General features: G+C 31.6%; 24 protein-coding genes, 4 long non-coding RNA genes and 1 other non-coding gene across 43 annotated transcripts; 15 read left to right on the forward strand and 14 right to left on the reverse strand.

Annotated features, from left to right (window-relative positions):
- Positions 1 to 7861: 7861 nt before the first annotated feature.
- LOC129918769 (uncharacterized) lies at positions 7862 to 9306 on the reverse strand. The gene is made up of 4 exons (XR_008773003.1): positions 9046 to 9306; positions 8692 to 8980; positions 8009 to 8638; positions 7862 to 7954 (listed from the first exon to the last, which is right to left on the reverse strand). It is a non-coding gene; the product is annotated as an uncharacterized LOC129918769 (long non-coding RNA).
- Positions 9307 to 13493: 4187 nt separating this feature from the next.
- LOC129918745 (T-cell immunomodulatory protein) lies at positions 13494 to 19726 on the forward strand. Its single transcript, XM_055999457.1, has 3 exons — positions 13494 to 13838; positions 17868 to 18857; positions 18919 to 19726. Exons 1-3 carry the CDS (start codon positions 13643 to 13645, stop codon positions 19527 to 19529), a joined length of 1797 nt encoding a protein of 598 aa, XP_055855432.1. The 5' UTR covers positions 13494 to 13642; the 3' UTR covers positions 19530 to 19726.
- A 2698-nt stretch (positions 19727 to 22424) lies between these two features.
- LOC129919119 (probable Ufm1-specific protease 2) lies at positions 22425 to 27193 on the reverse strand. Its single transcript, XM_055999967.1, has 3 exons — positions 26997 to 27193; positions 25928 to 26915; positions 22425 to 23380 (listed from the first exon to the last, which is right to left on the reverse strand). The coding sequence occupies exons 1-3, from the start codon at positions 27033 to 27035 to the stop codon at positions 22614 to 22616; spliced, it is 1794 nt and encodes a 597-aa protein (XP_055855942.1). The 5' UTR covers positions 27036 to 27193; the 3' UTR covers positions 22425 to 22613.
- Positions 27194 to 28591: 1398 nt separating this feature from the next.
- On the reverse strand, positions 28592 to 29140 carry LOC129919743 (uncharacterized). Its single transcript, XR_008773112.1, has 3 exons — positions 29045 to 29140; positions 28856 to 28988; positions 28592 to 28794 (listed from the first exon to the last, which is right to left on the reverse strand). It is a non-coding gene; the product is annotated as an uncharacterized LOC129919743 (long non-coding RNA).
- Positions 29141 to 32166: 3026 nt separating this feature from the next.
- Positions 32167 to 33258, forward strand: LOC129917936 (uncharacterized). 2 transcript variants are annotated; one of them, XM_055998179.1, is made up of 4 exons: positions 32167 to 32206; positions 32273 to 32346; positions 32429 to 32592; positions 32662 to 33257. In XM_055998179.1, exons 1-4 carry the CDS (start codon positions 32188 to 32190, stop codon positions 32963 to 32965), a joined length of 561 nt encoding a protein of 186 aa, XP_055854154.1. In that variant the 5' UTR covers positions 32167 to 32187; the 3' UTR covers positions 32966 to 33257. The 2 variants fall into 2 exon arrangements, with proteins under 2 accessions (XP_055854154.1, XP_055854155.1); XM_055998180.1 differs by having other exon boundaries at positions 32168 to 32206; positions 32276 to 32346; positions 32662 to 33258.
- Positions 33259 to 34930: 1672 nt separating this feature from the next.
- LOC129917935 (ubiquitin-conjugating enzyme E2 R2) lies at positions 34931 to 39414 on the reverse strand. 3 transcript variants are annotated; one of them, XM_055998177.1, is made up of 4 exons: positions 39302 to 39414; positions 38944 to 39075; positions 38305 to 38866; positions 34931 to 35385 (listed from the first exon to the last, which is right to left on the reverse strand). In XM_055998177.1, the coding sequence occupies exons 3-4, from the start codon at positions 38770 to 38772 to the stop codon at positions 35092 to 35094; spliced, it is 762 nt and encodes a 253-aa protein (XP_055854152.1). In that variant the 5' UTR covers positions 38773 to 38866; positions 38944 to 39075; positions 39302 to 39414; the 3' UTR covers positions 34931 to 35091. The 3 variants fall into 3 exon arrangements, with proteins under 3 accessions (XP_055854152.1, XP_055854153.1, XP_055854151.1); XM_055998178.1 differs by lacking the exon at positions 39302 to 39414 and having other exon boundaries at positions 38305 to 38861; positions 38944 to 39164; XM_055998176.1 differs by lacking the exon at positions 39302 to 39414 and having other exon boundaries at positions 38944 to 39164.
- A 1407-nt stretch (positions 39415 to 40821) lies between these two features.
- Positions 40822 to 58487, reverse strand: LOC129917934 (neuralized-like protein 4). The gene is made up of 11 exons (XM_055998174.1): positions 57876 to 58487; positions 57467 to 57814; positions 50539 to 51425; positions 50303 to 50479; positions 47476 to 48554; positions 47148 to 47419; positions 43103 to 43417; positions 42783 to 43032; positions 42463 to 42721; positions 42295 to 42402; positions 40822 to 42239 (listed from the first exon to the last, which is right to left on the reverse strand). Exons 1-11 carry the CDS (start codon positions 58029 to 58031, stop codon positions 41141 to 41143), a joined length of 4950 nt encoding a protein of 1649 aa, XP_055854149.1. The 5' UTR covers positions 58032 to 58487; the 3' UTR covers positions 40822 to 41140.
- A 1516-nt stretch (positions 58488 to 60003) lies between these two features.
- Positions 60004 to 63878, forward strand: LOC129919616 (general transcription factor IIH subunit 4). The gene is made up of 4 exons (XM_056000560.1): positions 60004 to 60288; positions 60344 to 60448; positions 60506 to 60914; positions 63065 to 63878. The coding sequence occupies exons 1-4, from the start codon at positions 60137 to 60139 to the stop codon at positions 63857 to 63859; spliced, it is 1461 nt and encodes a 486-aa protein (XP_055856535.1). The 5' UTR covers positions 60004 to 60136; the 3' UTR covers positions 63860 to 63878.
- Positions 63879 to 64545: 667 nt separating this feature from the next.
- Positions 64546 to 65934, forward strand: LOC129920029 (sulfotransferase 1 family member D1-like). Of its 2 annotated transcripts, none has more exons than XM_056001183.1 (4): positions 64546 to 65076; positions 65133 to 65265; positions 65316 to 65637; positions 65711 to 65934. In XM_056001183.1, the coding sequence occupies exons 1-4, from the start codon at positions 64745 to 64747 to the stop codon at positions 65917 to 65919; spliced, it is 996 nt and encodes a 331-aa protein (XP_055857158.1). In that variant the 5' UTR covers positions 64546 to 64744; the 3' UTR covers positions 65920 to 65934. The 2 variants fall into 2 exon arrangements, with proteins under 2 accessions (XP_055857158.1, XP_055857159.1); XM_056001184.1 differs by lacking the exon at positions 65711 to 65934 and having other exon boundaries at positions 65316 to 65455; positions 65521 to 65624.
- A 2064-nt stretch (positions 65935 to 67998) lies between these two features.
- On the forward strand, positions 67999 to 109651 carry LOC129918158 (centrosomal protein of 135 kDa). 2 transcript variants are annotated; one of them, XM_055998529.1, is made up of 17 exons: positions 67999 to 68285; positions 68427 to 68553; positions 68614 to 68760; positions 68826 to 69043; positions 71485 to 71938; positions 71999 to 72079; positions 72136 to 72260; positions 74252 to 74712; positions 74773 to 74983; positions 75047 to 75162; positions 107777 to 107902; positions 108209 to 108362; positions 108454 to 108560; positions 108753 to 108843; positions 108903 to 109079; positions 109134 to 109319; positions 109379 to 109651. In XM_055998529.1, exons 1-17 carry the CDS (start codon positions 68115 to 68117, stop codon positions 109532 to 109534), a joined length of 3108 nt encoding a protein of 1035 aa, XP_055854504.1. In that variant the 5' UTR covers positions 67999 to 68114; the 3' UTR covers positions 109535 to 109651. The 2 variants fall into 2 exon arrangements, with proteins under 2 accessions (XP_055854504.1, XP_055854505.1); XM_055998530.1 differs by lacking the exons at positions 108753 to 108843; positions 108903 to 109079; positions 109134 to 109319; positions 109379 to 109651 and adding an exon at positions 108633 to 108743.
- LOC129918159 (uncharacterized) lies at positions 75170 to 91739 on the reverse strand. 3 transcript variants are annotated; one of them, XM_055998533.1, is made up of 6 exons: positions 90993 to 91739; positions 78803 to 79241; positions 78585 to 78744; positions 78333 to 78510; positions 77610 to 78270; positions 75170 to 75335 (listed from the first exon to the last, which is right to left on the reverse strand). In XM_055998533.1, exons 2-6 carry the CDS (start codon positions 79234 to 79236, stop codon positions 75302 to 75304), a joined length of 1467 nt encoding a protein of 488 aa, XP_055854508.1. In that variant the 5' UTR covers positions 79237 to 79241; positions 90993 to 91739; the 3' UTR covers positions 75170 to 75301. The 3 variants fall into 3 exon arrangements, with proteins under 3 accessions (XP_055854508.1, XP_055854507.1, XP_055854506.1); XM_055998531.1 differs by lacking the exon at positions 75170 to 75335 and having other exon boundaries at positions 77367 to 78270; XM_055998532.1 differs by lacking the exons at positions 75170 to 75335; positions 90993 to 91739 and having other exon boundaries at positions 77366 to 78270; positions 78803 to 79323.
- LOC129918160 (spermine oxidase) lies at positions 101222 to 102893 on the reverse strand. Its single transcript, XM_055998534.1, has one exon. The coding sequence runs from the start codon at positions 102805 to 102807 to the stop codon at positions 101371 to 101373; it is 1437 nt and encodes a 478-aa protein (XP_055854509.1). The 5' UTR covers positions 102808 to 102893; the 3' UTR covers positions 101222 to 101370.
- A 1630-nt stretch (positions 109652 to 111281) lies between the features above and the next one.
- LOC129919986 (uncharacterized) lies at positions 111282 to 116116 on the forward strand. Its single transcript, XM_056001134.1, has 3 exons — positions 111282 to 115052; positions 115111 to 115656; positions 115915 to 116116. The coding sequence occupies exons 1-3, from the start codon at positions 111323 to 111325 to the stop codon at positions 116040 to 116042; spliced, it is 4404 nt and encodes a 1467-aa protein (XP_055857109.1). The 5' UTR covers positions 111282 to 111322; the 3' UTR covers positions 116043 to 116116.
- Positions 116117 to 118348: 2232 nt separating this feature from the next.
- LOC129919487 (DCN1-like protein) lies at positions 118349 to 123423 on the forward strand. The gene is made up of 3 exons (XM_056000373.1): positions 118349 to 118489; positions 118771 to 119355; positions 123139 to 123423. Exons 1-3 carry the CDS (start codon positions 118487 to 118489, stop codon positions 123373 to 123375), a joined length of 825 nt encoding a protein of 274 aa, XP_055856348.1. The 5' UTR covers positions 118349 to 118486; the 3' UTR covers positions 123376 to 123423.
- Positions 123424 to 127028: 3605 nt separating this feature from the next.
- On the reverse strand, positions 127029 to 134324 carry LOC129919556 (serine/threonine-protein kinase polo). Its single transcript, XM_056000478.1, has 8 exons — positions 133912 to 134324; positions 130985 to 131209; positions 130527 to 130924; positions 130221 to 130459; positions 130006 to 130154; positions 129745 to 129926; positions 128066 to 128312; positions 127029 to 128004 (listed from the first exon to the last, which is right to left on the reverse strand). Exons 1-8 carry the CDS (start codon positions 134011 to 134013, stop codon positions 127813 to 127815), a joined length of 1734 nt encoding a protein of 577 aa, XP_055856453.1. The 5' UTR covers positions 134014 to 134324; the 3' UTR covers positions 127029 to 127812.
- A 1688-nt stretch (positions 134325 to 136012) lies between these two features.
- Positions 136013 to 149021, forward strand: LOC129918212 (WD repeat-containing protein 26 homolog). Of its 2 annotated transcripts, XM_055998613.1 has the most exons (5): positions 136013 to 136612; positions 136718 to 137964; positions 147171 to 148114; positions 148189 to 148676; positions 148865 to 149021. In XM_055998613.1, the coding sequence occupies exons 2-4, from the start codon at positions 137536 to 137538 to the stop codon at positions 148670 to 148672; spliced, it is 1857 nt and encodes a 618-aa protein (XP_055854588.1). In that variant the 5' UTR covers positions 136013 to 136612; positions 136718 to 137535; the 3' UTR covers positions 148673 to 148676; positions 148865 to 149021. The 2 variants fall into 2 exon arrangements, with proteins under 2 accessions (XP_055854588.1, XP_055854587.1); XM_055998612.1 differs by lacking the exon at positions 148865 to 149021 and having other exon boundaries at positions 148189 to 148698.
- Positions 149022 to 152211: 3190 nt separating this feature from the next.
- Positions 152212 to 153302, reverse strand: LOC129918875 (protein ARV1). The gene is made up of 5 exons (XM_055999622.1): positions 153087 to 153302; positions 152910 to 153029; positions 152712 to 152856; positions 152417 to 152650; positions 152212 to 152346 (listed from the first exon to the last, which is right to left on the reverse strand). The coding sequence occupies exons 1-5, from the start codon at positions 153186 to 153188 to the stop codon at positions 152231 to 152233; spliced, it is 717 nt and encodes a 238-aa protein (XP_055855597.1). The 5' UTR covers positions 153189 to 153302; the 3' UTR covers positions 152212 to 152230.
- Positions 153303 to 154938: 1636 nt separating this feature from the next.
- LOC129918387 (V-type proton ATPase subunit e) lies at positions 154939 to 155772 on the forward strand. The gene is made up of 3 exons (XM_055998878.1): positions 154939 to 155175; positions 155262 to 155309; positions 155380 to 155772. The coding sequence occupies exons 1-3, from the start codon at positions 155081 to 155083 to the stop codon at positions 155489 to 155491; spliced, it is 255 nt and encodes an 84-aa protein (XP_055854853.1). The 5' UTR covers positions 154939 to 155080; the 3' UTR covers positions 155492 to 155772.
- Positions 155773 to 158643: 2871 nt separating this feature from the next.
- LOC129919090 (60S acidic ribosomal protein P0) lies at positions 158644 to 160304 on the reverse strand. The gene is made up of 3 exons (XM_055999924.1): positions 160184 to 160304; positions 159939 to 160035; positions 158644 to 159699 (listed from the first exon to the last, which is right to left on the reverse strand). The coding sequence occupies exons 2-3, from the start codon at positions 159990 to 159992 to the stop codon at positions 158806 to 158808; spliced, it is 948 nt and encodes a 315-aa protein (XP_055855899.1). The 5' UTR covers positions 159993 to 160035; positions 160184 to 160304; the 3' UTR covers positions 158644 to 158805.
- A 4599-nt stretch (positions 160305 to 164903) lies between these two features.
- Positions 164904 to 164985, forward strand: Trnas-aga (transfer RNA serine (anticodon AGA)). The gene has a single exon. It is a non-coding gene; the product is annotated as a tRNA-Ser (tRNA).
- A 9287-nt stretch (positions 164986 to 174272) lies between these two features.
- On the forward strand, positions 174273 to 178318 carry LOC129919679 (protein Gemin2). Its single transcript, XM_056000651.1, has 3 exons — positions 174273 to 174593; positions 174680 to 174803; positions 177828 to 178318. Exons 1-3 carry the CDS (start codon positions 174384 to 174386, stop codon positions 178244 to 178246), a joined length of 753 nt encoding a protein of 250 aa, XP_055856626.1. The 5' UTR covers positions 174273 to 174383; the 3' UTR covers positions 178247 to 178318.
- A 12-nt stretch (positions 178319 to 178330) lies between these two features.
- LOC129919678 (uncharacterized) lies at positions 178331 to 185543 on the reverse strand. Of its 2 annotated transcripts, none has more exons than XM_056000649.1 (5): positions 181672 to 181733; positions 181263 to 181604; positions 180981 to 181204; positions 180771 to 180917; positions 178331 to 178532 (listed from the first exon to the last, which is right to left on the reverse strand). In XM_056000649.1, exons 1-5 carry the CDS (start codon positions 181714 to 181716, stop codon positions 178373 to 178375), a joined length of 918 nt encoding a protein of 305 aa, XP_055856624.1. In that variant the 5' UTR covers positions 181717 to 181733; the 3' UTR covers positions 178331 to 178372. The 2 variants fall into 2 exon arrangements, with proteins under 2 accessions (XP_055856624.1, XP_055856625.1); XM_056000650.1 differs by lacking the exon at positions 181672 to 181733 and adding an exon at positions 185294 to 185543 and having other exon boundaries at positions 178332 to 178532.
- A 2785-nt stretch (positions 185544 to 188328) lies between these two features.
- LOC129919524 (splicing factor Cactin) lies at positions 188329 to 190333 on the forward strand. The gene has a single exon (XM_056000430.1). The coding sequence runs from the start codon at positions 188448 to 188450 to the stop codon at positions 190290 to 190292; it is 1845 nt and encodes a 614-aa protein (XP_055856405.1). The 5' UTR covers positions 188329 to 188447; the 3' UTR covers positions 190293 to 190333.
- A 2959-nt stretch (positions 190334 to 193292) lies between these two features.
- LOC129919715 (UPF0489 protein C5orf22 homolog) lies at positions 193293 to 195004 on the reverse strand. Its single transcript, XM_056000691.1, has one exon. It carries the CDS (start codon positions 194605 to 194607, stop codon positions 193465 to 193467), a length of 1143 nt encoding a protein of 380 aa, XP_055856666.1. The 5' UTR covers positions 194608 to 195004; the 3' UTR covers positions 193293 to 193464.
- Positions 195005 to 195127: 123 nt separating this feature from the next.
- On the forward strand, positions 195128 to 196713 carry LOC129919079 (TBC1 domain family member 31-like). 2 transcript variants are annotated; one of them, XM_055999912.1, is made up of 3 exons: positions 195128 to 195360; positions 195517 to 196533; positions 196599 to 196713. In XM_055999912.1, exon 2 carries the CDS (start codon positions 195608 to 195610, stop codon positions 196484 to 196486), a length of 879 nt encoding a protein of 292 aa, XP_055855887.1. In that variant the 5' UTR covers positions 195128 to 195360; positions 195517 to 195607; the 3' UTR covers positions 196487 to 196533; positions 196599 to 196713. The 2 variants fall into 2 exon arrangements, with proteins under 2 accessions (XP_055855887.1, XP_055855885.1); XM_055999910.1 differs by having other exon boundaries at positions 195129 to 195419.
- A 324-nt stretch (positions 196714 to 197037) lies between these two features.
- LOC129919080 (uncharacterized) lies at positions 197038 to 199354 on the reverse strand. Of its 4 annotated transcripts, none has more exons than XR_008773047.1 (8): positions 199266 to 199354; positions 199034 to 199172; positions 198654 to 198928; positions 198108 to 198595; positions 197919 to 198035; positions 197450 to 197861; positions 197215 to 197392; positions 197038 to 197159 (listed from the first exon to the last, which is right to left on the reverse strand). It is a non-coding gene; the product is annotated as an uncharacterized LOC129919080 (long non-coding RNA). The 4 variants fall into 4 exon arrangements; XR_008773046.1 differs by having other exon boundaries at positions 199018 to 199172; XR_008773045.1 differs by having other exon boundaries at positions 198654 to 199172.
- Positions 199355 to 225360: 26006 nt separating this feature from the next.
- Positions 225361 to 274139, forward strand: LOC129920293 (dual specificity protein phosphatase Mpk3). Its single transcript, XM_056001630.1, has 5 exons — positions 225361 to 226698; positions 269185 to 269296; positions 269362 to 269545; positions 269610 to 269745; positions 272978 to 274139. Exons 1-5 carry the CDS (start codon positions 226182 to 226184, stop codon positions 273409 to 273411), a joined length of 1383 nt encoding a protein of 460 aa, XP_055857605.1. The 5' UTR covers positions 225361 to 226181; the 3' UTR covers positions 273412 to 274139.
- Positions 274140 to 276976: 2837 nt separating this feature from the next.
- Positions 276977 to 278340, forward strand: LOC129920294 (uncharacterized). The gene is made up of 2 exons (XR_008773222.1): positions 276977 to 277338; positions 277397 to 278340. It is a non-coding gene; the product is annotated as an uncharacterized LOC129920294 (long non-coding RNA).
- Positions 278341 to 281434: 3094 nt separating this feature from the next.
- LOC129919658 (sideroflexin-2) lies at positions 281435 to 287067 on the reverse strand. Of its 2 annotated transcripts, XM_056000618.1 has the most exons (6): positions 287021 to 287067; positions 286545 to 286683; positions 286201 to 286469; positions 282556 to 282801; positions 282193 to 282485; positions 281435 to 282134 (listed from the first exon to the last, which is right to left on the reverse strand). In XM_056000618.1, exons 2-6 carry the CDS (start codon positions 286555 to 286557, stop codon positions 281975 to 281977), a joined length of 981 nt encoding a protein of 326 aa, XP_055856593.1. In that variant the 5' UTR covers positions 286558 to 286683; positions 287021 to 287067; the 3' UTR covers positions 281435 to 281974. The 2 variants fall into 2 exon arrangements, with proteins under 2 accessions (XP_055856593.1, XP_055856592.1); XM_056000617.1 differs by lacking the exon at positions 287021 to 287067 and having other exon boundaries at positions 286545 to 286782.
- Positions 287068 to 287396: the final 329 nt, after the last annotated feature.

Genomic DNA, 287396 nt, shown 5'->3' on the forward strand with positions numbered 1-287396 from the left:
GTCAAGTGGTAATCTATTCCACCTTTTGAAATTAAATAAAGGAGATGGGGCAAAATTATATGGGACTTGGGCCATGAGCGTACATTAATGAGACTAGTCTCGAATTGAAGCTGGAGCTTAGTATATTCAATATATGAAGTTTTTTTTTAAATCGAAAGTCAGGGTCCTGAGATATAAGGCTCCAAAGTTCGTTCTGATAACCATTTTCTGTCCCTTTTATATGCAAATATCATTAGAACTATAAGAGCTATATGTAAGTTTTTGATGTCAAATGAAAGGTTTTTTTTGTGCCTTTTCAACAATATATAACACATATTACACATAAAAAAGAAACGGCGAAAAAATAAAGAAAAAGTAAAATATTTATGAAAAAGAGAGTAATCCTGAACAAGTTTAAGGTTGACCTGAAAAAACGACAAAAACTAAGGATGAGGCTTTGTTCCTGAAAGCCTCTGCAATAATAATCCGCTTTTACCAAAATCGGATTAGATATTTTTTCGAGATATCCCCGTAAAAGGGTTTTTTTTTTTGTGAAAAATTCATACCAAAGCAAGGCACGAGTACGATAACTTAGGCGCCGAGAATTGACAACGGCTATTTCTAGAGGTGTTCAAAACAAATATTTTTTCTTACGGGAGGGGGGGGGGGGTCAATGTCCCTCCCTTTAGGCGGGAGGGGCAATTTTCAAAAGAAATACTTGAAATCATAAAAAAATTATTAAAAAACAACGGCAACACTTACAGTTATCAATTATACTTTTTTCAAAAGCTAGAGTTATACACTTGATTTTAATTTTTAAATCAAGATATTTCAATCAATCGTTTTTGAAATAATCGATTTCAAAATCAACATTTGGGAAAAATAAGATTAAAAAAATACATTGGATACTATTTTTGTCAAGTTTTTCAATGAGAAATTGATTGATGAGTAAATTGTCTCAATAATTTCCTAATCAAATACTGAAAACCATATCTTCTTATGCTTTCTAGTTTTTGAGAAAATTGTAAAATAAGAAAACTTTTTTCAAATCCTTCAGTGGATTAAGTTTTTGGGGACTATTCTCTGCACCATCAGGGCTCGCCTGTGGTGAGCGTACAATGGGAATCTAGTTTTTTTTTTTAAGAAGAACAAAGCTCTTTACTGACTCTATGTATGAATATCGATCTTTTCTGATTTTTGATAATGGTAAACAGCCAAGAAAATAAAAATCTGATTAAGAAATTAGTTTTTCTATTTTTCATTTTTCTCAAAAACTAGAAGCAAGGCATAAGAAGATATGGTTTTCAGTGTTTGATTAGGAAATTATTGAGACAATTTACTCATCAATCAATTTCTCATTGAAAAACTTGACAAAAATAGTATCCAATGTATTTTTTTAATCTTATTTTTCCCAAATGTTGATTTTGAAATCGATTATTTCAAAAACGATTGATTGAAATATCTTGATTTAAAAATTAAAATCAAGTGTATAACTCTAGCTTTTGAAAAAAGTATAATTGATAACTGTAAGTGTTGCCGTTGTTTTTTAATAATTTTTTTATGATTTCAAGTATTTCTTTTGAAAATTGCCCCTCCCGCCTAAAGGGAGGGACATTGCCCCCCCCCCCCCTCCCGTAAGAAAAAATATTTGTTTTGAACACCTCTAGAAATAGCCGTTGTCAATTCTCGGCGCCTAAGTTATCGTACTCGTGCCTTGCTTTGGTATGAATTTTTCACAAAAAAAAAACCCTTTTACGGGGATATCTCGAAAAAATATCTAATCCGATTTTGGTAAAAGCGGATTATTATTGCAGAGGCTTTCAGGAACAAAGCCTCATCCTTAGTTTTTGTCGTTTTTTCAGGTCAACCTTAAACTTGTTCAGGATTACTCTCTTTTTCATAAATATTTTACTTTTTCTTTATTTTTTCGCCGTTTCTTTTTTATGTGTAATATGTGTTATATATTGTTGAAAAGGCACAAAAAAAACCTTTCATTTGACATCAAAAACTTACATATAGCTCTTATAGTTCTAATGATATTTGCATATAAAAGGGACAGAAAATGGTTATCAGAACGAACTTTGGAGCCTTATATCTCAGGACCCTGACTTTCGATTTAAAAAAAAACTTCATATATTGAATATACTAAGCTCCAGCTTCAATTCGAGACTAGTCTCATTAATGTACGCTCATGGCCCAAAAACGCCCCATCTCCTTTTCGCCACGTGTGCAAATTTCTTTCACTTTCAAGTGGGACAGAACTCCACCTTCAATTTTTTTGTATTAGAGTAAAGTTGGGTATTGTGGTATAGGTACATGTTTCTTTTTGGAATATATTTTGGAATCAAACTAATCGAAAATGTGTGAAGATGTGCAATGGTTTATTAGTTTCGTGTTTTGAATGTTTTGCAATGGTTATTCGTTTCTGAATAACCATAACTGAAAAATGTTTTATATCAAAATGTGCGATGACCTCGAAAATGCCATATTTGGAAAGTGGAGGGTAATGTGGTACACATACGTCTGCTAATGTGGTATACTCTTTTCCAATACAATATTATATATTTTATTAGTTACTTCATTTTTGAAATAACCAATAAAGATGTTTTTATTGGTTCTTATTAAGAATGAAAGAAAAAACAACAGAAGATTAAAAATTATTTGTGTTTTGTTAAATTTAAGATAAAATATTAATTTCATTGTTGGCATATTCTAAAATCTAAAGAAATTTACTATACCACATTAGAGTATTGTAAGTATACCACATTAGCGAAAACAGTGATATTGTACAAAAAATTAAAAAAATATATGTTTAATTAATGATAATTTGACCAATTATTTGAACTATTAAAGCTTATGTGACCAAAAAAGCCCAACATAAACATTAAAAAAATATATTAAAAGTTAGATTTGAACCAAACTTATATCGAAATCCCGTAAATCAATAGCAAACTGTTCTACTTTAAAAATACATTTTTGTAAATATTGCTTTTTAAACGCTTGGGAATGCATTTTGTAAAGCTTATTAAAAAAAGGCCACGTAACCGTTTATAAATATTTAAAAATTTTTTGAAAAGTATGGAATATTTTCGTGTTTTCGAACACGCATTTTTCGTTAAACAAAAGTTGTCACCTATTGCTTCAAAAGACGTCCTTCTATTGTCTTTAGTTTCTTAGAAAACAATGTGTACCACATTATACCAACCTATACCACATTACCAGAACTTACTGTAACACTTGTATGTCCGATGTGGAAAAAAACCTTGGTTTTCGGAAGCAAAATGGAGAGTACAGTTTTTAAGGTATTCGTATATTTTTGAATGGACAGTATTAGTTTAATTTATTATATATTTTTTATTTTGTTTTGCTGAATTGTTATATTTATATTCTTTAGTTGTATAGCTTTCTTGAAATTCAATTAAAACGCCATTTTTTAATTTTTTAATATTTTGCCAATATATAAAAATATAATTATATCATAGGTAATCTATTATATTATTGTTATATACATATACATATATGAAAACGCTAGTTTTATAATTATTTTTAGCCTGGAAGATGAGGTGTAAATCACCTCGAAATATATTGGCAAAATATTAAAAAATTAAAAGTGGCGTTTTAATTGAATTTCAAGAAAGCTATACAACTAAAGAATATATATAGTATTAGTTTAGTTGATTTTTCGCCTGAGAAAGTTGCTTCAAATAGTCAAAAAATGGATGGATCGTGCCTGCTGCTGGTATCAACTATACTTGCTTACGAAAAGTGAATGTTGAATCAATAGGTGTGTTTTTTTGTTTATCTATATCGATTTTGTGCAAAAAAACGACATCGGGATTTTTGAAATCCATGCAAACATTTGGCATCACTGTACATATACTTTGGCAGCTGTCTGTCAAAAATGTTGCTTTTGTTTTTTTTTTATTTTAACTCCGAAGTGGGAAGGCCATTACATCCATTACATGTTGGATGCAAACAAAAATTTTCATATGGCCATGGCATCCATGTTGGATTCAAAAAAAAAAATGTTCACAAAAAACCAAAAATTATCTGTATATTCTTAGCTACATTTTAAGACCATGACCATTAACATTAGTTGCGTCGTTCTTGTGGTATAAGCGTTTGAAGGTAGCCATATTGAATTTTTTTTCGATTTTTTAAAAATCAAATGTGAAAACTTTTTTATTTTTATTTCTAATTTTTCGAAAAAACTTTGGTAATTTTATATACATATCTGTTCAACAATCTTATCAGGATCCATTTAAGACTTTTATCTGAAAAGTGCATTGCGTAACGATATTTTTTATTGAACAGTAAATATATACATATATACAATTTGCTTAAAGCTAGTTATCTAAAAATTTACATTATTTATATTAGTATTATGTTGGCACAAAAGGGGCCTAACGTTTTTACATTGTTTTTTTTTTTTTTATAAGCTAAATTTACAGTTAATTGTAATTGTGTTTGTTTTAAATATTGTTCAAGTCCGGTTGTCATTGTGAAGGCTGGATTAGGGAGGGGTGAGGCTTTCAGCCACGATAGTGAGCTGATCCAGGATCAGCGTAGAAGGGGATGTTCTCTTCGTCGTTGGTTGATATCAAATCCTCATCCAAAAGTTCCTTAGCTTCTAGGTACCGCTGGTTAGGCTGTCTTGGCTGGTTTATGACTCTTCCTATTATTGGGTTTGGATGGTTGCTCAGGTTCTGTAGGCATCTTCTGCTTGATGGGATAAGATACTTGTCGAGTTTTATAATTTGGGATTATTCATACAGTCTCTTGTTGCTGACGTGTTTCCTGCGTATCCTGTCGTAGTGCATGCCTGTACAGATCCTTAAGATTTTCCTCTCCAGGATTGCTAACTTGTTTAGGTGGGATTTTGTCACCGTGAACCAGATAGGAAAACAGTAGGTGATGATAGGCCTTATGAGCTGCTTGTACAGGAGAAGCTTTGTCTTTTGGCTGAGTCCGTTTCTTTTCCGCATAAGTGGATGAATGCGATGAAAGGCGAAGTTGGCTTTTTTCAAAACGGCTGCTGCTTGAGGGTTGAATCGGTTCTTCTCATCGAATTGTATTCCCAGATATTTGACGTTATTTTTTGCTGAAATTTGTGTTCCATCGGGAAGGCTTATCTTGATGTTCCTGCAGTTCCTGGCTGAGCGTATTTTAGGATTTCCTGGGGTGGCTGGTCGTCTAAAGCATATCAGTTCAGATTTGGCTGTGTTGATTTTGAAGCCCCAGCGCTTATAAAACTCGTAAAGTCGTCTTATGTGGGCTTCAACTTTCCTTGCGGCTAATATGGGTGACTTAGACTTCGCGTACGTGAGAGAGTCGTCTGCAAACAGGAGATTCTGAGCTAATTCTGGGTATGGCTGATCGGATGTGTAAATATTGAAGAGGAATGGTCCTAGCTTCGATCCTTGGGCAACTCCAGCATTAATTGTCCTCTTGGTGCATTGCGTATATCTCGAGATATTAACATTTCAATGCAACCATGTCAAACAAATTTTTGATTATTTTTTTTCTATGAGAGTTTTTTTCAAACCTCGTTTTCTCCGCTTTTTTTTTTTTGTTAATATTTTCAGATATTTCTATATGAACACAACAATTAAACTATCTTGGCACTACTGTTTTTATCGAGAGAAAGTAAAATCTGGATAATTATCTGGATTTTTCAAAAATCTATACAGATAAAGTTTTTGTTGTTTTTAACACGTAAATTGTTTTGATTTCAAAAATCTCGATGTCGTTTTTTTGCACAAAATCTATATAGATAAACAAAAAAACACACCTAATAAATGCTTGTATCCACAAGACGTTAAATTAGTAAGAGTTCAGTCAAAGCTTTTAGAGCTGAAGGAAAATCTCTATATTCGTTTGTTTTGAAAAAGAACGCAACATCGTTTTATAACTTTTCAATTATTTTAAGCTGTGTACGGTTTAACAAAATTGTTGAAAATTCATGCTCTTCGATTCATAATGTTGGAAAACAATTGTTTAAAACTTAGCTAAAGTGTTTTTATGAATATAGTAATTACAAAAAATTTGTATTAAATCGTGGGTGCAAAGGAAAAACTCACTAACCACATATCCTAACAAACATTATTCCTTCTATAAAGCTTTACAGCATCTACATTCACACCTGTAAAGCTTTATAGGAGCAAATTTGTTAGACGGGCGGACTTCAAGATTTCAATAGCAGTTAGTCAGTTTTTCCTTTGAACCAACGAAGTTGAGAATATGAATTTGTGCTTTAAAATCATTTATGTCGAATACCTTTAAAAAAAAAAAAGAAATGGTTTGTAATCGATTTTTGGTTCTAAGAATATTTAAAAATCAATCCATTCTTTCATAGTTTTTGTGGGTAATAATTCCGCAAGAAAAAAGGTGATATAAATAAATTCCGTTTCAAGATGAGAATTTACTCAACTTTAGAAAGTGGAATAGATTCGCACATGAAGTGAATAAATTACCATTTGGAAGAAATATTACCCTGCTCCAAGAAATGTATTCAAAGACACAAGAATATTTGTTGGCTAATCTGAATAGGTTCAAAAGCAAAATTGTTAATAAGCGTTGAGAGGCCGAATCTAAATGTTAATGTAAGCCCTACTAACAATTTTGCTTCTATAATGCTTTACAGAAGCAACAATTGCATCTGTAAAGCTTTCCCTTCAAGCAAGAAAACTGAGTTCAGAAAAGACACTCCGACCTCCGACCGAGAAAAACGGGGTTGCACTCACATACTTGCAACTTTTTGTGTATGAACACAAAGTCGAAAAAGAAAAAACGGGATCTACTACAGAAATAAACGGAACCCAACATATAAATAAATCGCGAATTCTCAAAATAAATTCTCTATATCGTCGACCCAGAATTGTTTTGTTCCATATGCCTTTTTTAGGTTTTTGAGTTAGGAACGGATGTTCTTTCTAAAAAAAAATAATTAAAACTCCTATCGCACAGTTTTGGAGTACCAAGTTCATAAACCTTAAAATACGTTTTTCGAAAAAGTGCCAATTGAGTATGTAGCAAAAGAATTGTGGGGTGACGATATGTACCTTTGTGTATTCTATGTATTTATTTAATAAATAGCCAATTTCGCAAAAAAAACACGTTTTTTTCGCACTGACAAATAGATCCCCCTAACCCAAATATTAACGCAATTGACACTCGGCCTTAAAGCTTAAAGTTTTCCAGCCGGAAAAAACTATAAAAATTCGTTTGAAAATTATCACTTCAAAAAACTTATTTTAAATCTATGTAAATTGGAGTGTTTTTCTATTCAGTACATTTATGTACATATAACATGATGAAAATGTTAAAAATAAATGTGTGCAATTCTTTATTGTTTTACTTTAGCAACATACTAGGCCTTACATCCGAAACCGTTTTCAACAGAAAAACTATACCGTAAAATATTAATTTCAAAATTCAAATTCACCACCAAATTCACTACACCCCCTTCAAGCAAACAGGTCCGACCTCGGTCCGAATCCGCTCCGCCTGAGGCGGAGCTGAGTCCGACTTCGGATCAGAAACTGGTCCGAAGGCGGCTCAAATTAGTATGGAAATTATAATCACCGCGAAGTCGATTGCATATGTATTGGTGAGGTGAAAATCTCCATTCCGAGAAAATGGAGCCGAAGGCGGAACGAATGACGTCCGGCATTTTCACATCGATCGATACTCGAGTATCGAATATATTTGACATTTCTAACCTAAAAAAAAATCCTGTATTAATTTTTTTTCACTGAAATTGTTTTTTTTTTATTCTAATGTTTTTTAGATCAAAAAATATACAATAAATACAATAAATACAATAAATACAATAAATACAATTTTAAAATAAATATTAAATAAAATAAATCTTTTTATTTGTTGTTGCTGCTGTTGTTTGTGTACTTTTGGATGTCTAGTATTCCCTCCTTTGTTGATTCCTTCCTTTGTTGATATCTCCTGCTGATTCGTTATTCTCTAGAAAGATATTAATTAAACAATGATCAATGATATTAATGTTATTAAATACCTGCTGTCGATTCCCAGTCATTCGCATCACATCCGGATGCATTGGTGTACCTTCGGGTAAAGGGGTTAATTCTTTTCCCAATGAAAATTGGGTTTGAATGTGGTGCACTCGGCCGGGTGGTTTTTGAGAATGTGCAAATTGCTGCTGCACACATTTCATTAGGGAATCTCTCAATTTCAGTCTCAACGACTGCTTACCCCCACACACAATATGCGTTGAGTTTTCATCAATTTTAATTATCGTATCTTCACTTGGTATGCTTATCGTTAATACACCTCCAATTCGTTCTGTTTTAATATCTGTTATTCCATCTTGCGCCAATATGGAATCTATATCGACTCCTCCATATTCATATTTAACTTTCTTTAGAACTTCTGTAGAGTGGTGGATGTAGAGTTGTGCCAGCACTTGTATTTGCTTTACTATCCGATTCATCATCACATGGAGCAATATTATTTACTTTATCTTTGACTTCAAGAATTCCAGTTAATGTGGATATAGTCACACCGGGAGTTGTTTCACGAGGAACAATTTTGATGCTAATTCAGATTTAAGATAGACTCGATCCATTTTTCGTTTGAGTGGCAATCGAATGGTTTCGCCACATTTGAAAGTGATGATTTTCTTGTCCTAAAAATGAAGCAATTAGAAGAATTTATATGACCTTTCAATATGAGTATTACCGGTTGTTCAATATAAAGTTGTGGAGCAATTGGATGCGGTTTTTTATAGTTTTCAGGAATAACCAAGACACTAGGTTTTGGTTCCTTAATCAGCTTGTTTGCTTGTTGATAGTTCAGTGACGTATCGATGGGACAATATAATGCCTTCATAATGTTTACAGTATGACTTTCACACAGCGATACTATGGAATCTAAGGCCAATGACGTAGCTAGGTCGCCATTTTTATCAGTACATGTGTTAAGTGTGTCTGATAGATGAGATACTAGATCAGAACCGTATTGATTTGGTCTGAAAGCAAAATTAAACTATATTAACTTAATGCATTTTAAATAATACTATATTTTTATATAAACCTTTCTGAGCAAATTTCCTTGATGACATAAGTTTTTGTTATTTCAAATTCTGAGAGATCGGTTCCGCCTAGCTCTTTATGTGATTGTGATAAGAGTTTTTTTAAGGAAGGGATAAGTTCGTCCTTCGATTCTCCATAAACGTATATATAGATCCACACAAAAGGTGGGATTTTTGGTGTTCATTGCACGAATAGTATTTAAAATCATTGGAATGTTGTCCTAAAATAAATACAGATACAAAGTTTTAGTAAGACGGGAACCTATAATATATAAAGAAAAAAGAACGAATGTTTTGAGTGGGGGAAAGCAGATGAACATTGGTATTGTTCTTATGTTCCCGCTTTTATGTTAACCTTAACAACCGATAAATACTGCAATACAAAAAGTATTTATTGTTTATGATTTGATTACCTACTCTTTGATTTGAAAAGGATGACTCGACAATAAATTCATTGCTAATGAACTAAAAATTAAGATTTGCTTTTGAAAAAATTAAGTAACCGACAATACTTCGTCATATAAAATGCTTTTTGTAAAAAAAAAACATTTATGTAATTTAAAAAAATAATTCTTATAATGTTTATACAGGGTGTCCGGTAAAAAATGGATAAGCCTGAAGTAACGAATAGCTAAACTTATGACTGTACTAAAATCAAATAGAAAAAACTTCTATTGCAACCAGTTTAGAAAATATTAGCTTTTTTTCGTTCAGAGTATTTTAAATTTCATCATCTTACGTTTTCGTTCACCACAACCACGAATGAATGAATTTTATAAATTTAATTTTCAATTTCATTTGTTCCACACTAAATAAGAAAGTCTGTTAAATTTCTCTCAGACAGAAATAAAAGTTCAAGATTGTTTAAGAATCTGGAACATTTGAACACAATAATTATACTATCACGATTTCGGAAACGTAAACACGATTCAATTCAATAGTTTGTCACTATTTGACTTTTGGGGAACAATTTGGGAGCCTTATGTAAAAATTAATAATTATGCGGCCCCTGGCGATAAAACTGTTGCACAATCTCTAGTTTATAGTTAACAGGCTTTAATCGTATGAAGGTCTAAATAGCAAGCTTTTTATTATTTAAAATTAATCGAATTTGAATGTATACCATAATGAAATTGTTGTTGAGTAATTATATTCTCTTAAAATAAATTTACATTTACTTATACTATTTTTTTAAGTACATACCTTTGAAACTGCAAAATTCGGCTTACTTACCTTCTTCTTTCCTATTTCTCCATTCATTATTAGTGTCAATTTGTGAGGGCAAAAAATTATAATTTGTTGCCAGTTTCCTCTTTTTTTGGGGGTATACTGGCTCGTCATGTTCATTCTATTAAAAAGTAAACAAATAATAAATAATTTATCATTATTCGTTTGAATATTAAAGGAAATGAACGCATAAGCTATATTCTTACCTGGATAGATGGATGGTTTTTTGCATAATTGGGCATCATGATGTAAAAAAACTGTAAGAATATATAAAAGAAATATACGTCCGAAATATTCAAAACCCGAAAAACTTCAGTTTACCCTTGTAAACACGTTATTAAGAAAAGCCAAACGAAATTGTTTCTGTCTTTTCGGATTTTCCAAGGATTTCGATTCTTTGTGTCGAGGTAACGATTTTATGCGTCACTTATGTAAAATTTCAAAAATTCAAAAAATTTTTTTATACAGACAGACAGGCTGACAGACAGACGGACTTCCGGGACCCACTTTTTTGGCATTGTCTACCATCGTAATGTCATGGAAAAATGTTATCTCAACTTTTTTTTTATACGAATGCATAACTTGATATATAGTACCTATATCGCAAGTAACAAAATGTTATCCCTTTGGGATGTTGTAAATTGCAACGTCAAGTGAGTACGATATCGTCAAAAAGTAAATAAGATAAAAATCAGTTGAAGCCCACTTGGGTAAGCCATAACAAAATATCCCTAAAAAATTGTTAGGTGATAAAGACTTTTTTGATAATTAATTTATTTTAATTATGAATTAATGTCTATTTCTGCTTATGAAATGTTATGAAACATCTTTTATTTTATTGGTTTAAGTTAAATACGAAATTATGGGAATTTTTCCAAATCTTTTCATTTAGCCAAAAGAGCACATTTGCACTCTTTATCTGTTTTACTTATTGAAAAAGGGGGTAGGTTTCTCCATATTCTTTTAAAGTTTAATTTAAAGGTGCGAAAACCAGAAACAATAAAATTCAATTAACAAAAAACTACAAAATTGGATATGCGCCCTTTTTGCTTAGCACGGCATTGCACATCTTATGTGTTTTACTAAGCAAAAAGGGCGTATATCCATTGTCTCTTAAAATACACAACATATTATAAAATCATGAATGCCATAAAATAATAAACTTTTTTTTTTAAATATGTGATTTGTTTAAATTTTGAAAAATATTAAATTTAGGGGTGCGAAATCCTGAAACACTAAAATTCATTTATCCTAAAACTAAAATAATGGATATGCGCCCTTTTTGCTTAACACGGCAGTTTTATACTTTCTGACAACACAATCGATTAGTGTTTTGTGGAAACAATTTCAAAGCTAATGCTTTGAAATGTTGGTTTTCTTACTAAATATATATTATTCTTCAAATAAAATAGGTTTTAAATAGGAAAAACATGTGAATTTTGGTAATTTTAAGGGGGGGCCGGAGGTAAAACACAAATAAAGCTTTAAAATTCAAGAGTTTCCTGTATTCGGCCCCCTTAAAAAATGGAAAAAAAAATACATTTTTGAATCATTTGATGTTATAACTTATTAACAATCAAAATTGTTTCTTAATTCTTAAAACACGAAAATTTAAATAAAAAACATTCAATTTATTTAAGCTTAACCTATTAAAGTCAGTGGAAAATAAGAAACAAAGGCCGGATTTAAGAGAATCGGACTTTTCTATAAAAAAAAAACTTTAAGAAAATATTTTTGGGAACTATTATTAACTTTTTTTTAAACATACCGAAAAATTAATAAATAAATGTCGAAAATGTTGATATTTGACGTTTCCTGTGCTTTTTAAAGCCGGCCCCTTAAGGATTTTGTCTCATAAAATATATTTTATATCCTTAAGGGGCCGGCTACTAGCAACTCTACCCTACTAGCCCTGTTTCTTTGGGAGGTGGCAAAGTAATACTAGTAGTTTACTAGCGATTTTCAATGGAACGCACTTTCAACGAATTCAATACAAATCGTATCTACTCGGGAAGAAGAGCATAAGTAGATGATTGTACCAGATTAGATTAACCAAAACATCTTCTATTAGTAGACTACCACCTCCAATGGAATAGGGCTTCTACTGGCCAGTGTTTGTGCATTATGTTTTTGGACAGCGCTTCAAGCAAGAACGTTTTCTGAGGTCGACCCGGCGAACCCCACATGCGGAAAAGCCATAATGTCTAACATGGGAGGGTTGTGATCTCATCCGAGATCATGACTATCGTCCGTAATGGAGAAGAAGATTGTCTATTGAAACCGTTTTAATTTTATTAAAACGGTTTCAATAGACGATCAGTTTTAAAACGGTTTCAACGATTGCATTCTCATGCAATAGAATAATATAAGGTTGAATTAATAATAAAAATTAGAAAAAAATAAAAATATACTTACAATACTTTTTTTTAGAGATGAGGTTTTTTCTGGAATGTCCACTCAATAAAGACTTTATTGAGATTTTTTTTATACACTTTTTAGTTATGAGATGATGAAATTGCCAACTTAGAATTGGTCTACACAAAATGGTTTGCTTAATTGTTGTCTAAATTATGACAAATCAAATAGAAAGAAAATTAACAAATTAAATAGAAAAAAATTTACACTACTTTTTTTACTTTTAGAATAATTGTATCCAGTCAACAAAAGACACCGACTTTTTTTTATTGTTTTATTAATTTTGACGTTTTGGTTTTGTTCTTTTGTGAAATATGGGGTTGCACCTCTATCATATGGTGTTTTCTTTTTCGCACTTTTTCACCACGATCGAGAATCGATTCTCGTTCGACTTTTGTGTTCATACACAAAAAGTTGCAAGTGTGTGAGTGCAACCCCGCTTTTCGCGGTCGGAGGTCGGACTGTCTTTTCTGGACTCCGTTTTCTTGCTTGAAGGGCCTCTACACCATGAATGCATTCAAAGTCTTATTCACCACTCGATTCTCGAACTAAAATCACCCAACTCCATCCAACTTCACATCAGTTCAAAACTTTTGACATATCTCAAAAACCACCAAAAGTCAACACACAAAAAAAAATATATTTTTTCTTCCAAGTTAACAATTCTGAGTCATTTTCCATAAAGTTTCATCTGAAAATCGAAGAAAAATCCAAGAAAAACATAACAATTTCATAAGAAAATTATACATTAAACCATATCTGTATTGTTTTTTTCATATAAAATCATCAATAATTCACTAAAATCTCTTGATTAGTTTCGAAACAAAAATCGATTAAAAGTGCAAGAACAACGATGAAAATTTATTATTTGTTTATGACGACAAATTAAAAAAACAACAATAAAAACTAATTAACAAAGATCTCATTAAACAGAAATCACATTCAAAAGACCTAATTATGAAGGTTTTTAATCAAATTATTTTTCTACTTTCTTTGGGAATTGCAAATCTTTCTCATGCAAATGATATAACACAAAAAGTATTTGGTTCTGTTAAAGAAGGAGTTGTGGCAGCCTTCGGTGATTTCAATTCCGACGAACTGACAGATGTGTTTGTTATCAGCAATGAATTTACAACCCTTCAAATTCTATTGGGTAAGCCTATTCAATGTTTTCAAAAATAAAACAAAGAACTTAATTTAGAAATGCGTAGATATTTTGCCCCTCTTTTATTGTTTCTCTTTTCCTGTGGACAGCTAACTGATTCCTCTATAACTACGGTGACCATCCGTTCCGCTTTTCCCGAGACTGTCCCGTATTTTATAGCTTTTCCCGGGTTTTTAGTCAAGAAACCCGAGACTTATAACGTGTCCCGTATTTTGTAGTTTGTCCCGTAATTGTCCCGTATTTGCTCATTCTCTTATTTTTGACTGAAATTTAAAACTAAGCTTGTGTCGTTTGCGAACGAACTAGTGACCAAAGTTTACAAACTTAGTTCAATTTAGTTAACGATTAGCAAAGATTTATTTTTTGGATGCATTGTATTGGGAATTTCTGTATCATGTCATTTCACCAACAAAAAACGAATTGTTGTTTTCACTGAGATACACTGCAACTTTATCAATTGCTACTTTTTAAATAGGCAGGGGCGTACGTTGAGTTGAACAAATAAAAAAGTATGTATACGTCACTTATTATTTTTGGGTCCCTGATGTACCTTCCATTTGTTGGTCGCTAAGATTATGCAAGTAATATTTTTTGGGGGCCCAATATAATATGTATTTTTTCTTTCAAAAAGCAATTTATTTTTTTGGGACCCCTGAGGTGATATTTTTTTTTTAGATGAAATATTATGTGGCTAGCTACCAATTCACTGAAAAATATAATCTGTCTCTCTTGTGTCCGAAGTGATTCATGTCAAATATCTTATATTTTTGCTTCGATACTTTCATAACCAGTTGCCTTCTCTGCATTGTCTCCTTACGGGGCCCTGGCGTGTTGGGGGGCCCCGGGGCACCGCCCCACTTGCCCCAATGGTGTGTACGCCCCTGTAAATAGCTTTCAATTCCTACCACATAACATCTCATAAAGTTCGATTTTTCTGCACATCTGGGGATTTGGAGAAGAATTTCTTATACGCCGAGTCTTAAAAATAAAGAGTTCAGAAACTTTCTTTCTGCCAAGTCTTTACGGAGTAAAGAAATAGTTTTTCTGCTCTACCTCAAAATTTAGATGAAAAAGTGCCAATGTCGCTTGGTCCAGTACCAGCTTTTCTTTTTCAAGTACCACTACTTTGATTTCTGAGCACAAACAAGTTCCTGTCTATTTGTCTTTTCCTATAGCATGGATTTATTAAACTAAATTGAACTAGTTCAGTAGCGTAATTTGAACTAAATTGTACGATTAGTCAAATGAACTTAAGTGCCCAACTCTATTTAAAATACTTTATAAGGAAATTAAGAGCCGTTTTCTGAATCGAAACTAAAGCATTTTCAAAAATTTAAAGGTCACTTAAAATTCAAGATTTAAAAACCTTTAAAAAATAAAATGCACGACTAGGTCGCCATACACTTCATTCATGTAGTTCAAAAGACTTTTATGTTAGTTTAGATACTTCTAGATTTTAAGGGAGACTACCTGTATATAAATTTTAAAGACATTTAATTGATTTTGGGGAAGAGCCGACATTAAGGGTAAATTTTTAATGAAATTTTTTATGAAAAATATTTTAAATGAAAAAAAAAATTTTTATTTGACTTTTTTGGAAAACATTAAAATGCAGTTTTATTGCAATTAGGGATGCAACATCGTTAAAAAAACATCGATGTTTGAATACATCGATGTTTTATTTACAACATCGATGTTAAAAAAACATCGGTTCTATCTTCGATACATCGATGTTTTCCCGATTTATTTTTGTTGGACATAAATACGTTCTACTGTATCTAAAGAACAAAATATTTATGTCTTATCTGTTTAAAACCCAAAAACCTAAGTTGAATTCAATTTTTAGGTACCACAAAACAGACAAATTTATCAACAAAATGAAACATATTTTCTTAATACGATTTTCGTTTTTATTTATATATAAATACCATCAATTCTAATCAAATGGAATCAATTTTTTTAACGTTCAGAGCTCTGAACGGAACTCACAAGCATGTCAATAATGGTCGCCATAGCCGTACACACCATTGGGCCAAGCGGGGCGGTGCCCCGAGGCCCCAACTGACGCTAGGGCCCTGACTGGAGACAATGCAGAGAAGGAAACTGTTATTATAAATAAAGTAGAAAAAATATTACCTCAGGGACCTCAAAAAATGTTACTAAAATAATCTAAGCGACCAACAAACAATACTTCTGGGGCCCCCAAAAAAAGAGAAAGGCGTATACATATCCTTTTTAAAAAAATGTCTATATCGCAATGGCCCCTTAAAATTAATATTGTCCCGGAGCCCCGGCAACTCAACGTACACCTCTGATGGTCGCGTTCTGATTTCTGAACACACAGAAATAGTCTTTTGAATGAAAACATTAAAAAAAACTTTGAAGCTTTGAACACTAGACAAAAAAGATTGAGTTTGAGAGTTCAAGTTCTGTTATTATGCAAAAAAAGAAAAACGAGTAACAAAATGAACGATGTCGATGTTTTGCAGATTTAACGTCGATGTATCGGCGATGTATCGGCTTAAGAAACATCGATGTATACATCGATGTTTTTAACAAAAACATCGATGTTTTGAAAACATTGATGTATCGTTTGCATCCCTAATTGCAATCGCTTTGAGTATTACGTCTGAAAAGTTTAATCAAAATCGTTATAGCCGTTTTCGAGATAGTTGGTATAATTTGAATAATTTTTATGAGGGAGGTAAACTTTCTCAGCGAGATATAAAAAAACAACATTCAGAATTCCATAAAAATCATCTGTACCAAGTTGGAAGAAAATCCATTCACCCCTTTAGGCTGTGGAAATGTGTACAGATGGAGGCACAGACACACAGACGCACAGATAGAATTGCTAGACCCACTTTTTTGGAATCCTCCATCATCGTAATGTTGGTTTTGATTAAAACCTCAATTTGTTTGGACACAAAACCAAAACTTTTCCTATAGAGCAAGTAAAAATGATTTGATTTAAAAGAAAACTATTTTTGTGACAATTACAACGATCCCTATGTATTTCAGGACTAAAGTTAAATAATAGAAAAATTGATAGTTTTGGCAAAATAAATGATGTCTTAATTCGTCCTTTTACCATTTTACTGATTTTTTTTAATGAAATCCATTTCCGTTTTGGAAACGTTAAGTTCCAGTTGCAGATAAAATCTGAACTGCAGATTTATGGTTCTTTAAAGTCTGGGAATAGGTTGAAAATCTGCAAAATGCAGATAAATCTACACTATTGGCAACACTGCCTGAGTCTTAAAACATTAATTTTTTGTATCCGACCAATTGTACTCAAAATTTAAGATTTTTAAGCCAAAAACTTCGAGATTTAGTTCCAAGTTTTCAAACGATTCAAACACTAACAAAAAATTGAATAACAAAACTCTTAAAATTGGCTCGAAATTGTTGTTATAAAAAGCTTATAGTTTGGCTTCTATTATTTGGATATTCAGGATAAAGGTCTTCAGGTTCAGGGAAAATGGCAGAGCATCATATTTTGCCTTTTAAATACATTATTATACAAATACATTATATATTATTATTAAAGTTAACATTGAGACAAAATAAAGTTTTAAACGCAAAAATGTATTTTATACGTTTCTGAAGTACGTCACAAGGATAAAACTTCTGCAGAACATTTACATTTATGTAAGACTTCATTACATCATAAAATAATAAATTCATTAATGGTCGCGTAACGTCCACGTTCCATACAAATTTGCCCATTCTCCTTTCCTATAAAATGAAAATTATAATTAAAGTTGTAAATTATTACGTAAAAGCTTTAATTCTAAGCAACTTTAAAAGTACGACCCAGTCGTACAGTTTGCTTTATTTAGTTTTGAGTTTTCTACTATTTCATTATTTATGATTTTCTGTTTTCTCTTTTTTTTTTTGTCTCTCTTTTTATAGGTAAGTTATCTACTTAATATAAGATTTTATAAATTTTTTTTGTCCCGAATTTCGCTCCCATGAATATGTTCACTGTATTTATAACTTGTCTTTACTTTCTAGGGTCTTATACCGAACCACTCCTCCATCCCGGACCATTCTGTATCTTTGACAAGAAAGAGATTACAAGTGTGGTCCCAGGAGACTTTGACGGCGATGCCTTAATGGACGTCCTCGTCACAACCCGCGGATCAAAGAATAATCTCCTCGATGTCTATATTAACTGGGGTGCATCAGACTCCCTAATTTGCGCCAATGCGTCCACTCTAACCACCAACGGGGAACCTTTGGCTATCGACTATAATCGCGACATGATTATCGATCTCTTCGGCGTGAATGAAGACAACCAACGGACATTCTGGATTTTCCAAAAGAATCGTCTACCTCCCCAGGTAGTTCCTCAAGTACCGGCCCCAAATAAACAAAATGAAAATGCCTTCATCCAAACACCGCATGCAAATGCGTATTTAGACATAAATCACGACTTTACGGCAGATCTTTTCATACAAACCGAAAAGTTCTTTGAGGTTTGGTACGGCAAGACCGATGACGATAAACAAGGATTCCTTTTTAATCACAAAGTTGACTTGAATATTGTTGGATCGCCCAAGACCCATGTCGGACAGAGTATCTTTCTCGATTTGGAGTTGAAAGGAGTTCAAAATCAGATTTTGCCAATGTGCTTCCGAGATGAATGCACTAATTCTACCATCCTTGCTCATGATGGACAACATTTTAGAGATATTCATGTGAATTTTAAAGATCCTCAGGGTGTTCAGTGGGGATTTATTGAGCCTGTTGAGGATGATGTTTATTTGAAGACGATTACAGCTCGTGGAGGTGATTACAATATGGATGGTTATCCAGATCTTTTAGTCACATTGAAAGCCATCACTGCACCGAAGGAGAGAATGCAAACGTTTTTGCTTGAGAATGTTCCTTGTACTGTGTGCAATGGTCCTTTGAAGAGAACATTCGAAGTTAAATGGAATGCCTTATCGCCAATGGGTAATGATACCGTTGCTGGAGCTTTTTATGATTTCTATCAAGATGGTAAGTATTCTTGAGCGAAAAGCAACTCCCAGTCTAATCTAAAGAATAATCATTTTTTCAGGTGTTCTTGATGTGATTCTAATGGAGAAGAAAAATGGAAAATACCGCCCACTAGCATTCCGTAACACTCTTGATTACGATGCTAATTTTGTCAAGGTCATTGTCCTCACAGCTTTGACAAATAAATTTAATCCCACAGAGAAGACCGCTTTGGGACGTAAAAAACGTACATATGGAACCAATTTACCAGGACCCCGAATCGAATACTTTACCACGACCCAAGAGGGCGACATTCAACGTGGATCGAGTGTGCAACTTCCACAATCTGCATATCTTGCTCTACAAATGCCTTATACAATCTTTGGACTTGGTAGAACACCAAATTTCGTAGACACTTTAATAGTTGGTTTGGCAAATAAATCACGAACATGGACACAATTGATTCCAAATTCTCAAATCATTGTTGTGCCACAGCCAATTGAAGAACCATTACGCTGGAAAGCTCAGCTATTCGTTACACCAAGTAAATTGATTTTAATGAGTGTGGTGGCTTTAGGTGGAACTTGTTTGGTTATTATTTTGATTATTCTTGTACTCTATATTAAAGAGAAGAAAGAGGATAAGCAGGAGAAATTACAAGAAGCACACAGATTCCATTTTGATGCTATGTAAAAGTTAGATTTCAGAGAGAAAGAATCAGTGTGGAAGTTAGTTCGTGATAAATTATTAATTAAATATGTACTGAAAGAATTTTAATTTTTCTCTTCGAACCAAAAAAAAAAATCTTGTTTTTTGTTTCTTTTATTTTTTTTTTAATTTAAAAATTTTTATGTAAGATTGAAATTTAAATAACGTTATTATTAGATAAAATTAAATAAAAAAAAATAATTAATTTTAAAATTATTCATTAATACAAAACATTTGGTGTTTTTTTACTTTAATGCCTCATTTTACTTATTATCGGTCCTCTATTGACTGCGTCGAACCCGATCCTCCATCTGTTGCCTAGAAGCCTAAACTGTCAACTTCCGTTGCACGAGTTTCCATAACTTTGGAGCCGTTTTTATCAAAACAACAATTTTGCAGGTTCGTGGTTTTGGCCTTGTGCCCACTATATTATACTGATGGTTAGTAGGAACTACAATTAATCTGCTTGGCAAAGCGTTTTCTAATTTCGTTTAGTCGATTTTCTGCTTATCCATGTCATCATACAATAATCAACAAACTAGATCAAAAATTCAATTTCAAATAGAAAGGACTAAATGTGGAACCTAGCCATTTTGTCTTGCATCGACAACACTTTCAGAACGAAAAATTTGTGGAACCCATGTAGAACTTATTTTTCAACAAAAAAAAGTTACTCAGAGACTACGGTGAGTACTTTTTTACACCATAATGAGCCATATTATGAAGAACTAAGGGAATGTGGGAAACCAAATGGAATATTATTTTCCCGCTTAATTTATTTTGAGATCTGGATTCTCCCTCGGAAAATATTTTAAGGGAACAAAAAATTTGATGGAATGACATCAGTTCAACTTTAGAAACTAATATACAGGGTGTCCCACAGTCACCGCCCCAAACGAAAACCATGGATTCCTGAGGTCATTTTAAGTCGAAAAACTTATGAGGTAATTTTCTCGTTTTCGTCCCGTTTTCGAGTTACCACGGTTTTTATAATTTTTGCTCTCTTGTCCTTTAACTGGCCTTATCTTTGCCAAACTACGTTTGATTTGAAAGATTTTTTTTACAACCAATCAAGAATTTATTACAGTTTTAGTTTGTCTCAAAACTTTTTTTTCCGCGGACAACCGTTTCTCCACAATTTTGCATCAAACACAATTTTCTTCGTTTTTTAAGTTGTTTTTTACACTTTCATATCATTTAAGTCAAAAAAACACGTTAATGAGTATTAATTTTTTGTGCTTTTTATTAAAGCCCAGTTTATTTTCATAAATAACATAAGTTTTATTTCATAAAAAAGGCTACTCAAAGTAATTAAAAAAATAAACAAACTGAGTGAATTAAAAAAAAAATAATTTTTAAATACAAAATTAATTTAAATGAACTAAAAACTTTTTCTGAGCCTTATCTATTTGTTCTTTTCTTAACCACAATAGCTCAGAAAAAGTTTTTAGTTCATTTAAATTAATTTTGTATTTAAAAATTATTTTTTTTTTAATTCACTCAGTTTGTTTATTTTTTTTAATTACTTTGAGTAGCCTTTTTTATGAAATAAAACTTATGTTATTTATGAAAATAAACTGGGCTTTAATAAAAAGCACAAAAAATTAATACTCATTAACGTGTTTTTTTGACTTAAATGATATGAAAGTGTAAAAAACAACTTAAAAAACGAAGAAAATTGTGTTTGATGCAAAATTGTGGAGAAACGGTTGTCCGCGGGAAAAAAAGTTTTGAGACAAACTAAAACTGTAATAAATTCTTGATTGGTTGTAAAAAAAATCTTTCAAATCAAACGTAGTTTGGCAAAGATAAGGCCAGTTAAAGGACAAGAGAGCAAAAATTATAAAAACCGTGGTAACTCGAAAACGGGACGAAAACGAGAAAATTACCTCATAAGTTTTTCGACTTAAAATGACCTCAGGAATCCATGGTTTTCGTTTGGGGCGGTGACTGTGGGACACCCTGTATATTTTTGAAAACTGCAATAACAGGACAAGATTTTAAAATAATAAACCGGAGTCAAACCATATTTCTTTTCAGGGTGCTGTTCTAAAATAAAAGTTTAAAAAAAACATCGAACTATTATTTAATTTGATGTTTAAAAAAATTAATTTTTATGGGAATTTGTTTTAAATGCAATATATCAAAATTTTGCTTTATTTACGAGATATATTGAAAAAAAAAAAAACAAAAACAGGTCTTTTGCACCGCTATCTTCAATGTCCACCCGTGAACGTTTTGGTTCCTTATTGAAGTATTTTTAAGACATAAACAATAGCATTTTTCCTATACAAATAAAAGTAGAGGGGGTAAACAAAATTTATTGGTGGAAATCGGTCCTCACATTCTGCTTACTCAACCACCTCTAGCGCCTGCACTAACCAAAGAATAAAACAACTTACTTTACGATTTTTTTAATTACAAAAAAAGTTACGCATACACCACAGTGAACCCCCTCCCTTCTTTCCTGGTACACCACAACCGTACATAGAACATCTGTGATCTAAAGAAAGATAAATTACTCTCTCGGTACGAATAAGTTTTTTGTCACAGCTGAGAATCCCAAGCCAACGCTTTTCCTTTTTTGGAGTGTCCCACTAAAATGTTGACTTCATCAATACCAGAATTTGATGTACAGGAAATTACTTGAAGTACGGAACTATTTCTGTGATACATAGCCCAGGAAACTGCTCATTTAAAAGTTTGTTACAATTGAACAATCAAGTTTTGACCATACGTCGACCCAGAGCATGAATAAAAATCTCTCAAATCTGATAAGTTTTTTTTTTTTCTCAATATTTATTAGAATTTATCTTACAATCAACATTCAAAAAGGTATAAAATAAAACAAAAAAGAAATACATACAAAAAAAAACTATTTCTATCGAAAGTTTCTCTTTTTATCTCTTTTTCTTAAATAAAAAAACGGATACATATAAAATTGATTTTTTTTTTTTTTTTGATAAAACATTAAAATAGGGCCACATTTACCCATAAACAAATTGCAAGAAATAATTAAACAATAAAATAAAACATCCCTAAACCTGCAGACTCTGTATGATAACAAAATCAATATATAATTGGCCTTTGAGGCATACACATGTTATAGTAAGATTTTTTATCCCAAAAATCAACACCCTTCCAACCGCACCAACCTTTCGCTTGTATTGTTGCTAAATCATCAGTGCCAGTATAATGAGGATCTAAGATGAGAAATTTAATCTGTCCCGTCTGACTGTTGTAATCGATGCCGAGTATTGTATGCGCTAAAACACCTCCACCAATCATAATCGGACTGCCTTGTGATTGAAAGTGCATTGCCAAATCCGAACCCATGGTGCCCAGATCCGCCCCCGACGAACAGTATTGAATTTTTGAGTCGACATTCAAGAAACCTTGCAAACACATTGAAACCTCTGTCGACCCAATCCACTGTGAAGATCCCACAAAAGATTGTGGCTTATCACCAATACGGACCAAGTATTTTTGAATTTCCAAATGAGTTGGAGGACTGCGTTCAGTATAACCCTGCCATCTGAACCAGGAGCAAAGTGTTTGAAGTGAACGATAGGCACAACCCCAACCGTTATCTCGCATATCCTGCTGCATGTAGTGATAGTAACTGTAGTTGCCTTGAACAAGATATTGGCGTCCCTCTTTCACCCCACTCGGACGCAAGCCAATGTGTGTGTTCAGAAGTGGTTCTTTCGGATCCAACTCATCGCGGAACAAATGACAATTGGCTCGGCGGAAGTACGGACGTGAGATGGGCAGTCCAAAGTGATAATGCAGTTTCTTCCTTTGCTGTTGCATATTCGTTTCGTCTTCTGAAATACCTTCAGGATAAACAAAGGAAAAAAATAATAAAAATTATTTTTATTTTTAAGCGGAGTGATCAAAATTTTGCATCTTAGGCCCTTATTGCGTGTGTCGTTAGTCTATCAAAAATCGATCATCGAAGATAAATTTTGCTGTTGTGAAATTCTAATCTGTTGTGAATGAAATTTTTCGTTTTATTGTTTGATCTTTTTCGTTTACAATTATTTCGCTATCGACTCAAATCAAGTTCATAGTTAACAAAAGCAAATATTTTTGTCGAAAGAGATACACAATACCAAAACAGATATTTATCGGTTCGATCGACTTTTATCGCATAGAAAGTTGAACGACACTCGCAATAAAAGCCTTAGTAAGAGTATGACAGCATCTAACTGATGAGCCCACTATCATACCTGGTCGAAACGCATATTAGTGGAGTGCCGTAAGATTTATACCTTGGAATCAAGGGAAAGCCAATGAATCTTTATATAAACTTTGGAAATGTGTTTTTCATAGTATGTACATATATAGGAAAATGTTTAAAAAAAATTGTTGTCTGCTCTTAATTTTTAATAATTATTATTTTTCGGATTAAAAGGACTCCTAGTTTAATGATGAGGGGTGGGTGAGGGGACAATAAGGGACAGCATTAACTACATAGTTTTCAAAATTATATTTTTTTTTGTCGAGACTAAACTATACTTTTCAAAAGGTTTTCGGTGTGTTGAACTTGAGTCCGAAGTCAGAAAAATCCAATCAGCTCCCTTTTTTGAAATATTACCGTTAGAAAGTTAAAAACATTTTTTTTTTGCTACTTTTGAGGATGTGCTATGTGAAGAAATTTGTTTAAACATAAAACGTTTCGGTTTATGTAAAAAAAATTTTATATGGGTTTTAGAAGTTTTTGGTGTTTTAGTTGTTTTTTAAACAAGCTGTAGACGTAGAACATATTTAAATAACAAAAAAAAAAAATTCAGAATATAGCTAAGAATACGAACTGAATTTCATAATCCTATCTCATGTAAAACATACTGAGATCATATCTTTAAATATGGTTTTATTTTCCTTTTTCTAGTGTTTTTGGCAAAAAGAAATTTTCAGGATTTAGAACTAAGAATACTGTTAATTTCTTGTTTCTATCTCAAGTCTAATATAGTAAATCATAACGTCTTAGCGTTTTTCGTGTTTTTCAAACAAACTTAGAAGATATGCAAAAAATACAATTTTTATTCTCAGGACTAATAATTGAAGATTAGAACTAAATGCACTAGGGGTATTCACGTAAACGCGGAAAACCCATAGAAACGGTAGAAACCGTAGAATTTTCTATCGGTAGAAATGAGCTGTCAAAATTTGTATGGGAAAAATATTCAGCAAATCATAGAATTTTATCTCACAAATTTGAAGCAGAAACTGTAGAAAAAAAAATCTGATAAACTTTGGGTGTACTCAATCACCTATCGGATAGGCTATCTGGGATACCCGGTTCTGGAATATGTTTTTGAACGCGATTTATATCTTATTATTCAGATAAGCACAAATAAAATATGTTAATATTGAAAAGAGAATATTATTTTATTTGAGCAAATTACATTTTTTTTTATTGTTGCATAGTATTTGCAAAATTAGCTTGACTTTATTTTTTTAATTGAACAAATTTTATATTTTTCTGCAAAGTAGAAAATTATCTCGTTACGTGAATACCCTTACTGTAAATTTCATATTTCTATATTTAGTTAAACCGTGAGAAACCATACAAACCCCAGTTAAGGCTTATTCCTACGAATAAAAGTTTTTTTTATCGAGTTTTATTCTTCTGATAGTTTAACTGATGATTAAAAAATCAGGGCTAAATATTATGTATGTTTATTTAATATTTGGTAAGTATCAGCCACGTGCACATATCTAACAGCCGAAGCTCTGAGGTCAGTCAAAAACCCCAAAAATTCAGTAGAATTACCAGATTTTCAAAATTCTTTTTTATTTAGGGATATGATACATGACTTTTTAATATTTAGCCCTGATTTTTCAATAAGACTATCAAAAGAATAAAGTCAATATAAAAAAATAGATATTCCTAGAAATAAGCTCTAACTGAGGTTTATCTGACTATTGAAAAATTGGCCCTTAGTCAAAATCTATTATTTATAAGCTTTAAAATGTCTTTTTAAGCAAAAGATATCTTTAATAGAAAAGTTTTCAGAGGTAAAATTATAATAACATAAAATTTACATTTTCCAAAAGTTCGAATGCGGGTATCGGTTAAAGTTAAAATTAAATCACCATAGATTTACTTCCTCACAGTCCTAGAAAGCATTCTCATAAAGTTTGAGCAAAATCTAAAATGAGATAGCAATTCCGATTGGACGTTTTCAAATCGAATGACTAAATTTTGGTTAAACATTTTTTTTTAACTTAGTTATTTGAGCTTTTAGTAATGCAGTCCAACACTCGTTATACATATTCATTGACTTTCTCTGGATTCCTAGATTTTACAAATTTTATGCTTTACGGCACTCCACCATATAGAGTTGAGGTTAATTGAACATTTTAAATTGACTTACCTTCCGGATAAACATAAGTCAAAAAATGACCAAACTCTGGCGGGAAAAAGTGAAAGCAACGTGGAATTGTCGGTGCTTGACCCACTTCCAAAGGCTCTGTTATGGCATATTCAAACAAACGCAATGATCTGCATATACTTTCGATAAGAATGTCATAGAATCGAGTTAGTTTCGTTTTTTTATAAAGAATTGCCATTGCTTCCACATTCAATGGTATGGCAATCTTTTTCTCATCTCGATTTAAATACATAGAACCAGCTGCAGGTGGTGGAGCATTTTTATCCGGTCTTTCTTTTGTTTTATTTTTCAAAACATCAATTGTTATGACACTGAATTCAGTCGGAATTGATGGTTCCTTTATCGATTTCTTCGTCGTCGTTTTGTCATCAACTTCGTCGTTGTTCCTTGAAACCATCTGAACAATCGATGATATACTTGATTCAGCTGTAACATCCTGACCAGCCGGATAACTGCCAGCTCCAGTGAGATAGACTTTAGTCTTTTTCACATGGAAAGCAGTACTCCCGCCGGCAACATTCTTCCTCAGAATGTGCATATTCTTTTTAACAGCCTCAACTGTCGATTCAGTGTACAACATCAGATTACACTTGATGCGACTGAAACAAAAATCTGTATACAACTCTTCAGCTTCCATAACTTCGTATGGAATTTGTTCGAGTTTTTCATGCATGAAAATTGATGCTTTCATGCCGACAAGAGTACCCAATTCCAATTGTAATAGAATTGGATTATCTGTGATATCAACATCTTTTAGAATCACATTAATATGTGCTTCAGCATCAGTACAATCTCCGAACTTAACCAAACCACATAAATCCAATTCAGCAGGGAATTTATATTGAATGTGTTTGTAATTTAGTTGACCTATTGTTGATTCAATGTTGAATCCTAATAGGAGTAATGTTCCCTCTCCATAAAGAACTCCAAATAAACAACCACTGGATTGTTGCTTGATACGTTCCAGACGCTGTTTTGATATGAAGAATATATATTTTTCAAGTGTGCATTTTTTGGTTTATTTTAGAATAGAAATGGAATAAGTACTTACTTTTAAAAGGAAACAAGAGATTTTTAATTTGGGATTCATTTTTTATAGATGAGAAAAGTTTGTATATAAAAATTAAGACGCGTTGGCAAAAAATTAAAAAAAGATGATGGCTTTTAGGACCCAGAGATGGAGTCCTCCTTCTCTTCTTGTTCTTGGTTGGTTGGAAAGATGACGTTTTGTGTTTTGACAGTTATTGTGACGTTTTTGTTGATGAAAAAAAAGGTGCAGCATATGGCAGTGTTCAAGAATACGATATTCTCTCTTCTTAGACCGTGTTCACATCTTAGAAGGTTCACATTGGAATCAAAAAGTCTACCAAGAAGAGTACGATGATTTTACAGCAAAAACAAAACAAATTTGATTTTGTTCAAGATTTCGTTAACGAAATTTTGTGTGCAAAATTTCGTTTCGCTCTGTTTATAATAGAGCCCAAATAATAGCCTGTTTTCAATAAAGCCCAAATGAGATGATTTCGCGAATGAGGTCAGTTCAAATCTCAAATTAAATATTTTTTTCTATAGAATTTGACATTCGAAATGAGATAATTTGCGTATTACCCCATTAAACACTAGGGGTATTCACGATTCGATGCAAATGGTCTTGTATCGTTGTAAAAGTGCAAAAGTGTAACATTTTCTTAAAATAAAACAACCAAATATACAGACTACAATTTTTTTTACACTTTTATACTTTTGCTATACCCCAACCCTTTTGCAAAAATAAAATATAACCCAGCAAACGTAGAACTACAGAAAAAACCGGCGAAATATGTACGTAAAAGAAGTACTTCTTTTCCACTGAAAAAAGATAGGAGCTCGGGAAAAAACTCAGTTATATACTTTCTGTATATAAGAATACGTGAAGCATCTATCTCTTTCTTGCATGCAAGATGAAATGAATTTCCCCTCCATTAAAAGTACAGACAAATGTACTTCAAAACTACATCAGCGAAGCACATCTGGAAGTGCTTCTGATGTACATCTTCCAGTACTTTTTTAGCTACAGAAAAACCACTGAAACTCCATATCTAGAAGTACGTAATTAAGTGGGGAAATTTGTACGTAAGAGAAGTAGTTTGTTCCTAGTAAATCTAAACCTTTTGAAACTACAAATGAAATTACAAATAAACTCTGAAGTTAAAACTTTGGTTAGAGATTTAGATTTATTCAGTCGAATTGTATATCAAAACATGAACGTCTTGTGTGACACTTTATTTCAGACTTCTATGAGGAATGTTGGCGTTGAATTTCTCTTAAATCTTACATCTACGTCAGGAATTCTGGAAATTCTTTGTCACTAAACGAAGGAGAGTCGCTTCATGCACACAACCATAAACAAAAAATACCAAGACTGGAAAATTTCGTACGTCTTTCCCCCCAAAACCCTTTTGTGGACAGTGCTGTCTGTGAATATATGTGAAAGCCACCACGTTGATAAATGACGTTAACACGCACACATTTATAGATTCACGACATTCACCACACATCGGACACGAACACAACGATAGGTTCACGACATTCACCACACCGCGCAGCTTGTAGGCAAACGTCAGTTGACCGCCGAGTTTCCAGTCTTGGTATTTTTTGTTTATGCACACAACTGTTGAGGGGAACAAAATGCTTTCCTCGCAATTTATTTGTAATACGAACTTGCACATCTTGATTGCCACTCGAACGGACTTCATCCAATAGTGTGGCGGGCAAGGAGTCTCTGACGTCATTTTTATACTCGACATAGAATTGTTGAATGTTGTTTGGATTAGAGCGAACACATCAACAAGTGGTCGGAGGGTGCAGACCTGAGAAAAAAAATAGTACCATCAGCTTCACAAAGAGCAGAAGGGAATCTCTTTGACTTACACTACAAGTCTGTGGATCACACTCAGGTATTGTAGTCTCTACTAAACATAAGATTCGTTTCACTCGTTCTGGATGGCGTGGAGGAAAATTTCGAACTGTAAACTCAGTCATTGATGTCTGGAATTGATCTCCACTAGAAGACAGAAAAATCAACAATTATATAATTTATTTATTTTAAAATAAGCATACCTATATTTTCCAAATCCATGGGTGGTGGTTTTTGTATCATTTTTTTTTTATTTTAATTTTTCTGAATGCACAAGGCTGAGGTTGTGCATTTTGATGATGGAAATGGTGGTGGAATTTTTGTGGCGTGCCGAAGAATTTGTGCTACTACACATTGTGTATTGAAAATAATTCTCACAAATAACACTGATTAAGACGATATTTATTTATTCAAATTAAATTGTTTTATTTTGGAGCACAGAAATGTTTTTTTTTTGCTTAGCTAATGTTGCTGTGGCTATCAAGGTTTCACTAGAAATGCAGGAAAATGGCGAGCCGCCATTACAAAAGAGAGAAAACCTTGAGCATTGCATACATCGCACTCTTTTCCTCCCATTTACCAAAGAATTTATTTTTTTCAGGAGAAACAAAACTACAATATTTTGAGGGGAGAGGTTTTGGTAAATAAGGAAACACATACATCTACAAAGTAAAGACTTTGTTGGTGGTTGTAATTTCCCCTAAACTACTGAGGTTTGGTTTGCAGGGAATGGTGCAAAATTTGTCTATTATAGTTGTAGTAGTAGAAAACAAAATTTTGCATTTTTACACTTTTTTTTACACCGGATCGTGAATACCCCTACTGTTTTTTTTTATAGTTGGCCAGCACGCAACTCGTTCACACTCTCAGTTAAATGTGGATTTATTATTTTTCATGTTTAATGTCAGCGAAATGTCATTTTTGAATCCAACTGCCATTTCATTGTCATCAAGCTGGAACATTCTTTCATCTTACTTGCAATCTTTAAGCGATTTACTTGTCGTAAGCAATATATGATTTGGAGGTTTCACAGTTGAAATGCACAAGTAACATAAAAAAAAAACCAATTATTCTAGTGCCAAATCTGCACAAGGTTTGATACTCTACTAACGTCTTTCATTAGTTCGATTCAAAAAGTCATTTGTTTGAAAAAATATTCATCATAAAGGCATAACTACAACTACAACAAAAATTAAAAATAATGATGCACAAAGCTTATTTTGTGGTTTAAAAACCAATTTTAGAAGTTTTTTCCAAAAACAAATAGCGCTAGAAAGAAATAAAAATTTTAACTTTTGTAAATTTCCCACTTTTTCACATTTTAGGTCATTGTAGTTAAGGCTTTAAGATTTAATGGAAACGTGTTCACGTTACCACGTTGTATCCTCTTTTTGTGACTTCGTTCACTTCAGCTCTTAAGGCTTAACTACATTGGCTCAAAAAGTGAAAAAGTGCAAAAGTGAAAATTTTCAAACGCATTTTTATATAGTTTTAAGGGCTGGAAAATTAAAACAAATGATGAGGAAAGCTTATTTTTTGGTCTAAAAAACAATTTGTATACTCTTTTTCACAACAAAATTGCACTAGCCAGAAAAAAAATATTTTCACTTTTGTACTTTTTCAAAAAGTGGTGTATGTAGTTAAGCCTTTAGACCTCAATTTATTGATCTTTAAAATGAAAATTGAGCTTTAAGGCTTAACTACATACCTACACCAAAAATAAGCTTTCTGCATCATTTGTTTTAGTTTTCTAGCCCGAAAAACTATACAAAAATGCGTTTGAAAATCTTCACTTTTGTACTTTTTCACACACTGAGCCAATGTAGTTAAGGCTTTGAAATGGATTTTTTTTAAACGGAACTCGACATAAGAGACATCTTGAGTTTGAACACGGCTAATGTTTCGGGTACATTTTTTTTTAACATTTTAATGCAAATGACCACGCCAAATAAATTGCAAAAAGAAAGTACATGTCAAATTTGCAAAACTGAGTACTTGGCAAATTTGAAAAATTTGTAAACAAATTAGAAACAAAATACTAAATCTTTGAAGACTTCTTTCTTTACAAAAAAGAAGTGTTAAAAATGTATCATTTGAATTGGTTGGGTTAACGGTAAGCATAAATTTTTCTGGCTATAGAAATTGGTCAAGAAGTTCTAAGGGCTTTTGTAAACAATTAGGAATGTATACTAGCAATTTTGTTCCTCCTTTTTCTTGTATTTCTCCAGATTTATGAGATTTATGTTATTTCACTTATATTATGTATTTGTGAATTCAAGACAAGTACATGATTAATTTTTTTCCATAACCAAATTTTTATATTATCTTACTTTTTATTTAAAACCGATTCCTATCCGTGGTCGTAAGCGTGCTGTATGCTTACTTACTTATGGTAATGCTCACAGTCCAGGATTGATCTCATCCTCAACCAACAAGTCTCTCCAGCCAGCTGGTCCCTAGCTAGCTGTCTCCAGTTACGCACATCAAATTGAGGTTGTTCTAAACTTGAGCTCGCCACCTAAGATGAGGTCTTTCTATCACAATTTTCGTTTGCTTAGATCGTCAAAATTTGAATCTTCCATATACGAGGCTTGTAATTGGTTCATAACTAGGAAGTTAATCCTACGTCGGGCAGTTACCCCTGCGGAAGGAGCACCTAACCTCTAAATACTTCTGAGTAGTTCGGCCTAACTGGAACTAGCGACGCTACCGTTAATTCTAAAAAAGAAAAGAATTCTCTCGCTACCGTCATTTGTTGGAAGTGTCTTGTGGTGCGAATTCCTTCATTGGTGGGGACCATTTGAGGCCTTTATGCAAAAACAAGTTTCGTGATATTAGTAAACACCGTAAACCTCTCCGTCCCTCTGCCACGACAAGGTTTACCCCCATGGCAAATCTGAGGACTAGAATTCAAAGACCATCTTGTTTGCATTATTTTAACTCCACATCTTGGTACAGCTCTTACACTTCATTATTGTATCTCGCCTTTCATAAGGCCTTCTCGAATATTCCACAAAGATTTTTTTCTTTGGAAGAAGTTAGTATTTGCTCTTCTTTTCTGCTTTTCGTTGAAAAAAACAAAGTCAAAACCATAAAACAAGACTAGCAGGATAAGAGTTTTTTAGAGCAAATATGCTTTTATTCCGAGTAAGAAGTTTTGACTTTTGAACCTATTTATTGTGCATAATATTATTCGGTTTTGTTGCTATGTTTTCGCTGCAGCCAATACCCAGTCTTAAATCATAAAAAATAACTAGTGTTATTAACAATATTTAAAATAAATACCTTCTTAATTCTATATTTCAAATAAGTACCTTTTACAAACATTTTAAAAGCATTTATAATAATGGATAAAACTTTCTCAAGTGAGTGAAAAAACAAATACTAAATTATAGTAAGTTCTTTTAATGTATCCTTTTATACTCTTACAGTAGCACAAACTTTGGATCTTCCTGAAGAGAATAATCTACACATAATTCCCCTAGCAAACAATTATTCAATTTTGGTAACAATTTACCTTCTTTCACTTCCAACATATAGTTTATTTATATTCATACATATAAATAAATCAAAATAATTTCTAATAGGTTTATGTCGATACAACAACTTTTGCAACAAAAACAAGAAACCCCAAAACACTGTCAAATGTAACTAATAGTGAATCAACAAAATATCAGCCGAAAAAATGTGTCATGGGTTGCGAATATACAACTACAACATTTTTTCATAGAGTTCCACAAGATGAAGAAAGGTAGTATAGCCTTTTCAATTTTCACATAACATTTAAACTAATTCAAATAACAAAAAAAAAAAAAAAAAGCCTGGAAATATGGAGAAAGAAACTGAAGTTAGAACATTTAAGAAAATCCCACAGAATATGCAACAAACATTTTAACAAAAGGCTTCAAATTGCTCAAAAGCGTCTACCTAATTGGGTAGTTCCAGATTCACCAGAAGTATCCGATTCAGAAGATAACAACACGACAGAAAAAAAGGACAATGATACAAGCAATATATGCAACTTGTGGAAAATCACTCGGATACCAGAAGAAAATACTAAAATTAGAATAAAAAATTCATTATATCCTGCAAACATGAAAAAAGATATTCTTGCTTGCAAATAATCTAATTTATTAAAACAAAAAAAAATCTCATACTTGTCATATTGATTTGGTATTACTTTAAAAAAGATTGTGTAAACACTAAACAATTAAGGTTTTTGATTTTGATATCATAAAATCAGTTAATAATACATTTTTCAATAAGAATTACATTTTCTGTTTGGAAATCCTCCTTTATTTATTTTGTTATTAATTATTTAAGATAATATTCTATCTCGCTGCTTGTGTTCAAATAATTGTAATTAAGTTTTAAGATTTATTAATGTGTCAATAAATTGAATTAAAAGGATACAAAGTCTTTATTTTAGCATATAAACAATTTGGTGAAAGGACCATTAAGATTCATACCAATGCAAGGTGAGATAAGAAAAAGAAGCAGCTCAACATCTGTGGATATCTAGTCCCCCGTTGAGATTTTGTTGAGAAAAATGCGCTTCAACCGGCAAGAGTGTTTAATTTAAGATTTTTAAAATAATGCCTGCTTTGAAAACTTGTATATTGTTAATTTTTCCCATTTTTTACTCATAAATTTCATTTTTTTTAATTTTTCGATTGAAGAATATAAAAAAAAATTAAACTAATATAAAATTATTAGAGTAAAAAGGATAAGCATTTAGATGCCATCATTAAATTTCTTGTACGTTCAATTTGAAGTTTTTCAAATCCAATTTGACATACAGTTAATAAAGACCCTTATTGCATGTGTTGTTTGTTTATCGATAAACGACTTTTATCGTTAGTCAATTACCCAGGGTAACAACCTCTAATTTAAGATTTAACAAATTGCATACTTGTGCTCTTTCAAATATGTTAAAATGTAGGTAGTTACTTACTTACCTTGCTAAGTTTTCAACTATCTCGCTTCTTTAATTTCAAGCACTTAGATTTTCATGGGACGATTTAGATTTGCCTTCCTTCCATTTTACACACCTTTGTTGAGAAGTTGTAGAATAGGTAAAACCACTCCGTTACTAAATACGTTTGCCTAAACCAACATTGCTGCACAATATAATCCGTGGTATTTGTTATTGTTTCTCTTTCGCCGACCAAAAACGCTTACAGGTTCAAAGATCTCCGGAATGATCATATTCCTAAAGTTTACGCAGCTTCTTGTCCCATCCATTAAAAATGAAGTATATCTATGCAATTGGATTTGTATAATTCGTCTATCCTTTTTCTCCTCGAATGTTCAATGACATTGGCAGCACATCAAATTTATTTGGAGTCGTCACTATTCCACCAAGATACAAAAGCTTATTTCAAACTTAATTTCCGTTCTCTAATTTTTCATTTCGCTGGTCAAAGACTAGAATGATAAAACTTTTTGTTGGTTGTTTTTTATACAAGTTTTTTTTTTTAATATTTTTGTTTTAAAATTCAAATTTACATTATTTCTGGAGAAGAAAAAAAAATCATCATTAAAATATAGAGTAATCTACGTTACATTAAATTCAATTAAAATTAATAATAATAATAATATGTATTTGCATTTTATTTGTTGTTCTTCGTTTTGTTTTTCTTTTTTCAAGGGAAAGATATAGTAGATGTATATTGCAGGCTTAATTGTTATGCCCTAAAAATATGAGATATGAACAAGATAATGATAAAATTTGATTCATCACCTCAGAGGACTGATCAAATTTTTCTGTGAAAATAAAAAAGACTCAAAATAGCAAACAGCAATAATGAGTACTTTACAATAATTTTTTTTTCTTTTTGTATTCTTTTTTGTTTAAAACTAAATAAATAAAAGCTTGAATGAGTTGGTTTTTTCTCTTTCTTATAATTATTATTATTTTATGTTTCTTTTTTTTTTTTTTTGTTTAATTTTTTGTTTTTCTTTTATTTTTGAAATATATAATAGAGAGAATGAAATTGAACGATAGAGATAGACAGGAGATGAACACCAAGGAAGGGGATGAATGATTTTGATATTTTTGTTTTTTTTTTTTTTTTTTTTTAATTAACTTTGTTTTTTGTTTTGTTTTTTTGTTTAAAAGGATGCGTATTACACAACACACACTTAAAATTCATTATTAGAACTAGAATATATTCTATTCTTTCCCCTCCGCTTGAGCTTATCCGCCAGTTAAGCTAGACCTCTACGATAAAGTCATTAGGGTGGGAGATTATGATGTTTCACCTTTGCCGCTGTCATCGCCATCGGCATAATCTGACTCTTCGGCATCATCGTCATCATCATCATCATCGTCGTCTGTTTGTTGATCATCTTCTGTTTCCAAATCAAAATCATCATCGTAGAAATTTGTCATATCCAACATTGGCTCTTGGGAAGGCTTTTTAGTCGGTTTGAGGCAGTAATCTTCGAGTGTCGTTGGTACAGTGATTCCTTCCTTCCTGGCTTCAGCATTTGCAGCAAGAGCTTGTTTTCTGATAATATTTGGGTATTCGTTATCTTTACCCTAAAAAATGGTTTGGAAATAAAATTGTTATTAGATTGAAAACTTATTTAATTGGAAAATGATGCTGAAAGCCAACAAGAATGGACTAATTAGTAAATCTTTGGTTGGTATTGTGAATTCTAAGGAGAAACTTGAGTGACTAATTTGATTTGTCAAATCCCTTTTGTTTTCCACCGTAGAATAACAATTTAAAAGAAAAACACAGCCTCAATTTAAGTGTCGTTGTGGTGGCTGAAGGGATATTATTATTTATTTTAAGTGTAATGTCCTGATTTTGGAGTTCACGTGGGCCAATCAATTAATAAAGAACATTGATAAATCGTAAATTTTTACAAGAAGTGTGAGAGGATGAAAATTTACGATGTCTACTTTAGAAATAGCCAGGAGAAACAAAAACAAAGACCTGTCAAGGAAGCATCCTACAAAGATAAAAGCGAGCATATATGGATAAGGTAGCCTGCACGACAACGGAATGTTGCTGATCGATTTTATAGCGAGTTGAAAGGTCATCATTTCTACATCTTAAAAATGATGGTTAAAAATTAATTTAAGATTCAACTGTGCACTGTACATTGTGTCAGAAGTATGAAAACAAGCAAGCAAATCCGGGAACTGCTGGTGAAAGAACACCCCGTGAGCTCTGGAACTATAACAGCTATTCAATGACGTATCGCTGGTCAAAAAGTTACGCATATAAAGCTTAGAAGGGCTGGTTTACATAGAACGAATTAACTTTGGCCACCTTGTTAAATCTTCAACGCTAAGCCAGAATGTACACGACATAGAGGGAGACTTTATCTCTAATTGAGTTACTAGGTTGATGTTATCTTCAATCAATTAGAATGGAGACAACTATCTTGAAATCGAGTTACCTGCAATAAACTATTGACTGCGGCTTTGAGGCATTCAGCTTTTTAGTTTATTTTTGTTTTTAAAAAATTGTTAGTTATTGAGTCGCAACCGTTTTTGATAGGGAAGCAAGTTATAATTTTTGTCAACCCACGGAAGTTCTCTTAACGCAAAACGGAGGAATCTACGCTTCAATTCTCTTAATGTGAATTAGGTGATAAGGAGATCAGGGGTCGAAACGGCATACGTTCGTTAACGTATGGTTGCTATGTGTCCCTATCTTTTTCTACTAATTAAATAGAGACCCAAATAGTAAAAACGTTAACGTATGATCGTAATTGTGTGCCGTAATTTGACCCCAGACTTGGTAGCATATTCATGGAGAGCCTCACGAACGTGGTAGGTAAAAAGTGATTTCTTAGAAAATAAAAAACACCGCTTGACGAAACCTACAACAGAATCAGCTCTGGATACTATATTGACCAAGTGGGACCTGAAATTATGTCACTATCACAAATTCAACCCAAATCTGTAATGTTTATTGTCCATGAAACGAAACATAAAGGTCTAAATTAATTTTCTGACACCAGACAAAACAATTTTTTAAATGGGCTTGCGAAAGTAGAGCGTCGTTTGGCGAAGCAGTTGTCTAAAAAAGGAAATGTTAATGGATTAAAATAAGGAGTTTTCTGACTACTTTCGAATTGCAATGTTCATATGCGAAACTTAAGCATAGTGGAGAGAAGTTTTTTGTTGTTCGATTACATTTTTGTCACTTAGGGGCCGCTTATAGCGATCAGGAAACATTTTCAAATAGATTTTTGTGATGTTTTAAATCGATTTTAAAAACAAATGCTATACCAATCGATTTATAAATGACCCAAAGAATTTTTTCGAAAGGAAAATATTTTGTTTAAATTGTATTTATTTGTTTTCCTGATGCAAATTCATTTTCGTGCCAGCTGATTGACATTTGAAACAAAATGAAACAAATCGTTTCCCTAAAGTATTTCAATATTTTCCTGTTCCACTGCATACGAAAAATTTTTTTCGTGTGTATTTCAATCAGGAAAAAAACTATAAACGAGCATCAGGAAAAATATTCAATTTCATACTGATTCTTTTTTACTAATGCATTTTCCTGATCGCTATAACCGGCGCCTTAAAAGAAAGACTACACCGGAATAGTAAGCGGTAGCGGTGCGGGTACTTGTATGAGAAAAAAACTCCACAACTGAATATTGATGTTCCAGTTTGGAATTTTTTTCATACAATTACCCGTGCCGCTACCGCATACCCTTTCGGTGTGGTCAGGTATTTAAGCGATTTTTCTATTAAAAATATAAAATTTAACTAAACGGCCATTCCATTTCAACTTTTAGGGCATTTTCACGCTTATTATCCAGTTTATCTTGTTGAAGAAGCAATTTTTTTTCTTGAAACTTAGTGGGTCTTGATAAAGTTGATGTTCTAGAAAATTCACGAAAAACTAATTCAAAGTAGCTAAATTATTAACAGACAAAGATGGTAACCGAGAAGACCTGTACGCGTCTTCTCCGTTACCGCTTTATCTGTGAATAATTTGGATGCGTTTAATTAGTTTGTCGTGAAACTTCTAGAATATCAACTTCATAATGAGCCCTTAAGACCCACCAAGTTTCAAAAAAAAAAAGATTGCTTTTTCCACGAGATAAACTGGAAAAAAGGTAAATTATGTCTTCTCCGTTACTTTGGAATGGCCTTGAAATATGTTTCAGGTATCCGGGCTTTTCTGTTATAAGAGTTTCGCTTAGCGGATTGTTTTAAAGGTAATTGGTGGACAAATACTCGGGGATGAAAAAGTGTTTCAGATAACCGGGGTTTTCTCTTAATCGGGTTTTACTGTATATCAAATATGCAGCGCAATATTTCAACTTAATACCTCTTCTCTTTTAACAAACCAAAAAAAATTCCATGTAAATGCGATTTTAATTAAACTGCAAATAATGCAAACAAAACCAAAATAAAAAAAAAAATCTTATCATTATACCAATATTATGAGGGTAAACAGAAAAAAAAAAATAAACTCACCTGAGAATCCCTCCATCTCCTATACATAACTGACGCATCCACATTAGCTGGCGAATACGTATTCGGTTCATTTAACAATGAAATAACCGACAGCAAAATTGTCCTCACATTCTGTGTTGGATTCCATCTCTCGCACGGCAGTTCTCCACTCTGTGGATCATCGACCGGTGGATGTAAAATCGAAATACACAAATCACCATTCTCATAAACATTCGGATGCCAGACTTTGGTCAGAAAACGAATCGATGGAGGTGAATATGGATAATCTGGAGGGAATTTCATGTGTGCCTTAAAATAGCCACCCTGATAGAGTGTGTCGGGTGGCCCAAAGATTGCCACTTCCCATTCGAAGAGATTGTCCTCGTTGCAAAGTTTCACACGGAAACCTTCGACGGGTTCCTCTTGCAGCGATTTGTATTCGAGTGCCAAAGCACGTACAGCTGAGCTGCTTGGTTGCGATTGAGACATTTGCAGTTTTTTGGTTTTTTTTTTTGTTTTTCTTCTAGATTTTGCTTGTTTTTCTTTGTTGCAAAAATTCACGGAATTTGGATTTGTTTCTAAACTAAGTAAAAAAACAAAAAGACTATTCAATTTGTTTGTGTTATGAAAAAAACAACTTATTTGTGTTTGGAGACTTACCTTATTCTTGAATTTTTATAATTTAATTTAATGAAGAATAAAAAAAAGTTAAGTTCTCTTTTTTCTTTAATTTAAATCTTTTTTTTTTTATGGGGACGACAACGACGAAGAAGAAACGGACGAAAAGTGGTGCTGCACCGTGCACACACAAAAGCACCCAAGGAAAACGAGAGTGAGCGAGAAGAAAACAAAGAAATGAAAAAAATAACACAGTTGAAAAAAAAATATTTGAGTGGATGGATGGAAAAATTTTTGTATATTTTTGTTAATATTTTGTTTTTTTTTTTTTTGGAAATATAATGTTGATGATTAAAATGATTTGTTGATAGTTTTTGGAGGATGGGAAACTAATAATTACCGAGATGATTTTTTTTGGAATAACTTTTATTAAAAATTTTTCTTGATTGCACAAATTGAATTTTTTTTAGATATTCTCGCAGAGCAAAATGTAGACTAATCACAAATGTCAATGTCAAATAATTGATGTGAAGTTGGATGGATTTGATAAATTCAACTAAAACCTTAAAATAAGTACTACATGGGCGGTTTTTGTGTAGTTATTAAATTTTGAATTCTTAAGGTGTGATTGGCATCATTGTATATATATTTCTCTAGTACTATCATGAAGTCGAATTTAGTATTAGTTCATGTCGCCACTTTTTTGAGGTGGCGCTCAGTGTGTTTTTTTTTCATACAAATTCTGCTTTTTCAAGTCACCACTAGAGTTCCTAAGATCGTTTCACTTCATGATAGTACTATAGAAATATAAATACAATGATTGGCATTGGCAGTTTTTTTGAAAAAGTACAAAAAGTACCTAAAAATATTTTTTTTCTCATTAGCTCATTTGAAAAAGATTACACAAATATTTATATTCACAAAAATTCAAGCTTTCTGCATCATTTTAGTAATTTTCCCAGCCTAATAACTGTGAAAAATAAGCTTGGAGGTTTTCACTATTGAACTTTTTCGCTTTTCGGATCAAAGCTAATGCTGGATTTACATACGTCTGCATGCAGAAAAGTAAAAGAGTTATAGATTATATACCTGAAATCCGTACATATAAAGGAGAGGCATTGATGAAGGAGAACATGTTCGTCTTCGCCATAATCTGCATTTATGCATTATATACACAATGGGGCATTTTTTATAGCCGTTTTTAGACCGCAGTTTATCTTAGACTGGGGTTTATCCAATGTTATTTGAATAGGATAAACTCCGGTCTTCCTTAGTAGCAACTTAGACAGCGTCTATGAATATGGCCCAATTTGCTTAAATCCTTTTACTTAAGATAATGAGGCAGTAAGTTTATTTTTTGGTGTAAAAATTTTTGGGACGCTTGGGGGCTTTCAGCCATGATAGTGAGCTACAGCTGATCCTGGATAAGCGTAGAAGAGGATTATTCTTTTCGTCGTTGGTTGATATCCAATCTTTATCCAAAAGTTCCTTAGCTCCTCCTCCTTTCTGATATTGACTTTTAAATGGAACAAGAATTAACTTGACATTGTATTTCGGGCACTGATCACAAATCTTCTCAAGAAAGTCCAAAAATGTTTTCTTTGTTGATTCTTGATTGATCTTCGGTTTATTTTTGTATGTAGTAGTAAAAAAGCAATATAGAATAAAGGCCTTTTACTTCAATACTCGTGATTCAATCAATGCAGAACACCTGCGAGAGTAAGGATTTATTTGGTCTCATGTTGGGCGCCACTTCCAATTATTTTATTTTCATACGCAGTAACAGAACGCAATATAGAAGATGGTCTTCCACTCCGATCGATTAAATGGCAAAATATGTGTGACTGTAGAGAATGATTTGGTCTCATGTTGGGCGCCACTTCCATATTCAATTATTTCAAAATAAAAAGAAAATGTATATATGTTTTTAGTTATATTTGTTTTGTTTTTCTTTTTTTCAGTGTTAATTTTGTATTATAGAAAATGTGAAATAGTTTTATACGTACATTAAATTTCGAACACAAAAATAAATAGACAACAGAAAATTCAGCCATACGAGAGAGATTCTCAGCCATAGAACAAAATAGCTAACAATACTTTATGAGGTCGTTACATATACATAATTATATAATAATAATCTATATAAATAATAATATCGATGCGCTTTACAAGCAAAATTACAGTCGCTAAAATTAGGAATTACTATTTTATTTGAATGCATATACAAATTAACAACAACTTAGCTTCCCGAACTTTGGCACTGCACTCGGTCTAGTTTTAGAATTAATGCTGTCAGCACACAAGCCCCAGTCTCTTTGGTGAACCACGACATGTCTTTCAATGAAGTCGTCTGTGGTGTTGATGAAGGGCCAGGCTGTGATTGCTGCTGTTGTTGTTGATCATCCTCTTGCTGTTCATCAGAAGTCTTTTGTTGTGTGGCACACAAAGATTGCCGCCGCACATACACTTCAAATGCTGTACCAATTGTATAGCTTTGCATAGCTGCTGTATATTTGTGATGGGAATTCGTGAGTTGTATTGTTGGTGAATTGGGCGAGAAATGCAATTCCAAGTGCGTTCCTGGTTCATCCTTCTGATTGGTACTCGAATGTGCCTCGTGTGTTTGTTCGATTGGGAGCGGCTGACCATAGTCGAGAATAGCTCGAATTTTATCTACCCGAGTCATATAGTACAAAGGCACCCAATCACCTGAATCAAAACTCTGCACCGTTCCCGATGTATTAACAGCTTGCTGATTTAGCTTAAAATACACCCAACCACTTAGCTTTTCAGAATTTGTCGCATGACACTGCTGACAAAAACAAATCGCCTGACAACTTGGTTGCTGGAAAAACGTATGTGGAAGGACAAGAGAGCTTTTGAAGCCCCGCACCAGCTTCAAGTATTCACAGTCTTTAGTTGAATCGAGGCTAGGTAACGATTGGATGGAATCGAATTGTGTGTCTGCTGGAATGGGATCTCTAACAGGCGGTATTGGTGGCTCTTCGTCTTCGTCTGGGTCATCTTCGTTTTGAACTGGCGTCTCATCAGGCACTTGATTGATGTCCAGAAATTGTTGTTGTTGTTGGTGCTGCTGCTGCTGTTGAAGATTTTGCTGAATAGCAGTGTTACTTTCGTCATTGTATTCTAAGAGATTCTCTTTGGAGTTTGTCATTACCGGTTGGACAACATCGTCACAAGGTGGTTCCACTTGTTCTCGATTTGTGTCAGTGCTGCCAGTGGATGTCGAAGGATTATTTGTAAAGCGTTGGGTACTTTGACTGCGTTGGATGTTCAAATTGGTATTGTGTTGCAACTGCAGAGATTCCCGAAGACAGCTAGAAACAAAAAAATAAGAAATTAGACTTGGGAATTAGGATTAGTTTCTCTCACCAGGACGATGAAGATGGACTAGTGTCATTCCTGCCTTCCTTCGATCGATACTTGATTGACAGATTGATCAATAAATTTCCAGTAAAATTCTGCATTACTGTCCGAGCACTTTATAAGGACAAAAATGTCAGCAAACCAGCTGAAAGGGTTTTGACCTGGAATACTTACGTATTTGATGTGCTTGCACCTTCAGTCTCTTTTTCATGAACTTCCAGATCAGCTTTTTCGCATTGCGGCACACTACTATCACCTTCAGCCAATTGATCATGTTCCAAGAGTACTTCTTCAACAATTGGTGTTCCATTGCGAAGCTCCCCGTTGATTATTGAGATTTTCTCACATTTGCCATACAAATCAAAGACAGGGTAGACATGATTTGGTAGACCTGCTGCCAGATCTTCTAAACTATTCTGTCCAACCATAATTGCTATTGAGGACATAAATATTGATAAAAAAAATTAATAGTACTTAGGTAAAGAGCAGCTTACTTAACGCTCCAGCATGAGACAGAGACATTGTGATCACAGTTCCAGGTTGAATCTGTTCCAGAGCTTCACCATATTTCGAAGCAATACGACTTCCATTTATATTGATGTAATCATGAGTGGCTACCCAGCAGGGACGTTTACAGAGTACAATAGATGTTGGTAGCTGAACGTTTGCCAATTGTGGACATACGCCAAGAGCTCCAACGCCAATTGTACCCTTCCACTTAGTGTTGATTGCATCAATTTTAATCTACAAAAAAAAAAAAAAAAATGAAATAAATGAATTCCCAATCAAAATCTTCTCTATTTAAACAACTTACACTGATACTATGACCTTTGCATAAAGGTTTGGCAATATAAACTAATGCCTGATTGAAAGATTGTGTACGAATTGCACTACGATGTTCATCGACTAAACGTACATTCTTTCCATGAAACTCACTAAATTCAAAAGCCTGAGACTCTGAATCTATAGATTCTAACATTGAATCTTGTTTATTCAATGGATCTACACCGAATTCAAGAGAATCTTGTAGTCTTAGGCTGCACGGTCGCAATGGTGAGGTGGGTCCTTGTGTTGAGATCACTTGAACTGCCATAGTGGAACCTTGTAGTTCTACAACCACATAGACATCCTAATAAAAAGTTACATATTTTTTTTAGTAAAATTGTATTTATTTCTTTAATTTATGTTTGCTATGAACTATTTTTTTTGTGAATTGATATGGAAATTATGAAAAATGGTGTGAATCTAGGCTAGCAGTTTCTTGTGCGACATGAAAAAGAAGTTGCACGGTGAATAATGATATTTGTGTGGTTTCTTATCACATGCTTACGTTTATTAATTAAAGAGCATCATTTATGAGAACATGATTATCGTAATGGAAATAATTGTTAGACAAAGAAGATACTTATCTGTTTCTATTTGTCTGCATTAGATCCAGAGCAAAAGTAACAAGAAACAAACAAATAAACTAAATTTAAAAATACATCTGTATATTTTGCGCGGCTTTAAAAATATCTTCTTCGGAGTCATGTGTACATTTTGCGTGACCTCAAAAAAAAAAAAAAAATTCTTCGGAGTTGTATTTTAACCATACAAATTTTTGTCCCCAAACGTTTTTAAGTACCACCCAAGTAATTTAAATGTTTGCGCCTTTATTCATTTGGCACAAGTTAGTTTAAATTAATTAAATTAATAATTTGTTTAAAAAAATATTACACATACGCTCCGTTGATCGGTTGTTTTTTAATGTTCCACACTTGAACTGAAACTTTCAAATTTAGTTATTTTTGATTATTTTAAGTTTGATTTCTCCGAACCTTCAAAATTTGTACTGTTCTTACAAGATTTCTTCATTCTTTTTCTATTCTTTTTTTTAAATACCTTCAATGTAATCAAACAATTTGATTATTGTTTGCAAACAAAGACAAACAGAATCAACACAACTCAAATTTCTTCGAGCTTTTCTGTGTACGAACATGATTACTCGACTTATAAATTATTATCAATACATTTCAAACAAGTTCAAAAGATCAATCTTCTATTTGACAACAAATGAATGTCCTCTATTCATATCTGAAAACCAAAATTTTCTTGGAGGTACATTCGGAAGTAGATATTTTCGGATCAAAGTCTCGAAACAAGTTTTGGTTTAAAGATACGAGTTGACAATTAGAAGGCCAATCTTTTTATGTAAAAAAAAATTACAAATTTATTTTTTTCGGAATTTTGAAAAAAATCAAGGTCCCCTTGCCTAAAAAATAGGCATTTTAAAAAAATTCCTCCAAAACATTCGAGTGAGACATCAAAAGAAAGGTCTCTATAAGATCTATTCATAGATGAATACCAAAAGTTTCTTCGACTTCTGGTTGCTGAATTATAGGCTTGTGTCGTTCGATAACGAACTAGTTCAAAGAACTAGTTCATTTCGGCAAACTAGGAACTTAGTTCACTTACTTAGTTCAATTTAAAGATCGAAAAAGATCAGGACCACAATTTTAATGATTAAAATGATCTCTTTTAGAGATAATCATTTTTAGCAAAAAAACAGAACCGACTTCCATGGCTCAAAACTGGGTTTTATGATTTTTAAAATAGTTGCCATGGCTAAATATAAATGAAATTGAAATGGGACCACACTGCAGCCACCAGCTTTCCAATACAAAAAGAATTATCAAAATTGGTTCACTCAGTGCAAAGTTATGCGGTAACAAACATAAAAAAAAAAAAAAAAAAAAAAAAAAAAAAAAATACAGACGAATTGAATACCTCCTCCTTTTTGGAAGTCGGTAAAAATAAGTAGGATGTAATATTGCTGTTATCAGCATTGATAGCATTGTTGTCATAATTTATAACATATGCATCCAATTTTTTCTCATTTGATTTTTTTTTTTTCTTTACTCTCAAATTGTTTACATTTAAGTTGAAATGTTTATGCTTTATTGCGTGTTTTAGAAGTTTTAGTTAAAACTTAATTTCTAACTTCTATTTAGAGCAACATCCTGATAAATAAAATGCACGACTGGGGCGCATTTTCTTGCGGTTAATGTACGAGTATCTAAGAGTTTTTAATCTTTTTTATTGCATTAAAAAATAATAATTTATGGTATATAAAGATTTTTTTTCTTATTTAAATAAAAGAAATGGTATGTCGTTCTGAAAAAAAATTGTCCAAGAAAATTTTTATTGAAATCGGTTAGTCGTTTACAAAAATTTGAGAAATGAAGAAATCAGTTCTAGGACAGGTACCGTTAATTGTCCTCATTTGGTCAATTTGTGTTTAACTTTTTTGGTGACATGGATAATCATCACCAAGTTTAAAACACATCGCTTCAATGGTTTGGGCTGTAGCTCAAAATGAAGGCAGACAGATTGAATTTATTGTTTTCCGACCTTGACTAAACTAAAATGTTTTAACTTTGCAATAGAGATTTTTTGAAAGACAGCCATGAAGGAACTACAAATGTTCGAGAGAAAAATACTGAGGATGTGCACCGGACTTTACTTCGATCGACAGCGACAAAAATACTACAGCAACAAGCGACTCTACGAGGAAGCAAAAATCATACCACTGGACAAGTATCTACTGCGATCGGCGAAGATACTTGTAGGAAATATCGCCAACCACCCCAATCAGCTGATAAGAAGAATGATAGCCCAACAACGACATCCGGAACCTAGGTACCTTTGCGCTTTGGATATACTGGATGAGCACATAATTTCAATGGACAACGAAGAAGCAGTTAACTTTTACGCCGACACCCAGTCGGCACACTATCGTGGCTAAACGCCAATCTAACCAACTCAACTCAACCAACCCCTCAACTGGACATCCGGGTCTGAACACCCCGAGGACAACCTAGTCAGCAGACTTTTTAAATTAAGTTTATCCATGTATAATATTTATTTATATTTTATAACTTAGTCATTGTATAAGGTTAGGCCCCTTCTGTGCCAACAAAATTTTATATCAACCAATGTATCTTAGAAATAAGTTAATTTTAAGTCAATTGTAAATAACAAATTCAATAAACTAAATTGAAATTGATTGAATTGAGATTTTTTGAAACTCTTGTTCGGGCAGTAATAAAAGAAAATAGGACTACTTACTTATGCAACTGCATTTGACAAAAAAAAAATTCATTGATACGTTGAATCGGTGTACTTTTCATTCATCATAAGTAGCTGCATTTTACTGTTTATTTTCTTGACGTTTTTACCACCTAAATTATGACTCGTAAGTCGGCGAACCCTCCAATTAGAAAACTACAACTACAATTAGAAAACTACGACCGAAAACGATGTGCGAATGTCGTTTTTAAGTCGTCGCTTATAATAGACACAAAAACTTTGGTTCTCCATTTTTCTTAGCTATTCGCATGTCATAATAGGGGTGTAATTTTTGAACTCTTACTTTCTGAATAAAAAAAAAAAAAATATGTATGCAAACATTGAACATAAAATACAAAGTGTTTTAAAAACATGCATCTTCTCAAAAACTCAATCCAAAGTGCAATTGGTGAACAATTATTATTAACTTCAACTATCAATGTTATTTTTTTTTTTTGTTTAAACAACATTCTTTTAGTTACTTTTGAGGGCTTGAAGGTATCTCCAGTCCAATAGGTCTTTGAAACACATTGAAAAAAATAATTTACAAAAAACCAAAAAACAATTCCAAAAACAAATGTGAAAACAAAAAAAAATTCGATGATTTTTTTTTTGTACACTCAAATGTGATTTGCCACAACAAATGGGGGGGAAAATATAATTGAAAAAAAAAAAAAAATGTGAATTGATTGAATTGGTTAAAGATAGTGATTTCCAAAAAAACATATAAAACAAAGATATTTTCTACTTACACTTGAGACATTTTGGAAATTAATATTCATATCTTCAGAATTGAGTAGAATTCTTAATGTTCTTGTTTGTGTCATCTCAAGGGCAATACGATCACCAACTCGAAGCCATTCCAATGATGCCATTGACCGTTGCATTAGCATTGAATTGTGTCTAACTTCATTGCCAGAAACGTACCAGACATTTGCCGGTATACGTTTCATGCTGCTTGGAATGTTTTTACGTACATACTCGTCAGAGAGATTCAAATCCGTTATGCCAATGTTCAGGCATCCTTTGAAATAGAGTTTTTCAAATTTTGAATTCAAAAATATACTGTTTTTTAAATACCTGCAAATAATGGGTTATGTGAGACAATCTTCACTTCGAAAGGTGATCCTACGGAGAGAGGATGCTCTGAGAATACCAAACATCGTGACAAAGCTGCCGACGCTCCAGTCACCCGCGATGCCACAGTCCAGTTCTGTGAGAGTGTAACATTGCCCGAAATACATGTCCATCGATGCTTAGTTTCGGGCGGTGGTTGAATTACCGATGTAGCTTGGAAACTTTGTGAGTTCTCACTTGTGGCGTACGGTGCACGCATATCTGGTTGCGCCAAAGTCAAACTCACTTGAGCACACTGCCCATAGAGATCAATAACTGCCCAAACATTAGGCAAACGACATTCACACGCTGGACCTTGATCTACTCCATCAATGAAGAAGTGAATATAGTCTCCATTTCGCATGACACCAACTCTCGTTCCAGCCGTCAAGGTGTCCAAGTCAAACAAAATATTACTCCGAATAGTTTTCCGATTTTGAAAGACCATTGAACCACACAAAATAATTGTATCACCTTCTAAATCTGTTGCATTTGCGGTTAGTACAACTTCATCTGGTCGACTTCCAGTTATTCCAATTTCTATATTCCCAGACCAGTGTCTAACCATTGTTTCAAGAACAACTTCAAATAACTCCCTCTGCCTTAACGGCCTGTTACTAAATACAATTGCATCATTAAATTCAGCCAGTGAATTGGGACGACTTGCAGTTAGACCACCATTTGAGATGCCAGCATTTTTTCCATGTATCGAATGGAAACGCAATGGTGGCTCACTGTAGAGGGTAGTATTTGAGATTGTTGAATTGCCAGTATCAGGACTACCACACTCGGAAGTATCAACAATGCTGGCTTGTGCTGCTTGGCCGTAGAGATCAATGACACCGTAGACTTTTTCTGGAACATTGATTGCGGCTGCACCTTGATCAACACCATTTACCCAAAAGTGTAAGGTTCCATCATCTTTGCGGACAACACCAACACGATCACCAACTTGCAGCCGATCGAGATTTTGACCATATTGTTCGATGACAGTGATGCCATTGTGCATAACACCATTGCCGGTCATCATCCAAGTTCCAGATCTGGAAAAATCAGAGAATTAAATTTAAAAAAGGGATGGGAAAATAATTTTTTAAGAAACAGGTGTGAAGACAGGTGCGAAGAGCCTCGGATAATGAACACCCCGAACCTGTAAGCAAACACATAAGGATTATGGACTACAATCAGCAAAAGGAGGAGTATCGAGCCAAGAAAAGGGATAAAAAGAAAATTCTTCAAAGGGAAATATTCTAGAATCCTTAGGTTTTCTATAAAATTATATATTAAAATATTGGGCAGTATGGTGAATTTTGTTTCCCTGGAATTATTCTTTTTTTAAATCGTATGAAATGATAGCTTTATTCCCGTGGAAAAAGTATTGCCTATATCAATAAATTCCGAGGAAAACTTTGAGGATCCTATTCGTTCCAATGATTGAAATAAATGAAAAATTCTTTGGGAAATTTATATAATCTAGTCATAGTAGAAAAGATAATAGAAATATTCCAGCATCTCCTTAATTGAAATCATCTAAGCAGGGAAGCAGACCAAGAAGAAAACCCATTTCCTGTCAGTGAAGATACAAACCCTACGTCCAACATAGAAGATGTAAAGGAATTTTTAAAAAGGCTAAAACGCTGATGGGCTGCTCGCGGAACTCTTCAAGAAAGGAGCGGATATTTCAGTAGGCTTCTCATATTCAGTGACACTGAAAAACACGCACTGCAAAAATCGTTGTTCTTGTAGAAAATTAAGACAAAACGAAGCGCATCCTATCAACAAGCAAGCATCTGTCTGCCACCTACGACAAAACATCGCAGTTGATAACAATTTCATGAAGTTGAAGATCATGAGCCTGATTTTTGCTCTCAATTCGTTACCAATCACGGAATGAACCGAACTCCTTCGCCAGGTTCGATACGAGAAATAAGGCGTCACTTTAGCTTCAAAAACCAAGCTACAGTGAATGCCAGATCAATTGGAGTCGTGAATGATGGAAAGCTGGCGTGTTTCAGGCAGGAATTTTGCGTGAATCAGCAGGAGTTTATAAAGAAGAAGTAAAAGGGACAAGGTTTCTTTTAGGTTCGATCCCCTTATATAAAAAATGCATAGATGTTCCTAAACTATTAGTTTACATGGACTGGTTCATTTCCAAACCATCCTGTTTGGCACTGAGACCTGCGCTAGATCGTTCAGTTCTCCAACGAACCTGTTTCCGAAGTAAAAGAGTTTGGAATTTTGGGCATTCAGAGCAGAGCAGGTTTTTAATGGTTTCTATTTCTTCTACATCCTAACAGCTTCTAGCGAAATCGGGTACAAATGCACCAATTCTATTGGCCATTGTGCCAAGAGATCTTATAGTCTCATTAGCTAAAGCTATGATAGCAGCCTGGATGTCTACGAAAAATGTAATTTCTAAAGAGTTTAGATTTTTCTGTACACCAATTCTGCCGCTTTATCAGTACCATAAATCTCAGCCTGAAAGACACTACAATCGTCTGGGAGTTTGAATGATTCTCTAATACTAAGAGGTTTTTGTTTTCATGTTAGTTTGGAATCAAGAATTACTCTAAGATATTTAGCTTCAGTGGAAAGTTTCAGAGGAATTCCATTGGGGCATATTCATAGTTGTTGTTTAACTTAAAACTGGATTTATGCCAATGCATTTCGAATGGGATAAACTCGAGTTTTTCTTAAAAGCAACTTAAACTGTGTCTATGAATACGCCCAATTGAGTTTAGGAGGGTCAAAGTCCTGTAGCTCTCTTTCGTTTGTTTTCATATGTACTTACCGAACATTAGTCATAGTGAACGGAAAATCTAATTCCTCTGCACTATGAGTTGTAACACCCATTTCAACCGATCCAGCCCATTTGGTAACAACACGTTCCAAGCGAACTTGAAATAGTTCATTCGGCCTTAATGGTCTCTTGGTCAGCACAACTCCATTGTTGAAGTCATCCGAAGCGCTAAAAAAAACAGAAATAGATGATTTCGTTTCATATAAACAATAAAATTAAAAACAAACTTCGGTCTCAAAGCAGTACGTCCACTATGTGTTACAGTTGCCTGAGATCCACACATCGAATGAAAAGTCAACCGGTCATCATTCTTTCCAGTTCCACTCACAGATTCAATTTCAGGACTCAAAGCAGCCGATAGTTCATGATTTACAAGATGCCCACCGCCACAACTCGAACTGGAGCTTGTTTGAATCGACATAAGATTATTGCGGCGTGTAACCAAATTTTGTTGTTCCCTCTCATCTCGATCAACAATGGTAACTTTGATAGTCATTCCATAGAGATCAATGACACCCCAGAGTGTTTGAGCGACTCTATTCGCTGCCACTCCTTGGTCTTGTCCGTTGATAAAATAATGAAGATTTCCATTTGTCTTGCGCATCATTCCAACTCGATCACCTTCTCGCAATTCATCTAAATTAAACTCTCCATATTGTCGACGAGTTCCTTTACCATTTGTAAGGATACCACATCCAGACATCATGATGGTACCACTTCGCATATTGGTCATTGTAGCTGGAAAATGTAGAGCTGCTGGATTGTGTGTAGTTACACCGACTTCTATCGATCCAGACCATTTGTCTACCAATTTATCGATTCGAATTTCAAAGAGTTCATTGTCTTTCAATGGTCTGTGGGTCATCACCACACCATTGTTGAACTCATCTAGTGGGCGACGTCTTTCAGCCGATCGACAGTTTGGTGATAACTTCACCAATGAACCACATCGAGTGTGGAAACGCAAACGATCATTCATATCGAAATAGTCTCCAATGTTGGCGGTTGATTGAATGGAAGCAACACCAGTGCCTCCGTTTGAGCTAACTGTGACATCGACACACATTGGAACATCGATTGATTGCACAATTTGTGTGGAATCCGACATAAAGTCCTAAATGAATAAATGTTTATTTATTTATTTTACTTATTACAAGCGGATAACTTAAGTTTTATAAATTATCAAAATTTTATAAAAAAAAAAATATAAAATAATAAGTTGCAAACGGTATCCTCTGCACAGCTTCAATTCTTAGAGATTGAATGATTTGGAAGGGAGACCAAAACTGACTAGCGTATTCAAGGATAGGCTTGACGTACGTGTTAAGAAAAGTATTTAAATCAATTTGAAGCAGCGAAGAATCAAATTAGGTAAGATTAGTCGTACTGGATCTTCCCTTTAAAAATTCATGTTTGAAGTGGTGAAATAATTGATTTGGAATGGAAATTAAGAGAATCATACACTATACTCTATACATTCCAAAAGCTTGGTGATGACGGAAAGTTTAGCAATCGAATGATAGTTTGAGATTTGGGTCTTACAACCTCTTTTTACAAAATGGGAAAAATAAAGGATTTTTTCCACAAAGAGATTGTAAAACAGACTGTGAAAGCGAGAGTTGAAAAAGATTAATAAGGGGTTTGCAGAGTGCAATAGCGCATTTTTTAAGCAAAATTGAAGAGATACCACCTGGGCTGGGAGAAAATTCATTATTCAGGATAGAAAGAGACGTGTACGGGTTATTTGTTAGAAATTTGTGGTAGTAGTCTAAATTGGGTTCATTTAAATTATTGCTAAAGGGTCAGAGAAAGATGTGCCGAGAAAATTAAATGTTGAAGGAAGACCCTCGGATTTACTTTTCACATTTTGTGAATTGGTAAAAGTGTTTTGGTTCAGCGATGAGACAGGTTTGCATTTTATTGAGATAGGTTTGGTAGAGAGATTGGCTTAGAACTTAAAAATTAGAGCAAGATTTTTGGTATTAAAAAAAGTTCAAAAGCGTTTGGAATTGGCAGAGAGTTTAAGACCGAAATAAACAATGTTTTATGTCGTTTTCTTTCACTCCAATGAGAGTACCCTTTTAGTACTTATTTTTGCACTTTTGAAGGTTTTGTGTTCTTTGACGCCACAAAAGTGTAAAAAAAAAATTACTCCGGAGTAATTTTAGTACTACGGAGTACCCCGGATTTACTCCACATTTTTAGTCAGATTTACACCGATTTGCACACGCACTTGCACACACACTTATGAATTTGAAGTTTGACATTTTAAAATTTTGTTTGAAAATTGAAAAATGCGAAAAGTTTTTCTTTCAAACTCTTTTGTTATTAACAAAAACAACCATTATGAATATATTTTCTATTGTATTATATTCCGCCAGATATATTTCTTTCATTTTTTTGATAATTCTTCACTTTCTCCAAAATGAAATTGAAAACCGAATAAAAAAAATTTTCAGCCAGTGTTCTTCATCAATAAAAAAAAATCCTGTGCCATATAACAAAAAAATCCCATTTTTTTTCTGCGTTGATGGGATATTTTTATTTTACAATTATAAAATCAAACTAAGGGTGTGTGTCAATTAGACTGAAAAAATCGATCAGAAGCATAATGAAAATATACCAAATAATCCAGTCAAATAAGGGTTTAACCTCGGAATGAATGTTAGTAGAAATTTTTTTTGCTCAATATCTTCCTTTTGCCATTCTATAACATATCTCAAAAGTCTAGAAAAATCTCATGTCCGCTTGTCGCGGTTTCAAGGTCAAATCGCGAAATGGAGATTTTCAAAATTAGCAAAAATAGGCTATGGTATTATATACACATATAATACATGATTTCAAGGTATTTTTTAATGCTGATTCCAAAAAATCTAAAATCAAGACAATCTGACGTCTCTGGAAAAAGTTATACCTGTTTTTCATCTGTCAACTCATATTATTATAACAGTTGCAAACTTACTGCCGAAAAACCCTTAAAAGTTATGGTAGATGAACCAAATTTTGCATGAAGATTTTAGAATCCATCATTATTAAAAATCAAAACAATCCATTACAAAAAATATATATACCTACGAAATAATGGTATTTTTTGAAGGAGGGGCAAATTTTAGGATATGCACTAAAGAAGCTTCTTGTTCATCTTAGGGATAAGTGGTAATAGGCTAATTTTTTCATTTTAATCTTTGTTTGGATATTCTTTAACTACCCTCAAAAATCTAAAAAAATCTCATGTCCGCAAGTCCTAATTTTGGAGGTTAAACTAAGTTAGGTGCAGACTTAAAAAAATTAGCAAGAAAAGTTTAAATTTGTATATGTATACCAACATAAGCGACATGATTTAAGGGTATTTTTTAACACTTATTCAAAAAAACTCACAATAAGTCAACCTGAACATCCCTGAAAAGTAATGCACCTTATTCATGTTGATCTGACACAAATATCTGAAGTGTTGTTTTTCAATTTTTTAAAATCTGCACCTTATCTTCAAACCAGGAAAATTAGGACTTGCGGACATGAGATTTTTTTATATTTTTGAGGGTAGTTAAAGAATATCCAAACAAAGATTAAAATGAAAAAATTAGCCTATTACCACTTATCCCAAAGATGAACAAGAAGCTTCTTTAGTGCATATCCTAAAATTTGCCCCTCCTTCAAAAAATACTATTATTTCGTAGGTATATATATTTTTTGTAATGGATTGTTTTGATTTTTAATAATGATGGATTCTAAAATCTTCATGCAAAATTTGGTTCATCTACCATAACTTTTAAGGGGTTTTCGGCAGTAAGTTTGCAACTGTTATAATAATATGAGTTGACAGATGAAAAACAGGTATAACTTTTTCCAGAGACGTCAGATTGTCTTGATTTTAGATTTTTTGGAATCAGCATTAAAAAATACCTTGAAATCATGTATCATATGTGTATATAATACCATAGCCTATTTTTGCTAATTTTGAAAATCTCCATTTCGCGATTTGACCTTGAAATCGCGACAAGCGGACATGAGATTTTTCTAGATTTTTGAGATATGTTATAGAATGGCAAAAGGAAGATATTGAGCAAAAAAAATTTCTACTAACATTAATTCCGAGATTTACCCCTTTTTTCTCCTTATTTGACTGTATTAAAAAGTAAAACTAAGTCCGCTTCTACACGAAGACGCAAAGCGCGACGTTTCCCTTTGATCTTGTTTCTTTTTTTTTTGCTGTTCTGCTCTATTTTATTTCGTCGGTTGCGGAATCTGCTTCGTCGTGTATAGGAACGTTTTTAATTTATTCAAAAGTTTTCGTTGCACATAGACCCCACACGGGAGTTGTTTTTTTTTTTTTTTTTTTTGTATATTTTGGTGTTTTTTTTTTAATTAAAATACATAGTCTGCTTCTACACGAAGACGTAGACGTACAAGATGCACATAAGAGCAAAGGAGAAATCAATCTTTCTCTCTCTAGTTCTTATGTGCATCTCGTGCGTCTACGTCTTCCTGTAGAAGTCGTCATACGAAAACAAGAACAAAATAAAACCAAAGAAAATAACTGTCAAATTTGCGTCTTCAAAAAAATAATACGTGTAGAAGCGCGTGACGCACCGAAACGAAAATCAAAAGGAAATTTGAAGATGATTTCTGCGCCTTGCGGCTTCGTGTAGAAGCAGACTTATCAACGAACCCTTTTTATGCTTCATATGTTATTAATATTAATTTTTTTTTCAATTCATAAAATGTTTTCCCTAGGCCTGTTATCACTATTTTTTTAAAGGAAATTATCCATTTTTGCCTTGTCACACATACAATTACATAAAAAAAAATTACTCTCATTATGTTCTTTCACTCCAGAAAAAGGAGTAAAAATTTAGAGTACTCCTTAATAGAGTGAAAGAAAACGACATAAAACAAATTTATTTCTGATAATGTTCAAGATGATTAAATCTCTAGTGTTAAATCAAAAACTAAGTTCGATAAAAAGTATTATTTTTGAAACTATACCAGTAAATGATAAAAAACCAGTTAGCGGATAAGCTTAACCAATTTTGTATAAAAAATGTTCATGAAATCAATAGCTATGTTTTATTTTCCTCGTGATCCGGATCAGATCACTTATTTATTTGCGAAACAATAACAAAACAAAATCCTGCTTTTGTTGTAAAGCTAATAAAAACAATGATCTGATCCGGATCACAAGGAAAATAAAACACAGCTAATAATAGAGCGATACAAAAAATAACTTATATCGATTATATTGAGCACAATGATAAAACATTAAAATTTCAGTTTGTGACATTCAATGAAATAAAGAAATTTATCAAAAATATGAAAAATAAAAAAGATGCAAACATGTTATCCGTTGGCATGATAAGTGATTCTTTTCACATAGTTGGTGACAATTTGTGCAAAATAATCAATGAGTCATTAACCCTTTCTGAACCAGCGTTACTCTCATGTAACTTATTTTTAAAAATTCGTAAAAAATATTCCATTAAATAATTTTTTAGGTTTCGATGGCTTAATTGAAAGATAATAACGTCTAGTTACTGGATTAGTACAAAAAGTTAGACAAATATCATACTTTTTAATTTTTTTTTATCGAAAAAGGGACTGAAATTCACATTTTTTATGGTCATAATTTTGAAAAAAAGATATAAAAAATGTTAATCCAGAAAGTATTTTATTTTTTGGCTTAGAAGAAGTAGCATACATTGTTGTACTACAAAAAATTATTTTCTCAGTTGTCCGACTTTTTTTGGTGGGCATTTATTATTTTGGAAAATAATTTGTTGCTATTCATATTTCTTAGTTGAGATGTTTTTAACACGATAATACTGAAAAAACATTTTTTAATACTGATTTTCATAGCCTGGGTTCGAAAGGGTTAAAGAACGGTATATTTCCGGACTGCTGAAAGGAATCAGTGGTGGTTCCCATTGCCAAAAAATATTAACCCGCGGAACCCGGAGGACTATCGACCAGTGAATATGCTGCCTAATGATGGAAAAAATTGTCCAGAAACAACTTCAAAATATTGGCAGTAGAATGCCAATCGGAATTCAGAGAGCGGCATAGTTGTGAATCGCTGATAACTCTTGTTATTGCCGGATGGAAAACAGAAGTACAGCAGAAATTGAAAATCGTCTCCGTGTTTATTGAAATGAGAAGAGCTTTTGAAACGATCGATTGATAGATTCTCTTAAAAAAAAACTATACAAATATCTTGACTCCATATTATAAAGAGTAGTGATGGTTCCAGTCATATATACAGAACCGCAGGCAGAGAACCAACGTTGAAGAAGCCGTATCAGAATCCATAAATGTAGCCTTAGGCGTGCCTAAAGTGATTAAATATTCTTGTCTAAAATTGATGATGGTTTTTTGTACTTTATTGTAAAAGATATTGAGTAATGTGTAGAAAAAGTTAATTTCGATTTAAAACTACTAACGAATTGGTTTTATATAAATTAATTAAGTCTAAAGATAGGAAAAACTAAGTGTATGTATATAAATGGAGAAACTGAAACAGGAATAATTTCTAGGTCGGAAAAGAGGGATTATTTATCCAGTGAAGATGTGTCTAACATATAGTCATATGTTATATAGTTCTTTTTGAGCTTAAAACACATTATTTTACATTTGTCTAAATTTAAGAAAAGGCAGTTTTCGTTACAGAATTCTCTGAACGAATACAGATCACTTTGAAGATCTAAAAAATCTTTGGTTGACGTTATTTTCTTTAAAATTTTTATATCGTCAGCGTTAATAAGTATAAGTTTTTTTTCCAAATTGAAGGAAAGTCATTACTCATTAATATATAATATAAATAACAATGGACTACAATGGAATATAAGTGTTTTGTGACAAAGCTTATCGAACGCTTTACTAAAATCGGTGAACACACAATAAACTTGTTTATGATCCTCAAATGCATCGACGCAAAATGGGGTAAAGTGGAACAAATTAGTTACAGTGAACTTATTTTGAAAATAAATAAATAAATAAATAAAAAATCCATGCTGATAGTCGCAGATAATATATCTACAGTTAAAAGAGAAGACTTCATAGATAATGGATTCGAAATTTTTTGGGATGACAAAAAGTTTTCCAATAGGACAATAATTGGAGTTGTAAAACATAAATAAATGAAAAGGTTTCAATCAATCTTACCAATGGTTCCGACGGACAAATTGAAACTTGAACACATCTGCCATACAAATCAACGAGTGCATAGACAACTTTTGGCAAATTCGTTGCAGCTACACCTTGTGATTCTCCATTTATATAAAAGACCAATTCATCTTGGGAAGTCTTTAAAACTCCAACTCGATCTCCTTCATTCAAAGATTCCAAATGAGTTCCATAGAATTCAACCAAACAAATACCATCTCGTCGTATATCAATTCCCGACATAATCCATGTACCATTTCGCATTGCTGCCGCACACGAAGGTAATTCCAATTTGTCGGGATTCTCTGAAGTTACTCCAATTTCTATACTTCCACCCCAAGAATGATTCTGAATAAGATTTTTTTATATTTTAACGAGAATGGGAAAAAAACTATGAAATAGAACTTACTTTTTCTTCAATAACCACTTCAAAAAGTACATCATCTTGAAGAGGTTCTGCACTAAAAACCAAAGCATGGCTAAAATCTCGAATACTTCGCATTGCTGTTCGATTGTTATTTGTCAAAGTTATTCGACGACCGCATCGTTGATGGAATGAAGCCATTGCTAAAGCCAGAATTTATCTCTCTTTGTTCCAGGATAAATTTCCTTTATCTCGATTTTTTCAAGCTTTTTTTTTTTGAGGAAAAAAAACACGATGAAAATATTTTTCGTCCTTAATGTTTTTTTTTGTGTTCCAAAGATTATGAATAAAAGGAAATTAGATGAAGAATGTCATAATGAAGAGAGAAACAAATAATTCTTTTGTTGTCATGCGTAGTGTTTTGGGGGAAAGGAAAAGGAGTTTTTTTTTCTGGGTTTTGGTTTTCAGAAATTGCAAATAGTTTTCATTGTAAATTTCGGAGGAAATTCCTTAAATTTTTCACTTTAAATTATTTTAAAAAGATTAATTAACATATTAAGTGGAGTTTTATGTTAATTTGAATTTGATTTTAATATATTTTAAGGATTAAAATAAGTTTTTAAAGTAAACAATCGCGCAGACATAAACCAAACCCCAAAATCGTGAAAATTTTTTGTTTTTTTTTGACAATTCGTTTTTGTTTGTAGTAGATTTTTGACAGGATCAAAGTCAGCTGTTTAAAAAAGGTGTGTTTGGTTGTGATGACAAATGTAGTCTTTTAAGGTTAACGCACAAAAATATTGGAAGACGCGAAGCTATTGGGGCGGTAAATTATTCTTGTAAAAAATTACAGCCCTATTGTGGCAAACCTCACAAGTTACAAAAATCTCATAAGGTTTGGGCTGTGTTTTTACTACAGCTCAGAAAATTAAGCAAATTATCTCATTTGGAATGTCAAATCGTACAGAAAAAAAATATTTGAAACTTAAAGGCTTGGCCACACCGAAGAGTACATGCGGTAGTTGTACGGGTACTTGTATGAAAAAAATTCCAAACTGACACATCAACGTTCAGATGTGGAATTTTTTTAAACTGACCTAATTTGCGAAATTATCTCGTTTGGGCTGTAGTTAAAATATACGATAAATAATTTTTCACTCACATTTAACTGTACAGTTCATTTTTCTGTCTCAAAAAGAGTATTTTGACTTATGGACTTAAAAAAATGTTTGTTCCGCTTCAGCAGCGTACCAGGCATTAAGCCTACCCTAAAGCCTAGTACGCTGCTGATGCGAAACGAAATCTTTCATACAAAATTTCGTTAACGAAATCTTGAAAGAAATTAAATTTGTTTTGTTTTTGCTTTTAAACTTATTTTCTGATGTTTTTTCTTAAATTTTTTTATTTGTATTTTCATAATTTTTACTTTGCTATAAAACTCGATGGTATTTTTTTGTTAACATCCCGACAGCCAATTTTGGTTCCATAAAGCTTTACCTACAGTTGCAATTGTTGCTTCTGTAAATCATTATAGAACCAAAATTGTTAGTAGGGATAAACGCTGCTGACTTTGTAGACTTCAAAATTTTTTGTTTCGCTTCAGCAGCGTACTAGGCTTAATACGCTGTAAATGAAATGCATAAAACCAACTTTTGGAAAAAGCTTCCAAAATGCGTCTGAAACGCGTCTAAAACGCGCCTGAAACGCGTCCAAAACAGGTCCAAAACAGGTCCAAAACACGCCTGAAACGCGTCTGAAACGCTTCCAAAACGCGTCCAAAACGCGTCTGAAACTCGTCTAAAACGCGTCCAAAAGGCTTCCAAAACGTGTCCAAAACGCGTTCAAAACGCGCCTGAAACGCGTCCATAACGCGTCTGAAACGCGTCCAAAACGCGTCTGAAACGCTCCCAATACGCGTCCAAAACGTGTCTAAAACGCGTCTAAAACGCGTCCAAAACGAATCCAAAAGCGTCCAAAACGCGTCCGAAACGCCTCCAAAACGCGTTCAAAACGCGTCTGAAAGGCGTCCAAAAACCAAAACGCATAATTTTCCATTTTTTTAAATTTCAATGTAGTTAGGATTTAAAGATTTTAAAGATCTGAATGCTTTCATTTCGCCTCTGTATCCAAACAATTTCAAAACAAACAGATCGAAATTATTTCGCTTTTGTCAAAAATCCGGCAAACTGAAAACTGTCACAAAATTGCATTATTTTTTATGTATGGCAGAACTACACAAAACATAATTTTATTTTCCACAAAAAACTTTAAATGCAAACAAAAAATTAAAATAAAAACTTACAAAAATGTCTGATTCGAAATCAGGTAAAACAAGTTCATTGATTCCAAAGCCTGCAAACCTAGAATGTAAAAACCTCCAAGACTATTTGAGAACTCGGACGCACGATGTCCTTGAGAAGCTTTACAATTATCCAACAATTTGTTTAGCTGTTTATAGGTAAATCCAAATAAACACGAACATTTTCATATTCAAATGATTATGTTGATTTCAGAGAACTACCCGAAATAGCCCGCCAATTTGTTATTCGTATCTTATTCGTAGAGCAACCAGTTCCACAAGCTGTAGTCGCTTCATGGGGATCACAACACTATGCCAAGTGAACTGGGATTTTTTATAGATTCCATTCATTTTGTAATGACTTGTATTCTTTTAGGGAACAAGCAGCATCAACATCTTGTCTCACAGAGTTAAACATTTGGCGAGTCACAGCCATTCCCGGTGGACTCTCCGCCTGGGAACTCTGTCCAACGTTCAAAAAAAATCTTAAGATAGCTCTGCTAGGTGGTGGCAAGCCGTGGTCACTGTCTCATTTGATGGACAAAGATGCCAAGCCAAGAGATGTGGCATTCCTTGATAATTACGCTATGGCGCGATGGAGATGTGTTCTCCATTACATGGTTGGTGGCGGAACCACCAGCAAAGGTCAGGATAGCGAAGGCATCAGTCCAGATGCCGTACGAATTCTACTCCATGCCAATCTAATGAAACGAGATGAACGTGATGGTACCCCAAGTATAACACGACAAGGTTTTCAGTTCCTTCTTTTAGACACACGATCACAGGTAAGGTTTTACTTTAAGGCTGGATGGGACCACCACATAAACGGTCCAACGTTTATAAATTGGTATATAACTTTCACATTTGTAGAGATAATTGGATGAAATATATTTTATTATTTAGTTAATAAACAAGGCTTAAAATATTCGACCTTAATATAATTTCTAAATTTGGACAATTGTAATTGAATCGTCAGTTGTAAGAACAGAATAAGTTCACTTTTTCCGAAACTGATGTCGTTTTCTATTGACGAGATTCAGAATCAGGGGTCCAAGCAGGGTTCCCAGGTTTTCAAAATAAAAATCCCTTTTTTTAAACACCAAAACGTTTATTTTTCCCCTTTTTCGTGAAAAAAAATCCCCTTTTTCCAAAAAAAAAAAATGCAAGTATTTATTTTTTAAAAATTTTTTTATTTAAATCTTTTTTTAAACATATTAATTTTGTATTTAATTTATTCATAAGAATAAAAACTTTATAATGGACATAAGTAAATAAAAAAAAATTAACAAAAATGAAGCTCAAATTACATATTTCATTTTCAAACTAAAAACAGTTAAAATAAAATTTATGAAGTATAGAACTACTTCACAAATTTTATTTTGAGGGTAAATCTAAAATATCAGTGCTTATTTAATAAAAAATGGATATTATTTTCTATATTTGATGTATTTTTGTAAATCATAGAGTATTTATGCCGATTAAGGCAGGCTTTTTTAACAACGATGTCTTAAAAATGTATAAGTATTTTTTTTTTTTTACTTTTATTTTTTTTACTGCCGCGGCTGCTGGCTGAAAATTTCGTTTGATATACCCAAAAAAGTACAGATTCCCTCAGTGAAATATTTTGAGGAGTGAATTAAAAAATGGAAGCACCCTAGTTTTTCGTAGAGCTGACAAATTAAAAAATCCACTTAGCGTGGAATACGATAGTTTATTTCGAAATTAAGTTTTATTTAAATTGATTCCATTGTTCAAAGATTGTGTCTAACGTTTTTGTAAGTTTAAATTTTTCCCCTTTTAGATATTTTTTCCCCTTTTTTATCCCCGTCCCCTATTTTATCCCTTTCGTCTAAGAAAATCAGCAAAAATGGTGATTTTCCCCTCAACCTGGGTACCCTGGGTCGAAGTATGGTCGAAGTATGGTTGCTATGTGTCCCTATCTTTTTCTACTAATTAAATAGAGACACAAATAGTAAAAACGTTAACGTATGATCGTAATCGTGTGCCGTAATTTGACCCAATTTGGTGTTTGAGCATAATAAAAAAATATTTTCAAAAAGAACAAATACTCCTCTGTTGATCGAAATTGACCGAAAAATGGCTGAGTAAAAAATCATTGAAATCTGAAAACATTGAAAAACGGTTTTTTGACGATAACTTGAAATTTTGAGGGTCTATGAAAAATTTCAAGTGCCGAAATATGATGTACTCAGTAATACCTACAACCTCTGCTAGGTCATTTCCTAACTAATTGACATGATTTTTATTTTGTAACACCGGTGTTATATATTTTTTTTTTTTTTTTTTTTTCAAAGTAAAATTTTGTTCTTCGTTTTACTTTTTTTTTTCCTAAAGTTCTCAAAAACTAAGATTTTTTTTGAAAATTATGGTATTAATGTTTATGTTTATCTTCTTATTTCTTGTTATTTCGGTTAATTATATTGATAACTAAGCATCAGTCCCGATTAATTTTCATCCAATTAAATATAGTGCTTATTTTTCTAATTTAGTGATTTCAGTAGTATATAAAGTTTGTATTATGAAACCAATCTTCTTCTTCCTTTATTAATTTTTTTTTTATAAAAAAACAAAGTTTTAGTTTTAAAAAATAGCTTTACTCCTTAAATCAATCTCAATCCAAAATAGAACTAAACAAAATAAATTTTTAAGTCTGTCTAAGAAACAAACACAAAACAAATAGGTCATACTAAAATAACCACTAAAATTATGGTGATTTGTACTTTCTAAATTACAATTGCTCATATTTAGAAATTATAAAGTCGAATATTAACTAAATAATAAAATTTATTTCATTCAATTATCTTTACAAATATGAAAGTTATCTACCAATTTATAAACATTGAACCGGTGTGATGGTCCCACCCAGCCTTAAGTAGGTTGACTCCCTCTTTATAACAATCCTATCTTTTCTCAGGTTTGGCACTTTATGCTACAGTATCTCGATACCTGCCAGGAACGAAATCTCAGCTTACCCGAGTGTCTATCGATGCTTTTCCAACTAAGTTTCTCGACACTTGGTCGTGATTACAGTTCTGAAGGACTCAGTCCTAAGATGTTGACTTTTTTACAACACTTGCGTGAATTTGGTTTAGTTTACCAACGAAAACGTAAAGAAGGACGTTTCTATCCCACCCGATTGGCTTTGAATGTCACAAATAAAAACGGACCAGTTCCAACGGTTTCCAATGAAGAAGACAAAAGTCAAGATCCTGGCTATATTGTCGTGGAGACTAATTACCGAGTGTATGCCTACACTGATTCAAACCTTCAAGTCGCTCTACTTGGTCTCTTCACAGAATTGCTATACCGATTTCCAAATTTAGTTGTTGGCGTTTTGACTCGAGATTCAGTCAGACAAGCTCTACGCGGAGGAATCACTGCCGAACAGATTGTCAGCTATTTGGAACAGTATGCTCATCGGAATATGAAGACAACAGAGTCGGCTATCAATACAAGATCACCTCTGCCGCCTACAGTTGTTGATCAAATCAAACTGTGGGAGAACGAAAGAAATCGATTTGTTTACACTGAGGGTGTAGTTTATAATCAATTCTTGTCGCAGGCCGATTTTATTACACTGCGTGATTATGCTCAGTCGATAAATGTTTTAGTATGGCAAAGCGAAAGGAATCGCACAATGGTGGTTACAAAGAATGGTCATGATGATGTGAAGAAATTCTGGAAACGGTATTCCAAGAGTGGAGGTTAAAGTAGGGTTGTAATGTATTTTGATTTAACGAAAATATAGAATCATATTGCTCTTATTCAAATGTTGGTATTTTTTTAAGTACAAGAGTTGGTATTTGGGTTAAGAATGGACTATACAAGTGAAGCGCTTTCATTCTAGATTCGCTCGATATTTAAAGCTTTTAGGTGTAACCGATTTGGTGAACACCTTATTTGAACTTCTTCTAATTATTCGTAGTAAAAGGCCTCTCTATCTTGAAATTACATTATAGGATCTGGGGTGGAATCGGCTAACGCGATAGTCGATAGTTGATAGTCAATAAAAGGTTATTTTTGATCCAAAAATCGTCGATTTTTATTATCAATTATCGGGATGATAAAATTCTTATATAGGGACACCTTCGTTACTCGAGAGATCAGTGACACTGTATTTCGAATACATAGAACACAATGCAGCGAATAGAATCATCAGGCAGTTGAATACTTATATCTTATACCCTATAAAATTGTGTACTCAATTTTTGGTTATATACTTCTATTGTTTTAATCTAGTGCGTCTTTTCTACATTCATTCAAATAACATGACGCCTGAATTTTTATAAACATTTTGTCAATATTTGTTCAGTCAATATTGGCTCTGATTGTAGTGTTCATTCAATGATTAATGATTAATCAATAAGATGAGCCCTGAATTTTTGAAAACAACATTAATATATTATTGTTGTATAGAATTTTCTTATTCAAATATAAAAAACAAAATACACCTGTTTTCTTGCTTGATTTGGCAATCGCGTAGAACCAGTATATTATTTCTAAATGAAACAGTCTAGCTAAAGATCAATGAAGCTCATTTAGTTTAGAATTGTTAAGTTTATTTTTAATCAGTTATTTATTTTTTTTTTGAAAAATGTTTCGCGTTGAAGAAATTCATACTCAAGTAACTGACAAAATTGTTAGTCAAGGTGTTTCAGAGCTAGTTAGAATTTATCCATTAGATGATATAGATGAAACTGGTCTTCCAGAAACTTGGAATTTTAATGGAACATGTATGCCAAAGATCTATGCAAACCGGGCAAAAGAATATGCTAACTTTAAAGTTCGAGAAGATGATATTTGGGTGGTTACATATCCAAAATGTGGAACAACTTGGACACAAGAAATGACTTGGATGATCGTGAATGATATGGATTTTAATAAATCAAATTCAAAAGATATTACAGAAAGAATTATATTTTTTGAGTAAGTTGAACAAATTAAACGTTTCGTAGTATGAAATCATATTAATTTTTTTCAAGATTAAATGGAATGGTTGAACTAGAATCATGGGATGCGTTCAAGGCTTTGGAGGAGCAAAAGTCACCACGAGTGATCAAGACTCATCTTCCAATTAGTTTACTACCACGAGATATTTGGAAGAAAAAATGCAAAGTGAGAGTTTTGTTTGAGTTTGAGTAAAAATAATGAAAAATATATTTTAGATAATTTATGTAACCAGAGATCCAAAAGATGTTGTTGTGTCGTTTTTTCATCACTTTATCGGTATGACTCCATATACTGGAACAATTGAAGAATTCATTGAAGGCTTTCTCACGGATCAATTTATTTACTGCTCATTCTGGTATCATGTATTGGAATTTTGGATGATTCGAAAAAGTGAAAATGTCCTTTTTATTACTTTTGAAGACATGAAGAAAGATCTAAGAACCGTTATAGACAAGACATGCTTATTTCTTGAGAAGAAATACAAGGAAGAAGAAATCTCTAAATTAATAGATCATTTGTCTTTTGAAAAAATGAAAGGTAGTATGAGAACTGTTTTTTCTTTTTTCAATATTGTTTAATATTATTCTGATGTCATCTTTTGTTTTTTAAGCCAATCCTACATGTAATAACCAAGGCCTCGTAAAGTGTCTTTATGGAATCCTTGAAAGAGAGTATAAAGACGAGACTGCTTTTCAATTTATGAGAAAAGGAAAAGTTGGAGGATACAAAAAGGAACTCAGTCTTGATTATGTTCAGAAAATCAACTTAAAAACGAGAGAGATATTCCTACCACATGGTTTAAATTTATATTGCAGATAAATAAAATATTACTGACTATTTACCTGCCAAAGCCACTAAAAATAGAATGCTTTTTTTTCTATAGTGTTGTTCTGTAGCTAAAATAAAAACAAAATTTCGAAAATATTTTGCTTACATTTTTGCTATAAATTTGTATAAAAAAAATCAGTCTTTTAAGCCTAGTACGCAGCTGAAGCGAAACGAAACATTTTGAAGTCTCCAAAATCAACAGCGAACAATACCATCGGGTATTATAGCAAAGTAAAAATAATAAAAATAGAAACAAAAAAAAAAAAAATTAAAGAAAAAACATCAGAAAATAAGTTTGAAAGCAAAAACAGAACAAATTTTATTCGTTCAAGATTTCTTTATCAAATGTTTGTGAAGAAAATTTCGTTTCGCTTCAGCTGCGTACTAGGCTCTATATCAAAAATTTGTTTTTAATTTGTTTTGGGGCATATAGACCAGTTCCGAAGCCTTCAAAAACATTAAACAGTATGAAAAAATCATAGTAGGATAAAACCCATTGGAAAAGGAGGTGAATATGATAAAAATGAAAGGAAAAATAAATTACGGTCGAGCCGAATTCGGGAAGTGGGTGGGTTGAGTTTTTCATGGTAAAAAATGGTATATCTCGATTTCCGGCAGAACTACTAGTCCTATGGAAAAAAGTTGTAAAGCAAAGTTGTATTTAATAATAAGATCTACAACTTACGGCTTGACAATTTTTTCACATAACCTCAAAATTTATGTGAAAAATTAAAAAAACCGAGTTTTTGGTTTTTTTTTTTTATATTTTTCTATAAAATTTTTTGAAAACCTTCCTTATTATGTCTCAAATACACAGTAATTTATTTGATTTAGAGCCAATTTTTCAATCTTCTAATAAACAGTCAGTTAACTGTTCGACGAATAAAGTTATTAGGCTCATAAACAATCAGATAAAAACATTGAATTTTTCAATCAAGAATAATTTATTCTACAGAATAACAAAAAAAATTGTCAAATTCAAAAATATTTAAAATTAAACGTCATTTTTATTCATGATTGTTTTTGTTTTCTTGTTTTCCACTGTATTTTTTTCAAAATTCTTTCAAAACAGCTTTGACAACTGACACAATATTTTTATTGAGATTATTCCTTAGAATAATTTTATTCGTCTCTGAAAGAAGCAGATAGATTTATTCTTAGGAATAAGCTATATCTGCCTGTTGAAAAATTGATTTTTTCTCTATCCTTAGGAATAAGTATACTAACTGACTGTTTAACTGACTATTGAAAAATTGGCCCTTAAAATATTTATTTTGTAACCTTATTTTGATTAAAGCCCAGTACGCAGATCGCGCTAAACTAAATTTTATCTCGACAATTTTTATCTCTAAAAGCCAAGATAAATTTAAATTTAAAAATAACGGATGTGGAATCATTTTTTTTTTTCAATTATTGTATGGAAAAGTCAAACGACTAGCAGTCCATATATAGTAGGTCAATGCATTTTACCATGTTTACCACGCTTACCAGGTTTCATGAATATCGCTATTGATTTTTTGAATACAAGTAAATTGCTCATAAAAAGTCTATCACCTCCAAATGGAAATGCGGCTACAAAAGTACTGTGATAAATTATTAGCCCTGTTTCACTGGAGGTAGACCACATAATGATCTACTGTTCGAGTCGATAGAATGTGTGTTTGGTAGTACTAGATTTCTACTCTTAAGTAGACTACCACCTCAAAAGGAAAGCATCTTATTATAATTTGTCTATGAAAAAAAGGAGTTGAATGCAACCAAAGTACTTAGCAGTAGGTAGACTAGGAACACATCTACTTAACTAAACATGATCTAAATTGATAGTAGATATGAAAACTCATTGATTTTCATGATTGTATTAAATATGGCGATTTTAGTACCTATGAGTAGTCTACCACGAAAAAGTAATTCGGCTATAAAAGTTTTGTGATCGAAGAGTTAAAAAAATAAAATAAAAATAGAATCCACAAATTTATATTTTCCTTGGCATCACTTTTTTCGAAACTCGAAATTCTTCTGACATTTCAATGTTTCAGTGTTGCCATTTCAAAGCTCCTTCAATTATCCAAGGCCAAACAAATAAAGTAGAAACACAAGCAGTTGCTGCAAAATTTAAACTTTTAAATTTGATTTCTCTCCCTAATCCAAATTTATATCCTCAATTATCCATTAAAAAAAATGTAAAAATGAGTGCCGATTGTATTTATAATAACCTCCGTCATAAACTAGATGTCTTAGGCTATACACAACCCCTTCCCCTAGCCGCTATATCACTTGTTGGAGCAATATTCGAGGACCTTGTTAAGACCACCGAGAGTTTGCGCGATTCCAAATTGAAAATTAGCAATTTACTTGAGGTATAAACCACAACAAAATAATAATTCCTCCTCAGGGACACATGTCAGATAGAATAATAAAGACCACAACAAATCTTTTTTTGTGTCCAAAAGTCCAATCAATATTCTTTTTCTTTTGTTTGCCTTTATTTCTTGTTGAAGGAAAAATCATGTTGGGAACTTGGTGTTGAACCTTATAAATGTGATAATTCACGTCTCTTAGCAGAATGTAATCAATTACACTTGGAATTGATAAAACAAAAAGAAGATTATGAAGAAAAGAATTGTGGTAAGTTTGAATGAATATTAAATCTTTCTGGTCTCTGGAAACATTCCTGTCTTCTTTCAGAGTTAATTCAACGAATTAGAAACCTTGAATCGGACAAAAACTATCTCGATGAACACTGCCAACATTTGCAAGCTCAAATTAAAGCCTTTATTGTTAAAGGTATCGATTCGAATTCAATGAAAACTAATAAAAGTGGAGTCAATATGAGTAATGTTCTTTTAAGTTACCTATATCATGAAGTAACTACTCTCAATTTGATGTTCTTCTTTTAGATAAAAAGCCATTCGTAAGCACTGTTCGTTCAGGAGAGTTCATTCCGAATGCATTCTGTGAAAATTCATCGATTAAATGTACGAAATGTAATGCAGGTTATTATAAACAATCGTCAGCTGGTTCAGCTGCAAATGTACCTGCACAAGAAGTTGAAATGGAAAAGCTGACAAATAGTATAAAGGATCTTACAGATCAAGTTGCATTCTACAAGAGAAAAGTAAGTATTCTTTGAATAGGGAAGGTCATGGTCTTCTAAAGTTTTTTATTATTTATGAAGTAGAAAATTTCTCTAATTCTTCATTTACAGGGATCGAATTTTCCTAACTGCCTCTTTTTCTGTTTCATCGTAAGAAAGTATAGAGATTCATGTCCCCCTGATTCCAAATATATGTTTTTAATTTTGCTTTTTTACCAGTTAATGTCTTTTTTTGGTTTTTTTATCCGTTAGGTACTTTTCTTTTCTAAATTAAATTTCTTATTTTTTTCTCAAGCATTAAAATAAATTTTTGAACTTTGTTCGATCATAAAGCCTATTATGCAGCTGAAGCAAAACGAAAAATTTTCAAGTTACCCAAAGTCAACAGCGAGTATGTTAATGAAAAAATACCATTGGGTACTAGGTTAAAACCCAAATTTTCGAAAGCTTGTGAAAATGAGGTAGTTTTGAGAGACTGTAAATGTACAATTAGAGAGGTCCACGTTTGTATGGGAAAAAATAAAATTTTCAAATAAACGTTGAGCCAACCACACTAATGTACATATTTAATTTTGTTTTTCATCCTTTTTTTTTTCAAAGTACACCGATAGGGCAAAAAAAGAATATCAACCAAAAAGAATTATTGAAAATTCACTGCTGTTTCCAACTTCAATCTCGGATTAAAGTTGAACAGATAAATTCTGTAATTAATATCTTGTAGCTGTTCCCAACTTCCGGACAACAATATTTCGTAATTTTTACACAGTTCTTTATTCTATATTATTTATTAAAATTCCTATTATGTTATACACTCCTGCTCAAAATTGATGCACGCTTTTTTCTTCTTTAGTTATACCTTGTTAATTCTTTGGTGTATTTTTCTTAGTTTGTTTATTGTTTAGCAAGTCGAAAAATTCTAAACTGCAACAGTACCTATTATCAACAAAAAAAAAGATTAACCAAATTTGGGAATTCAAGATCTGAAAACTGATATTAAAATAATTTCTGTTTCTTAACTTGGAGTCGTCTGTTCATTCCACGGATTGTCTTTTGAATGTTTTGTTGTAACTCTTCTTTCACTGTAATTTTCAGTTGATCAAGACTGCTTGGAGGTGGATTTCGGCCGCGAATGCATCTCTCCAACATTTCCTAGACATGTTCTATTGAATTCAAATCCGGATTTCTGTTTGGTCAATCCACAGCTTGCATATTAAAACCTTGAAGATATTCTCAAACCATTCTAGCATGTTTTTATTTAGTTGAAATAAAATAAAATAAACAATTAAAAATTATTTTTATTTATTTTATATATATGTATGTATATTTTAAATTTTAATTTTAAATTTTACAACTTTTTTTTGTATCGACGACGCGTTTCGAAGCTGCTCCTCCAGCGTAATACTTTTCATTAAATAAAATTTAAAATAAAATAAATAAATATTTATATAAAAATAATTTTTATTTGTTTATTTTATTTTATTTCAACCAAATAAAAAGTATAATACAACTTGGAGACAAACTACCAAAAACATGCATTCTAGCATGCATTATTGTGCATCAGACTAAATTGTGTACCAAATCTAAGAGGGAATGGAACCGCATTCTGTTCTAGGATATCAGTCAAGTATCTTTGGGTACTTAACAAAGGTCTACTAGGTCTAGAGCTCACTATCACTGTACGCTTTGTAAAGCAGATTTTACTCCATGAAAATGTATGATTCTTCTCTAAAAGGTTTGCGGGTTGACAGACAGACTTCAGCAAATCTATTCCCAAATCTTCCCCACAGACACTTTATTCCATACCTTGAAATTAAGATCACTCCTGTCTCATTTGAGAAAATAACGATGAAACTGTGACATAAAGTAATAAGGTATTTTCTGTAAAATAAATAGGATGTGCGTTAAATTTGAGCAGGAATGTATTACCAAATCTTTTTAAAAATATTTAAAGGGTCGGTTGTTTGATTTTGATTTCGGTAAATTGGAAAAAAAACGTGTTTTCATAAACATTATTTTCTTTAAATTGATTTTTTGAAAATGAGTTTTATATCAACGAAGAAAAAAATAACAAAAATAATAAAAAATTATTAAAATTAATTTTATTTTAAGTGGAGCGATTGAATATAATTCAATTTATAAGTTCAAGTGACCTGAACTTTATAAAATTTTTGGAATTGAGGTCACTTGAACTTATAAATTGAGTTTTATGTCTATTGAATTTTTTTATATTAAAATACTCTGGCATTTGATTAATAAAAATTAATTGTATATCTTTTAAGTTATTTTCGATTGTAATTATCTAAATTTATACTTGAAATTTAAAAATAAAGGTCACTTCACCCAAATTATATCTTGATAATATTGTTAAAATTTGAAGTCGCATTTAATACTGTTTTATATTCTAACATAAAATATCAGAATTCAAAAACTAAAAAACTAAACTAAAACAAAATTAATTTTAGATTGAAGCTCGTGATAGAGAAATCCGTCGTTTGAATGACCTTCTTACTGGCGGACGTCCACCAGCAGCCTTAGCTAAAGATTGCTGCTATAAGGATATCGGAACTCTTTCGGAAGATGTTGAATTATTGCAAAGAGAAAAATCCGAGAGCCTTTTTAAGATACGGGAGTATCAAGATAAAATGCATGAAGCCATGCAAAGGGCCATGGATTTGGAAAGTAAAAACAAGAAACTCCAACGAGAGTTAGATGAGTTGAAAGAAGCTGCTTTGGCCGTTGAAAGTCAAGCTAACGTTGAGATTGCTGAGCGAGAAAAAGAAATTGACGACTTGAAAGCTGATTTGCGAAAGTTGAAAGAGAAATTCGAGAATAAAGAAAATTCTGCTCCATCATCGAAATCATCGGCAGAAGAAAAGAGAAGGATCAATGAGAGATTGAACGAACTTACTCAGAGAGGTGAGTTTTGAATATTGGAGTTTGCTTAAATAATTTCTAATACCTATATTTGTACTGTAGAGTCAACACTTGCGTGCGAAAATGAAAAGCTCATGAAGAAAAACCATAAGCTAAAGACGAAACTTAATTCTTGCCAAAAAGGTACTTTTTTTTGGAATTAAAAGAATATTAATCTTTATTTAATTCTAATTTCTTAGAAAATGTTAACAAAAATTTCAAAGACGATCGATGCATTGATGAAGAACGAATTCGTTTGAAGTCAGAAAGAGATTTCTTTCAAAAAGAATATTTGAGAATGATCAACAAAGCAGGATCAGAAAAGGTAATTAAATAAAATGAGGCTATATAATAAAATATGTAGTTATTGTGTCTTGTTGTTAAATTATGTGTGTGTTTTTTTTTAAAGGAATTAAACCAATTTGATAATGTAAAATAATTGAAGAAGAACAAGGGGTATAGTTTCGATTATACAGGCACTTCTTCGTAAAACCAATGGTGTCCATAAGGAATAAGGTGTTAGTTGCTAACGACCGAAAACATTTGTGGTCGATATTTTCAAACTTGTCAAGTAGTACAGTGTCTAAAGGCATATCACCTTCTTTGCTTCCTCTGTCTGCTGTCTTCCGTTCACGTCATCATGTAAAAATTTTCACCTTCCCAAAATTTTAGAACCGCATTTTCCTCATACAAAATACTTTTGATGTTGTAGGTTTTGGAAGTGGCATAGTTTTCTGTAAATCAAAAGTAACATATAACACTTTCGGATCAGATGTAGCTTTTTCGCGGTCAACTTGCTCATTCCGTGCTTTTTTTAGTTTTTATCAGAATCACAAGTGCTACAAGTATCAGTTCTCGGAAGGCTGAAATAAATTTGGTTCTCCTTGAGTGCATTTTCCTATGCAGAGCTAAAACATTTTGTAAAAAAAATGAATTTAGAGCAATAACTAATAGATCGAAATGAGCAAGAAAAAAAAAAATTGCACGCTTTTAACCCTTAACTATAGTGGTGAAAATTTGTGGTGTTTTGAAATGATAAAATAAAATACAAAATTGAATTTTTTTATAAATTTTGTTTTTAAGCATCAAAAGATAACAATTTAAAAAAAAATAAAAAAATAAAAAAAAAAAAGAGAAAATTCATTTTCAACGGTTTTTATTAACTTTTTAAAAGTTGATGTGGGTCCCCTGGACCCACCACTATAGTTAAGGGTTAAGGAAGTATTGTGTGTATATTTAACTCAAACATATTGAAAAAGTGTTAAAAGAGCATATTTAATTTCCTACGTGTCCTAAATCATATTTTTTCCCCTCTCTTAATTTTAATAAAGGAAGTAAATAACCACATAACCCCTTCATACCAAACATAATTTTAAGTTTAGATTTAAGTAGCATAAAAGAGGCATTTAAGTCCTTCGTGCAAATAAGCAATTTCAAAATTTTCCTAACAGAGACTCCAGATTTTCCTTTGTAGGAAGCAAACATTTCTAACTAAAGATTTTTACTTATATTTCTGTGACCAATCAGACTGCCTTTTTAATTAAGTCTCCCTCCAAAAAAAATCCAATCATTTCATTGTTAAACTTACCTAAAGAGGACGTCATCTACTAGAAAATCAAACATATTGTTTCACTCTAAATCCAAAAAATAAAGTTTTTAACTACTCAGAAACTCGAAAAACTCCATTTTCAAGTTCTCAAAATGTTTGCATTGCGTTCTATAAGCCCTAATACTTCTTAAATATGGACCTTGATTTCAATGTTTAATTTTTCCCACTCTGCATTCCTTTCTTTCTGATCTTTAATCCTGTCTTTTTTTTTAAATCACCTTTCATGCATTATGGATAAAAGCTTCTTCGTAAATCTTCTTGCACATTATTGTCCAAGAAAACTTCGTTATCAATCTTAAGATCGACAGTTTTTATTTATAGTTAAGGTCCTCTTCACAAAAATGTGTAACGGTTTATCTAGAGTCTAGATCTAGACGCTGTGATTCTTAGAGAACTTGGTACTATTTTTAACAAAATATTGGTGATCTTTACATGACTTTCAGCAAGAAAATGTGACAACTGATATCAATTAGCAGCGATTAATGAATAAGCCCGCACTTTGATAGTTATCGTATCGAAAATCTTTGAAGACACATTAAATGATGAACTTATGTCCTTTCATTTCCATACTTGAAACTATTATTTTCATCTCAATTTGTAAAAAAAAATGTTTTAATCAGCATATTTTTGAAATTAATTTTTCCAAAGTCCAAACTAATAATAATCTCACTTATGAACAAAATTTTCTAATAAAATTGTATATCTAGGAAATTGAATTTCTTCAATCTCAAATAAAATGCAAAGACGACGAATTGCGTCTTCTTCGTTCTGAGTTATGTGTTCGTCAGCAGCATCCAAGTGCCCGTTCTGATAAATCTTCTTCCAACAGTGAATGTGTTCAGGCTATAGTTATACGTGCTGAGCGCGAACGAGATATAGTCAAAATGGAGTTGGAACGAATGCGCAATGAACGTGATACTTTGCGTGAGAAACTACAAAGCTTTACACTCCTTCAAGCTGATAGTAGTCAGAAATACCAAGAGAAAATTAATGAACTAACAAGTAAAATAACTGCCTTAGAATTTGAGAATCGTGATTTGAATTCAGCTCGAGTGCCATCACAAACGCAGATAGTTCTTCTGAAGGAAGAAATCGATGGGCTAAAGAAGAAACTTTTTGAATTACAAGAAGAAAATTGTAAGCTTAAAGCTAGCCAGAGTCAATTAAAGTAAGAATTTTCTTTCGTTTAAATTTTAACTAAAGTAATATATTAAATAATTTGATTTAGATTGCTTCAAGATCAAACCGAACGAGCACTTTCCGAATATCAAAATAAGTTGGCTGCTGCTGAAGCTCAATTAGAATCAGCTGAAAGTCAACTAAATAATTATGGTACACATCGTGATTCATCTCGAAATGAGATTACAACTTTAAAGAATGAAATTGCTGCTCTTAAATCAACTTATGTTAAAATGGAGAGTGAAAAAGATAAAATTGTTGTAAGATTGATGATTTCTTTGAAAATAAATAAGAAGAAAAAAATTATATAAATTTCTTTACAGGCGGAACTGGATGCAAAAACAGAAAAAGTCTATCAACTTGAATTTGATCTGAAAGCCACAAAAGACAAACGAAATGACTTAGAGAGACAAGTTAAAGAATTGGAAAGAAAACTCGAGTAAGTAATTTTATTTTCTACAATACATATTATATTTTATTTTGAAAACAACGCAAATATACCAGTTTATCGAATAATTCTTCACTTAAAATTGGTGCAATAAGATTTTTAATAATAAATTAGAGGCTTCCTCTAGGATTTAACACGCATATCCGAAAAAATTTACGATCCACCTATAAAATACATGTTTAAAAAAAATATTTTAAACCAAAAACTTGTAAAATATTCAAATTCAAAGGTAAGTATTTTTCTACCATTAAGCAAATTTATTAATTTAAATCAGAATCATTTTAAGTTGTTAAATAAACAAATACACTCTAATCTTAATTTTTCAATTTTTCTTACACGCTCTAACTTTAAATATTTGAATGATACTTTATCAATTTAAAAGATACGTTAAAAAATGAAAAAAGATTTTATATGGTTTCAACATTTCATATTTTTTATATATTTTCAACATGACACTCTTCATCAGTCAACAACAAATAGTTGATTTGTAATTACATTGTAACGTAAAAATACACATTTTGTTATTAAAAACATCATTGATGAACAAAAAGGATTTTTTCACACTACTGTTCACGACCACTGTTTCTTTTTATTTGTTTGAGTAATGAAATGTTTTTTTTTAATTTATCATATTAATAAGGATAATTTTTTTTCAAACCTGCCTGGTTCGATTGCCCAAGGTAAGCCCAATATAGCCCAAGATTTTTTTTACCTCAAAAATCACAAAAAAAAATATATTTTTATTGAGTGTAAAAATTGTTGGTTTTGCACTGTGGTTCGTTTGCCCAACGTTAGTCCAGGATAGTCCAACTTTTTTTTCTTTATTCCACTATTTTTTCAAAAGATACAAACAAAAACTTTTTTTTTACATCAGAAACCGAAAAAATTTGATTTTCCTGTGAAAAAATTGTTAGTTTAAAACCGTGGTTTGTTTGCTTAAGGTTAGCCCGGGATAGCCCAACTTTTATTTTCGCTATCCTACCCTTTGTTTAAAAATTTTAAAATATACCACGGTTAATTGAGAAAAAGTGTAAAAAGGACAATTTTTTACACTGAAAAAACAAATTTTTATTTTTAGAGGTTGGTGTGAAAAAAGGTCTTTTGTCATAATTTTTGGGCTAACGAAAAAAGGGATGTAATTTGTTGGAATTACTGAGGTTAGTTGAGAAACACCTAAAAAGAAATAAATGTTTGGATAGATTTTACTAAGAATTTAGCATTTCTATGTGCTCATTTTTCAAATCAAAAATATAATGATTTTAACACTTGAAAAAATGTTTGTATTTTCTGGGTTTTAAGGTGAAATAAAACAAATAAACTTAAGCTTCTTAACAGGAATGCTATATTGACTACATTCAATCAAGTAAGAATTCTTAGCCAAATAAATAACATTTGAGGTGCAATGCCCATACCAGTGGATTTACCTTTTCTAAATTATAAATTTAAAAGGGTCACTGTGGTGTATGTGAACTATTTTTTTTTTGTGAGGTGCATACAAAATAATGCTTCTATAAATTTTAAACTAAGGGTAGGGTAGCGAAAATAAAAGTTTGGCTATCCTGGACTTACCTTGGACAAACAAACAATGCTTTTAAACTAACGATTTTTTTCACAGGAGACAAAAAATGACAATTTTTTCAGTTTCTGATAATAAGACAAAATTTTTTATTGTATCTTTTGTAAAATAGTTGAATAAAGAAAAAAAAGTTGGGCTATACTGGGCTAATGTTGGGCAAACGAACCACAGTGCAAAACCAACAATTTTTAAACTGAATAAAAAAAATTATTTTTTTGTGATTTTTGAGGTGAAAAAAAATAATTCCGTAATAATTTTAGAACTAAAGGTAGGCTAGCGAAAAAAAACTTGGGCTTATCTTGGGCAATCAAACCAGGCAGGTTTGAAAAAAAAAAAAAATTAGCATTTAGGGGTGCCAATTTCACATAGCCTATAAATAAGCACAGTTTTCGAACTAAAGATGAAAAGCTTAGTACAATAAACTGAGTTGTTTTTTTTTTTTTCATCTTACAAGATTATTTTTCTGGGAACTACTTTATCTGGACTATTTATCTACTCGCTACAAACATTCATTAACTAATTATCAACATTAAATTTTATAAATTTTTGTTTTCTTTTTTTTTCGTTTATGTTAAAGAAAAAACGGTTAACTAAATTATTTTTGATTAATATTTCTTTATTTACTCATTAGAAAGAATTTTAAACTAAAAATAATTTTGTTTTATCGTAACATGCTTAATTTGTAATAATTTAAAATTTCTACAAAACTACAGCTTACACAAAAATCAGTCTTTGGAAGTAGAGGTATATTTTTTTTTTGCTTGCATTTACATATACAACCCCTTAAATTAACCACTACTACGCCTCTGGCGCTGTCATAATTGACATCGGTCCAAATTGATACTTTTGTCGATTTAAATACCTCGCCAATCCAACTGTTGGTGCATTACATCCGATAAATGATTTATCAGGAGCTTCGTAGCTTGTATATCCCGGTCGGCAAACACATTTTGCCTTACTTGTCATTGGTGTAATAAAATATTCCTCCGAGTACACTGAAAGTGTAGAACTTTTGATAGGCTCAAGCCATTGACCAGGTCCGCATGGACCTCGACTATAAAGCTTATAACAATTTCCATCGATTTCAACCATTCCCGGTGACGATTCACATGTATTGGCATCAGGATCGGTATTGGAATGGGTACATTGTTGATCCAAATTCATAATGACACCTGAACAACCACACATTCCGTTATATGAAACGCCATCTATTGATGGTCTTGCTGTGAAATCAAACACAACCACTTGATACAGATCACATGGTCCTTGAGAACCGATTCTGTAGCAAGATTTCTCTTCAGGAAAGTAAAGTCGATTCTTGCCGCAGAAATTTCGAACACAAGACGTGGCATTTAGGAGAAATTCATTTGGAGCACATGGTCCTCGAGTGTAGAGTCGATAACATAAGCCATCGTTCCATAAAACATAGCCTTCCTTACACTGGCATTTGGCACGTTTGTAATTTTCGGTTCTGTTTTCAGGAACTATGAATATATGTCCCGGTGGACATGGTCCTGGAGAACCTATTCAAAAAAAATAACGATATTGAAATGAATGGGAATCGGGCTTGTGCTCTGTAACTTACCCAATTCAAAACACATTCCATTGGGTTCATGGTAATGAGGTAGATTTGGCATACAATCACATCTTCCGCCAGGAAGAAATAGATGTCCGGGTGTTGAACAAGGTCCCTTGGTAAAATGTTCATGGCAAGTTTCATCAGTTTCGTAAAAATATTCTCCCAGTTCACCCATACTCTGACACTAATTTGAAAAAATAAAATAAAAATATTTTATTGGTATAAAAATTGGTATAAATATTATATTTTTAATCTTACTCTACACTGGGCAAGACTATGTTCGTCTTGTATCAAGAGTTTACCCTTGGAACAGGGTCCTTTTGTATACATGGAATAACATTTTCCATCTTTTGGCCAAAATAGCATACCCATTGGACACTGACTTGGTTGTTTACACATACCCCAACGGTTTCCTGTTCTATAGTAATTTTTTTTATTTTAAAGAAGGAAGTTTGGATATTTTTTTTAGGGATTACCTCTTTTGTGTTTGTCCTTCTGGCATTGGACTAAAAAACTGTCCCGCCTTGCAAGGTCCTCTTTCAAAGACTATATGACACTTATTAGTTTCGGCACTTAATGCTGTTCCCGGTGGACAACGGCATTCAGCTGCTGGACCATTTTTCGAAGTATATTTCGAACTTGCTGCTGGACTTAATTCCATAGTTTCTGGACATGGATAACCAACTTGAAATATTTTAAAACATTTCTTCAATGGTGGCCAATAGAGTAGTTGCCAACCACCAGGCATTGTTGCGCAAGGATTTTTCTGTGGATCACTCCATGGGGGTGGGACTATTGCACTATCGACACGATCTGTACTTATTATAATTATGTTGAGGAATGTGAATGTTATGAGGCCAAGAGACACTTGAAGCTCCCAGCCTGAAGGGGAGAGTTTTCTGCGTTTCATATTTTCTGGAAAGAAAGGTACATAAGGTGTTTTTAAATATTTGGTCTTTTTTAAAACATTTTTAAAAGTTATTCGTTACATGTTTCTAACTAGTATAAATATAATTTTGTGCTATTCTCTTGTGACAAGTTATCGGATCGAGCTTATGATAAACCAAATCTTAGTGACTTTTAACTCTCAACCATTCCTATGCGTGTAATTGGTTTTCATACTCTCTTAAAAATAAAATTTGTTTACAATAAAATCAGAAAGCAATTTTGCTAGGATCCTTAAAAAAAAACCTTACTCAAAAACGCCTCTCAAAATTTTAAACCATCCCAACTAACACAACAGCTTCTGTAAATTGAAATTTCGCAGGTACTACTTTTTATAAAGCTTGTATTGAGTTTGCTTCAGAATTTAATTGCTTATAGAAAGAAGTTCGAACTTGTTTAACAACTTCTAATAGGTAAGTTGTTTAAATACTGTAATACTCGGATAATCTTGGTTAACCCTTTGTTTTCCGGTGGTTACAATAAGAAACCACCTTTTAAACTTTATTTTTTTACTTTTATCCCAATTAAATATATCAGTTCAGAAGTTTACTAATATTATGATATTTACTAATGCAATGGATATATTTTTTTCTGGTGCAATATTCAAGAAATATTTTAAGTTTTTTCAACGTTTTTTTAATTTTTTTGAGAAAAAAATTGCCCGGGCAACAAAGGGTTTTAATGAATTTAAAGAAGACAGAAATTACCAAGTTTTGTAACTGATTTTCGGTTTTGATATTCAACAATTGAAAGAGCAAATTTCTTTTTTGTTTGTGTAACTGTTTTTTTTTTTTTTCTAATTGCGATAAGAAATGTATTAAAGAGCTATACAAGCTCTTCCGAAGCTATCTGATAAAATAACAAAGCTTCTGTAGAGCTTCGGTAAAACTTCGTTCAAGTTTCTTATAGATCTTATAAGTACAGTCTTATAAAGGGTCAAACTTGTATAATGTTCTCCATTTTTCATGCCCAACAACCCTTCTAAAGTTAAAAAGAAGCTAAAATGTAGCTTCTATAATACCTTTACCGAAGCTGAAATGTTAGTTGAGATTTGTAGTACTCGTACCTACTTTTTAGTTTGATCAATAAAAATAATAAAAACAAAGTTTCATATAGATTTTAAGTAGGTTAATGGTCTTCAATTCAAATCCATACTCTAACGAGTGTTACCCCTTTAGATCTATGAATTGAGTTGCAATTTTTTTTTTTTTTTTTCATAATAATTCCAATTATCTTTTCTTGTTATAATGACCTAAAAACTTATATTTAAATCAATATCCGATTTCAATTGGTTTTTTTTTCTTAATTTTGTTTTTTTTTCACTTTCTGCTTTAACTAACATTTTTATTCTGCAACTTTTTTTTACAAATCCCAACCAAACAACCACATTACATTTTGATAGATCAACAGGAAGAAAAAAACCTAACCATTTGACAATAAATAAAATAAAATTACATAACCCAAGCAAAGCAACGACCGGCACTTCGAGCCGAGCCATAATGTCGACAGACAGATAGCACTTATTATGGTGGTACAGCGCATGCTGTGGATATAGCAAGTCTGGTTTTATTTTGAGCCGGTCTTACATCTTGTTTTGTGGTCTTTTGGATATTATTATTGACAAACTTTTAGCACCCCGTCGTCGTCTCTATGATCGTGTGTAACCCGAGGATCTTTTTGGTTAAGCTTTGTCTATAATGTCTATATTGTCGACTTACTGGCCGAGAGAGATAAACTAGGGTAGTGTGTAATAAATCAGGCTTCTCTAATGGAATTTTTTTTTTACTACTAAAAGGAAGTTGTAGTTGAATTAGTACGAGTTGGTAGGTAGTTTTCTTTTCAAAACATTTTTAGTTTTTGTTTTCCTTTTTTGATATGAAAACGCAATAGGTACATACTTTGATTTAGATAAGGTTGCAGCTGCGAAATAAAAATGAACAAATATAAAATCTTTGATTTAAGATAGTTTTCTAATGAGGGTGTTTGTGTAACATGTTATGAAAAAATTAGAGTTCTGCAGATCTCATTTTACGTATACGTTGCAGAAAGGATTTATTTTGTTTAGCACAAAAGGTTAATTTTTTTAGGCAAAAGAGAGAGCTCACGAGAACTTGAATCATTTCCTAAAGAAAAATATTTGGAAAGAAATATGAGTTTTCCTTAACAGAACAAAATCAATGGCTCTAACGTAACGTAAAATAGAACACGAACGAGTGAAATTCGTAGAAACCCTTTTGAGTAAGAGAGTTACATTTCGGATTTTGCGCTGAACGAACCCGCTTCAGGTCCTGGGACGTTGTTTTGGGCAATGGATACAGCCCAGCTTCCCTACAAGTCAAAACTATTTTAGTAATAGTCCAATAACATTAATCAAGCAATAAAGCAAAAAGTCAGCTACATTCACAGGCACCCTTGAACAATTGATGTGCTCACTGGGTCCTCTGATGGACGAACTGGGTTTTTGGGTCTGCATGGCTGAATAGAACTCGGAACAAAGTATGGATTGCGTCAGCGTGTTAGGCCGTTACGCAGACGATTTTTCACTGGGTAAAGGCAAACATTTACAGTACCTTAACATATTATTAGGCCCAAGCGAAAAAAAAAAATTTCTCATGTTGCTGAGTTTTTAAAGTTTTTGTCGAAATATCTTAAATTTTTTTGTCTCATTTACTTACACTTATCATGTAGACACGGATTGACTTAAAAAAAAGTTGGAAACATCTGTGAATAGCTCTGCTCGTCTGGACTTCTACGAAAGAAAAAACTGCCCCCAAATCTAAGAACATTACGTAATAACCAGATGATCAGAGCTTCTATATTTATGCAAGTTATTCCTCGAAACAAAAGTTTAAGTATTGGACACGTCTGGAAATTTTCCGGTCTTGAACAGCATAGAAAACTTCTTTTGAAGCTTATTCCCTTTTGCACGTAATTTTTTTATCAAAATTTTTGAATTCTTCAACTTTTTTAAGGCAATCCGTATCTACATGATAAGTTTAAGTAAATGAGACAAAAAAAAATTAAGATATTTCGACAAAAACTTTAAAAATTCAGCAACATAAAGCAAAAAATTGTATTTTTTTCACTTGGGCCTCATAATATGGCAAGGTACTGTAGTATCCTTCCTGACACAAAGTTCAATAAAAAGATCAGTTACCACGCTTTTGATCTTCCTTGGCCAGAACCGCACTTAAAAATTTTACGAACAGTTAAGATCACAAGAGTTATGGTTTCAAAACGGAGCAAATCAGCGCTAATTGGGCTTATCTGAGCAGGTGCTCCAAAGGCCGCCATTTCTACCTACCTACCATGAATTAAAAAAAAAAAATATTTTTTAGAGTTATCAAAAAAGTTTCATTTTTTTTTAAATTTAATTTTTCAATTTAGAACGGGGTCGATTAATTTTTTTTGAAAAACAAAACCATTTTAATGTTAGGCTTGGTTTTCCAGTTAAACAAAAAAAAAAAAAAAACTGAAAACCGACCAGTGTTGCCGTCTTTTCAGAAATACACCAATGGATTTAGTAGCATTTTGGCTGAAGTACAGTTTTTTTGCCAAGGAATCATATTTAGTAATAAAAACTCTTGAACGAATTTGTTCCATTCAAAAGGGTCTAGGTATTTAATAGACTACCAAACTTCATCTTAAGATATCTCGGGGAGTGAAAAAGAAAAAGAAAGAAAAGGTTTTCCTAGTGTCCAAATTTGTTTGCATATTCTAACGATAATATTTCAAAAAACGGGGGCTGATACAAATTTTTTCTGATTTCGGATTTGCACACCGAAAATCTTTGGAAAACTATAGTCTAGTCTCGGCAACAAAAAACAGTTTAATTTTGTAAACCAGTGTATAGGCAAACACAATGCGTGTTTGATTTTTCAAAGAAGGAGAAATTCCCACATCCAATCAATCAAAACAAAACACAACCACCATCAATTAACAATGAAACCGAAAGTATATAATATCTTCTTATACTTTCCCATTTTTATTTTTGCACAAAAATGCAATGAAAAATGAAATGAAAAACTCGCCTTGAATCTTTGAGAGCTTGGCACATAATTAGTTTATCGTTCAATCAAATCAATACGTCATTAATGTAAACTCGCACTCTCATTAAGATTATGTTTCAATGTTAAATGCAGAGGCATTAACAATACGCCAACTTATTTTGCATGTCATGAAAAGATGAAGAAGCATCCATATCATGGCAACAACAACAACATGCTATAACTACTGAGTAGTATAGGTATCTTCACTTTCAATGTCATGCTCTAGAAATTATGCCTCTTTTAATCTTTATAAACGAAAACGATATATAATATAGAAAAATAAGTAGGTACCTTTGACTACCAATAAATTGTGCTAATGTTCCGTGAATAAAAAATTAAATACACTCAGGGTATTATTGTGGCTATAATGAAAGCATTGGATTGGTTTTCCACACTTCGCAATGAAATCATGACACATACTTGATTGCTGTTGTTGTTATAATTGTTGTTTACTCGTAAATTAAAGCGATTTTTTTCTAAAGAAACCTTATATGATGCAATTTGTCTGACGAACTGCACGTGTGACTGGGTTAAGTATCTTGAGTATAAGGAGTTTAACATTTTCAGTTTAAAAAAATCTGAAGAACAACGACATTTTTCACTCATTCACTCACTGGACTTCCTATGGATGGCGCCATTTTAAGTGGAATTTTCGTTATAAATAACATACGTTGATCGAATTCACAAAATTTGTGTTTGATTTTTTACTTTCGGTATCTTCTTTAACTTTGAATTTGTTTTCGCATGGTTTTTTGTGTAAATACTCCGATAAACGTGATTAGGGACTATCACAAGCTAAATTTCATAAAAGTGAGACATCAAAAATCTGATATGTCAAATACCATAGAAAAAATAGTGCCTCACTGAATGCTTTCAATTTTATAAATACCTAAGTTATAAGGAAACTCAAGAAAGTATTAAAAATCTTACCCTTTAACCATTTAACACATGGAAACCATGATTTTTTCAAAGACATGGGGTGGCAACCCTTTTTATTTTAAACGATTAAAATTTTGTATAATATAAATAGTAATATGTAGTAAAAAACATGGTAGGTATAAGAAAAGAAGGTCATATAATTAGAGTCGCCATTTTACAAAATTGAGTCATAAGTTTTTGACGTTTAATTTGTCAAAGTCAAAAGCAACAACAATTTCCAAGACAAATTTGTTAACAACAAAAATTTCAATAAAGTAGCTGTCAAAAACTTAGGAAGCCATCTTTTTTTCTTTCATCTGACAGTTCTCGATACAGACTTTCTTCGCGTGATACTACCTTCTTTTCTTGTACCATGAGTAAATAGGTTCTACAATTATTTTTAGTCCCCTGTAACATGTTCCAAAATTTGAAAAATTAAATAAACTGTTTATACGCGCTTTTTGAATATGGGCCTAAGAGCCATAATAATTTTGAATATAAAATAAAAAGGTTCAAAATTTTAATATTTGTTATTTTTTTGTAATAACAACAAGTAAAATAACTGTATTTAATAAAAACAAGCAAAAATGAGGCCAAATTTAACAGAAACTTTTTTTGCGCTTGGAGGCTTTAATGCAAAAGAGTCGGTAATACGAACTGCAAATATCAAATATCAAAAACAAGTTTTAATGTACCCTTTCAAGTTATAGTTTAATTAAAATATCTTTGTATTTGTAAATAAGCTTCGAATGAGTATAAATGTTGCACCTGCGATAGTGGAATTGCCCTTAGTTAAAATTATATCTCGCTCTTTGTATCGATTTACTTGAAAAAGTTACCCTAATTTGTTCAACTACTTGGAGATTATTTGTTTACCCTTAAAAAGCGAGAAGTCTTCTTGTTTTGTGTTGATACAGATCCCCGTTTAAGAAGTATTTCCGTCCCAATACGAATAAGTTTCAACTTGTGATTTAAATCTAGAGAACCAGTGTGTATCAGCAGTCATTGGTCTTTTTATTATTATTACCTTCTTTTTTTGATTTCGTTTTATTTTATTTTTATTTTTTTTGAGTGACCATTCCGTGCTATGTGACGCGTCGTCGTTGGTTGGTGTTATTTTTAGGTCAGGGTTATCGAGTCACGTTTTATGCGGTCAGTTGCAGTAGTGCCAAAAAATACTACTACCTATACTATAAACTACTCGAACGTCGAACTTATCTTAACATATATCACAGTGATCAATTTCAATGACATCACAAATGGTGTAATATATTTATATTTTATTTTAAATTGATTTCAATTTAAATAAACATTTCTTAATGTTAAAGTAAATTATTTTGGTAGAAAAGTAGGTATACCTAAATACGTTATTTTTATCTTACAATTAGTTTTGTTTATAGTTTAAATTAAGTTTAACGGATTAAACCCCGACAATGACAAAGAAATGTAAACAAAAAAGTTTGATTTTTGCACGCAAATGAGTCAAAAATGGACGGGTTCCATTAAAGCGAGTATCACAGAACTATTCAAAGAAAGAGTTTAGAATTTTAAGTTTAATTTATTTAGAGCCAACTTTTCAATCTTCTAATAAACAGTCAGTTAACTGTTCGACGAATAAAGTTATTAGGCTCATAAACAATCAGATAAAAACATTGAATTTTTCAATCAAGAATAATTTATTCTACAGAATAACAAAAAAAAATTGTCAAATTCAAAAATATTTAAAATTAAACGTCATTTTTATTCATGATTGTTTTTGTTTTCTTGTGTTCCACTGTATTTTTTTCAAAATTCTTTCAAAACAGCTTTGACAACTGACACAATATTTTTGTTGAGATTATTCCTTAGAATAATTTTTATTCGTCTCTGAAAGAAGCAGATAGTTTTATTCTAAGGAATAAGCTATATCTGCTTGTTGAAAAATTGATTTTTTCTCTATCCTTAGGAATAAGCACTAAATGACTGTTTAACTGACTATTGACAAATTGGCCCTTATTCAAATTAATTTATTTAAATTTTACTAATTTTTGGGCTATATGTCTTACTTGTATTCACTAATTCCACTGGTCTGCAAGGAAATCCTCCTTTAAATAAAACTATTTTTTTTTTTAAAGATTTTTGTATGCTGATTCCGAATCTGAAGTCAGAATTGACTTAGCACGCCACGTTTTTTTAGATATTCCCGTTAGAAAATCTCAAAAACCCATTTTTTTTGCTGTTTTCGAAGAAATATTTTGGCATAATGTAATCTTTTTCAATTAAAATTGATACGGTTTATGAAAGATTTTTTTTTTCTTTTTCATAAAGCAACTGATCTCTTAAAATTAATATATCTTTCTCCCTAGAACAAAAGTATACTTTTCTAATGGACTTTAGTGTGCTGATTTTGAATCCGAACTCAAAAAATTTCGGTCAGCTCTGGTTTTTGAGATATAGTAGTTTTTTTGAGATTTTCTAAAAAAAAAACTTGATTGTGATAGAATTTTTTTGACTTCGGATTCTAACTCAGCACATCAAAAACTATAAGAAAAGTGTACTATTGTTTCTAGAAGAAACAAATCTGAAGCTTTACAAGGCAGTTTATCGAATGGTTTATTACAAATAAGATATTTCTAAATAGAAAAATAGTATATAAAATTACAAAACACTTAAAAATTTTGTTTAATGTATTTTATTTTGGTTTTCTTTACATATTTTTTAAATATAATGGGCATTGATATTTTACATTTTCCTGAATTAAGGTGCTTTTCTTAATGTAGGATTTACTAAAAAGTAAAGGATTTCGAAATGTCTGCTTTTTTTGTCAATCAGTATTTTAAAAAATGAGTAAACATGAATGTAAAAGAACATATTTAGTGTCAATCAATTGGTCATATTATGAAGAATAAGTCCTCCAAATATGAGCTCAATACGACAAATAGTTTTAATTTTATACAAGTTCAAATTAATCTAAAAGGGTGATTTTTTAGAAACTACTCACATTTTTCAAAAATCATTTTTACAAAAATGGTACCTGATAGAATTTTTCTGAAACGATTTAGATTCAGGAAAGTCTAATCTTTCATAATATCAAAAAATTATTTGAAGGAGAAAAAAAAAGTTAAATTTTGCAAACCAGTGTTCTTAGTCCGTAACGTTTCAGTTATGAAAATAACCTTGTTCAGGAAATATTTAAAACAAAACTTTTACACCTCTTTAGGTTTCTGAACAATCGTTATATATTTAACTGCATACCCCTTTTTATATGGTATTTTAAAATTTAATAATAGAAGTCTTGAAAAAGACGTTTCGTATCATTTTAATTAAAGACTTTTTGTTTATGTTCATCTAAGGTCCCACCGAAATTCGAACTCGAGTTCCTTCGCTTACCGGTCAAACGCCTTAGTATGTTAATCAGATTTTTTTTAAAGTCTGCATTAATGACTAATATTGATGACTAACAACTTTCAACCATTCCTGTTAGTCCGGTCAAATTAATTTTAGTCTAATTTGAGGGGGCGAGGTTACATAAACTCCCAGCAAAGCTGAAAATTTGTAGAATTGTTGGAAACACCATCATAAATTAAATCTTAAAAGTCCTCATCGATCCGAGAACTGGAAAAAAATTTACTTGGGGTCAAAGGTCACAAAAAATGGTTTTTCACGATTTTCAGCAAAACGGCAAGTCTTATCAAAAAATTTTCAATGCCAAAATTGTAGACCAGATTATTAAAAACGTCATGACAATTTTTTTCCTAAGACCCACCGTTTCTTAGGTATAACGATTCAAAAAGTTGAAATTGAGTTGTAATCGTCATAATCGGGCCTTTTCTGAAAAAAAAAAAACTCCCAACTGAAAAGTTGGTTGGTTTCTTAATAATAGTAGTAAATGTGTCACTCCCGTAACGATTAGAATACATAACAAGAACAATTTAAATTTCAGTTAAGGTATGAAAAGTTATCAAATGTTTATTAATATGGGCTATTCATTTTTAACTCAATTACAAATAAGGTTGAAATATTGGAAGGTTTTTGTGTCAAAACATTGAAAAGACAATATTTGTCTTCCGATATATCTGCATATATATTTCAGAATTCATATATCTATAATCTATCTCTGTAATGATCATATTTAGTTCACATAAAAATGAGTTTTCAATGTATGATTTCTTCAACTATACACAAAGTACCAATAGTGCTTATTTCATTATTTAACACTTAAAGTAAGCCTCAAGTCTCTTCCATAATACTCTGAAAATACAAAAATAAACGCAATAAAAACCACTGAAATATAAACTTATATTCGAAATAAGCTTTCCACACGCAACACTGCAATAATAATAATAATTGTAAAGTTGATGTAAAGTGTTCCGCTCGCTGTAAGTTACAAATAAAAAGGTTTTGCAGAAGTTTTATTTTCGACTTTTGTGATTGATTGAGCTTGAGCATATCTGGCGATGGCACCAATATAATGCGGCCTATAATCCAGCCCGGGTGTTTTCCGCAGCACATGAGAGGCATATGAATTGATAAAATACATTTTTATTTTTATACAGACTAGAGGCAAGGCATATACGTATGAAGTATATTTGTTTATATTATAACGAGGCATAAAACAATAAGTAATAAGGTTTACTCAAGACAAGTAACTCTGATTTTATTGTGCTTCAGGTGATTAAAAAAAAAAAATACAACAAAACATTTGTGTTATGCGGTGGGTTGTGTCAGTAGGTCGATATAAAGAAAAAAGATATGAATTGGCTTTCAATTTATTTGGTTAGTAAAACGAATTGAATGAATTGGGTTCGATTCAATTAAACTACCTATAAATATAGCTTTTGTTGATATTACAATTGAGGTTGTTTCATGGTAGAATATTGTGGGTTCGTGATAATAAACTATAAGAATTTTTATATTTAAGTTTGTCATGCTAAGATGTGGTAACAAATTTTTTGAAGTTTTTTTACTGCGTTGGGATATGAAAATTTACTTTTTTATCAAAAATATCAAAGCGATTAGTAAGTAGCACCATAGGTATAATTCCGATAATTGTAAAACAGTTTTGTTATTGAAGTAAAACTCCAATCCACCCGCCATTTCAATGACGTCACTCAAATTAAAAATCGGATGTAAACGCCACCTCACATTTATGTCAGTTTTTTAGTGGTGACATTTTTGACAAAACAATCATATTAAGGTGTCATTTTTAACAAAGACAAATCGTATTTAGTTGATATTTTTGACAAAGATAAATCATTTTTAGATGAGAAAAAGATAAATCATAGTTATATAAAACAAAATTAAATTTACATGTATATTTATTTCTTCTTCTTTTAATTTAGTTGACGTCATAAAACAAGAAATGATAGAATACAAATATCATTTGCTTTGAAATTTCAGCACTAAAATGCTGTCTGCTGACCTTTTTTTTTTAAGGCTTCCAAAATGTTTATATCGTAGAATTAGTAAGATCTCACTTTATTGTTTAAGTTTTTTTTTATGAATTTACAAAAAAAAAAAAACGACACAAAATTGAGATAAACTATAAACCTAACCTAAATGACGAGATGTATCTAGTACTTAATTTTTTAATTTCATTTTAATAACTTTTTTTTTGTCTTTGACAATTTCTCTTTTTTTTATTGGGCTTACATGTGAACTTGATATCTGTAAAAATGAATTAGCTTAATATGTATTTTCATTGAGAATTAGGTTAAAAAGATTAGAAACATTAAGAACATAAAACATTATGTCCTAAGCAAAAATATGAGAATATGATTTATTGGCGTTATGAAAAATGTGAATTTATTTTTGAGTGAAAAAGAGCTGGAGACAGTGGAGACTTGTCCTGATAAACTAGAACAATTTTCAAATGCGTTGGTGCAACAGCGTACAGCAGAACGGAATTTTTCATTTAGGTACAATTTTTGAATGAGATTTTTTGTTTCGCATCAGCAGCTACTAGGCTTAAATGGCCTGTTTCAGTTAACTCAATTATTTATTCCTGTTAATTAATTAAGCTCTAATTAGGTGAATATAACTTGTACTCAAAGTAGAATTTGTGGAACAACTTTTAAATAAAAAAATCAAAGACTTTCTTATTCAATTTTATGCAAAGAATATTTTTGTTTTTGAAGAAATTTCTTACTTCGTTGAGTAAGTGTTTAGAATACATACAGAACCTTAAATTTAAATGATCTGAATATGTTGCGGTGGGGACTATCATTTCAGTTTTTGAGCTAGGGAACGTTCCCGGAATGATTTGTTGGGAATAAGTTGTGGATATATCTACTACTTTTTTTAACCTGTAGTTGTTACTAAAGCCTAGTATACAGTTTTTCCAGCAAAAAAAAACCAATGCATTCCTTATGGGAGAAATTTTTTTAGATTTTTTTCAGAAAAAAAAATATTTTTTAACTCACCACGTTGTAAACCAAAATCGAAAAAAAAATTAAACTCACCACGATTTTCTTTCTCGCAAAACAATGTGCAGCTCATTGTTTAAACTTACAACTGTTATCTGATTACCACAGATATTTTTTTTTTCAAGAAAAAATTTTTTTTCTTCACCACTAATTTTGTTATCGAAAAGAACTGTATACTAGGCTTAAGACGAAAAATTTATGTTAACTTAAAAAATTGCTTGGAACTTAAATTTGACAACCTCAACGATTTTGAAAGCTTAATATTTTGCATGAATAAAGATTGGGTCAAAATGTTAAAACCTACTTAATAAAAACGGTAACATTTTATTAAATCAAAATTTATCTCATACCTTGTCGAATTAAAAATTTTAATCCATAAAAATCCTTCGGAAACGTGTTTTATTTGTTGTTTTTATTATATATTTTTATCACTTATCCAGATCACTTAAAATTCACAAAAAAAAATCTACTTTATCCAATTAGTAGCACAAGAAGCACATAAATAATTCAAATATAACTGTAAATGCACTCAAATAATATTATTATCATACTAGAGTGATATTGGCCTTGACTCAAGAACCCAAACCCAGACACAATATTAACATAACCAGCAGAGGCAAACAAACAACTACGATACAGCCGCTATTTTCGATTGCTACGAATCAAATCCAAGGTTGGTCATGTCATCGATCAAACAACCCGCATTATTTTGTATTTTTTTAAATTTTGTTTACCTCACTACAACACTCTTTATCACTCCACTTGGTGTAATTTAAAAATAAAACAACGAAACAACCACTTTTTTTTTTTAGCAGGGTTAACCAATTTCAAGTGTCCTGCAAATAAACTCCTTTGATAAGTGCTTGTTGTTGCACTCCATGCCAACCCGAAGAAAGATATTTTTTTTTTTACTTTTTTGTTTGGTTTTAAAACTCTTGTCATATACCACCATATACAATTTTTTCTCAGAAATACTCTCGACTCGAATAACTTCGTTAATCGCCGCCACCGAACCGATCGCAAGTAGAGTTTATATTCATCTGGAGTACCTGTGCCTCGGTGGTGGTAGACAGACCCCATCATCGACCGAGCACCGAGGTGGATGATAGCTTCTGCTGTTTTTATTTTTTTACTCTTTGATATTTTTGTGTACATAAAGTACCTATAATACTTGAAGGCATGTATTGTTTTCATAGTAAAATTAAGACTTTTACAATTTTAAATGGCGCCCAACGAAATGATAGGAAAAAAATTATTGCTTCGCAAATCTCAAAATTCTCCCAAAATAAATTTAAATTGTCAATCATAAAATCTGTTATAAATAATGTGGAACGTTTTGTGCAAAAATTGTTTAACCCATATTTGCTTTTTTTTCAAATTAAAACAGATAGAAACAAAGTGTTGGGCCATTAAAACTACATTAAATTTCGACTTTAGCATAAGCATCATTTTGCTTCCAGTTATTAATACAGTGTTGTTGTTTGACAGCTGTCATATTTGAACGTCATTAGAAATTCTAACAATGCATGACGGTGCTCACATTGGCCTCACTCCGCTGCCTCGTTTTGAGATTTATGTAAAGGCTTCTGCAATTCGCGGTTGGTAATTATAAGATAGGTGTAACCCGTGCCTTATAAAAACAATGCAGTAGATTGTGTGAAGTGAGTTTTGACCAAAATTCTTTCATGTCAATGTCCAATCTTTTTCAGCGGACTCAGACTCTTGTGATGAACTTTGATTCTAAAGCGGACCCGAAATTTCTGTTCAAAATGGTTACTGATATCAGTGGTTCTCAATAGAACTTCACCGCTACTGAAGACTTCTGAAGTAAAGTAGGTTTTTAATGTAGTCGATTTGGGGCATCATTTTTAAGGCTTCTATGAAAATGGAAACTGACTACTTCTGGATCTACATCACGTTGGTGTGGAAACTGTCAAATAGTTGTGTTCAATTTTGACAGCTAAGCTCGATATTGTGTGAACCTGCTTAAATTGTCGTAGTTTGATTTCTGCAGCTATTTTTTAAATTCTTTTTGTTGGAATTATGGAAGCATCTTTAAAACAGTAGGTATTCTGCTACATTTACAAGAATGACAACTATTGCAAATTACTGGCAATTCAGCATTAGCTTCTATAGTGTATAACAGTATAACAGGTATAACACAAAATATTGAGTATCTTTAGATTTAGACCATAAGCTTTTAATATAAAATTAAAGCCAACACAAAATTGAGCAACTCCTTGCGCCTCACTTGAATCCATAACTATTTATTTCTTATTTTTATATATAGAAGCCAAGTAGACTTAGCCAAGAAAAGAGCATTAAACAAAACGAACAATGATAAGCAAAAGAAACCAAAAGCAAATTATTGGTTAACCGATTTACCTTTACCACCTACTCTTATAGGTAAGTTGTACATTATACCCACATATAGACGGCAAACCTATACCTGATGGTTTGCAGACAAAACCTATTCCCTGTTATAAATACAGCGCACCATTCATTGTTAACAACAATACACACCACACTATATCCCGTCATCATGGATGACTTTTTGGGTTTTCTCTCTGTGATGACTTTTGGAGTTTCCTCTGTGTCCTGACTCTGTTTTTCTGAGTAAATGCTAATGTAGTTTTTACTGACTGGCGACATGTTATATCACCGCAGGGTTTGTTTGTTTCTATGCAACTTAAAAATAAAAAAAGTGCGGTCTTCACATTAAAGTCCAAATTTAAAGATCATCTTCATTTTTTTTAAAGTGGTTTTACTGGTTCTTTCTTTCTGAACAGAGAATATCATTAAAACAAAACAAAAACAATAATAAAAAAGTAACTCGAATGGGAGAGGTCAGGGTCATCATGTGTCATATTTGACAGACTGATGAGTATTTACCTAATAAACCGGTGGCGATGAAGTCCAAAAAAAAAAAAAAAACAACCTCACATTGGTGGTTACGACTAACAACACAAGTGCGTTGAACTTTAAGACTTCAAAATCGTGCGTGGTAAATACGCAAAGGCGTATCGATTGATATATGACTTTGACACATTTGAGGGTCCACTCATTAATTTATGATACAAACAATACATTTATTTTGAATATTTGACCCTGTTGGAGTTTATTAATGATGATGGGCAGTCAAAACAAAATTATGGATGATTTGTATCCGCAATAGATGATTAATTGATGACATTTTTGATTTAGAAACATAGAATATTGTTTGTTTCTTTTTTTCTTCTTCTTTTTAAATTAAACGGAAATGAGATGATTTTTTTTATGATTAGAACTATTAGAGTTTGTTGGTTTATTAATATAACAAAGGTGATAAACAATTAATACAAAACTGGTCTTGTTTGTAGAACGTTGAAAATACCAATGAGAAAATTTCTGACACAAAATGTTCTCAATAATAAAATATTAAGAAACGATTGCTTATGTTTTTCAATAAAAACCTTTAAGGAAGAACCAATGTAGAATAGGGCCTTAAACTCGATTAAGTCACTTTTAAAGTTAAAGCTTGAAAATCAAGTTTTAATTTTTAACTCACTCGACTGATAACGTTAAGTTATGCACATCGGTTTAGCATTCGCTTCCTCTTCCAAAATTATGGACGGAAAAGCAATGACCGTTGGCAAAATGCATCAGTCATCACTGACACGTTTTAAACATTATAATTTAATCTGATTATATGAAGGATAATGAACGTGTCGCTGTATAATTCCAAAAATAATGTTTGATTGCCAGTGTAAACCGTTTATTGCAAGCGTATTGATTGGAAGTGGAAACTGTAGAAGAATTATTGCAATCGGTTAGGTATTCTGAAGAACCTTAGATAAAATATTCATATCATCGATATCCTGTCAAAAATTTTTTTTCAAATTCTGAGGTCGTATAGATTTCAGGAAGCTGAACTGGCCTAATTACCTATGTCTAAACTCTATAGTGCTACATTGACATTGAGATGGCAGACAGAATCAAGAGACCGAGTTGAAATTTGAAGATCGAGATAGAAGGACTTCGATTCGGCTCCTATTTCTACGTTTTCATGTTGACTTGAGGTGAGCTTTAACTTCGTTGCAGCCCTAGATTAAGTGGAAATGAGATTGGTTCCACTAAATCGCCATCACGCATTGGTGTATTTTGTCTAGTCGACATGTTTCTTTTCGAAATCTAACTCGATCTCTTCGATTCTGCATGAGAGTACGACTTAATATTAATATAGGGTTGAAATGGGTTTGGTTTAAAAAAGCGGCCGAAAAGTAGTTTAAGCTATCTTCAACACAAGTAGAGAATCCCTGCTTTTGTTGAAGGATTAGTATTCTTAAGTTGGTTGTTTGCTTTTATTTGTTCATAGTAGGTAAAGAATATTCTTTGCATGAGTTCTACTCATAACTAAAAGTAATCAACTCTGAGGTGTTGTGGTGAATAATGCGAACACTTTCAAAATTAGAATAACCTATTTGTCATTTCCTTGTTATAAGAGTCAAACAGAACCTCTGCAAGGCATTGTCGTTACATATGTACTTGTACATATGTCTGTATATTACACAAAAATTCTTGGTGTATATTTACATACATTAATAACCATCATGCAATGCGTCATTGATGAAGGTAATATACAATAATGCTGTCGCCGTCGCTACCGTCACCAGTCGCGTCAACATATTGTGTCATGCAAACGAGAAATTATTATAGCAATTCTTGTCTGTATGTATCACCATGAAATATAACCATAAAATATTGAGGTGAATAAACTTTGACAGTTTATTATTAAATTAGCATGTTTCTTTGCTTTATGTACGTTTATTCTTGTCCTTTTGTTTGTTACTTTTTTTGCTTTTTTAACACTTCTTATAATTCTCATTGACAAATCCTCATGTTCCGACGGATGCGTGTCAAGTAAGTAATTTTAGGTATATTAAGTAATTATTGTTTCCTATTCTTCATTTTAAACTTTTCTTAATGAGCTTAATAAGCACCTTTTTTGTTCACAAACTATGGGAGTATCATTTGACAGCTGTCAATTTTGTACACCACCGAAATTACATTTTAGTACTTTCGATCTTCTGTTTCTACTGGTCGAATTGGGAAGCATATTAGAACCTTTGAAGTATACTACTGGACTAATTGAGAATTAGATAAGTACCCAGTACTAAAAATACTGCTTCGACCACGAAGAAAAGTAGCTCAGTTGTACTAAATAGTAGTTCGCAAGGCCAAATGAATCTTAAGAGTACTTCTTAGAAATACTTAAGTACTTCGACAAAATATAACAAACAACTTTATATTTTAAAACAAAATTGAACTTCAGACCCAAAACAACACGATGCGTCATACAAAATTAGAATTTTCTGACCTTTTTTTCATCGACAAAAATATGCACATATGTTGCATATCAATTATATTTTTTCTTTTTCTTTTTATTAAAAAACCAAGTCTCGATCTATTGTGCAATGCATCACGTTTGGTTCATACTAAATTGGGTAAACACATACCAGTTGAGATTTTTCATTAAATCAGGAAGGAAGTCTACATACATACATACAAAAATGTTCATGGTCTTTTGATATTTGGATCGTATACGTATACTTGATGGTCTTTTGCGGTATAAAAATAACTCTGTCGTGATGCCTGCCAGTCAGCTTTTTTTTCATTTTTCTTTTGTTTATTTTAATTCCCGCCACAAAACCTGACATTTTTATATACAACTTTACAGGACAGGAGTGCAATTTTCTGTTTAAGAGAACGTAATCGTGAATTGAAATATGAATACGAAAACCAACAATATACCATACCGAAAAAAATCGAAAGTCAAACATATTTAAAGTTCAAATGCGGGTTTTCGGAGGAAGATTTCATAGTTCCATCACATTGATTCACAGTGGAACAAACTCGGAATTTGGAGGAGACATAGTTTAGAAGATATTGTACTTTAAACCTGGAATTTTGTCCGTAACAGATTGCTGAGTTTCTTGCAATTTTATTTTCAAACGTTGAATTCTTTTTAAAAAAAATATGCAAAAATGGTGTACAATTAAGCCTCAGAAATCTTTTTTAGTAAAACTGAGGTTTTATGATAAGTAGCTCAAAAGTACTAAAAGGAACTACCATTGAATAATAACAAACTGTAATTCAGATTGTTTAACATCTACCGCTAAGTACTTCTGGCTACATTCAACTCCTTTTCTTCTAATAAAAAAAGATAAAAAGAGTGAAGCCACTCAGTTACTAAAAAGTAACTGACACTAGATTCCGAACGCAGCTGTTGTAAAGGTGATGAACGATGACATTGTCACCAGTAGTTGAAGTTATTCAGTAGGCTTCAAAAGTACATCAAATTGAAGGCAAAATACTTGCAAAAATTAGCTTTACGAAGTACTTCTAAAAGGTACTGCTTCAACTATTGCTGAAAGTAGTCACCAGATTGTCAAACATGACAATCTGGCGACCAATGTCAGCTACTGTAATTCGTAATTGTTTTAAATTAACAACGAAAAACGCACAAAAACCGAATAACCACGCACATCACTAATTTTTCAACAATTATCGATCATTTTCCACGAAGGAAATTTGTTTTTATTTCAATTTATAAATTTTTCAAATGACATTTTATAAATTAAAATAAAAAAAATTCCTGTTTACTGCGATTGAAATATAAAAATTAAAGGCCGAGCTGACAGATTGGTGCCCATTTTTGACAAACAAATTTTGACAACGTTCGGAATATATTACCTTATTATGTGTACTGTGGCCACAGTACATAAAATAACTTTTCAAGGCAGTGACCGTAAAAGTGAGTTTTTCGAAAAATAATTTAGTACAACTGAGCTTGCAAATGATGAGTAGCTCAGAACCACAGTAGGTACACATAAGCTGCGTTCCTTTGGAAATATTTATCTACTTTTTAGTACTTAAAGCTGCTTTGAACTACTTTTTCAGTATAGCAAAGTAGATCAAAGTAGTTTTAAGTATTAAAAAGTAGATAAATATTTCCAAAGGAACGCAGCTATAATAAGGTAATATATTCCGAACGTTGTCAAAATTTGTTTGTCAGAAATGGGCACCAATCTGTCAGGTCGACCTTTAATTTTTATATTTCAATAGCAGTAAACAGGAATTTTTTTTAATTTTAATTTATAAAATGTCATTTGAAAAAATTATAAATTAAAAAATAACAAATTTTCTTCGTGTTTCTTCGCGGAAAATGGTGAAAGATTGTTAAAAAAATTAGTGGTGTGCGTGGTTTTTCGGTTTTTGTGCGTTTTTCGTCGGTAAATAAAAGAAATAAGAATTACGGTAGCTGACATTGGTCGCCAAATTGTCATGTTTTCACCAGTACCAAAAGTAGCTCCCATTTCTATTCAAATTTCTTAGCTTTTTTGTTCCACTGTTTATGTGCATCCTAGAGATAGACATTTAAATTCCATTGTATACTATAACATAGGCATTCAAAGCGACATCAAATAGATGCCTCTATTATATTTACTTTGACCTATAAGTTAACTTAGCCTCGTTTAGTTTAAATATATAAGTTTTTCAAAGTTTGGTCAATGGTATAATATGACTTAACTCAATGAAGTACGCATATGGTGCCATAATTTTCATTTCAATTTTAAGTGTTTGTGTTTGTCATTTAATTTATTCAAAGAACTTATAAAAATATTTGTGAGCGGTAAAGTAAACACAGTGGACAGTGGCACATGCCTTCAAGGTTCTCTTGTGTCTTTTGTTTCTAGATCAAGGTAGACCCAAACAAGTGCAAGATAACTAAACAAGGTATAGACTGGGTAGAGTTGTTTAATTTATCTTTTTAATTTCACCATTAGTATGGTTTCTAGGTAATCAACAAGAAAAAAAAGACATCAAAAGATGACAAAAAAATAAAAAAAAAAGTAAAATTGTTAAAATAAGTTAGAAGTACTTAAACAAGTAGATTTGTGTTACAAATTGCTCTTGTAAATTTCATAATAGTAATAGTTCTTTAAAGTATGTTCGTTTAAATCAGAAACTCATGAACTGTCAAGTTTTTATGAGATGAAGTTATGACCTTATGGCTATTTTTTCTCCAAGCCATATTTTCTAAAATTGTTTCTAAATTCCGTTGGGAAATCACGACTATAGATTGAAGCCTTACCAAAGGGCCTATTCTGATTTTGCGAGATGAGATCGATAAACTTTTTCTACAATTCGCTTTCAAGTATTGCTTTCGTTTTAGTTTTAAAAACATGTAGCTGTAAAATAGAAACCGTCATGCTTTTTAAAGATTCTGACATAAAACCGTCGCATGCGTTACCTCGACGTGTTCAACTGACAGTACACAATTGTTTATGAGAACCGACTCATTCATGACAGATCTGACGGACACAAGTAAATCTGTATTGCTGTCACCATCGAAATTCATGGAAAGAACTAGAGGGGTTAATATTTATCACCATGAAGTGTGAATGAAAAAGCAAAACAAGTCGGAGAATTGGGTCCAATCTTGAATTCAGTCAGAAAGTTGAATTACATAAATTATAATTTGTTATTAATTTCCTCATTAAACTTGTATTTATGGGTCAAATCATGCCGCTTTAAACTCTCATATGGCAGGTGTCGTTTAATTTGACAACAGAAAACCCCACAGCTGCGATTAAAAACGCCAGCTACATCAAACAAATCTTACTATTGTATGCTTCAACCAATAGTTAATTTTAAAAACAGACGATTTTTGGTTCCAAAAGTTAACAGTAGAAAGTAAAGTAAAAAGCGAGTTTCAGAATTAAAAGTTCATCGACCGAACACGCCTTATTTTTATACCTTTTGTTCCAATTCTAATAATATAACAACAAAAAAAAACTTATTTATCGACATGTCAATATATTTGCAGTAGAAAATCACGTTTTTTTCTGCATTTGAGATGAAATGATTAATTTAAAATAGACTTGTGGCTAACTTGAGTGAATTAATTTTATTTTTGAATTATTCATTATTAATTTTATTTCGAACGAATAAATTGATGATGATAATTTGTGTAAATTATGTTTACAAATACAAATAATAATATAATATTATTTTTTTTAAACTTTATTTTCATTATAATGTTTTCACGCCCATTTAAATAAAATTGCTTGGTGTTTAAATATAAATTTGTTATTATTGCTTAAAATCAAAACTTAACTGATTTTGACATATTTAAAAGGAAAGAAAAAACTTGTTTGTTTAAACTTTTATTTTTAACGCCTAGGGGCAGCAAACAATCTTTTTTTAGTTAAATTGTTTAAGGCAATTTATCGAATGATATGCTATTATTCAAACAAGCACCTTCAATCAAAAGAGCAACAAAAAAAAACATTTATTTTATTTTAAGATAGGTATTGTTGAAATTTGTGATTTCAAATGTAAATTAATCAATTACTACCTCTACAGTGTTGCCAAATAGTAAAATTGAACTGTCCCACCGGGGATCAAATTTTGTGTCAAATTAAATCAAATCAAACAGCTCATGTTGTTTATAAAACCGCAATTTTAAATTGTTTTTGTTATATCTCTACGGTCAACATTCTTGTATACCTATACTTAATATTCCTCTAAAATTGATGCGGAGACTGTATTTTAGTTATTAAAAATTTAAAATAGTTTTATTTGTTTTTGTTTAATGTTTGCTTTTTAGTTTAAATCTCAAAAAGAACCAAACAAATTTATGAACATAAAAATCAAACAAATCGAACAAAAGTGATACTTTTGGGGATGTTGAAATGTCAAAATTTGATTTATACGTCAAGTTATGACAGAAACTAGCATTTTTTTTTTTTTTTTTCGAAAAATTATAACTCAAGTAAAGCCAAATCGGTTCCCTTATTTTTATTTGTTTCTGTTATCTCTGTCTTGCTTATAAAAATTTTAACAAAAACAAATAAAACCAGGTGGCGCTGAGGTGAATATTTGAGGATTAATTCATACTTTGAAGGCTGCTGCACTACAAGTAAAGCCTCTAATCCCTAAAAACATTTCTCGTTTATGCCGTCAAATCACTACTTTTCAAAGCGAAACGGTATACAAAAAATAATTAAGAAACCGTTAGAAGTAGAAAGAGCAAATCGTTGCCAGAAATAAAAAATCTTATTTTCTACTTGTACCGTCTAGTGACCTTTGCGCCACCTTCTTCTCAAAAATGGCGACCATGTACTACAAAAAGTAGCGGAACGAACTGTCATCTGACACTTCTTGATTACATTTTGATTACTGGTAGCGCATTTCAACATTACCAATTTCCAATGAAATTATATTATCATCCTTAAAGAAGATTGCAAAATCGCTTATTAACGCAGCCCATAACTTTTTGCATTATTTTTCAAAAAGTTTACTTTATTTTTGACAGAAGTTCAAACTACAAGAGCTTCCATCGAAACTTAACTTATTTGTTAAATTCACACCCAAAACAAATTAAAGAGAAATGCGCCAATGATTAATGAACACTCAATTAATAGCTTCATTGAGTTCTCAAAAACAACAATAAACCTAAACAAGAGAGTACTAATTATCACTCATAAACTAAAACATAAAATTACAACAAAAAAAAAAAAACGCTAATTCACGATTTTAGTTCGAGTAAAAATATTTGTATTTATTTCATCAATACACACTACTTGATGCTACTTTCTTTCACTCAGCAACTATTTATTACATATAATTCTAAAAATATAACACAAACAAAAAAGTTGTACATTCATTCGTATTTGTTTGTTATCAAAGCTGCGATAGTTTAGTTGAGTAATAATTTATCAGGCGTTGTGCTTCCCGCCAACCACTCTCCACAGCACCATGAACTGTTGAGTAATAATGTGGGCTAGTTGCTTCACCGGCAAATTGCAAAATTGGCATTCCATTTGGGGCAGCAAGTGGTTCTGTCAGATCATTAGCTCCAGTCTTTAGCTCTTCAGTCAACATCGAACGAAATGTATATGAACCTCTGAAATTTGGATTGCTATACCATTGAGTTCGTAGGAAATTTTTTGGCATTGGAACATTAAATGAAAGAAATTTCTGCAATAGCCACATTATTCCTTCTAATACTTCATCCTCGGGCTGGGTTTCCATGTGACGTGCATTCGATCCAATAATCCAACCGGCTATGATAATTGGCTGATAGGGGACTTTAAAGAAACCAAAGACATTCTCCAACCAAAAACGATGAGAATTTCGAAGTTCCTCGAGGTCTTTCTCTGTCCAGAGGAGACAGAAACTGGACCAGTCTTCTGGTCCAAAAGGTTGATCGAACTCTAGGAAAAACTTATCAACTGTTCCTAGATTTAAACCTTCTATTGCACACAATTTTGGCTCCGGTAATTGTGGACTGAACATTTTTGAGTGGTTCTCTTTCAGAACACCCAGGGACGTAGTGCAGATAACATGATCGGCTTTGATGAGTTCCCCATTCCAGTTTTTGATGAGTATTTTTGCCTTTCCACTTGGATCCCAGATTATTCTTTCGACTCTTCTATTCAATTTTACTCGTCCATCAAGTATCCCTAGCTCACTTGATTCAGATGACTTCATTAGAATTTGTAGGAACTTTACAAAACCCTTATCTTTCCAATTCAACAGCAAGTCTCCATCACAGCCCCAATATTCCAAGTGTCCAGGACTGGAGACTTCGAATAAACTGTCAGATGCTTCAGTCGAACATTCATTCTTCTTATAGTTTTCGAAGAATTCCTTAGCCACTACCCTGTCAATACTGTCAAACTCTGGTCTCTGGAGTTCTTTGTAGAATTTCTCTGTGAGATAAGTTCCAAAAGAACCCTCATAACCAATGAGCTCTTCAAATCGACTCTCTTGTGTACCAAAGACAATCGATTTTAACGCATCATTTACTGAATCTGACAGAACTTCTTTATTCGATCGAATGCTTTTATAATCATCGTATATAGTTCCGTTTGTGTCTAAGAGATTCATATGCTCGACCATTTCGTAAATGACATTTGCCTTCTCACCGTGACACCATTGCGCGCCTAAATCGACAACATTTTCACCAAATGGAATTGTATAAATGCGCCCACCAATACGATCTTCAGCTTCTAAAATGATGACATTCTGGAAACCAGATTGTAGAAGTTTAGTTGCAGCTGCTATTCCTGAAGCGCCAGCGCCGATCACAACAATTTTTGCTGTCAGCTTACTCATAGTGTGATAAAAAATTACAGAGAAACGATTTCGCACGTGGCGCGTTGGAAGGTTATTGTACTACTAAAGTGTTGGGAACTTATCAATAGTTTATGTAGCTCTTGTCTTTTGTCCATGTGATTGCTCAACTGGGAGAGCACATTTTTTTTTGTTGTTGTTCAATAAATGTGCTCTTGAAATGCGAAGGAAAGAAAACAAGATCGTGTTGTTGTTGGAAAATAGAACAAATGAAACGCATACAATTTTTTGTAGGTATCTTACCTTTAAAGCAGGTAGGGCATTTTTTTCTTCAACTCGGTTAGGTGAGATATTAAGAATATTTGGAACCTTGGAATTTTTTTTGATTATTTGTTTTTTTGCCTTCTCGCAAAGACAAGTAATGATATCGTAATCATAAACATAGTAATAATCATAAAATCAAAATTGTGTTAAGACAAATGGCTTATCTGATGGCTACTTAACTTTATGGTTTTCACCCCGTTCATAATAACATAAACTAGTCTCTTCAACAAATAATACAAATTAGGATCATCAGATGACTTCTATTAATTACTTTTATTTTATGCAAATAAGGTAATCTGAAGATCACCTTAAATAAATATTATTTAAGCTTAAACCTTAAGAAATTAGGAAATACATAGACATGACATGGACAAACATAACTGTAAAGGTAGGTGCGGGTAATAAGGGCTAGCTTAGGAGAGTTGATATAAAATAAAAAACTATTTATTGTTAGAAAAATTACGAAACATGGCAGCTTATGCCTCAAACAAAAGCATAATTCAATGAAAAACATTTACGTAGGCCATAAAATACTATGGTAGGATAATAGGGCCACTTTCACAATTAGGTACACTGATGAGTGTGAGTGAACGAAAAAAAAGTGACCACTTATGAGTGTAAACTACACATTATTGTAGGCACTGCGATCGTTTAAAACCATAATTCATTTACTTAGGCCGTATTAGCCGACATGCCTTATTACCCGTACTTCCTAACTAATTTGGATTTTTATTCGAGTGTACTTTGACATAACAAAGTAATAATGACATTTTCAAAAAACACCATATGGAATTTCTATTCAATAAATATTGAATATTTCACATAATATGTTCGCCACTATTCCATTCACCTTGACAATCATCGCATAGCATTTTTTTTAAATGTCGTGACAAAAACAACCGAAGTCGTTCTCAATAGCTGTGTTTCTTGGTTAAGTGTGAACGTATCATTGTTGAAGTTGAATGTCAGTGAAATGTCAGTTCTGAATTCAACTATCATTTCGCTTTCATCACTTGAATAGACATAATTTCAAACTCATCTCAACATTCTGGTAGCCTGAGAGTCCTTTTTCCTGCAGCGTCACCGCACAAGTGTTTACATTTATCATTTGACGTAGCGTCACTGGACTTGTGAATGTAAAATCAACGCCTTAGCGTTCTTTTAAAGGTGAAAGTTTACTCATGAGTTGAAATCTAGTACTACCAACTACACATCTTATCTGCTAGAGTTGAAGATCATAATGTTAACTGCAGTACTAGATCTACTAATCATAGGTCCGTTCCACACTCAGTTTTAAACTGCCGAATTTAGTAATATTTGGTTATTTTTGGTGAGAGTCTGTTCCCAACTTCAAAAATTGTGTAGAAGAGAGCGCTCACGAGAGAGTAAAAAATTTCCCCACCCTGACAAATTTAGCCCAAAGAATTTCTTCCGGCAGAAATATGAGTTCTGTCAAATGAAAAGTTGACGTATGTCAAACAAATAAATAAAGATGAAAACAAATCAAATTGTAGTGATTTTTAAATTGAATCGCGTTTACGTGGTTTTTGCATTAAAAAAGTGTTAATGTTTATCGAATTAAGCATAAAATATGAAATTGTGTTGAATAATGGTGTTCATCTTGTTCCAGACTTTTTGGCAGTCTTTCGTAGTTTTATTTCCTTCTGAGAGAATTCTCTCCCAACTCTCATTAATTTGACAGACTGCCTAATTTAGTGCACAAAAAGTCTGGAACAGACCTCATGAGTCTCCCCCTTAAAGCTAAAACTACATCGAAACACAAAGGCAAAAAAAGTATAAAAAGTACACAAAAGTACAAAATAACAAAAACAAGATTTATTGGTGTGACATTTAAAAATATAAATTATTTGAAAAATTAGAAACTTTTTTGTACTTTTTTCACTTTTTGTTTCAGGCTTTAATAATACAATATAAAAAAAAATTTGGTATGGCGTATGAGTAATATTTTTTTTTAATTGAAAAGTTCACTTGTACAGCGTCTTAAAAATCTACATTTAATTGTTATCGTCCCAACTTTTACATATTTTTAGTTGTACTTTGATATGAATAATAAAAAATTAAAAGTTTAAAGTGTTGCTAACTTAAGAACGGATTGACTTGAATGGTCCTTACATTCGGAGCACAATTTCGTAAGTTTGAATAAAAAATGTATTTTATGTATCCTCAAAATATATCAGAATAATTTTTCCTTGTTAATGCTTTCAACCGTCACGTACCGACAAAATCTGAAAGTATATTTAACTCATTAATGTTGTTGACTCTCATATATGTAAGAATCGGGCCTATGAACACCCTGCGTGAAGCGTTGTCGAATAAATATTTCAAAACATTAAGAAGATCTAAAATTACTCTAGGACAAGGGACACCTTTGTTACCAATGTTGTATATTTTTTGTTCGAAGGATTTCCAAGAACATAGGTTTTCCTAATTTATTATGTTCTTTTTTCTTAATGAACAAAATTGTTTCAATAGAATTAAAGATAACCTTTATTTGGCAAATTTTCCTAATGCAGTCATTATGTGTTAAACATCTTTTTTTTAAATGTCAAGCACACCTCTTTTCATTGTTCGAATGCACTCAATGATTTTTCTTTGGCATTTTATTTAGCACCCAAAGAAAATTAAACAAAAGTCTGCCTACCTACTTAATCATCATGTTGTATAGTGTCCACCTTGCTGAATGGGACGGCACGTCTTTTTCATAACCATTTATTGTTCATTTTTTTTTATTTGAATTTATCCTCCACCTAGTAATTCAAATTTACAATGTACCTTGGCATTTGGCCAAATAAGATACATTAATTTTCCAATCTCAAATTCAAAGTAATGAAGGAAGTCATTTCGATTATGTCTGTCTGGGCGAGACGGTCATAATAGTTAGTTGGTTGCTTGATAATTGTATAATCTTTCTATATGGCATACACTTACTTATTGGTTTATAAATAGCCTCGAGGGATTAGAGTTACTGGAATTTCAAAGTAGGTACCTACTTTAAGTTGAAGATTAGATTGCAATAGCAGGTTAAAATAATATTGACTTGTGAATAACGAGTTTATTGTTTCTTCAGTAAGTTGTAAGTGCAACTTGAACTTTAATTTTTTACTTATCATGTGTATTCGTTTTTCAAAAGTAATGACTGCCAGAACCTTAAAAATCTGTAATATTTTTTTTTAAATATCTCAGACACAATTAATAAAAAGGAAGCAAAACCAAACACTCATTTTCTTTAAGGTATCTATTTTATAATGCGTAACCATTCCTTTAACGTTTCTTTTTTTTGAATGTGTTGTCTGAAATTAAGAGCTTACATTTTACAAACAAGTGCAGTGATGCCTGACGCTCCTTCTGATCTTGCAGTGACGCTGCATTGACAAAAACGCAAACACCTCAGTGTCACTGCATTACAAGAAGATTGACGCAGCATCACCGCACTTGTGTTTAATTCCCGTAGAATCAAATGGCGTGAACAAAATCCAAGTTTACACCGGCACTTAGACCAAAATATTAGCTGTGTTTTATTTTCCTCGTAATCCAGATCAGATCATTGTTTTTATTAGCTTTACAACAAAAGCAGGAATCTCAAGGAAAATAAAACACAGCTATTATTAGCATGAGCATAAATGAGTTTATGTCAAATTAGCATATACGAGTTGGGAAACACCATTCAATTTGAACGTTAAAATAAGACATAAGAGTAAATTATTTTCCATGTACACATTCCATTTCCGCTAAAAATTTTAAAAGTTAAAAATGCTGAACTTTGCAAACTACGTTTACCAAAAGCAGACTAAATCAGCAACTGACATAAGAGTTATGTATTCAGTGCTTTAATAAACACATGGTTTTGAGAATCTGTTTTGACATGAACCATGGATCATATTTTGCAAGTGTAAATAGAAGAAATGACAGTTTACTAGGAACAACCAAAACTGTTTTTGAAGTTATACTTCTTTCCCGGCGTTTGTACAGAGTGAAAATTGACGTTTTGACAAGAATGTCAAAGAGATTAACTATAGTGATCTTACCTAGTTGTAAAATAGTTTGGTTTGTTATGGTGTGAACCTACTAAGTGAATTTTTGTGAGTGAGAAGTAAAACTGCAATCTCTTTATTTTCTCCTTTACACCTGCAATACTTTGCTGAAAATTAGTTGCAAAATGTAAAATTCAAAATCTATGACAACCTGTCAATGCAATTTGGTTCTTTTATAAATTAACGATAAAAAGTCCGTTTACACGAGACGTTTTTGTTTCTTTTATAAATTTTATTATCGACAATATGTCCGTTCACACGAGACATTTTGCAATTTTTTCTTTGGTTTAATAAAAACTCAAGTTAATAAAGTTTGGACAGCTTCGTTACAAAGATGTAAGATGTTTTCATATCAAAAACTATCTTCTGTAATAATTGAAACGTTCAGCAAAATGTCTGAAGATAATAATTACCTTTGCAGAATTAATGATTCAATGTTTTCATCTTTTGCCAAATAAAACCGATAGCATCATCATTTTTCAATGAGAAATATAATCTAAATTGCACACAAGCAATCTTTTACCTATACCTCATATGAACATAACGAATACATTATAGTCTGTTTAATGTATCTGCAAGATCATTTTAAATTGTTATTCAAATTTTGTTTCCCTTTTTTACTATCTTTCTATCAGATTTCTTTCAACCCAAAGCCTGCAGCGAGATTCGGAACTACAAGATACTTCAACTGAAAGTAAATCTTTACGCCAACAAATTGCCGCATTAAAGTCAAGTCGTGAACAAGCAATCGAAGAAAATGGGTGAGTTATGCGTTTTCAAACAAAAAACAAAACCAAACCAAAAAAAAATCGAAATAAATTCAAATAAAAATCGATCAAAACTCCATATAGGGTAGCGATCAATCAAAATAAAATATTCATTGCACTTACATCATCATATGAGGTGTCAGAGTAAACAGGGATTGAAATGTACAGCTTTCTCTAGACAGCCGCCCTCTGTTTTACATTTTACATATGAGCTCTGTCTGTCCAACTCGAACTACTACTTTTTTCTTTGTTTTTAATTTTTTTTTTCAAAAACTCATTTCTTTATTCGTTTTAACTTAGCCGCCTGTCAAATGATTTGGCCGAGAGTCAAGCAGATATAGCGACACTCAAGCGCCGCCTTAAAGACTCCGAAATTGAAATTGAAAGGCTTAAGCAACAATTGAAACAGTATGTTCAGGAAGTTAAAAAGGCCGAAGATCTCCTATTACACAAGGTTTGGCTAATTACTTCAGAATCAAACATCAATCATTGTACCTTACTCTGAATGTGTGTACCTATCTCTTTTGTTGTTGTATTTTTGACAGGAAAAAGAGCGCGAAGAAATGTTAGATCATTACCGTAGCCTATCGCATGATGCTGTACTATTAGAGGGCAACAATCAAAGCCTTGAAGTTGAAGCAGCTGAATGCAAGTAAGTCTAATTTTGTAAGGTTCATTTTGGTTTGAATTTGAATTCACAAAATGTTTGACCTTATCTCTTTAGATGTTGTTGCCAATGTCGACAGTAGTTTTATATGTTTTTATTTGCTGTGACTTTTTTTATTTTATGATTTTTCTTTTTGTACTTTGTTTTGCTTTGTTGTTTTGAAAATAAAATAAAAAGACGACAGCTGTGTGAAGCTGAAGATGAAATTGCAACGCTTAAAAAGGAACTTGCCACACGCAAAGATATCATTGATAGGCTTGAAGCACAGGTTTGGTTAAAGCTTTTAAAATAGAGGTCCTAAAATATAGAAATTTTAATCTTGTTTAGATTGATACACTTAAGTCTCAAAATACATTTTTGGAGAATCAATTAGAAGAAGCTTATGATGAACAGAAGCTTCTTAAGGTCGATTTAGCAGCTCGTAAAGAGTTATGTGACAAGCTGGATAATCAACGAGATAAACTTAATGCTGAAGTATTAGAATTAAATAAAATAAGAAAAAAGGTAATAGAGAACTATTTTTGTACTAGATGCAAATGACTATTTGTTCCAATTTAGCTTGAGCGGGATAATGAGAAACTAAGAACTGAAAATGACAGAACCATTAACGGTACCAAAGTGACAGCTGACACTTTTGAGGATCTACTTAGCAAAACCCGGAGAGAACTTGAAGAACAAATTAAGGTTGACAGTAGACTAAGTCAAGAGCTTATTCGAATGAAGGAGAGAAATGAAGATTTGTTGGTGAGTATAAGTACCTAACATTAAAAGTATTTTTGTATAAGATCGAATCTTTTTCTCAGCAACAACTAAAAGAAGAACGTGATAAAAGACGTCAAAATGAAAATTTAGCACGTGAATATGATGTTCAAGTTCAAGAATTGAGACACAATATTACTGATGAAAGATTCCGACAAGCCAGAAGCAGAGAACAAAGTCCAAAATTTACAACGATGTAGAATTTATTATTCCGTCTCAATTGTTTCAAAGCCATTTTGTGCATTCCATTTTTATCATTTTATTGTAAAAGTTACAAATATTTGTGTTTGAATATTATACATAAGAATAAAATTTAAAGAAATAAAACAATGAAACGTTTTTTTAAATTTATTTTTACAGTTGGATGTTTTTCATACACAAGAGCATGGGTTCTATTGGCGTTGGGCGCCAGTTTTTAGTTTGTTAAGAAAAAATAGTTTTTATATAAAAAATGTTCAACAGTAAAGAAAATAATATATGTATGAATAAGAATTAATGAACACATCCAAAAATTATTTTTTTTTTTGAAAATAACGTTTGAAATGTAGGTAATGGAATTAAAAGTTGCAAAAGAAAACCAGAAAGCCAAATAATCATCACAAAAAATATTATGAAGAGACAACAATTAAGTACAAAAGCCCTATCTTTGGGAGGTGGCACTTTCAACGAAATCAAAGCAATTCTCATCTACTCAGGCAGAAGAGCATGAGTAGTTATGGAAATAAAATAAGATTATCTACTCATGAGTAAACTACTACCACACTAAAGGAATGGCGCCAGAGTTTTGAGCTTCACAGTTTACTAAAAAACTACTCTAGCACTCTCATACTAGCTGCTTTCCTCTTGGAGATGGTAAATAACTCATGAGTAGATGAAAGATAATCTAGTAGTAGATCTAGTACTACAATCTACATTATGATCTCTTACTCGAAAGTAAATAGGGTAATGTGTAGGTTGTTCCCAGTACTAGATTTCTTCCCATGAATATTAGGCGCATTCACGAGTATAGTGACTACGTAGTCGAGTTTCAACCTGCTTTTGGAATGCGAATTTGCACTTCAAAGCTAACTTAACTTTTTGAACAGTTTTAAATCTGTGCTACCAAACTAATTTTTTTCATAAATTGTTTAGAATTTGTTTATAAACGTGAAAACTGACGTTTGGAATGACAAACTGTATTTAACTAGTTTTGCTAGCGATAGCGAAAAATATGAAAACTTTAAATTTTTGTTGTGTCTGCTGTTTTCGGAACATTCAATATGCAGTGCTGCCAAGTTTTCAGGTTAAGTCCGGAGGCGTTATTTTTGTGTCCAGATAGAAAAATGTCTGCTAAAATTTTAAACTTAAGAGCCAATTTTCGAGTAACTTATTGGAACTTATGTGCACTACATAGCCCTCCCTAAAATAAAATACTGACCGTGAAACTGGCCCTTAAACGAACTAGAAGCAGAGCAGTCAAATAAATATAAACCAAGGCAGAACAGTTCAACTCAAGCCGAGCCAATTTTTTGATTTTATTATTTATTTCTCTACTTTATAAAAAATTTTAAACAATTTAAATAAATTTACTGTCACTCTCAGATATCTTCTTTCATTTTTGCCACAGTGTCAAGTTTCAAAGATTACAGAAACGTCAACTGCATAGAATTTATAACCATTTTTTAAATTTTAAATTAAAGTTAGACTATCCTAGGTAATGGCTATGCGAGAGGAACGAAAAAGAATAAAAAGCCTATGGAAAATTTCAAAAACTGGTAAATAGCACACTTTGTTTATAAATCTTCAGTATTTTTCTTTTCAAATTATTTCAAGATACAAAGAAATGTAATCTTGAAGATGATGATGATTCCTTACCCGGGAAACAAGAGTTAATAGCCCAAATTGATACAAATCTAAGGCATCTACAAGGACAGAAAAAAGTACTTCAATGTGCCAAAGAAGGTAAAACATGGAGATTGAAATTTTCATTAAATGAAAAGAAAAACAAAATGAGTCAATGCAACTTAAGAAGTGATGTTGATTCAAAACACAAAATAGTCAAATATAAAAGCGTTAAAGTGAAAGATTCTTTAACACAAATTGGACCATCGCTTAATAATTTATCTATGGTAAAAAATCATAAAGATTCACATTTTAGGGTTACTACACCAGAGAAACAAAAGAACTCCGATAAGCATTCTTTAAATGCTTATAGAAAGTCTCCGAAGTTAGACTTAGGGGCTTGTAAGAAATACGACGTTCTTTCAAATTTGGAAAGTAGATCATTACCTAAAGAAAAGTCCACTCATACCTTCCAAAAGAAAAACAATATTGAGAAAGAGATCAAACCAAGAAGTATTTTTACTCAAAAGTCTCAGAACTCACCTCAATTTATACTCACCACACCAAGAAATGATATAAATATTGACAGCCAAATATCAAAAAATTCAGGATCACCACATACGAACAGAAAAACACCAGAACGAACAGCGAGTTCGATACTAAGACATGCTAGATTGTCTAAAGAAATATTGGAGCACGTAAAAAAACATAGACCTTCTCCAAAAACAAAAACGAAAATGAAATTTAAAGGAACTCAACCCGTGGAAAAATTGCTCTTAAAAGCTAACGGGAAATTAGTACAATCTGTAAATGATGTCAATCGAAACTTAAATTTTTCTAAAAAGAGATTGGAAATAAAACAAAATGTTTCCATCTACAATCGTGATACATACGTTATAGTTAACCCCGAACCTACTAAAAGTACTCGCTCTAAGCAAGATAGAAGCACCTCAAAAAGTAACAACTCTACTGAGACTTCAAACTTACAAAATGTCAAAACCATAAGACCAAATGTCATCGATGACAGTACTTATGTTTGTCCTGATAATTCTGAAGAAAACGAATATTTACTTCTTCCTTATGTTCCTAATAGCAGCGAGGAAAGAGAGAATAGAGCTGAGTTAAAAAATCGGAATAGTCTTTATGAAGAAAGTTCTCTAGAGTCTGTACAAGTTTTGGAGGACGTATCAAGTGACGAATCTATGAAACCATCACTAAGGAAAGAAAAACACCCAATGGCTTGCGAGTCACATCATGACCCCCAAAGAAATGTCGATGGAGAACAAAATGTATCACAAACTACTAATAAATCGGAATACATGTCACATAGATTGGAAAAAACCTGGGAGTCTCATATTATTCGCAAGGGGCTCAGAAGCTCAAAGTTTGAAACTTCTCATTATATCCCCGTTAAGGATTTGACAGAGTATCCATCACAATTCAATCACAAAAGCTATCCGAAACAATACTCTCGACAGAAAAATGAATTAAAAACTATGCCCCTAAGCCCGAAACGCAATCATGCACAAATACGAGATACCTCAAAATTATTGGTATCAAATCAAGGTCTTCAACCAAGTAAAATAGTAGGTAGGCAACGAAATGTTTTGACACAATACACATCAGATAAAAATATCACAAGGGATCAGTTCCATAAGAGTGATTCAATTAATAGTAATTTCAGACAAGAAAATCTATCGCAAAAACGAAATGTCCTTAACATTACTCCGAGTTTAAAACAAAACCAAGATACTGAAAAATTGGTTTCAACACATTCATTTTTAGACCAAAACCATAGGAAGGGTCAGTCGTTTACAGTCTATCCAGAAAGGAATAGTTTCGAAGATAGCTTGCTGAATACGAATTTCGAAGATACTAGCGATGCAGAGAGTGAAATTTCTGTCTCTAAACTATCGCAGCAAAACGAAACGGAAGAAAAATGCTTAGACGAAGAACTTTTTCAACATTCCAGTCCAGTAAACACGTCAAAATCCTCACTGAAGGATGTTTTCGAACAAAAAGAAGTACTCTACCCAAAACGCTCACAAGATTATGAAAAGAATGCATTCAAAACGTTTCCTTTAGAGAAACTAACCAAAGAAGAACCCGGCCCGGGCGCCATTTTCAAAACACCTGTTTTGACAAATTCTGAAACAGAAAACAAAAAGCTGTCAAATTCACATGCAATAGAAGCTACAGTTGGAAATGATAAATTTCAACAAGACACTCAGCAAATCAACAACAAAGAAAAAATTAGAAATTCGGAAGACTCGAGTTTGACAACAGTTTTTGGGAAACCTAGAACAAAATTAACATACTCCGATAACGAATTGATTCAAGAAAAAATTTTTAAACAAGGGCCATATGATTTGAAATCAAAATCATTTTGTCATCAATCGAACACCAAAGTGCCGAAAAAGAATGCTAAGATAGATCAACCGCAGATAACGAAATGGAAGAAAGAGCACCACAACAAACGCCCATTACTTGTACATAAAGAGCAAATAGATTCACAAGAGAGTGAATTGACAACATCAACAAAGGCATCTGAATTAAAGTTCACTTCAAAAGGTACTGTTGATAAAACAGACTTAGTTCAGGTTTTATTACCTATCGAAGCAAGAAAAAATGACACTCGAAAATCTCCACCACTAAGTGAATCGAAAATATCAACTAAAAACTTATTTTATAAGATTGAACCAGAACCAATTTCCCAAAAGAGTTCTTCACTAGCCAGTATATCTGTTGAAAACAGCTTTGCAATAGACAAACGTGAAAATTCTGAGTTGGGCGCCATATCAGGAGCTTATTCTAATGACCATGATTTGCTTACCAATACATCGCCTGTGTACAAACGTAAAGAAACCTCAAAAGAAAGTCAAACAATTCATTTAAAATCCGAATCCAACCATAATGCTTCCAAAAAAGTTAAAGCAAATTACACACAAAAATACGATTCAAAATTAGGAGCCGTTCCGAAAACGAAAACAAGGGAAGATGATTTTAATCTCAAATCGAGGTTTAATAAAAGCAGTCTTTCACCAAGAGCTCCACAATTTGATCATACGAAATTCAAATCGCATCAAAATGCTTATATAAATACTTCAAAGTCACAATCAACACTTGACCTTGTAGATTTGGAAACCGTTCCGAAAACAAGTATTTCAACAAAAGGAATGTCTTTGAATCTTGACACAGACCTGGACAAGGACAAACCAGAAGCACAAAAAGAGTTTGAGAAGAAACCTTCTGATAAGGAAATTTCAACACTTCGATCAAAACCAAGTGGTTCGGAATTGGGCGCCATTCCAAAAGTGAATCAAAGAGATTTCAAATTTGTAGCAAACTCAAGTTCTCTTTCATTATGTGCTCTACCAACAATGAATAAGGACTTTACTCGAAAGTTACCACATAGCTACACAGAATTAAATCACTCTATTGGAGAAACATTCTTAGAGCATAAATCAAACCAATTACTACATAAGGAGGAACAACTGGAAGCAAATGATAAAAACTACAAAGACGATTTAACAGAATCTCAATTTAAAATTTATAAGGCAACAGAACATCTTCCTCGAGATGATATAAAACAATCAGTCTCTCAGGAAAAACATGAAAAATTAATTCAGGGACAACCCACAGTAAAAACTAACAAATCTTCAAGTGATCAGTATTCAGAATTATTTTTGAATCAAAAAGATGAAGTAAAAAATAGTATCCGGACCTCACAATCAAAATTTAAGCAAAATTTAATATTTTCAATACCATCTAAACCAGCAGCTAAAAAACTACAAGTTAAGTCATCAACCGGCGTATTTGGTACAGCTAAACGAGATTCAAATGACATATCATCTGGACGCAAATTTAGTTCAATTTCGGCTTTCAATTTGAAAAAAGGTAATCACACATTCCTCTACCTTAACATTTAAATTCCATAAAAATGTATCTATTACAGAGATAAAAAATGAGATCCCAACAAAAATAGACAAATTTCATATTTCCAACCAAATTAAGCCAAACATACTCTATTCAAATAAGCTAAGTTCATTTCCAGAACCTGAAGAAGGGCGGACATCATCTGTCATTGTTAATGCAGAACTGTCAAATAATCAGACTGAAAATAAGATGAATGAGAGATTCGATCAGAACTCTTTAAAAAGCAGGGATGGTAGTAGATTAAATGAAACAAACGAAAAAGTAGTCAACAGTGAAGACCACATTTTTCTCTCTGACACTTTTAATGTAAATATCCCTATCGAAGGTGTTTCGCTAGAGGTTTCAGATTTAATACAACACTTGCAAAATCGGGTTAAGGATTGTGATCAAAATGTCAAAAATCATTTAAAAACATTGGAAAAACTTAAAACAAATTGCAAAAATGTTGAGTCAGAAGAAAAGAAAGAAGAAATGACAACAGTAGGAGATTTGAAAGATATGACAGCTGAAGAACCGTTAACTAGAGAAGATTATTTCCAAAGTGACATAAATGGAGAAAATAGCTGTACGTTATTTTATTTTTTAATTATTAAACTATATTTCTTACAAAAGTCCCTTTCACTTTAAGTTCATAGATTCTTCGTCGACAGCAACTCCCTACTAACAATTTTGCTTCTATAATGCTTTACAGAAGCAACAATTGCATCTGTAAAGCTTTATAGAACCAAAATTGTTTGTCGGGCTTCTATCTAACCTGAACTACTAATTTTCAGGTAAACTATTAGATGGCAGATGATAATTCAAGTTTTCTTTATTTTTGCAGGTCATTGCATTTTCTGCGGAGAAGTTCAAACAACCCTAGATGATTCAGAGGAAATACCATCATTTACTGGTTGTGATTGTATGAAAGAAGATTATTACGATATTATGCGAATAGCTTACAACAAATAATGTTAATTAAAAAAAAATAAACTATTAATACTTTAAATATATGAATTGATTTTACAAGAAAAATGCTTTTGAAACTATCTGTTTTTTTTTTTATATATATTCTGGCGCCCAACGTGAGGATTTTCTTAGTTTTATACATTTATACTTAAACTGGTGGAGTTGTCTGTAAGGTAGTTGTGTAGGAAAAAGGATTATGATAATTTGGAATATTTAAGAAAAAGAGGAAATGAATGCTAGGTTTCGGAGGTAGATGTTCGGCAGTTAGATCACGGAAAGGAGGAAAGAGATACTTTTTTGATATTTTTCCTAACTTCAAATATGCTGGTTTTATATTATCTTGTTAGAACAATTTTGAAGCATCTATGTACAAATCACTTATATAGGTCGTTTCAAATCAAAAGTCCCATGGAAAATTGAGCAAAAATAAAAAAAAAACTCATTCGCTTACTGGAAGGAAGCATTTATGAGGCAGCTGAACCTTTTCTTAAATTTCGATAAAATAATGAAGAACAGTTCTTGATATCCCTATTTTAATTAATTGATCCGTCTGTCAGATTCACTGCTTTAGCTTCACAAAGCGGAGGCAAGTCTCCCGGGCTTGCATCACTTCATATCCGCGAGCAGTAAAAAAAAAAGATACAATTATTTAATTATTTATCATTTGAAGGCAGTTAGGATAACTTTGCCGAAGATATTGTTATAGGACTAGGTGAAGATGGACCAGAAATGTCCAGTTTATACAGGGTGTCCCAAAAGTTAACGTCGAAACGAAAACGGTAGATAGGGTAGGTGGTGACAGTTATCAGAAAAATAATTAAAAAAATCGCAGCCATATATTTTGGGAGTTATGGGCATTTGAAAAAAAGTCGAAAAAATGGTCACCCTGTGACGGTTTTTCATGTGCCGTGACTACAAATCTTAATTTTTCTCACTTTTTTCTTTTGTTACGGAACCTTGAATAACCCTGCTATCAAATGCATTCAAAAATTTTTACTCAGCTGCATCAGTTTTAAAGAAAATATTACTTTTTTACCCAACTTAGTACTAAAAATTTTTACATGACTCTAATTCAATGAGCCGTAGTGTAAAAAAAACGCACTACGATGTTTCGGCAAGTTGCCTTAAAAGTTGGTGTGTTCAATTCTCTTTTCAAAATGGTACAACATTGTTGAGAAAATTCCATAAATAACCGAGATAAATTTTTTTTTCTTAAGAAATCCGACTTTTTTATGAGGTAATTTTTCCATATTATTCAAGTTTTGTACCCTTTCAGAACCTTTCAGAATACAAAAACTTAAATAATATGGAAAAATTACCTCATAAGAAAGTCGGATTTCTTAAGAAAAAAAAATTTATCTCGGTTATTTATGGAATTTTCCCAACAATGTTGTACCATTTTGAAAAGAGAATTGAACACACTAACTTTTAAGGCAACTTGCCGAAACATCGTAGTGCGTTTTTTTTACACTACGGCTCATTGAATTAGAGTCATGTAAAATTTTTTAGTACTAAGTTGGGTAAAAAAGTAATATTTTCTTTAAAACTGATGCAGCTGAGTAAAAATTTTTGAATGCATTTGATAGCAGGGTTATTCAAGGTTCCGTAACAAAAGAAAAAAGTGAGAAAAATTAAGATTTGTAGTCACGGCACATGAAAAACCGTCACAGGGTGATCATTTTTACGACTTTTTTTCAAATGCCCATAACTCCCAAAATATATGGCTGCGATTTTTTTTATTATTTTTCTGATAACTGTCACCACCTACCCTATCTACCGTTTTCATTTCGACGTAAACTTTTGGGACACCCTGTATGATAGCAATTCATAACTTAAAATTCTATTCACATCTTTTCATTTGTATAATTAGGCAGTAAATATCTTATTTTTATTTTTCAATTATTTTGGAGTCGTCACTAATAAACAAATTCAGATTTTTCGTTTGCTTATTTTTTTCTCTATCATTTCTTTCATTCAAACAAAGCATGATTTGTTGTTATTTTTGAGTTGGTTTGTCGCAATGAGCCAATAAAATTGAGTTTTTTGTTTATTTGTTCTCAATTTTATTGGAATGGAGAAAATAAACTCAGAGTCAGGACTACGTGCGGCGCAGTCGTACATTTTATTTTATTTTATTATATTTCAGAAAACAACGTCTACATCTGTAACGGTTTTCCTTCAAAATTTTCAAAGTGTTTTAAATTTCAGGTATGTTACATCCGGTTTACCCCCAAAAAACATAATTTTCCAAACACACCCTATTATTCTGTCAAATTTACAAAACACCCTCTATCTTTTTCTCACAAATATATCCTTTCCACTCACACACACTCTTGGTGGACTCAACTTTCAAATGTCAAACACTGTCCGTCAAAATTCCCCTTCAAAAAGAAGAAAAATATTTTAAGAAAAAGTTTTCATTTTCATTTTTCCGAAATTATTCAATTATGGTAAGTTTAAATAATAAATTTTATAAAAATAAACTACAATAATAAATAAACTACAATTATTTATCATTTTATTGATACTTTTCCAAAGAAAATAACACAAAATTTCTCATCACAAAAAATATTACGTTATATAGATTCTTTTTTTTTTTTATATTATTCTTTCTTTCTTCGTTTTTTTTTTGTTTTTTTTTTTCCTTTGGTAATTTGCCCATTGCCAATTTGCTGATGATTTAATCGAATTTAAGATATACTTTGTATTCAACAAAAATTATTATTTACAGAATAAATTAAAATCAACACAAAAAGACAAAGTTCGAAAATTTATATCGCTAACACAAACGGGCGAACAAACGGCAATCTATTGCCTCACAAACAATGACTGGAAACTCGATCAGGCCAGTGACAATTATTTCCAAAATCCAGACCTCTATTACCGCGAGCTAGATCGCAAACGCATTGAGGCATTATTCAATCGCTATCGGGATCCCTGCGATCCCCAGAAAATCACATCCGAAGGAGTGATTCGGTTTTTGGAAGATCTCGAGCTGAGTGCCGATTCGAAACTGGTTCTAATTATTGCATGGAAATTCCGTGCTGAAGCTCAATGTGAATTCAGCCACGTTGAATTCTGCAACGGGATGAATGATTTGGGTGTTGATAGTGTGGATAAATTGAAATTGAAATTGCCATTGTTGGAACAAGAGTTAAATGATGCGGGGAAGTTTAAAGACTTTTATCAGTTTACGTTTAACTATGCAAAGGATCCGGGGCAGAAGGGCATCGATTTGGATATGGCTATAGCGTATTGGCGAATTGTGCTGCAAGGAAGATTTGAATTTTTAGATATTTGGTGCAAATTTTTAACGGTGAGTATTTAGATATAAGGATTTTTGTGTTTATATGTATAAAGGGTTTTCTTTTCTATTTTATTCAAGTACTTTTTCTATTTTATTCAAACTTTGCTTTGTTTTATGTTAAGATTTTATCGCGAAATAAGTTTTTATTATATTTTGTGAATGTCTGTGGGCTAAAAAAGTCAAATATATTCATTTATATTGGGCACAGGATGTGTATTCTTGGATATCAGGGATGCCCTAGGTCTGATAGACATTAAACTTGTGTCATTCGCGAACGGACTAGTTCATTTTGGTGAACTTAGTTCACTTACTTAGTTCAATTTAGTTCGCGCTTAGCAAAGAAGATATTTTTTTAACAAAATAAACACCAAAATACAGCAGTCGTAGTATAACATGACAAAACAGCTTGCGCTCACCTTACACCACAATTTGTTTTTTTTTTTTGTTTCTATTCCTGTATATTATTTAGGTCTTATGAAGTACCTTCTGTATATGGAATTCTAAAATTTTGTCACCGACAGCACTTTTTTAGGCCGGCGGACGTTTAAAAAATAGAGGTTCAGAAACCAAAGTGCATATGAAACTGCATCCAATTCTTTGCGGAGCTAAATCGGTTCTTCTGCTCTACCTCAAGTTTAGATGCAAAAGTGCACAAAGGCGCTTGTGTCAGTTTCAGCGTTTCTTCTTCAAGCATCACTACTCTAATTTTTGAGCAAAAACAACAAACAACTAACATCTTGAATTACTATGATTCCGAATTAATGAAAGGAAAACGACCTTCTTCTACATGTAAGTTTGAGTGCCACCGACTCTCCCGTGCAACTCGATAGTTTTGTGAGTTACAGAAGTAGTTAAACAGTCGATTAATTTAGACTAGATAATTCTTGATCTATTGAAAAATGGACACACGTTGTTGCTTAGAGAAAACTTGTTGTGAATTTTGTCCGAAAGATGGCAAAATTAATTAAACCTGGAGGTTCATGCATACTTGGCCCATATAATTAGTCTTTGCAAGAACGTACACGGGCTTATAGCTAGATACAATTTTTTCGGATGCCCAGTGAGGCCATTAGCCTCAGAATTTTATCGAGTCCCTTCTAAAGACTTGCACATATAATCTTCTGTTGGATAATGTTTTCAAAACTTTGTGTCCTTAAAGGCAAATGAAAACTGTCTGTAATAAGGTTCAGTAGGCAGCGTCACCATGAAAACAAGTGTTTCCTACCCTGTCCAACTAGCCCTGTGATTAGGATTATATGAGAGTATTTAGTACGAGAACGTAATTAACGAAATAAAAAGAAAGGTAGGCCTAAAAACTCCTGGTACAAGCAAATGCAAAAACACCAGCATTCAGTTGGCCTCAGAAACAGAACAATACAAAACCGGGAGGCTTGCCGCCGATTTCTGAGGTCAACCCGGCGAACCCCACAGGCGGATCACTAGTGTAAAGCAGTAACGTGGAAAGGTTATGATCCCCTCGACATCGAGATCATAACAGCGCCGAGAAAAAGGAAGAAGAAGAAGTACGAGAACGTACAATAAAATGTTTGTGTAGAACAGTAACAGAGATATTCCTTGGTAAAATCTTAGTAAAAAAAAACTAATACTGCGTAATAACTAATCCAAACACATATTAATAACCAGAATCCCAATTTTCGACTTGACTTAACCATTCCATATTTATGGTCACAACAGCTATGGTATCATAAACCTACATCCAGGATTGATAAAGTTTTCTGGGTAGTGCGCCTTTTTACAAACTTATTAGAGCCAATGGTTGAGTTGATATTAACTTCTAGATAATTACGGTGCAGGTGAAGTCTTTCAAGCCCATAAATTTTTTCTTAGGAGTGGCCGATGATGTTGAAGTCGGCGGCATATCCCAAGTTCGTGAACGGATCTATTGAATATAGTGCTTTTTTTTTAAATACCGATCCTGGGAATAATTTTACCAAAAATAATGTTGAAAAAATTACTCGAGAGCACATCTCATTGTCGAAACTCACGAAAATTAGAATAATTTGACGAACAAAAACAAATTACAAGGGATGTATTTTAATGTCACTTTTTGCTCATGCATCAACTATCGTCATAGAATGGTCTTGATAATGTATCCTATAATATGCTATTTATTTTAGCCTTTTCTTACCCTATTGTCAAAATTTTGTCTATGGAGTATATAATATGGGCCTTATAGATCGCAGAGTATTAAAAAAAAAATTGGCTAATCTACCTAAAACTGTACACAGCAGTTTCTATTTGCACGAACAAAACCTATCTGCTAGCCTTTGTATTTTTTCTTTTGTAAATAAAATCAATCGTCGGGTCGCCCTCAACAATTGACTTACTAATTTTTGTTTGTGCTATATTTGGTTGGTCCTGTATTCTGATTATGAACTTGACTTGCCTCGAATTGCTTAATTATGGAATTCGAAGCGAATATTTCCAATATTCCAGCCCAATGAGAACTGACTCCATGAGATATTCAGCCAATCTATCATCTGAAAATAGGAACAATTAAGAGTATTATATTACTTTTTTCATATCGTTGATATAAAGAAAAAAAGAGAAGCACTCATAAGATTGTTTCTTGAGAAATACTCCAGGAGCTACTACTACATGTTATTAACCACTAAAACCAAATACTTATAAAAAATTGTAAAGTTATATTTGGGTGACATTTTTAAATATCGTACGCCTTGCTAATCTAACAACGGGTACTCCTAATTTCGGACGAAAGGCTTAATTTACAAATATCTCCAGATAGCGAAGTATCTTGGGGTTAAAATCCCATCAACTTGCACGAAAAGTGAAATTTTTCATCGATGTTGGAATCGAATGTGCGTCGAAATCCATTTGCTTAATATATCCTATTCACTTTAATTTTATACCTGTAAGGCCCTTGAATTTTTTTTCTCTTCTTGGCGGCTGGGAATGTCCTTATTTCAAATAAATTAAGCAATACTGTTAGAATGAAATCGACTACAATAGCTTCAATTTCTCAAATTTTTTTGAGGCCCCTTAAGCTTTGTTTCGTAAAAGACAGCTCCTCATTTAACTTGTTTCCTTTCTGTATATTTGGTGTTGGGACTTGAAGGTACTAGAGAAAATTTAGTCACAAAATTTGGAAGGTTTTCTTTGGCTGCAGGGAGTTGAATTATCTTCCGATTTTTGTGTGGAAGATATAACCATTTTAATTCATATATAGACCATAAAATGTGATGCCATGATATAAAAAAATTGGGTCCCAGACGTTACAAACGCGGCATTACCCTTATCAGATTTTTGCGAACATAAGTGATATATACCTACATCAAAAAATCATCATACCATAACTTAAATATTTAGGTCTCCGTCCCACATGTTCCATATTCGAAGTGCATCCCAACAGACGTCTTTCAAATTCAAAAATGCATTTACAAAAAAAAAAAAAAAACAGTATAAAAACTGTTTTATCTAAACATAATCAAATATGCCTTTGTCTTTCTGTATATTCTCCTGATTACAAATTAGTAAGTCCCAGACGTTTTGATCATGGCTTTATCTCTCCCAGACGCCTTTGAAGCTCTACGAAATGGTTTAAATTGATCGTTTTCATACAAAAAGTCATACTGAAAAAAAGTGCTTTATATCCTGACAACAGGTTAATAAGTACTAGAAGTTTTTCCCGGGCTGTTTTTTTTTTTCGAGACAATTGAAAAGTTAGATTTTAAAACTTTAATTATGTTACTATTTTATAATTCTTTAAAATCTTTTAAGAAACAACACTAACTGAATATTTATTTCTTTAAGGAAAAACACAAACGATCTATACCGAAAGACACATGGAATCTGCTGCTAGACTTTGCCACTCATATCGACGATAACATGACAAATTATGATTCCGAAGGTGCATGGCCCGTACTTATTGATGACTTTGTCGAATGGTGTAACGAAAACAACTTTCTCACACAACCACAAAGTCAACAACAGAAAAACATATCTAGCAGCTTTCAAACATCGCATAGTACAAATATGAATTATGGCTAGCGAACATAAAATATCTTTAAATAAATAATAAACTTGTGTTGATTTTAATTATATTATTATTATTATAAAACAAAAAAAAAATATTATTATTATAATTATATTTAAAGAAACAAAAAAAAAAGAGAAGTTATTATGTACTGCTACTACTATTATACTAGAAAAAAAAACTTGTTTTCTTTCGGGTTCCATACAGAAAAAAAGTTTATTACTATATTATTTTTGTAACTTCTTTATCTTTTGTTTTGCTTTTCCTTTTGCATTCATTTTTTATTTTTATTTTTGTGATTATTTTTTTTTTTTTTGTTTTCTTATTTCATTTTCATCTATTATAAACCTACAGTATATAAGAAAGAAAAAAAAAATACTTTCTATTTTTTCTCTCTGATAAAACAAGCTAAACATTGCAATAGTAAACAAAAACCATAGATCACTTTTACCAATTTATAAAAACAATAAATATATTTAATTTAATTTTTTTTTTTATTAGAAAACAGAAAAGTGTAGGAAACCCAAACATTAAAAAATAGTTATAATAAAATTGTAATAAAAAGAAGTTGTTTTTTTCCTTTTTATAATAAATATAAATAAAAAAAATTAATAAATAAATCCAAATTGAAATAAGCAAAAGAATAAAATGATTGTTTGTTTTTTTTTTTCGTTTAATAGAAGATTTAACTAAGTTGAATTTAATTTTTTAGGGCCAAAGTTGATTCATAATTCGGAACAAATTATACAAATACATTCTTAAGTTATAGAAAATAATGGTCACGACTTACGAGAAACCAATCCGAATGTCATTATTACATGATGGTTCATTGCTGATAAGAGACCGTAGATATTTGATCTTTTCGCACTTGGGTAGAAATGGCTTCTTTCAACTAAATATCCGTACAGGACCAAGAAGATGAATGAAAGTTTATACGAGTATTTGCTTTACAACAAAACAGTATCTCGCTTTGTTATTATGAAGCTAACAAATACAATGATCTGATCTGGATCACGGAAATATTAAAACACAGCTTATTCGCTTTTTCATGATTATGAACAGAATTAAAATCGATATTCTTGGAATTTTACTCTTGAGTTCTCTTTTCCCGAACACGTTTCCCCGAAAGTTTTCATTCAGAATAAGGTTGAATTTGTTATTCGTCAGGTGTTCGTTGCAACAATTTTAGAAAAAATCAAAAAAAATGCGTTTTGAAAAAATTCTTCCAAATTCATCGAGTGAGACATCAAAAGAAAGGTTTCTTTAAGTTCTATTCATAACTGAACACCAAAAGTTTCTTGGAGATGTACTTGCTGAGTTATTTGTATACAAAGATTTTTGTCTTAATTTGCCGAAAAAAAAATGGGTTTGAAAAAAAATTCCTCCAAATTCTTTGAATGAGACATTAAAAGAAAAGCCAAATTCTTTTGAGATTATCAGCCCTATTCTGCTATTCAATTCACGTGAATCGAAAGATTTCCTCCCTTTATCACGTCAAACTGGCTTTGAAAAACTTCTTACTTTCGATAGCAAAGCTTTGTTTCCGCCTGTTTTAGACATTCTAAAGAAAAAAAAAATTGCTAAAGTTTAATTTTAACCGCCATTTCAGCGATTTTTATTTTAGACTTTCACGTGAATCGAATAGCAGAATAGGGCTGTATTTTAAAATTGTATTAATAAATATCGTAAAAATCAAAAATTTTCAAAAAAAAGTTAAATTTAAAAAAAAAAAATTCATACCATTTTTTGATATTTTTCCTACTTTTGAAAATTTTTAATTTTTCTTTGCTTTATCTAGAATTTAAAGAATATTTATTGATAAAATTTTTTAAAAATTTGATTTTTCTCATAAAAAAGTGATTAGAAGTTAAGTCATTTACAGCTGCAAAAATGTGGTGTTTTATTTCATCTCAAAAGTTCAATCCCTCAGAACAGAAAAACTATTTTATGAATAAATCTTTAACTTTGCAGATTAATTTTTAGGTATATTAAACTTCAATAATTAAGCCTCAGTTTAATCTTATCACCCATAGTTATGAAATAGCGTCACATTTTCTAAAAAACCGTAAAAAATGCCTATTTTGATAACTTTTTTAAATTGATCTCAAATGTAAGAAAACATTTTTTTAACAAAGTAAGCTTAATTTGTTTGTAGAGAATTGAACGGTGTTTTCAAATGTGTCCTTGAATTTTCTGTAAAGTAATCCGTTGTTGAGATACTGATAGTCAAAGTCAAAAGTTTGGTTTGATGACTGATATTGCAGTAAAAAAAAAAACGTAGAAGTTTGCAACAAAAAAAATCTTGAAGCCAAATAAATAGCCTTTCTAAAAATAATAATCATTTCTTTTTACAGTTTTTTCGTATGTTTCCATACTTTGCAGTGACTGCTTTTTGTTCCGTCAATTCCATTATAATCTTTGAACAACAACAACATCTTGAAGGTGCTACCACCAAGTGTTTTATGGCTAGAGTTACAGTACTGTTTCACGGATGCCAATCCGATCATCAGACTCCTTTTATTCCATTTTGTGTGTGGTGCTTGGTCTAGTAATTTTTTTCATTTGATTTGAAAAACTTCTTCCGTCACACTTGAGTATTGAACCTAGACCATACGAGAAAACTGTAAACTTAATATGATGAAAAATAATCAGGGCCCGCGCCTAACATCTTTCTAATCACTTTCCTACTTTCGTATATGCAAACGAATTGTTGCTATGCTTAAGACTATGGAGAAAAACATGAAAGAGCCGAACAACAATAATCATACTTGAAGGAGCTAGTAAAAATGCTAAGTCTATTCATTTGCATGTTGATAAACTAAGAAAACCTGCAATTGGGTGAGGCTAATCACGTGGGTGAGGTAGCGCAGTGCGTAGTGTACTGGCTTCTGAACTCGCTTGGTCTAGGTTCAATACTCAAGTGTGACGGAAGAAGTTTTTCAAATCAAATGAAAAAAATTACTAGACCAAGCACCACACACAAAATGGAATAAAAGGAGTCTGATGATCGGATTGGCATCCGTGAAACAGTACTGTAACTCTAGCCATAAAACACTTGGTGGTAGCACCTTCAAGATGTTGTTGTTGTTGTTGTTCAAAGATTATAATAATCATTTCTTCAGAAAAAATGTTCAGACTTTCTTAAGAGAAATGAAAAAAAATTTGGAGAATTTTGGTTTTTGAACAGTTCCAACGATTTAGCTATTTTACCACTAGAAATAAAATATTTAGCCATAAAATCTTATAACTAGAAGAATGTAGCTTTCACATGCTTTTTGTTTTATCATGATACGATCATTTTTTACTGAGATGCACTTTATCGAAAATCACTAAAAAAATCAAGGTTTTTTTTTTTTGTTCCATTAAATTTTGGGCAAGTGTACTAAAAACATAGTCATCTCAGCTTTGTACGTCTCTTTTTTCCTTTCTAGTAGATTTTCGTCGCCACACTTACTCCTTTAACTGTGATGTCAACAACTTCTATGAATAAGCTTCGGCTGTTGGAAAGTACAATTCTAGGGAGCCTGCATTTAAAAGCCCACTTTTTGGCACACTTCAAAATTTTGTCTTCCAACTTTTGTTATCCACTTCATCTACATTGTGATAATAGGACTAATCTCTTAAAGTTTTTTTTTTTTTTTTTTTTTTTAATAAATAAAATGATATGTAATGTTCTTTTTATAAAAATTTATTTAATTGAGACTAACCCAACACAAGTACAAGGAATGAAAAAAAAATACAACATAACTAAATGTAATATTTTATATATAAAAAGAAAAAACATAAAAAAAATGAATAAAAACTAAATGACAAAAAATAAACACACTGAATTCCTTGAGAAAAAAAAATAAAATACTAATTTGAAATTTAACCAACTAATTTTGCGCCTGCACTCTTTTATGCTGTGTATTTGTGGTTTAAGGTATTTCTTTTGTTGTTTTGTTTGTTCATAATAAAATTAAGAAAAACGATTTCAAAAAAGAATCCCTATAACTTTGTCAGTCTAAATATTTTTTTTTTTAAGTTTCCTTGCATTGTGTTTACTTAATTTTAATCTCAGTCATCAACACTGTTTTTTAAGATCAGTTTTTGTTTTAACATGGAACGTGTACTTATTTAACAATGCGTATAAATGTATATGTATGTAAATTCTAATGTTTTCAAAAATAAAATGGAAATGCTTTTTGTTTCCTCTTTTTTGATAATGTTAATATGATTAAAAAAAAAAATAGTATTTTTTTAAACGCATAACAGCAACAAAAAAAAAAAATATAAAACAAAAAATATGTATGTGTATTGTGATAACGATGAAAAATGTGTTTCGCTGGGCATGTTCGTTCTTTTTGCTTGTTGCCTCTAATTCTCCTTTCTTTTATCTTAATCAAATTTAAGTTTAAAAAACACAATAAATATATATCGTTTTGTAAAAAAATGCTTCTTTTTTGAAATTTTTAAAACATCTTCTCCAACATTTTTCGAAGTTTTTCATGGGCATAGCGCAGTTTCTGGTAGAGATCTTTCGAGCAGCCATGCGTTGTGATGGTAGAGAAGCGGTAGGTTCGGAAGTTCTTTTCGCTGTCCATGTATGTAACGGCACTCATACGTGGGCAGATGATTAGTTTCATGTGATCAGAGAAATTGAGCTAACAAAAAAAAACAGAAATAAATTTCATTTACTCTTTATGATGTTCGTTTGCTTCAAACCTGCAGAGATCCATTTGTTAGATGCATTACAACCGCACATGTTGTTCTGAACCACGAGTGTAAATGAGGCAATCTTGAAATTTGATCGTTTTCAAAAAAGACATTGTTGGCGCCAGCCTTTACTAAATGCTCAGTCATGTAACGCTTGAAGTATGATAGTAGCTTCATTTTTTTGTCCAAATGCTTAGGGTATTGGCCAACGTTCATGTAGGTTTCTTTGCCATCTTTATCGATGAAATGCACATTACTGGAAATATATAATTTAGATAAAAATGTTATAGATTTTAAATGAGAAGGAATAATTTGATAAAATTTATTTCACGAAAAAACGAAAATTGATGAAAAAAAGGATCACATTGAAATTTTTTTTGAAAATTTATTTTAATTTCTTGAATTAATTATTACTACAAAATGGCATACCATGGCATAGTATGACGGGAATTGTACTTTATTTTTTAGCATTCATAGTACGAATTTGTACAGTATTGAGCAAAGGTGAATTACAATATTTGTATTTGGGTTCAAATGGGTTAAGATGGTGTTTTTTCCTGTGAAGCAATGCTTCCAAATGAGATCTTTATTTCGATGGGAAATGAGAAGAAAATGACTCAATTATTATAGTCTATCTATAATATTGGTTATATTGTACTGAATTAATAATAAAAGCAAACCTTTTTTACTTACGATGATATCAAAAGTTCTATTGGGTTTCGAGTGTTACAATTAAGTTTACTTTTTTCAAGGCTCCTTTTAGTGGATTTTTTAATACTATTCTCAATCATAAAATTGTCGATTTCAAGGATCGTTTAACTAGACTGAAACTGTTCTGACGGTCTGAATAGGTTTGTTCGTTGTGAACTCTAGGGCACTCTGGGTCGCTCCGAATTCGTCGTGAAGCGTTTTTATTCGCTCTGTGTTCGCTGTCATCTCAGAGCGCGCTCTGAAAGGAATCCGAACAACCCAGGGTATTTTGTCGGAGCGCGGAATTCAGAGTTACCAAAATCAAATCAACTGTTGTCATTTTAGAAAAAAAAATTGTTTGGTGTGCGAAATGTGAGTTGTAGTTTGTGGATACACAATTTGTGTGGTAAATATGAGATTTTTCACAAAATTTAAGAAATAAGAAATAAAATATATTTAAAAAAAATTTCAAAACAAAAGTCAGCTGATGAAACTTAAGCTCTGAGTTGTTCGATGTGAAATGAAACCCCGAGTAACTCTGATTTTTGACAGTTGATTGACATGACTCAGAGGGCCCTTAAGGGGGCAACAACGAACAGACTTAATAAATCACTTAACTCTGGAAAATCCTTTTCGAGAGTGATTTTGCAAGAATTCATAGTCATACTCGACGGCGGAAAATCAAAGGCAATCATACCAAAATTATGGAATACCATCCCAAAACATAACTTCGACCTTCTGGCTGTAATGTTCATGCAAAGAAGTTAAACAAAAAGGATACGTATTTACCGTTTCATCTTACTGTTTCTGATTTATATAAAGGGAAAAGTACATTCTTTGAAACTGCATTCATAAAAAGATTTTTGTAAAGCTTTTTTTAAGAGAAAAAAGCTGTCTAAACCGCAGTTGATATATCTGACCAAATTCAGTACTTTTCCAGTCATTTTTTTTTTAAGTTTTACTAAAATAAATTAAAAAATACAGAAAAATTTACTTACATTCCATTCGGCAGCATAATTAGTTTTGTTGTATCATTGAACATCACACCCATACCCTCATCGCACAGTTGATATCCAAAGCCATACTTATCACTATAATCAACCCATTTGGAAATCCAAAATAGAGGCTGAGCAGCTGGATCTGTGTTCTCATCTCCTAAATTGTTTGGCAGCATTCGTGGCTAATAAGAAATTAAGACCATTTTCAATAAAAAAAACTATTCTAAAAACACATGAGTCGAAAAATAATAATAAATTCACCTTGCTGTTTATCAAAGTTGTTAGTTGTTCATGGAGACTTTGAATATCGGCACGATAATCTTCATTCAAATTGCCAATTTGTGCCGAAGCTGTGATAGCATCATGTAAGTTGTTTTTAAGGAAGGTTGACTCAAGTCTTGTGTCGTCTTCTAAAAATTAAAATATTTAATTATACATATTACAAAACTGTAAACAAAAAATATAAAAAAACGTACTCATTCCATTCGTTTCAATTAGCGGTTTGCGTCTCAGTTCATTCTCTGCTTCCATTGTTTCATTCAATCCTAATCGAGGTGCCATTGTCAAACAAGAGCTAGGCAAACAACTAGGCACTGGCGCGGCTTTGATGAATTCAAAATCAAACAATTGATGAATTGTTGGACGTTTTTCTGGATTCGATTGTAACATTGCGATTACCATATTGGCTGCACTTTTTCGCATAAAATTTGGAACTCTACAAAAAACGAAAGTATTTGATTTTATACTCAAGAAAATTTTTAAGTTGCTTTATGATTGATTACCTATATTCACATTTTTTGATTTTTGTATAAGTGTCCTTGAGTGTCTTTGTTTCGAATGGTGGCTGACCGACAAGCAATGTGTACATGACGCAACCAATCGACCAAATATCCACTTCAAACGAATGTCCTTTCTTGGTAAGAATTTCTGGCGCAATATAATTGGGTGTACCACAAAGGGTCTTTTTGCGTTCGCCCTCATATTCGATTCGTGTGGCCAAACCGAAATCACCAATCTTAACATGAAGTTGATCGTTGAGGAATAAATTACCTAGTTTCAAATCACGATGGATAATTCGATTGTCGTGAAGATATTTCACTCCTTCGATAATTTGAAAAATATAATAACGGCACTCGTAGTCTGTTATGACTTTTCGTCGTTTGTGAAGTTCCATCATTGACTGTTAAGTAAAGTTTACATATTAATTAAATTTAAATAAAAAGTCTTTTATTAAACTTACTCTTTTTTTGCACAATTCCAAAACAATATAAACATTTAGACTGTCATCAAAAAATCCATGGAATTTTACAACATTTTTATGATTCAAGGATTTATGAATGGAAATTTCTTGTGTCATTTTCTCTTTTTGATTGTGCTTCATCATTAATTTTTTGGATACAATTTTTCCAGCATAAACATTGTTGGTTTCTACATCGATGATTTCGTAACATTTTGCAAAACCACCCTGTCGGAAATAAGAAACAAAAATCATTATTCCTAAGATCACATTATAACGCTTGAAAATAAAATATTCAACTGGGTCGAAAGAACTTGTTCTTACAATAATTGAATTTGCTTATACAAATTTAGGAGCTTTTTTCTGAGAGAAAATACACTTTTTATTAATCCTAATGAACAAATTTGGACATTTTTTAGCTATTGTCGTTTCAAAGCATTGGAAGGCAGTCAAAATTTTATAAAAATCATCTGCTTCAATTAAAATTTTCTGTTGAACCGCGATTTTCTGTTGAATAACGATTAATTTTATTTTTATTATAAAATCACTAACCGAGCAATAAAGAAATTTATTTACTGCAGTTTCGCTTTCAAATAAACTTTACCCCTTAAATAATAATTATTATTAGGCTAGATTTGATGGTATTTTTAGGAGTGACTTAGTCCACTTTCATAATTAACGGCACATATTTAGGAGCATATTTTCAAACGAATGCCATTTGACTGCTTACCACCATCTTGAAAGAACTGCAACAATATATCATTTTGTAGTTTTAGTAGTTATACATAATTTAGGAAACCAACTCTCCTTTAGAAGGCTAAAACCATCTTAGGTACCTACCTATGCCATACTATTTTGTGTATTTTTGGTAGCTCAGTATTTTTGGGTAAATATTTTATACTGTAAACAACAACAAATGATTACTTTTATTTATTATTAATAACACCGGCACACAAAAAAAAGGTGTCATGTACCAGGAACTAGACCTATATGTTTTTGGACCGAATGCGAATTTCAAGTCTTGGCCTGGTCACCCTCCAGTTTTGAGCTGTGACTGCATTTTGTTTGAATTTGTATGACTTTTTTGGGTTTTTTTGCATTTTTCTCAAAACTGGAGAGTGACCAGGCAAAACAGACTTGAAATTCGGATTCAGCGGGTCCAAAAACATTTAGAAAAATAGGTCTGGTTTAAAATACAAGCCACTTTTTTAAGTGCCGGGGATGACAGCGACAGTGCCAGCACACAAAAAAACTTTTTTTGCATTTGACTTAAAACTGGAGGGTGACCGGGCCAAACTGAATTGGAGTTCCGATTAAGCGGGTCCAAAAACAGGTCTGGTTTCTTGTAGGTACATAACACTTTTTTTTTTTGTTGTGTGCCGGTGTATTCATTTCATCGGTTGAAAGGAAAACTAAGTTAGTGAGTTTTTCCTTTGAACCATCGCACGATTTGCTGTTGAAGAGTCAAAAATGTAAAGGTTTAGAAACGAATTTTCTCTGTAAACCACCAAATACGAGTATATTCCTAAGCAAACAAAACAAGTTCATCTTAAATTTGTCAAAGCTTCTTTAATTTGTTATTAAGTCTTTATTAAGCGAATTAAAAAATTATATTAGCTTATCATTTTCTTTATTTTGAATACATCATAGGGTCATAATCATCATCATAGTTTTCTAATCGGAATATCACAACATGAGTGTTTCCCGTATCGGTCGAGTTGAGTCGAACGTTCGACTCGCGGGTCATACCTAATAGGGCCTGTAAACAGACTTAAATGTGAAGAAAATCATGAAGCAAAGTGCATTTTCGTACACGGAGTCTATTGTGTTGCCTTTATAAAAGAAGGCAGAGATGCTCCTACACTAATGGTTAGAATAGTTGCCCTTCGAAGGTCATTTGCGAACAAGTATGTGTTTTTAAGAAAAATTATTGACTTATTTTAATGGAACGGTGACTGGAACTTTTGAACTTAAAAAATCGCAAATAGCCACATGCAGATTTGAAACCAAGTTTTAATGAAAAATTCTCATATAGGTAGGTCTGTATTTCCTAATATTTCTAGCCGTTTTCATTAAACGATATTTACCTGCATTTTCGTGAGATCGTGAGAACAATTAGCAAGAAGTTTGAAGTTAGACCATAAATAAGAGTTACTTAAGTCAAAATAAACATAGATCCTTCGCATTCATTCATTAGAATGTTCATCTCCTTCGAGAAAATATTAATACCTATAAGATGAAACAATGGTTACAGGTCTCACACTTTAGACAAGCAAGGATGCAATTGATTACTTAGCTCATAAATAAGGAAACAAAAAAATAAACTCTTTTTTTATCTTTTAACACCGAAATGCAAAGAAGATACATTTTGAAAATGTTTTCGCCAACAATTCTACCTGCCTCAAATGTGTGCAAAATCTCAAGTTAAGACGAAGATGATGATGCTGAAAGGAGGATGTAAAAGATCACACACACACACTTAAGACCCAAACCGGACACACATTTCCAGATGTTAAAATGAAATGGTCGGCTAATGTGTCATTTAGAGCATCTCAAATTTCTATATTAAAATGAGTCTTTTAACATAAACCCATCAAGATTTTTAATTATGGAATAAAATCTAAATCGAAAGGATCAACAATTTAGTAACAGGTGTTCTTCGAAGGACATCTACTTTACAAAAGGGCAAGGAACTTCAAGTCTTTGTATATAAGAATTTGGCAATCTATTAGGAAGTGTAAAACATACCTATTTTCCTCCAGAATTTGCCTTATCAATAATTTCATTAAAAAAAAATAATTTCGTGAAATGAACTTTATTTCTATCGATGAATATTGGAATGGCACACGTGAAACTGTGGCCCGCCCAGTAAGCGCTATTAATTGTTCTGCATTAAAAAAATATATATATAAAGGCTCATTAATTATTACCTTCCCAAAAAATCTCATCCTTTTGTAAGTGGTTTTAGTTCCAGCATCGTAAAGTCTATCCGGAATATCACTCGCTTTATCATCAATTCTAGACGAGGCCATTTTTGCAACAGCACCTTTCCTTTTTTTCCGCAAATAATCAAAAAAATGATCTCTTTAATTTTTTTTTTCTAATTCGCACGAGAGAAGAATCCTTCAGTTTTTTTTTTTAGTTTTTTCTTGACACAAAAGAATAAGAATACTTTACAAATATAAATAAATATTGATTAAATTAATGGAAAAAAAAATTAAACGGCTTTTTTCCAGTTAAAAACAGATAAAAGAAATGAATTGAATTTAAATTAAATTTAATAAAGCACACGACCAGCGAAAACAAAATTGTCGAGAGTTGCTGTTAGAACGACACAAAACCGTTTAAAACTTTGAAAGAGAATTTCAAACACGAACAACCGGGTGTTTCGATGTTTGATTTCGAATATGTATTATATGATTGTTTCTTTTTGTTACATGTGAAATTAGCTATTTGTCCTTTTTTGTTTTTTTTAAAGGTAGAAACATATGTTTCGAAACAAGTCGTTGACATAAAAGTGATGCCAGGTTTTAATAAATATTCAAAAAATTGATATTTAAGTCATGAACACATTTTATTATGCAACATCTACATGTTTGATAATATGCCAGTAATAAAGAAAAAAAAAAAAACAAACAAAATTTGACGAAGTCAACAAGATAAAGTTGATAAGCTTACCCCCTATTCTCGCAAACCTCACAACTCACAAGAACCTCACAAGGTGGTCATAACTCGATTGTGTGAGGAATTGTAATAGAACTGAACATTAAACTGGTGTTTAAGCCTAGTATGCAGCTGAAACGAAATTTTCCATAAAAAAATAGAATAACGAAATCTTGAACGAAAAATTTCGTTTAGCTTTTCGTTTTTTAAGACTGGTACGCTGCTGATGCGTAACGAAATATTCCATAACAAAATTTCGTTAACGAAATCTTGAACGAAAAATTTCGTTTTGCTTTTCGTTTTTCAGTATACCCAGCTTTAGCGAAAAATTAGAGAGTTTTCACTCATTTGTCACTTACTTTTTACTGTCCTGTGCAATTTTCTTGACTCCAAGAGCAGTGTTGATGGTTTTTTCACTTTTAATTCATTTATTTCTTGCTTTAAAAATAATTTTCTGTTGATTTTTCTTGATTTTAAATTAATTTTGAATTTTTTTATTTTGACATTGACAGAATAATCGATGATATTTTTTCGTTAGCATTTTCGTTGTCGACTTTGGAGACTTGAAAATTTCATTTCGCATCAGCAGCGTACTAGGCTTCAGTACGCAGCTCTAGCGAAAAATTGGAGAGTTTTCACTCATTAAAGAATAGTACGCTGCTGAAGCTAAACGAAAAATTTAAAAGTCTCCAAAGTCAACAGCGAACATGTTAATAAAAAAAAATACAGATTTAAAACTGGTCAAAAAGTTAAACCCAGAGAAATCTCTGGGCTAAACAACTAAGCTCAAGGGGCTAAATTGTTGTTGCATTTAAAGCCCTAACTACATTGGCTAAAAAAGTGAAAAAGTACAAAAGTGAAAATTTTCAAACGCATTTTTTTATATATTTTTTCGGAATAGAAAATTAAAAAAAATTATGCAGAAAGCTTATTTTTTCGCCTTGAAAACAATTTGTTAACTCTTTTTTACAAAAAATGGCGCTAGCGACATGCAAATTGCTTAGCCCCGACTGCGTTTTTTTTTTTGTCCAGCTTAGAAAAGTTGTAATAAAAAATTTATTTTAAAACCATTGTGTTATCACCTTGACTCCACCATATGTGTATATTTGTGTTCAAATAAAATAAAAAACACTATAGTTATCTCACTCTGCTCTATTTACCCAACTCCATATTGTTTTTTCCCCAAAATAAAAATTCCACATAAACAGCAATTCAATCCCACATGTTAGAAAGAAACAAATATACTTACTTACTGCATTAATAACTATCTCTTTTCCACTATCTATCCATATATCAATATCTTTGTCCCCCCAATGCATTTTAACAAGTATATTGTTAACGCATCTTCATCTTCACACAAAAAAAAAATAAAACTTCTTTGTTTCTCATTTGACACAAACACACACTCTGTTTTTTTCTATGTTGAAACTAGCTCTATAAAAAATAGAAATTAAAGTAAAAATAATTTAAAGTTAAAAGAAGAAAAAAGAAAAATATAATATTTTTTTCTCCCCCTGAAGTTCTCGTCACTTTCTTTGCTGTTTGCTCTTGTCGTCATCATTCATCATTCTTACACTCAAACCAACAGCAGCAAAGAAAAAAAAGGAAGAAAAAAAAATTATTTGATAATTATAGTGCAGTGCAGCAAGTTATAGCAAGTGCAACTCTCAACCTAACTCAAGAGTTCTCTCTCAAGAAAAACTCATCAAAAAATGGCTAAATTACAGACAAAGTTTAAAAATATTTAAAGAAAAAATATTAAAAAAACAAATAGTTGGTCTCAATTGAAAAAATATTATTGTTAAAAACCATAAAAAAGCTACTTTTTCCTTTGGGGTTCTTTTTTTTCTTTTCATTTCCCCATTTTTTTCTATTCGCCCCGTTTTGTGTGTGTGTGTGCTCTTCGAAACGTCAAAAATATTCTCGCCACAGCCACACAACAAGAGTGTAGAGAACATATATCAGCAGGTAAATTCTAATTATTTTTATTATTGTGTGAAAGGGAGAGATTTATTTTTTTCCTTACATTTTTTTTCCTCTTTTCTTATTTTTGGAAATAATGAAAAAAAACAGATATTCCAAAAAACAGGCGAGAAAAAAAGAAAAATATAAAATTTCCCAAAGAAAATTTGTAGTCGTCCTCGAAATCGACACAAAAAAAAAATTGAGAAGAGAGAGAAAAAAAACTTAATTCAGCTGTTCACCATAAATACCAACAACAACAAGAGAAAAACACACAATTTTACACACAACGAAACGACGACAAACAAAAAAAAAAGAGTACAACAACAACAACGACGACGACTATAAAAAAAAAACTTGAAGCAAAAACAGCAGAGTAACCCCTCTCTTGCTGTCACTGCCTTCTCCTCCTCCACCCCCTTCCAAGCTCCCCCCCCCTTTCGCCATCCTCCTCCTCTCCTCATTTAGACACAAAGAGACTCAAAATTGATAGAAATAACAAAAAAGCTGCTGCAACTGGTGCCTCATCTGAGGACCAGCCGCCGCGCAAGAAAGGAAGACGTTCGGCAGGACAACAACAGGATTCAAATTCAACAACAACACCAGCCTCAGCCTCAAACTCTAATCCGAACGCATCGACTTCGTCTACGTCGTCGTCGTCGTCCTCTTTTGTGTCATCTTCAGGTGAACATTTAGTAGACAGTGAACAGCCATCGAGCAGTTCAGCAGCAGCAGGAAGATCGACTCATCGTAATAGTCGAGAACAAAGTACTACAACAATCGATATAAATCAATCACAAGATAATAGTCGTCGTCGTCGAAGTCGAGGTCACTCCAAAAGCAGTGAAACGGAGTCATCTCCAAATTCTAGTACAGAAGTCAGAATAGAACGTCGTAATAGTAATAGCAGCAGCGCCAGTGGCACTGCCATGCAACACGCTAACAATTCGTCATCAGTAGCAAGTGGCGGTGGCCCAGGACCAGGCGGTGGCGGCGGTAGTAGCGGTGGTGAATCCACAAACGGACATATATCTGGCTCTGGACCCGCCGCCGCAGAGTTAGCTGCTCAGAATGGCGGCACAACGGTCTCTTCGGCGCTACCGATATCACGCACCACAACGACTAATGGCACGCTTAGTGGCCCGCCGTATAGTTCTTCAACGAATCGTCTTCATCTCGATAAGACCAACCAGGAGACGGTACGTCTAATCGGGCAGTATTTACAGAATGTGGGGCTAGATAGAACTGCAGATTTGCTAATGCAGGAATCTGGATGCTTTTTGGAGCATCCAGCTGCTACTAAATTTCGGGAGCATGTTCTGTCTGGGGATTGGACAAAAGCAGATAGTGATTTAAAGGTGAGTTTAGAAGAGAGATTGTTATTGTTTTTCTTTTGTTTTGTTGTTGTTTTGATTTAGTCTATAGATTTTTATCTGACTGGGGTCTGTGTTTGTATCTATACACAACATTCATTTCAATTTCTTTGTTGGAATGTGCGTTTGTTTTGTTTGTTTGGATTGGATAAGAAAACTCATCACCCCTTATACACTGCTGGTCAATAGAATAGGTTCACAACTTTTCAAATGTTTAGTAATCATTTTTACTTGCGATATAGGTATGTATATATCAAGTTATGCATCCGTACAAAAAAAATGTTGAGATAACATTTTTCCATGACATTACATTACGATAACGACATTCTCTAGAATGCCAAAAAAGTGGGTCCCGGAAGTCCGTCTGTCTGTCTGTCTGTATACTAAGCTACAGCCTAAACGGATGGACCGATTAACATCATACCAATATGTAGCGTTTTTTGGCGACTCTCCAGAGGGGTTTTTGGAATTAATTTTTTTGGACCAAAAATAACGGTACCTGTAATATATCGATTTTAGTAAAATAAAGTTTAATTTGCTCTCGAAAATGGCTCCAACGATTTTGTTAAAAAAAAATGTAAATTTTAAGACAAGATATATCTTTTAATGAAAAAATTTTTTTTTGAAAATCATTATTAACCACCACTCATATGGATGAACTGGCAAATTCAGCGACCATTTGCAATTCGCAGACGCACGTCGCATTTACATATAAATGGCACTTTATATTTTATACTTTTGCAATTTTCAAATCCGCTTCAACTCTCAGGTCAGACTTTGTACATATTTCTAACGGCCATATTATTCACTAGTTTAAAAAATACATCTGGATATAAAGAAATTGAAATTTCAAAAATAGATCCAAATTTATGATATTCACTATCACACAGAGAAAAAAATAGTCATTTTTTTTTTACTATTTTTAACTATTTTCATAGTTAAAATCGGGATAACTATTTTGGATTTGGATTTATTTTTGACATTTGACAATTTTACATCCAGATGTATTTTTTAAACTAGTGAATAATATGGCCGTAAAGGAATCAAATAGTTTAAATCCGATTTACCCCGAAACTACTTATTCGATTTCAACGAAACTTTTTGTAAAAAAAGCATTTATATATTTTTAATATAAGCAAAAAATAAAATTTTGAAAAAATAATGTTTGGGTTTTCTAAAGAATTTTGAAATTTTTTTTTGAAAAATCAGATTTTCGAAAATATTTTGGAATTTTGGTCTAAGATGCTGATTAGTGATTTCTACAAAATGGCATACCAATTTTATTTTAAAACTTTTTTCCAAAAAATCATTTTTAAAAAATTAGTTTTTTTTTAAAACGGCTCTCACGTTTTTGAAATTTTTTTTCTAAAAATACATCTTAATAAAACAAATGAAATTGCATACTTGTTTTGGAGGGCAATTTAATTTCAGGTGCTGTTTTATTATTTTGAAAAACGATTTTTATGTTTTTTTTTTATATAAATACAATAATTACATTCACTAAATTTCTATATAAAAGTCCTAAGTCCGGCATTTTATTTTCTTACAATGAAGGAAAAATAATAATTTTTTGATGTCAAGTAATTGTTTTAGATGTAAGCAGAATAAAAAAAAAAAAAAAATAATAATAATTCAAAACGTATGGTTATTTTTCTGGTTTCTCTATAGCAAAGCATATCGTATCGAAAATCTATTTTTTTTTTTTTTTTTGTTTCATCAGAATAGGTACACACAAAGAATGATGAAAAAGTGGTCCATTAAATGAATTTAAACCCAGTTCATCTTATAACAGTATTTTACTTATTATATTATTTGTATAGTGGCTTCTTTGTTCATAACAAAATAGCAAAACTGTCCAGGAATTGCATTGTTCAATCTCTAAATGCGGTAAATTCAAATTTCTTTCCTAAATTGTTAAATGGTGGGTTAGGTTATACTAATTTTTTACTAAGCATTTTTTTGTGATATGAGGCGTGGTTTTGATGAAAAATCCAGTATACTGGTTTACAAATTCTAGAGATTTAAGGGACAAGTTTCTTCAATATTCATTTACAAATTAAAAAATTCAAGTTCAATAGTTCCATAGTCGGTTACTTTCTTCTATGCCTTAACACTTCTTTTTTAACTATGATTGTAGGACTCAAAATGGTTTCTTCTTTTGCAGAACGTGAAAGTGATAGTTTCACTCATCAGGGACAACAAAATAAAATGTTGTTTGATTCAAAAACTTCAATAGCGCAGAATTCTGTTCTTGGTTTAGCGGTCGTACCATGTGTGGTGTGTCCTTTATTCCTTATTTTATTTTTAGAGTGTTTTCACCCAAATTTTAGCGATTTTAATCCACCCATGTTTTTCAAAACTTTAATTTCATTAATAAATTACACTTAGGAAACTCCAAATTATTGTTTTTTACGATAAATTTTCCTAAAATCCACAAAAACATTAAAGATAACAAGGGTGTACCTATTCTGATGAACAAAAATTTAAGTTAATTTTTCCCTAAAAAATACTTTACAAGGAAACCAATGGCAAGGTTATGGTCCTTCTAAATCTAACAGAAACAATAAAACCGTTCAGGTCACCCACCATTTTTGGGAATAAACCATTGAGGAACATTTGAAAACGTGTGTACTAGGGTGGGTCAAAAAAATCGAAAATTTTTTTTTGATTTGGTACTCCGAAAAATCGATTGCTAGACCCCTCTAGAATATACACACCAAATATGAACTCTTTATATTAATGGGAAGGTCCTCCGCTTTGCAATTTTCCATTTTTACATCAAGCTTCTACTAAAAAAAAATAATTTTTTTATTAATTGACTTTTTAGCAAATTTCTTTTCATATTCTTGTAGGAAATTGAACGCTCTACAAAAAAGGCCTAATACCCTTTTTTCGTTTATCTAACCGTTGAATAGATATTTGAGGTCCAAAAATCGAGAAAATCTTTAAAAATTCGTTTTTTGTTCTTAATTTTGTAACAAATTGAAAATTTATAATGATCAAACGCGCAAGACTTATTCTTGCTGGAAATTGATTGCTCTACAAAAAAGGTCTTATTAACTTTTTTCATTAATCTAACCATTCTAAAGATATTCGAGGTCAAAGTTAAAAAAAAATATAAAAACATTTTATATTTTAAAAAAATTCTAATTCACTGAAACTTCATTATTTTCAAATTAGCAAGATATATTCTTGTAGGGACTTAAACGTTCTACAAAAAATTCCTTGGAATCAAATTGATTGCTTTAACCGTTTAGAAAATATTCGTATCCAAACCAATGCTCACTGATTTCAATAGTTTTCTTATGACCCGTATGCATTGCGATTTGGATACGAATATTTTCTAAACGGTTAAAGCAATCAATTTGATGCCAAGGGATTTTTTGTAGAACGTTTAAGCCCCTACAAGAATACGTCTTGATAAATTGAAAATAATGAATTTTCAGTGAGCTGGAAAATTTTTAAAAATATAAAATGTTTTTATTATTTTTTTTTAACTTTGACCTCGAATATCTTTTGAATGGTTAGATAAATGAAAAAATTTAATAAGACCTTTTTTGTGAAACAATCAATTTCCAGCAAGAATATGTCTTGCGCGTTTGATCATTATAATTTTTCAATTTGTTACAAAATTAAGAACAAAAAACGAATTTTTAAAGATTTTCTCGATTTTTGGACCTCAAATATCTGTTCAACGGTTAGATAAACGAAAAAAGGGTATTTGGCCTTTTTTGTAGAGCGTTCAATTTCCTACAAGAATATGAAAAGAAATTTGCTAAAAAGTCAATTAATAAAAAAATTATTTTTTTTTAGTAGAAGCTTGATGCAAAAATGGAAAATTGCAAAGCGGAGGACCTTCCCATTAATATAAAGAGTTCATATTTGGTGTGTATATTCTAGAGGGGTCTAGCAATCGATTTTTCGGAGTACCAATTCAAAAAAAAGAATTTCGATTTTTTTGACCCACCCTAGTGTGTACCTATTCTGATGAAAAGGAGTGTACTTCGTCTACCTAATTCAATCATAATATATTGGTTGGAGTTTATTTTCTTTTTTTTCTCTCCAAATACACAAGACAAAGAAGCAGTTCATTTGCCTCTTTTTGTGTGTAGAGTGCGTGTGTATGTGTGTTTGTATCAATTCATCTTCACTTTTACTGCTGTTGAAAGCAAAACATTAAAAATTTTGTATCGAATAACATTTTCAAAATATACCATAATCAAGTAAACAATCTCTCTAATCGACAATAAGGAGGAACAACACGAAAATAACGAAGCAGTAGGCATACATAGGCAATGCATAGAAAGAATTGAAAAACTCAAATCAAATAGAAATAGATATTTACAACAACGCATTTCACCGAGAGGGGGAAATTTGGTCAAAAAGAAATTATCATAATCACTCTTTATTGTTTTTTTTTTTGTTTTGTATTTTTGGTGCGTAGATAGGCGTATGCAATAGGGTGGGATTGGGATATGGATGTAGACATAGACATACATTTGAGGTACACAAATCTTTGTTATCAGCTGGTTTGTGACGATAGTAAATATTTAGATATACCTAACGCAAAAATAAAACATTCGCTGAGTAAAATTTATTTGTATGTTTAATTTTTTGTTTTTGTCTGTTTAGTAGGAAGTACCTGGGTGACCGAGCTTTGCTCGGTATCCTAAATTGTTATAACTTTCAGTGAAAAAAGTCAAATGTAAACAGCAATTTTTTGGAGTGGGTTTAAGTTTGCAATGACCAGTTTTTTCGCGGGTTACAAAACATCACATTCCCACCTTATAATCCAGTTTATTTAAGTTTGAATATACGATCAGCAATGAATAGAAGGGTTACAGGAATCTGCATTATCGAAAATGCTTATAGGAATGAGATCCTTTTTTGTTCAAATTTTAATTTACATGTCAGAAAGTTTTGGATGGTGAATATAAAGTTAATCTTTTTTTCAAGTTTAGCCTTGTCGGCAAAGCTTAGTATGAAGAAATACTATTTTTATCCCTGTCTCTGTTTTATTCTGTGTCAGTGGTGGATGCTTCACTCCTTTCTTTTTTTACTCATACAGGGTGTCCCAAAAGTAATGGATCAAACGAAATATGCTGATTGGGGAACTTAAGGGCTCTCAGAATTTGGAACCTTGTTCATCCCAAATCCTTACGGTTTTCGATTTAAGGCAATTCTTGTGAAATTTCGAAAAATCCCTACTTGGCATTAGTATTTTGCTTCCTGTGCCCATTAATGATATTTGTTTTTTTTTTAATTCTTTTACGAAAACATTGCCAAATAATTAGGAACAATTAATTACTCAAAATATTTTTTATTCCATATAACATTTCGCTGCAAATTAACTAACAGTTTCAAGTTTTATAAAAAATCTATTCCTAACTTTTATTTCCGACCAACACCGCAAAAAAATGTACGGTGTGAGAATGGTTTATTATTTTAAAAAGTTGCCATGTTATTGTAGCTGCAGTTAGATCGCAAAATATTACAATTTGAATTAAACAAAACAGGGTTTTTCAGAACAAAAAACAACCAACTGAAAAAAACTAATACAGGGTGTCCCAAAAGTAATGGATCAAACGAAATATGCAGATAGGCCAACTTTAGGGCTCTCAGAATTTGGTAACTTGTTCATCCCAAATCCTTACGGTTTTCAATTTAATGCAGTTTTTGTGAATTATCGAAAAATCTCGACTTTGCAACAGTATTTTTCTTCCTCCGGTCATAATTGATTTTTGTTTTTTACAATTCTTTCACTAAAACATTGCCTAATAATAAGAAATAATTATTTAATCAAAATATTTTTTATTTCATACGCCATTTTGCTGCAAATTATGTAACAGTTCCATGTTTTATAAAAACTCAATTTCTTACTTTTATTTGAGAGGAACATCCCGAAAAAAAATTGTATGGTGTGATACTGGTTTATTATTTTAAAAACTTGCCGTGTTATTGCACTTTTCAAAAATGTATAAAAATTTCCAAAGTTCAAATTAGAACGAAAGATATTACAATTTTAATGCAAAAAAACAGGGGTTTTCAGAGCAAAATAACAAACAAAAATCGAGGCTTTTATTCAAAAAGAAATAAACAAACAACAGTCGAGGAAATGTGTTTATTTTTCTTTGTTATTTTTCTCTGAAAAGGACTGTTTTGTTGCATTAAAATTGTAATATCTTTTGTTCTAACTTCAAGTTTGGAAACTTTTATACATTTTTGAAAAGTGCAATAACACGGCAAGTTTTTAAAATAATTAACCTGTGTCACACCATACAAATTTTTTGCAGTGTGTTGCTCTGAAAAAAAATTAAGTAATTGAGTTTTTATAAAACATGGAACTGTTAATTAATTTGCAGCAAAATGGCGTATGAAATAAAAAATATTTTGATTAAATAATTATTTCTTATTATTAGCCAATGTTTTAGTGAAAGAATTGTAAAAAACAAAAATCAATTATGACCGGAGGAAGCAAAATACTGTTGCAAAGTCGAGATTTTTCGATAATTCACAAAAACTGCATTAAATTGAAAACCGTAAGGATTTGGGATGAACAAGTTACTAAATTCTGAGAGCCCTAAAGTTGGCCTATCAGCATATTTCGTTTGATCCATTACTTTTGGGACACCCTGTATAAGGGAAAATACTTCCAAAATGTTGTATTTGCCTAGAGGACCAAACCCTCAAAATTTCATCGAAATCTTTAAAGTTGTTACCAAAAAAAAATTCTATGTTAAAAAAGTGGGCGTGGCAGTGGGCGGATTTTTCCAAAAATACTTCCAAAACTTTTTACTCGCTTAGATAAACAAACCCTGAAAATTTAATCGAAATCGTTAGAGCCGTTTCCGAAAGAAACTTATATGTTAAAAAAGTGGGCGTGGCAGTGGGTGGATTTTTCCAAAAAAAAATTTTTTAAACTTTTTACTTTCTTAGACAAACAAACCCTGAAAATTTCATCGAAATCGTTATAACCGTTTCCGAAAAAACATATATTTTAAAAAAGTGGGCGTGGCAGTGGGCGGATTTTTCAAAAAAAAAAAATTTCAAAACTTTTTACTCGCTTAGATAAACAAACCCTAAAAATTTCATCGAAATCGTTAGAGCCGTTCCCGAAAAAACTTATATGTTAAAAAAGTAGGCGTGGCAGTGGGCGGATTTTTCCAAAAATACTTCCAAAACTTTTCACTCGCTTAGATGAACAAACCCTGAAAATTTCATCGAAATCGTTAGAGCCGTTTCCGAGATCCCAATTTTATATATATTTATATATATACATATATATATATAAACAATTTTAGCTCGTTTAAAGTTATAAGATTTGTAGGCTAATTTCCTGAAGAAAAAACTAAATTAGAATTCCTACCTATCGTTTGATTAATTAATGCGTTTACATTTTTTTATGTATTATGGAGAAAATATAGCGACTGTGTCCAAGTAAAACCAGAAGACTGTTAGACTGGGTAAAACTACCGTTAAGGTAGTTAAACCCAGTCATCGTTGCCTATAGAAGCAGGCAAACATTTTTATTGGGTACTACACCCAAGGAAGCTTTGCTTTAAGTAGTGCATCAGTTGGAATAGTTATTATCTTAGGATCACCATAGGTTTTGCCTTAGGTCATTGCGACATAAGAAAGCAACTCAACGATCTTGACCTCGAAAATAGTACCACATACAGATTCTGCATTGAACAAGATAAAACAACTAGCCATATTCTTGGTAACTGCAATGCCCTTATACATACACTAAAGATTAAAACAACTAGTATTTACACTCCATCGAAGTACCTCAAATACTAAATTTCTCAAATATAGTACTAGAATTCAATTGGCACAGCTCAATAGGGGGCAGTAGATCGTAGTGTTTCTTACATCATTCATTCACTTAACTGTTATAAACAATAATGTACTTTTGTCAAAGTTACGAGAATTGATATACCAATACAGTGCTGCTAAAAACATTCCGGAATTTTTTTGTCATTTTCATCAATCGATAAAATTCTGACTTAACTTCATTTTTCAATTCTTATAATTTTTGTATGTAATAAAGATCATTATGTTTTATTACATCATACGCTCCCTTTCAAATGCAGTCTTTTTTAATCATCTTCTATCCATTTTTCTATAACCTTTTATATTAAAAAATATAAATTATCGACTTTTTTGGAGGATAGTATGATGATAAAACGCCATGAACAATTTTGAATCCTCCTAATATATTGTTCGTGTTTATGTACTTTTTTTTGTTTCATTCGTTTAAATACGGATCATAATGAAAGTTTTCGTTTGAGTTGACAGACGGTGTGACGAAAACCATTTTATGAACTTCTCTACCATCGTAAAGTTGCTTTTGATTAAAACCTTGATATTTTACTGGTAACCAATAATTTCTCAATAGATCAAATAAAAACACTTTATTTGTAAACGGCCTTTTCGTTTTTCTAAATTTTTCTTCATCTTCAGAATCGGATGTCTTTCCAAATTGATATTGATATTCTATCCACTTGATGTATTTCAGGTATTTTTTAAAACAATGTTCAACTGAAATTATTAGGTCCATTTTAAGGAATACTCGTAAATCAATACTTCAGACCACTTTGGGACTACCTTCAGGTACAGAGGTTCTTTCGTTACTTAGACTACGAGAATGTGGAATGTATTACGCGTCTCAAATTTTCGCTCCTATTTGAATGTTCAAAGCTTGAAAAGCAATTTGCTTGGGGATCTCTTTTATAGATTTTTCGTTTTCTTGTCGATTTGCACATCTTATTTCTCAATACTCGACTCTGTGAAAGTCGATCTTCGAAGAGTCTTAAGCGGCATCTATATAGACTATATTGACAGAATTGAAAAGGTCTTTTTAAAATTCGAGACTTATTGAAATAGCACAGACTTATCAGTAAAAACATATCCAATACCCTTTGCAAAGTTGCAAAAGATATTCAAAACACATCAAAAAATCATGTAGTATTTATTTCATCATACGAATGTTTTATTTAATATGAGACCACTCAAACTAGCAAAACAGTAAAATTAATTTGCATTTTAAAATAGAAGATTATGAATAAGGAAATCAGCTCTACACCACACAATTACTTACTTATTAGGTTTCAGCATGGACCCCATCCACAGTCTTATTCCCATTGTATTGTTATAAACTTTAAAATAAATTTTATTAATATTCTCCTTAGGAGCTTGAACCACTTATCGAAGCGAAGCATGTTAACATCACTGAAATGAAATTCATCATACTCGAACAAAAATACCTCGAGTATTTGGAAGATGGTTGCCCCTTGGATGCCTTACACGTCCTTCGCAACGAATTAACACCACTACAGCACAATATCACACGCGTTCACCAATTATCCTCATATATGATGTGTTCGAACAATCACGATCTCTATCAACGTGCTAAATGGGAAGGCAAAGGCATTGTCTCACGTTCCCATGTCATGGAACGTTTACAGGCATTCCTGCCACCTTCTGTTATGCTGCCACCACGTCGTTTGCGTTCATTGCTAACACAAGCTGTCGAATTGCAAACACAACGTTGCCCATGCCACGATATGGGATGGGAAACCAATCTAGAGACTGTCTCTCTACTCTCCGATCATTGTTGTTCCACAGAAGGTTTCCCCATGCAAACGCTCCAGATACTCACCGAACACTGTGACGAAGTGTGGTTCATAAAATTCTCACCGAATGGCTTGAAATTAGCTTCTGGCAGCAAAGATGCCACTGTTATAATATGGGATGTTGATCCATACAAATTGGTACTAAAACATCGCCGTACACTCGATGTACAGGTTAGTGTTTCATTTGTTAGCTGGAGTCCAGATTCCAAGCTGCTTCTAGTTGGTGGACCAGATGATTCGCCAGAGATCTTCATATGGAATGTTGAAGATTGCAATTTGATTGTTAAAATGTCACATGCCATGGACGATAGTTTATCGTGTGGTGCATTCAATCCGGATGGTACACGTTTTGTAACCGGTGGCCTTAAAGGTCAATTCTATTTGTGTGACTTGAAGGGAACCATTTTGGATAGCTGGGAGGGAGTTCGTGTAAATTGTTTGGCATTTTTGTCAGATAATAAAACAGTTTTAGCTTCAGATAATCATTATCGTGTTAGAGGGTGAGTAATAATATGGAAGAGGATGCATACATGAATTCATGGAGTAGTTAACTAAATATTCTTTTTTTTTTTAGTTATGTATTTGACAATCCACGCACCGATTATGACATCATTAAGGAACCCCACCCAGTGATGACATTTGCAATTAATTCAACAGAACGTTATGCCCTTCTAAATATCGCCACTCAGGGTCTACATCTCTGGGATTTAGAAGATAAAACCTTGGTGCGTCGCTTCCAAGGCATACGTCAAAGTAATTTTGCCATACATTCGTGTTTTGGTGGCATCAATGAGAGTTTCGTTGCAAGTGGCAGCGAAGACAACAAAGTCTGCATATGGCACATCAAACGTGAAGAACCGCTAGCTAAACTCTCTGGTCACACAAAAACCGTCAATTGTGTGTCATGGAATCCAGTATTTCCGTCCCTGTTGGCATCGGCGTCCGATGATGCAACCATACGAATCTGGGGTCCCAAGCCACAAACACTCAATAATTCACCCGAGAGTGATGACTGTTCATCGTGTTCTTCATCATCATCATGGAATGTGACATCATAATAAAGTAATTTACTAATTCTTCTTAATCCTTTCTTTTAAATTCCCATTTTTTTTTTCTCCTGTTCCTCTATTCCTATTAATCCATTTATTAGTGAGCATAAAAAAAAAATCATTGCATAATTTTATGTTTTCAGTTTCCTTTTTTTTTATTTTTTTATTTCTTTCTTTCTATTTCTATGCAATTTCTTTTAGAGTGTGCGTGACTAGAATTATGGGAATTCATTTGTTCCCCATAACAAAAAATATCCATTTAAAATTAGTGTTTAATTATTTAGGAAGGCAATTTTTACGAAACAAAAAAAAAAGAATATATAAGAAACATCCATCAAAAAAAAAAAAAAAAAAACAACAGGTGTAATTCACCGACAATTATTATTATATTACATAAATCCTATCCTCCTTTTGTTTTAACAACAGGCATTTGTTTTAATCTTTTATACCATTTATCTCTATCTTGATGTTATAATTTTAATTAATACTTTGTTTTTTTGTGTTTTAACTAATTAATTCACTATGCGAAAATACATTATATAGGCAAAGAATTATATATATATATAAATAAATATATAATATATATTTACTACAAACAACAACAAAAAAATGAAACTAACAAAACAGCAATAACAACAATTTAAAAATTTACAAAAAACAACAACAACAACAACAAAACAAACAATTTAAATAAATTCTTTTTATTTACAAAAACAAATAAAACAAAAAACAACACGAAAATAGACAACAAATAAGATTATTAAACAAAAAACCAGCGGCAAATAAAAAAAGAAAATTATATAAATGGGTCATAGAAATAAATAGTTAAACAATAGTTATAAAAATAAATAAAATAGATATATGAAAATGAAAAGAAAAAACATAAGAAATTATATATATTAGAATTCTAAAGCAAAAAATAATGCAACAAAAAATTATATAAAATTAATTAAAAAATAAAAACAGAAACAAATATTTATATACGCAAATTGTGTTGGTCGTCGAGAATACATTAGAACAATAGAAATTATTAATTTTCTTTTCTCCTAACAAAAAATAAATTTAAAACAAAAAACAAAGAAGAAATATTATATATAAATATTAAATCGCAAATAAGGATAGAAAAAAAAAAAAAACAAAAAAAGATTACATTAACAAAACAATTAGGAATTCTAATTAAGTGAAATATTAAAATAAAAAAACAAAACAAAAAAATATAACAGCAATTATGAATAAAAATAAGAGAGAAATAAAAAATTTTAACGTATATATACAATTAAAATAGGTTTGCAGAATAATTAATTAATTAATTAATAATATAATTAAATTAAAATGAGCGTTTGTTTCTTAAAAAAAAAAAAACAACAACAAAAGATATGTTCTTCTTTATTTTCATTTTTTTCTTTCTTTTTGTTCGTTTTGTCCATTCATGAGGTCGTTTCTGAATGCGCCTGAATATACATGATATGTTAAGGACATTTTACATAAATATATATATATACTATATATAAATAGGTATATAATTAAAACAAACTACAAAAACAAACAAAAATATATAAAAAAAAAAAAACAAATCAAAAATCAACAAATCATCTAATAAAAGGGATTTTAATAAACCAATAATTTTTGTATTGAATGAATTATTTCAAACTGTGATCAACATAATCAAGTATAACACGGTCAACTTACTACAAGCTTGCCTAAGGTTTGATTTTATATATTAAACATGCATTTTTACCTGTCGAAAAATGATTTTAAATCAAATTTTCAAACGTTTTTGGTTCACAAATGTGGGACAAACCGTTTTTATGTAATTTGAGAAGTGTGGGTTTTATGACTTCCTAGATAAAAAAGCTTCAAACTGGCAGGACACGATTTGTAATCATAACAATTTATTCATCTCATTGGTTATTGGCCAGCTTTCAGGGCATCAAGTCCGTTGTATCACAATTTGTAGTTTGATTATTATTGATTAGTCATCTTTTCAAAAAAGAAAAAAAAATACAAGAAAATTTTACCTGTACTTTATAAAAGAGTTAAGCCTACTTTACTCGACCCAAATTTATTAAATCTTTGAAATGAGACCTTATATGTTCAGAATATCTAATTTCTAACAAACGTGCTGCGGTGGTCAGTGCAGATAAATATTGCAAGACGAAAAACGGCGGATTTTTATACGGAATTATACATATGTACCTCCAAGATTTTGTTGGAAATATGCTTGCAAGGAGATAACTGGCTTTGATACAATGAAGGTGAAGCTAAACCTTGATACTGCTATTCGAGAACTACACGTATTATGTGATGCTTATGAAGTACAAAATCGACACAAGTAGGATTCATACTTCTTCTAGTTTCATTGAGCCGCTTTTAGATAATACATTTCTGTACGGGGTCACTTATTTCTGCAGTCTAATTGGAACTTTAGGACAACAAATATGAACGGATCGGATATACTAATAACTCCCTAGAAATATGATACGGTGATATGTAATGTAAAACCAAACTAGAGTAACAAGCATTTATGTACGTCCGATGATAAGCATGGCAATTTTTTTTTTTACAAGGGAACCAGCAAAGCAGTAAATAAGGGTATCATTTTTATGATTTTCAAAAACAGACATCTGACCTACCGCTCAAACTCTAAAGTTTACGTGGAAGTCTCGGAATGTATCGATGGTTTTGTATAACCCAATTTTATACTCCAGAAACGTCACGTCAATTCTTGCCTTACAAACTACAGTGTCTTATTCAAATAATAAAAGTCTTTAAAATCATAAAACGATAGAAGATATCCCTCAAAATCATTACGTATATACAGGGTGTCCCACAGTCACCGCCCCAAACGAAAACCATGGATTCCTGAGGTCATTTTAAGTGGAAAAACTTATGAGGTAATTTTCTCGTTTTCGTCCCGTTTTCGAGTTACCACGGTTTTTATGATTTTTGCTCTGTTTTCCTTTAACTGGCCTTATCTTTGCCAAACTACGTTTGATTTGAAAGATTTTTTTTACAACCAATCAAGAATTTATTACAGTTTTAGTTTGTCTCAAAACTTTTTTTCCTGCGGACAACCGTTTCTCCACAATTTTGCATCAAACACAATTTTTTTCGTTTTTTAAGTTGTTTTTTACACTTTCATATCATTTAAGTCAAAAAAACACGTTAATGAGCATTAATTTTGTGTGCTTTTTATTAAAGCCCTGTTTATTTTCATAAAAAAAATAAGTTTTATTTCATAAAAAAGGCTACTCTAAGTAATTAAAAAAAATAAACAAACTGAGTGAATTAAAAAAAAAAATAATTTTTTAATACAAAATTAATTTAAATGAACTAAAAACTTTTTCTGAGCTTTATCTATTTGTTCTTTTCTTAACCACAATAGCTCAGCACAATAGCTTACATTTTCAATGCTTTTTGGATAACCGTTAAACAAGAGTCAGTGCATGTAACCCAGTCTGTTTGTTTCATTATTTTTTTAAATTGACTGCACATATAACCAAAACTTATAGATGTTTTTGGTGTAGTTAAAAAATAAAATAAAAAAATTTAGTTCTTTAATTTTTATTATTTCGCAAGATTATTAACTGTGTACATGGATATACCAGCTTTAATATATTCTTTAAATGCAAACAATGACAAAACAATCAATGCACTTCGAGTTTTCGATAATCGACTTACAACTGAAAAAGCAAAACAATTTATTGATTAGTCATATTTTCATCTCAGAAAAAAAATACAAAAAAACCTTACCTGAATACACAAATATCGATGACAATAAATAATGACCCATAACTAGAAAATAATGTACATTTGCTCCAAATTCAGTCGTATTATCTCTCCAAATCATAATAGGCAATAAAAAGAATTTTGAAAAATTAGCAATTGTTATACCTTTGTATAAATTAATTGCTGATTTCAAATTGACTGAGTTTTTCTGCACAAAAACTGTGCAGGTAAATAACAAAGTGAATAAAATTAGGTTGTCTAAAAACAGAATAATATTCAATTAATTTAATTAATTCTTATTTAAAAAAGAAAAATCTACCAATAATGTTCTGTAGGCAACAGATATAAAAGCCTTTTTCGTGGACCATATCAACATCATCTTTCAGTCCAATGTCTTGTCTTTTATGGCGCCACAAAGCAAATGACTCCAAAAGCAAAAGGACAAGTGATAACTTCCAATGAAGCTGCAAGAATATTTACTACAGACTAAAGATTCTAAATTATTTATTAGTCTTACTTTAAAATCTTGATTAAAAAGAATGTGACGGAAAGCAGTCTCAGATAGCAAAACAGAATCAATTAATATCACAACTGGTTCGAATTCAATGTATTTGTCAACTATTAAATTGCATTTATCCTAAAAGATATGAATATATTATTTATGTTTAAAGGAGTTTTTGTAAAAGTTACTTACACATCGAACAACTTTCACTGATGTACTGAATTTTTTGAAAAGTTCTTTGGCTGGTTGTCCACAATTAATGCAAACATATTGTTTAATAATATTTTTGTTCATAGTCAAAGTTATTTTTTAAAAATGGAATTAATTATTTATTAAAATTATAAAAACAACTTTTATTTTATTTGGAAAGGACTTGCACTCAAAATACAAAATTTCCAATTTGTAAACAAAAAACATATTCAGCAATTTTCAAATCAGCTGTTTTGTTTTGTGTTTCAAACTTAACGAAATTTAAAAGGGTGTTCCTTTTTGTATAGAAAAAGTAAAAATAAAGGTATGACCACACTGGAAAGGTATGCGGTAGTGGTATGGGAATTGTATGAACGAAAAGTACACCACCTGAAAGTTGTATTTATTCATGCAATTACTCATACCACTGCCACATGCCTTTCCGGTGTGGTCATTCATTCATATATAAATCGTATGCAAAACATTTCTACGAGTAAAGCTTCGTACGCTGCTGAAGCGAAACGAAAAATGTTCAAGTCTCCAAAATCGATAGCGAAAATGCTAACGAAAAAATATCATCGAGTATTCTGTCAAGTCAAAACAAAAAAAAAAAAACGAAAATTAATCAAGAAAAACAAACAGAAAATAACTTTTAACACAAGAAATAAGTGAACTAAAAATGAAAAAACCGTCAACACTGCTTTTGGACTCAAGAAAAATGCACAGGACAGTAAAAAGTAAGTGACAAATGAGTGAAAACTCTCCAATTTTTCCTTAGAGCTGCGTACTGAAAAAAGAAAAGCTTTTTTTTCAAGATTCCGCTAACGAAATTTTGTATGGGAAATTTCGTTTCGCTTTAGGCTTTTTAAGTTACCAAATCAGGCCGGGGATAAAAAGAAAATACTTTGCTTTGAAAGAGTCTTCAGCTTTCAAAACTTAGAAATGCAACCTTTATGTATTTGTATACCGTTAGGTCCAGGTGGTAAATATATTTAATCCGTGGTTCAGCAACTTTTATCTTCTGATCTTTTATCTGTTGTAAAACTGATATCAAAATTAAACTTTAGAAGTTTTCCACATTTACCACATATGTTTAACTTTTCCGTGCTGCACAATTTACCATATTTTGGTAAAGTTTCGCCGTACAAATTTTGACAGCTTATCTACCACATTTACCATTTTACCAAGCTTACCACGATTACGCGGATTCATGAATACACCCGTATTATTTTTTTCAAATTTGAAATTTGTATGAAAAAATTAGATGTCATTGTATACATATTTCTATAGTACTATCAATCGAAGAAAATACTTTAGCGACATCTTTTGGTAGATCTGCATTTCAATTTCCTGCATAAGGTTCAAATATAAAATAAACAAGCTATCACACCGGTGGCCACGCAAAACAGAAAATTCTACTTCATGAGAGTACTATAGGAATATACATATATACAATGGATCAGTGGTCAAAATTTGTACTGAGTTGTGAGAAATTTCAAGCCATCCAAAGCTTTTTGTTTGTTTGTTTTCCCAGAACGGATGCACACCATTGAAATTTGATAAATTCTGGTACAGAAGCCATTTTTAGAAATATAAAAAGTAACGAAAAACAATTTCCAAACTCTGAAGACTAGGAGGTGATAGTTTCTTCGCAGCAATTCAGTTCAATTGTTGTCTACTTCAGCAGTCGTTAGTTTGTAAAATAAAAACGATTGTAATTCCCTTTAGTATTAAATTGCACTTCCGCCTTAAAATATCGACATCCTTCGTTGATTTTTGCTGAATTCATTGACATATTCGTTAAATATATATTTAACGAATATGTCAATGTATATATATACTTTTGTCTTTTTCTAAAATGTCAGTCATGTGACAACTTTTTCACTTAATTCAGTAGTAATTCCAACTTTATTTTTTCGCACAAAAAAAACTTAATTTTCGTGTTTTATTTTCGTCTCCCCACACAGTATTAAATTCATTTTATTAAACAATAAAAAATGGCTGCTGCTTTTCTACCACCAGTAATAATATCAGCAATTTGGGCATTCATTGGAATTGTCTGTCCTTTCTTTGCCAAGGGACCAAATCGAGGGTGAGTCCACCATCATCATCAAAAAATGATTCAATAAAAAAAAAGGTTTTTTTATCTAAAAAATATATCAAATTTTTCTTTAACAGAATTATTCAATGTTGTCTTATGTTAACTGCAGCCTGTTGTTGGTTATTGTAAGTATTTTTCTTCATTTTTCAAAAAACAACAAATTTGTAATAATTTTACAAATTCTACTCTCTTTAGCTGGTTGTGCTGTTACATGACCCAAATGAATCCACTTATTGGACCCAACCTTTCCCGTAATTCCATTCTAATCATTGCCAAGGAATGGGGAAACGCAATCAAAGAAGGATAAACTCTTTATTCTTTCTTGTATATTGTTATTAAACTATAGTTAATCTTTGTTGTATGATATTTGGTCCAAAACTTTTTTAAATGTATTCAATGTGCCTTGATAAAAAACTAAAAAAAAACAACTTTAAACTCAATAACCAAAAACTACGGACAAGAAAAACAACCACACACAAAAACTTTAATAATGTTATAAAATAATAACCTTTTTCTGATTTATATTTTCTATATACAATCATGTTTACAGTCTATACAAAAAATATATATTTTGCCTAAGATATTAAATATTTGTTGATTTATTAAAAAAAAAAATGTATTTAAAAAAACAAGACAAAAAAAAACAATAAAAAAGACAACTTAAAGAAATATGTATCATGACCTTGTAACGGTTTTGCAGTAGTAAGGGCGGCCATACATTTGTGTGTGTGTCGTCACTTTTGATGGTCAGCTGATTTTATGTGTTTAGTTAAAATACATGAAAAAACCTCGTGATACAAAAGTTCTATACTTGTAAATGAATTTCTGCAATAGAAATGAAAAAAGGTACTCATGGGATTTGTTTGGAACTTATGGTCATTAACTTATGGTAATTAAACGCATGATAATAAATGAGTTACTCAGAAAATGAAAACGTAAGGGAAACAATAAGAGACAGGTTTTATTGTTTTTTTGAGTAATTTAAATTTTAAACCTTTTAGAAATTGGAACAAAATATGAATTCAGAATAGGAATTGCTTTAGTACCCCTTTCTATTTCATAAAGATGTGGGAACAAACTAATTCTGGCTTTATAGCTAAAATTGCGACTTCGATTTACAAGGCTTCAATTACTACACAAAAACCACCTACGAGTTTTAGCTTTGTATTGACATCAACTTGAACTTTGGGCCACTGTAGCTAGTTTTACAATTCAATGACCATTTTAGATTACCCATTCTGGAATCCAGTAGTCAATATCCTGTCTGTCTTTTAAATAACACCCACAAATAAACAGAAAACTTGTATCAGTTCTAGCCCTGTTCATATAATTTTAATACTTTTTAGTGTAGACTTTTGCCGTTTGTACTTTCAAATTTTCGAAAATGTGATTGAATTCATTGGTCGGCATAAAATAAATTCATCTGAGGCTTCTTTATAGTGTTCAAACGGGATATGATTATCTACAGGTATCTTATTTACTTAACAGTTTGCGATAATGCCACCGAAACGGATGCTTCAAAAATGGATAGTTAATCAGCGGGGTAGCGTAATGTACTAGAGTTGAAGGGACTAAAATATTTTGTAGCTATCCAAAACTCAACAGTACTTTATAACTGCTATTGTTCACTGTGTAAAAGGCCCCTTTTTAACATAACCAGTCTGTTTGCATTTCTATGTTAAGCTCAGATCTAAGTTCGACTTTTATGTGACAGTATACCTATTATAAAGCCGTTTTTTTTTTTTTTTTATTTCTGACTTTCTCATAAAGCCTATTACCCAGCTGAAACGAAGCGAACATATTAAAGAAAAAAAAATACTATCGGGTATTATAGCAAAGTAAAAATAATAAAAATACAAATAACAAAATTCAAGAAAACAAGTTTTAAAGCAAAAACCAAATAAATTCAATTTCGCTCAAGATTTCGTTAACGAAATTTTGTATGGAAAATTTCGTTTTGCTTAAGCTGCGTATTAGGCTTAAACGACTTAAATGCTTTCAATGAAAATGTTCAAAATTAGGAAAAAACTCATTTTATATTTTTTTTTTGTTGAAAAACAAATCTTTTCAAAACTATCCAACGAATGTTTTATTGTTCGCGGGGTTCGCTACTAGAAATATGGTCACAGTATCTGTAACGGATCATTTTGCACCTTTCATGAAATTAAACTGAGCTTCTGGTGAGAGTGGGTTGTATAAGCGGCAACAAATTATAGTATTTGTTCTCTTTTACTAACGCAAACGTCTATTTTAGACATACGAGATCTTTGTATATAAAATCTATAGTACTATCATGAAAAAAAACAGCGCCACCAAAATAGTAAGCTAACGAACGAACTAAAAAATCAGTCAAATTTCAAACAGAAAAGTATATCTCATCTCCTTACAACCAAATGCTATTCATCTTTTTCCCAAAACTTTTAAAGAATCTTAACCAATAGGTACCGCTGTTACTGCAAAACTGCTTTCAGGGAGCCTTTAAAGTAACGTTTTGATATGAACCAATGTTCTTCTATCCTTCTATCTAACTGCGAATATCTCTGTTCCCAAATTGAGTGTGTTAAAATGGGTTTTAGTTGTATTGCTCCAAACTGTGACCGAAAAAGATAGTGGTAGAAATGGCATGCGGCTAAACGCCTGTAACAAAGTATGTATTTGACAAAGCTATTACCCCTGTTAATACTTGCGAATAGTTAGAAAAATTTAAAGAATCAATGGATCTATGTATAAGCGATTGGGCGACTTAGCACATTCTCTACATTTTGTCTGCATTACGTAGTAGTGTTCTAATCCAGAATACTACGAAATGACGGTATACCAATTTGTTCGGCTAAGTCGAGCGTTCGATTCACCATCGCCAGAGAATCATAATCATTATTCATGTGACACTCATGATAGAGCTGGATAAATAAATACTATCACCCGTATTCATTTCCTTCCTTTATTACGTCAACTTTGAAAAAACTGTTAATTTCGAAAGCAAAACGTTGTTTGTTTCCGTCTGTTTTTTTAAAGACAAAAAAATTGTTTAAGTTTAATCCCCATTTAAACGCTTCTTATTTTAGACTTTCAAGTGAATCGAATAGCAGGGGGTCTATTACGTAATACGAAACGAGCGGAAAGTCACGACAAATATCGATTATGTAAAACGAGAAAGTCGTTTGGCAAAACTAGGCCGAAAAAAATAACTTTTTGAGGCTCACATGAATTCTACCAGCAAACGCAATAATATTATGACAGCTAAGCGAATATTAAACGATAGGTAAATGGCAGTCGTAAAGATAAACAAAAACGAAGTAGTTTCAAAGATAATCGTATTACAAAATATACTAGAGCGAGTCATGCGTCTGCAGACCATTAAACTCACCTTCTAATCCATAATCTTAAACGGCTTCCATATTCAAACCTGCATGTGCAACAGCAACCAAAAACAAGTAAAAAATAAAAACAAGTAACTCATTTATATTATATTTCAAGTAAAAACTTTTATTATACTTGTTAAAAGTTTGTTGCAACTCGCCATTGGATTGTCAATCCGACGATTATTTGCAACTTCACCATTACATTTAGTATACCAAAGCATTCCTTGATTGACGATGTTATAGTCGTATTTTAATGCGTTTAATCGAACAAACCGAAACCCATGTCATCGTCTTCCTCTTCTTCGGATTCCTCCTTAGCGGCTTCCTTGGCGGCGGCTGCTGGAGCAGCTGCAGCAGCAGCAGCTGGGGCTGCAGCTGCGGCAAACTTGCTTGGATCCTTGATGTATTCCTTGATGGTAGTGGCTTCCTTGAATTCCACTTCGGTGGTGGCAGCAATAGCCAACAAGTTCCTGAAACCATTGGCAACACTGTGTGGTGCCGAAGCAATAGTTGGGTATCCAACTTCCAAACAAACAGCAGCCAAATTGGCAACACCTTGTTGGAACTTGGCGCGCAAATCTTCAGGCTTAATGTCCAAGATTTCTGGCGAAAAGATTGAACCAGAATCGTAGACTTGTTTCACAATCAAACCATATGAGAATGGAGAGATGTTCAACATGTTCAACAAAGTGGCTTCGGAAGCTCCGACCTTGTCACCGGGCTTCAAGATGGGCACATCGTTGATGATTTCAATTGTACCCTTGGAAATCTTGGTTGGGATGGACAGAGCCTGGAAGAAAGAGGTCTTCTCGGGTCCCAAACCGGTGTTCTGGGCTGGGATGATGACGGGAAGTGGAGCAATGGCACCAGCACGAGCTGGAGCACGGACTTTGCTCTCCAACAACTTGTCACGAATGTCGCAGAGGTCTTCCTTGGTGAAGACGAAACCTACATTGTTCTTGATGTAGGGCAACAACTTCTCGAGTTGTTGGTTGTTCTCCAAATGTCCGCGGATGGCTTTGCGGATCATGGTGTTCTTTCCCATGAGAACAACACCCTTTCCACGGAGGGAAGTACGGATGTTTTGCATTTGGCGAGAACCGACATTGTCAGCTCCGACGATGAAACATTTTGGGTATTCGTCGAACAATTGCTAGAAAAAAAAGTGAAAAAAGGGAACTTTTAGAAAAGGACAAGAATCTGAGGAAATCTAAGAAAATAGATTTCATTTAATCAGACTGCCTCTTAGAGGCGGATATAAAACATTCCACGAACCAGGACACTTGGGTTCAGCTATTTCTAGCTTGAGCATCCAGACGATTCGAGTTCAGACGTTAAGTTTTTTCATCATGAATAATTTACAAAAGATTAGATTAGAATTGATATACTTACAACGACTTTAAGGAAATAGTTAGCTTTCCAGGCTGTTTTGTTCTCCCTAACCATCTTGTAGATTTAGTAATTAGGGACTCGTTGAAGAATTTAAGAACTGTAATATAAAGAAAATAGTCACATTATTACACGGTAAATGATTAAAGGATTGTAGATTATTTGATAAATTGCATTTTAAATTAGTGATGTAAGAAATATTTAAAGATTATTTTCACAAAAAAGATAATTTTAAACGTGGAACATACCAAAAAGACAAACGTACACGATGATGTCTTTGACAAAAATGGCCGATTGTTGGTGAACGCCGATGACAGCTGAATTATAATTAGCCATTAGCTTTTAGCTGCTGTCAAAATAAGTAGGTAATGTAGTTCGTTGCATGTCAGATTTAGGGTGCAAACAGAGTGAAGCGAGAAATTAAGATTAATGCCGGATTTACACGACTGGCAAAGTTGCCAATACTTCGGCAAACAAAATGGCAACTGATGAAAGAAATAATTTTTTATGTTCATGCATTTACGCGACTTCAATTTATGGCAGATTTTAATGTTGGCATTATATTGCCAAAATTTAATTTATTTAAGTACACAAATTCAGACAACAGACAAGCAGTTGTTTCGTTTTAATTTGACGTTTAAAAAATATCAATTTGCCAAAAAAAAAGTGAACAACCCAACTAACAATTTTGCTTCTATAAAGCTTTATAGAACCAAAAGAAGCATGTATAAAGCTTTACAGAAGCAAAATTGTTAGTCGTTAAGTTAATTTTTTTTTTCTAAAATGGCATAATTTGGAAAATTGGTGACAGCATAGTGTTAACATATAGCCATATGGCAACAATTTATGCCAAATTTTGAAAGCGTTTATACGATGAAACGAAAAATGGCTTCAATTTGACAGATAAATTGGCGTTTTGCCAGTGTGTAAATGAGGCATAAGTCTGGTTCTACACGAAGACGTAGACGCACAAGATGCACATGTTCTCTTGTGCATCTTGTGCGTCTACGTGTTCGTGTAGAAGTCGTCTAACTTCAGGGATTCAGCCGATGCACGAATGCTACCTGGCCCAAACTACTTGTGTACAAGTGAAAATACTTTTTTGAATTTGGATGAAAAAACATTTTCACACTTTTTTTAAATAAACTGCGTTAAGGTATAACTACAACGGCCACTTTTTGCAAAAAGTCAAAAAGTGAAAATTTTCAAACTCATTTTCTGCCATTTTTCATAATAAAAAATTAAAAAAAATGATGCAGAAAGCTTATTTTTTGGTTTCAAAAATAATTTTTGTAGTTTTTTACAAAAACAAATAGCGCTGAATAGAAATAAAATTTTTTTACTTTTGTAAATTTCCCACTTTTTCACTTTTTAGGTCATTGCAGTTATGACTTTAAAGAGAAAAAAAATAATTTTATAATTTTGAAAAATTAACGCTTTGCAGCATTTATTTTGGAACATTTTTCTTCAAAAAGTGGAGTTATCTGCTTCTTGCACTGGGTGCTTCAATTATAATTTGTAGGGATTGCTTTTTTTATCACACATTCCTAGCATCTTAAAAAATGCTAACATCAGTTAAGCAAAAATTCTTACATTTTCCAATAAATTCAGCATTACCAAGTTAGTACTTTGTTAGTTGACCACGATTTTTTAAAATTGCTTGCCTATTCTTTGGTAAACTTTCAAGTTTCAACTAACGTCTTGCCTCTACTAGATTAATCTAATTAGGCTACCACGCTTCTTTGATTCCGGCCCCAAGATCGTTTGAATTTATGAATTTTGTTTGCTAAATCTTAACCTTGACATCATTCCATAAATGTTCTATGCGTTTACGATCTTTAATTTGAGGTGGCCAGGTACAAACTCAAACAATCTTGTATTTTTTATGCATGTTTTGGTTAATTGTCCTGCATGAATATACAATTATTTTCTGACTAGAAATATGGTTATATGGTGTTCTGTATTATATTGATAGGAGAATTTATTTATTCTGCCATCCACTTAACCAATGCCAGGAAAATGCACCCAGACCATCAAATCTCCTTCTTTCACCGTTTTGAAAGTACCTACACTTTAGGTTGAACTCTTTACACTGAGGTTGGTGTACAAATGTTTTGGCATCGTGTTCAATGTAGTTAACCTTTGTTTCATCACGCTAAAAGAAACACATTCAAAACTGCATGTTTTTATTCAAAATTTTAAGTACCTATAACAAAGAAGGAAAATGTTTTAAAATGTTGCATGAGAGTGGTGTTTATTATAAATAATTTTATTAGTAAATAAATAACTAAATAAAATAATAATTTTATTAAAGTAATAAAAACATGAGGGTATTCCTTCAAAATCACCATATTAGACAAAAAATGCGAATAAGATGTTAAGATATGCTACAGGAATCTCTTTATCTTTTAAGACTGCAGAGATAAAATAAGAGTGGAAATTGTTAGGTACTTTAATCATCATTAATTAACACGTATTACAACAACTACATGAGATCTTGCTTTTCATCAAAATCACAAATCGTGATCTTGCTTTTCATCAGGATCACGAATCATAATCTTGCTTTTCATCAGGATCAGGATCTCATGTAGTTGTTGTAATACGTGTTAATTAATGATCTATATGGATCAAGTGGGATAGTAAAAAACGGCTAATGTTATAAAAACAAACATTAAAAATTTCCTAAAAAAAAAAAAATATGAATAAAAACATGCAGTTTTGATTGAGATTCTTTTGAAGTGATGAAACAAAGGTTAAATACATTGAACTACATTGTTCTATGCTATGATACCTTTGTAAAAAAAAAATAAAAAATTCATCAAACCTTTTTGGGATGACTGAAAATTCAAGGAAAAAGAAAACAAAAGGTGCCTTGACACATTACCATGTGCAATTTGTATGCTTTTTTTAAACATATGTTATCATCAATAATATGAAAAAATAAACTATAATTACATTACCATACAAAAAACCTCAGATAGAGCTTATTCCTAGGAATATTTATTTTTTTTATATTGACATTATTCGTTTGATGAGGTTTATCTGACTATTGAAAAATTGTCTCTAAAATTACTTTAAAAAAAAAATGTTTTTATTTAAACGTTTCGAAATGAAGTTTAGTTAGTTACAGAATAATCCGTTTTTTATATTTTTTAAATATGAAAATTCAATTAAAAGAAAGACAAAATCTTTTTCTTTAACGACTATAAAAATTATTAAATTTATTTCAAATGTCAAACTCTGATAGTAATGTTTAAATAAATTTTAATATGTTTTATGTTCATTTGTTCAACCAAATTTACATTTTTTTGCTATGTTTAAATTCAAAAATAATTGTTATAAATTGTAAGTTCAATCACTTGCTTTCACCAAATTTGTTCGAATGTTTATAATTTAATGCACACATTTTTCATTGAATTTCTTTTTTTTTTATGCAAAATATTTTTAGTTGCAACAAATATTTTTTTTTTCAATGCAAATATTTTTCAGTTGCAATAAATATTATTTTTTCAATGCAATTTTTTTATTTGCAATAAATATTTTTTTTTTAATTTCAAATGCATTTTTTTTAAATTGATATTTTTACAACTCTGATACCTGTTTTTATATTAAACAAAACATGTGCCATACTTCTAGATAATAGAACCCAATAAGACACAATATCTCAAAAGTACGTTTATATCAAGAGCTCATTAAACAAATTTCATTCTTATTACCTATCACAAAATAAACAGTTTACTTCTAGGGTCAATGTGGGTAAATGTAAACAGGGGTAAATGAAAACATGGCTCATAACAAGCTTCAGTTAAATCTCTTTGATGCATACATAAGTACAAATCGCGGACGCATGTATGTTTTAACTTATACGTCAAGCTCATTGCTGTCAAGAGAGAATTCATTCGACGAGCGTATTTTCCGTGAAAGATAATTTTTTAAATTGCCAAACAAGTCGTTAGTCTTTCAGAAAAATTAAATATTTTTGCAGATTCAATTAAGTCAGTATAATTTGCAAATACTTTTTAGTTTTGAATTTTGATGTAGATTCTATGTGAAACAAACAAATTTTAAAATACAGGACATTTATGTCGATTTGCATGTGTTTACATTTACCCCAGAATATTTTTCATAATGGGTAAATGTAAACAACGTATTGTGGGGGTAAATATAAACATATATTTTTGCTGAAATTATTGGTTTTAATAAAAAAAAAACGTATTTTTAGTCAATTAGCATTGCCAAAGTGCCGCGAAGTCCAATTAAAGTACCCAACACCATAAATTTCAGTGGATGATGTTGCAAAATTGGTGTTTGACGTAAAAAAAAAAAATATGACGTTCAGAGCTGCTCACAATGCATTTTGGGTGCCTATATAAAGATTCAAAGGAAGGAAACAAAAACTTTTATTGGAATTTGAAAAAGTTTTTGTCAAGTACCTTCTTGAACGTTTTTCAAGTTGTTATCCATATGATAAAGAGGAATTTCTAATTTTTAAACCACCGTTTACATTTACCCCGAATTTGTAAAAAAACACAAACATGGTGGGGTATTTGTAAACAGGCCATATTTGACAGTAATTTAAACGATTTGGGAAATATTTGTTTATATTTATAAAGAAGAATTGCCATCATTTCATATTTGCATTTGAAGATACCATTCAAATTGTTCCGTGAAAACATATAAAAATCTAAAGTCGAAGGAAAAAAAAGACATGAAATTGTTTACATTTACCCACATTGACCCTATGTATGTTATATTGGTAAAACCAGCTAACTTATACTATTTTGTCACTTATTTACTAACATGTAAATATAACTATATCAAAGAAATTAAAATATATGTACGTTTACGTACATAGTTACGATTAATTAAAAATAATAAATACAACATAAACAATGTTCATAAATTAAACTTAAATAGATTCATGTTGCATTAATCTTTCACAGCAATTTGGAACATGCATTTTCAGAAGCAGTCGTGGCCGAGCGGTTAAGGCGTCTGACTAGAAATCAGATTCCCTCTGGGAGCGTAGGTTCGAATCCTACCGACTGCGAAGTAGATTTTTTTTTATCGTAAGCAAATGGTGATGCTGAGAAGTTATTCTTATTTCCAGTTTGCCAAGAGTTAGGTTGTTCGTATATTTTATTTTTCTTATTCATTGGGGTAGTTTTTCTCAAAAAAAAAACAACATAGCTGGTTATATTCGATAAATAATCGCGACAATCTAAACAAAAATGTGAGCACATGTATGAAATTACTCTGTTGATAACAGCCCCCCGTTCCATTAAAGGTGGTAGTTTAATTATAAGTAGATCTTGTACTGCGAGTTGTTGTAGTAGATTTCTACTCACGGCTAAGCTACCACCTCCAATGGGGAACAGGGCTAATGTATCAATACTTTTAATTTGCTTGGATAGGTATAATATTTTAAAGGTTCGAATGGCGCAACCAAGTGGCGTGCGACACTGAAAGCAGCGAGCTAAAGATAGAGCTGGTTGGCGAAGCTTGTTGGTTGAGGCCCAAATCCACAGCGGATTGTAGCCGTCTTACGGAGCTGATGGTCACCCTAAGTAAGTAATTTTAGTTAATTTTTTAAACTCTAATCCTTTGTTTTATTGCACTTCTCATAAAATTGTGTATTTTGCATAATTTCCTTCTATAAAAGCAATCATAATTTAGAGAGCAATATCATATTTTGAAAAGTTTTCAGACTTAAAATGGTAAAAATTCATGTGCAGATTCTAAGATTGCTAACTATATGAACTAGCTTAATTTGAAATCGGTAATGTCTTATAATTACTTATAGTGGAGTAAATTAAGATTTATATCTCGGAAAATCCAGGGAAAGTCGATGAATCTGTAAAACAAGTATTGGGCTGTATTATTAAAAGGTCAAAGAGGAAAGTTAACACCAAATTTCACTGCTCTCGATTACAACTATTACAATTTAAGGACCGTTTACTGAAAAAATGAATTTAATTGCTGTCTCATTTTAGATTTTACTCAAACTTTGTCAGGATGTTCTCTAAGACTTTAAGGAAGTAAATCCATGATGTTTTAATTTTAAGTTGCATGGTTTCCCTGCTATCCGCATTCGAACATTTGGAAAACGTAATTTTTATGTTATTATAGTTTTGTGTCTATTAAAGATATCTTTTTGTTTGAAACGGCATTTTTAATCTTAAGAATAGTAATTTTTGAATAAATATTAAAACATTACGTATTAATTATCCTTGAAGTAAAAACAAACCCACTTTTATACTGTGATTTTCCAAGATTTGTCTAACGATAGAAATATGAAACAGTCCTTAAAAATTGTTGTAATCAATAGCGGTCAAAATTTTTTTTTAACTTTCTTTTAACTTGACCTTTTAATAATTCAACCCAATACTCGTTTTACAGATTCATCGACTTTCCCTCGATTCCGAAGTTTAACAAATTTTATGTTTATTTTAACTCGAATATTATGTTCTTCATATAATAATCAACATAGAAATCGGTTTAAAGGCCGGTTTGTTCACACTCGATTCCCTTTTAATCAAGGATTTTTCTATGGATTAAAAGATAATCGACTGTGAACAAATTAGCCCTAAGAATCAAATTTCAAAAGTTTTGAAAATACAAGATTAAGCCAAAGTTAAGTAAAATTTGAAGTTAGCTATTTTAAGAGTCTATCCCGAAGTGGTAAAAGAAAATTTCAATATTATTCATTTCAAAGTAAAGAAGAATATAAAATATTCAAGTTCGCCAGGTTAAAAAAAATTGCGTTACACAGTTAACCGTTTTCCATATAAATTTCGCTCAATAGCTCGAACATTTCATAGGCTTAGATTTTTTTTAAATCCTTTGATGAAAATCCACCTTTATGGCGATACATTAAATTTATTTTTCTCAAAACCGATTTAATTTTGAATAGGATTGCATCAGATACAAAAGGACTTAAAGTTTGTTTATCTACAGCTAATGTTTAAATAAAACAACTTGACAGGCTTCTCTGACGTTGAACTCCCATGACCAGTTTCTGTTTTTTTTTTCAGTAATTGATCTCCGTAAAATAATTAAACACAAAACAAAAAAAATGTCAACAAAAACCACGTAGGTATAGTACCGAATGAAACCTTAAAAGTTTCTCAATGATTTTTTTTTGTGGTCACACTTTATAAAAGATAAATTAAGAAAAATTATTTTATGACAAATTTATTTCAAAAACACTTTGCAATAACTTATGATGTTTTCTTCAATCAAAAGCACTGATTTCGAATGGTGCTAGAAACTAGCTTAAATCGTCTATCCACCAACCGATCTCAGTTCTTTATTTTGAATCTTTTTGTATATCCTTTTTTTTGCATCCTTATATCACTTGAATCACTTTTTTAAATAAAAATCACTTTAACAGAGGTGTGGTTTGGTTAAGGTTTGCGTTATCCATCGTTGATTGACACACTGAGTCCAACTGCTGATATGAAATGCCAGTGCAGAGCTTAAATGTGAAAAACCAGTTACAGCTGAGGAATCTTTTACAAAAGACCTGCCTACTTTTCACCCCTCATATGATTTCTTTAGGCCTCCTTTTTTTTGTCTCTTACAATATAAACTACTGGACTGCTGCTTACGTCGAAATATGTAGTCTTCTTCTAAGATGAAATAATTGTCACCTCGATCTCAATGACGATGATGGGTCTATTTGGAGAAAGGTCTACTATAAGTCCGTCCATCAGTACATCCGATCTTTCGGACACAGGTAACGGCTGAAGCGCAACGTAATTCCTAGGTAACGCATCTAAGGTTACACCCAAAGTAGAATAGGATGAGAGATGAGCAGTCCGTAGTTTCATCTCATGTTCACTCACACAGGTTATATTATTTTTCAAATTTCAAACTCATTTCGTTTGTCCCGAGTGACCGTTGCGCAAAAAGAAGAAGAAAAAAATTGCACTAGATATGTGCTTCTAAAGATGAAAAAGTCTCTTCCAAGTTTGCTTCTATAAGTATCCGATTACCTCTTACAACATTAATTGTAACTATCTTTTGTATTCTTCTTAATTATTTGTTCGTTAAACAAAAAAAGTTTACAGTTACAGAATGATCCCAAATATAGATGAAGAAGTGCTTCCTTACTTAAGTTTTTTCTTTTTAAATCATAACTAAACTTTCATGATCTATTGTTTATAACCGTTACCGGTAACGATCCGAAATAAGACTGATCGATTGGCAGGATTTTTCAGAATGAAAACATCACAAAACGACTTCAGTCGATGACGAATGAACTCTCACAGAGAGGTGATCGTGATCGATATACATGGATGGATTCATTTGATCACAGTCTGGCTCTGATGGTGTATTGACAATCGGCAGCCGTTATTTGATACTTTCATACAAATTGTGGTCCAAAAGGGAGATAGAAGGATTAAAAAAAAAAGTTATAATAAGATCGCACATCTGAGACGTTTAGACCTCAATTGGCACGTCGAATTTTGCGTACCTATACATATTTATGTGTGTATTGAAGAGTGCGTATGTGACAAAGTGTTGGTTGTATTTTTTTTACAAAAGGTAAAAAGTTCATTGTTCTATATTTATACTTCGAAATTTTAGTTTACATTTGATATCTGCCAAATATATTTAAGTTTTTAAATAAAAAAGAATAAAACCTGAAAAAACTGGCTAAACGAGAATGTCCAAAAATATATGAAGAAAAAACCCAGCACCCATACGAATGACAATGAGACTTATATTTCCTTAAAGGGAATTATTAGTAGATATTAAATAATAATTTTTTTTTTAATCATCCTCGGAGTTTGCTATGAGGATTCTTATTTTCAAGCTGTAAACATGTTCTCTTTCAGCCAAAAATTTTTCAAGGAAACCCGATTGTCTTGGTTTTAGTTTCATAAGATGCAGATGTCTTTGATTTGGATGCATAAGATATAACATTTTTGCAGACCCTAGGGGCCCGACAAACAATTTTGGTTCTATAAAGCTTTACAGATGCAATTGTTGCTTCTGTAAAGCATTATAGAAGCAAAATTGTTAGTTGGGGGTGTTATTGGAAAACAAAGTGTATCCAAAACCTAGAAAAAAACTGTTGCCATCTGTTAGATCTTTCTTGGCTTAAAGATTTTAAATTAAAAACAAAAATAACATTAAAAGCTTAACTTAATTTGTTTTGAGGAAGGCAACAATTAAACCATCTTGAACTTAAGTTTGTCGTATCTGGGGAAAAAAAATCAATGATGTGATAAAGTTTTTTTCTAGGTACCATTCTTAAAACGGCATTGTTGGTGCACTTCAATTTAGGGTTGCCTCACCAGGGTCTGCAAGAATTTCGACTCTTATAGGTAAGTACATTTAAATCAAAGAACTATCCAAGATACCAATCATTTTTTGTTATCACCAACATCCTCATAATTCTAGTGGACCCTTTGTCTAGTATGTGTATTTTAACCAAACACAAAAGCTAACAATGTCATTTAAAAATCAAAATTAGCTTATGCTGCATCTCATGGAACTAAACCCAAGACAATCGGACTTCGCTGAAAAAAAGTTTTGGCTGAAAAAACACTATAACTTGAGAATAAGAATCGTCATAGCAAGTTCCGGGGATGGTTTTTTTTTATATTTGTTATCTATTACGCCCTTTCAAGTCAGAATAGGTCTCATTCGTATCGGTGCTGGTTTCGTTTTAGGCATTGTCCTTTCATCAGCAATATTGAAAAAAATTATAATTAGAAATCTATTTTGCAGTTTCGCACCCTATTACAACTTACAAGTTTAGTTCTATTTAAGTGGCCAACAGGCACTCCAGAAATTCTTCCTTTAATACTTCTTGATATATAACGAAACCCTTAACTTTTAAGACCTTAAAACATCCAACCATAGAGAGGTGGACTTGATCCATTATTTTAAGACCTTAAAACATGCAATCTGTGGATAAGTGGACTTGACTCATTATTATTCTGAACGCCTCTTATCTAACGCAGCTAAATTTTACCCAAGATGACACATACAAATGTCAAACATTTATCGTCGGCTAAATATTTAACACAATTCTTACACGGCCTTATAGCACTAAATTCTGCAACCTCACATTTGTAGTTGAAACTTTTTTTTTAAAGTGGTATAGGTCCACTTTTGGAAAAAAAATTAAAATTATTAAAAAATCCAAAAATGTGGACTTTTATACTTTTTATGTTAATTTTAATTAAAAAAACGTGTTAATTTTTATGTTATTTTTTATGTTAACTTTCTTTGAGAATTTTGATAAATTGAATAGAATTTTAATATTTGACATTTTAGTAATCTGAAATGCATTACCTAAATTCCCTAACATTTAGATATATTTTTTTAAACTTTAAAACGCAAAGCCTTAAATATCTCGAAACATGGACTTGTACCACTTTCAAATACAACGGCTCAATTAATAATCATGTAAAGCTAACAAGTATTTATTTGAATTACTATACGCAAATTGTAAGCTTATTGAAGTGTGTTAAAAGATTTTGTATATAATGTATCTATGAAATTTAATCATTTTACGTCTCTTGCGGTCTTACATTACTATAGGTACACCGTGTTATTTGAGAAATCTCACATGCGACTAGATATTATTTCCGATCTATTTTTATATGAAAAAATCACTTAATAAAAAAACATAATGAAATTATTCTTATTACATGTATTTGTGTAGTTCCCGATTTCATTCATTAAATAAAAATCGTTGTGTATGTGTTAAGATGAATACGTATAAAGAAGCATGCAGTTCATTTAAGATGCCACACAAGTGCTTGCATGCCTTAGGTTGACTTGAAAAAAAAAAACACATTCAGGGCTCAGGGGTTAATGGAATGGAAGACCAAAAGCGCAACAAGCTTAAATTAACAATCGAAGCAATTCTTAAACAATTTAATTAATTTATTATAGATTAAGAATTTAAAGAATATAAAATCTTGCCAGATGAGCTTTTGCTCAAGTAATATGCAAAAAACTACTTTTTTTTAGACCAATTTCAAACAGATTTTCATTGGGGGTTTTATAAAATCCGACTGAAAAGTTTATTTAAAAATCTGAAAGTGGAGTTCAAAAAGCATTGGATAAGAGCTTTAAATTTATTTGTAAGATTTTTCAAAATCAATCTTAGCATAAAAAAGTCGAAAAATAACTATAGACATTATCCAACAAATAAATAATAATGGGCCAAATTCATAGTTGTTGTTTAACTTAAACTGGAGTTTATCCATAGTGCAATTAAAATGGGATAAAATTAACTTTTACTTAAAAACAGCTTAAACAATGTCTATGAATACGCCTCAATATAATTTCTAGCTTTGTTAAATAGTTCATTGCATCATCAGTTTTTCAGTGATAAGTTATGAGAGCTATAGTTAAAGCCTGCATCACACAGAGAAACTTGTATGTATGAAAATAAATGAAATGATAATAAACGGACTTGGTTTGTTCTTGGCATGTATTGTTAAAAAAAAATTAAAAAATCACTAAGTACTAATAACTTAAGGGATGTAAAAATATCTACATATTAAAAAAAAAAGCATTTGAAATTTAACAAAAATAAACGAATGACCCATTCGACCCTCATCCCGCACGTGCTTGATCTTATGGTAGGGTAGAGTTGCCTATTTTCGGCCGTCTCCAGTTTCCGGCCACCTTTCGAAAAATCGTTATATTTAGTGATTTCGAAGGGGTTTATTCCGAATTTTCGTTCGTATGCTGTTCTAACAAATAAGAGAACAGCATAAGAGCAAAATTTTGGAATAAACTCTATGCAATCCTTATAGTTATAACGATTTTCCGAAAGGTGGCCGGAAACTGGAGACGGCCGAAAATAGGCAACCCTACCCTATAAGAGTAATTCTAATGAAAAAGCTTTGAAAAAAATATTGAAAAAAATTAGGTAAAATTTATAATCTGATTTTTTAAGGAGTTTTAAAAGTGAATGTTAATAATTATAATAATTAATTAAACACCGTTTTATGAGTTTTACAGACTTCTGATTTATTGTATAAAAAGGAGTTTTCAGAAAACAATTTTTCAAACTTGTTAGGTATAGAAAACCGTTGGTTTTGGTCCTAAAAAGATTTAATTTACATACCTATTCATTGATTTTTTTTTTAGTACAGAAAATTTTTTATTTGCCATAACATGTTTTGAATGCAACATATATTTTTGTTTACTGCTTTTTTTGTTTGCATTAAATATATATTTTAATTAAAGAAAATGATTTTTACAACCCTGCCATATGCTATAAAGGGAAACATAAGAGCGCTCACAAAACTAAATTAAGTAACCCCGATCACTAATTTTAAGTTATGAGCGCTATCTTCGAAAACTTGCCAAAGTAATCTAATTTGTGAGCCTCATAAATTACTGTTAAGCTTAAAAGGTAGAGAAGAAACTACGGCTTAATGGTGACCTATTCAGGAATCGATTTTCTTCGTGCTTTTCGACCAAATCAACTCATGGAAAAGTAATCTGCAGATGACTAAAGTACAATAATCGTCATCGGTCATCCTGCAATCTTACTCGATATTTGCCACTTTAGGCATTAGATTAGATATGTGGCTAAAATCGACTTGTGATAAACCGTCCGCAACGAATACAAAATGTATTTACTCGACATGTAACCACAATAAAGAAAAAAAAAAAAAACATCAACAAAACTTTTCCGATCAAGAAAAAGAAAAATTTTTTGGAACAATAAAATTTGTTTAAAAAAAGTGTGAATATTAGGTGTGTTTTTTTGTTTATCTATATAAATTTTGTGCAAAAAACGACATCGAGATTTTTGAAATCAAAACAATTTACGTGTTAAAAACAACAAAAACTTTATCTGTATAGATTTTTGAAAAATCCAGATAATTATCCAGATTTTACTTTCTCTCGATAAAAACAGTAGTGCCAAGGTAGTTTAATTGTTGTGTTCATACAGAAATATCTGAAAATATTAACAAAAAAAAAAGCGGAGAAAACGAGGTTTGAAAAAAACTCTCATAGAAAAAAATTATCAAAAATTTGTTTGACATGGTTGCATTGAAATGTTAATATCTCGAGATATACGCAATGCACTTTTCAGATAAAAGTCTTAAATGGATCCTGATAAGATTGTTGAACAGATATGTATATAAAATTACCAAAGTTTTTTCGAAAAATTAGAAATAAAAATAAAAAAGTTTTCACATTTGATTTTTAAAAAATCGAAAAAAAATTCAATATGGCTACCTTCAAACACTTATAACACAAGAACGACGCAACTAGTGTTAATGGTCATGGTCTTAAGCCAGAACTATAATTGGCGGATCGAGTCGGAAGCTACTGTCAATTGTTGTTGTTTTCCATAAGTTTTCATCCGACGAGTGCGCTCGCAACCGCACTCGACGGATGAAAACTTATGGAAAACAACAACAATTGACATTAGCATCCGACTCCATCCGCCAATTATAGTTCTGCCTTTAAAATGTAGCTATGAATATACAGATCATTTTTGGTTTTTTGTGAAAAAAAAATTTTTGAATCCAACATGGATGCCATGGCCATATGAAAATTTTTGTTTGCATCCAACATAGATGTAATGGCCTTCCCACTTCGGAGTTAAAATAAAAAAAACAACAGCAACATTTTTGACAGACAGCTGCCAAAGTATATGTACAGTGGTGCCAAATGTTTGCATGGATTTCAAAAATCTCGATGTCGTTTTTTTGCACAAAATCTATATAGATAAACAAAAAAGCACAGCTATTATTTTAATATTATCGTTTATGGTACAAATACGAATCAAGCTTCTTTCCAAACTACGTAATCAAAAACAACAAAATTTTTCTTTAAAGATTTTTAATTTTGGACGTTGTAAAAAAATTAAGTTTTCAATTTGCGCTAACATTACTGATCGTACATTAGCTGCGTTTTATTATATAACCAATGATCCATATAGTTATAAATATACGAATTTAAACCATCGGGATCAATATATAGAAACGGATTTGTATGTTCATATATTTTTCGTTCATATTTATTTGCCCGCTCATGGTCCATCTCTTAAATATTTTCTCCTTACTGAAGTAAAAAACCATCTAATTATCGAAATAGGAACTAATTTTTGGTTTTGGAATTTTTAAAATGGCCGGAAAGTATTTAACGCTTTGTAAAACTTCGAAAACTGAACGTTAAAATATTCTATCAAAAAAGTACTACATAATATAGTACTATTTAATACACAGAACTCCTATTCAAAAAAAAATACTCCACGGCATTACTAATCCAATCCATCAAGTGTCTATAGTCGGCAATGCAGTTCTACCTGCATTTGACAGTTATTTTTTAGATGTCGGTCGGTGTAGTTGTATAGGAATTTGTTGTTATTTCTCTATCGTCTGTGCCGATATATTTTATCCGATTTTCTTTATTTTTTAAGCTTTTTTTTAATTGAGAAAAAAACAAAAAATGGACTTGGAATCATTTCAACAAAAAGCATTAGAAGTTCGTCAACCCGATTCTGATTTCGATCCCGATATAATACCACAAAATGGTGAAGAATTTCTAATGAAAGTTATCTACGAGCGAAAACATTGCCCAGCTGTTTTAGTAAAGCCTGCTCCACAGGGTAAACACTCAAAACCAAACACCGTTACTATTCCAGAAATTAATGAAATGGTAAGTTTTTTGTTTTACTACACGTGTGAATCATGATAAATTGTTTATTACCTTGTTTTATTAAATTGAATATCGAAAACTCACAGGATTCTGTTAGCGATGTCTCACCGAGTTCATTGCGTCCAACTGTTCAATGGAAAGACGCTCAAGCTGAAGATTTTATTGGTGTCATGCAAAAAATCGAAAATATGAGAAAACAACATAATACAGGTAAAATAGGCATTTAAAAAAAATTGTTACATTCATTAAACTTGACAAAAAGTTTGCTTTTGGAATAAGAAACAAGGACAAAAAAAAGTGTTGCCGCAGTCAAAATCATTTTTGAGTCCCCTAAATCAAAAATAAAAAAGAAAAGAGTCCCTTTCAAAATAAATGTGTCCCTTCCTAAAAAGTCTGCATGTTAGTGTTATCAATTTTTTTTATTTCATAGAACACAACAAAAACGTAACAAGAAAAAAATTAAAGGCAGTTCACACGATGTGAACTTCTGACTAAATACTTGTTTAAATCGGACTTCTTAACAGATTAGAACCGAATAGTATTTTAAAACAGTTTTTAAGTATAATAACTAAACGAAAACAAATTCAAGAACATTACTTGATTATATTTTAATAATGAGTTAAAATGATTGAGGAAAAAATGTATCCCTTTTAATAAATATGTACCCGAATCCCTTAGAGAAAAATAATCCCCCGGAATACTATTGTATCCCTGTGTCAATTCTGGTGGAAGGGTTTTTTCCGAAGAGACAGTAAAATCAGTAATTGCTCCCAAAAAGCCAATGATTCATTTTATTTTTGGTTTCGATGACAAATTGAACGTTTATACTTAAGTTCTTAGACTTAAGTTCTTAGACGAGTTATTGGCTTTTTGGTACCAATTACAGATTTTAGTGTCTCTTAAAAAAAAAACAACGTTTCACCTAATTTTTTTTCATGAAAACTCTATTCTTGCTTTCTATCCCAAACTCAACGTTTTTACCCCCTCCATCTTCTAGACTAGGACACAGTCGAAAAAGCCTTTTTTTAACTAAGTTCAATAAGTTTCATTGCACCAAAACTTATCAAAGTAGTACCATTGTATTACATATATTTCTATAGTAGGTACTATCAATCGAAGAAAATTTCTTAGCGACATTTTTTGGTAGATCTGCAAAACAGAAAATTCTACTTGATGAGAGTACTATAGGAATATACATAATACAATGGTAGTACTTTACTTGTCTTTAGGCAAATTCGCTGATTAATTCTTCCATAGCTAAACAAGATCAAGATTTTCTGCTTTTATGGATAAAATCGATAAATCCGATAACCGTCAATGTCCCCTAGATGTTATGAGATATATTTTTAATGTTTTGGTTTGAAAAATGATCTTCCAGCTGTTCTGATGGTACCCCGAAGGGTCATTACGAAGACCCAGATAAAATGCTAAAACCTCAATTTTGTAACTCGATTAGCTTTCTACAAAATCGGGGATGTAAGCGATTCATCTCGGTTTTGGTTACTTCAAAATCTGCAAAAAAAAATTTTAATTTTGCGTTAATTTTTTCGTATTTTGAAAGCTTACTTTTGAGCTAACTTGTATTTATAAAACTTTATATTTCAAAAAGAGTTGAGCTACAAAATTGGGATTTGTACCGTAAAAACTACAATTACTGAAAAAAAAAATTAAAAACAGCAGGTTTTTTTTCTACCACTTCTGTTGATCCTTGTTTTATTACATCATTTGAAAATGGAAATAGTTTATCTGGTTCTAAGGTGTCGAACATACCATGAAGGCTGTAAAATCCTTGTTGATTTTGACCCATCGAAATATTCAGTCGGAAATAGTAATTCGGATTTGAAATTCTTACTTAATAACTTCTGCCAACTCATGTTATGTTCCTGCTTTTATTTTTGAAAACATGTCTCACTTCCAAAAAAAAAAATGCTTTCTTTCTCTAAGTCTTTTTGCTCATGCTGAAATAGTTTAGAAACAGGATTTATAATTTCAACTTCAAGCCCAATAATCGTAGGTCTCTACAATGTCACTTAAATTTTTAAATTAGTTTCGTTGATACACAACGAAAAAAAAAAATATCCCAAAGACACATGTACAAAAAATTATTATCAGAAAAATTTTAATACTCAATTTTTTGGGGGCCCCTATATTTCGGGGCCCTATTACATGGATACAGCTGATACAGTGGTAGCTACGCCACTGGTGGCCTATTATTTTTGTTTTCAATAAAAAAAACATGATATTCTTATAGATACTTTAGATTCTTGTTTCTAATCTCAAAAGTTACATAATTGCTGAATTTCAATAGGGTACCACTATTATTATTTACTTTTCCAATATACCCACATTTTCTATGAACCTAAAAAAAAAACACCCTTTCACGTGAAAAAAATTTATAGTTTTACTTTATTTGTAATTCCCATGAGAAAGACAACATTTTTAATAAATTTCGTAAGGGTACCTTTTATACCATTGATTTTATCGGACTTATCGCGGATTTTCCTTATTTCCCAAAAAAACACCCTTTCACCTAAAATATTTGTATAGACTACTTACATTCTTAGTTTCTGTTATAAATCAAACATTTGTACCAATTTTCACTGGTGTAACAATTTTGTCCCAGTTTTTGTGCTACTAATTCCGAATTTAATAATTTCTTTAAAAAAAAAAACACCCTTTCACTCAAGATAATTTTGTAGACTCTATTAATTCTTAGCTCTTATAACAGAAAATAACAAAATGTATGTCAGCTGTTATGACACCTTTCTCACACACAACTTAACCCATACAAAAAAACACCCTTTCATCAAAAATAATTTTAAGAACTTTAAGAATCCTTTGTCCCTGCTTTATCTAAAACATTAATGCCCTGTTTACCTGTTGAAACCAAAAAAACAAGCACCCTTGTTTTTAATCGGCAATAACTTTTCTTAGTGCAATCGTATTGACTTTATTTTTATGTCATTAGATTCAGCATCAAAAAATACCTTGAAAACATGTGTCATATGATGATATTCGACAAACAATTTTTTTCAGCATATTTTTGACCTTCAACCCCTTCCTCTTGTCAGCGAAAAAACACCCTTCCACCCAATTTTTTTTATAGACTTTTTTTTGTCCTTGGTTCTTATCCCAAAAGCTAACTTTTTGCCAAGTTTCATGAGAGTTACATTTTTTTTTTTATTTCTTGATTTTATGTACTATTTTAACTGTACTTACAAAATTTTGAATTAGAAAATGCCACTGACATTGTTCAATTGCCTCTTACCGATGACGAAAACGAATGGGAAGCATTTTGTCGCAAAAACACTCCTCTGCTCAGTACAATCCTTCGAATTGATCAGCGTTTGCTGGAGAAGGTTTTAGAATTCGAATCAGAATGGTTGAGTGATGATGATGGGCAGGATAATGTCGATGTAGATCTTTGTGGAAAAGATCAATGGTTGGGTGCTTGGATTTATTCGTCTTTGGCTTGTTTGCGAATGCCTTTGGAACCAGATGTACATAGTATTTTGCGTGACATTGCCAAGACTTGCATTCGACTTAGGAATAAACTTGGAGCTGAAGATGTTGAGAAAGCTGTGCCATATAATTTATTTATTTTGATTATATGCAAAGTCTTTGACCAGCTGGATCTGGCTGAATTTATTTAAAAAATCATTTAATCGAAATATATTCCTTCATTCTCATTCTGACAAAATAAAATTACACTTTCATTAAATGTATTTATTTACAATTTTGTATGGGTTTTTTTAATTATTTATATATTAGAAAGAAAGTTAGAAGGTTGTTGCTAAAGGATCAAAGGCTTTTTTGTATGATAGACAGATGTTGCAATGTCTTTGATGTTCTTCGGTGTCCAATGGATTGCTGAAGGAATGTGAACATTTGCTTAAACTAGATTCGGATGATATTCCATATGAATTGGTTGTGTTGGAGCTGAAAAGATAAAAAAGTATATTACTTGAACATCGGATACAGAAAATTCAAAATTAATTTTTAAGGATTTAACTGAGGACCATATTCTAAAGTCCTGGCTCGTAGAAAGGTACGCAGATGGGTTGGGAAATAAAACCGACAAATGGTTTATTGGTAAAGCCTTGGCATGAAAAAGGGGCTACTACTAAAATGAATATTAGAATTATGCAATTGCCAAACTCTTGTTAGCAGAAGGGCTATCCATTCTTGTATCGCTACTATTTATGTCGTAACAAAGGTGTGTTTTCACATACCAAGGCATTCTAAACAACGGCACTAAAACAAAGCCCTAAATGGAATCGATAGAATCGCCTTGTACTTCTTGAGCCCCATATATTCTTAAGACTTGGAACCTAGATATGGATGATCCAACAAACAGAAACTTAAACAAACACGGTTCTTAATTAATAAAATAAGGTGGGAGGATGATGAACACTTAGGAGAATGGAATAGGGAGGAGGACCAGTGGCCATTTATGTAATAGTTTGTGGTTAGGGAAAGATTAGCCTTCACCAAGCTGAACTATTATAACCCCTCCCACAATAAATAGGCAACCGCTCCATATAACTGGCATGGGGCTCAGCTCCGAAACCATTCATTGGATGCTCACGTATTCATATTTACGTACGCATGGTGGGTTCGATGGTCTGCCGTAGACAAAGGGATCAACATGAAAACCATGACAAACACGGCTGTTGTAATATTCGTTCGAATTTGAAAACGGACACGAAAATTGAATCCGTACGGTTTGAAAACGGTTGCTCTGATTTCAATTCGGCTTTTTTGTTAGAGAATGTTATTTTCCGGAAGCAAATTGCTAGGATTGAAAACGGCAAAAATTTGTCGGATTGTAGGTCCGTTCGTTTTTCGAAATTTAGAAACGGAAGAAAATAGAGTTCGAACGGAAATCGGCACAGCCATGAAAGGCCAATACGGTCAAAAAAAGATAATGAACTTAACTGGCAACATTCAAACAGACTACACTGATTTTAACCCAGTAGCTTCAAAAGACTTCCTATTCAGGGAACTCTGAGAAGCAAACCGGTTCATCAATGAAGATCATATTTTTGGACGAGTTAAAAAAAAAACCTACGAGCAGGATCAAGTATCTTTTCAGGTAACCCTTCTAACAGGTCAATAAAACTCCCGGACTTTAGCAGTGTCTTTCAAATGGAAGTTTTTGCAGTTTGTGAAGCCGCAAAATATCTCCACATGTGAATTGAATGACAAGAATATTGATATCTTTATAGACAACCAGGCGGCAATCAAAGCCATTTCTTCAATTGTCACGAATTTCAAACTGGTTGATCGATGTCGTGATGAAATTAGAGACCTGAAAGGGCAGATGAACTGGCCAAAGTCCTTGACAACATAATCCTTGAGTTTTTGAATTGGATGAGTGTTAAACAAAAGCTGATTTATGATGCAATGATTTTTATTTTAAAAATGCGCAATGAAAAGCTACCGGAATACATCTCGGATGGAATCTTGGAAGTAGGAAGTTCAACTGTATAGATAGTTATATAACTAATAATCTTCGTTTTTTTCTTTAGCTTAATCTAGGGCTAGGGATTTAAATAGAGCCCAATCTTACAAGCACTGTGAAGATGGGTACTCTTGGCTTAAGCCAGGAGGGTATGCAGAAACTCTATTAAAAAAAATCCCTGTGTTGCACAATGGATTCAATGAGATCCGAGTGAGATTATTGTATTTGTCAAGTTATCACTTCGTACAACCTACCCTAACAGATAGCTAGGGACTAAGCTCGCTAGAAAGTTTCGTTGTTAGGGCCGAGATGCATCCCGGACTGCCCGCCAAATAATTAGGTAAGTAAGTAATGACTCACTACTTGTACTACCTTTTAACTACTCACTTAAGGCAGCAGCATTATGATTCGCAATGAAAAGTGCGCAAATTAATATAGAAATGTTGTAAAAGTCGATGCGGTGGATAAGAATCTCTAAAAACAGATTTCAAGATCTTCATGCTCAAAAGGAGAAAGCAACTCTGAATTCCCAAACCCAAAGAGAGGAAAAAAAGAAAGCGCCTAAGTACATTGATCTCATATTATAGAAAGGCTGAGAAGAGTTAATCTTTCCTATATGTATAACAGAAACTTATTAAGTGCAATCCAAAGTGAGTAATTTACATAATTTTTTACATAATTTTTGTTATTGTTATAATTTAAAACCATCTCACCTCGAACACGATGATATTCTTCTCGATTGTAGCCTTGATTCATTCCGAGAAAATATTGAATCTTTACTCGATAAACAACGATCATTTGTTTGACCAATACTTGCAGCTAAAAGTGTGTTCCCTGAAGTTGGTTTTCCTACTTGTGATCTACAAAATATTAAACAAACAATTTTCAAAAGTTAAGCTTTACTCTATAAATTCAATACTTACCCATAAACTTTTGAATGACAAACTGGTTGTTGTCTTCGATGGTCAAGGTTTTTTGAAATTTCATCATTGCAATGTGGTGTATCTTTTCCCGCTGAAGATTTTTGTAAATTCGGTATCAAAACTGAATGACTCGAGCTGCCTGTCATACTACATGTATCTTTCGAACATTTTCTATCTTGAATCACAGCTCTAGCTGAGATTTCCAATTTCGGAGCAATAATTCCCTGAAAAATTAGCAAATTTTTTATTAAATCAATTCAACAGATTTGTATTTAAATTTACCGGAAATGCTTGTGACGTATTCATGAGTATTTGAACATTAACATTATGGAAGCATGATATTTTTGGCATTGGTGGATGCATTACATCAGCCAACTGACCAATATAATATGCCAATCTACGTCCATTCTGCCACAAAGTTATTTCTATACTTTCAGCTGCTAAAACTTGTTCCAATTCTGATATACATTTAATAGATTTAAAATAACCTTCCATTAAAAATTGGTCATGACACAAAGCTGGAAATTTAGGTTCCATAGCACCGGTTTTAAAAAAGTATCCTAAAGTTTTTATTGTTGCTTCCATATAGCCATTTGTACAAAGCCAAACTCCAGGACATGTTATCTAAAAAATAATTGATAATTCAATTTTCAAAAAATGTATTTCTATAATTAAAGACATTTTGACCAACAGCATGCAATTCAAGAATTATTTTTACAAAGAAACGACTTTTCATTTTTCTTAATATCACCACACAATCCAAAGTGAAGACTTTTTTCTTCTAAAGAGACACAAAAAGGTGTTATTGCGGTCAAGGTAGTTGTTGAAGACTAAATTCAGAATACAAAACATTTGGGGGTTCAAATGGGGGGGTTTTTTAGTTTTGCCTAAAAGCTTTGGTTTGTTTGCTTCTATAACTACCGGCTTCATTATAAGTGTGTCTTCCTTTCACACGTGATGTTTTGTTATAATAAATTTACTGCTTGAATAAAAGTATCGACCCTATTATAGACATTTTGGTTTGTACACGTGTTGCTAGGGAATTGCAACTTCTTGTGTCGTTTCGTAGTTATTTTGGTATACGTTTGTTTTTACTTGCTCTATAGGGCAAGTGTTGGTTTCGTGTAGAAAAAAAATTCGAGGTTTTAATCCAAACCAACATTACGATGATGGAGAGGAACGTCCATCTGTACATCGAGCTAGGGCCTAAATGGATGGATTTGCTTGAAACTTGGTACAGATGATTTTTACGTAATTCTCTAGAGGAGTTTTTTTTAATTTTTTTATATCTCCTTTTTAACTCCAATATAACGTTTTCGAGGTATTAAAATATTCTCGAAAACGGCTCTAACGATTTTGATTAAATTTGATGTACGTAATAGAATTATTGATTCCAACAAAACTGCATTTTTTATCAAAAAATTCGGGGAACGGAAACATGGCGTTGCCGTTTTCCAAAAATGTACCTATTTTTTAAGTTCATATATTTCATCAAAGCATAGGTCAATTTTATTCAAAATTTACCGACATCATTTTGAAGTGTAAAATTAAAAAAAAAAATTAAAAAAGATTTTGAAAAGAAAATTTTAAAAATTTAATTTTTTTATCTTTTGTTTTTTGATTTTTTTTTTGATTTTTTTTTCTCGACACTAAACAAAATCTTAAATATCCAATAGATATTTAAGATAAGTATACTTCGAACTACAAGAGCAAGTACGTGCGACCCCGTCGTGCACTTTATTTTAAGTATATGGGGTGTTATAGGTTTTTGTTGAAATTTCATACTTTCTTCACTTCCTGATATTTTTGAAGAAAGGTACAAATTATGTATTGAGCACTTGACGAAGGAGATAGATTTTGTTTTTTTTTTTTTTATTTATGGGCTCTATTAGGACTCGCGAGTCGAACGATTTCGGAAACACTCATATTGTCGTATTTCGATTAAAAAATGCGAGAAATGCAGGGAAGGGGAAGGAAATATAATATATTAATATTTTTGCCTAATAATATATTCTCTCTCAAGCCTTATGCATTTTTAACACTGTTAAGTAAGTTTATAAATACTGTGGATACAAATTTTTGCATCAAGCTCTTCAAAATAATCAGTGATTCAATATCAATATACCGAACCCACATTTCTGTAAAGAAGTCGTCCCAAAATGGCTCTTGAGAGCTAAGGCCTTGTCTCTTGCAAAAGGAGATGTCCTTTTGTCCACTAGTTAATCTTTTCATACCATGGGAACAAAATGAATAAAGTATGCAGAACTATTTAAGGGGGGAAATCTCTCTGAAATTTTTTATTTCAGAATTATTTTTTTTTTTTTTGTCTAATAAATTCATTTATCAACCGAAGAAACTATTTTCAGTGGTCTTAGCCTAAAATGAAGCCTCAAAAGTCCCTAGATAGTCCTGAATCCCATGCGCTCCGAACCTACCACAGTACGAAAACGTAAACTTTAAACGCATTTTTCTTGAAAAGTGTTTTTTTCCGCGCCGTGCAACGTAACTCAAAAACTAATGAAGCTATCGACTTGAAATAAAAGGCAAATTACTAGTTAAATAATTGGCCATTGCATGAACCTAAAAGTTGAATACAATATTTATAATAAATATTTTTTTTAAACTATTTCTTTATAAAAAAACATTGTGTTTTTTCGTTTTTTTCGTCTCTAATTTTTATTTTAGATTTGTTTTTACTAAATTTAGGTTCATGCAATGCGTATAAATATATTTTATTTGAAAAAAAATTTCTTTTTTGATCATAAATAGTTTTCTGGACCATTGCATTGCACGGCGCAAACGCGAGGCGTCAACTTCAAAGAGCTCTAGAGCCGCCATTTTGTTTTTTTCTTACTTCAAAAAAATTGTATCAATACTTCATAATGTCAATAATATCATATACTTTTCCAAATTTCAACAAATGCTTTCGGTTTTCCAAAAAAAAAAAAATATTAAAAAAGCTGTCTTCCAGAGGGATTTCCCCCCTTAAAAAAAAATCTGTTTTCGTTTGGTCTTAACAGCATAACTCTAAGTAAACTAGTTCCAATATATTTGTATTAAATAAAACTGGATTTAAAAGAATTTTTCTAACTTTAAAATGCATTTATCTCAAACGACGATTTTGGACTTATGTTGTTAATACCAAACTCCATAGATTTTATAGTAATTATTTATCAACATCTAAAAAATAGCTTTTAATTTTTTTTTTTAAATTTGTTTTTGATTTATTTTAAAGTTATAAAAGCTTATGAATGAAAAAATCTGTTAAAATAGTCATTTGGGTCATTTGAAATCAAGTTAGTAATTTGGGTGAAAGTCAGAAGTTAAAAAAGTGTTTCTATCGTATAGGTATAAAGATAAGATTTTCTAAAATAAAATTCGTCAAAAGATACCTTTATTCAAAAACTAACACTAAATTTTTTTATATTAAAGTTCAAGTGAAAATCGTTAAAGTCGTTCTCCAAAAAAATAAAAAAATGGGATGTATCCTTTCTAAGCAAGATATAATAAACAAAAACCAATTTTCAGAATTTCATAAAAAATCATCAAGCTTTTCATTTTTTTCTCTCTTTTGATTTCCAGTCGATTTTTTTGTTTATGTTTGAAAAATTTAACTTTTGCTGGGCTCATTGGCCTAAACAACAAAACATATATGATGGCATTGAGAAAAGGTTCAGGAAAGTTAGGGATTGAAAAGTTTGTCTGTCAAGTTACGGGCCTTTTATTTGTTAGCTGTTAAAAAAATGTTTTCAACATACGACATACCCAATCTAATTGAAAAGTTGACAAAAAGTTAGTCCACAGAATTTCTCCCTAACTCATTTTACTCGAACTGCTAAATTTCGGTTCAGAAAATTACGTAGACTATTCTCTAATCTTTCTAATCTTTCAAGAACGTGGGTCTTTTTTTATATTAATTCAAATAATCTATTTTCCAAAAGTAGCTTGAATTACGTTTTACACATCCAATTTTCAAAAAAGGAAAACATTTCGATGTATTTTTTTTTTTGTCACAATCCTTGAATAAGTCTCAGAATTTTGGTTAATAGCGTGCTAGTATCACGTTTCACTCACGGCCGTTGGCCTTTTTGTTTTTAAATATTGAACAAATAACACTTCCATTCAATCGAGAAATTAATAATGCCTCATTTTCGGGCTAATTTTTGTATATTTACATAGTACATAGTCTTAAATATTTGACTATATTTTAAATTAGGGTAAGAATATGCAAATTTAAGATAATAAACAATTTCATTTTTGTGCTCTTAATATTTTTTATAGAACAATATTCAATATTTTTAAATAGAATTTACCGAATAGGTTCCGCACATTTTTCTGTTAATTCAAATGAAACGAAAATTAAACAATCGTTTTACACACAAGTAATCCAAAAGAATATAACCCGGCGAAGACCTTTTCGTAACTAAAAGAAAATTCCTTTACTTTTCTTATACACTATTGTCATGTGTACAAAAAAGAAGTAAAAGAAGATATTCAACTTCCTGCTGGCCTGGTCAACACTATTCAATATATTGATTTCGTTGCGACATAGTTAACTTGATTTTCTAGTGGTCATAACCATGTGCGATGTTCCTTCGTAGGGGTAGGAAAACAATAAATGTTATCCAAGCATTCTAGGTCAAAGACTTGGACAAATTATTTTAATTACTATAATACGTATATAAATTATGTATTTAAAAAACAGTTTTCTGAACGATATACATGAGTAGATATAAAAATGCTTTTAACTAATTTTATCTTAAAGATTTGGAATAGAGATTATTCAGCTTTTTGATTTCCCATAAGGGCATTGATTAATGAATTTAAATTATTGCAATGAATGGGGTCAAATATACTTTGTACTTATAAAATTAAAAGTCCTATAGTAAAAAATTCTCTTTATATTCTTAAAAAAAATTTTAAATTATGACCGTAGGTGCAGTCCTTATTTTCCTAACATAAGAAGTTTGGGTTCAAGCACCACTTTAAGGAGGAATGTTTGAAAAGTCTTATTTTAATAAAATTTTGAGATACAAGGGTAAAAATATGCAAGTTTTTAAAACTTTCATTTCTAAGTGGACTTTTTATTATATAAATAAATTTCATGTTTTCAAAGTTAATAAAATTAAAAAATTGTATATTAAATGGGAACCAAGTAAGCAAATAGTTTCAAAATCTGTTTCGGTTCGATTTAAGATTTCTTCTTAACTTTTGGTAAAAATATTAAAGTGGTTATTTAATTCAAATCTACGCTCTTATAGGATTTTTTTTAGTTTACAAAGTTTTTTTGGAACAACGTACTTTTGTGCTCGGTACTTTTTTATATGTAAACTGAAAGATTTATGATAAAAAAAACTAGTTCTGTGGATGTAGGGGTTTATTCAATTAGTTTAGGTGAGAACGGGTCAATTATATCTAAAAATTACTTTAAAAAAAATAACACAACAAAAGTACCTAAAATATCACCTAATACGTTTCAAGTCTCAAATTCAATTTTTAGGGTTCATTTTGAATTTAGTTAATTATAATTAAAAAAAAAAACAGCTTATTTATTTAACGAATCCATAAATACTTATAAATACACAAAATATTCTCAATAAGAAATATTTTACGAAGTTGTGGAACTGTTATCAATATACACTGCAGGGCAAACGATTGAGTCCATTTTTTTTTTTTTAGAAAACCAAATACAAGCAGTGAAAATACTTTTTAAGGGGGGAAATCCCTCTAGAGGAAGTGTTTTTCAAGAATTTTTTTTGGAAAACTGAAAGCATTAATTAAAATTTGAAAAAATACATGATATTATTGACATCATGAAGTGTTAACACAATTTTTTTGAAGTAATAAAAAAACAAAATGGCGGCTCTACAGCCGTTTAAAGTTGATGCCTCGCGTTTGCGCCGTGCAATGCCCAGGTCCAGTTAATTATTTATAATCAAAAGAGAAATTTTTTTCCATTAAAATACATTTATACGCATTGCATGAACCTAAATTTAAAATTAGAGACAAAAAAAACGAAAAAACACAATGTTTTTTTATAAACAAATTGTTAAAAAAAAATATTTATTGCGAAAATTATATTAAACTTTTAGGTTCATGCAATGACAAATGAGTTGACGAGTAATTTGCACTTTATTTCAAGTCGATAGCTTCATTAGTTTTTGAGTTACGTTGCACGGCGCAGAAAAAAACGTGTTTCGAGATAAATTCGTTTAAAGTTTTCATTTTTGTACTGTGGTAGGCTGGGAACGCATTGGTTTCAGGACTATCTGGGTACTTTTGAGGCTTCATTTAAGGCTAAGACCACTAAAATAGTTTCTTCGGTTGATAAATGATTTTTTAGGCAAAAAATTAATAATGCAAAAATAAAAAAATCCAGAGGGTTTTCCTCCCTTAAAACAAAAATAACTATATAGAATTTAAGAAGTTCCTCTTATATTTTGTATAAAACCAAAACAAGCTAAAATATTTCTTCATTTAGTTCGACAAATAGTTAAAACCTCCCTCTTACATTCGATTACTTTTTTTATAATTCTTAACATTCTAGCTAAGGGTTTATGAATTGTTTCAGCAGATATAAGGCGATTGATCCAACCCTTTTATTCAGCTTCTCCCACAAATAACTCTATTAGGTTTATATACGGTCGATTGCGGCGGCTATATCATGAATTGCATGATTTATTCGTATTCTCTGATTGAGGTAATCCTGGCATAATCTGGACGTGTGTTTAGGGTCGTTATTCCTTGAATTACGAATCCTTAGTCAATCAATCCCAATCCAGATATCAAAACGTTGTCATTTTACTGCTTTTTCTTTATTAAAATGATGATTACAGAACGTTTTTTCAAATTGTGAATTCCGAAACTTCCAATTTAAAAAAAGTTTACTGTTTTATGTGAAAAAGAGTCATAAAAAATGCTTAATGAACAACCAAAAGTCGTAAAAATTTATAACGATGAAAACCTTAAATTATATGTACATCTCCATAATCCATATAATCCATTTTTCGAATTTTTGTCTTCAACGGAAAGCATCTGTTCAAATAAAAAACTTCCTTAAAAGTCCAACTCTTTTCTATCTTTTCGTATGCTATATAGTTCAGAGAATAAGAACTAGTCAATGTTAAAAATTGCTATTTTCGTCTATATAAATTAAATAAAATTAATATAATTTGTACTATTATTTTGTTATCTGCTACTCTCTTTGCAAATCTACTCCACTTTGGTCTTTGCGTTTTCATCCCTGTTTGGCCAAAATGGTATGATATTCACCACTATCATACAACATTCACCACACTATCAAATCCACCAAATCGATTTGACATCTAGCTTCAGATCTTTGTATGTATAATCTTTGTTCACATATAAAATTTTCTTTTTGTCATAAAAGTAAATGGCTTATCTTTTGTTTTCTAGCATAAAATTTTTATTAAAAACTGTGCAAAATATTAATAATTACAATCCACAATGGATTCCGCTAACGAAATCAAATTACTAAAAAGACTTGAAACCAAACGATTAAATGAAATACTCGAACGTAAACGTTTAAAAGAAGAATTAAAATCTAAAGAAACACCTAGTGAAAAACGAGCACGTCGTTTGCAAGAGAAAAAAGCTAAAGAAGCTCGTCGACGTGAACGAATGGGTTGGGACACAGAATACCAACATTATACTAATCAAGATAATCCATTTGGTGATGCTCACTTAACATCAACATTTGTATGGGGTAAAAAACTAGAAAAAGAAGGTTTTAAAAATGTTGCCCCCGAAACGGTGGAAGTTATGCATCGTCAGAAACAAGTTGAAAATAAAAAAGAACTTGAAAAGGTTAAAAAGAGGAGGCAAAAGCGAGAAATGGAAAGATTATCTCGTGAAGAAGAAATGAATATGTTGCAACGTTCTCGTGAAGCAACTAAATTCGAAGAATGGGAAAAGCAAGAAGATATGTTTCATTTGAAACAGGCACGTCTTCGAAGTTCCATTCGAATTCGTGATGGTCGAGCAAAACCAATTGATTTACTTGCTCAATATATTTCCAATTCAAATTTAGAACAAAATATTGAAATGCAAATGCATGAACCATATACTTTTTTAAATGGTTTAGATATTCAAGATTTAGAAGATCTTTTAGTTGATATTGAAGTTTATATTGACCTTGAAAAAGGTACCAATTCTGAATTTTGGAATGACATGACTGTCATTGCCAATGATGAATTACAAAAGCTTCGCAAACTTGAGCTTGGTTGTGAATATGACGCCAAGATTGGGCGACGCGAAGGAATACACCAAAGTGTATCGAAAGAAGTTTCGGATGTCTTTCGTGGAAAGACAGCTCAACAATTGGAAGAGCTAAGACATAAAATTGAAACTAAAATTATGAGAAAAACTGATGGAGTTGATATCAGTTATTGGGAAAGTCTCTTGTCGAAGCTAAAAGCTCATATGGCTAGAGCAAGATTGAGAGATAGACATCAATTGAAATTGAGACAAAAGTTAGAGCTTTTGAAGAATTCTACTGTCGAGGATTCTAAATCGACTATAACTTTGGAGAATTCTTTAAAAGAAGAAGTCGAGGGTATGACTTCGCCTGATTTGGATCATGAGCATGATTCAAATGTGGTTGCCAATGAAGAAGAAGTTGAAGAGAATGACAACGACGAGAGTCATTCTAACATGTGTTATGATCTTTATAACGATGGATGTTATAGTCCTCCATATTTGAAACCTGATGAAATTGAAGGTTTCAAATTGATAACATCCGAAGAAGCTGAAGATCGTATTGAAACTTTACGAAAAACACTAATTGAGTCGATCTACGAAGACAGTTCAATGTCTCGAGAAGACCTCTTACTCCAACAGGAAGCACGTAAAGGAATGACAGACGACGAGGCAGTATTCTCTGTCGAAACTAAACTTGAATCACAAGTTTATTTATGGTCAGATAAATATCGCCCAAGAAAACCACGTTATTTCAATCGAGTTCATACTGGTTTCGAATGGAATAAATATAATCAAACTCATTATGATATGGATAATCCTCCCCCGAAAATTGTTCAAGGTTATAAATTTAATATATTTTATCCAGATTTGATAAATCAAAGTTGTACTCCACAATATTTTTTAACACCTTGTGCTGATAATGTTGATTTTGCTGTGTTGAGATTTCATGCTGGTCCACCATATGAAGATATTGCATTTAAAATTGTTAATCGGGAGTGGGAATTTAGTTATAAGAGAGGATTTCGATGTCAATTTCAGAATAATATATTTCAATTGTGGTTTCATTTTAAACGTTATAGATATCGTCGTTAGAGAGATGATGGGAATTTTGAAATGTATTTATATTATTCATTTTATTCATTAAAAAAAAAAAGAAATAAAAATGTACTTTTGTTTTTTATTTAAAGTTTTTCAATTTTTTTTTTTAGAATGTTGATGGATGCACGATTATGTCGACTTGGTCGACTTTAGAACCTGAAAGTTGAAATACCCTCAGAATAAAGGGGGGTGAGGTTTGATTCTCATCACTTCTCCATATCAATATAAAAATATCCTCAGGTTGTTTTCTTAAGTTTGAAAACTAGCAACTTGCTTTCGTACTCGAATCGACCGTTTAAGTTTGACTGCTTCTGGACTATGAATACGAGGAGATGAAGCTGCAATTTAAAAGCTTATACTTGGTAGACTTGATTCTTGAACTTCATTTCCTTTAGAAAATACAAAACTGTCATTCAATTTTTACATTTTTCTATTTCAACGTTTGGTTGCTAACTTTCACTTTATATTCTAGCTGTAGTTAAACTTTTGTTGCAGTCATCTAAATTGACTTTGATGGTGTTTCCAAATTTTTTGGTTTGAACCAGTTAGGTTATGGAACCAAGTTTTGACATCACAGATCCGTTATTTCACTTAGGACTTAAAGTTGTGAACGTAAACTGGACTGTTGACAGAAAATTTTAAAGATGATGATAGAGTTGTTCGATGATACCGTCCATGTAGAGTCCTAACTTTTCTTCTTCGATGATTATACTATACGTTCGTTTTAAAAGTGCGATCAAAATGCTCAGTTTCTCCGTTCGAAAATGGATGAAATACTGCGGTTCTTATGCACAGTATTCCCTTGATGGTACAATAATATTCAAATGTTTTCCACGAAAAATGTGTATTATTGTCGCTTACAATAACACCGGCACACAAAAAAAAAAAGTGTCATGAACCAGAAACCAGACCTATCTTTCTATATGTTTTTGGACCCGCTGAATCCGAATTTCAAGTCCGTTTGGCCCTGTCACCCTCCAGTTTTGAGTAATATGCAAAAAACTCAAAAAAGGTAGTTTTTGGGGTCTTTTTTACATTTTTCTCAAAACTGGAGGGTGACCGGGCAAAACGGACTTGAAATTCGGATTCAGCGGTCCCAAAAACATATAGAAAGATAGGTCTGGTTTCTGGTTCATACAACTGTCGCGACATGTCGCTGTCATACCCGGCACACAAAAAAAAAAGTTTCATGTACCAGGAAGCAGACCTATCTTTCTATATGTTTTTGGGACCGCTGAATCCGATTTTCAAGTCCGTTTTTCCCGGTCACCCTTCAGTTTATTTCGGTTTTTGAAATTATTAGCTGTTTTCGTAGTTTTTGCTTTCACCTATCACACAATTTTAAATGAAGTTTTATTGGTTTTTAATTCTTTTCAAATATTGCATTCAAAAATTTGTGAATAAATCAAAAATTTCAATTTTTTGAAATTTTTTTTTGAAATTTTTGCCGTTTTTATAATAAATAAATATTATTAAATACTTTACCCTTTCTTGTTTGCAACTTTTTTGATGTAATTTTTTAGGTGAATAATTTTTAAACAAAATTCAATAAAAATATTGTAAACATATCTTTTGTAGTTCGAGAAAAATAAATTTAAACGTATAAAAACGGCAAAAATTTCAAAAAAAATTTCAAAAATTGAAATTTTTGATTTATTCACAAATTTTTGAATGCAATATTTGAAAAGAATTAAAAACCAATAAAACTGCATTTAAAATTGTGTGATAGGTGAAAGCAAAAACTACGAAAACAGCTAATAATTTCAAAAACCGAAATAAAATATAAAAAAAATTTTTAACGGGAAATTTTGAATGTGATCTTTTAAAGTAACCCTAGAGGCACGGGTTAATGACCTCCAAAAAATGTTTTTTTTGCTAAATTCCCCTTATGTAGGCCCTAAGCTTTCGATCTAGGGGGTGTCTCCCCCGAAAACATCACTTTGGGAAATAACGGACACCCTAATGTACATATAAGTTTAGAATAAAAGTTTATCATTAAACCAACAAATAAAAAAACTTTTGTTTATCCTCAGAAATCATTTGTTGTTGTTTTCCGTGCAAAATTTTAATGAGCTGAATATTACTGAGTTACCAATAAAACACGGCTTAAGAATTTTTAGAAACAAATTGAACTTTTTTTTTTTTAATTCAAAAATTATTTTTTGAAAATTTTCTTTAATTTTAACATTTGAGTTTTTGTACAATAATTTTCAGTAAAATCGGTCGTATTTCTAGGAGAAACTCAGATATAAAAAAAACACCGTTAATAACGGCCCTAAAACAACATAGGTTAGGTACCTAAAAGTACTAAAGTAAATCGCTTCATTTGTTAAGACTGCAGCTCGAGATAGAAAGAAGCAGACAGACATAATTGCTAGATCCACATTTTTCGCATTCTCTATCAGCTCAATCAAAAAGAAATTTAAACTTTTAAAATAAATTAAAAAAGTCCTTTTCTTCGAAAAAAAATCGAAACTCTTATGTCAATGGGGTTTTCATTTGGTACAAAAATGAATTTATTTTTTGATTTAGATCTGACAAAAACCTAGGGTCGAATTACGGCATACGTTCGTTTACGAATGGTTTCTATGTGTCCCTATCGTTTTCTAAAATTAAATAGAGACAGAAATATTTAAAACGTTAACGTATGATCGTAATCATGTGCCGTAATTCGACCCCTGATTTTGACAATTTTTGTCTTCGATCCTCAATCCTCATATATAATGAATTTCATTTCATTCATCCTCATATAAGTTAGTTCATGTCCTGAAACCTGAAATAAGAATTCATATATATTCAATTCATTAACCACAAATAATAAATTAATTTTTTGTTAGAAAAATCAAAGTGTGTATTTTTCTGTCCATTGTTTCTTCGAATTTTAAATTTTAATAAAGCTCCTTTATGTCATCCTTTTTGCCTCTTCATTTTATTTGATCTTTCTATGAAAAAAAAAACAACTTAAATCTGGTTTTATTATTTTTTTGTTTATATTTTTTATTTTTTCATTATTTTTAATTCTTAAGACACGTTCAATAATAAATTCATTATAATATAAGACAAAGAAAACATTATAATATAATATATACTCCAAACACACTTACTACATTCAATCATCAATTAAAAAATAATAATAATAATTGCATCTTGTGGTTCTACTATACGCCTACAGATCCATAACATCCCATTCTTCATTCAAATAATGCATAATCGCCTTCGAATGGATTTTATCCTCGAAAACATCAACCAACATTTCAATTACATGACACTGTATGGCAGTTACTTGATTAACTGGACAATAGTCATCCTCAGAAGATCGTGATATTGTCACAACTACTGGTGGACAGGGAAGGCTTGTAAGAAATTCTTTAAAACGTCTATAATGTTCAAGTAGTTCGTCATCAGTTGATACATGATGAGGTAAACCATCATTATCCGATGTACAACCAGCATCGAATACTAATGACCACTCAACTTCATCGGGTTGATAGTGTTCCGCCATACTGGCTACAAGCTCTTTTAGCGCCTCGAATGTATCTTCTGGGATGTCATTATTTTCATATAAATCTAATGACTTGTGTTCATCAATATATTCAAAGGCTGCCTTGAGATCGTCTAATTGACGGCATCGCTCTTTAGAAGCTTCCAATGACATTTTAGTTCGATCATAATTAAAGATTGTCTTTAATTGTTCATAGCAATTTGCTTTTTTGTACACCTCAAGGAAGGGATTCTTTGTACTAAAAAAGTCTAAATCAATGTCTAGAACATATCTTTCCAATTGAATTGCTTCAACATTCTCATCAACATTGTAAACTTCAAATTTGATTGTTTTTGATCGTTCCAAATGTTCCTTTTCACTATAATTCCCCTCGGAAGCAAAATAATCAACTGGCAAATCAACATACATCAAATCTTGATGTTCGCCAATTCGAAAATCATATTTCCCCACGGGAATTTGTGAACACCAAGAGTTTTTCAACCACACCAAATGATTGAATTGCCCCGCATATAAAGTTGGCATAATCCAATTTTCTATACTTAATTCATTTAATAAGAAATCTTTATTTTCAACACATGAAGCTGGTATAGCTTTTGATATGACCATATCAGGATGTGAATCGAAATGGACAAGTGTGTTATTTGTTAGAGGTAAGTGGCGGGATCCAAAACATCGATAAATAAATTCCAATACATCGTTGTGATAGTCGACAATGAAAATTGGTATTTTCTTGAATTTGCGCAGGGGTTTGGTGTTGGTGTTGGTGGTTGTTGGCTCGAGTTTGCAACGTTTTATCTCCGGTTCCATTTTTAATTGGTATTGTTTTGTTGGGGAGATTAAACGTGGAGCTAAATGTTTATAATTCCTTTTAATAAAAATTTAAATTATTATTTTTACGTGTGCGATGCAAAGAAAAAAAAGCATAAACAATAAAAAAAAACTGTTGAAAGCAAATTTTGTTTTTCAGATGACAGATGGTAGTAGTGTCAAAATGCAATCTGTCAGAAATGTCACTTTTTAAATGGGACATCTAGTGGTGAATAGAATAATGAAAATAATGTTTTTTTTTATGAATGGAGAATTTTCATTTCCGGTAGCCATAATGAATGTGTGAATTTAAATTTATTTCCGGTTTTCTTTTAATGGCCGTAATTCAATCGTTAAAAATTTGAAACAGAGCAAAACTTGACTCATGAATCAGAATTTACTTTACTTTTTTTTCCAAATAAAATTCAGTTCTGAAAAATATGATGGAATTAATTTGAAACTGTGGAACCATTGACCTATTATATATGGACTGCCAGTTCCTCCTCGTTTCCATACAAAATTTTTGAAAACGTGGTTCAATCATTACTAGCGCCTGTGGAAGAAAGCGGTAAATAGAACTCAGTTAGCGTAGCGACATCTTCCGGCAGATCGCTTGAACTACCATTTTTGTGCATAGAAACTATGGCCATCTACATTTTGTTTGCTGTACAAATCAGTAGCATCTGTCTTTTTTGAAGTCTACTTTTTGACGTATTGGAAGAACGAAGAATTCTTTCAGTTTTCAGAAAAAAAGTATGTATTTTAAAATGTTTGTGCTAAGAAAAATGTGCAATGAATCATTATGGAAAAAGGTTTTTATTTAAATTCATTAATATTTGAAAGTTATTAAAAATTAGAATTAAATCGTTCAGCCCAAATAATTTTTTCCTTTTTGTTTTTTTTTTTCAGATGCAAATTTATCACCTATGGAATCGTGTTGGATGGAAGAAGGGCCAAATGCCCCGCAAACTAGACAGCTCCTGGATCTTTCCCAAAAATAATGACAACATACTTTTTTGCCAGACGATTGATGTCGATAATAGAGCCCACAGACTGTTTTAGGGTTGCTCTATCCAAAGATAAAGAGTTCCTAAGCACGATAAGGCACACAGGAGAGGGCAACATTTATAATGTTAGCGCATTGATTGACTGTCTTAAATCAGCCCAGAACTGTGTTCAAATGCTACGCCAAACTGCCGTGTTCCAACCAAAAGCTCTGTCGGTGAATTGTTTTGACAATGAATACGGACACTATCCAAGTAAATATCGGTTGCTCATTTGGGCTGCTCTCCTCGATGTACCCTGCAACAAGTCAAAATTTTCAGAAATAGTCAAAATGGGAACTCACTCAACAGCTGTTGCATTAAATGCCAGCCTAAAGTTGAAAGATTCAACAGCCAGGCGTTATCTCATAAAAATTTTCTCATGTCTTGGTCATTGGTCGAAGATCTTTGGCATAAGTGACTTTGTCCCGGAATTCATCTTTCCATTTGTGAAGATTTTCTCCAACAGTCTTACTGTTTGCTTTGAAATTATTGCTACAATTCTAACGAATCAATGCCAGTTGTGGTTTGAGTTTCATCCATTGGAGCCCCAAAACTATTTGGGAATGTGTGAAAATATCCTAAATCACTTTGATCCTCAGTTGGTGAAATTCTATTCCAAAACTCAAGTTACAGCGAAAGAATATGCTTGGTCGATTATATCAAATGGATTCTCTGAGATTCTAGATGAAGAGGCAATGGAAATCGAGTTGACATTAGCCGAAGAACACATCAAAGATCAGGACTTGGAATTAATTTCACATAAATATGAAATTGATGATATTTTAAGTGAAGCCGATTACCAACCAATGAGGAATAGTTTAGAAATACGATAAACAAAATCAATGACGGAAAGAAAAAACTTAAGAATGACTTAGAACTTGTAATTATTTATACCTATATAATTTCATGATTTTAAGTTTAACTATAAACTTTTTTTATTTGAAGATACTTCGAGATGATGTAAAAAGTCAAGTAGATGATGGAAAGTTATCGGCTCGTGGTTTAAGTGAAGTGGAATCTTCAATTAGAGATCTAGAACGAGAATTTCAATCTGCACTCAAATGCGAATCATAACGATGGCGCTCCTGATTTAAATATAATTTTTTTTTAACATGCATTTTTTATTTTATTTATATATCTTTTAAATTGTATATTTCAAAAAAATATTAGAATACAAAAACATATTTTTAAAACAAAGTCATACAAAATTTGAGCCCTTAATTAAATGCTTTAAAAATGATTGAAATATTCTAAAAATTGTAAGTTCCAATTTATTATATTAACTAACTTTTATTAAAAAAAATAAATAAATATTACAATAACATTTCAAGGTATACTTGATTCTCCTCCTTTTCTCTTTGTACCCCCAAGTGATTTGACTCCCGTCATTACTGGTACTTTAAAAGCTGCTTTTCGAACCTCAGCAACGGCATCTAGTAATTTTTTTGGTTCAGTTAGAAACCAAATCCAAAGCAACTGACCATTGTGCAACAAGGCATCATTGCTCTGAAACAAATTATTAATTTAAAGTTTATGGTCTAAACAAAATTAAAAAATGTACCATTTTTTCATGAATATTCTCCTGGAATTGAGAACGCAAATGCCGAAAATCAATTTCAAAATGTTTCTTATTCATTTTTGCATTGAAAATTGGTTTGAGTAAGTTTATTTGTTCGAACATGGCCAATTTAACAGGACTTTCATACACATAAGGCTTCAAGATGTTCTCAATTCGATTGCTAAAAATATCATTTTAAAGCTTATCATACAAAATACGAGTATTATTGAAAACTTACAGTTCATTGATTAAATCTAAAACAGACGTATAAGGTTTCTTATTTATCAATGCATTCAAAGCATATTTCAAAAGCCTTCCAAACTTTTCATATTCATACAAACAAGCTTTTGTACATTTTCATTGCATATTTAATTCATCCGAGTTACTAAATCGGTTACGATTTTTTTCCAAATCCAATTGTGTAGTTATCCATATGAGTTCGGCATTCGTAAGTGCATCGGATACAGTTTTTGTAAGCATTTTAACATTCTCAAGTCTCTTGTAGGCTCGGTTGAGTTTTTCTTTTGTATTTTCATAAAGAATAAGCTCCATTTGTTGCTGAGAACGTTGTTTCTGCATCATTTAGAATAGTTTTGTTAGTGCAATTAAAGTGATGATTGTTAATCATTTCTAATTCTCGAGTTTCTTTTCTGAAAATAAATTTGTTTAGAGACTAAATTTTTAAATACAAATTTTAAAATTATTACTTCATATCCGAAATACTGACAATGTGCATTTTAATGATGTCAAGATTATCAATCATCGAATGGGTGGCCCTCGATTTAGCTTTGTCTTTAATAAATTTTTCCATAAAACTTAGGTTTCTAAAAAAAATTTAAGATTATCTTATATTTATTTTTTTTTTAATTTTTTGATTTTAACTTATGTATACTCACAGCTTCCGAATAGTTTCTAGCTGAGAAGATATTTCTTGAATTTCTTGATGATTTTCTTCCAGTTCTACAAAATAATCGATGGGAATAAAATGTTTTACAATTAATGAATGAATTGGTGGATGAAGATTTTTTTAAGAGTAGGAATAAAACAATTTGCTTAATGTAGTCGGTGCAGGTTTTGTGATATAATTAGTAGAATTTTTTCGTCGATGAATCCAGGATCGGTTTTTTCATTTCGATACAGAAAATATTTTGAACTTCCCTATTTTTTAGAAATCTTCCACTAGACGACATTGTTCCGGAAAGAGGACGATGTGATTTACTTGGTTGAATAAACAAGGTGCTGTTCGCTATGAGCTCCCACGAATATTTAATTTAATTGGAAAAGAAGAAAGTCGCAGAATAGAATAAATCCATCCGAAATTTGAATTTTTTACAGCAACCAATGCTTTTCGAGTAAAAGCGAGAACATAAAGTGCAACCATAATCTAATAGAGGGAATGAATTTTGGATTTTTATAAGAGAATCTCAGAAATTATGACTTACCTATTTTTTCCGACGAGTTTCCTCTTAAAGTTCAACTTCAGAAAAATTCAACAAATTTCCAAGATTCTTGATTCTTCTTTAGTCTTTCACAGACATCAAAGCCCAAGACCTTTGATTTTGCTCACAGGGAGGTTAACGAAGAGAGCATTGATTTTTGACATAGGCAAGATTGTTTGTTTATTGGGCTTAGTCATGCCAGCTTCTAGTTTGGTAACAATTTTGTTATGACTTATGAGCTATGCCAGCTGAACATTCAAAGAAAGTTTCCTTTTTAACTGAAATTCAAGTAAAAAAATGAAAAATATTTAAAGGAGAATGCAAGTTAAAAAACATGATGTGGAGAAAACTATTTTGAAGTAGGTACTCTTCACATTCTGCACCATAGGTCTGCTGAGGGAATAATTATTGAATTTATTCTTCCTTCTTCTGGAATGCAAGGAAGTGAATTTATGGCTAGCAGTAAGGGCAATCGATTGTTTTTTTTTTCAAGGAGATTGTCCATTTTTGTCAAATGGTTTTCTGAAATGAAAGAATAGAATAAAAATTTAAATTATAAAACTTGGAATAAAATTGTGAAAAGAATATATTAATATATTTTTAATTTTTTGTTACCTTTTTATTCTTGGGAAACATAAAATTTTTGCAAACAATTAAATTGTTTTTTTTTTTTTTTTGACAAGCAAAAGTCACAAAACTAGGTGTCAAATTACTATTTCCCGCTACCCTACCAAGGGGCGCCACCATAGCTTGAACCTGGTCCTGGCAGTCCATATATAATAGGTCAATGTGTGGAACAAACATACAAACATTAATTTCATTGGGCACGTTCAGGAAATATTAGGGACTAGATATTTAGGCAACGTCATTTTCTGAACGGAAATTTGAGTAAATTGACTAAATTTGTTTGGATGTGATGCTATTGTCAAATTTCGAAATTTATTTAAGAATCGCATGGATAAGACACCAAATTTCACTTAACTGTAATGAATAAATAAAATTAATTATAACCGAAAATGCACTTTTTAGTTGTTTTTCACACAAATAAATTTAATTTTGTTAAATTAATTCTTTAATTAAAAACAATCTGCTGTCATGTTGACAAAAAAAACTTTCCTAAATTTTTAGGGAAAATTTTCTTGCCTAAATTTCCAGTCAGCTTTCCAATAAAATTACCTAAATTGGAAGGATTTTTTTTGACAGCTGACCAATCAGAGACCGAGAAATTACCTAAATGTTTAGTCCCTAACGTTTCTGAACCTGCCCATTTATGTGAAAGTTTCTTTATTTTTTTTTTTTTTCATGAGAAGAAAAGTCACAGTAATTTGACTTTTTTCACAAGAACTATGCCAGAAAAAAATATATTTTAATAGCACATTGTTTTTTTTTATTTATTTCATATTTTTCCGCAATAAAAATACGATATTCAATTAAAATTTACTCTTTATTTGAAGTTGGTGTTCTCAAATAAACAAACAACACGAAGAAAACTTTTAGCTTGACGTTTGAGAAATGTCAAATGTTCCAAGTGTGTGTGCAAATCCGTGTAAATCTCTCAAAAAAGAGGGATTAAAAAAAATTCGATTTTTTTTTCTATGGAACATGATTTTCAGAAAAAATTCGCTTCGAGATCGCCGAAAATTCGATTTTTCAATTGAAAGGAATTCGACATAAGTATGTTCAACGAGGATTTTTCTAGATCAGAACAGGACAGCACAGTTTCGTGAGAAACGTCAGAACAAGTTAGAACAGTCATTTAAGCGTCACTTGCCAAAATACAAAAAAAAAAAAAAAAAAACAAATTGTAAATTATATGAATTTTTTGTTTATCGTTTCTCGTTTATTTTTTCTATTTTTTTGTAATTTTATTGTGAAAAATATAATTAAAAATTATTTATTAGTTATAAAAACCACGAGCACCAGAGAAATATTCGCACAATTAAGTCAAAACAAAAACAAAAAATGACAGCTTTGATTTTGACACTTCTCACGAATCTGTTCTAACCTGATCTGACTCAAAAGCAAGAACAGAAAATCCTGTTCTAAACTGTTCTAGATTTGGCAATGAACAGAAAACTAGAACAGTTCAGCACAGAAAAAACCTCAATGAACAGCAAAAAGCTGTACTTTTCTGCCTAGAACAGTCCAGCACAGCGTCAGTGAACAGAGCTCCTGAGTAGTATTCATGAGTTTTAGGAAATTAATTTCAGGTTTTAAAATGAGAGTTCTTGAAATATCAATTTAAATCATATTTCTCAAAAAAAAAGGTATAATTTTCATAAAAAATAAAATAAAATTACGATTTTGTAGGGAAGGTGAACTTCTGTCAGTGAGAAGTGTACACAACTTCAATCGCGTGTTTACGTGTACTGTACACACTAGGGCGTTCGTTTTTCGTTATTTAGTTTTTTTTTTCGAGAATCAAGTTCTTAAGTGGAAAAACTGTTTCTAAGTAATAAAAAAGAAATCCTCTAATTTTTTCAGTTTTTTTGAACAAAAAATTGATTTTTTTTACTTAAAAGCTAAAAATAATAAATATACACTTAAATTGAGCTGAGATTCTTTTTCTATGTAAAAAGCATTGGATGTAATCTCTAAAATAAGAGAGATTACCTACTCAGCAACCCTGCTCAAACAAACCAAAACCACTTATTTTTCATCAAAAATAATTGATATTTGATAGAATTAAGTCTAAAATATATAGCTTAGCAACACCATAGTGAAGTTTGTGATAAAAGCATGAAATTTTCATCGTTATTAGCATGTACTTAATGTAAGACTTTTTTTTTTAGATTTTGGAAAATTTTGGATTCCATTCGGAAGGGTAGTTAAGCCTGAACTACAATGACCTAAAAAGTGAAAAAGTAGAAAATTTACAAAAGTAAAATTTTTGCATTTCTTTCTAGTGCGATTTGTTTTTGGCAAAAACTACAAAAATTGTTTTTGAAACCAAAAACTAAGCTTTCTGCATCATTATTTTACTAAAAAACTATCACAAAATGCGTTTGAAAATTTTCACTTTTTCACTTTTTGCAAAAAGTGGCCGTTTTAGTTATGCCTCTACAAGAGTTTGCACATGTTTTGTTGCATTTAGGCATACTGACAGGTACACTAAACATAGCAATTCAATTCAAATAGAGACCACCAACTACTTTTAATTGTAACAAAATGCATTATGGCCGAAAATCATAATAGTTATGACTTATTCTTTGAATGGTAGTTGGAATATAACAAAAAAAAACTTTTATTCATCCAGCAGCGTCAACGAGTCCAAAATAATCCCAAAAACCAAAAACAAAACACAGATAGGTAGGACGCCCACAATGCTGCACCTCTTCATAATAATACAGAAGCAAAAATGAAAAACAATACACGCCCACGTTATGCTAACACAAATAGGGAGGTAAAACACTGATGATGATGATTACGATGATGATGATGATGTTGGGGCCAAAAAGGAGAGCTTTTGGCTCAGCTGGGTTCAAGGTCATAATATACACTCTCTGCTTTCATGTCAATATCTTTACATTGCTATAGTCCTTTTCTCTATGCCCCATAAGAGGCGCCATCATCCATGAGAAAAGTGGAGAGACTTAAAATGTATGTGGGCAGTAGCAGCAGCAGAATGTTGTTGCTGCTATACTCTGCTGATGAATGTGGGCCCCAGATCGATAAATGGAATTACTAGATACACAGAAAATACTGAACATTTATGAATATATCCTTGTTTGCTTTGCGTTTGCACAAAATATATTTACAAAGAAAGAAGAGAGCTTTAATCAAAATTCATCCAAGTTAACTTTACTGGTATATACCTACACGTAAGCTTGTACAAGCTGGATGGTGAAAAAGGATATTGGGTGAATTAACTTTTGCGCGGGGACACATTCTTCGACGTACCATTCCTATCATGTTAACTATGTTCTCTATATACTCGATGCCACACGAGTTGTGTATCCTGTCGAATTCATTCATAAGAAATTCAATATTTTGCCCGGGGGCGTTTATTTCTTAGCACAAAAAAAAAAACATACATAAGGACGAAAAATGGATAAGAAAACACGACAAAATGTTTAATATTGTAAAATATATTTTTTACAGATACAATATAATGGATTTAAGGGGGTTAGGCAAAAAGGGAGTTAAAACAAAAATATACATAAGGCACGGCCAAGTGTACAACGAGAATGAAGGTTGTTAAACTCCTATTCTTTTTCTTATATCCTTTTTTAATTTCGTTTACTTTAGATAACAAAAAAATACAAAATAATTGTAACGTGGGTGTGAATTTTTTTTTTTGGAGAATTTTGCACGTTTCTGTGTTTATTTGAAATATGGAAATAGCAATCATCATAAAACAGACTTTGCTTTAGATTTCAAACAAAAAGAACTCAAATTTGAATAAAGAAAAAGATAAATAAAAACTTGATAACACAAGGGGCCTGTTTTGTGTAGGTATGTATAGTATATTCTTTTTCGATGTTTCTACATGGATAAAAGAAGGGCATCTTAAAATAAGATGATGCCCACCTAAAAACAATACGATGTCCGCTTAAAATAAGTGGATTCCACATAAACTCTGTTAAATTTTAGGAACTTCATTTCATTTTAATGTGAATTTTCATCTTAAAAAACGTACAAATAATACAAATTTTCAAATTATAGTTACCCTTTAGCTTTACTTATTTCCATTCCAACAGTGAGATAGAACAATGGTAAGGCTTGATGCACTCGCCTAGTGACCCAACAGTTGTAGGATCGATCCCCAGTGGCTGCTAGTTCTTTTTTTTTATTAAAATGTTTCCACATAAAAATAAGATGATCTCCCGCTTTAATTAAGTGGATTTCTTTTAAATTTGCGCATTTAAGAAATTAAGCGTTTTTTTTTTTTTACTTGGCAGGTAACAGTTTTTGGTAATTTTCTGGAGGATGAATTGAATTTTTTTTAGGACCAAAACTAACGGTACCTGTAATATATAACGGAAATAGGTACAAAAAATAATTTTTTTCAAAAACGGCTCTAACGATTTTGATTAAAATTTTTGTGTGTAGTATTACAAATAAGAGTCAAATTTTGATGTTTTTTGTACCAGCAATAGAAAGTTTTTTTTTTTTTATTTATGAATTTCTCGGCAAAGGATTTTGCCGATTTCAACGAAAGTTTTTATACAGAAACGTAAAAGTAATCATTTTAGAAAATTTGTACTAATTTTTCAAAAAATGTCTCAATTTTTTTTTTTAATCAATTTTTTGAAAACGGGTTGTTGAAAGATTTCGAAAGTTTGTTTTTAAGTGTTAGTTAATTATTTCTTTAAAATGGCATACCAATTTTTTTTGCAAAATATAAGAATATATTTATATAAAAAAATTATTTTTTTTTTTTAAACGGCAAACGATTTTCAAAATGGTAATCAAACAGAAATGTTGTATTACAAGAAAAAAATTGGTAACAATATAGAAAATCTGGGAAATAAAGTCGAAATAAAGTTCAATGCAAATAATGCATTAATAGTTTCCACATTCCCTTTAAATACCTTATACTTCGAAAAGCAGTGGCAGTGGTTGTAAATAGCTTTAAAGAATGATATATTTTTCAGTAAACGGTCATTAAAAATGTTGTAATCGAAAGTTTTGTACTAAATTTACGGATTCATTGACTTTTCCTGGATTCCGAGATTTTACAAATTTTATGCTTAATTTTACTCGACTATTTTTCATTTAAGGAAATAAAGTCGAATAGCAAAATTCGGATTTAAATGGTAAAAATGGTAATCGACATTATAACCATTTTTTTGTTTAATTTTTGGAAATCAAGTCAAATGCAGAAAATGGTAGAATTGGACATTATTTCCAATATAAAGTGGAAATAAAGTCGATTCTGCCTTATTTCTCTCTACCTTAATTCACGGTACCGAAAACTACTACTTGCTAATCCCTTTGACTTTTATTTTCAAAGAGTAAATTTTCATAGCCCAACGTGGCAAAAGAAGTATATATGTAACTTCCATATTGAACAGTTACGTATTACACTGGTCAACAAGGTTTTTGCCACAAGAACCAGAATATACTTTTCTATATGTTTTGATGTGCTGAACTCGAAAATGAATTCAGAAAATATGTATTGGCCTCCGTTTTTGAAATATTACCGTTAGAAAGTGCCGAAAAACGTCATTTTGGCGGTTTTCGAGGTTTTGTTTTTATGTGGTGTAATTCATTTTGAAAAATTATAGCGGTGTCTATAAGAACTGGTTTTATTCTTCCAAAAAATGTTTAAATCTTTCCGATATCACCTTTACTGTCCGAGATATTAAAAAATGAAGTACCAGTCTTTGACTCAGAAGCAGCACTGGCCAACCAAATTAAATTTTTTTAGTCACAAGAACCAAAATATACTTTTCTAGAGGTTTTTGGGTTGCTGAACTCGAATCCGAAATCAAAAAAATTCTATTGGCTTCTTATATTAAAAACAAAAGGGTACTGCTTTTCAAGTGAGCGGCACTGTAAGTTAAGCTTTCTTATGTTCCCTAAACTACATGGGTTTCTCAAGTGTAAGTTCACTATCACTGACCTCATTGAATTCGTGTCCTTCATGCTTAAATGTTATTATTTGAAGTTCTTAAAAAATACAAATATCGAAACTGTTAATTAAGATGAAATATCATAATTATTGAATTTTTTTTACTAAATTAACAAAAAAAATAATTTTTAAAGCGGTCACTATGGCGTATGCGTAATATTTTCATAGTCGAATAAAATAAAAAATTATAAAAAAGCATCAAATATATCAAACTCACTAGAATTTGAACTTTGTACATTAAAAATGAAAAAAGGACAGAGTTAGGTATGTTCTCGATACAAAAAAAATCTAATTTATGTCTGATTCAATCGATTTTTAGTTAACTTTGTTTTGATAAAGTTTTTCTTCCAACATGAGAAAAAGGGAAAAAAAGAAGAAAATTTACACAAAACGCCACAACCAGACTTCAGACAGAATGTACAAAGTACATACATATACATAGTTGAAGTTCAGAGGAAAAAAATTCGCTTCCTGATCCTTTAAGCTTACGACTCTTTACTATGAATCACACGAAAAGAAGGACAAAACTTTTTTATGTATACATAGACGAAAAAAAAAATTACCAAAAATATACATGGTTGATAGTAAATACATAGCGCCCACATAAGGATAACAATTTTTCGAAGGTTCCTCTTTCTGTTCTGTGGATAATGATGGTTGGGGGTTGACTTTACGCGTAAACGTGTCGACACTATAACTTGTGGGTGTTAGCATTTTGAATGGTGAATGAAAATCATTCATTGAGGAAAAAAAAAACAACAACAAAACAACCAAAGAAAAAGTATGTTTGTAGGTAGCATAAGTAAATGGGCGATCGATGTGGGTGGTTGTATATAGAGAATTTGAAAACTTTTAGAAGTGAATTTACATTTATCGAGCCCTTTTTTTGGGGATGAATGAATCTATATGCTTTTGCAAGAAAAAGGCACGTGTCTGTGCCAATTTTTTTGTTATCATGTTTTGGAAAACAAAAAGAAAGGAAACATTTTGTGGAGGCAAACTTCTATATGTACTTATAAGTACACCAAAAAAAATGTATAGATACTATTCTGAATGGTCATTTGGAATTTTTTTTTATATTGATGAGAGCGAATATTTGGGGACTACAATACCAAATAAATGACAGAAAAGTAATATGGATTTCAAATTCTGATGTAATGCCTTTCAAAAAGAAGTGAAATCTTATAATAAAAACCATAGCTATTAAAAAAAAAACGCCTAGTTCTCCTATTTTGGAATTAAGTTCGTTTAGCATCATTGAGCGTTGTTAGTTGAAAGTTGGGGGACCGCCAAACCAATTGATTGCTGTTGTCATGAATTCTTTCTGTTTGTTCTTTCTCTGTTTTCTTTGTTGTAATAATGTCTTGTGGTGGTGGCTCAGTCTGCTTTGATGTTTAAATGTGAAATCCATTTTGTGTCGCGAAACAAATTCTGATATAAAGTACAACTTTTAAAAGTTACTCATACGCCACAGTGACCCTCTTAGATTCCATCAGAAAACTAACAAATTTTCATGAGATTAATTTACGTACAAGACCATTGTGATGTTTAGTAAACATATTTGTACCTTTTTCAAATCTTAACCCTCTGTAGACACACCTCTTTTTTGTGACGTGATAGGCACACGGGTGCGAATTTGGTTTATACTTTTTCATGTCGCTAGAACTTTTTTCGGTCACAATATTTTATAGAGAATCAAGTATGAAATTGATGTAGAATATTCCGAGGAATTCGAATATTGTATTCACAATTCCAAAAAAAAAATATTTTCACCCTTATAAAGAGTCTTTTTTGTGACCACTTTTTTGAAAAATCGTAATTTTTTATTTTTGTCCTGCCAAATTCGCACCCGTGTGCCGACAGAGGGTTAAGGTTCTGTTTGCATTCTATTATTGTGGTTGCACCTTAGTTCAAGTCAAATTCAAAAATCAACAAAAAATTACTATTGATATCATTATTTCTGACAACTCCCGCAAAAAGGAAAAAAAGGAAGCATATTTTGTTTAAAGTAACATAACTTACTTTAACTATATGTTTTAACATTTAAAACCAGACTTGACAATTTGATTGAACTAAAATGGCAGCAAATACATGTGCCAGCCAATCCTGTATAGCTGCACCTTACCTTACACTGACGTTCGTGACAACCTTGGTTGTGATATAGAAAAAATAGACATATAAACCAAAAAGGATAAGAAAAAAGAGAAATTGATAGGAAATGTAATTAAGCACGAGGCGAAAATAAAAAAAATATATGTATGACAGTACACACATATTGTGTACAATGTGTGTTTGTATGGTTGTTTATTAACAAAAGTAACAAAAGTGACAAAGTTACTTTTTTTTCTGGAGGATGTATAACGTACACAGTGTATATTCTTTGTTTATGGGATTTCTGTTTTATGTGTTCTCGCTATGTAAGAGAGGATACTCATATATCCTTCCGTCTTATAAATTGAATAAGAAAATATATTGTGTCTAATTTTAGTACACAAAGTAAAGGATGTCCATAAGAAAGAATTAAGTGTAGGATTATTCTCTTAAGAGAATTTAAAAGATTTTCTTATATGACGTCATGAACTTATTAAATACAGTGTCTATTTTTGGTGGACAATAAATTAACTCATTCAATTTTGCAATAATAATAAATAAATAATATCTATAAGAGTCATGTTTCTTTGTTGGTAGACTAGGTACTCATGAGTAGAGGATTTTTAGTAGATGTTGGTAGTACTAGATTTCTACTCATGAGTAGTCTACTAACTCCAAATTGACGCAACTAATGTTTTATTAGTTGCATTTAGAGGTTATAGACTACTCATGAGCAGAAATCTAGTACTACCAACTACTCATTTCTATTTACTTGAGCAGAAGATCATGGGTAAATCGTAGTACTAGATCTATGTATTGTCTACTCATGAGTACTTTTTTTTTCACTTCAGATTCTTTGATGTAGTCAGCTTAGAGCAAGCTGTATACTACTATCAGAGGGTTCATCATTAGTATTAGAGTACTCTGCCAACTTCAAAGGAAAACGGTTAATTTGACAGCTAAGCGCATAACTGTCACATGCAACTATAAAATCGCTTTAGTTTTAAAGAAAAAAAAAAACAGAGCTTATTTTTCTATTTTAACAAAAAAAATGGTATCCATTTCACATTCTGACATTCTTAAACGTTACCCTGTACATATTAAAATTCTTATTTTTCATTTTTCCTATAAAAGTCATGTTTATCTGCCGTAATTTTAGTACAAAATCTATTCATAAAAGATCAAATTTAAAAAGATATGTACTTGGATATGGATTATCCAAAAATAAATTTCTTATTTTTAAATTAAATGAAGTAAACTTGTTGTCCCAATACATCAACCACAGTCGCCGTTAGGTCGCCTCTCTTTGGTCCCAGGACAAAACCATTATTTATTTAACTTAATTAAATTTTTGTTTTGCAAAATGATTGTTCACACAAATGGACTCTCTTTTGACAAATAAAAAAACACTCAATGTAACAGTAGGACGATAAAATTTATAAATATCTAAAATTCTTGTAAAACCACTTTGTTTTGCTTGGGGTTCATGTAACAAACAAAGGTATACAAACCACGCAAAAAAAGGAGTCCCCCATAGGAATGTGATTGCCACAAAGAAAGAAAGAGACAGAATAAGTGAGGGAAAAAGAAAGAGAGAGAGAGAGAGAGACGTGTATTATGTTGAAATGAATGGTTGGTGTGTAGGCTTTTTGTAAATAAAACTGCGAGGGTTGTTTACTTTAATGTTGAATGAATGGTCAATGGAGTCCCACGCAAAAGGAATATAATTTCATTTTATTTGATGTGCGGGGCGAGTTTACTAGTGAAAAGCTGCTTGGCTTGGATATGGTATGTATATCCTTGAATGATAAGATGAATGAGTACTAAACGGAAGGTAATGAAATTATACAAATGGACAAACTTCATTAATCAGTTTACAACATGCACATATTCTGGGTTGCCATTATTTTTTCTATTTGCTAAGAAACTGAGTTTTTTTAAGGTCACACAGCCAATTTGCTTTGGCACCCTTTATTTTTAGTGTCACACTTTAATTCGATCCAGTTTTCCAGTCCACACTACTTCATTGTTAGAATGATAAAGCCCCTTATGATGTTTCATTTTTCCTCTCATTATTAATAAATTAAAAATGCATAGATTGCAGAACAATATTTTTAAAATGAATATACACATTACGAATGAGTGTGTGAAACAAATACACAACACGTCGAAATGTCAAAAAAAAGTTCTAAAAATGTACTAAAAATGAAAACGAGTCTACATTTTTCAGCAAATGTTCATTTTTTTCTGACATTTGTGCATTTGAACGAGATAGATCAACAGACAGTTTGTTTATTTTGTGTGCTTGTTTGAATTCACGCATTCAAAATTAGAAAAAAAGTATTATAGTATAGATTTATGGAGAAACATGTTGACTAACGTACTGGATAAACTAAATGACAACTTGTCAGAAACAGAACCATTCGGTTTACCGGATAGACCATGCATCGTTTGAGTGTTGACACTATCAAAATCGCTTTCGATCAAACCAAATGACCGCAAGTTAGCCAATGTTAAACAATCCTATGCAAAAATAGAGGGAATGAGATCCTCTTTTTTTTCATTGAGGGAACCGAACTATTCATGCCTATAACAGAAGACGCAGTGACTCATTCCCCGGGAATCTACTTGATCCGCAACATAATCAAATTTCAATCTGTGAACTCCCCGGGATGAACTGTATTATTGATCCACGAAAACACACTAAACTGCTTACCGACATACATAAGTCATTGTTGACACTTACATAGCCAAATGTCATTCTATCACTTCCGCACCGGCGGCTTCGGTGATACGAAATCTTGTGAAAAAATGAAACATCATGTCGAATTCCTTTCAATTTTTAGAATCGCCTCAAAAAAATGGATTTTTTGGTGTTAAAAAGGAACATGAAAACAAACCGAATTCTTTTTGCGATTGTGTGTGTGTCATTTGACAACAATTTTTACACGAACGTCAAGCTGAAATCAAAACAATTTCTGTAAAATAAAACCAAAGGTTCCTTTGATCAATAATTTTGTTTATTTGCTTCGGTAATATAAATTAAATTTAATCCAAATCAATAGGAAATTGCAGATATTATTAAGATCTGAAGATGAAGTAAAAGGTTAATTATTTGGCCGTAAGCTGTGGTTTTACAGAGAAAAAAAAATCCCTGAGGATAATCACGAGAAGAAAAGTCACAGTAATTTGACTTTTTCACAAGAACTATGCCAAGAAAAATTATATTTTGATCGCACATTGTTTTTTTTTTTTATTTATTTCATATTTTTCCGCAATAAAAATACGATATTCCATTATAATTTACTCTTTATTTGAACAAACAACACGAAGGAATCTTTCAGCTTGACGTTTGAGAAATGTCAAATGTTCCAAGTGTGTGTGCAAATCCGTGTAAATCTCTCAAAAAAGAGGGATTAAAAAAAATTCGAATTCTGCTTCGTTTGAGGCGAATTTTTTTTCTATGGAACATGATTTTTAGAAAAAATTCGCTTCGAGATCGCCGAAAATTCGATTTTTGCATTGAAAGGAATTCGACATGACTCTCACTCCCTTCGCAGTGCATCTGCGACTTCGGTAATAGGTATGATTGTAGTTCCGTTTGACGTTTACGAAATGCAAATTTCCAAACCTGTCAAAGTGAAAAATGTGAACCCATATTGATGAAACTGACACATTTAACAGTGGAAGGTGGAATATTGCCCAGCAGAATTGGGAGTTGGTGAAGTTGACGTGCGCTGCCGTTGGTCAAAATTTGAACTAAACGTTTGACAGAAAAAAGCGCTCCCATGTTTTGAGAAATTTCAAAGGCAGTAAAATCTACTTGACGTTTTAAGGCTCATTCAATTCAAACTAATGATGATCACCAACAGCATTTTTTTGTCATCGACGTTCAGCGTTCAGGTGTTATTTTTTTAAGTTAATGAGAGTCCCCGCCAGTGTTGCCGGAGAGAAATATTAGAAGGTAGTACGGCAGAAAAAAAGGGGAGTATTTTGAACAAAATAGGAGTACAGCCATTTTTTTTGTCTTGAAACTTTTTTTTAGTTTTATTTTTAATAAAATATATTAAGTTAAACATAAAAACAAAACATAAATAAATAAATTATTAATTCAAATAACAGAAGTAATAAAATATCTGTCTTCTTATGGTAGATAGCTTAATCTATAGTAATATTATTTTTTTAGAATAAAAATTAGGAACTTAGATATTGTAATCACAAGATATGTATTAAATACATTAAATAGAAGTGGTTTTGCAAAAATCAAGGTATTTTGATTATATGGTACCTAAGTATAAAATGATATAAGAAAAAAACAAATATTATTTTTTATACGCTTTTAAAAGTTGTTTTGAAGGATTCCATTTGTGGCAATCAACTCTATTTAACAATTCCTTGCAACTCATAATTGCATTTATTGTATTTACTACCAATCTGATTAGTTTTTTATCTTTGATGATAAAGAGTTGGGAAAAAACTCGTTCTGCCGCTGCGCTGCTGTGCGAAAGACTTAATAAAGCACTAACAAAATCCTTTGTCAGATGGAAAAGTGTTTAATTAAGAGCATTTTTTTTTTTAAATATTTCTGACCAAAATTCTTCTATTTCTAATGAATTCGAAACCATAGTTTGGCTAAGTAGTGTTCGCTATTCCATGTCGAGGTTTTCAATTTCATTTTCGCTAATCAAATCGGGAATGGAAGAAATTATTGAAGTTGCACTTTCTGCTAAATTTAAAGGGTCAATGCCTTGAATATGTTTCAGAATTTCGTCATCAAAATCGATTCGCTGTGAAATTTGAGCACACAGGGTCCTATAATATTTTCGGCAAACACCTTTAAACTCAATTATTTCATTTATTTCAATTTTGTTTGTTTTAATAAAAAGTTCAGCTTTAGCCCCAACGTATACAAAGTTAATATTTTTTAAATAAATTTCAGAAAAATTCGGATTGAAGAGAAACTCGTCGCTTAACACATCCGATTTGATAAAATTTTGTAAAATAGTTTTATAGAACGTTTTTACGTATGGCAAAAATTTATGAATCCGGACGGACTGAGATTGAAATTCTAAGTTTAGCTGCTTAGTCAATTGGAGAACATAGGATAGAAATAATAAATACAATTTTGTGGTATCATTTAGTTCTTCTTGAACCTTGTGAACAAGATCTAGATTGTTGTCAGAAGATTCAAAAGAATTCTCCAAAAAATAATGTAATAATGCAGGCCACTGTTCTAGCGTTCTTGCCACAACCTGTTCAAGAGCTAACCACACGGAGAAAACATAACGCCAGGGATAACTTTACTTCTAGTATATTTAATCAGAATAAAGTTGAATATACCAGAAATAAAGTTAAATATACCAGAAGCATAGTCATCCCTGCCTTATTTTTTCTCTGTGCACCTAGTAAAAATTCCCTTTGAAGGTAAAAGTGCTGCCAAATTTGCATTAAATTTAAAGTAAATTAAATTTATTTAGGCTGACATTACACTTTGCTACAAGTGTAAAATATTTTATGTCATTAAAAAAAATAGGAGTACGAATGTGAAAGGAGGAGTACGGGAGTACGGAGGTGCTGAAAGTAGCACAATACTCCTATTGGAGTACTTTTGGCAACACTGGTCCCCGCACAGCCGTGATTTCCTGCCTGCCAAATGGAAAACTAAGGCGGTCTCAGATTCGATTGTACAAAACTTCAATTAGTTTTCCCCACAGACTTGAAACTGATGTGGAAAATTATGGAATTGCAAATATGTTATGAGAGAAATTCAACATCAATTTTTATTTTGTAGCAAGATGATTCTTGGAACAAAAATGACATCACCCTCTTATAAATTATAAACCAAACACAGCTTTTCATTGCGATTAATTAAGTTCCATCACTACACAACAAGTGCAGACTATATAGACACCCTTTCCTGAGAGACAAAGCCCCGCATAGTCATTCATTTTATTAATTAATTGCCCTCTATGATATAACATTGCATTGCATCGTTTTGTGTTTTTTTTTTTGGATCAATATCTCTGGTATATGCAGTCTTATACTCCCATATGAGTACACAGTCACTCTGTGCAATTTCAATTCGTTCACTCACTAGATGGTAGCAGCGTCCCATGTTTTAATTGCATCCAATTAACCAAAATGTACAAGTTGCTCCCGTCTTCGTTATCGTTGTCGCTGTCTTATAGCCATTTGACAGTTAGGGGCCCTGTCTCGATTGCCTATACCGATTGACCCATTCGGTCAATGAGTCTCACGTTAACCTTAGTTAGCCTCTCGCGTGATCGCAGCAAGCATCAGGGCCAGAGCTATAGTCAGCCTTCATATCGAGCATCCATACACATTATCAAGAGTGAAAAACAATATCATTAAATCCAATCAAGAGTCATTGATAGGAATTGAGATTGGAATATAAATATTTTTGTGAGGTGATGGTGATGTCGACTTTGGCCATGCTCTGCTCATCATCACGGATGGTGGCTGTTTTTTTTTTGGTTTCAAATCGATCGGTGCCACTCACTTGGAACATCACACTTTTGAATAAATTTCTTAGAATTTTTTTTAAGAAAGGGGGAAATACTATAACAACACATTTTATTCAATTTCATTCATAAGAAATGAATAACAAATGGCTACAACGGGCGCGACAACGATGGACGGACCTCGTTGTTGGTTGCCCTCTTTGTGAAATGATGTGATGTCGATGTGAGTACATATTTCACTTCATTCATAAATTAAGAAAATTTGTAGCAAGCCAAAGGTCGATTGACAATAATATATAATGGCGGACGGAAGGAGAACCCGTTTTGAAATGCCGTGAATAATTGATTTGTCTTTAATTAAAACGAACGGGAAATATGTATAATATAATGCACTCGTGAAGTCATGATGAGTCGTGAAAGAATTGAGCAATTTATTTTTGTTTTATGTATATTCTTCTTCTTGGTTCTTTATGTAGATTATAAGAAAAAAGGGGTGAATGACAGTTGCAAGTGGTGAAATGCACTATTTTATTGAGTGCTGATGAGTGTTATTATATTTTTGTCAGATATTAGTCAAATCGTTAACCGAAAATTTTGCCATTAATTTCGTTATATTGTGTGTTTTATGTATATTGAAGAGTTATGGAGTAAGTAGTTTAATTCTTCCTGGCTGCTTGTTTCTTTGGACCTTGCAAAGAACTAATATACATAGTTCAGTTTGCATTCAAAGGCACCTTGAATGTAGTCAGAAGAGCATTGCAATGTCACACGATTTACGTGTGGCACTATGACAGCAGAAAAAGTTTGAATTAAGGCTCTCTCAAATCAACGTCGGTAAAAAAAAACGTCGTTGACAGCGCTGTTTTGTTAGTAGAAACTCCCAAAAACCCTGTGTAACTTAAATTTTACTTGGTTTGAAAGAGTAAGACCCTTCAAAAAACGTCAAGCAGTGGCCTCAATGTCACCTTGTTCTTTAATTTAATTTCGCACCTCCCAATTCTGCTGTATAAACTGGGCAAATTTCCACCTTCCACTCTTAAATATGTCAGTTTCATCAAATTACCTTATACTTCACTTTTGACAGGTTGGAAAATTTGTCAAAATGGAACTAACACTAAGAACTAACTAACATAGTTCAGTTTGCATTCAAAGGCACCTTGAATGTAGTCAGAAGAGCATTGCAATGTCCAATAGCACACACGTATTTAACAACCCAGCAAATGCGACAAGTTTAACAAAGACTATTTAAACACGATTTACGTGTGGCACTGACAGAAGAAAAAGTTTGAATTGAGGCTCAACGTCGGTAAACAAAAAAAACGTTGACGACAGCGCTGTTTTGTTAGTAAAAACTCCCAAAAACCCTGTGTAACTTAAATTTTACACCTGAACGTTGTCGTTGGTTTGAAAGAGTAAGACCCTTCAAAAAACGTCAAGCAGTGGCCTCAATGTCACCTAGTTCTTTAATTTAATTCCACACCTCCCAATTCTGCTGTATAAACTGGGCAAATTTCCACCTTCCACTCTTAATATGTCAGTTTCATCAAATTACCTTATACTTCACTTTTGACAGGTTGGAAAATTTGTCAAAACGGAACTAAAGCCAGAACTATAATTGGCGGATGGAGTCGGATGCTACTGTCAATTGTTGTTGTTTTCCATAAGTTTTCATCCGTCGAGTGCGGTTGCGATCGCACTCGTCGGATGAAAACTTATGGAAAACAACAACAATTGACAGTAGCTTCCGACTCCATCCGCCAATTATAGTTCTGGCTTAAGATATTGTTCAGTTTACTCTATGGAATGATAAAGTAGAATGAATGAAAAAAGGTTTAACATTGATTTACCGATCATTTGGGCGAATTGGTCGCGATTTTGATAGTGTGAACACTCAAACGACACGGTCTGTCTGATAAGCTGGATATTTTTCAAAAAAATTTAATATTTCCATTTCGGACAAGCTGTCATATGGTTTGTTCGGTAGATTAGTCATTAAAGTCCTTCCTAAAGCTCCTATCATAATTCCTCATCTTAAATGCATTAAATCATATGGGTAATTCCATGAAAAAGTGGACACGAATTTTGAACAAATTATGCAGTTTTTTTTACTCTTTGTAATAGCAAATTACTATTTACAAACGGTAACACTTTATGCAAGTTGCAAGAAAAGATTCTTTTTTGTATTCCCTTATGGATAGAAATTAAATTCAAGGAGAATAAATAATCTTAAAGCATTTTTAAAGCATAAGCTGCCAACTACAGAAGAATTTCACATGAAAATGACGGAAAAACAAGCCCACAGAAAATTGGATGAATCTAATAGTGACCATGACAATATGCCCTCGTGATTGCTAAAATAAATTAACATTTAAGCAAGCTTCGTTACACAATATTCGATTTAAAAAAAACTTGAGTGAAAATGCATCTTTTCTTTACTTTTGGAACCACAAATCGCAGGTAACATGAGTTACCAAAATATTGTAGCGTGAGTTACCTCAACATTTTAAAATTTTTCCTCGAAATATCGAATAAATGTTTGGTTTTGTCACTAATATTAAAAGTTTGTAATTTTTTATGTATGGAATCTTCATTTAAAACAAATTAAGATTCTTAATTTCGCAGAAAAACTTCATACTGTGGGACTCTTAAATCTCGTGTCCGATTTTTGTAACGTGAGTTACCATCATACTTTTATTTATCCCAAGCAAATACTAAAATTAAAGAAAAATTTTTTTGTTAATTATGAAAGTAATGGTTATGCTTCGTTCATGGATAGTATATTCGTATCAGTTTATATTAAAATTAACAAAAAAAAAAATTATTTATGTATCGGAAATTTTTGTGAATGTAACGTGAGTTACCATGGAATTGCCCATATGCAAATGTCAGATTTTTAAGAAAGAGACAGAATATTTTTGTAACGAAACAGATATATAAAGGTTTTTCTCAAATTCAATTTAATTGAGAAATGAACAATCCAGACGAAAGTTAAAACATAAGGGACTTGATTTTTAATCAATCAGAAACGTAAGGGACCAAAAAATGGAGTAAAATTACGTACAGATCAACTCTGAAGACTTTGATACTATATTTATATTTATCTTGTTCTTAATTACTCATCTGTCAAAGTGGCTGCCAGTTCATGGACTATAAGTGACTTATATTCAGAGATCATTCATAAACGAAAAAAAATCACTTTTGACATTCATTACTTATAAATAAGTTGTAAAGAAAATCTCAATGACGAAGCCATCCAAATTAACATTAAAACAACCAAGCAAGAGCAGAAAAAAAAATATTTTCAAAAATTATCTCTTAAAACAACCCTCCAAATGATAAATTCACACCTCTTTCATCTTTAATTGAATCGATAAAATGAATCAAAATCTATATAGTTTATATTTTAGAGCCCCTCTATTGCGTGGATATCTAAAAATAATTTGATTAATCGATGACTTTTGTAGTTATGATTAACGCAAACCGCAATTAAACGTGGTTCACCAGAAACGTCAGCAAGATTCAAGGAGAGAGCAAGCTGGTGTATTATGAATGAATGAAAAGAGGTGGAAAATTTAAGTAAAAAAAAAAAGAAAGAAGAAAAACACTATATTGTCTATAATTTACTTAAATTAATATAAAATGAGACATAGTGAGAACAAAGATGAAGATCACATCAGACAACGTTTTTATACGTCAGTGATGTAATATTTTTTTTCATAGTGACGCGCATTTTTAGTATTTTTGTGCGTCTTTGTGGCATGTGTGGCCACCTGGGAAATATCTTTTCTATACTTTTGATTAATTTGTCTTATAATCTTTTTGATGTAATGAAACATCATTTGGTGTTTAGTGTGGATGTGGGTGGTGGAGGGTGTTTGAATTATCAGAATTGAGTGCCATCATCTTTCAATTTTATTTCGCCAAATGATGATGATTTTCAAAGAAAAATATTTGATGAGTGTAAACACAACCTACACTCTATTTCTTGATTGAATTACGAAAAAAAATGTAAAATATTCTTAAATTTATTAATTTCCGCTATAAATAAAGTTGTTATTATCAAAACTATTAATTTTAAAATTAAAAATTTTCGATTATTGTAAGATGTGAGACGTAATTCCGTTTGATAAATTAATTATTTACCGTACATAAGAACATTTTGGAATCAATCAAAAGAAATTTGCTGAGATTTCAGAAACATGTACAGACCTTTTTTCTCGTATTAGCTGTATCCACATTCTTGTTTATCAACGTGTGACATATTGAAAAACGTACCTAGTTGTAGTTGAGCTTTGAGTATTTTTTTGTTCGATAAATTTGATCAGAACATACCTTCTACATTATAAATACCATATTTTTTATATTTAGCTGCGAAAAAGCCTTTTATCTAACTTTTTCAATCTCACTTACCAAAGTTTTACGCAAGTACGCTTCAATTTCTTAAGAAAGTTAGTTTTCTACAACTTTAAAGAAATTTCTGACGAAATTGTTATAGAAATGTTATAGAAGCCTTTTAGAAGCTGTATCCGCTTAAATTTCAAGATAAAGAAGTAATTTTTAAGATTTTAGAATTAAATCTCATCGCAATATTAACCTTCGCTTTAATAATTTACAATCACTTTTTTAGAAAATATCTACCTATGTAAGTAAGATAAAAATGTTAATATTCGTGGGCAAAGTTAAGGGAATCGATAAAACAAAGGTCTAACAAATCGAAAAAAAACTGTCCTTAAGAAAGGCTCTTATTTAAATTTCATGTGAAATTCATGTGAAAATATCACAGATCCCCTTAATCTCCAAATATCTCTTTTAAAGAAATTTTTTTTTCTGAATGTCATCTACTGTAGGTCTTTTTTTTAGAAGACCTATATGATAAATGGATTCCTCAGGGTTTGACTCATGATACTTTTATGGCAACCCGTGATAATTACCAAAGCAACGTATGATACTTATCTAAAACATGTGATACCTAGCCGATCAACCCGTTAAACTTACCAGCACAACATGTGATATTTATCTGGGCAACCCAGGATACTTAACCAGGGTATGAACAACCCGTGATGAGTACTTACCGGGACAAAACCATATACTTAAAGGAGAAAGCCTTCGAAATAGCCCCAGCACAACCTGTGATACTCTTCGGATATCATAATATTAGAAGCTATAAAAACAGCTTCCAAACCTGAAAATCTAGTAGCAATATACCTTTAAACTTCTTTGCATTTGACTTAACTTCGATTTCTTCCATCACTGCGGATGTTTATTCATCCAGATAAGAGTATGTAAAAGTTGTTACTCATAAAACTCAAACGGCAATAGCAATAACAAACTTTGCTTGTATAACTAACCTAAATTTATGAAATTGCAATGATTCAAAGAGTTAATTTGAATTCAACCAAACCGCATTAATTGAATAATTTTCCAAGAACTGGCGCTAGTTTATAAAATCAACACGTTTCGAAATCCTTCCGGTCATTGTATTTGAAAACGGAAACCGCATTTCCCAATTTGTCATCCAATCTATGTTTCATAATTTTTAAATTCTAATGAAACCAATTATTACAATCAAATTATTGCAACTTACTATAGCCAGTAAGTCGTCATATAAACACGACAAAAAACGATACAATACAAAATCACAAACTTGTGAATTCAACCAACAACAATATACATACACTTGCATTTGGGTACCATATTCATATTAAATTCATTATTAATTTACAATAAAGGAAAATTCATAGTCCATTAAAAAAAATATTTAATTTTTTTTTATTGTTCCTTAAACTATCATTGCAGGAAATTGATATACCCACTATAGAAGCTATAACTCCAACTGGAAAACATACGAATCAATTATGCTAATTTAAATGCATGCCATCACAAGCAACAAAAACTAACACCATCAAACTGTCCGTCCGCTTTAATCGCACACTGTCCTATCGACTATACCTCAAGCCTCAACTTCTACCTTAGAAAATAAAAATAAAAACAAAAAACCAAATGTGTAAGGGAAATTTATATAGCTTACCGCATCGTGCAGTCATTCACCACATCAATTGTGGAATTTATCAATTGTCGGGCCGCCCTCTTTGTAATATGAAACTGAGTAAAGTTTTTTTTTCATGCATTTTGTTTTTGTATTGTTAATTAATAAAACAAAAACAAAACTTAGTCGAAAAAAAAATTCCCGAAGTCAAGGTCAAAGACGGCGCGCCGGCAGAGAAAAAGAGCAGGGGAAGTCATGAATTAAATACCTTCTTTAAAAAGAGTGGGTTTGATAGAACGGAAGAAGATGCATTCCATTGAGTTGGTTGGCAGGTTTTGTGATATTCTCAACGGTCGATGTGGTGTAGGTTAGGTAGTTGGTTGAACCTTTGTGACGCGGCGAGCTTGATATATAATAACTATGACTTTTAATGAGAGCATGAATAAGTTTCGTTAGTGTTATGGAAGCTCTATAGTAAACTTGATATATACCTAATTACACATTAAAAGAGCTTCAATTATTGCTAATCGTAACAAAACATGCAATGTGTGGTATTTCGCAATGAATTTGAAAGAGTAAATTATTTCTAAGGTGAATGTATGAGAAGAGTTAAATTTTAGGTAATATGCGCTAGACATGGGTGACTTAGAAATTTATGTGTGTGAGAGTTTCAAATAAATGGAAGAAATCAATTTAAAAGTTTCAATATATTTTCAAATGGCAGTTTGCTGTTCTTCTAATATTTTTTTAATTATAATTCCTATCTTCGTGACCTTATTTTTGAAAACAAATTCAATCCTAAGTGGGCTTTAGGTCTGGTTTATAATTTTTTTCTATTTTGTCTCCGACGTTTCGACCGTGTTTACAGTCTTCTTCAGGGAGATTATTCTATCTTCTAATTTTAAGAATTTAATCTTAAAAATTTTTAAAGGTTTTGTTTGTTTTGTTTTTATTTTTAAATATTTTAAAATTCAAAAAATTCGAAGTCTTGAAAAAGACGTTTCAAATCATCGAAATTATATTTTGAAATTTCGATGATTTGAAACGTCTTTTTCAAGACTTCAAATTTTTTGAATTTTAAAATATTTAAAAATAAAAACAAAACAAACAAAAACTTTTAAAAATTTTTAAGATTAAATTCTTAAAATTAGAAGATAGAATAATCTCCCTGAAGAAGACTGTAAACACGGTCGAAACGTCGGAGACAAAATAGAAAAAAATTATAAACCAGACCTAAAGCCCACTTAGGATTGAATTTATTTTTTTAATTATGTAGAATTCTTGTCAAATGCGGGCTAATGCTTAATACTTATCAGAACAACCTGGTGATACTTATCTGGGGATCAGGAAATGTTAGCGAAACAACCTGTGATACTAAGCTAGTGAAATTGCGGTACTTACTGGACAACGTGCAATATTTACCTGAACAATCTGTGATATTTGCTAACGCAAAATATGATACCTACCTGGACAGCCCATGATACATAGGCAACACCCAAGCCCGTGATATCAGGGCAACCAGTGATGTTTAACTGGCAATCTGTGATACTTACCACAGAAACCTGTGATACTTACTAAGGCAACACTTGTTTCTTACAGGAGCAACCCGTGATACTTTCTGAAATGACCCGCCATATTTATAGGGAAAACTTGTGACACTTACCTGGGCAACCTGTGATACGTATGTGTGGAACAAGAAGTATTAACCGATACAATCTGTAATACTAACCGGATCAACACGTAGTACTTTACTTACTGGTCAGCCCTTGATATCAATTGGAAAAGCCTGTCGTGATACATACCAGGTTAATCCGTGATACTTACCGGGGCACTCCGTGGTGCTAAACTGAGCAATCCGTGATACTTAACAGGGAAACCTGTGATAATTACTGAAGCAACACGTGATTCTTACCGGTACTATCGTTGATACTTCCCGATATGACCCGTTATACTTATAGAGATAATCTGTGATGCTCACTAGGGTGATCTGTGATACTTATACCGTTAAAATGTGATACCCGGTTAGCCTGTGATACTTCTAGAGGCAACCCTTAAACTTGGCAACTTGTGATGCTTACTGAATCAACGCTTATTACAGGGACAGCCCGTTATAGGTACTTACCGAGACAACCCGTTATACTTACATACATGGCAAACCGTGATAATTACCTAAGAAATCCGTTGAAATATATCAGAAGAACCTGTGATACTTGTCGGATATGATAAATATGATATTGGAAATCTATTAACTTCCTTATCTTGTTAACCTGTGATACCTACCTGGACAAACCGTGATTCTCGCGGCAACCCTTTAAACATACTATTGCAACATGTGATACCTACCGGGTACATGCATGATTCTTATAGGGTCAGTCTGTGATAGGTAGGTACTTACCTGTACAGCCCGTCATACCTACGGGCAAAACTTATCAGGGAAACCTGCGATACTTAGATTAGCAACTTGTGATACTTAGATAGAAGGACAGCCCGTCATAGGTACTTGCTGAGAAAACCCGTAATACTAACATGGCAAATCGTGATAATTGCCTAAGAAAGCAGTAGAAATATACAGGAGCAACCTGTGATATTTGTGGGATATCATACTATTGACAGCTACAGACAACTTCGAAACCTGACACTCTAGTCGACGATCTTCAAATAGCAGATCCGAAATTTGAAAGGATACATTTTTACGGATATAAGTCTTCACAATTAAGTTGTTCACACTTAATTTAGGTTCTTCTATATGAACTTTTACACTCAGAGATGAACGAACGCGAAAACACCCATTACATTTTTTCTCCTACACTTAAACTCGTGTTTTTAACTGTATCCCTTAACTCACTCACTTTTGCACTCTTTGCTCGTGGCTACAAAAATAGAATTATCATGTAGGTGAATACAATACCCATTTTGAGAGATTGACAGTATAAATACTGAATTGATTCAATTACAAACACCTACCTTATTTTCTTTATGTTCATTTTATTAAACGACTTCTTTTATTCCTGGAACATTTGCCAAATATAGATAACCCAACAGTCATCATCAGGACTTATTTTTGTCATAAATTCAATGTTCTATTTTCATCTACACCTTTGCTTTTTTAATGTATACCTAAATAATATTTAATTTATACCACCTCCATTTATTGTATACGTTTTATCCACCATGATTTTGCACAGAAGGTTTATGTATGTAATTGCAAAGCCAAAGTTACCTAAATTTTATTTACAAAAAAATCAGTTAGCACGCATGCTGCCTTCACAAATATGTGCACCTACTCAGGGTACTCGTAGTCAATACAGAATAAACAAGTACATTTCCTCTCTCCTGGTAGAGACTAATACGTGGGTGGTGCCATTCACATTTTTCTCCCAAAGTGGCTAAAACGTAAATATATATTGTGTACAGTGTACAACACGTAACAAAAGTACGAATTCAAAATATACCCACTGCTCTTTTACAACCTCCACCTCATCATCATACTTTTCATAAACAGCTCTTGTATAGTGAAAAAAAAAAGAATCCCCAAACAAGCGCTCAAACATTCAAAACAAACAGAAACAACCCGGGCCCATTCAAATATTTAGATCAAAATATGAACAACGAACGCCATCTGGCGTGTGCACAGAGAGACTTGGATATAAGAGATGAGCGTAGGCTGAAATATAGACGTTCCAGTGCGGATGGAGTAGGTTATGTATATCCATCACCATCTCAACTACCAACAAAAATAACCACTCCAAATAAACATGGCTAACAGATTTCTTGAGGCAACACCAACTGAAACCAATAAAAGCCATTTGGTCATAGTGGTTTCTTGTTGGTTGGTTTGGTATATACGAGTATACCCAAAAAGTTACTACGATAGATTTGAATAAAGCCTGAAGCCAAAGCTTAACAGTTTGAAATCTTCTATACCTTTAGAAGACTTGGAGACTTGGGAATGGTGCGGTGAGAGACTTGAAATTTCATTCATAAAATTTTCTCCATGCGCACTAGAGCTCTACGCGTGTTGTGTGTGGGCGATATTGAATGCTATTTTTTTTTTGTATCCAATGTTCATGAGTTTGAAGCTCTGAAGTTGGTTTGGGTTATTTAGCTATCAATTCGGCAGCTATAAGACTCGTTAAAGAGACTATGTAGCTACCTAGATAGTTAGGGAATATGTAAACAATGCCTTAAGATGGGGTGTGATCCTGTGATATGTGTATACTCTGAAATTCCTTCAGGTAAAATCTGGGACTACAAAAGAGTATTATAAAAGCCTAAGGCACGTGCTGGAATATTGGTATTTGTATGGAAGTAACTTGCAGACTGGAAAGAATTGTACAAAATATTTTTTGTAAATACAATATTTTACTACAATTTATTTAAAAAGTTTTATAGTGAACATACGAGTGATGAAAAAAAGTGTATTTGGTGCGAAAGGTTTTTCCATGTCACGTTATTTATGCCTAGAATATGATTTCTACTCTCCAAGCGAATCTATCATAAAAGTGAAAGCCATTACTTTGCCCAACTGACAGCTGTCATCTGTTGCAATTTAAAGTGAAAACATTTGTTTCTTTAATATTCTTTATCAATTTAAAAATAACTAATACAAAGTAGATTTTGATGTTTCGTTTAAAAAAAAAATACTGACGAAAAATCATAAAAAGCCAGTTCTCATTTATTTCTGAGATCCTATACCACTTAGTTACCTCAGCAATTATTCTTGTCAAAACATGGCCAGAATCAAAAGCTTAACCATAGAATCCATCGACCGACGGAATAAACTGACATCAGCAAGTGTTTTTAAACTCATTTAATTTTTTAAATTCATTAACCTGAACTCGCCAATTTACTTTACAAACACACCTGCCTGGCCACCCAACTGTCCCTAAAAAATGATCAAATGTGTTTGCAGCTTCAAATTTGACACAAGTAGATCAAATTTGAAGCTGCAAACACAATTGACCTTTTTTAATTTTTCGAATTAACAATTTATTTGTTTTGTTTAAACAAAAAATAATCATTATCTGGTAATGCTTTAATATTTAAAGAGAATTTAACAAAGAGAAAAATTCAATCCACCTACATTTGAAAACATCTTTTTCATTTACTCACACACAAACACAACGCCCACGAACACTTTAAAGAAAACATACAATAAAAACTAGCTACCATCTCTTTCTAACATCCACCCATCAACAAATGTTTCATTCAAAAACCAAGCAGCAGCACTCTTTCACTCTATACCAAATACCATCAAACATTAACTAAAAGTTGTATATAAAACAAAAACTCCACCGTCCGTTCACACTTCACCTCAACCTCACCACACCACACATTCAACACAAACAAATTTTTGCTGAAAAATAAACCCACATGCGCAACAATCTAGAGAAGGTGTTTTGTATACAAATTCGATATTCCCCACACATGATATTTTTGTATTTATTACTTTTTCTCTCATTCTCTTTACATATATACAAACATTTACACACACATAGACATTTTTTTACACACTCATACACAAAAACCAGTCACCAGGGAAATTTCAGAACTTTTTCACATCGAAAAAATCTCAGATAAATTCATCATCAGATTTTGTTAGTCGGTCGTTGTGGTTGGTCGTGTTTTTGCTTTTCTTTCTCTGCGGGAACTGTCAAAAAAAAGGGAATTTTTTTTTTTGTAGGAAATCTTTTCTTTGTATCTTGCAAAATTGCTAAAGTTTTCCATATTTTTAAGCGCTATAAACTTATCACAAGAAAAACGTTTAGATAGAATAACATGCGATCGGAATAGAATATTATAAGCTCTATAAGAAAATATATATAACTCCCATGTGTCAACAAAAGAAAAATTGAAAAAAATAAAAATTCAAGAGGGCGCTGTGTGTACATTTAAAGAAAAAAGTGAAAATTTCCTCATATATTTCCATTATCTTCCTCTCAAATTTGTATCTTTGTGTTATACATCCCCGAAAAAGGTATCACAAACAAAAAAAAAAACAGTGAATGACCAGGAAAGACAAAAAAAAAAAAAATAAATAAACAAAGCGAAAAAGGTTTTTGTAGAAAGAAATTATATTTTTCTGGATTTTATTTCATTTTTATTCCATCGAACTTTGTTCAAGTGCAAAATTGTTTTCATTGTGGTGAATTTGAAAATATGAATTTTGGTGAATAGGGAAGAAAAAATTGAATAAACAAAAACAAATTACATAAAAAACGCACGCCTTTTCTTCTGTTTTGAGGTGTTGTTGTTGTTCGGGACAGTTTTTTTTTTGTATTGTTGTTGTCAGCAGTAAAAGTCGACGGACGGGATATTAGATTGTTTTGTTGTTTGAGAAGAAAAAAAAATCACCAGTGTGGTGAATATAAAAAAAAAAAAACAAAAATACAAAAATGCCTGAAACGGATTATGATTTTGTATCCAAGGAATGGCTACAAACCGAGCTGCGCTCGGATGTTAAAGATTTGATCCTATTGGACTGTCGCAGCTCAAATGAGTTCAGTGAATCACATATTCGATCTGCGGTAAATTTTTCAATACCTAGCATAATGATGCGTCGTTTGGCAGCCGGAAAAATTGATTTGTTATCAACAATTAAATCACCGGATTTGAAGGAACGCATTCAAAATGGATACAAAGTCAGTTTATTCATTTTGTATAATGACAGTAATTTGTTGAGTGGTGGTGGGAATGCTGTTGGTGGTGGTATGGTATCATCATCATCACCTGAAAGCGGGGGCGGCAATGGAGGAAGTAGTAGCAATGGCAGTGGCAGTGGTGGAGTTGCAATGGACATTGGTGGTGCTGCTGCATCAGTGGCAGCAACAGCAAGCAATGGTAGTGATGCGACAATCAACGTGTTGCATCGCCGATTAAAACAAGATGGATGTCGTGTGGTTACATTGCAAGGTAAGTTTATATTACGTTTTTTTTTTGTCTATTGACTGGTGAAATGGGATTTTGTTGAACAAAGTAATGTATAGTTATTTTGTATTCATTTATTTTCTATTCGGATGAATCTGAATCTCAAAATAAAATTAAAAAATGAATAGAAAGGATTTAATGAAAGTATACCACCTTAATTCGCCCATCTAGAGTTTAGGTTAAGTTAAGTCCCTTTTATAGTTTTTGACATTTCTATTGGTAAATGCACCTCATTTATGTCAGGAAAATAAGTTATGATAGAATTAAGAGCTTGGAATCCTAACTACCTATAATAGACGGAAGCAAACGGATGCTTATGTCAAAAATGTACGAAGCCTTCCTATTCGTTCTGTCAAATGGAAAGAGAAAGTGAAACATTCGGCCAGCTTTCATATTTACGTTAATAAAATGCGACACGAAAACAAAACTGAGCATTTCGCTATTATAGGTGCGCCATACGATTTGCTTGTATTCGTTAATTTTCATACGATCCATTACGCTCTATTCCCAATACTAGGCCCTTTGTACACATGCGTTTTTTGACGCCATTTGATTCCATAAGCTACGCCAACTAGCCGCTCGTGCGGTAACGCTCCGTCAATTTACTGCTGTTGCGGTGACGCTGCGGGAAAAAATGCGAGAACGAGCAGTAAATTGACGCAGAGTCACTGCAAAAGCATTAAATTGACGCAACGTCATCGCACGAGCGGCACATTGACGCAGCTTTTTGTATGATTCTTATGGAATTAAATGGCGTCAAAAAACTCATGTCATTTGGCGACCAACGTCAGCTACCTTAATTCTTATTTTTTTTATTTACCGACGAAAAACGCACAAAAACCGTAAAACCGCGCACACCACTAATTTTTTTTAACAATTATTATTCACCATTTTCCGCGAAGAAACACGAAGAAAATTTGTTATTTTTTAGTTTATAATTTTTTTAAATGACATTTTATAAATTAAAACAAAAACAAATTTCCTGTTTAGTGCGATTGAAATATAAAAATTAAAGGCGGACCTGATAGATTGGTGCCCATTTGTGACAAACAAATTTTGACAACGTTCGTAAGATATTACCTTATTTTGTGTATTGTGGTTTTTAAAGTTACAAACAGGAATTAATTAAGTTTGATGAGTAATGGAAGTCTAATGTCTATCAAACTACAAACACGCAGATAATATCTCGTCAAATTTCAGACATGAGAGCCCCTTCAGTAAGAAAATTTCTCTGGACACGGTTTTTGTCATATCATGCACGTCAAACGTTGTTTTTGCCAGTTCAGATGATTTCAGCAATCACAGTTAAGCACGTTCCTGAGTTTGTAGCAAAGTGAAAATGTACTCTTTGTTAAACGTCAAAATGACATTTACTTATATTAACTAACGCGCAATTATATCGAATTATTAAGATATGAACCAGTTAGATTTAAAAAGTTTTGATAGGAAAAGTAGGAAAATTTCTTTGAGTTAGAAGTTTAAGTTAAATCGCTTATACCTACACTTTTTTTCATACGTCCTAACATAAGTTAAACATTTCACATTAAAAAAAATAAACAAATGAAACGCTGTCATGACTAGTCACTACGATTCAAAATTTTTAATCCCACCTCATTGCGCTGATGGACATTTAATTTGGTTGTATCACCTATCACCATTCATCACTTATAATTTCCCAAACTGTCATATCAATTAACTTAATCAATTACATAAAATGTCAAAAATCGACTATCATCCAAATGTCAATTTTTTGTTTAAAATATTATTTCCTACCTCACGTTTTTTGTATACTCGCCTGTTAAAATCGTGACATGGGAATTCCCTTCAATCATATTCATTCCTAATCATGACTTTTTTTTACAAAACACACAAATACAAATACATTTGTTGTTGCTATAATGACGTTATCATTGAAAAGAATGTTTCTTAAGAATTAAAGAAAAACGGTAATCTCAAATACCTTTACCAACCTTAAATAAAATTACTTCATACAAAATTTTGACCACCTTCGTTTTGAATACCTATAATTTTATTTCGTTTGTGCTCCCAAATCATCGTACTCTTGCAAACACATGTTCATATAGCGCGCTATGTGTATTTCTCTCTTAGTTCATATTTATTTTTATCGCTTTTCGATTTCCTGTTTTCTTAATACAGATAAAAAAAAATATTTACAGTATTTGGACAACAAAAACAACAAGCTAATGTTTATCATATTTCGTCTTCAAACTTTTATTATTTATTTGTTCGTATTCTAATTTTTTTTAATTATTAACATAATTCTTCCTGTGTGGTGTGTATATGTATATCCACACGATAATTTTCTTCAATCGAAAGCGAAAAAATAAATAATAAATAAATTGTTTAGCAAAACAGTATTTGATAGATCGATATTCACCACGAATATTGGTGAGTTTCTTTAACTCAACAGAACACTGATTTTATAGAAAGTGTCAAACTAAACACATGCATATTTCGCTATAATCAATACTTTATTTTTTTTAATGAATGAATTAATTATATCACAATATGCATATAGAAAGGAAATAGCAAAATAAACAAATAAACCTTTATTCACCATACCAACTGTTTTCAATGACACAAGATAAGATATCTCTACAAACAGACAGAGAGAGTGAATTTTTATTTTTTTTGCTCAAGTGTCAATATTCTGTGGTGCTAAAATTGAAACAGTAGATAAACACTGACAAGAAAATAGTATTTATTAAAATAGAGAATCGAGAAGAAAAAATAAACACGATAGTGTACATTTTTTCTTCTTATTTCATTATTTTCTCTTCAAGTATCTATTGTTATTATTTTTCTTTAATGATAATATTATGTTGCTGTAGAAAAAAAACACACACATATTACTCCTAAAATTAACAGAATAGGTAGTAAAAAATTATTTTACTTGAACTGTCATACAATTGATTCTTTTTTTTTTGCATACAAACGCAGTTGTATTGTCAAAAGACACTTCAAATATGGAACAATGCATCATGAAATCAAACAATAGCCACTGTGTTATCCTCATTGCGAAAAAAGGATCGTCAAACTAGCAGCAGGTCGTTTTCTTGCTAGATCCTTTTTTTTCTTTCAAAAATTTAACACAAAGGGAATACTTCATGCTCGTAAAATGTAGATTTATATGTACAAGAAGGGACAGAGAGATAGGTGCCAAAGTGATTAGTTCAGTTGTAATTTTGACGGTATTTTCCCCTTAAATCTTTAAACTACCTACTTCATAATCCTTTTCTTTCATAAAAATCTCCAATTCGTAACACATTTAAATTTGTATGACATTTTATGATGATCGATGTAGTTTTTAGGTCTTATTCTTGGTTGAGTTTTATGAAGTGAAAAATAAAGACACCTAAAAGGTCTCTGAGTGTTGAATGAACATTCGAGTGTTGAGAATGCAAAGAGATGCTCATTTTTACTTTTTAACCGTTATTGGTAACCTAAGTAATACTTTTTATGTCTAAACTTTAAAACTGAATTACCATCCTTAAACTTAAGTGTTCACTGCGAAACTGCGCTTTACATTCGAATAGATGTCACTTAAGTGTCAGGCATTTGGAAACTGAAGTGTCACTTTCCATGTAAAAATGTCCACTTCTTTATTATAAAATCTGGCTCAAGGTTTTCAATATCGACAAAAAGTAAGTTCTACGCGAATGTGAAATTGGCTCTCAGAGCTCTCACTGCGAGGAAACATCAAACAGAGCTTTAAAGAACTGTCTAACGTCAAACTCTAGTTTTGATGAAAATGACATCTGTTGTCCCTTAAAGCCTAGTACATACTTGGTGAAGCAAGTCGTGAAGTGAATCCATACATTTTTTTTTGTCATCCGTGAACGTTCCTGTGAAATTTCTTGGTGAAAAAAATATTGGACAGTTTTGCTTCACGACGTGAAGTAGTTCATGGCAAAATGTACGGGAATCTCTTTCACTCGTGATGCTACTCTACCTATATATTTTTCGAAAAAAATTAATTTAAAAATTGAATACAAACAAAAAATGTATGGATTCACTTCACGACTTGCTTTACCAAGTATGTACTAGGCTTAAAAGTAATGAATTGCGTGATACCTAAGGTAAACGCCATTTTGCAATTTATGTAATCGTACCTTTACATTTCTTTTCACAAAGAATAATTTGATTGACAATTTCTGTCAAAATGACAGAAAGGTGTGTTCCCGCAAAATCACTTCTCAATTACCTATTCACTCAGTTTATTTTCTTCTCTAGAAACAAACAATCATGTCATGTTCAATATTATTCTTTTTACCTTCTTGGTATACCAATGACTTTATGCATAAATCAACAAACAAACAAAAAATTCCAAAAAATTCAAAGTAATGGAAATCTATGAAACAAAAATATACAACACATCGAAAAGTCTCCATATTTAAATTCAAACTATACACACAAGAAGATCATCACAATAACTTGTGTATATGCAACAATGTGTTGACCCTTCTTTTCCAAGAAATTAAGCTCCTCTTCCGTCAGAAAATACGTACATGTGAGGAAGCAGCAGAAAAATAAAACTACAACACTACCAATAAAATGCAAAACAAAAATATCCTATAGGTATTCTTCAACAAAAACGATGCACTTTCTGTGCGGATGATTAATTAATTCCTCTGAAGTTTTTAAAAGGCACTATAAGTTCAAAAATTAAACCATCCGCGCGCAACACAAAACGCCAAAACGAAATGTTTCCATGTCGGTGATTTCCGGTCGGACGCGTGAATTTTTCCAGGAATTCGTTTAAACTTCATTAAGTTGGTTTGCCTTCACAAGGCAAACTGCTGTACAGTATACAAACGTACAACACAAACCCAATGATGATGACGATAGGTTGTTTCTTTTAACCCATCAGCTAGCGAGCCAAAAGTCAGAACCAGAGCCTATATCAGAGAGTGCATTTGTGTTGGCCTCTTTGTATTTGAACTTGTATTTGTATAGAACATTGGCGTTCGCGCCCAACGCGCATCCGTCTATGTTGGTATAACCGTCGGTCGGTCGTTCAGAATTCCGAACACGTTTCTCAATGGCAAATTGTTTATTAAAATTTTATTATGCAAATTATACAAATAAATCGAAATAACAAACAAACAACAACAAGAACGTAGGGACCCGGCTGAATCGCGAGTTGAATCAAGTCGGACGGATGGTATCTTTTTCCGTGACATGAAGAATCTCTCTCTCATTCACCAGCAAACTGGGGGCGCAATGGTGGCTTTGCTTTTGTGAAATATCACGAGGGGATTTTTGTTTGTTCCTTTAATAAACGAATTAAAAAAAAAACAAAATACATGCATACATAATAATTGAAAGGAAGACATTTGTATTCACAGACAATTAGCCAAGGTACGCTTTTCCTGTGACCAAGTTAAAAACGCTATTTGGGTTACCGTAACAAGACGAAGTACCTATAGATTTATTTTGTTTGGAGCTTTAATTTGCCTAAGGTGTACACAAACATATTTTTTTTTGACGTCTTTCATGTCTTTATGTCAAAAGTGACAGTTCAAATACTTCAAAAGCCCTCTTTTTATTCGAAATAAGAAATATGAATTCAATCATTTATGCAGAATAATAAAAAAAAAAATATGCTTTTAAAATGTCACGCATATGGTTGTGGGGGCTCATATTTAGCCGTCCAAATTAAGTAGATCGGATGTGGCCACCCAAACCATAAAAAAATAATACTCCAGCGGATATAATGGCTGCCGCCTTACTCATTCACAACCACCAACAGTTTTTGAATAATAAAATGAAAAGTAGAACGTTACATATGGAAGGCACGATCTGTTTGTTGGGTTGTTTTAATTTATTTTATTTTAATTTGATTTTGATTTCCGTGGGTGATGATCAAACAGTATACACACAACGATGATAGTGATGATGACAATAAAGTGTGGCTGTATAATATTTTTTTTTTAATGATTTTGCTATTATAAAATTGTTACTGACAGTTATGGGTGACAGATGGTGTGGAACTGGGACAGATGTGGGTCATTTATAGGATTTTTTATTATTTCTTTTAATTTTATTAATTCTTAGCACCTTCGTTGAAGCAGAATGAATGGAATGTTGTTTGTTTAATTGTGTTTAATTTATTGATGTTTTTTATGTTTCTTTTTGCGTTACAGAACGTTTTTAGAAATATTTTGATATCAATACGAAATTGAATGAAAATGAATTGATCAATTAGCTGTCAAATGAAAATGCATCAAAAGCTCTCGAGTGAAAGTATTTTGACAAATTTCTTAAACGACCTTTAAGGAGATCTGTCAAAATACTAGACGTCATCTAAACACATAGAAGATAAGGTAGTGCGCATTTTTACATTGAAAATGACACTTAAGTTTCCAATGTCGTGCACTTAAGTGTCACTGGACTGTACACACTTAAGTATATGTATGGTAAAGTAGTGCACGAAAGCCTGACTTTAGTTCACAATTTCGATTGGCACTCGATCGACTTTAAAACTAAGTCTTTAGACCAGTGCACTACCTTATATTCCCTGTGTTGAATGGACGTACGTTATTAAATTTCGAAGTGCGTAGTTTCATATGAATTAACATACTGTATTTTGACATTTCAGATTTCATTATCTTAAACTGTTTCCTTAAATTAAATTAAAACAACAAAAAAAAGCAAATTGCTTCACATCGCAACGTCTTGACAATGTCATTGGCCCCCGCCATCAACAACGCCTCACAATACAACCTTACCCTTTCTCCAATGCAACGACAATGATATTTTACAAAATGTCTATATTAAAATGGAATAAATCTATCCCTAGGCAGTAGTAAGGAATAAACCAAACTTGGATATTTCTTTATTTCTTTATTCCTTTTATCTCTTCTCTCTCAAAACGATACCCATAGTTAATTTATATAGATTGCACTTTGCATTCTCATTCTCCCGCGCACATCACCTCGTCGTCGTCTTTGTTGTTGTTGTAAACACTTGCCTAGGTTCAGTTCATGGTTTATATTTCTAACAATAAAAAAAAACTTACAACGATGCATCCATTAAAAAAGGAATACATTTTTTAATTAAATTTTTGTGCTTTGTCACTATACTTTCTAGGAAGGTACGAGTACAATATCCGACACGAGTTGGCGCTGGCTTTTCCAAGGGTGGCTTTGTGTGAAGTAAACTTTGTGTTTTCTTTTTTTTTTTATTTTGGTATACACGTTCTTTGATGATTGAAGTTTTTTTTATCCTCAATAATTTTATATCCCCTCGTGGGAACTGATAAAATAATATTTTCAGTGCCTTTGTAAAAAAATACTCCTATAAATTCCTCTATAAGAATGGATTTTTGAATGATTACTTAAGAATTTTGATTTGATTATTAGGTTGGTGGTGGGTTTTTTTTATTGTGGTAAGGGGGAATTTTTATGACAACCAAAGTTTTTAATCAATACAAGTATGTATGCTTATTAAGGATATCGGAAAATGTCAATATGCGTTAGTCGTTGGCATAGTTTGTGGATTCCCAAACGTCAAAAACATACGTCATAGTTTTGTAAGGCTGCTAAAACTAACTTACCTGCAATTTGAATTTAAAAGTACGAATTTCTAACAGCCCTATTCTGCTATCTATCAAGGAGAACAAGGCACCCATATTCACCACTCACTATTCACCGAGGTGAATTCCCATGTCAAATCGGTGGGAGTCTAAAGAGTTGTTCTGATATCAGCTTTTCAGATCCGTGATGACCTCTCTTTTGAAAATATAATTTTGACATTAGACGTTGTGGCCGGTGCCTTCAAGGACTCGTAACTGAAGAGGCTTATAAATCGACCACATTATTGCGCACTGTGAAACTGTCCCTTAACTTTGTTTTTTACGTTGAAAATATGCGCACTACCTTACCCTTTTGGATATCCAGTCAAGGGCATTCAGCATTTTTAAAGCTTTTTTAGCAGTCACTCTAACCAATCTTCAAAATTTGAGAAATAATCATGCATTTCGTTTATTTTTGAAAAAAGTCATGACTTTTGAGTCATTGTGAAATAGCAGACATACCGTCTCATCTGTCAAAATGATTCTTTTCAAAAGTTTTGCAGAAAAAAATCTGAAATCTATTTATGTGCCCACTTGACTCAAATCCAATCCAGTAAAAAAGATTTTTGGCACGTGGTCAAAACGAAAACGAACTTATCATACCAAACAGCAAAAAAAAGAAACCCAACCACTTCTGCGTCACCTTACTTCAGTTTCAACTTTTCCATGGTTTTGATCATTTATGTTTTTCAATTATTCCCTTTTCTTACATTTCGTTCGTCATTATACGATTACGATACCAAAAATCCAAAGTATATTTTTATAAGAAGAAGAACTTGAAACAAAGTTTGTGTAAGGGAAAAAGGGCAAAAATGGGCAACATCTCCAATATTGTTGTTGCTGTCGCCCTCTGACAGTTGCAGTGGACGATCGATTGTAGTACTATAGCTGGCGCGCATCAACTTCAGCATTATGGTGGCGGTAGTGAGGCAAGCTGCGCGCGGAGTCAACAACCGCGAGTTCAACTACTACGCGCGCACACGGATATTATTATGTCGCTTTTACGCAGGTCTTCTCTCAAAGCATTTCATTTAAAAAAAAAAAGAAATAAATGTCAGAACAGCAAAAGGGTATACAGTCTTTTCTATACACATACAAAGTAAGGGGATAAAAGAAAACTTCGGCTCGAACGACTACCACGATACAGGCATAGCTTTTTTAGTTTATGTTGTGTGCGGTATAAATCGTAAACGAGACGCTTCTTCATATTATTACTTGTGGTTCTCTCTTTAGTTGGTTTGGCTGAGACTGGTATATCCAAGAAAGACGGATATTTTCCTAGGGTCTCTTGAGTCTTTGAAAGTTGTCAGCAAAAAAACTGAACACACCACACGAATGCTCGTTCATCCAGAGTATGACAACTGCACGATGACTTTTACTATGGTGAATAGGGTGGGATGTGAAAAGATGAATAGATGTTAAAATGCACATCCGCGGGCATTAGCATGAAAAAACACACATGTGTAATGTGTATTGTGTTATAGTGCTCGCGAGATTCCTTTGTATATGTGTCATTTTCATAGAGAGTGGAGGAGGACAGAGAATGATGATGAAAACTGATGCAATATAGGAAATTCAAGACAACACACTGGACGTTGACGTTGAACGATAGAATATCACAAAAAAAAGTGTTGCATGTACTAGAGTTAGAAAGGCAGCTCAGAAAACCGAAACGGTACAAACAAATTAAATTACATTCGAGATGGGATAAGAAAGACCCAATAAGGGGTTCTCGCATTTCCTCCCGCACATACATGTAAATGTGTGGGAATAACAAAAAAATAAGTTCACCCCAGCACTATAGCTACATTGCAACTAATGCGCAATGGAGCGCGCCAACGAACAAACGAACATGCTCCAGCAAACACTCAAACAACAGGGCAAACGGCAAAAAAAAAGAAGACAAATCTTCACTCATTTTGTAACATTGAATTTGACAGGCGGATGTAGTCATGTAGTGTAGTGGAAATTGTTGTTAAGTGCAAGGATATAGATATCTCTGTCTATTTGTGTAGTTGCATTACATTCGCATTTATATATAAATTTTATGTACATAATATGTGTACATTTTGGCCGAATTCATTTTATGTATTTATATGGAGGCGGGCGACAATAATTCTGTGTTCTCATTAATTTGAAAAATAAAAAGTAAACTGAAATGTTACACATATCACACGCACAGCGTGTGATAACTTTGGACCAGCTCAAGCTTTCAAGGTGATTCACCATGACAGTTGTGTGATATTGATGGCGTATTTGACAGGTGACACCTACCAGAGAACACCAAATCCAAAACAAATAACAAATAAATAAATAACATTTATATGTAGGTAGATATAGGGTGGTGAATATAATCTGATTTAAAATGTTTGTTTTTATTTTTGTAAAATAAACTGACTTACATAATTTCAAAAGAAAAATAATAAAATGCAGACTCGAAAGAGTCAAAGAGGTCAAGGACAAGTTAAGGAGGTAGAATCAGAATGTATTTTTGTTTTTGCGAAACTATTATGCGACACGTTTTGGGCGGGATAAGCATGGTTCACACACAAGCATATATGCACACACTCGATGGTAAGCTGGACATTTTGTGTGACTGTGACACAGATTCAACGTGCCTGTCCAAAAGCCAAATTACAAAATACCCAAACAAGGATGCTATATGCTTCAGTTGGTTAACATTGCCTGTCGGAGTTCATATACTGACAGTTTTTGTTTTTTTTTTGGCTCGTTGCCAAGAATTGAAACACAAGGAAGATTTTTGGTTGTTTATTTGGATAAAACTGAGAGTATTCTTTATTATAAGGCAGATTGTCTGAGATTTGGAATGCATTTCGCAATAATTTCACTAACAACTGCGAGTAGAAATCATTTTTTACCGTTTATAAGTTGTTTTAAGTTTAACCCCCTTTTCGGAGTTAATTTTTGACAGAAGTGAGTTGAATTTACACACACAAACGTCAAAAGTTAATTAGTTAACATTGAACCTCAACTCAAAATGATAGGGTAACTTTTATCCCTTAAAATTCAGTTTCGGTATAAAAGGTGTCAAAATTTTGTATGGATTTGACAGTTAACTTACCACATTTACCATTTTACCAGGGTCGAACTACCGCATACGTACTTTAACGTACTGACGCTTTATGTCTCTATCATTTTCTTCTGATTAAATAGAGAGAGCAATAGTCAAAACGTTAACGAACGTATGCTGTAGTTCGAGCCCAGGTTTATGACAGTAAAATTTGACAGATGAATAACAAATTTAATGACAAGCTATCACTTGTATAAATCAAGAATCCCTTATCTAGTGTTTTATATGCAGATAAACAAGCCCTTGTGTAAACTGACCAAATATGTTAACTTTTAAAATTGACATTACATACCAGTCAGTAATAAAACTTATAGGAAGTATTTTTACAATGCTCATTACTGACAAATGTGATTAACCATCACAACACAAAATAATACTGAAAAGCTTGAATGAATACAAATTGTTCGATTAAGAAGAAAACCAAATAAATTATCTAAAGGTATACAACTGTCACAAAGCATACAGGTAGCAATTTACAAAACAACAGCAATAACCAGCGGCGGTAGTAAGGTAACGTCACCGCCGACGGTCGTTGTCGCTATTATTTCAAGTGGGTGGTGCGAGTAATATTCAAGGTTTTGCCCAAGATGCAGTCATTGAAAAAAAAACAAACTTAAAAGTTGATATTCCATCAACGGAAAACAATCAAATAAATATAAAAACAAAAATACAATTTTTGGTCATATATTCGAAGGCGGTGTAGTGGGTATTGTTTTCATTTTTTGTATAACAGCTGAGACAATGTATACCACAATTGTCTGACATATGAATAAACTTTTGTTTGTTTTGTATAAAATAAATAAAATTCAATAATTTTATTTCATTAGGTTGAAATCATTAATAAAAATTGCCATGGAGGTGGCGCACACCATACTACACCAAATGTTTTCATCTCAAAACATTTTGTTGTGGTATGTAACAATAAATTCCGGTTGACGTCAGATTTAAAGTCAACCCGCTCTGACGTTCTTTTTATTCTCTCCATTCACAAAAAAAAAAACATTCATTGTATTTTTTTGCGATGAGTTTTTATTATTTTTTATTACCCAAATATTTATTTTTTTCGTTTATGGAAAAAGAAGAGAAGAAAAGACAAACAAGAGAATTAAGCCAAAACAACACATATTGGTTGTATAGTTGTTAAACAACATGTGGTTTTTAACTTTATTCACGATCGCACTATGTCTTTTGGTTACAATATTTATATTATGCGGCTTTTTTGGTGACCTTTGAAGGTTACAACTTAGACTTTGTCGTGTGTTTAGTTTTTAAAGTTAATGCCCGTATTCTACAAGAACTCATATGATATTTTTTCGGAGTTTGCCATATTAACTTAAGAGTGGTCGGGAGCACTCATAAGTTGTATGAATAGTATGTTGAATAGTGAGGTGAATATTGTAGTGAATAGTGTGGTGAATAGATTTATGAGCCACTTCAGTTATGAGCACTTCAAGAATACCTTCCTTAGGCGCAGTTTACACTTGAGAAAATTCCCCACGCAACACTAAACACTACCTTACCATTCCTAAAATTAAATTTTGACTGTTATATTGACGTTTGAGGATAAGTTTGCTTACTTTCTCGTTGGCAATTAGTTGAGCATATTCGATTTTCATGGAATACAGATTCGATTAGATCTCCAAGCTTTACAAAAATGTTAGACCTCAAAAACATATTCATTCGGACAGGAAGTTTTCAACAGCTCTTAAGAACTTTTAAGTGATTTTGTCTGTTTCCTTGTTTATACACATAGAAATCTAAAATTCCATCTCGTCTTTTTTCACCGGATGAAATGCTTATACAACGGAAGTGAAAATCTAAACAAAAGCAAAAATTCGCTAAAACTAAACGTCAATCATCATAATTTTGATATTATTTATCCATAACATCTCAAAACACTAAACAAAACAAAAATAAAAAGAAAACTTTATTTTTAAATACCACTTCCTTTTCAGTTTCAACATTCTGACATTCTTTTTTAATTTTTTTTTGTTAGGCGATGAAGATGACTCAACCTAGCTTTCATCTCAAAAACAATATAAATAAAAATGTTCTCTCAAAACGATTTCCCAACTTTTCCAACTCGAAAAAGTAGTAATATATAAAAATGTGTGTTCAATACCCCTAAATGTAAACAACACAAGATTTAAAAATAAAATTCTTCTATGAGAGTGCATGTTATGATGATGATGAAAACATTGCTTCAAATATAATGATCATTACCAGTAATTGTGCAATAAAAATATTGCGTGTATGCCTTAAAACATTATAGGCGACGCGACGCTATGCAAACGATCTGAGATCCCTTTTTTCTTGTTGTTGTTTTTGTATATTAGCGTATATTTTTATACGCGAAATATAAATTTTTACATCTTTTTGGGCGTCTCTTTGATGATGATTTTTAGAAGTAAATGATCCCATAAGAGTTTTTATCTATGATCTTTTTTTGTTATTTATGACCATCATTTGTACGTATCTCTTTTGCGAAAATTAAGAGTATCTTCTCCAAAACAGCAACAAATTGCGATTTCTAAATTAACAATAATTTCTAATGTATTTATTTTTCTTTGGCTATTATTCTAGAACAGCAGAATTGCAAATTTAGGGTATGTTAGATATGTTTGGTGTTATTTTATCAGTTCTTTAAAAAAATATAAATAACAACTTCAAATCAATTTCAATTCTATTGTTATTGCGTAAGCTTCCAGATTTAAATTTCATAATTGATGTAATTTATTTTTCAGTGAGATCAATTTATACCAATAAGAAAGAACAAAATTTTCTCTTATTTACTTAATGCGTTCTCAAAAATATATAAGAAAAAATGTATGAAATTGTGGTGAAGTTATTTTTTTATACCATTCAAAAGCTGTTTATACCAACCAATGAATACAAAATATGAAGCTTTAAATCTATGGAAACTACTTATTTTTGTTATTTCAATCTTAATCACACTTATTTTCTATTTATACCAGCCAAACAAGTAACTCTTTCTTTTATACCAATCGTAATTTATTGGTTTAAATGAAAGGAAACTTGATAAAGTCATTTGTATTTTATATAGTTTTGTTGTTTGTTAACACGTGAGCAAATTTCTAGTTATTTTATACCAGTCGAAGGTTATTTTAAATTTGTTCATGTTAACTTTTCCATAAATCTGAAGTCTGACTTGACAGCTGATTGTCTCTTTTATTTAAGTCCTAAACACAAGATGTGTGGTCTGAAAAAAATTTGACCTGTCCAAATTTTTTAAGATTATTTTTTTTTTCACAATTATAATATAGGGTAACACATAATCGATCTAGACAAATAATACAATTTTTATTTTTACTAAATGATTTTGCAAGCGAAAAAGGGCAGACATCCCACAAGTAGTAAAAAATTCTTCTTCAAAGCCCCAGACGCGTCCATAATATAATATCTCTTCCCTGTGATGTTTTTTTTTTTTATAGTTTGTCTACTTCTCCCCTTTACCCCTCCTCATTTCCCCTTTCTCCTTTTGAACTGATTTAACCAATACCACCGGATACATTGAGTTTATTTTTCTTTTGCCTGCCTGTGCACAATATGGGGCTGTGGTTTCATCATACGCATTCTCTTCATCGTGTTTAGAACGATGTGTGTTTAGAAGACGCGTCTTTAATCGTATACAGACTCCAACATCCTCATCCTCATTGGCAATTAAAAAATCAAAAGTGCTGAAGTAAGTCGTATGTACCTGCTCCTCTTTTCTAAAATTACCTAAGGGGTTGTGTTTGTTATACTTTTATATTCAAAACAGATATCATAAGGCGGTGTTCACATTGGCTTCACTCTGCCAACTCATTTTGACATTTCTCAGTTGCTTTCTCACTTTCACTTCCTGGAGAGAAAGAGAAACCCAAGAGGCAGGATCTTTTAAACTCATTAAAGATCTTTGAGCTCACTGAAATGTCAATATGAGTCGACGGAGTGAAGCCAATGTCAACACCGTTTTAAATTGTTTTAATGGTATATTCGCAAAACGCCATTTTGGATACAATTAGTCAAAAGGATTGATCAACCTTCTGTCAAATTTTGAGTTCAAATTTTTTTTTTCTCGAATCCACCCTATAACCCTTAAATAGTTCCTAAATATTTTTCAAGTAAAAATCAGTTTCATATGGCGACTCCATGTGGAGGCACGAAATCTATTTTTATGTTTCGACTCATATACAACATGCAACAAACATGCTCACTGTCTTCTAGTTGCCTTTTGTTCATCATTCATCGTTCTTCAAGACGTCAAATTTACTTTGCCAACTGACAGGATCTTCAACTGGAACAACGGGGAAGAGTGCGGGATCATTAATAATGGGCAGACTAAAAAAAAGTTAAGTTACAAGAACAACAACCAACATTAAAACTAACAAAATCCAAAGGTCTTTTTGCTCTCTCTCATTCTGTGGTGTCTCTTTTGATGGTTGCTATGCTGGTTGTGTTGTCGTTCGTCATGATCGTTTTCGTTTGTTATCATATCGTGCAAATGGAGGGCATTTTTACTCGTTTCAAGGAAGCACACTTTTAAAGTAGTAATATATAAAAATGTGTGTTCAATACCCCTAAATGTAAACAACACAAGATTTAAAAATAAAATTCTTCTATGAGAGTGCATGTTATGATGATGATGAAAACATTGCTTCAAATATAATGATCATTACCAGTAATTGTGCAATAAAAATATTGCGTGTATGCCTTAAAACATTATAGGCGACGCGACGCTATGCAAACGATCTGAGATCCCTTTTTTCTTGTTGTTGTTTTTGTATATTAGCGTATATTTTTATACGCGAAATATAAATTTTTACATCTTTTTGGGCGTCTCTTTGATGATGATTTTTAGAAGTAAATGATCCCATAAGAGTTTTTATCTATGATCTTTTTTTGTTATTTATGACCATCATTTGTACGTATCTCTTTTGCGAAAATTAAGAGTATCTTCTCCAAAACAGCAACAAATTGCGATTTCTAAATTAACAATAATTTCTAATGTATTTATTTTTCTTTGGCTATTATTCTAGAACAGCAGAATTGCAAATTTAGGGTATGTTAGATATGTTTGGTGTTATTTTATCAGTTCTTTAAAAAAATATCAATAACAACTTCAAATCAATTTCAATTCTATTGTTATTGCGTAAGCTTCCAGATTTAAATTTCATAATTGATGTAATTTATTTTTCAGTGAGATCAATTTATACCAATAAGAAAGAACAAAATTTTCTCTTATTTACTTAATGCGTTCTCAAAAATATATAAGAAAAAATGTATGAAATTGTGGTGAAGTTATTTTTTTATACCATTCAAAAGCTGTTTATACCAACCAATGAATACAAAATATGAAGCTTTAAATCTATGGAAACTACTTATTTTTGTTATTTCAATCTTAATCACACTTATTTTCTATTTATACCAGCCAAACAAGTAACTCTTTCTTTTATACCAATCGTAATTTATTGGTTTAAATGAAAGGAAACTTGATAAAGTCATTTGTATTTTATATAGTTTTGTTGTTTGTTAACACGTGAGCAAATTTCTAGTTATTTTATACCAGTCGAAGGTTATTTTAAATTTGTTCATGTTAACTTTTCCATAAATCTGAAGTCTGACTTGACAGCTGATTGTCTCTTTTATTTAAGTCCTAAACACAAGATGTGTGGTCTGAAAAAAATTTGACCTGTCCAAATTTTTTAAGATTATTTTTTTTTTCACAATTATAATATAGGGTAACACATAATCGATCTAGACAAATAATACAATTTTTATTTTTACTAAATGATTTTGCAAGCGAAAAAGGGCAGACATCCCACAAGTAGTAAAAAATTCTTCTTCAAAGCCCCAGACGCGTCCATAATATAATATCTCTTCCCTGTGATGTTTTTTTTTTTTATAGTTTGTCTACTTCTCCCCTTTACCCCTCCTCATTTCCCCTTTCTCCTTTTGAACTGATTTAACCAATACCACCGGATACATTGAGTTTATTTTTCTTTTGCCTGCCTGTGCACAATATGGGGCTGTGGTTTCATCATACGCATTCTCTTCATCGTGTTTAGAACGATGTGTGTTTAGAAGACGCGTCTTTAATCGTATACAGACTCCAACATCCTCATCCTCATTGGCAATTAAAAAATCAAAAGTGCTGAAGTAAGTCGTATGTACCTGCTCCTCTTTTCTAAAATTACCTAAGGGGTTGTGTTTGTTATACTTTTATATTCAAAACAGATATCATAAGGCGGTGTTCACATTGGCTTCACTCTGCCAACTCATTTTGACATTTCTCAGTTGCTTTCTCACTTTCACTTCCTGGAGAGAAAGAGAAACCCAAGAGGCAGGATCTTTTAAACTCATTAAAGATCTTTGAGCTCACTGAAATGTCAATATGAGTCGACGGAGTGAAGCCAATGTCAACACCGTTTTAAATTGTTTTAATGGTATATTCGCAAAACGCCATTTTGGATACAATTAGTCAAAAGGATTGATCAACCTTCTGTCAAATTTTGAGTTCAAATTTTTTTTTTCTCGAATCCACCCTATAACCCTTAAATAGTTCCTAAATATTTTTCAAGTAAAAATCAGTTTCATATGGCGACTCCATGTGGAGGCACGAAATCTATTTTTATGTTTCGACTCATATACAACATGCAACAAACATGCTCACTGTCTTCTAGTTGCCTTTTGTTCATCATTCATCGTTCTTCAAGACGTCAAATTTACTTTGCCAACTGACAGGATCTTCAACTGGAACAACGGGGAAGAGTGCGGGATCATTAATAATGGGCAGACTAAAAAAAAGTTAAGTTACAAGAACAACAACCAACATTAAAACTAACAAAATCCAAAGGTCTTTTTGCTCTCTCTCATTCTGTGGTGTCTCTTTTGATGGTTGCTATGCTGGTTGTGTTGTCGTTCGTCATGATCGTTTTCGTTTGTTATCATATCGTGCAAATGGAGGGCATTTTTACTCGTTTCAAGGAAGCACACTTTTAAAGCGCGCTTATACTCGCGCGCGTAACAAAAGCGTTGCGATCCAAAATGATCATGAAATAAATATCTTGCCCTTTTTAGGTGTTTGGTGGTTTTTCAGCTTATGCTCGAGTACAGTATAGTAGTATATAGTATAAATGACCGGTTAGCATTGCAACGAATGACTTTGTTTGTTCGGGTTTGTTTGTTGGTTTTTGAAATGCATCGAATCGACGACGAGAGCGATGTTGCTACTGACCGCCACACCTTTTTGGATCGTTATAGTTGTTGGCTGTCATGTTGAGCGATCGTTATACGATCAAGGTTTTCATTTTGTACTTGCTTTTGGTATAGCTTGCTACGATGAACTTATAGTAAAGACGAGATTTCTTATATATATTTTTACAGATGCGGTATAGGTATACCACACTTATATGGTTTGGAGAAATTCTTATTTCTTTTATTTTTATTTTTTTTTGTTTTTAATTTTTCATTTCTAATGCCAAAGATGTAGCAATTAGATGACAGTTAAGAGAATCGGATTTATGTGTTTGAAGTTTGGATTGATATGGTCTTTTGTCATCAAGTGAGATCAAAAGTATGCGGAACTAATTTTTATTTTCAATTGGAGCATTTGTATAGTGAGTGTAGAAAGTTTTGGTGATTGGTACGTATTTGATGAGTAGAAAATTCAAATGAAAGATGCAAGTGAATTAAGGTCCCTATAGCGATTTTTGTTTATTAATCGATAATCAACATTTGCAAATAATCGATTATCCAAAACGAAGGTCGCCATTTCCGATTGAACGTCATTTTGACATTCGACCTGATTTACTTCTTCTTATTTACTCTCTGCTCACTTTGGACTCAAAAAGAGTCTGTCAAAAAGAGTTTGCAAGTATAAAAATCCTTCTTTACTTGCCTATTTCTTCCTTATCAGAAAGTTTGAGTGTGACCGCAACATAGAGACGTCGAAGTAAGTCGGAAGACTAAGCCGAATATGAACACGGCCTTAAAAATGTGTAGTCTAATGAAAATGACAAGTACAAGTACAAGACAAGTACAAGTATAGCAACGTTGCTATGTAGATCTGTTTAATTACTAATTTTTAAATGCATGATAACTCAAAAAAAAATTATTTGCAAGAAGTCAGTGTCAGAACAAGGAAATTTTGTTTGTTCTCTATCAGACGAAACGTTTTTTTTTAACTTTTAAATTATAATGAAGCGTAAAAAAATCATTATTTTGTGTTCACTCACATCTTTTTTAATCGTATCATTGCGATTTTCAGAAAAAAAATGTTGCTCAACGTTTCCAAATTTGTTGAACTATGTAAAGAAAGTCTACATTTTAAGTAAACTTGACAATTAAAGGTGTGTCCGAGTTTCCGGAACTTAACTTAATTTTTTGTGAAAGTAAATTTCTACTTTTCTATTATCATTCCTAATAGTTTACCTTGCCCACTCTCCTTTTTGCCTTATAACACAATTTAATTTCCTTACAATCACTTCAATTAGTATAAATTCTTCATTTCATTAGTTTAATGTAAAAAAAAAAATTTCTTTTAGTTTCAAAGCTCTCCATAATCTGAAGAACAGCTTTTTCTAGAAACAATCTAATTTCCTCTCGTAGTTTCAAACGGCGCACGTGCCTTAACTATATGAATATTTAATTTCATCTCGCACAAATCTACAAAAAATTCTTTTAACTTTGATTGAAAAAATGACTATGTATGTACAAATTCATAAAGTTATCTTCTATCTAAAATGGCAAATTCTAGATAAAACAAAAAATATCCATTTTAAGAACTTAATATATATATAGAATTACCTACCATTTGTTTTTTTAAACTGCGTTTGCATTTCTTTCGAAAAACTGATAAGTCACATCTATTTGCTTTGTATCCTCTTGAAAACAAACAACAAATATAAGAAAACCCCCAAATTTCCCAACAAAAGAAAATAATAATCCCATCTCTTTGTATAATATTAAATTTTATACACAAATAATATCTACAACAAATGTTCCCAATTTAAAGATATAAAAAAAAAAAACAAAAACAAAGAAAAAAGTGTGGGTGTGCCCTTAAAATATAATACAAAAACAAAACATAAAAACTAAAACTGCCCGGAAAGCATTTTATCCGAAAATAAAGGAAGAACAACATCACGCACACCCAGAGAGCACATTCTCAACAAACGTCGTTGTCGTTGTTGTTGTTTTTTGATCCCTTAAACCCGACATTGTGTCACGTTTCATTTTAAATATTTACCTCTTAACCCTGCTTTTGCCCCTATCCTTTACCTATTACGTTGTTGTGTTCGAAACGAAATTTTATATAAATTTAAAACCACAAAAAAAAGGACGAAAGCAAAAAAAAAAAAACTCTAAGTTCTCTCAATTACTTCGTCACATTCTTTGATGAATGAAACCGCACATTCATAAAGTAAAAAAGAAAAACGAAAAAAAACGAAACTTTACTTATTTTCATTTTCATCACATTACACTAAAATTGATTGCTCGTTTCGCTGCCTCACTCAAATTTATGCTTGGTGAAATGATCGATCGAAAGAGTTTCTTCTTTCCAACCATCAACCAGCCAGCCAACCATCAGACCGACCAGCCTTCCTTATAGCTGGTGGTGAGAATGGGCTCGTGTTAGCCATCAGAAGCTCGAGATGATTGATGAATGAAGAAAGCACCATTTATTTGCATATCTACAGGATATTTACCTGGGTTCACCGTTCGCACCATTCCTCTCTATCTATCCCCTGAAGTGCAAAAAAATCAATAAGCTCAAAACATATACAGACGACACGAGAGCAAAAATTTCTTCCAGAGTAATCTATCTACATAGTTTAGGAAACAGGGATGTTATACATGCCTAGCCTCCCTATATGCAGGTACGACACAACACCGTTAAAACCCATTAAAGAAAATTAAAAACAAAAAGGACAATCTAATCTGGTTTTGAAATCTTCTTCACTTTAATTTTTGGAGAGAGGGCAACTTGTTTGAGTACCCCGGAATAATCATTTTTGTTTGTGTGTGTGTGTGTGTTTATTTTTTTTTTTCATTTGTCCCCGCTTAATTCACCAACCCAACCCCTCTTTGAAGTGAAGGTTACATCATTTAAACTTGACCTCAAATTCGCTTCATATCCGATACTTCCCGTTCTCTGTCGGTGTGAGTTGGGGTCGGTTCGGCTCAGTTTCATAGCGATTCGGTGAGCGGGGTGTGTTCGTGAGGTTTTGACTTGGGTTGGGCTGCTTTCAACTGAATATGGATTGGGATTTTCCCTCTCTCCATATTTCTCTACCCATCCCCTTCCTCAACATTGAAATATTATAGCTTTGGAGTTCTGAAATTCTGATGGAAGAAGATAGTAACACACCTTTACCGATAGACAGCTTGGTACCGTTATCCTCTTTCACAGACTTTACACTCTCTTTCTCATTTTTGATTGAAAATCCATGCGCGCTCACAAATACATTGTCTTTTTTGTCACAAAATACATGTTTATATAAATTTTGCAGTGTCAGTGTCAGGACAGGGTAAACTTGTACACGCTTCTGTCCTATATACACCAAAAAAAAGGTGAATAAAAAAATAATGTACATACAATTCACCTCTTCGTTTTTGTTGAAGATCCTAATGGAAATCGTTTTACCTATTCTTTGTTTATAATAATATTCAACAAGGGGTGGTGAAATGTATATGAGTGTTTTTTTAGGACAATGGTTTTCATTCATTCACAAGAATATTATATACACAAAGGTTTGTGTTGTTGAGGTGAAGGGGAAACACACAGAGTATGGTGCTGGAATGGGGAGGTTGCGTGGGGGTTTTCGTTGAGCTTCGTGTGGGAGTATAGATAAAAAAAAAGTTTATATTTCTGTAGTGGCCATGAAATAATAAAACTTGGGTTCTTCATTTCGAGTCTCGATATTTGTGTATGCTGGCTAAAAAGGGGAGGGGGTAACAAACCCCCCTTTCACAGAGTACAGATTGATGGAAAAGTGTACCCATAAAATGGGAATCAACCTTGATAGCAATCGTTCTTCTTCTTCTTGGCCTTTACTTACATATTACATTAAAGAAGAGTACATTTTTTTTGCATATAATGTATGAAGGGATGAACAAAAAAAATAACATAGAATTTATGATTAGATGTAATTATTTAATTAGTGCTGTTGTTTTTGTTTTTTTATACATTTTTTTTCTTGTTACTCATACAAAAGAAGATGGGGAAGAAAGAAAAAACCTTTTAGAAGGGCGTTTTCTAGGAAGAAGAAAATTATTATTTTATGAGAGGTTAATGATGCCAGGTAAACGAATCTTGTTTGCTTGGTGTTTTAATTAGATTTCGTTTATGAACCATGTGTTTGGCAAAAATAAATAAATACACTGAGGTTGTAATGTGGATTATTTTTTTTTCTTATTTTTTTTTTCTTTACTATTAAACAGTGAAGGAAAATAAAAAAAAATATGATGTATTTCTCTCTGGACCAAAGTTTCTTCATGAATAAACATATCGTTTTATTAGAAATAGTTATAAGACCAGTTTATACCAATCCTTAGAAGAAATGAAAATGTGATTTAAACTGTTATATTTTTGCTATCCAAAAATGAATATATGTCGTATTTAGTTACTAAAGAATGAAAATATTTGTTACATTTACGTATATATTTATAAGTAGGTATTTATGCTTTAGCGACGAAAGACAAAATTTTTTACCATTTAGAACATGACTACAAAACCCGAGTAGATATAAAACTGACAGATTCTTGATATTACCGTTTGCAACTGTTATATTGTATGAACTTAAATTACATGGCAATAGAAATAATGTATATCATACCAGTTTATACCAACCAATGGATAAATAAAAAAAAAAATGATGTAATATCACAATCATATTCACCACAGTTTTGACCAGTTTATACCAAATACAATTTTTTTTGCTACTTTTAAGAATTAAAACCACCGTTTGACATGAAAACTTTATCAAAATATGTAGGTACATTTATGTCACATTTAAAAGAAAAAAGAGCCTTTTTATACCAATTAAATCACAAAGCATCAGAAGACCTACAGTAGACAGATTCTTTAAACTGCACTTTGTAGCATTTGAACTAAATGAATCCACATTCCATTTTATTTTAAATGTAGATTAGACTAGTTTATACCAGTCAATATTTAAATGAAAACTGTGTTTTAGTCAATTATTCGCATAAATAAATCTGCTTGTTTATGGTGAAATAATCGAATTCACCACAGTTTTGACAGTTTATACCAATCAACAGTTAAATTAGTCTATTTTGAACAGCTCTGTTTAACAACAGCAAATCCAGTTAAAAAGAGGTTTTGTAACATGCGTCATTCTTTTAACTGTCAATATATCTCAACAAAATTATGAGTCAATGGTCAGAAATTGTCCAGAATTAGTTATCATAATATGATTCATAAACTTTTAAATCTGATTATTTATTTAAATTAATACAGTCATTTTGAATAAATCGGGATGATCGTAAAATAATATACAAAAACAAAACAATCTTAATCATTTCTTAGAACGACTACGATTATGTTTCGTCGTCCACAAAAATGAGTCATAAATTTGTTAATTTGTAATCAATAAATATATGCAAAGAAAAGCAATTTAATTTCAAGATAACGCATTTGAACTCAACTAATATTTTGGATTCAAAATTAAGATAAGCTGATTAGCTGTTAACATTTTAGTAATAAAATACATCCGTCTTAATAGTGCTTATAATCTAGGAGTTTGTATTATTAAAAGAAATAATATCCCTTTCCATAATTTAACTCCCGTTCATTATAAAATTACTATGAAGTTCTTCCAACAAATCCAGTCAACTGACCTTTCAAAAAATAGCTCGACCATCTAAATTTCTACCACTTCAATTCAACTTGGATTACTTCGCTTAATGGTATTCTAAAGCAGAGTCCACACTATATTTTTTATGATTATTATTGACTATCATGCTACTCGTCCACACACTCAGTTAAGTGTGGACGTTTTTATTTTTTTCTGACGTTTTTTAATGGATTTTTAATGTCAGTAAAATGTCAGATCTGAATGCAACTGTCATTTCACTGTCAAAACTTGAAAACAAGCATTATTTGATATTTTGATGGAATTGATCAAGAGTGTGAACGCAGCTTAAAAAATACTTTCAACATTTCCAGTCAACTAATGTAAAAGTCAACATGACATTTGACTGGAAGCGAAAACATTGCTAAAAAAGATTTGAACTTTTCGCAACTGTTTTTTGGGGATAAAAAAACAAAATGTAAATGCCAAGGTTAACAGTTTTTTGTGAAGGGGAAATTGCATTTATTCCAAACTCCTTACAGTTTAATATTAATAATAAAGCGAAACTAAAAGTTTTCCTTTGAAAATTAATAAAATGAAAATTAATTTTTCCAAACAGAAAATTTATTAAAAATCTGAAAAAAAAAAACAAATAACGCCCGCACTAATCAATGAAATATTTATCTACCCACTTTACTTTGCTTTGTCAAGCCAAGTTCTTTTTCGTAGAAGTTTCACTTATACACTTCTCACCGAGACAACAAACATCATTTGCATTTTCAAAAATAAAAAAAGTGTCAGATAGAGCAATGGATAAAGAACGAAGTTGTACTGTAATGGTTCTACTCCTACAAGCTATTACTATTGTTGGAATACTCACTACTTTACTCCTTCATAGCCCCGACGAAAAATGCGACGGTGGCGACGCCGACGATAAAAAAGAAAAAAACAAAATCATGTTACTTGCCGCCTTTGCTGTCATCCTATATTTTTTTTTTGTTATGCTTTTTTTTTCTTCCAAAAAAGGATGTTGCCAGTTTCAATGTGAAATTCCCCACATTTGTGTATAAGCCGGTCCCGGTTGTTTGGGCGACCGGTTGATGCTTGGTGGGTGTACCTTATGGCATTTTATTTCCTACTTTTTTTTTTTTTAGTTTTTTCTTCTGCTTATAAAAATATTATATTATTTTTGGCCCAAAGAACTCTTGTTGTTTTTTTTTTTTTGGTTTATATTCAATTTTATCGAAAAAGAATTTACAAAAAAAAATGTAAATCAATGAATGTGGGTAGATGACAACGAAGAGAGAGAGATGATACTGCTGCAGTAGCCGGATGCATGTTACGGCAGCAATCAATTTCTAAAGTAGATATAGGTGGGCACCGGAAATGTTTGTTTTTTTTTTATTTTTATCCATTTTTATCTTTAAGCTTGTCTTTTGTTTGTGTTTTGAATCTTTAAAGAATTCATTATAATTTAAGTTATAAGAAGCTAGGTAATGTAGAGTGCGTATAATAGGTTTAATTTTAGTTTTTGAAAGTTCAAACAAATATAAACTACTCCTACTACAACATAAAAGTAGGTATGTCAGTTTCACTTCATTAGATGATATTGAAAACTCTACTTCCATAGAACTGCCATACCATCTTCAAGCGTAAGTTTCATTTTGACAGTTTATTTTACATTTTGACAGTTTTTTTTTTAACAAACAGAACTTACACAAATCGCGTTTAAATAAGTGACACATGTAACTGGTGGGTAATGTTTATGCTGTGATCAAATTTCTAGAATAAACTATTTGAACAGAGTCAAATTTGTGTTATCGATAAATTGTATGGAAACATCAAAATTGCCTTTTTTTTTCTGTTCCAACTCTCTTTGTGATTGCAAAATGCACCTAATCTTTGCGTATTCGGTAGCAATCTATGTATTCTCCCTTCAAGATCTTTTCCTAATTTAATACCAAGGTTAAATTAAAAAAAAAAAAACTCATTAAAAATATATGAAAGTATACATGTTTATGTTAACGGAAACAAAAATACACATTTTATACATGGTGGGAAATATTTCGCCGAATCAACTGTAATATAATTCAGATGTTACCCTTAAACAGCCTTGATATAATGTTTCATATGTATGTATTATTATGAGATACAATTTACGGGAAATTCAATCTAATACCAACAAAGTAAACAAAAGCAAACAAACCTACTTTACATAATTATATGCCGCAAAGATAATTCAATTTGTTTCGTAGTTCTGTTTCCCTTTTTTTTTTTTTTTGGTTACTCTCACAATATGTCATTCAATTTTTTCGCGTGCCCATGTAATTCCCACAACTTCCGCCATCATAGTATTACTATCATGGGGTGTTTCAAACTTCAGCCTATCCATCTATCCATCCATCCGCCAAGTGTCCCACCCAAATAATTTATGAGTCTATTTTACAACAACAGCAACAACAATGTGGTAATTTTGCACACAATACAAAAAACTGATAGACTAAATAAAATAGACCGGAAAAGAAAAGCGAATGAATAAGCCTGCTGAACTGAACGGATGAAAAGTATACAAAAAGTACAAAAAAATATATAAAACGCAAGGTATTGATACAGATAATAACTCTTACATCATCACTCGTTCGATCGTCGTTGTCGTTTGTCGATGACATTTTTTCACTTGTCATCATCAGCTGTCATTCAGGTGGTGACGGTGATGAATAAAATTGAATATTTTTCACAAGACAAAGTGTCTCTTTCCGTTCTAAAAGTCAATAAATTTAAAAGCTTTTTGTGAGTCACATATATTCAATATTGTGAATTACCAATTGCCTATATAGCAAACATAAAGGAATTAAAAGAAGAGGAAGAAGAAGCTCATCGTTTATTTTCTATTAATGACGTTTATTGCAATGACCTTAAAGTTTAAATACATTTTACAAGTATTATAGATGTGTTATAGAAGACAAAGGAAATTCCTTAAATACGTTTACTGTTTAAATTTATGAGTCACAATTGTTTTGTGCAGATGAATATATAGTTTGAAATGTAACATAGGCGCATTGTTTTTTTGACACAAGATGAATTCAAATTGAGGAATGACAAAACACACTTTCAAAATAATTATAATTGTGTGTACATATAGGCGTGTTACAGTTTAACAATTTATAGCACATCGCTTAATCAAATTGAAATTTCCTTGTTTGACATTTCGTACGAGAATACAATAGACAACATCTGTGCTTGAAAGGCTGTTATTGAGGTTAAGAAACTTAAAAATTAAGTAATTAATATTATAGTAATGTGTTGAATTGTTTTGACAGAAAGCCAGAATAAGATTGCACAATATCAGTGAATATTCTAAACGGGTCACAGCGTTGAATATAATTGCTGTTAAATCATGTGAAACACATTTAGCTTAAGGACTATCTTAAAAATGTATAAACACATGATGAAATAAAAATGTAATAGAATTTTTTACAACTGTCAAATTTTTGTACTTAATTGTGATTATTTTAATGTTTCGGCTTACTCTATAATAGCTGATCCATGTTAGTCCTGTTCCATTGTAGGTGGTAGTTTACTCATGAGTAGAAGATTAGTAGATCTAGTATTACAATTAACACAAGATATTCTGTTCGAGTAGGTAGAATATGTAGGTGGTTGTACTAGATTTATACCATGAGTAAACGAAAACGATAATCTAGTACTACCAATCGAATGTGCGTTCCATTAAAAATCGCTAGTATAAAAAACTTGTCTACCACCTCCAACGAATCGCGGCTAACGACATCTGTCAATTTTGAATGGATCTGAATTTCACCGTATTAGGTCTGTTCCATACTCAGTCGGTGTAACAAACCAAAGTCAGAAGCATGAACTAGCCCAATGAATGTGACAAGTAGCTAGCAATGTTCATTAGACTGTTAATTATTTATTTGACAGGTTAAAACAATCACAAATGTCAAAATTCAAAACCACTAATTTTAATGTGAAAAAGCTATCGATTGCGATTATCTTAATTCGTTCATCTTTTCTCTACCTAGCGAGATTGGTTCCGTTATAATTTCATTTGAATTAAATGCAACGTCAAACGCAACCTTTTTTTTTTTGTTAACTTCGCACATCTTTTCCTAGCATGACCAACAGCAATATCACAACAAAACTACTACTTTTAACTAACTATCCATAGCAATCATTCATTATGGCATCAATTAGAATGAATGCATTCTACGCTCTAAGCTGCGTTCATACTTTTGTTTTGTTATAAGCACAAAAACACTTATTTCTATCGTTTAGTTTCTATGCATTTGTGTTCGTTGATTGGAATGAATGAAATGGCTACCTACAAAAAAAACCTGCATTCATTTATTTAATACCTGTGTTTACAAAAAAAAAATAATAATAAGCAAAACAAAATAAATATGCAATGCTATAAATTAAGACAAAAATAAAAATGAAACATATCCCATGCACATGGAAACTCCTCATTAAACTAAGTAATGACGTAACTCAGTAAAATGAAAAATATAACATCAATAAATTAATTGCAGAGAAGAAATAAAAAAAATATTAATTATAAAACAACTACTAGTTGCAGCTTATATTTCTAAATAGGCATATAACTATAAAATAAAAAAAAAACATTCCCACACACGAATACAATAATAATAACACGTAATAACGAAGAAAATTGAATGGGGGGGTAAAAAAATGCATTTTTTTGTATTAACAATTTAGTTATGCATATTCTCAAGGTATACTGCTGAACGCATTCATTCACAATGTTCACTTCACGGTACAACAGTAGTGCAGAACACTATGGTAATCAAATAAATTTAATTTTAAATTTTTCATGAATGAAAAATTTCATATATAGTTTACCTAACTGAATATACATTCTAGCGTAAATCATTCAAGTTTTCTCTTTTTTTTTTCCTTTTCTTATGAAGAAGAAAAAGAAAAAAAAACTGACAGCAATTTTCTAGTTAAATTGACACGCTACAGTGGTCTAATTTGACATGTACTACCTTACCTACTTTATAAAGCGGAAAGAAGTGATCTTCGCTCTGCAGTCTATACACAGACTACAAGATACTTTATATGCGAACGGACTCTTGTCATTTTGTTAAGTGGAAAACACAAGGCATTCGGTGGGCAAAACTACTTCTTAGCCTACTATACTTTTTGCAGAAACTGTATACAAAAAAAAATATATATATCAAAGCAAAGCGGAGGAGTATAGTTAGTGTACGTAACGTACATAAGTATACGTATAAACACAAAACAACTTAAAAATATAGAGGAAATTGAAATTTAGCAGGAAATCCTAATAAACATAAGTTGTGTTGTGTTTGCCCGCACACAACACACAAATTGCACACAGTCCGGTGTCCACAACCGCAACATTGCACAGCATTTATTTATTATTATTATAATCATCGTGGGCAACAAAACTGTGCTCTGATGACAGTTGTATATACGTCAAGAGTAAACAAATTAAGTTGACATGACAGCTAAGTACTAGTGTGTTGTGTGTAGTTTAGTATTTTAGTTTGATGATGATGATGATGGTTCAACTGTCTGTCAACATTTGTATTTTTTTTTTCGTTAGATAGGTATATAAATTTTCAAAAGAATTTAGTAGCATCCCTCTGAGAGATAATATTCAATTTCAAAACAATTTTTTTTTTGTTGATTTCCAAATAAAAGAGAATTTATAATCATGTAATGGATAGACATTCTGATTTTTTGCACAAAACCGCCTACACACGTTTAATCTATCTATGAAACACACTGACATACGGTCAGAGTGCAGTTTTTGTGTTGGAGAAAATGTAGTAGAATACATATGTATGTATATAAATTTGAAGTGTGTGGGGTGAATTTATTACAAAATCCTTGGTAGATTTTTATATATTTAACACCCACATTGAAAAAATCAGTAACGCAGGTGAAATATTTTTTTTTCTTTATTGACACTTGAGTATGAATATGTAAATTTTGACATTAGCTATGCCTATGTATGTGTTTGCTTGTATTGAGAAGTGGTATATAATTGTTAAGTAATATCTTTTGTTAATTGCATACTTATTTTGCGATCGATTTCAGCGATAAAATGCTATCACCATGGTACACTCTTGAATAAAGGAAATAGCTTGATTAGAAGGAATTTGATGGAAATAGATAAAAAAGTTCAATAATCGACATTATACTTTTGCTTGTTTTTTGTCCATAAAATATCACGTGTTTTTTATCGCTTCAGATCAGATTAATTAGAGTTTGCTCTTATTAAGAATGAAAAATTACCTACTTCACTGACAGTGATAAATATGTGCTATAAATACTCACCACACATAAACAAATGCGAACTTTAATGCGGCAACCAAGGTCTTTAATTGTCAAATATTTATAACTTGTCTGACATTTCCTATGTTACAATCTACACTACTTTGCCATTTCTTTACATGAGTGTTGAATGTGAAACTAGCCCTTACTTTATCTTGCAGCTTTTAGCCAACAGTGAACACGCTTAACTTTTTTCACCAGGTGACTAAAACTTACGTTAAGTTGTTTGGAAATGTCATTATCGCCATATTTTATTTTACTTTTGGTTTCGTTTCTGAAAAATGGTTTCTAAAAAGCGGTGTCATAGTGCATTAAGTGACACTCAAGTAAAAAATGTGCAAGACGTTTCCGCCTCTTAATAGTAGCACTGACTTGAAAATGGACTTTAGTGTCATTTCCCATGTAAACAACCTTATCATCTCTCAACTTAAGTGTTGACTATGAAACTGGGCCTAAGTGTTTATTTTACTACCTTGCATCTACAGCAGAACATTCAAACTGCTAAGTAGTACTTAAATTTAAAAATGTGTTACATTTACAATTATTAGATGTAAGCATAATCATTAAGTTCATATTGCATTCAGGAAATACATTATAAGTGACATTACCTAAACTGACTGAAAAATGATAACTATCACACAGAGTATTTTGATGTCATCATATCCAAGTTGAACAACAATTAAACTCATTGACTTCCTGTTTAACGTTAACATCGACATTGTTTTGCTATCTACAGCCGTTCATTGACTGTACAAAAATCGAAAAAAAAAAACAAATGCAAACAATAAAAAAAAAAGTTCAATTGTACATCATCATACGAAAAACGATAAAAGTAGACAAAGTAAGTACACAATGTGTTACCTAACCTCTGGTTGAGAAACAAAAGTACGAGTAAGTATATCACAACTTCCTCTCGAAAATGTGTAACCTCACACTTAAATTTCTTGTGATAGGTAGAGGAAATATAGATAGATATGTGTGTATACCAATATACCTTTCCTGTAGTTGTGACAGTTGTATCAATGAATCATTTATCTATTCGCTTAAATCCACCTCAATTCACCACCTTTTTACCACCCAATTTTTTAAAAGCTTGTCATTCAATACAACCCATACAAAAGCGCATGCAAAAACTATATTATTCTTTCCAAGTCGAACACGCATACTATTAGAACACACTTGTTTAAATATTTGAATAAATAGAGAGCATATAGCTCTAAACACAAGGTGGCGGTATGGTCGGTTTTTATATTTTGGCAAACAACGACAAACAGGAAACAGCCACCAGGCCGCCGCCATACGTGTGCGCCCGTTTTTTGATGAATGGCTGTTAGTAGTATTTTTTTTTGTACTTGTGTCTATTCTAGTACATATTGTGTGTACTTAGAAGGGGAGATCTCTAACACCACTCTTACCACTCGCCTCCACCAACCAAAAAGCATTAGAAGCTCTCATATTGAAATAGAGTGTGGGTGAGGTGGAGACTTAAAAATACAGGGAGAAAGGTAAGCTACAACAACACAACACCATACCACACAACACTCACAACCACTTGAGAAATATGTCACTTCCGGTCGATTAATTTGTGAATGAAAATCGCTTTCGAATGAGTTTGGCTTAGTTCACATGCATGTGCACGACACACATCACTTGAATGACATATCAAAAACTGTATATGGGGAGCTTGAAAGTGTTTTTTTTTTTTTAATTTCAGTTTGGTGTTCACTTGTTTTTTTGAATGTCAACACATTAGCTGTCACATTGGAGTAAAAAGACAATGAGATTGGTGTGTGTAGCCAATTTTGTGTTTGTTATTCATCTTTTTTTTTTCAATATAATTTTGCTCTCTCTCACACAGAATGTGTGTTAATGAATTTGAATGTTTTTTTCATTATAAATGAAGGCTGTTTGTATAGTGTTGTTGTATTATATTGGTCGAAATTATGGTCAACGATTTATTATGTCGCTGTCGGTCGTGTGCTTTGTCGTCGTCCGTCGTCGTTGTCGTGTGAGAATGACGAATAAACTTGGATGCTGTTTGATGGTGGTGACGTTTTGAATGAAATATTCAAGGTTATTTGCAAGATAATAAAATCGATTGCACATAAATATAGAACGTTAGATAATGATGCTATTTAATGATTATGTGTCATTTGCTTTTTGTAGAGCTTCGAGTAGGTATTAGAAATTTAAATTATCAAGTGTATGAGATGCTTGCTCAGGGTGAATTTGTTATTAGATAAATGCATAAAAGGTTATTGAATTGAGGCGTAAAAATATCTATGGTGTCATTTGATAAACTGTCAATGACCGTTCTATACCAAAGCTTGCTATATCTAGTAATTTTATGATGACAGTAAATAAATTAATTGATATCTGGCAATGCTGATATTGTGCCACTGAGCTTGAGAGATGTAAAATGTATTCGGAGTTCGGACGCTATATATTAAGCTGCATCCATATTATAGGTATGTCGATCAAAACTTTTTTTTTAACTGTTGACTGTCATTTAAATGTGGACGTGTTATTTATATTTATCTCGTTGAAAGTCAGTAAAATGTCATTTTTGAATTCAACTGCTAATAAGCTGTCAAAAAGCTGGAACATTCGCAGCATTCTCTGATCTTTACCAATTTCAATCGTGTTGCATTTGGGTCAATAAAAGTACAGCAGCGCTATTGAACAACAGGTCCACCTTTGCTTAACTTTTTTGATCAAGCGTGTTGATCATCACAAATCAACATATGTAAACGTAACTTTAGAAACACTGCTCACTCCTTTTGACGTATCTGTGTTTTTTTTTTTCTCGCGAGCACTTTATAAGAAAGAGATACCCAAGTCTTTTTTTAAGTTTTTTCAGTGGACTGTTTCATTTTCGCTGTTTTGACATTTGGCATTTCCTATTTTCGCTTAAGGTTGTGTTCACACTACTTTGTGCCTGAATCGACTAGTATTGACGTTTGAACACTTGATGGCTATTTTTTGACATTAGAATTCTGATGGGCAGTTTAGCTTAAGCTGAAAGCACTCAAAACTTCTTGTTCAGGAAATGCCCGATTCATCAAAGCTTAGAGTTTGACATTTGAGAGAGAGATATGTATATCCTTTAGTTCAATAAAAGTCCTTTTAACTTTGTTTTATTATTTTTATAGGAATTTTATGTTAATTGAAAAAAAAAAAAATAACTCTACCTACAAACTAGTATCTCGTGTATGAAATTGAAAAAAAAAAAACAAGTATTAATGATGCAATTTAATTGGATTTTCGGAGGCATCATTTTCAGTGTACCAATTTCATCGATTTATTACTTCGTTAAGGTTTTCTTTTTTTTTGTTGTTTTTCTATTTATTATACAGAATCCACTATATACTATACCAACATGCTATAAAAAACATTCATCATTTGGGTGAAATATTTTCAGTCCTTTGATATTGAATCCAAAATGTTAAAAAAAAAACCAATGAAAAAAAATTGAATTCAGAACAGAACTTCCTCTCTCATTCTCGAATATAGCATGCGTTTTGTTTATTTATTTACTTTTTCTTGTATTTTTTTTGTATAGAATGCTTTTTGAGATGAAAAAAGAATTTTTTTTTGGAAATCAACCAGGCATCCAAACCAAACAAAAAAAAAACGAACTTTCATTCATTCAGAAAAATACATTGATATCGAAAATAAAAGAAGAATGAGGTGGTTTTTTAAAATGTTTTCTTTTTTTTTGTATATGAATCAAATGATGTTGCACAACGTGTTACATTTACAATTATTAGATGTAAGCATAATCATTAAGTTCATATTGCATTCAGGAAATACATTATAAGTGACATTACCTAAACTGACTGAAAAATGATAACTATCACACAGAGTATTTTGATGTCATCATATCCAAGTTGAACAACAATTAAACTCATTGACTTCCTGTTTAACGTTAACATCGACATTGTTTTGCTATCTACAGCCGTTCATTGACTGTACAAAAATCGAAAAAAAAAAACAAATGCAAACAATAAAAAAAAAAGTTCAATTGTACATCATCATACGAAAAACGATAAAAGTAGACAAAGTAAGTACACAATGTGTTACCTAACCTCTGGTTGAGAAACAAAAGTACGAGTAAGTATATCACAACTTCCTCTCGAAAATGTGTAACCTCACACTTAAATTTCTTGTGATAGGTAGAGGAAATATAGATAGATATGTGTGTATACCAATATACCTTTCCTGTAGTTGTGACAGTTGTATCAATGAATCATTTATCTATTCGCTTAAATCCACCTCAATTCACCACCTTTTTACCACCCAATTTTTTAAAAGCTTGTCATTCAATACAACCCATACAAAAGCGCATGCAAAAACTATATTATTCTTTCCAAGTCGAACACGCATACTATTAGAACACACTTGTTTAAATATTTGAATAAATAGAGAGCATATAGCTCTAAACACAAGGTGGCGGTATGGTCGGTTTTTATATTTTGGCAAACAACGACAAACAGGAAACAGCCACCAGGCCGCCGCCATACGTGTGCGCCCGTTTTTTGATGAATGGCTGTTAGTAGTATTTTTTTTTGTACTTGTGTCTATTCTAGTACATATTGTGTGTACTTAGAAGGGGAGATCTCTAACACCACTCTTACCACTCGCCTCCACCAACCAAAAAGCATTAGAAGCTCTCATATTGAAATAGAGTGTGGGTGAGGTGGAGACTTAAAAATACAGGGAGAAAGGTAAGCTACAACAACACAACACCATACCACACAACACTCACAACCACTTGAGAAATATGTCACTTCCGGTCGATTAATTTGTGAATGAAAATCGCTTTCGAATGAGTTTGGCTTAGTTCACATGCATGTGCACGACACACATCACTTGAATGACATATCAAAAACTGTATATGGGGAGCTTGAAAGTGTTTTTTTTTTTTTAATTTCAGTTTGGTGTTCACTTGTTTTTTTGAATGTCAACACATTAGCTGTCACATTGGAGTAAAAAGACAATGAGATTGGTGTGTGTAGCCAATTTTGTGTTTGTTATTCATCTTTTTTTTTTCAATATAATTTTGCTCTCTCTCACACAGAATGTGTGTTAATGAATTTGAATGTTTTTTTCATTATAAATGAAGGCTGTTTGTATAGTGTTGTTGTATTATATTGGTCGAAATTATGGTCAACGATTTATTATGTCGCTGTCGGTCGTGTGCTTTGTCGTCGTCCGTCGTCGTTGTCGTGTGAGAATGACGAATAAACTTGGATGCTGTTTGATGGTGGTGACGTTTTGAATGAAATATTCAAGGTTATTTGCAAGATAATAAAATCGATTGCACATAAATATAGAACGTTAGATAATGATGCTATTTAATGATTATGTGTCATTTGCTTTTTGTAGAGCTTCGAGTAGGTATTAGAAATTTAAATTATCAAGTGTATGAGATGCTTGCTCAGGGTGAATTTGTTATTAGATAAATGCATAAAAGGTTATTGAATTGAGGCGTAAAAATATCTATGGTGTCATTTGATAAACTGTCAATGACCGTTCTATACCAAAGCTTGCTATATCTAGTAATTTTATGATGACAGTAAATAAATTAATTGATATCTGGCAATGCTGATATTGTGCCACTGAGCTTGAGAGATGTAAAATGTATTCGGAGTTCGGACGCTATATATTAAGCTGCATCCATATTATAGGTATGTCGATCAAAACTTTTTTTTTAACTGTTGACTGTCATTTAAATGTGGACGTGTTATTTATATTTATCTCGTTGAAAGTCAGTAAAATGTCATTTTTGAATTCAACTGCTAATAAGCTGTCAAAAAGCTGGAACATTCGCAGCATTCTCTGATCTTTACCAATTTCAATCGTGTTGCATTTGGGTCAATAAAAGTACAGCAGCGCTATTGAACAACAGGTCCACCTTTGCTTAACTTTTTTGATCAAGCGTGTTGATCATCACAAATCAACATATGTAAACGTAACTTTAGAAACACTGCTCACTCCTTTTGACGTATCTGTGTTTTTTTTTTTCTCGCGAGCACTTTATAAGAAAGAGATACCCAAGTCTTTTTTTAAGTTTTTTCAGTGGACTGTTTCATTTTCGCTGTTTTGACATTTGGCATTTCCTATTTTCGCTTAAGGTTGTGTTCACACTACTTTGTGCCTGAATCGACTAGTATTGACGTTTGAACACTTGATGGCTATTTTTTGACATTAGAATTCTGATGGGCAGTTTAGCTTAAGCTGAAAGCACTCAAAACTTCTTGTTCAGGAAATGCCCGATTCATCAAAGCTTAGAGTTTGACATTTGAGAGAGAGATATGTATATCCTTTAGTTCAATAAAAGTCCTTTTAACTTTGTTTTATTATTTTTATAGGAATTTTATGTTAATTGAAAAAAAAAAAAATAACTCTACCTACAAACTAGTATCTCGTGTATGAAATTGAAAAAAAAAAAACAAGTATTAATGATGCAATTTAATTGGATTTTCGGAGGCATCATTTTCAGTGTACCAATTTCATCGATTTATTACTTCGTTAAGGTTTTCTTTTTTTTTGTTGTTTTTCTATTTATTATACAGAATCCACTATATACTATACCAACATGCTATAAAAAACATTCATCATTTGGGTGAAATATTTTCAGTCCTTTGATATTGAATCCAAAATGTTAAAAAAAAAACCAATGAAAAAAAATTGAATTCAGAACAGAACTTCCTCTCTCATTCTCGAATATAGCATGCGTTTTGTTTATTTATTTACTTTTTCTTGTATTTTTTTTGTATAGAATGCTTTTTGAGATGAAAAAAGAATTTTTTTTTGGAAATCAACCAGGCATCCAAACCAAACAAAAAAAAAACGAACTTTCATTCATTCAGAAAAATACATTGATATCGAAAATAAAAGAAGAATGAGGTGGTTTTTTAAAATGTTTTCTTTTTTTTTGTATATGAATCAAATGATGTTGCACAACGCATATACCATTCAAAAAAATGTATAAAGATAGAAAAAAAGGCCAAGTTGGGGAACTGTAAACTCATCCTGTGATGTCAAAAGTGATGGCGATTAACAAAAAAAAAAAAATCTGAATCTGAATTCATGAATAAAAAAAAAATTCAAAGTCAGCCATCTTTTTTTTTTGTTCTCCTTTTTTATTTTTGTTTTCATTTTTTTTAGATTTTGGAGAATATTCTTGTGGAACTTTTTTAAGTATTTTTTTGTGGTTTTTTGTTAGCTTAAAAGTAGTCAGAACAATGTGGTTGGAATAAGATTCTTTTTAGAATCGAAACGTTCTCTTTTAGGAACTGTTATGCATAGTGAAAATGCTTTTATTTTACAAATGACAAGCTGTCAGAAATGGAAAAATCTAATTGTTTTTAAAAACTTCCCCCTTACTGGACAAGTCATCGTTTGAATGTTCACATCATTGCGTTGTTCGTTAACCAAAAGACAGTTGGTTAGTCAATGTGAACCACTCCAAATTATGACAAAAGCATTTGACAGTTGTGTTACATAACAATATTGTCAGTTTGTCACTCACTTAAATGTCTAAAATATGTTTAAACATATGTTATAATGATATAAAAAAGAGAATATAGAAGTTGTGACAGGTAAAACTTATTTTCTTGAATCATCGAATTACTTGGAAAATCCAATTGTGTGCAAGTTTGAAGATATAATTATATTCTGTCAAAGTCGTACTATTTAAATGATCGATACTCGGGTTCTAGTGAAAAAAAACTGATCTTGATTAGAGGGATTTCCACATAAAACAAGGGACTTTACTTCATTTCCAACTTGTTTTACTTGATCTATGTGGGAAACTTAATTATTAGTTTGATACTAGTATGGGATTTTATATGTTGTAGACAAACAGGTCTACTTACCATTTTACCATATTTACCATTTTACCAGGTTTACCAAGAGTTTACCACGTTGCATGAATACCTACCCCTAATGTCAAAGTGATAATCTTGATAAACCATCTAGTTCTCATACTTGTAAAACAGTTTTGTTTGTTATGCTTTTCGCTTATGCTTTTTGAATTTCTGTGAGTGAGAAGTATAACCTAAATAGCGTTCACATGTGTAATCCAATATGGAAAACTTAAATGTCACTTAGGTACTTGACTGTCAGACAGTTCCTAAATGTTTTAAATTTTTATTCAAAATAGTATTTCCTGTCAATTTCAAATATGAGCAATTTTTTGTATATAAAATCGCAAAATTCTCATTTAATTCTATATAATTCTAATATCTTTCGATTTTCTGGAAGTGAATGAGCACATCTATAAACAAATTATTAACCGGAAATTAGAATCAATAAACACAAAATAGCAATCATAAGAAGTTATAAAGTTTTTAAAAATTCCAAGAACGAAACTGAGACTTTGTAGTCTTCAAATTTTATTGGATTTTTTTTTTTTGCAATTTCCTGCTAAAACCAATTTTTACTGCTCGCCGAAATAATTGTTTAACAACAACTTTGATAAGATTCATTTGAGATAAATTAAAGTTAAAGTACATTTTGAACAATCTTGTAGGTTACCTATATGTTTTAGCAGATAAAATTATTTGCTATAATATCTTTGTTCTTATATTATTTGAGTTTAATCTATTGAATTATGTGTACTCTAATCAATGTTTTGCAAAAAAAAGGTAAAACAAATAAACAAATTAATTAAACGTGATTAAATTGAAGGTCAAAAAGTGGAAACAAACAGTGCTGAGGTTATTTATGCGTTACCTGTCAAAAAATTTGAATCCATTACAAAACTGTCAAATAAAATATTTCACTTTCCATAGAAATATGTGCACAACATTATCCTTAGAGTGGTGATTCTGAAAGAGCCCTACGGAAAACTACATTTTATTTACTCTTCCTTTATTGTTTTCAGTTTAAAAAAGGTTACGCATACACCCCAGTGACCTCTTATATTCAATATTTTAAAAATTGATAAAAAAAATTGTTTCGGTGGCTGGATTATGAAACTGAATTTTATAGTACAATCAGGAAATGTCTGTGCAAATGCTACATAAAACTAATTCACAGCAATTCTGTCTAAACAATTATCGTTTCAAAAGTTACATAATTACTTGAAGCAAACAAATTTAAGCACGCGACAAAGCGATAACTGGGATCGCAAGTCCACACATGTTCATTTTTTTTTTTAAATTTGGGACAAATGCTTTTTGATAAAAAAAAAATATGAAATGAATAAAGACTCGCTTCATAATCACAATAATTTTATAATTGTTTTTTTCTTCTCATTGGCACGCAACAAACTGATAAAAATTTTAAACAAAAAAATGTAGATCCAAAACAAGAAAATACTTAATTTATTAACTTTTCTGAAAACACTTTTCTTCAGGTGATTGTGATAAACAATAAAGTTTATAAAGTTATTATTATTAACTGTTATTTAATTAAAACGCCGGTTTATATGTTATTTCTAAACAAAAACTGTTTATAAATAATTGTTATAATGATTTTAAAATATGCAAGCAATTTTTATCACTCTCTCTGAGTTAATAAAATCAATTCATTGTATATGTGCGCATAATGACATATTTATATGATCATTTACTTATTTTATCTTTGAGATGGAAAATTGAGTCAATTAAGTACGTAAGATCGTTCAAATGCTTTACTACACTACTCATTATTATAATTTTTAGATTGAGATTGGACATGGTTGCCATGAGGTTATTTTGTTAAACAAAAGGCATGAAACATTTTCGGTTTCTTCCCGACTAACAATTTTGCTTCTTTAAAACTTGACATGTGTTACTTTTGCTTTTGTAAAGCTTTATAGAAGCAAAATTGTTAGTTTTTTCGTACTTGACAATATTTACTTTGTAAACTATTAGTTTACTTATTTGTATAACAGATTAAAAATGTACTTAAATAAATGTTTTGTTCTTCATTTTATCACAAAAAATATATTCTAAACCATTAGCAACACTGATTGGTATGAGTGAAGATCATCGTCGCCCCATAAACATGGAAGAAATAAAATAATTTATTTGCGATCCGCGTCTCAATTTATCATGATCGAGCAATTAAGCGCGCAAAGCGATGAGTATGATCTACAGAAAAAGATGAAGATGAACATACATAAAATACAAATATGTAATAAAAAATAAAGAAAAAATAAATAATGGCAACGAAACAGAAAAAAAAAATCCTTAACTAATAAATCGGTCATATTAATTGAGGTTTATTGATATGCTACACAAATAAAACGGAAAAAGTATTTTTAATTTGCTATTGTGTATCATCATATAAAAATTTCCTCTCGATTGCAAATCGTTCTTTTGTTTTAAATTTTGTTTTCTTATTAAACTGACAGTTAGTAACTCCGTGGTCGATATGTCTATTGTAATTTATTGTCTTTAAGTTGGTGAACACATAACACAAAAACAGAATTATGTCACCCTTTTAAATATGACAAATGAATGACACCTTGTCAATAACATCATAATAATTAAGGTTAGGTATAGGTTAAATTTAGTTTTGACATTAATGTCGAATTCCTTTCAATTGAAAAATCGAATTTTCGGCGATCTCGAAGCGAATTTTTTCTGAAAATCATGTTCCATAGAAAAAAAATTCGCCTCAAACGAAGCAGAATTCGAATTTTTTTTAATCCTTCTTTTTTGAGAGATTTACACGGATTTGCACACACACTTGGAACATTTGACATTTCTCAAACGTCAAGCTGAAAGTTTTTTTTCATGTTGTTTGTTCATTTGAGAACACCAACTTCAAATAAAGAGTAAATTTCAATAGAATATCGTATTTTTATTGCGGAAAAATATAAAATAAATAAAAAAAAACAATGTGCGATCAAAATATATTTTTCCTGGCATAGTTCTTGTGAAAAAGTCAAATTACTGTGACTTTTCTTCTCGTAATTGTCGTCAGAAATTTTTTTCTCTGTAAAACCACAGCATACGGCCAAAATAATAATTTTCTACTTCATCTTCACTCAGATCTTAGTAATAACTGCAATTTCCCTTTGATTCTGATTAAAATAAATTTATATTACCGAAGAAAATAAACAAAATTATTGATCAAAGGAATCTCTGGTTTTATTTTGCAGAAATTGTTTTGGTTTCAGCTTGACGTTCGTGTAAAAATTGTTGTCAAATGACACACATACAATCGCAAAAAGAATTCGGTCTGTTTTCATGTTCCTTTTTAACACCAAAAATTCGATTTTTTTGAGGCGATTCAAAAAATTGAAAGGAATTCGACATAAGTTATCAGAATTTTCGATATTTGTTGGTATGATCTTGAAATTTGTGTGTGGGCCAAATAAACCGCAGTTTCTATGAGTCAGTTTTTGCTTGATTAAATGCAGTTTGTTGTGAAAATTTTTTACAAATTGTTGTTGAGTTAACAAACAAACATAGAATATGCAGTTCAATGAACACCCCCAAACGTCAAGTTTAAGATGACGTTATACTAGCCGCGTTCCTTTGAAGTTGATAACAGATGATTAGTAGATCTTGTACTAAAACTAACACATGATTTTTTTTTCAAGTAGATAGGATGTGTGGTTGGAAGTACTAGATTTTGGATATGGCTGCGTTAGCCATTGTTTGTTAATAGACCAGTTCAGATACATGAGATCTCAGCACATTTAGTAAATACTGAAGGAGCTGATATTTTACTCTGAACTGAACTAAATGAAATTTAATCAAAGCAAACATTTTATTATGAACCTTACCAGTGTGACTTTAAACTAAATAAGTGACTGGATAAATATTTTTATTCCCAGTTTTGAAGTCAATTTGATGAACGGTTATGTTATTTCCAATATTGGCCACTTAAGTCTCATTTATTCGACTGTCAAACTTTAACTTTCACAGAGTTTACATATCTGCAAGGCTTTCTTAAAAGACATTTTGATCTGATATCACCTATTCAGCTGCTTCGTTTCAAGAAAATTGAAGCTACTTTATGAGAAATCTTGTTTTGTCTTTAATATTTTGTAATTTTCTTATTTAAGTTGTACACGTTTTATTTTTGCAAAACAAAAAAAATTACAAAGGTAAAATTATACACAATTCAAACATGATATGTTGACATTTCCAAAGAATTGTAGTCCTTTTGTATAGATTTTTCATTCAAACAAACAATATTACAAAAAAATTAAAAAAAACAAACAACACACGAACAAAATTGTCGAGGCAGGAAAAGCCAATTTCCTTTTTCCGTTTATTGTTTGCCATTTATATTGCAAGTGATATCCAAAAACAGAAGAATAAAAATAAAAACAAAAAAAATAAAATACAAAAAAAAAACTCTTTTTTTTCTATTCTGTACATCCTGTTGTTTATCAAGTCGCCAGGCTATTTTGCCATCGCCATTTAGCTTACCATATTACCTATGAATGGTATAGGTAACCATTTGGTTCTTGTGCGTTTGAATTCTATATAAAAATTTTAAAGCAAAACGGTTATATAGCAAAATACACACGGCAACGGTGGCGGATGTTGCTTTTAGTGATTTTTAATTTTTATTTTTCTATATATTCCATTGTCATTTCCTTTCACTCTTTTGAAATATTTATTATAAATATTTATTTTTGTTTTTTTTCTCTTATTTTTTTATAGATGGTTTTTCAAATTTCCGGGATGCATTTCCGGAATGGTGTGAGGATGATAGCAATCAACAGGAAATGGAATCTAGTCGTGGTACACAAGCTGATCAACTAATGGGTTTGAGGTAAGGATTTGATTTTCAAAAAAAAAAAAAAATGAGAGTGAAAATGTTTTTTTTTTTTGTAATAGATCATTGAGGATATCAACACCTCATTCAGATTCAGCTTGTAGTAGTTCAGCTGAATCGTCAGATTGTGAAAGTACAACACATCATAATTTTAACGAAGCTCCTGTCGAAATAGTGCCGGGACTTTTTTTGGGCAATGCATCACATAGTGGTGATTCAAGGGCATTACAAAAATATAATATTAAAGTAATTATTATTTTTTAAAATTAATATTAAATATTAATTAATTAATTTTATTTTTAATTTTTAGTATGTTTTGAATGTAACACCTGATCTTCCAAATGTATTTGAGGCTTCCGGAGGTATACAGTATTTACAAATTCCAATAACGGATCATTATTCACAAGATTTGGCTATGCATTTTCCAGCAGCTATACAATTTATTGGTAAGTTAAATTTCTAATTCAAATCATTAGATTTACATTCGATATTTCCCTCCAAATAGTTAATAGTGTTCAGGAAGTATGATTTTTATTGCGAGTAGTTAAAAATTTACATATCAACTCGTGTTCAGGTCCCACTCACTGAACAGATTTATTTTAGCCGCGTTCCTTTGTAGGGTGTCCAGTCCACTACTCAGCAGTAAATGATAGATCTATTACTTTTATTAATACAGGGTGTCCCACAGTCACCGCCCCAAACGAAAACCATGGATTCCTGAGGTCATTTTAAGTCAAAAAACTTAAGAGGTAATTTTCTCGTTTTCGTCCCGTTTTCGAGTTACCACGGTTTTTATGATTTTTGTTCTCTTTTCCCTTATCTAGCTTTATCTTTGCCAAACTACGTTTGATTTGAAAAATTTTTTTTACAACCAATCAAGAATTTATAACAGTTTTAGTTTGTGTCAAAACTTTTTTTTCTGCGGACAACCGTTTCTCCACAATTTGGCATCAAACACAATTTTCTTCGTTTTTTAAGTTGTTTTTTACACTTTCATATCATTTAAGTCAAAAAAACACGTTAATGAGTATTAATTTTTTGTGCTTTTTATTAAAGCCCAGTTTATTTTCATAAAAAAAATAAGTTTTATTTCATAAAAAAGGCTACTGAAAGTAATTAAAAAAAAATAAACAAACTGAGTGAATTAAAAAAAAAATAATTTTTAAATAAAAAATTAATTTAAATGAATTAAAAACTTTTTCTGAGCTATTGTGGTTAAGAAAAGAACAAATAAATAAAGCTCAGAAAAAGTTTTAATTCATTTAAATAAATTTTGTATTTAAAAATTATTTTTTTTTTTAATTCACTCAGTTTGTTTATTTTTTTTTAATTACTTTCAGTAGCCTTTTTATGAAATAAAACTTATTTTTTTTAGGAAAATAAACTGGGCTTTAATAAAAAGCACAAAAAATTAATACTCATTAACGTGGTTTTTTGACTTAAATGATATGAAAGTGTAAAAAACAACTTAAAAAACGAAGAAAATTGTGTTTGATGCCAAATTGTGGAGAAACGGTTGTCCGCAGAAAAAAAAGTTTTGAGACAAACTAAAACTGTAATAAATTCTTGATTGGTTGTAAAAAAATTTTTTCAAATCAAACGTAGTTTGGCAAAGATAAAGCTAGATAAGGGAAAAGAGAACAAAAATCATAAAAACCGTGGTAACTCGAAAACGGGACGAAAACGAGAAAATTACCTCTTAAGTTTTTCGACTTAAAATGACCTCAGGAATCCATGGTTTTCGTTTGGGGCGGTGACTGTGGGACACCCTGTATATGATCTTCTGCTCGAGTAGACAGGATATGTAGTTGATATCATTGTATATATATTTCCATAGTACTATCATGAAGTGAAACGATCTTAGGAAAAAGCAGAATTTGTATAAAAAAAAACACACTGATCGCCACCTTAACAAAGTGGCGACATGAACTAATACTAAATTCGACTTCATGATAGTACTATAGAAATATATATACAATGGTTGATATTACTAGATTTCTTCTTATGAGTAGTCTACCATCTCCAAAAGAACACCGCTATCTTCAACTTCCGGTTCAGATTTTTTATGAACCAGTTCAGATGCATACATACATATGTGTATTGTCATGAAAAGGGTCGTTCATGTTCATATTCATGGTATAAGAAAAGAAGGTATGATCACGCAAAGAAAGTCTGTATCAAGAACTGTCAGATGAAAGAAAAAAAAAAGATGTCTTTCTAAGTTTTTGACAGCTGCCCTATTGAAATTGTTGTTAACAAATGTGTCTTGGAAATTGTTGTTGTTTTTGACTTTGCCAAATTAAACATCAAAAACTTATTACTCCATTTTGTAAAATGGCGACTCTAATGATCATACCTTCTCTTCTTATACCGTGGTTCATATAACCGTAATTACTGTCAGCGACGTGAAAAACAAAGACTAAACAAAACTAGTCAAATTTCAACAAATTTTTTTGGAATCGGATTCGGACATGGGATTCTTATGCTCCATCTCCACTGACAATAAATATAGATTTAGCGTAGAAGATTTAAACTATGTTTTCACTGGCATGAGATTATTTATGAGAAGATTTATTTTGACAGTTCTACAAAAATCCAATTGGTGTTTCAATATTTCTAAATGAAAAAATCCTACTAATTGTGTATTTTCAGCTATTTAAACTGATTCTATCACTGTCTTTAACCTTCATTTAATTTATCTAACAAAAAGCAAAAAAATTCTAATCTTTCGCAAAATCATGAGAAAATTACAAAACAATTCAAATTTTCCATTTTCATATTTTTTTTTTTTTTCATAAGTTGTCAAAATAGAAAATGAGTGCGTTCAGCACAACAAAATCAGTATGTTTGGGTATGTTTGATTTCCTCATTTTCGATTTCAAAGTAGAGGAGATTTATTCTAAATCTTGTTTTGAGGAGATTTATGATCGTTAATTAAAGGAGACTTAGCGCGGAGATGGGGCATTAGAGATATCAATGGGAACACTAAGAAATATAAGAGATTAGATTTGTACTCAACATCATTTTCCTTGACTAAGTTTCCAGTCAAATTTCTAATAATTTGCTTGAATTTTAAAGATGAATAACTTTTTAGTAAAAAAAGTTTTCACCGACTATTTTCTAAAGAAACTGAAAACTTACGCATTGTACTTTGTACCCCTTTTAATTGTTCTTAATGTTGGGGAACCACATGTTTAAGGAGTTTAAGTTATTGAAGTTATATATAATTTTTTCTGGCGTTTGGTCAGAAAAAAATTTACTTTTTTGACATTTGTATGTCAAAATGGCATATTTCTATATTAACCCAGCTGCTACATGTGCATTTTTTCTGTGTGGAACTGCCTAGTTTCACAACGCATGTTCACACGTTTTAGAAATGGATTTCACTTCCGTTTCTGTAAGATTAGTTGTTTGGGCGTATTTAAATAAATTCTAAACATTGGTCCTTCGAGCCGAATTCTTCGAAAATTGTTTGAATTAGGTACAAGATAGAAATTGAAAGTTTCAGAGGTATAAGTATAGTAAACTGTCATTTCCGATATAACTTGGTTTATTAACTTTGTTTAGCAAGAGTTTCTTCTGATCCTTTTAATTTTTTTTTTGTTTTTTTATTTAACAATATTTTATACATCTTTTAATAATTGAATAATAATAACATTTTTTTTTTTTTAATTACAGAAGAAGCCCGCTCTAAAAATGCCGCCGTGCTGGTTCACTGCCTGGCTGGTGTTTCACGCTCTGTCACCGTAACACTCGCCTATTTAATGCATACGCGTGCCCTCTGCCTAAATGAAGCCTTTACTTTAGTACGCGATCGCAAACCTGATGTTTCACCAAATTTCCATTTCATGGAACAACTTCACTCATTCGAACGTCAACTTCGTCTCAGTCCCAACGAAACAATTCTAATGGATGCCTCAAGCAGTTGTGTCAGTGACCGCTATCATGCATCACGCGGTGGTAATAAATTTACATGCAATTGTATTGCGAGCGATTGCAAATGCATGCAAACAAGTGGTTTCATTGCGAATGTCAAAGCAACCGGAGTCTCACCAGACTCTGGTATTGAATTCGACCGATGGACACCGTCCTCCGATACAGGACTAAAATGAGATCAACTTGTAGGAAAGAGTTTTGTTCTGCCACCTACTGCTGGTAGTGAAGAACCGGTGGCACAAGCTGCCGATAATATGTCGCCCGCGTCAACGACATCATCGTCGACAACAACCACCGCCGAGGCGGTGTCAGTTGTTGAAAATGTTGCCACTGGATCGCCACCCATACGATCACCAGCAGCAGTGACAGCAGCTACATCTATGCGTCATGCCGCAAATTCATTATCATCATCATCAATTGTTGTAACACCGAATAATTCGTCAATGTCAAATGTTGATGAAGAAGCAGAAGAAGAAGCACCTGAATTGGATGAAGATGGCGGCGAGCAGAAGGAGCAGTAAACAAAACTTTTTCCTACTCGATTGGTTGTTGTTGGCTTGGCTAATAATAGAACAAAAAATTACAAAACACATATATAAACAAAAAATCATACATAATTCAAAAAAGAAAATATTTAAAAGCTGTTTACACATGAAACAAAAAATCATATATTTTTTAATGTTTAAATTTGTGAGTGAGTAAAAAAGAAGAAAAAAACAAAATAAAAACAAATTTCATATATATACAACATAAATATATATATATTATTATATACACGCCACAAATGCTAATATTGTTAAAAATATTTAAAATTAAACAAAAAAAAAACTATATTTAAAAAATATAAACAAGTAATATTACTTTATATATAACAAATTAAATTGTTAACTCTCACGTCAGTAAGAAATAAAACAAAATTAAAGAAAAGAAAAAATGTAGTAATTTAAATTTTACAGGAAATGTTTTAAAAACATCTTCCTTGTTCATTAAATAAAACAGTGTTTTTTTCATATATATATATTATTATTAATAATAATTAAGAAAAGAAAATTATAATATTTTATAAGATATAAGAAAAAAGCCATATTAAAATGTACTAGAATAAGTATTCATCAAATGTCACAAAAATAAAATGTTTGTTCTTTCCAAAAAATAAAAAAACAAAAAAAAAACTGAAACTGAAAAAAGCCAATTTTTATTATAAAAAAAAACATAAATCAATTTATAAATATTTGTATTTTTCCTTGTAATCAATTCATACAAGTTTAACAACAAACAAAAAAAAGAGTCACTTTAAATAAGATGTATTTTTATGATACACAATAAAAAAAAGTTAAAAATAATTGCGGGTAAGAATGTAAATGTATTACAATGCGTAATGTTTTTAATAGTTATTTTTTTTTTAATTGTACCTAAAAAAATGTTTAAACAAAATAATACATACATATTGTCAATCACACAAAAACATCTTTTTTACATCATTGTTGTTCTTCTTTCTTTATACAAAAATATAAATGGAATGAAAAAAAAAATCATATTAAAAAAAATCATATAGTATTTATTTTATGTTAATTTTTCTTTTGCAAAAAAAATATACATATAAACATTCACATAAAACTTCTTTCCTTTTGATATAATATGCATACAGTCAATTGTTTTTTTTTTTCTCTTTTTCTTAAATAACTTGAATATTTTTTTAAAAATAAATAAATTAATAATTATTTTATTATTTTATTTTTTAAATTAAATTGTTATTTTTCTTTTGTTTACAACAAAAAATAAATAAAAAAGGAATAGACTGACTTTTAGTTATGTTTATTAACATATAATAAATATTTTTACTATTTTATTTGTTTACATTTATTTATGTAAAATTTAAAACAAAACAAACAAAAAATGAACATAAAACACATATCTTAATTTTTTTGTTAAGAATTTTCAATTAATTTGTATACAAAAAAACAAAGAAAATTTCACAAGAAACGACGAAAATATTGAAGAAAAAAAAAATATTAATCAACGGAAAATTAATGATAAATAAAAAAAATAATTCAAATATAACTTGAAAAAAAAAATTCTTTTAGTTTTATTTTTGTTGTTAGGGATGAAAATTCGAAATTATTTTCTCTTTTGATTTTTGACTGGATTGATGTTTGGTTTTTACTGAAATATTTTGTATATAATTTGTTTTACATAAATTTTGGTGGCAAGTATGATACAAGCTAGCCCAAAAATTTCCGTTACATTCATTCCACAAACTTTTCCTGGTTCCGGGTGAACAAAAAAAAAAAAAATTAGGATGAAAAGTTCTCCATAGTCAGACTCATAACAAGGTTGACTAAAAACAAATGGGAAATATTACAATGATTTGCAGGCATAATTGATTTTTGTCGTTTAAATTTTGCCCTGACATTTGCTGTAGGTACTTGGAAAATATTAATCCTTCGAGTAATCAAGGTCTTTTAAAATACTATGATCAACATTCTGGAGATAACCCGGAATAATAAATGAGTGTCATAATTATCACTCATAAGGAGAATGTTGAACCCCGTCATAATTTTGAACTGTCAGTATTTTGAACTGTCAAAATTTGACGTTAATAAGCCTAAATTTGACAGTCTTATTTGGAAAAGTGGATTCACCCTAGGAACAGATGCCCAGCTAGGCTCCAGAAATCGAAAGAAACGAAACAAAAAATTCTATCTTTCGACCAATATTATTATTCTAATTTCTTTATTGTCTTTTTTTACCGACTTCCAAAAAGGAGGAGGTATTTAAATTCGTCTTTATTTTTTTTTTTTTTTTTGTTTGTTACCTCATAACTTTGGACTGAGTGAACGAATTTTGATAATTCTTTTTGTATTGGAAAGCCTGCAGTGTGGACCCATTTCAATTTTGTTCAAATCTGGTAATAGAAACTATTAGAAAAACCATAAAACTCAGTTTTAAAAATCCTGAATTGTATGTGCCATTTGCAAAAAAACGTCATTTGTGATTGTAAATTTTCGACTATGTTTTTTTCGCATGTACAAATTTACCACAAGCGAAGCTTATTATGACACCTCTCAGATCTGTCAAAGAAGAATTGATAATGTATTTTCATCGATTGCGTAAATTGTATTGATGTGTAAACTAACGGAAGGGGACAATTAATGCTCGAAGTGTATAGCATTTGAATGTGTAACAGCTTTATTGTTGTTATTTAATCTAAAATAACCCCTTTCACAGATGACAAAACAATAACAAGATCATTCATTCCAACAAAGCGACATAAAATCAGATATCGGGCTATGTCCCGTAAAATAACTATAATTCCAGCCTATACACTTGGATGGTATACATACATTTAAAATCCCATGGAAGATATTGTAATGTTAATATCATTTCAAACAATTTATTTAAAAAAATAATTTGGTCACTGTGGCGTATGAGTGTTATTTTTCTTAATTTACAAAAAAAAATCTTACGAAAATTAGAATGATATCAACCCGGGCGTATAAAAAACTTTATCTAACATAAGTAGCTACTTCTTAAATAAAACATTTTTGAATAACAAACCGACCTTGTTACTTTATCCTCGGTAAAAATATGATTAAACTCTTGCTTGTAATTCACAACAAATACTCAAGTATGAATTTTAAAGGCAATAAATGTAAACTACTATGTACTTGTAAGCCAAAACTTATTTAACTACAAGCCTTTAAATCAACAAGCTATTGAATCAATAACAACAACAAACAAATGGCAAATATGTAAGTGTTCGTTCAAGTCCATGTGCAAATATGTGTAGATCTGACTAAGAACGTTAGTGATAAAATTACTACGGAGTAAAAAAATGTAGGTATCCTTTTGTATCCTGAAGGAACACAACATCATAGAAAAATAAGTAAGGAAAGGGTACTCGAAGTTCAGTTAAAGAAAAGGGTGGGGTCGGTACAAAATGGTTAATTTTTAAGGAAACGAGATTTGCTTTAAGGAGCTTAGAAGTGCTCTTCGAATCACTTGATCACAGAACCAGAATAAGCCCACTGATCAGTAAAAGTAAGCACCACAGGAACGAAACGGCAAAATTATTTTATGGAATTCAAATCGTAAAAAGCTGGGTATATTGAATCGAAAACGATTTTATGAGCATGTGTTTCTAAAATCTATCATACACAGTGTGAAAGAAGAAAAATGACGAAAGAAATTTAATATCAGATGTAAAATTACTGAGGTGAGATTTGGTTCAAAGTTATTTCGATGGGAATGTTTTATTAAAAAAATTAAATGAAGCTTCATCATTGATGATTGATGGAGAGTATGGAAAACACCAACTTCAAGAGAATTTTCTTTTAATCGTCATACAAAATATTTAAGTTTCATCATTTATTATTATTTTTTTTTTCTAAAAAAAAAACTTATCTTATGTATTAAATAAAACTTAAATTTAGTTAATCATTATTAATATTCATTTGTTATAATACCAACAAAACAAAGAATTAATAAAATAGAAATTCTCTCAAGTAAAAATTTAATATACAAAAAGTATACAAAAACAAAGAATTTTAAACAGCATTGCAGATTTTAAAGGATTTTACAATCAGGGCTGTGTCTTAAGTAAGTATATAGATAGATTCATAAAAAAAAACAACAAAAAATTTACGAACGAATTCTAGTAATTGTGCGAAATTTGTTAAGTACAAACCGAATCGGTGGGTACGCACCATAAAAAAAAAAAATAAATAAGATTTTTATAAAATATTAAAACCTTGTATAATATTGTTGTTCTTAAAAATCCCCTTAATTCAAAAATACAAATAAAATAAAAATTAATATCAAAAATTGCAAAACAACAAAATACTATTGTAAATGTAATTTTTTAAACAAAAAAAAAAAAATATAACAAAGATTTGCTTAAACTCAAAACTCCTTCTTCGATTTCCATATGAAGATATTTAATGTATATGTGCAAACTTCTTATTAAATTTAAAAGAATTCATAATAAACAAATAAGACAAATATATATCAGGGCTATAGAAAACACAAAATAGCAGTTTATAAAGAAATAACAACCTTACATAAAAAAGTTTCATTAATTTGATAACAAAAAAAAAAAAAACAAAGATCGTAGATGCGAAATTAAATGAGCTATGCGTACTAAATCTTGTTAAAGCTGACAAAATTTGTGTAGCTTTGTGAAAAATTTAAATAATTCACATTTTGTAAGTCCGTAAACACAATTTGTACCTTTTATAAAACAAAAATAAATGCTCATAGTTATGGGCATTTTTGTAATTTTTTTTGTGGAAATTATAATCTTATACAAATTTTTAAAAGAATATAATAAAATTAAAAAAAAAAAACAAATGTGGCAACTATTTTATAAAAGAATATTCATCAATCATGAATATATTTAAAAACAAAAAACAATAGTTCAAATAATTTTTTTTTTTAACTTCATGATGTTTGCATTGTATTTCAAAAAAAAAAAAAAATATTCAATAACAGAAAGTTCATATTCATGGTTTTAATTATTTGATCTAAAGAACTAAAAGAATCAAATTTTAATTTGGTTGTTTAAATTATTTATTATTAATTATTAAATAAAACAGTATTCAAAAATAGAAACAAACAAAAAATATTTAAATCCAAACATGAAATAAACTAAAAACTATCAGTCTTAACACTGATATGATTTAAAAATTATTATATTCATAACTAAACTCAAAATGATAACTTTCTGAATAAAAAATGTGATTTTCGTCGTAATTTTTCATAAATATCCAAATATTTTGATTGCAAAAACATATAATAATTGTTAAAAAAAATAAACATAATAAAAAAATAAAAAAACAAGAAAGATTTTTCATACACATTTCTTTCAATTTGTATGTTTCGGTTCGAAGATTAGTTTTAAGATTGAAATTAAAAATAACGAAAGAAAAACTGGAATTCGTGTTTTAATTACATACATATGTGCCCATGATTATGAAAGTGGACTAAGTCACTTTTTGCATAGTTTAAAGAAAAACTTACATAATAATTTTCTTATAACGATTTAATTATATTTCTTTTGTGAAATCATTAGAGGAGCAATAAAGAAGTTCATTTACTGCAATTTTGCTTTCAAATAAACTTTACGGATTAAATAATAGTTATTTTAAGGCTAGATTTGAGGCCAGACTTAGTCCACTTTCATAATTAATGGCACATATGTTATACGATTTTTTTATTTTCTAATCATTTATTTTTAAAAACCTTGCATTCTAAACAACGTTTAATAAACTAGATTGGCTTTCGGTCACTGTGGCGTATGAGTGTTATTTTCCCTGATTTGTGATAAGAACGAGATGCTTTTCAATAAATGCTATAGAGTGGGGTGCATTTTGTTTGGCTACTATTTTTTTCACTCCAGGCTCAAAATTTTGTTCGAAATACGCAAAAAAATATTTATTCAAAATATGAGCTCTTCATGAGTTTTAGCAAAAAACAAATGACTAAGGATTGAACGATCTTAAAAGAAAAAGATTGTCGATCGATAAAAAATGTTAGGTATATAAAATAAATAATTCCTTTCTTTTTAGTCGTATCGTAGCATATCTTGATGCCGAAATATTCACAAAAGTGTGTTGTCGAGCCGTTATTACTTGTTCTGATTTGCTCTGATTTTATTTTTATGGCAAAATCTGACTCGCTAATATACTGTCATTTCTACATAGTCAATGTTTTAATATTATACACGGCATCCCAAACTTTTCAAAAATCAAAAATTTTTAAGGTAACATTTTGATTGAAAAATACGCTATTTTTCAAATTAAATTCGTCAAAAAAATGTGAAAAACACAAAAAAATAAGCTTTCATCAAGTTTTTGTTAAAATTCAATTATTTTTGTAAAAATATTTGAATAAAAATTGTAAATCTTTTTTATTATCTACAACTTTTATATTTGACTTTTTTCGACAGGAGGTCTACTTTTGACATACATAAATCGTATAAAAAACACGATTTTTGACACCAACCCCACTTTTTCACCCATCCAACCCCTTTGTTTATGGACAGTTTATTTTTCCCCTTATACCTATAATGTATCCTTAATTTTCCTGCCGCACTGGTTTGTTTACCCTCACCTCGCAAAACAAACCCGGACTTTGCCTGTCTATAAAAGTGTATTTATTCAATTCGGAATTCGTTTGTATATAATTTTCCAGATCTGTTCTTGATAAGTTTTGGTTAAAATAACTAAAAATTTAACTATTAAATATATTAAATAAAAACGATACAAACCTCTTTTCAAACATGGCGGCTGCGTACACCCGAACACATTCCATGACAAAAAAAAATTTGTCCCGCAAAATATTCGATTTAATTTACTAATCTGACTGGGCAAACAGGAATTAAAATTAATTGATTTGAAAAATTGAGCGATAATTTAACTTTATCCTCGAAATCTTTCCGAAATGCTTTTTAGATAGTTTTGCCGTTTGGATGGCGATAATCTGAAAAAAATAATTTTTTTTTGTAATAATTCGACCACAACAATTAAGTTAGGTATTTATTGGCAAATGTTCCCTTATAAACGATAATTAAACGATAATCCGTTGACATTCATAAGATTTTCCATCATACGTATATTTTTTTTTTGAGCGTTTGGGACGGGGACGAATACAATATTCGAGAAAATTAATATAACTTTGAACTGTTCCTCCAGTATTGTCTCCAATGGCTTGGGATTTTCAAACACCAAATCCCAATTCTTGATTGTTACTTTTTACGCTAGCATTGGTGATTAGCGATATCCTTTTTCTTTCCTATAGTTTCAATAGTTCACACATTAAAATATAATTTTTTTTGGTCACTGTGGCGTATGCGTGCTATTTTTTTTTTATTAAAACATATTTGTTTTTGCTGTTTTTTAGGCATTGCTATCTGTACCCGCAGCTTACATGTATTACAAAAACAACACGCAGTTATCGATAAAAATAGAAGTAGAATTTAGCTTCGGATAGAGTTTTGAGGAAGTATATCCTTTATCTTAATGTTTGTTAAATAATGATATTTGTGTTAAATATTGATCCTTGTGGGCAGCTTTGCAAAAAAAAAAAAAAAAACAACTTATTGTTGATAACTCAATAGAAAATCGTTAGCTCCAACAAAATAAAAACGATAATTTTTTTTATTGTCGAAGTAAACTGAATGTTTTATTTTTATTGGATTCGAATTCTTGTGGCTTAATTTTAATAAACACATTTTGTTTTTTGCTAAACTTAAAAACCTAAATGAGAATATACAAACAAATTAAAATACCATACTATAAGCATATTGTCTAAGTAAATTACATATACATTATTTTTTAACGACACACAAAATAAAAACAGCCAACACCTTTTTTAACTTTTGCATATTTTCTAACAACTTTTAACATGCAAAATACTGAAATTAAGATCACTTGTATTGGATAGATAAATACATATTACGTGTATTATAATATTCTTAGGAACAAAGAACACTAGGAGAAAGGAAAACAAATCGAAAAATCACAAAAGAACACAAGTTTTTTTTCTTAAAACTAAAACAATTTAAAATGCGTGACTGTGTCTTTTTGTTTCTAATATGTAAATGCAAACGCGATTAATTTTTTTTTGTTTAACAACTAAATATTTTACAAACTTCTACTTTGCATCCTATGAGTTTAAATGAGGATAAGTTTCAATATATTGTCAGCGTGTACTTATAAATATATTTAATATAAGTTTAGTTTACAATCCTTTGTTGAAGTAAACTTTTTCTGGAACATTTTCTTTAGTATTTTTAACCATTTCCGCGTATAGTTCTGGTTCTAGACGTTTTACTGTCGATGTTTTAATGCTACACATTTGTGGGAATAGAGCGCAAGCTGTTGGAACCATGAAGATTAGGCTAAAAGAAATATTTTAGTTTAGTTGTGGATCTCTTAAAATTTATTAAAAATACTTACAAACAACCAACCATGGCAGTTTGGAATGGTGCATGCATAAATGTCATTTTCTTAAATGCTGGGAATTTTTCAAGTTTCTCCATGATCACTGGTAGGACCAACATTCCTGGTGCAGCCATGCAAATTCGGGAGAAGATCACCTGGGAAATTCCTTTTACAGCTGCGACACGACTCTTGCCGATAACATTTCCATTCTCGTCTTGTACATCAACTCCTTGGAGAATTTCATTTTGTCTCATGAATGGGATGTTAACACAATTGGCAGCAGCGACGGCAGCAAATGGAACGTAACGCTATTAATTTAAAAAAGAAACAAAAATGACTTAGAAAATTTCAGAGAAAAGGCAATTGACATTAGTTTACTTGAAAAATTGGTGGAGCCCTCTTTGTCCAATAATTTTTGCATCCAATGGCAGCGATAAGGGCACTCGTAGTGGCAGAAACATAAGCGACTCCAAGTTGAGTAACAGTTGTAGTGGAATTTGCATTACGATTTGTATAATTGACAACAGCATTGAATGACTGATTGACGAATTGCCAAAACACTACCGCTGGCACTGTGCGGTAGAATTGCAACATCGCTCCAGTAATCAGCATTCCTCCGGGAACCTGAAAGAATAAAATAAATTTAAATATTTTTAACGATTAAAAAAAAGGAAGTATGTAATTTGTCCTAGTAAAGACTTAATTGAATTTATGGTTTTGTATGCTGTTACATTTACAACTGCCTATTGCACTTCTTGTGATATTTTTGTAAATTTTAAACATTTATGTGACTTTTTTTTTTGCAAGTTCCATAAATATATGAAGTCTAGTTCAAAAGTCATTAAACCTTGGAATGAATGCTTATACATACGAGTAAAATTTATATTCCCCGGGCGGCTTTTTTGACGATTTATATTGTTTTTTTTTGGCACCAAAAGATTTAATTATAGAATTTACTAATTAATGTGTATACTTAAATCTTTCCTAGTGCGGGTTTTATGCGGCTATGGTCGAGTTAGTTCGAATAAGAAAATGGTAATAAAGTATTTATTTATTCAATCAAGCTAATATTCTAGCGTCAATAATTTATGAATTATTGACATGAAATCTATAAAATATCATTAAGCCAGCATTTGTTATTTGGCCGTGTGTGAATTGGGTTAAATATTTAACCTCTGTTAAATTTTTGACACTATTGATGTGAATAAACAAATTTTTAGCTGCAAAAAAATTAACCTGCTCTTTAGCTGTGTGAGGTGGGATAAATTTTAGACATGGCTAAATAATTTGTTTAAGCTGCAAAACAAAAGAATTAATGGTGTTAAAAACTTTTATAAATCTTTACAATATACAAACTTCCAACACGCGTTGTTCTGTGAATTTTATTTTTGATTCTCATGCATTTCCAATATCAAAGAATATTATTTTTCCCTACTCATAATTTTTTATTTCTTTCTCAATTTCCATTCTTTATTTTCAGTTTTTGATTATTTATTAAAACAAATTGCTAATCCTTCTGTGAAAAATTCAACCGGATTCAATTAAATTTTTGACAACTGAAAATTTGTTTATTCACCTCAATATTTAACAGAGGTTAAATATTTAACCCAATTCACACTCAGCCTAAGTTGTGGTTTAAGTTTTATAAATTAATCATATTAGTTTTACAATAAAAACAAAACATAGATAAGAACGTCTACTCTCAAGAGTAGGTAAGTCAATTAGATTTAGTCTACTATTATGAGATGGTAGTTTTAAAGGGTCCTACCATTCAAATGTCAGAGCAAATTTAAAAAATCTTTTTTGAATCTGTTTAATTGTCATCTTATGGCAAGAACAATAAAAAAAAGCAATTGGAATTGACAGATAATTTGAACATTTTTTTAAGGATATTATAAAGATTTTAAATTATTCTACATAAAACCTCAAATGACAGTTTATGCAGAGGAGAAAAAAGAGTCACATATGTGCAACACAAATAAAATTAAGTGAAGTTCCACTAAGTCACCCTAACTTATTCATTTTATTCATTTTTTTGGACTCGGAGTTCAGTTCGCACTATTTGTTTTACGGCTATACAAGGGCATCGAAAATTACACATTTTTCGCTTGGAAATGACTCTGTGGGAAACTGCTAATGAAAACTTTAAGTTTAGCACGGATCTTCAATCAGCAATGCCTTAAATTGAATGTCTGGAACTCCTTCATGCAGACAGTCGTCAACATTGAAATCATAGTTTTTGAAGTACGCAACCAATCACAATTCTTGCAAATGACCACAAAATAAGTCATTTTCAGACAAAAAAAATAGTGTTACCAAATGTTTACGTTCATGTCGGTTTATAAATGTCGACAAGCTCTTATTTACAAACAGCGAGAATTTAGTTGCGCATTTATTAAACATTCATTTATATTCGCACCATTTAAAGATAAGAGCAAATACGTGCAACACAGCAACTCATATTAAATAATTGGCCAAATTATTTTTTAATAGTCCTGTATTAATAAGAAAACCCATTGACCGTATAGTTTGTTGCTTACAAATCTTCAAATTAAAGCCTGTTATTCAAATCCAAGTGAAATTCAATATTCATAGAAAATCGTTTACGTGATTTTTTGAACTTTACATTCCACCTCCTCTTAATCAAATCAAAGTTATTTAATTAACAAATACCGAATTGTTTTCCTTCAAATTACATCCTCAGAAACAGGTGTTATAGAATGTGCTAAGTTTTTGTTTTTATTGCATAAGTCGTAAGTATTGGATAAGAAAATAAAATGCATAGAAAGTGTTCGCTTTACAAAGTCTAAAAAGACACAATAAGTTTCTATTTCTAATAAAACAAAAAAAAAACAATCTTTAGAATTTCTGTAACGCATTGTATTCAAGACAAAATAAAATATTTACTTCTTGAGTGCCTTTTGAGAGTGTTGAAAAACACAGAAACCGTGTCGATCGACTATTGCATTGCATACCAAGCTGTCTGCTTTTAATATGTAGGTACAATTGTAAGTAGCTACTTCAACTGACACTGAATTCTTAAGTGCTTTATTATTTATTCAAGTTAACTATATTATCATAAAGAGGGTGGAACTGTTTCTTTAATTTATCAATCTAGAAATAAAAAGTTTTGTTATTCATTTCAAATAAAATAACTGAAAGACTCTATTAATCAAATTAAGTGACAAAAATCTTCTCCACATGAATCTAATAATTATTAGAAGCTTGCCAAAATAATAAAATCGACTGTGCAAACCACTGTGCAACAACATCATCAACCATTCCTATATTTAAATTTATTTTTGTATTTAAATAAAGACTTTGCCCTCTCCCAATCAATGAAACAGAAACAGACTCACACGATGAATGTAAATAAAAAAAAAATACAAAAAAAAACAAGTAAACAGTCAACAGAAAATACTTTTTCTAAGAATCAAAAAAAATCTAAATATAACTTCACGACAACGACAAGCAACAAACAACAGATGAAAAGAAGGCAAATAGTTTACGTTGCGTTGGCACGTGAGTTCAAGTCATGTCACATTCTATTAGTTCCTTCCTAAGGCCAGAGCCGTTCCTATCCCTTAGCAAGCTCAGAAATCGCGCCTTTTCTCATCCAAATATTTAAATAAACATTTTTTTCCTGCGAAAATTTCAAAAATACGCCGGTAAATCAGGACTAATCTATATGAAATATCGAGAAATGATATCTTCTTAGTTTAAAATCATATTTTTTTTTTAAAGTTTTGTATCAGCTTGGTTCTCCGATCATTGTTTCATACATAACAAAATTATCAAATAAATAAATGTATAAAAATGAATGAATTGTGGACCAAGTGTTTTCGTCACTACCACCGTATTTTTTGACTCCAAACCTCTTATACAAAATTTGGAACAAAATTAACAAATAAAACTGAAAGAGGACCCGGTAATTCGTCATTACCAACGTATTTTTTGACTCCAAGTCAAAAGAGAAGGCATCAAAGCCAAGAGAGATTTCTTAAACTCTACAAGCAATTATACCTGAAAACTCATTCGACCACAGAAATTCTGCAATTCGCCGGTATCCGGATGAAAAGCTGAAGTGTACAGCTTCATTGCGTACTTTACTTCATCCTTGGACGTTCCAGCTGGCTCTTGTCCCAGCCGATATTTCTCGACAAGTGTTTTAGCTTCCAGCAGACGTTCACTCGAAACAACAACAGTTCGAGGATCTGTCATCCATGCGAAATGCCTGAAACGTCCAACAAATGTGTTGGTATCGAACAGAGGCTTGTCAACATTAATTCGATCTGAAATAAAAGACAACAAATTATATCACCTTATTTTTCCAAAGGTTCCTGATTTTTTGTTTTTATGTAACTCACCGATTTGTGTCATTTTTCTGTTTGTAAAAATGCAATTGATTTAGTTCCAAGTTACGTAATTTTCTTTGCTAGTTATTATGCACCACTTTGGGGCTGTCAAGGGGAGGTCTTGGATAATTCTGAATAACAAAAACAGGTGCTGTAATAAAAAAAAGATAATTGTTTACTTTGTATTGACAAACGATCACAAACAAGATTTTCTTTAAAAATAAATTCAATTAAATTGTGATTTTGGACGTGTGCCAAAGGAAAGATAGAAAGTGATTGAACTAGTGACACCTTTTTTCCAATTAGAAAAAAAAATCAGAGACAAAGTAGAAGGAAATCCGCAAAACCACTTGAGTTGTTAGTTTTTTTTTTTTTAGATTAAACAATTTGAATGGGGGCTTGTTTTTATCGAGGTAAAAATAAAATCAATTTGATAATCGGAAGAGATTGAGCAGGGAGAGGGTAAATTAAATAAATTTTTTTCTTACAATTTTTTACTACGAATACGAATGGTGCAGCAGGAACAGACGGAGATACACCACAAATGATACACAGAGGAAAAATAATCCAAACCGGCGGAATTTTGACAGTTGTTTTTTGATTATGTGATCATTCACAGGAGAAATTATTTTTTGAGGTAGTTCACAATGGAATATTTATAGAAATAATCGCATGGGAGTTTTTTTATAGGGTGTCACAAAGACAAGAAGATTTTTATCGTTTTCCCATTTATAAATTTCGGAATTTGTTTATTTATTTTTTTAAGCCCAGTACGCTGCTAATGTGAAACGAAATTTTCCATACAAAATTTCGTTAACGAAATCATAAACGAAAAATTTCGGTTTTGCTTTTCGTTTTTCAGTA

Source organism: Episyrphus balteatus, chromosome 4 (genome assembly GCF_945859705.1).
Source record: "Episyrphus balteatus chromosome 4, idEpiBalt1.1, whole genome shotgun sequence".
NCBI classification, from domain to species: domain Eukaryota; kingdom Metazoa; phylum Arthropoda; class Insecta; order Diptera; family Syrphidae; genus Episyrphus; species Episyrphus balteatus.

Excerpts from the sequence above, each read along its gene's own strand:
- LOC129919119 (XM_055999967.1), bottom strand. The coding sequence starts at position 27,035 with ATGAATCCCAAATTAAAAATCTCTTGTTTCCTTTTAAAA. Across the intron at positions 26,916-26,996 it reads TCTCTTGTTTCCTTTTAAAA|CGTCTGGAACGTATCAAGCA; the intron begins GTAAGTACTTAT and ends ATATCAAAACAG. Across the intron at positions 23,381-25,927 it reads GACTTATGTTTATCCGGAAG|GTATTTCAGAAGACGAAACG; the intron begins GTAAGTCAATTT and ends TTTATCCTGAAG.
- LOC129920293 (XM_056001630.1), top strand. The coding sequence starts at position 226,182 with ATGCCTGAAACGGATTATGATTTTGTATCCAAGGAATGGCTACAAACC. Across the intron at positions 226,699-269,184 it reads TCGTGTGGTTACATTGCAAG|ATGGTTTTTCAAATTTCCGG; the intron begins GTAAGTTTATAT and ends ATTTTTTTATAG. Across the intron at positions 269,297-269,361 it reads GATCAACTAATGGGTTTGAG|ATCATTGAGGATATCAACAC; the intron begins GTAAGGATTTGA and ends TTTTTGTAATAG.
- LOC129918387 (XM_055998878.1), top strand. The coding sequence starts at position 155,081 with ATGGCTGCTGCTTTTCTACCACCAGTAATAATATCAGCAATTTGGGCA. Across the intron at positions 155,176-155,261 it reads GCCAAGGGACCAAATCGAGG|AATTATTCAATGTTGTCTTA; the intron begins GTGAGTCCACCA and ends TTTCTTTAACAG. Across the intron at positions 155,310-155,379 it reads GCAGCCTGTTGTTGGTTATT|CTGGTTGTGCTGTTACATGA; the intron begins GTAAGTATTTTT and ends TACTCTCTTTAG.
- LOC129918212 (XM_055998613.1), top strand. The coding sequence starts at position 137,536 with ATGCAACACGCTAACAATTCGTCATCAGTAGCAAGTGGCGGTGGCCCA. Across the intron at positions 137,965-147,170 it reads AAGCAGATAGTGATTTAAAG|GAGCTTGAACCACTTATCGA; the intron begins GTGAGTTTAGAA and ends TATTCTCCTTAG. Across the intron at positions 148,115-148,188 it reads AATCATTATCGTGTTAGAGG|TTATGTATTTGACAATCCAC; the intron begins GTGAGTAATAAT and ends TTTTTTTTTTAG.
- LOC129919616 (XM_056000560.1), top strand. The coding sequence starts at position 60,137 with ATGTCTGATTCGAAATCAGGTAAAACAAGTTCATTGATTCCAAAGCCT. Across the intron at positions 60,289-60,343 it reads ATTTGTTTAGCTGTTTATAG|AGAACTACCCGAAATAGCCC; the intron begins GTAAATCCAAAT and ends TGTTGATTTCAG. Across the intron at positions 60,915-63,064 it reads TTTTAGACACACGATCACAG|GTTTGGCACTTTATGCTACA; the intron begins GTAAGGTTTTAC and ends ATCTTTTCTCAG.
- LOC129919524 (XM_056000430.1), top strand. The coding sequence starts at position 188,448 with ATGGATTCCGCTAACGAAATCAAATTACTAAAAAGACTTGAAACCAAA.
- LOC129919090 (XM_055999924.1), bottom strand. The coding sequence starts at position 159,992 with ATGGTTAGGGAGAACAAAACAGCCTGGAAAGCTAACTATTTCCTTAAA. Across the intron at positions 159,700-159,938 it reads ACTATTTCCTTAAAGTCGTT|CAATTGTTCGACGAATACCC; the intron begins GTAAGTATATCA and ends TTTTTTTTCTAG.
- LOC129918745 (XM_055999457.1), top strand. The coding sequence starts at position 13,643 with ATGAAGGTTTTTAATCAAATTATTTTTCTACTTTCTTTGGGAATTGCA. Across the intron at positions 13,839-17,867 it reads AACCCTTCAAATTCTATTGG|GGTCTTATACCGAACCACTC; the intron begins GTAAGCCTATTC and ends TTTACTTTCTAG. Across the intron at positions 18,858-18,918 it reads TTATGATTTCTATCAAGATG|GTGTTCTTGATGTGATTCTA; the intron begins GTAAGTATTCTT and ends TCATTTTTTCAG.
- LOC129919487 (XM_056000373.1), top strand. Across the intron at positions 119,356-123,138 it reads TTTGGTGCAAATTTTTAACG|GAAAAACACAAACGATCTAT; the intron begins GTGAGTATTTAG and ends TATTTCTTTAAG.
- LOC129917936 (XM_055998179.1), top strand. Across the intron at positions 32,347-32,428 it reads CAAACAATTATTCAATTTTG|GTTTATGTCGATACAACAAC; the intron begins GTAACAATTTAC and ends AATTTCTAATAG. Across the intron at positions 32,593-32,661 it reads GTTCCACAAGATGAAGAAAG|CCTGGAAATATGGAGAAAGA; the intron begins GTAGTATAGCCT and ends AAAAAAAAAAAG.
- LOC129918160 (XM_055998534.1), bottom strand. The coding sequence starts at position 102,807 with ATGAGTAAGCTGACAGCAAAAATTGTTGTGATCGGCGCTGGCGCTTCA.
- LOC129917934 (XM_055998174.1), bottom strand. The coding sequence starts at position 58,031 with ATGGCTTCATTCCATCAACGATGCGGTCGTCGAATAACTTTGACAAAT. Across the intron at positions 50,480-50,538 it reads CGTACTGCTTTGAGACCGAA|CGCTTCGGATGACTTCAACA; the intron begins GTTTGTTTTTAA and ends TGTTTTTTTTAG. Across the intron at positions 42,722-42,782 it reads GTCTCATGCTGGAGCGTTAA|CAATTATGGTTGGACAGAAT; the intron begins GTAAGCTGCTCT and ends TGTCCTCAATAG.
- LOC129918158 (XM_055998529.1), top strand. The coding sequence starts at position 68,115 with ATGAGTGCCGATTGTATTTATAATAACCTCCGTCATAAACTAGATGTC. Across the intron at positions 68,761-68,825 it reads TAAAAGTGGAGTCAATATGA|ATAAAAAGCCATTCGTAAGC; the intron begins GTAATGTTCTTT and ends TTCTTCTTTTAG. Across the intron at positions 72,261-74,251 it reads ACAAAGCAGGATCAGAAAAG|GAAATTGAATTTCTTCAATC; the intron begins GTAATTAAATAA and ends TTGTATATCTAG.
- LOC129918159 (XM_055998532.1), bottom strand. The coding sequence starts at position 79,236 with ATGAAACGCAGAAAACTCTCCCCTTCAGGCTGGGAGCTTCAAGTGTCT. Across the intron at positions 78,511-78,584 it reads ATAGTCTTGCCCAGTGTAGA|TGTCAGAGTATGGGTGAACT; the intron begins GTAAGATTAAAA and ends TTTTCAAATTAG. Across the intron at positions 78,271-78,332 it reads TGGAATGTGTTTTGAATTGG|GTTCTCCAGGACCATGTCCA; the intron begins GTAAGTTACAGA and ends TTTTTTGAATAG.
- LOC129920029 (XM_056001183.1), top strand. The coding sequence starts at position 64,745 with ATGTTTCGCGTTGAAGAAATTCATACTCAAGTAACTGACAAAATTGTT. Across the intron at positions 65,077-65,132 it reads GAAAGAATTATATTTTTTGA|ATTAAATGGAATGGTTGAAC; the intron begins GTAAGTTGAACA and ends ATTTTTTTCAAG. Across the intron at positions 65,638-65,710 it reads GTCTTTTGAAAAAATGAAAG|CCAATCCTACATGTAATAAC; the intron begins GTAGTATGAGAA and ends TTGTTTTTTAAG.
- LOC129919658 (XM_056000618.1), bottom strand. Across the intron at positions 282,802-286,200 it reads GTGGTCGAATGAGTTTTCAG|GTTCCCGGAGGAATGCTGAT; the intron begins GTATAATTGCTT and ends TTATTCTTTCAG. Across the intron at positions 282,486-282,555 it reads GGGCTCCACCAATTTTTCAA|CGTTACGTTCCATTTGCTGC; the intron begins GTAAACTAATGT and ends TTAAATTAATAG.
- LOC129919678 (XM_056000649.1), bottom strand. The coding sequence starts at position 181,716 with ATGAAAAGTCGTTTCTTTGTAAAAATAATTCTTGAATTGCATGCT. Across the intron at positions 181,605-181,671 it reads TAATTCTTGAATTGCATGCT|ATAACATGTCCTGGAGTTTG; the intron begins GTTGGTCAAAAT and ends ATTATTTTTTAG. Across the intron at positions 180,918-180,980 it reads TGTCATTCAAAAGTTTATGG|ATCACAAGTAGGAAAACCAA; the intron begins GTAAGTATTGAA and ends AATATTTTGTAG.
- LOC129919715 (XM_056000691.1), bottom strand. The coding sequence starts at position 194,607 with ATGGAACCGGAGATAAAACGTTGCAAACTCGAGCCAACAACCACCAAC.
- LOC129918875 (XM_055999622.1), bottom strand. The coding sequence starts at position 153,188 with ATGAACAAAAATATTATTAAACAATATGTTTGCATTAATTGTGGACAA. Across the intron at positions 153,030-153,086 it reads CAGTGAAAGTTGTTCGATGT|GATAAATGCAATTTAATAGT; the intron begins GTAAGTAACTTT and ends CATATCTTTTAG. Across the intron at positions 152,857-152,909 it reads TTTTTAATCAAGATTTTAAA|CTTCATTGGAAGTTATCACT; the intron begins GTAAGACTAATA and ends ATATTCTTGCAG.
- LOC129919079 (XM_055999912.1), top strand. The coding sequence starts at position 195,608 with ATGACAACATACTTTTTTGCCAGACGATTGATGTCGATAATAGAGCCC.
- LOC129919556 (XM_056000478.1), bottom strand. The coding sequence starts at position 134,013 with ATGGCCTCGTCTAGAATTGATGATAAAGCGAGTGATATTCCGGATAGA. Across the intron at positions 131,210-133,911 it reads GGATGAGATTTTTTGGGAAG|GGTGGTTTTGCAAAATGTTA; the intron begins GTAATAATTAAT and ends TATTTCCGACAG. Across the intron at positions 130,460-130,526 it reads ATCAAAAAATGTGAATATAG|AGTTCCAAATTTTATGCGAA; the intron begins GTAATCAATCAT and ends CGTTTTTTGTAG.
- LOC129919986 (XM_056001134.1), top strand. The coding sequence starts at position 111,323 with ATGAGTCAATGCAACTTAAGAAGTGATGTTGATTCAAAACACAAAATA. Across the intron at positions 115,053-115,110 it reads GGCTTTCAATTTGAAAAAAG|AGATAAAAAATGAGATCCCA; the intron begins GTAATCACACAT and ends TATCTATTACAG. Across the intron at positions 115,657-115,914 it reads CATAAATGGAGAAAATAGCT|GTCATTGCATTTTCTGCGGA; the intron begins GTACGTTATTTT and ends TTATTTTTGCAG.
- LOC129919679 (XM_056000651.1), top strand. The coding sequence starts at position 174,384 with ATGGACTTGGAATCATTTCAACAAAAAGCATTAGAAGTTCGTCAACCC. Across the intron at positions 174,594-174,679 it reads TTCCAGAAATTAATGAAATG|GATTCTGTTAGCGATGTCTC; the intron begins GTAAGTTTTTTG and ends GAAAACTCACAG. Across the intron at positions 174,804-177,827 it reads GAGAAAACAACATAATACAG|AAAATGCCACTGACATTGTT; the intron begins GTAAAATAGGCA and ends ATTTTGAATTAG.
- LOC129917935 (XM_055998177.1), bottom strand. The coding sequence starts at position 38,772 with ATGTCTCAATCGCAACCAAGCAGCTCAGCTGTACGTGCTTTGGCACTC. Across the intron at positions 35,386-38,304 it reads GGAGATGGAGGGATTCTCAG|GGTAAAGATAACGAATACCC; the intron begins GTGAGTTTATTT and ends ACCATTTTTTAG.